Source organism: Esox lucius, chromosome 4, assembly GCF_011004845.1.
Source record: "Esox lucius isolate fEsoLuc1 chromosome 4, fEsoLuc1.pri, whole genome shotgun sequence".
NCBI lineage: Eukaryota > Metazoa > Chordata > Actinopteri > Esociformes > Esocidae > Esox > Esox lucius.
In genome coordinates, this window is record NC_047572.1 from 18,746,674 (window position 1) to 19,035,031 (window position 288,358).

Here is a 288,358-nt window from a genome sequence, read left to right on the forward strand (position 1 = left end):
GCTGACAGCTGAGTATATCACGAATCGCCTCATCCCTCACTCCGGGTGCGCTTCTCTGTTGCTTCTCACGGGCGCCGACGGAGATAATAGGCTATTAGAGGCATGGGATTAATTTGTAGCCAATTACAACCCACAGTTAAATATGGATGCATAAATAAGGCGTAGCTTGTGTCTAAGTTTTTTTTTGCGACCAACGAGTGTGGGAGGGGGCGAGAAAGCGAAGTGTGCGTGCACGACAAACGCTGGAGGGTCCTGAGGGGATGGTTAAAACCCAAAAAAGGAGTTGAGCAGGGGAGACCAACGTACAACAGTGAACCATCACCTGTCAGACTTATACATTGACCAGAGCAGTAAAACCGTAGTGCACACAAGCTGTGCAGGAATACTGCAACAGACGTTAAGCTATAGGTTACTTTTCTCAAACTGCACGCGCTATTATGTCTTCAGTTGTAAGACAATCTTAAATTCACTTCTCTTGGTACTAATCCTCTGACAGAAGACGATAACGTGCTCTCCCGCCTGAAGGGAAGTCATGAATAGGGAGAAGGTTCTGGTGGGAGACCTCACGATCGCTGCTCCACCGGCGTCCGTTGTGGCTGCACAAACTGCGGTGATCGTCGTAGCTTCTCCGGAAAGCATGGACAATAACGGCGAGAAGCGGCTCTCTGCCAACGAACTGTCAGTGTTTTCCTGCCCGGGGGGTAGAGACATACTGCAAGGGGACAGTCGAGACAACTCTCCACGTCAAGAGGCGGCTCCGGTAGCAATGCCCATGCTTCATCGGACCACCTCATTTTCGGTTTTGGACATTTTGGACCCAAATAAGTTTACAAGCAAAAAGCAAAATCCTAATCGGACAGGCAGTGAATTCACGTTCGGAACAGAGAACCGTGGAGCCGACGACTCGAATCATGCTGTGGATCAGAAACCTTATGCAGACGAATATGACACATGTAAAAAATCTACAGGACTAAGTAAGTGTGTTATTTTTACATTACATGTTATATATTAACAGTGTTGTACATACTCTATGTAAAATTTCCCATGTACATTTTTTTTAGATGTCGAGGTAGATGCTCAATTAGTTAAGGAAAGCCTACTTACAGGATAAGCATAAGTGGCATATTATTGTAAAACCACGTCAAGCACTGTGTTGACCCGGACTAATCAAACATATAACTTGTTTTAGGTAATCCTATGTGTTTTAGGCTAGAGGGACCTGCACATTATTTTAGTCCAAGGAGTTAATAAAGTGTCTAATCTAACTTTATTATATGTATTATATCCATTTTGACACAGACAAAAATATAACATCTAAGATTTAGGATATTAAATAATTTCATCCATGCATCCATTCTCTTAGTTTACACCAGAGACAAAAATGTCTTGTAATATCTAAAGAAAAAAAACAATTAAAATCCTTAGATTGCATTTAATTTAAGGTGCGTTGCGAGGTTAAAGATGCAGGATAATGGCGAAAATCGCCCCAGAGTGGCATGCGGGACGCGGCTAGGTCGATATCCTATTATCGAATTGAGTATATCTCTTTCAGCAGCTTGCCTGGCTCTCCTTCAACATCTAAATTATAGGGTCAAAATTCGGATAATTACACGATTAAAACCTATTATACTTATTAGGGTTGATATTGATTCCAGAAAAGAGACACAAGCTTGAGATTGTCTTTGCTGTTTTAAGATAAACACAAATATCACCCCCGTCCATTTTAACGACTCAGATATATCAATCTCATTGTCATTTTTCTAAATGAAACTATAATAGTTATTTAATGAATTAGATATATTGATTTCTCTGACTACTCCATAGGCCACGCATTTCAATACAACCCAACAAAGTCAGGAGAGGACATTGCGTTTGTAGCCAGTTGGTTCGGGTGGTTATATGTTGTCCACTACGGTTTTTTAAACCGACACAACAATTCCTAATATGTAATCAAAAGAGACATAGTTAAACATGATCAATGGTGAAATTAACTCGCAAGCTGTTTTTTGGTACTATCTAAAAACTTACAACTGCAACCAGAGTGACACCCTATGACTATGCTGCCACTTTTTAGAATTGAAAACAAGTGCGTGGGCCCTGTGTAATATTGTAGCTTACATGAAGTCACTGCGTGCGTTAACATTGCTTTGGCGGGTTTGAGTGAATCCCAGCCCTGTGGAGGATCAGGTGAGCAGGCTTCAGCAAATTGCCAAAATTGTGTCAACAAACGATGCGGAAGATGGGCAGACCTTGATTGAAAATGAATCCCTTGATAGATTGATTAAATAATCCAAGCTAGTGCTCTTGCAAATAGTTGGTTGTATTCTTATAAAATGGTGCGTGTGCGTATTTTGCATCCAATTAAAGGTTGTGTGCTAGGCCTAGTCCTGCTCTTGAAAACATTAATGTACTGTTTTTTTTTAGTTAAATTACATCTCGTTATGGTTATGGTCGTGTTTAAATCAAACTAAACAAAACACAAATGTTTGACAAATAATAATAGCCTATCAATATTGGACAATTTAGGCTTAATATAATTAGATATTTTTTACATTCAAGCTTTACATTATTAGTTCGGAACACAGAACCGTGGAGATGACGACTCATGTCGTCAGATACTGTCTGAAGGTAGACAGTATCAAAAGACATTTTTTCCAATTGAATTGATTGAATTTATGTTATGTGAATTTATGAATTTATTGAATTTATGTAACGATTTTTGTGACCTTTTCCATTTCTATGCAGCATTTAGGGCTAATGTAATAAATCATTAAGCTGTTAACACAATAGGATGTGCTGAATGTGGCGATAAAATACATTTTATCTTCATATTTTAGGAACGAGAGAGGATAGATGAAAACGTTATCCATTACCCTTTTCTTGATTTGTCTCTTAATATTTTCCTAAGCATTATTTAACTTAGACCAATCAATTTAGTCTAAGTTATTTATTATTGACACTGATGGATATAATGTAACGCTTATTTTGAAATTGCTCAGTATGTGTTTTTTTTTATTTACAGAGGAGGCGTTTGTGTACCGATCCGACGAATGCGAGAATGATTTCAATAGAGGCACCCACTCAGACAGCGAGATGCAGGATGACATATGTAGCGATGAGAGCAGCAGCGCGCTAACTGGAAACGCGGAGGGCGAACTGGCCCAACATGACGACGACGACCAGGCATGCAAAAGCCCGAGAAGTCCTCATGGACAGCAAACGCAACAGTCAGGATCGAATGGACCAAGTCATCAAGGAAAGCCGAAGAGGAAACGCTCTGGCTCCGATTCAAAGTCGGGAAAGCCCCGAAGGGCCCGGACCGCATTTACGTACGAACAACTTGTTGCGCTAGAGAACAAATTCAAGTCGACCCGATACCTCTCCGTGTGTGAGAGACTCAATCTGGCATTGTCTCTCAGTTTGACTGAAACTCAAGTCAAAATCTGGTTTCAGAACCGACGGACCAAGTGGAAGAAACAGAACCCGGGTGCAGACACCAGTGCCCCGACCGGCGGAGGCGGGGGCCCGAACGGTCAGAATAATGGACTAGGGGGCCTGAGTCCGCTCAGCCCATCTCCTCCCATGAGCCATCTGTCAATGCACACGGGCTACCCAGGTCACGGACCAGGCGGGCTAGTCTGCACCACCCAGTTGCCCTTTCTGCCAAGTCATGCGGTACTATCACCTTTCATGTTAGGATCTCAGACTTATGGAGCGCCTGCATTTTACACTTCACACCTGTAAAGATAGCCTATGGAGATACGTGGGGTTTTACACGCAAACATGATGGTTTCGGAGGGTCTACAATTCCCCAAAATAATTGACTCCGATGAGCTATGACATTATTAACCACATTAAAGATAAGGTTTTAGAGAAATAAATTCCACGCCCAAACCTAAAGACTAAAATGCACATGCTGCTGTAAATGGGCAAACTATGATAAACATTTAATGTCGTTATTTCGGCAAGGACAAGTGCTGGAAGAAAGCCTATAACTTTACCAAGCGAAGAAGATTTTTCTTGTTGTATTTGACTTTTGTTTTCATTTTGATAGATTGTGAATACTCGGGGTCATAATGTATATACAAATGTTGAAAAATGTTGGCCAATGTGTAGCTTCTAATTTCGAATGCAATTCATAATTATTAGAGTTGAAAAAAATAGGTTACATACTGCACATGATGTATCAATATCGTTCATTTACATCTGGAATGGCTTGAAATATTGTAATTACTGTGTAACTAAACTGTGAAAGATAAATATGATTTTGTTTTCATATATACGTTTTCCCTATTAATTTATATAGACCTATAGTTACCTGATAATATTTGGCTAAAATGAATGCTCTTCCCATTTGGATTCATCTTTGATAAGACGGTAAAATAATAATATACAATAGGCTATGGCAAATTAATAGGATACTTAAATATTTACATCCAATAGCCTAGATTGAGGATTCAATTCAATCAAACCGCCCCTGCAGTATTTACGCAGCAATTCTTTTTTCAGTGGTCACATCTTCTCACAGGATGGTACTGTAAACAACCCTATAAGCAACCCCACACGAAGGTATGGTTTATTTTTTCAGAATTAGATGTGTGGGCACGACATTAACTTTTTAAATGACGGCACTGCGTAAACATTGCTATGGCGGGTTGCATGAATACCAGCCTTAATCCTGTTTCTTAACATTCGATTATTTTTCCTTTCCACCAAATTAAAGGACATTTTGGAACTGAAAACATTGTCTTTTTTTACTTGTTACACCAAGTAATCTGTTTCATAATAACATTATAGCATATTAAGCAATAATAGGCTACTGAAAAAATACTAATCCAAAACAGGCCTATTGCAGAAACTGTCATAACGAATATATACAGCGAAACGAATAAACAACATTAATGATCTAAAATAGTATTATTGGTTATTGCACCTGTTACATACGACTCTGGGGTTCATTTTTGTGTGAGACATGTCTCTTTTAGACATGTCTTTTTAAAAAGGGGACTTTAAAACTATTGAGAGAAACCAGTCTTTAAGAACATGTCAAATTCCTGATAGCCGTATTAATTTGCTTTAGTATGGGTTCAACACAATTTCGGCTCTGGAATTATTTAACCGAGCTCAGAAGTCAGTAATTACATAAGGTGATTGAAGTGTTTCAGTAACTTTTTTCACGTTTGTTGCTTGTGATAAGGAGGTGCATTTGATTAGGGCTACTTTAAAAGCGGAAAAACCATCTAGACAATTTAACAAGTGTTGCGCATCGATGTAATATACTATCCTACAATTTAAAAGTATAACACCACTGTCGTAGAATTTGTCAGTAAAACCGAAGTTATAAAAAAAAAAATTGGAAGATAAATTAACGTTGACATTTTCTGATAAAACCTTCTCCACATACATTTTCTACCATTTCCGATCTCTTTTTATGACAAGCACATAAAAAAGCTATATTTAAAATAACACATGCATGTAGGTCTACTGAATTGCCAAAAGCAAAAACAACTAACTTACACTTAGTATTAAGGCCTGTACCGATGGCTGTATTATTTGTTGCATGGGCTGCAAACACATTGTTGGGAGACGCACAAATAAGTCCATTATGATGCAAAAAGTAGCATAGCATACACAAATTGTATACTATATTTTAGGATAATTTTTCATTATGTACTAGCGTTGTGGAACATTATTAGCTGTTTAATTTGACACGTTTTATAGTAGATTCAATACAGTCATTTAGATTTTTGGAGAGCGCGCTGCGCCATTTGTGCTAAATACTAATTATTTCGTTTGAATGATTTCACAGACAACTGGGACGGCTAACTATTTGACATATTAATTACTAGACATTGCAAATTTTCCTTTTAGATAAAATACAGCTTTTTTAAATAAACATTTGGCGAACGTAGGCAAAAATTAAACAAGACATTGACAAGACAAAAACATACGTATGAATTTAGAACTTTTTTTTTACAAATATGAGCTTCTTGTTACGTAATATTCTGAAGCAGTCACTCGCCCTTTTATCCAAAATATATAGTTATATATAGCCGAATGTTGAATCTCCGGACAAGGGTACTTTCATTTCCACGGGCATGTACAGAGCAAGAAGGCTATCATTATTTCATATCTTTTATGAATTAGATTTTTAGGTAAACAACAATGAACGTAAACTCGATGTGACACAGGTCCCAATTGTGGGAAACAACGTGCTTTTTGAACAATATAGGAGCAGCTGGAAAAGTGGAGAGGATGATGTAACATTTTATTCTAAATATTGTTTCAATATTAAAGTACACAACAACATCGGTTTAAACAATTGGTTTATGGTGCTCCAAATGACCAGCGGATGCAATCAAAAGTCAAAATGTTACAGGTAATATCTTTTAGCCAGACCTGCTCAGCTGATGTCTCGATTTGAAATAAACACATCACAACAGCACTGGAAGACAGGATATACATCCTTCAGACTAACATTTACTAAACTAGCCCAATCACACTCAGCATTACCAAAATACTATTAAAAAAACATATCAGAACAAAACAAATACATTATATTAAACATATATTACGTGAATATGATTCATATTCATAGGCTGTATTTTTGTAATCAAAGCTCTTCTCCAGAGACTATTTGCCAGTACCCATATAGTGATTTAAAATTCATAGACACACAGAAGTGCAACATTTGTTAATATCCATCTGTCACCAACTTCCATTCTGAGAAAGTACACTCATTGAAAATTACAAGGTTACATACATCAACTTTAAATAGCCAAATGTTGACAAACATTGGCTTCACATCTATGCTCATGTAAAACATAGATCAATAAATATCATAACGGTTAACAATTTTTACTTGTTTTCAACACTGAAATCATGAGTATGAAAATCACTTGAGTTCTCTTCATGTATGTAAATGTAGTATACATTTCCTGAGTAATCTCCAGTAGTGTATCACTTGTCTGTAAAAAAGCATATTTCTGCAAGAAAAATCAACCAGCCTCCACAACTTTCCTGTTAATTAAGTGCATAATTAAATTGGTTTGCAAACTTTGCATGTTTCAATTTGTCCATTTTATTCATGACGTCTGTCACTCGCCTCATGGAGCTCCTGAAAAACAGAGTAAAAAAGGTCTTTATGAATGCTTGTGTGTAATAATGGTAGTTTTAAAATGAACACGGTTTTCAACAAAACATTTCAGTAGGGGTTTTGAACAGTCATTAATGCTCTGAAATGGAAAGGAAACACATTTACTTTATAAAAAAAAGAAAAGCGCTATAAAATGTGACTATTAAGCCAATTTATTGGTAACACAGTTACAGTGTTTTATTAATAACACATCTATCGCAAGAACAATGAAAGTATAGAACACCCCAATGCCCAGTGACCGTAAGGCCTTGTATCCGTTGCGTTCAGGACATCTTCCCCTGTACTAGCCACTGGAGCACCTGTGTGCTACAAAGAACGAAAACCACTTGTTGCTGAGTACTTACGGGTTGAAAACTTTCTTCTCTAATCGGGACCGTGAGGTGTTGGCGCTCTTCTTGAGATCACTGAGGTTGGGGTACTTCTTGCGCTTCCCTTTGCCTTTCTTGTGCTTCCCAAAGGTTTTGGAAGATCCCAGGTCCTCCCCAGTGGCAAGCTCAATGTCCCTCATTAGCTCAGGGTCCCGCCAATCTAAATCAAAATGAACATGATGAGATCAAAACATGTCAATGCATAGTTTGTACACATCCAACCACATACAGTTGACGCTCACATGTAAAGACTACATACATTTCCTCAAATGCTTTGGATGGGCGAGAAACCATTGAAAAGCAAATCCTTGATTAGACAAAGGTTTTAAACAAAGGCAAAAGTTAAGATGCCAAACAGACAACACAGTTCAAGACCCAATGAGGCTATAGGAGACATTCTGCCATCTGAGGGCCCAGACAGACAGTATGTTTCAAAGTCCTACGAGAGAATAGAGACGGTGGACTGGGGGATTAATCAAGCCTGTGATGGTCTATTCAAAGGCTTTGACTGACCTTGACAGAATAGGTTAACTGCACCATCAACTCGGCCTCATAACAGCAACAAATGAGAAAATAATTGAACAAATATTAGCTATTTTGGATCCTGCATTAGAGCTCTCCTTCATCACCCCCGAGAGCACTTGTTGTGAGAGCCTGTAAAAGAGGGACACTAATTTTAGTTACAAATTAATTTGGGGTGGGATGGGGGGTTTTCGTCTCCCCTGGGGAGGCAGGCAGGGCCCAGGGTGGCTGATGGTGAAAGCCCCCTATTACACGAGCCCTGTGATCCCTTGGCGGTTAAGTCCCGTCTTTTGTGTGCTTTCATCCCCCAGGATGAGGGAAGGAGAGAGTGAGCCCTTATTAAGTTAAGCTGTTTCAAGCCCCCGCAGCAGGGGCCTTTTCTCTGTCAACAGCCCTTTGCCCACTCCAGCTGTGCCCATCCACCCGCCTGCGTGCCAGAGTCGGGCCACACATACACCCCGGCACGCGGGCAGCTGGGAGCCGGGACTCTCCAGACAGAGCCTCAGAGACACGGTCCCAGCCTGGGCCTACCGGCAGTGTGGGTACCACACAATCACCCTAAAATACGTTGATGTGTAATGATTTATTTATATATACAGCTCCGGAAATAATTAGGAGACCACTACACCATTTTCTTGCCTTTCCAAAATTTTTTAAAAGGAAGGTTTTGAATTAAGAACAGAAGGGTTAAATTTAAGAGACCACTGCAAACTGAACACTTCTGTTCCTCAGTCAAAACTTTTTTAGTGAGGAAAAGGTGCAGTGGTCAAATATTTTATGGAGCTGTGTATATATATATATATATAAAAAAAGTCATTTCAAGGTAACAACCTAGTGTTCTAGTTTGTGAAAGTAGCTACTATAATAACTGTGCTGAAATGGCTATGAGCCTGAAGAGACATAACATATTTTGGCTAACTATGTTGCCCAGGTTGAGCTACTATGAGCCACATAACACATTCAATAATTGCCATGAATATAATGGCTAACTCTATTGAAAATCGACTTATACCTCAATATGCCAAGACGGAACCGTAACGGTTTCTATCAGACATCTTTAACATGCACTTGTAAAGAACAATTAGATGATAAGCTATCAAAGCCTGTCCGAACATAACGGGAGAGTTTGGAGTGGTCAGACAAGTGATGTTCCGTTTAAGAATAGAACCGGCATCAAAAGAGGTTGCACCTCTAACAGTCAGAAACCCAGAAATTGGTTACTTCATATATAATATCATATAAAACCAAGCTATGAATGTGTGGGGCAAAACCAATAAACCATTTTAGGATGTCTGAGGGAACAAAAAATGAATAAATCGATCGTGCTCCAGGTGAAAGAGCGGGAGTTATTAGGCAGGCAGTGGGCGGATTGAGGGACCTCCGCAGGTCCTCATACAGGCGGGTGCCTGACGGGAGGCCCGGTGGGCCCAGGCCTGCTGCTGTGCGGAGCCACTGTGTCCGGAGCCAGAGACACTGGGCGGCAGTGCCTGGATGGAATGGGTCTACAGGGCTGATGGAGTGGTGGGATCAATAGTGTAGTTAGTTACAAAAGATGCTATTTCACAAGCGAGTGGCCAGCGCACCGCCCCGAGTCAGCCGGCCCTGATACCTGTTTGTTAACAAGTGACTGCAGGCAGAGAAAGCACATCCGACGCCCTGCTGGCAGCAGCCAACACACGCTTAATTGGCTTTTAGCGCAGCCTCCAGGAGAAGGGGAGAGAGAGAGAGAGGGGAGGGAGGGAGAACGAGGGAGGGAGAAAACACAGCAGCCCGGCCCATTATCCCGGGTATTGATGATGACTGGGATTCTATTAGTTCATTTTTTCGGCTTCTTTACTCTGCATGATGGGACGGGACTGGGAGTGGTAGAGTTTCCGAGGGACAAACTTTCTTTTCTTTTCACAGACGAGCACGGAGAAGGCTGCTATTGGTTATTTTATATTCATGATTTGCATCTCACCCAATTATTCTCCCCACAATTATACATTTTACCCAATTATTCTCCCCAGCCAATTTAATGATTTCGAAATTTCTAAAAATGCCTCGTCGCAGCATCTTCATAGCAGATTGGGATGATGTGGAGACGAAGACGTGTCCTCTGACACACACATCGCCCAGGGGTTCGGCTTTATAACCCACTGCTCGCTCAACTAGGAAGTCTTCGTCCATACGCACTGAGTGCCACCACAACTGAGCCCACCTGCCACAAAGAGTCGCCTCTGAGGCACCCCCTGGCCGCAACTAGGCTTGAATCACCTGGCCGCAATGACACAGCTCTACTGTGAGTCAGTGACTGTACAACCTTCTTGAACTGGTGTTCCAGATCCTTCTAAAAGGGACTCTATCAACACTGTCCGCGGTGAACTAAAGATTTATACAGTTTTTTCTTTCAGTTGTATCTACTAGGACCCCTTACCAGGCTGCTCCTCTCTGCGTTTCCACTCCTCTTTCTCAAGGCGCTCAGCGTCCTCTGGATTGGTGGGTTTTCCCAGGTTGTCTCGTGGGACTATCCGCCCATGGAAAGGACACTAAGGAAATCAAAATGGCCTCATCGTCAACGACGACACGTCTTTCACTCTTTTTAAAGGACAAAAAAGCCTCATTGACCAGAATCTTTAAATAGAAATAATGCGGCTCTTTTCAACTAGAACAATATACACACAATAAAATGGACCCTGACAGTCTTACCTTGACTCTGTCCTGGCGTTCACAAAGGGCTCCGCTGGGCATGGGAGCTTTACACCTGTGCTTGACAGGCTCGAATCGGCCAGCAAAGGTGATGTACCGGGACTTCATCTGGGCGGCAAGCTCCTTATTCTCCACCTCCTCCTCCACTTCAATGGGAACCCAGAATTGGTGCTGGGAACTGTTCCTGGAGGCAAAACAGATGAAAGGGAGTGAGGAACCTTCCAGATATACAGACCTGCTGTTCATCGATCTCTAGCGTCTTTATGACTAATGGCTGAGAATGAATTGTAATTATTATTAGAATTTTCACAACCCTGTTTATCCCGGCATTCTAAAACAAACAGATACACAGTACTTCTGAACAGGCAATAGTGCTCTCTAGTGGCCACATTAACAACAGTGAAAACATTTCAAAAAGTTCTATGCAGAAATTCAACCCATGACATCCCCAACTACAACCCTGAAGTAAAATGCAAATCGCTGTGTAAAATGCAAATGAAAACAGAATGCAATGATATGCAAATTGTTTATCCTTATATTTCATTTAAAATAGTACAAAGACAACATCAAATGTTGAAACTTAGAAATTGTATGGTTTTGGGGAAAATACATGCCCATTTTGAATTTGATGCCAACAACATGTTTAAAAAAAGTTGGGACAGGGGCATGTTTATTACTGTGTTGCATCACCTCTTCTTCTAACAACACTCTGTAAGCATTTGGGAACTGAAGAGACAAATTACTGTAGTTTTGAAAGTGAAATGTTTTCCCATTCTTGCTTGATATAGGATTTTAGCTGCTCAACTAATCGGGGTCTCCTTTGTTGTATTTTTCGTTTCATAATGCGCCAAATGTTTTCAATGGGTGACATGTCTGGACTGCAGGCAGGCCAGTTTAGCACCCAGACTATTTTACTACGGAGCCATGCTGTTGTAATACGTGCAGAATGTGTTTTGACATTGTCTTGCTGAAATAAGCAAGGCCTTCCCTGAAAAAGAAGTTGTCTGGATGGCAGCATACGTTGCTCCAAAACCTGTATATATTGTTCAGCTTCCATGATTCCCAAAAATATTTTTTTTTGAGTAGTCAGACCACAGGACAATTTTCCACTTAGAGTCCATCTAAATTGATCTTGGGCCCAGAGAAGGTGGCAGCGGTTCCGGATCTTGTTTATATCTGGTTTCTTCTTTGCATGGTAGAGTTTTCACTTTGTGGATGCTGCGACGTACTGTGTTCACGGACAGTGGTTTTACCACTCTGTTACTGAGCCCATACAGTGATTTCCACTACAGAATCGTGTCTTTTTTAATGCGGTGCTGCCCAAGGGCTCAAAGATCACAACCATCCAATATTGGTTTTCGGCCTTGTCCCTTCCATACAGAGATTTTCAGGATTCTGGATCTCTGAATCTTTTAATGATATTATGTACCGTAGATGATGAGATCTCCAAACTGTTTGAAATTTTACATTGAGAAATTGTATTCTTAAATTGTTGCGCTATTTGCCTGCGCAGTCTTTCACAGAGTGGTGAACCCCTCCTCATCTTTACTTCTGAAAGACACATCCTCTCCGGGATGCTCTTTATATACCCAATCATGTTACTGACCTGTTGCCAGGTCTTGGTAGATTTATTTTAAATTTTTTGTATTACACAACTTTTGCTGCTCCTGTCCCAGCTTTTTTGAAATGTTTTGCTGGCATCTAATTCAAAGTGAACATGTATTTTTCAAGAAACAATAATATTTCTCAGCATTTGATATGTTGTCTTTGTGCAATTTCCTATTGAGTATAGGGTTTAAATGATTGGCATGTCATTGCATCCTGTTTTTCTTTACATTTTACACAGCATCCTGACTTTTCTGGAAACAGGGTTGTACTGGCCCATTTTAAGTGATACTCATTTGAACATGCTACTCATTGAGTGTGTCGTGAGGCTATACGTACTTGATGATTTTGCCTGCAGTGGGTTGTTCCTTTCCCCAGTAGTAGAGGTCCAGACCAAATGGGATGACAGGAGCATTCTTCCGGTCCTCACTGGGGTCATTTGCCTGGTCTGTGGGGCCCAAACAGCCACCTGATGTTGTGACATGACCTGAGCTAGAGACAGATGGAACACCACAGGCAGTTACTAGCAGTGGGTGTGGTTATTTGGTAGTAATACCAAACAGTTCTAAAGAAGCCTTATTACTGCATATTTGAAATATTTACTTGAATTCCATATTACCCGACTAAACACGCAATATGGTGTTAGATTCTTTACATAGAAAAATCCTATCAGGAGGTATGTACAGGAGGTATGTACAGGAGGTATGGACAGGATGTAGGGACAGGATGTAGGGACAGGATGTAGGGACAGGATGTAGGGACAGGATGTAGGGACAGGATGTAGGGACAGGAGGTGCGGGGCCCATCAGTAACGGGCATGACGTCCTGTCTATTGTCCTTTGTTCAGAGTTAGTCAGCACTTAGTCAGGTGGAAACATTTTAGAAATTTTATCTTCATACCCTTTCATTTTTATATTGAATTTAGAGAAATATCACCTTGGTTTTCTGTAAATATTTTCATTTGTTCATTGTCTTTTCTGATTATGCTGTTAGATTTGAAATAGTTATTTCAAATATCTTTATTTCTAGGTAGTTTTAATTAAATCATAAAAATCTGTGTCAATCATAGACATAAAGTGGGCTCTAGATGGATAAAACATTACATACATTTATCCTGTCTTTGTTGCTGTCAAGATTCAACCTCTGTTGCTGTTAAATCCCCCCACATGTTGCTAGTTAATGGTTCATTATGTATAATTTTCTTTTCATTGTGATATAAAAAAATATATTTGTCATATTAATGGAATGATAGTGAAAATTACACATAAGTAACCAAACAAAAGATTAACTCACCAAAAAATATTTTGGCTGCATACTAAAGTGCATTCTGAAATTCAGAATTTAAATTGGTCAACAGATGGTGCACTGGCTTCTGTTCTCAAATGGAAAAGCATCACACTCCCTCATTTCTATCATTTTCACAAACACATGCAATAATCTGAAATGAGCAATGGCAGAGGTTGGCCAGCAAAATCCCTAGGTCATTTTCTGGTTCTATACATTTTACTGAAAATCAGTTCAAGCGAGAAAACAAGCAATTAATTATTTCACCATACAGTTATTGAATTATGACGCCATTTAACATGGAAAAAATAGTGGAGCTTTAGTAATCTGGTTGACCAAAAGTGAAACTAAAACGTACAGAGTGGAGGGGAGTTCAAAATGCAGTCTGGGATTTTATTGTTAATAAAATACATTTTGGGATGGATATGTAATGTGTTGTTTATATGTGCATAATCTATGAGTTGAAAAATTATTATACCTCAGTTAGCCATGAAATGCCAAGATTGAATGTGAGTGGTATTCATAACAATTGTCACAAATCGGCACATATATAGTACACAATCTTCAGGGACCCTTTTTGTCTCAACAAGATTTACAACTAGTGGCCAAAAATCACATACTACATCTTTAATTTGAAAGCACTGTTGCTGTATTCTGCTAACTTCCACAAGGTGGGAGCACATTATGGATATTCTCTTTAAATCGAGGTATTAAGTAACTTGTTTTGTTGAATTTGGTTGCTATAACTGAAAGATTTGCTAAAAACTACTTATATAACTTGCTTCTAGACTTAAATGCAATCTTATATTGCAATGTGTCCTGATGAGAATGCAAACTTTTTCTGCTTTGTTTGCTCATTACTATGAATGTACTAAATGTTTCTAAATGTCACTTGAACAGCTTAAACAAAAGCAAATGTAGTTACTTTGCTGTTATTCTGGATACTGTAACTATGCAGTGGTTGGACCTGACTAGATTAAACATAGTTCGGCCAGCAAGTGAACAAGCAGAACGTCTTGGTTTGCGTCCGTATATTCAGAACAAATAGCCTTAAACAGATCCTTGACACTAGTTTAGTTGAAAGATGGGAAGTTTAAAATTACTTGTCACATTGAACGTGTGTGGGTTCATTTTGCAACTGTACTGCAAAAATACTACTTAGAGTAAAAATGGCCCCTCCGTGGAACGAGTATGACACTTTATAAAAACATGATGTTCGGGAAGATGTTTCGATCAGGGGGTCCTGACAATGACAGAGTGCGAGTTGGTATGGAACAGATGTAGAAGGGACGGTCAAAGCGTCCTTCCATGTTATTGACCAGTTCCTCTAACGAACAGACGTGTGTCCATCGGCAGTAGTAATCTTTCAACTCGCCAACTCGTTTGCGATCGACCCCTACGAGTGAATTCTGGAATCTTTTCAGCACTACTTCCCGTGGCTATGGGAGAGAACCAAAGGAGGGTTACCTGGAGGCAGTTGCCTGAGGCAGGCGCTGCTTGAAGAGGCGAAGTGTGGAGGCTGCACAGGTGGGATCCTGCTCTTCGTCAGTGGCTCCGTTTCTGGGCCTGGAGAGGATGTGACAGGCTGATGGCGCATGACGCCTCACTGGAGGCTGGACGGACTCCTTACCAGCCAGAGGGTTAGAGGAGGATGCATCCAAACCTGGAATAACCAGGTGTCTGTGTGTTATACAGTATATGTTATCATAAAGGGGTACAACTTACGTAGACTAACCGGTCAATAGTTTGGACATACCTGCTCATTCAAAGGGTTTTCTTCATTTTTAGTATTTTCCACCTCGCAGAGTAATAGTGAAGACGTGAGAACTGTCAAATAACACATGTGGAATCATGTTGTAACCATATCAAGTGTTCAACAAATCAAAATACAAATGAAAATTGTTCAAAGTAGGGAGGCTACTTTGAACAATGCACCATATGTTTTGATCTGTTCAACATTTTATTTGGTTACTACATGATTCCATATGTGTTATTTCATAACTTTGATGTCTTCACTGTTATTCTACAATGTGGAATATAGTAATAATAAAGAAATAATCTTGAATGAGTATGTGTCCTAACTTTTCACTGGCACTGTATATGCAACTATCACTTTTTTCCCTCACTACTCAGACCAGCAGCAGTTTAAATAATTTAGGCGTTTCATGGGTTACAAGGTGGAGGTTTGTTACTACGCTGATTAATTACATATCCATTCAGACCTTTTCCACTTAGGAAATTTGTGCCACCAGATCTTCTCAAATAATATCCATAAACTAGAGCCTGAAGGTCAGCTATTTAAGTTCCTAGCCTCTTGGCAGACAACTTCTAGGTATTTGTGATGTGGCTTAATTTTGGATGTGATTTTCACTCTGGGCTGGTAGGTGATGTGCAAATTGTATTTTGATATTTTGTTTTGTTACAAAGAGCTTTCAAGGAACAATTAACAATTTCTGAGCATCTTATACAATACTCCAATATGCACAAAACCAACTCATACCACATCAGAATCATATTCTGGATAATTTCTCCGCACATAATTATATCTATTTATATACATTTCTTCAGTATGTCATAAATCCATGTTTAAATTATGTGGTGTATAACAACATGTATGTGCAAGCATGGATTTATGAAACAGTGGGACTTATTTTCATAAAGGGCACAAACATAACCCAGAATGAGATTCTGTAATAATCTGGAGCATTTTAAAACATGCTTGGTTGCATTGTTGTTGACAACGGCAGTCCCAAATCTACAGCCTCTCCAAGAACCCATTAGTCATATAAACATTGGTGTAGAATTTTGAAATCCCAGGGTGGCCTCATGCCTGAGATGCTGACTACCTCTGTTAAAGGTGATGCTAACACAGTTATGAGGTGAATGCCAGAGTGGTGAGGCTCTGCTGTGTTGCTTTAGCCTTCTGGGTGGGCTAGCAGGGTCTCTAGAGGAGTTCTGTGGGGTCAGACAGAGCTTAAAGCTGGAAAGAAGATCACAGCCCCGCTGTAAGCTGGCATCTGCAGCAGCCCCACGCCAAGACAACTTAAATTCATTAAAACAAATCAATGAAACCATTTAATAAGCAGTTGTTACCACACAGTGAAAAAACGGAGTTACCTTATGGCTATATGTCTGTGAGGATCTTACTAAAGATTTACAGACCAGCTACATTGGAAAATCCTTTGGAAACATTCAGAATTAAAGAGCGACCGAATGTACAAATTCTGTAAGTTTTTCTGTTACTCATTAAAAAACACAAAATTACACAGTAGTGATTTAATGTGCCAGTGCCTCATGTTTTCCCCCTTAAGAAACACCCTTTTCAAATAAGGCAGAATCACTTAGAAATAGACAGAATGAGTAAAAGAGGACTGAATCTTTAGTACACTGACTTATCAGGAATAGAAGGTGAGACTTGCTGTCACACTGTATGCTCATCCTGTGTTAGGGGAAACTCAACCCTCACATGCAACATCACACAATGGCAAGTCTAACTCAGTTTTGGATGAGACTGACTAAATAACACACACACACAAATAAAAATAAACACATAAATAAGATGGGGTAAAGGCAGTGAAGAGATTGTAAGGTTAGTCTGAGGCACAAGTAAAATAGAAAATGTGACACGCACTTTCTCCTTAGAGCCCATTTCCTGCTTGTTGTATCCCTGGGTTAATCCAAGCGCCCTCTATTCCTCTGACTTACTGCATCGTTCTGTGCCAAGACCCCATCTGAGGAATGGTGAAATACTACCAAATCCTTTCTTTTTCTGTTCAAATTGACCAAAATGGTAGCTATTTGTCTGAAGCAATAAAGTTGCAGGTGTTAAAGAGATAAATCAATAAAAGGAAATAGAGAGGCCTAGCGGCAGGGAGACACAGCACTGGGCTGCCAATGGTGGCCATATTGATTTTCCCCGAGTTCAGCAGGCCTTGTAATTAAAATGTAAATTTGAGAAAGAGATAACGTCCTGACAGGAGTGCTGGGATAAAGGGATAGATAAAAGATCAGCTGTGAAAAGAGCAGTGGAGAGAATAGAAGAAAAAGAGAGAGGAAGATGAGAGCGAGAGAAAGAGAAAAGGAGAGGCCAAATGCGTTTGGAATTTACTTCTCTCTCCCTGGATCAAAGCTTGGTTTTGGGAGGAAAATGGAAGATGTTTTCAGAGAAATGTGTCAACGTATTTGATATACTGGTCTGACTATGATAGGTCAAATTGAAATTCACCATCCACAAAACTTTTTTGTATTTTTCGATAATCTTTTCCTAAGAGTAGGTTATTTTTTTTCGCCCTGTTGATAACACCAGGGCCACAGAGATGATAATTATTGTGCTACAATTTAATCTTTGTTTGCCTTCTTCCCTTGGACTACTTTCACGTGTAACAAATCCCTGAGGTATCTGAGAAACCATCTAAAGCAGCCAGTAGAAACATCTACAATGTGCCGTTAAAAGTCCTCAAGCCAAAATCAATAGAGATCCAGTCAAAACACGGGTACTAAATAAATCACATTTAGTACCACTAAAAAGACTACTTTGCCACATTCATTCAGGGACCAAATCATAATTATTTACCCTTGCAGGACAATTGCTTCCAATTCAACGAGGAAACATCCATTATGTTAGTCACAGAGTATCTTGTGAGTGAGTGTGTGCGCGGATTTCCTTTGCCTCAGCTAGGCTGTGGTAGGGTGGATGCTGTCTTCCTGCTCCCCCCGCCTGTCCCCGTGGTCTAGCCCCCATACAGAGAGACACAGGTCAGGTGGTTGTAAATTATAGCATTGGGCTAATGGGAGCTCATTAACAGCATAGCATTGTTAATTTGGCATGGCTTCCACAGATCATTACATAGCTCACTAATCAAACCAGGCTGCCCCGGCACTGTTGTAGACTCTGGAGGCCGGCTCCCTCCCATTCACTTTTACACACATTAAATAGAGCAATCAAGCCAGGACACACACCGGAGGGATGTTTTGGGGGTTAATCAGACAAACAAATCGAATTATTAAAAGGTCAGTATCAAAGCGTGAAGACCAGACATTCTACAGAAAATGTAATGCGTACCTGAAACCTACATTTTCAGTGTCTTTGCCAATGACATTAGCCAGCAGGTATAAAACAACACGGCGGTTCAAGCGTTGGTCCCGTCTGTGTCTAGGTAAACAGCTGCGGGATGGGCTTGGGATGCAACGACAGACCATCCATGAGAACAGAATGATAGTCCTAACTATGTATTGTGGCTGTACGGCGTTTATTAACATATCAGAGTTCACGGACAAATTGGCACACTAAAAATTTCGATTTTGGGGTCCGATGGGGATGACATTTGAATTAAGCTCGTGAGGCGTTTATAAGTTCAATTCCTCGCGAATTAATACGTGCACATAGTCTAAAGTAAAATAAATGTAGCAACCACAGATTGCCCCTTAAATGGCATCTTTGCCAACTACTATGACATACGTGTCAACTGGAAATGAGTGTTACAAACAATTTGCATTACGGATGACCTGTGACCTTTGTGCATGACCCTCTTTGTTACAGTCTTGCAACCATATCTCAATATTGATGCCATTAGCAATTACACTGACGGGGAAGATTAGCTTTTAGCACTGGACTATGGGAACAAACTGGTTCGCTGTCTGCAATGGATGACATTGTATAGAAACATTTTCATGAATCACATTACGACATTTTGCACAGGTAAATCACCTATTACGTTACTTACCATTAGTAAGCAGGCTGAACTGAATGAATGACTCTTTAGCATTAAAGTCAAAACCAGCCCTATGACAAGGAACGTGCCTCGTCTGACGTCAGACACACTCTGAGGCCTAACCTATGACCTCTATCAACCCAGTCCACACTGGACTCTAAACAAAGCAGCTCTTAGTGGCATTCTTTGGCACCATCCTCCTGTTTATCTGAACCAGTGCAATCAATAGTTGGCGATGTGCGCAACGATATCCTAAGGCAAGGTGTGAGAGCTTACTGGGATTACTGGGAAGGCATGTCCTTCTCTCTGCTCTTCATGGCTGTTTATTTGGCTGGTGCACTCTTGTGTATGCACGTGCCTCTTGTCCACTGCAGCTGAACAAACTCACCATACTCCACCCGTAGATGGTCTGGAATGTGCGGCTCGAAGCCCTCCTTCTCCGGCACCTCCTCAAAGTCGTCATCATCATCATCATCATCGCTGCCCTCTGGCGCTTTCATCTAGTGGATCAGAACAGGGTGTCTGTCAGTACACTGTCAGCATAAATGCAAGGTTTTGTTGACTAAGGAGAGTATCAGTCCAAACATCAGCCTACAATAACCAACATGAAGATAGAGAGGTTCCCCGGGCCACGTAATCAAACAGCACCGTCATATTCCAAATGCCCCTGTATCTCCAGAAGTACCGCGCCATTCTCCTGTCTTTGGCTGGCGAATTTTTCCCAGTCTTCCTAAAGTCCCCTGTCCCCACACCCTCACCTTCCTGCTGTCTTTGTGTTTGTTTGTGGACAGTTTACAGAGGAATTAGGACCTCATCAGCAGTTCCCCAGCCGCTGATTAGCACTCAGATGGGATCCACTACAGCCCTCAGGGTATTCACCAGATTTACAGCGTCCCGAACGGCTAACTCGGCAGTAACGCGGACGTCTTCACATTTTAATTCAAAGCCTTAATGGAATTTCCAGTTGACCACATCCAATTTTTTCTTCTTCCTTTTGGAGTGGTGGTCTATTTGACCACTGTCCCATCTAATTGTCAAGCGAATAACAGAGCTTGTTTAGTTCATTTTCTCATTGAGGGTGAGAGATAGAGATTTACTTAGTGTTCCGTATGGAGGCAACTCAGTCCTTTTTCTCATTTAGAGAAGTAACACTGCTTGAGAAATGTATAAAAACTGAATGCCAAAAGGTAATGTTGTGTAAACATCCTTAAAATCCAGATTAAGTTATAGACAACAAATTCATTAGTTGAAAAGGCTTTTCTAGAAATACTTCCCGTTCCAAGTCAGTTTGCACAGAAGGTCTTAAACCAAATTCTCTTTTGTTATGTGCCCCTGCTCTGTTTTGGCCAATCCACTCACCTAATACCCAAACATGTGATACTTAGCCTATCTTTTATTCCTGTACGATGTGAAGTGAAAAGAAAACTGCAGGAGCAATAGGCTGTCCAACAGATGGAGCGATAAGTGGGGTGTATTGTAGGCTTCAGAAGTGTGAGCTAGGTGTCTGCGTGTGGAGCTGATAAGGAACCTGAGACACGCTGGTCAGAGAAAGGCCGGGTCACCAAACGATACGGAGGGCTCTCACCTCTGAGCCGGCAAGCTGTATTTCCTCAACACAATCGCTTTCAGGAGATCTACTCAACATGAGCTGCCAGACAGACAGATCTGACATGGCAACCAGTCCAGGTATCAGGTTTCCAGCCATAAGCAGTACCAAATAAAACCCCACTGGAAACTGCCTGATTACACAAGTAGTTCATGATTACATGTAAAGTATTTATTACATTTCCCGTACGAAATAACAGGAGAAAACCTTATTGGACAACAGGACATTGATTGGATGAAATGACAGGAAAAACCTTCCTGGACAACAGGCCATTGGTTGGATGAAATGACAGGAAAAACCTTCCTGTACAACAGGGCATTGGTTGGACGAAATAACAGGAAAAACCTTCCTGGACAACAGGGCATTGGTTGGACGAAATGACAGGAAAAACCTTCATGAACAACAGGGCATTGGTTTGATGAAATGACAGGAAAAACCTTCCTGGACAACAGGGCATTGGTTGGATGAAATTACAGTGTGTCAGATGGAGGTGAGTGGCCACCTTGTCCATGCCATGGCCTCTGTCGGTCTGTTAGATGCTGCTGAGAACAAAGGAGGTGGACGGCCTGCTTTCAGGACAGGAGGGGAGGTGTGATGGTTTGATGTGCTCCTCCTCTGCCTGCCTGCCTGGCTGGCTGAATGCCTGGAGTCTCTGCCGGCACATGCTCATCCATCACCCGGCCTGTAAGTTTTGTTATCACTCTAACACTAATCAAAAGAGAAAACTGTCACCGGCGCTGACCTGTGGAACCTCCCAATTACGCTCTTCAGGAATGACAGGGGCACTTAACTCCCCAGGAGAGTAAATGACCACCATCAATCGTGGCGGAATAACAATGAGCTGCCCCTGCCGCAAATTATATTTTTTTTGGTATAGAATCCAAGCCGGGGAATTTATGAAAGGTGAAAAGCAACCCATGGGTTTTCCCCTACCCACTCCCTCCACTCTCGGGAGGTGGTTCAGTTATGCTCTGCCAGGGTGAGGCAAAGCCTGCATCATCGCTAAACAGAATTTATGCTTTTTAATTTACTCAAAAGGTAGTTAACCATTCTCTGCGCTACAATGCATAACAGAATGCCATTTTGTAAATATAGGGGTCATTTTCATAAAACATTGCATATAACGCTCATGCCCTTGGTTCATCTAGGACACACAGCGTATACGGCTTTCATGCCTTTACATTTATTAAGCTTAATTGCTTCCATGATTACCTTTGGCAAGTAGTAAAGAGAGATCATAGCTCGCTTTTTATTTCTCTTATTCCCCCTCTTATTTTCTTTTTCATTACTGCCTGTGTGCAGTGTTGACTATGGCAGATTAGGGCCTAAACTGTCTTTGGATGAGGTCTCAATTACTCCCTGTCATCACCTTTAGCAGGTTGGGGAGTCACAGTTTTAAACATGCTGCTCAGGGAGGCCAGCTAGATGATGATGGCCTCCTGGGAAGAAGTGTCTCATCCTACGCCTGTATACTGAATAAAACAGACACCCGCGCTTATGAGACAAGAATACCAATTTTATTCTCTCTTAACACTGAAAAAAAAAAAGAAAAAAAGATTACATCATAATTAACTACTAATTACCGCTGTCTGAGAGGATGAAGGAAAATGTGAGAGAAGGAATGAAAGCAAAATAGCAATACGGTTTTGCAATTATACTTGAGGAAATGATCGATATTATCCTCCATTTCATAGAATTTAATAATGGTTATCCATTTGTTTGAACGAAAAACGACTAGGTGAAAAAAGGCTTAAAAATAGATGTTCATGGATAAAAAGAAATAAATCTTAGGGTATAGGTTGCCAAATCCACCAACCTAGCTAATGTTTAGCCATAGAAATGATTGTTTTAACAATTCAATTCTAACTTAATGTATTCTACCCTGAAACTCCGGGAAAGGGAGAGAAAGTGCAGTCCACAAGCCAAACTTTCTACATTACTCCAGGCACAGTTACGCTTTTTCATCCCCAGTCGCTAGCAATTGTGGAAAAGGAGATTGCTATTTTGTTTATATCAGTTGTCTTCTTTAATCCAAAGTAGTTATTTCTCCATTGATAGATTAAAACCCCATGGAAAAAGATTACCAGCCCACTAGAAATTCCTGGTCGACAAACATTATTTTAGTTTTAATTCACTTTAATTCTGCAGTGATAAAATCAGGACTGCCACCTTGAGATGGCAGGATTGTAACTCTTGTAGAGGTGTGTTTGGGGGTGGAGAGAATTAGCTTTTGTATAGAAACATTTTGCTGACACAAGCTTAGCTAAAATATTGTCTCTATTCCCTATCCCTTCCTTTGCATTTAAACAGACATTTTCCCATTCCTGTACATTGTATAAAGAAAATCACTTTTTCTCCCTCTTACAAAATACTCCAAGAAAGTTTTCCAAGATAAATGTTTTTATTTTATTTTAAGTTAACTACACAGATATATTACAGGGAATGGTCTATTACACTTAAACTTTCTTCCACAACACACAGCGGCTTTAGGCTACACTGAATTTTGACAAGTGCTAATATGCTATTTGTTAGTTCTTTATTCCTTTATGAGATAATGAATGGATGCCATTTAAAATGAAAATCTATGGTTTTGTCATTCAGATCTTTTAATTTAAAAAATGGTTTCCCTAATTAGGCAAATACAAATTTTGAAAAGGTGTCTATCCATGTCAGACTGAAGCAGGCACATCAAAAAAAAGAATATTAGCCATTCCTTCCCAGCGCTACTTGGTGTGCAATGGGTTTGAAACATCCAGGGTGAACTCTATCGATCGGCCATGTCAAAACCTCCGTCCCTTTCCCCTGTGAAAGGTGTAGATAATGAGGTTCCGGTTAAATATCCACCACTTACTGGGAAAAACACACTTCACCGGGCTAAAGTGCTCCCTGTGCCCTTCAATATATTTTGTATGGTCTAATTAACTCTGTAAGCAATCTCAATTACTTTGTGCCCTGGGAAGTGCCCGCCCCAGCGCACTCCTTAAGTAAGTCTGTTATCCTTTTAAAAAATGATCTTAGGAGGCAGCCTCGGACAACTGAACTCTCAACTTCATTTGTCTTTTGGCAAGTTTGATGGCTATGCATTTAAAAACCCATTCAATCTTATAAACTAAAAATTAAATGTACTCAGCTGTGATGGTCCTCTGCGCATCTGCTATTTATATGCTAATATCCACTCTCACTCAAGGTCTTGCAAATTATTACAGCAAACCAATAACTCAGGTGTATGGGCCGCTGGCCAGGCGGCTGGGCCAAGGGAACGGCCGAGGAATACAATTAAACACTGCCAGTCGGTAGCTCGGGAGGAAGAGGACAAACTCAAGCCCGCTGGAGGTGGAAAAAAAAAACGTCAAGTTGTACTCCATTGTCTCTGCAGACAGTCGAATGGCCGTCAGTGCCGGGCCGGCCCGCGTGGATCCAAGACAGCATTCAGTCTCAAACTCACACAGGTCCGCAGACAGACACCCCATCTCCCCGGCACAGAGGACCCGATTACATTATGCATTCATGTGGAGGGAGACTGTATTCTGGGGATATTGTAAAGGGTTTAATGCAAGAATATTCAAATGCATTCATGTTTTTTTTGTGCGTTTTCTTTACATAAGAAAATGTAAATAAACGCAAAATGTGCTTTGGCCTTGGACAGCATTTTCACACTCATATAGTGATGTTAATGAGTATTTCCCTCATGCATGCATGATATATATATATATATATAGCTTAGCTACCATTCAATTGGTTTCATGGTCAAGAGCCATGTCCAAATACCACTTGGTACTTTCGAGCTGGAGCGTTTGATAAAAAGAGGCTCTGTCAAAAAGTAATGAAGTGAGAAAAGGCCTATTCGGTAAATAAGATTCAATGGTAGGGAGAGGATATGACATGAAGATAAACAGAAGGGAGACCGGGGGCTACTGTGCGGATGGGAAGATGGGCACCAGCCAATGGTAATGGTCCCCATCCCGGTCCCACTACCCCGCTGAATGTCAGGGGGATACACTAATGAGAATGCACAGTAGTGGGGTCCCTGGGGGCCTCCACTGAGACCCCATCCTGGAGGGGACAGCCAGGTCAACTGACAGATTAAGTTATATATGTCTCCATCCGCCAAACGACACTGTCAGCTCTCCCAATGTCTTTATCCTGAACGGCTGGAAGAGACTGGGCCAACCGGGCAGAGTGACACGGGTGCAATCATAGGATGATGAGACAATTACTGGGCCAATCCGACCAATATCTGAAGTATGTCGAAATAAATGCATGCTGAAAGTCGTACACACCAAGCGGGCCTAGCCCCGGAAACACCATAACGTTAATGATATTCGGGGATATAACAACAGTTATCCTCCTTCCTGATCTGATCCTCTGTGATCATGTGCTTGAATTAACCCTCTAAAGATCAGCCATCCGTCAGTGTGGAACAGGGGTACCGGGGGTAAAGACAGACAAGGCCTGCTACCCCTCTCTGTTGGCTCCCAGTCTGGAACCATGCTAACATTAATACCAGTCAGTCGGTAGATATTGTACAAGCGGCCTGATCAGGTTAGGATGAAGAGCAGAACAGGCAGGGGGAGAGACTCTCTCTGGTTATCTCCAGTTTCCCAATGAGAAAAACACAAAGACACATCAATTATTGCTCTTCCTCCTGGTACTGATAAGATGTCTTATCTGAGGTAAACAACGCAATATTCCTCCCATGCTGCATGTTAAATGTGCCCCTGTTTTGGTTTTGTTGTTTTGCCTGGGTAATTGTGTGTGTGTGTGTGTGTGTGTGTGTGTGTGTGTGGGGGGTGTAAAGGTGATTGCTTTACACATTTTCCCTTTTTTACAAGAAACCTCAGTGACCAATAATTAAAGGTGCTTAAATGATATCCCGAGATCCAGCCAGCAGCAGAGAGCTGGTGTCACCTTCTCCATTTATCTGCCAGCAGAGGGGAGGGACACCGCTAGAGGAAGTGGGACACCGCTAGAGGAAGTGGGACACCGCTAGAGGAAGTGGGACACCGCTAGAGGAAGTGGGACACCGCTAGAGGAAGTGGGACACCGCTAGAGGAAGTGGGACACCGCTAGAGGAAGTGGGACACCGCTAGAGGAAGTGGGACACCGCTAGAGGAAGTGGGACACCACTGGAGAAAGAAGGAGACTGCAGAACAGCAGGCTCTCAGTCTGGATGTAGGTTATGGTTGGGCCCTGTCATTTACAACAGGACTAGAAGGAAAAGGTGTGTCCCAAATTTAGGATGTAGCACTTAATCAAATGTCAAATGTATATGAAAAGGCAAATCTTCACTAAAGAACTTCATGTTTAAAACAAGCGTTCTTCGTTTTCTTAAGCCGCTACTCATTTGGATCATATTACACCTCATCAATGTATTTGCAAATGTAATGAAACTAAGACAAGGCAGAGCGTAGGGTAGGCCTACATTCTGAAGCCATATTCAGATAATAGAGGGCTATTAGGGGTGAGCAGCTTTGGTAATTACTTTGTTATTTAACTTTGATGTTTTTGTCTTTGGAGTGAGTAGCAGCTAAAGCTACTAGGCTATCTTTACCTTTCAATTTTAAAATGTTACTGAATCCGTGCGAGTTTGAGTCGAAAAAGCCATCTCATCATGTCAGAGCTGCGATAGAGCGAATAAAGTAATGGAATGCTTTTAAGGGTAAAAAAGGAAAAAATAATTATGATAAAGGACTTTAAGTTGTTGCTTTATCACACGGCAATGGCTTTTTGCATTGAAAATGTGGGCTGACAGTGATAAACCTTTACAGGGAGCAGTATGGCGCTCTATCACTGTCACTTCTGAGCGTTCCCTCAAATGCAGCGCTCGCTCGCTCGCTCTCCCTGCCCAGTTAAAAAGGGATATCAGGTGTCATAATGATGAGCCTCATAACTGCTATATATGCGTAGTATTCCAGGGGGGGTTGTGGGGGTGTCTGTCTATTAATGCCTGAAGCTATGCCGCTCCATTCTCTTCCACTGTGCTAATCTTAGCCTGATGCATTACATTTCATCACCATTATCACAGCTCCTACAAATGTCCAACAATTACTTTTTTCATTACCGCTACTATGGTTCTTCCACTTCGGGCCCTGAAACAATTTTAAATAAAAGACATGACAGAATTGCTGAACGTGGAATTCAAGTTGAGTGATTTTTCCCTTCAGGTGGTTAGTGGCATTGAGTCACTCTGAAGGTGGAAGAAATGCACACCTGGTAAGGCGAGGTAAAAGCTATCGGAGTAAGACAATTTGAAAAGGAAAGCAAAATCTGCATAGTGGATAGTGCCCATGGCGTAAGAGGATAGTGGATAATGCCCATGGCTTAAGAGGATAGTACCCATGGCTTAAGAAGAGAGTGGATAGTGCCCCGTGGCTTAAGAGGAGAGTGGATAATGCCCATGGCTTAAGAAGATTGTGGATAATGCCCATGGCTTAAGAGGATAGTGGATAATGCCCATAGCTTAAGAGGAGAGTGGATAATGCCCATGGCTTAAGAGGAGAGTGGATAATGCCCATGGCTTAAGAGGAGAGTGGATAGTGCCCATGGCTTAAGAGGATAGTGGATAATGCCCATAGCTTAAGAGGATAGTGGATAATGCCCATGGCTTAAGAGGATAGTGCCCATGGCTTAAGAGGATAGTGGATAATGCCCATGGCTTAAGAGGAGAGTGGATAATGCCCATAACTTAAGAGGAGAGTGGATAATGCCCATGGCTTAAGAAGATAGTGGATAGTGCCCATGGCTTATGAGGAGAGTGGATAATGCCCATGGTTTAAGAAGATAGTGGATAATGCCCATAACTTAAGAGGATAGTGGATAGTGCCCAAGGCTTAAGAAGATAGTGGATAATGCCCATGGCTTATGAAGAGAGTGGATAATCCCCATGGCTTAAGAGGAGAATGGATAATGCCCATGGCTTAAGAGGAGAATGGATAATGCCCATGGCTTAAGAAGATAGTGTATAGTGCCCATGGCTTAAGAGGAAGGTGGATAGTGCCCATGGGTTAAGAGGAAAGTGGATAGTGCCCATGGCTTAAGAGGAAAGTGGATAGTGCCCATGGCTTAAGAAAGATGGTGGATAATGCCCATGGCTTAAGAGGATAGTGGATAGTGCCCATGGCTTAAGAGGAGAGTGGATAATGCCCATGGCTTAAGAGGAGAGTGGATAGTGCCCATGGCTTAAGAGGAAGGTGGATAGTGCCCATGGGTTAAGAGGATAGTGCCCATGGCGGTCCAGTGGTCTATGCCAATGTCTCCAGTGTACATAATTACTTCAGCATGAGTTAGAAACTGCTCTAGTACTGCTTTTTAAAAGAAAAACCTTCTACTCCATCGTTCACCACAAAAAATAAAATGATGCCTTCTGCATTGGTGCAAAAAGGAATCCTTGCAATAAATAATACCGATTTCAGATAAACTCAGAGTTATGTTTGTAAACGAGGTCACTACATACATCCAATACAGTGCCATACTGATAATGGAATGTCATCCTCTACTAGTGTGGCCAGAGGCAAAGCACTTCCTCACTATTGACAATATGTTGTGAAATACTGCCCTCAGCTGGAGAAATACATACTTACAACTAGGCTGAGAAAATCACAGGAATCAATGGAAAGTACAAAAGGATGAAATCATGCAATATGAAAACAACTATAAATAGGCTGGGAATCTGGAGATCTTTTTAATATTACAACTGTTGAGACCTGCCCTTCTTGACAAAGGATGTTTTAATTGTCCTTACCACTCTGCGCTGCCTAGCCTTGTAGTCAATGTGCAGCTCTTCATGTTTCTTCATGGCTCTATCCAGCGACTTCTTCAAGTCTATGGCTTGTCTGAGGGTTGGTTCTGGCACTCCTGCCTTAGTGAAAACCTGTGGGGGATTATCCAACATTATCATCAAGCAGACCTGGTGCATAGAACCAATGAATGTACCTTTCATTTATTAATGTGTGATGTGTGTGTTTACACCAACCTAAAACAAAGTCAGAGGAACATGCAACATGGTAATACATGATTTGTCTCCATGATCAGAAGCCCCTAATAAGACCTAAAACATTTATCGGCCTTACATTATACAATATGAAGCTCTCTATTGGTATCCATTGATTTACACATTGTCATAAAAGAAAATATTTAAGAAATGCAATTGATGGTTCAAGTTACCGCCTCGCATTACAACAGTGCCCTGCTTCGAGGGGACTTCATTCTGGTGATGGCTTGTTGAGGGAGCGGGGGGGGCAAACAATCTGAATAGTTAGGCAAGACGCGCATATTCAGATTTACAGTCTCACTCCGGACCCAGCTAAAGCCTATCCTTCTTACGGTTAACATTCAGTTAAGTTCACTGCCTTAAAAGACTGAAACAAATGGTAAAATAACCTTAAGCTTGACCCTTCGTTTCACCTTACTCCTTCAAAAAGATACAAGCGGTCATCTGATAAATGCGCCGGCTGAATCCAAATCCCTTAAACCTGTATGATCTGTACGTGGGTCTTGCTGTATTTTGTGCAAATCGACAATTATTATTGTGTTTTTATATTTATTTTTACATCATTGCCAATGTTCTGTTATATTGTCATCTTGCAATGGAATGCCTTTTGCCATTTTGGCATTGAAAATGCAAATTGGTATTCAATTTACTTTCTTGGTTAAATAACAATTAAATATTAATATATCTACTCAAACTATGTAGAAATTCAGGAAATAAACTCCAAATGCACAATATTTTTAATGGGTGCATCAAATTAAACAAAAACAAGCTGATAGCGTATTTTATAAATGCTATTTGAATAAACAGAAACAACATGTGTAGGAGGTGGTCCTGGCAAGAATGTCTTAAGTAATCCTCTTAGTATGCCAGATGCATTTTCTGCCCAATTCCTCCTTACATTTAGCCATGACAGGATTTAGAGCAGGTTAATTTAATTGGGGGGGGGGGGGGGGGGGGGGGGTGTAAAGCAACCCTTAAATGTTCCCTAAAGCGATCACCTTTTTGAAATTATCTGAGAAATTCACTAATAAGGCCGTACCTGAACCCAGGATTGGACAGACGGCAGGTATTTCGTACTGATCAGTTTGTGCAGATCCTTAATGATGTTCACCACAGCCTCGTTCTCCTCTGTCTCCTTTAATTTTAAATCTGTGAAGGAGGAACACCACTGAAAGGTCACAATTATTCCCATAAAAAAAACGAAATAGTGTGATTCATAGTCTGATCTTTCAGAAGCGGAGAACAGAACTCTTCCAATAATTATGTGAAAGGTTATTGGAGTTCCTACAGTAACGATTCTGTATGAGTGAGTATAACACCTGTAGAGAGGTTTAGGTCCAGACTGTACTTGTGAGAGATGAGTCCGGTGTTGCGTATGAATGCATCTTCATCCACAAGCCCCTCCATATCATCATCATCGTCCTCCTCACTGCAATCCTCCACCTCATCCGCTGTTGTCCTTATACTGGTTTCTGTATGCCCGTTTTTACTCTCATCCCCTAGGTCTTTACTACAACAGGGCTGATCATCCATGTCACTGGAGGTGCTAGACTTCCCATTTGGCAAAGATGTGAATGAAGCAATTGAATGATTGGGTGTAGTTGGGGTGTGTAGGTCCCCAAATTCAAACTCTGTAGGCAGAAGCAACTTCATGGAGTTGTTTATCTCTGTAAGGCATTGTTCAATCTCTTCTTTGGCATCTGAGAAGAAGCAAATAATAACATAGAAGTCACAGCAGTTACACTCGCTACATTAAAAGCCTGATCCTGGTATTTGTAGGAAGTGATGCAATAGTCCAATAATAATAATGACAACAATAATATTTAGAATAAAAACAATAATAAGATATAACGTGTTCACCTTCCATTTCCTTAGCTGCCTTTTCAACTTTCTCTTTATAAATCCGATCTAGTCTTTTCTTCTTCTCTTCCTGTCGTTTCCTCTCAGCAAGAGTTCTGGCCTGAACATCATGGAAATCCACCTAAAAGGAACAAAAATATACAAGTACATTTTAGAAAAACCACATTTCAAAGATAATTTAGTTAATTAAGTTTCACAATAGGTTAATCAATATTCTTGCCTTTTTAACCTGCTTCAGAAAGTGGTAGCCCAAGGCCAGTTTCTTATAGGCTTCTCCATATTTGGCTTGCCATTCTTGCACAGTTTGGATTGCAATCGTCTTCAGTTTTCGGGCTACCTCTTTTGGTGGTGGCAGAGGTTCATCTGAGTCTGTTTCCACTGTCAGGTCCAGAAACTCCTGGAAGTTGTCTACAAGCAGGACCCTGAAGTGGTGTGAGCGGGTGAATAGTTCACTAACCATTTGAAAGGCTGACAGGCGTATCTCTGCATGCTCCTTTGCCAGCTGTGTCATGATAAGGTGGTAGAAGTGCTCAATGTAGTCAATCGAAACTCTGTCAGAGGAGAATAAGTTGTTGGACAGGAAATTAGCAGTCATTTGTATGCCACGCCGAAATTGTAATTATCAATTAGATTTAAGATCGCATTTCATACTTGCAAATCTTTTTCACTTCAGTTAGTTTATTAGGGTTTAGCTGTGGTTCTCCTGAGGTGGTCAAATCCTCCACAAGTTCTGACAGCTTATCTCGTTGTGCGTGGTCCATCCTTTCCCCTGATATATGGAAGAGAAAATATTAATAGAAGTAGGGAAGTTGTCATAAATGAGGACACTAACCAAAAGCAATGTAGCTAGCTAGCTTGCTCAGTCGGCAGAGCCTCAGTCTGAGGTTGTGGGTTTGATTCGCGTCGGGACAGAACTAAAACATATATTAATATGTATACACCCACAAATATAAGTGTTTCTGGATAAGATCATTTGCTATATGACTTAAATGTATAAAGGCCAATATGCAGTATAGCTAGTTAAGGTAACCGTTACATCTCTGACAGAGTAACAATCATTTAATACTAATCGTAGCTAGCTTACTAGATATGCTAGCTGGCAAATATGTAAACAAAGACCACCACACGAGTTCGATATACTTTAGAGAAGACGGGAAACCTTTACTGGCAATTTTACTGGGCGACCAGGTGCATTCTGGGATAATTATTGGACAAATAGTAGTCGTTGAAGGAGTGGAGTCGGTCGTGAACTAGCTATAACGAATTAAAAATAACTTTATCACGAATTACACGAAATGAACAAAACATTATTTTCTAAGATTTGTAAATTCTTTATGTTTCTAACATCTATTGTTTTTTAATCGAGACGCACTTTGTGAAGACTTCAACCGTGTCTTCTACAGAAGATAAGATCACCAACCAATTGTCGTAGACTGATAATCTAAACGCGATTGGTCAACCATCTATTGGGCAGCTTTCTACATAAAGGATCAATGAGATTCACACCTCCTGATTTTTATATTACCTCTGGACTTCCCTTCTCAAACCTAGAAACCCTGGGATAGAATACAGAACTACTACCGGGTCACAGATTTTTCAATCCCTCCCTAACGCTTCATAATAATAGTTCTATAACACACGTGTTTCTGGATAAGATCATTATAACACACGTGTGTTATAGAACTATTATTCTGAAGCGTTAGGAAGGTTTATAAATTGCTGTTTCACACATACGTCATTGCAGTCCTATATTTACTGTAACCTCAAATTAAAGCTGACAGTTTGTACTTCCGTGTGCATTCAATGTATATTAGAATCTTTTATATGTACCTAGGCATATTACACTCATATTATATTTATATTATTTAATACTTCCACCCATTTTGTTTCTCATTCCCCACAATACTCTTTAAAATTGCTGCTAGTTTACTTTGTCAAGTATATTATTGCTATATCTTTGCTTAATAAACTGTATACTATGACACTGTGTTATTCGGTGCATTTTAACTTTGAACTCCATCCTCACTGTATATTTTTAAGTACAAAGTGCTCGAGTACCAAGCCACAACAACAAAACTTGTGTCACTGTCCAATTACTCAATGGACTACACTATACAGTGCCCTCCAGATCTGTTGGCACCCTAGGTAAATATAAACAAAAATGGCTGTGAAAATTTAAATCAAATTTTTGTTCATCAGCTTAAACTCAATCACATGAATGTAACCTTCATTAAATGTGTAAAACTCATTGTTTCATTAAAAAAAAAAACTGTGCTAGAATTATTGGCACCCCTGTATTTAGTACCTTTGCCAAGATAATAGCTCGTCTCCTAAAATGTTTGATAAGGTGGGAGAACACAGGGAGGTACGTGAAACCATTATGTACAGAAAGTCTCCGGATCCTTCATAGTCCTTGTCCTCGTTTTGTGGACTCTTCTCGTCAGTTCAATAGTAGTAGATCTACTCTACAGTGCCATATAAGGTTCTCTAATGAATACAATTCTCATGAAAGGCATACAACTATTAATACTACGAGAAAAAACAGTCATATTCAGTCAAAGAAAGAGACAAACTTCTACAGAGATGTGTTGGGCGGAGAGAGAACACAGAAGTTTTGTTAAATCTTTTTATCAACAATTGTTTATGAACAATCTATCCTACCAATATAAACACACATGCTCAGTTTCTAAACAGTCTCTCTACAATAACAATACTAACAATACAGTTCAGAAGCAACCAGCCAAGATGAGGAAAAGAGAGAGATGGTAGATACTGAAACATAAGGTAAGTTTACCCATGGTCATCTCAAGGACCATCTTGGACCAACTATAGCCCCTTGTGAAATCTGCAGCAACTTGTGTTATTCATACAAAATGTCTTAAAATTGTAATAGATAATACAAAATGAAGAGCAAAAAAATATCACAATTATTGTCATATTACAATGCACAATGCTTATCATTGAAAAATGTATGAAATTAAGATTGAATCAATGAGTATTTTGGATCGACTTCATCAATCATAGTTGTATTACTAAATAAATATCAAAAGTACAGTACCCATCCTTCTGCAGGTGAAAAAAAAATGCATTGCCAATCTTCACACACAAACTAGGAAGACCACTGGTTAATAAAAAACACTGGAAAAGGTAGTCTTTTGTAAGCTTTACCATCTTTCAAGGTCCTCTTCAGAAGACCGGGCATGTTACCTTGCAAGACGCATACACCAATACTCAAAAGTGTAGTATATTTGAGTATACTGCAGGTATGTGTACACGGTTGCCATATACTACAAACAACATCAGGGAGCCTGATCATAGGGGGAGTTCTAAGTTAATTTCTCTAGTATTTACAACATTGATTGTATCATCCTAGATCTGTAATGACCACTTTTTACAGGCAGGACTAACAAGATACTGATTTAAAATTATTTCTACCCTACCCTTCCCCCACCCACACAGAGCTACAAACAAATTGTGCATCATCAAATTAGTGCCGTCAGGTAGCAGACAGTGTGTAATCAGCTAGTACATCTGATGTGAGGATGTTAACTTAGGTAAAAGGCACGAGTAATACATAAGGGAAAATCAACCATCATGTGTTCTCTGGAAAACAGTTTGTGTTCGGAAACTAACCTTCAACCGAGTTACATTATTTTACTGCGATTGCATGATGCCCAGAGTTGATTAGGCTTTTTGTAACATAGCATCAGCATTGCTGCAAAAACCTTGAGCCGGATTGTAACCCATACGGTAGCAGCACAAGTGCACTGAAAACAACAGCTTAGGTGAAACAACTTTGAGTGTTCTCAGTAAAATAATCCAATCTTACAAGTAGGTTAGTTACCCTTGGCTAAAACTTTGTGGAACATCTTCCATGTCGTGCATTCTGTTCCAGGAAATGCGTAGGCCCTTGCTGATTACATCTTATGTACCACCTCATCGTGCCTTATTGCTCAAACAACGCACCACACTTCTAGTTGGACTCATGGTAAAATAAAAGTCAAAACATCAACAGTTTAAAAACACGTTCATTAAATTAGTCCAGTTTCACAAATCTGTCAAAGGTAATTCGGGCCTATTCCCCATTGTAGGAGTCACCCATGACCGACTGAAAAGGGAACGTCTATAGGTGGGCGTGGGGCGAGTTGGGCGCAGTCACATGGGTGTGGTGGAGCATTGCCATAGGGGCTGGAGGCTCTTCTGGGAGATCCACAGCATTCGTACTGGACAAGGTGGTCATAGCAGAGATGGTGCAACCAAATAAGATCCAGTATCCAGCCAATCACATGATGTACACTTTCTCAGCCTGGGAGAAGTTGAAGACTTCTTTGGTTCTGGGACAGATCACCTTGTCATCTTGGCGAATGGATAAAAGAGACTAGAAAGCAAGCACAAATGATTAACCTGAATAACCAATGAAAACAAATTTTGCACCATTGCCATTGTTAAATAGCAACCTGAGGGACGTAAACACTTACATTGTATCCATACACATAGCCATTGGGCAGCATCATTGGTGGGTTGTTCTCATTCATCACCTCTCCAGAGATTTTGCACACCAGACGGGAGTTGGCGCAGTGAGCCATTGGCAGCGGCTGGGCCAGTTTGTTCAGGGACTTGCTGCACACTGGGCAGTCAGGGTTTTTGGAGGTGCCATCCTCCTTATAGCACTGACTGGGAGCAGAACGTTAAAGGGCTCAAATGTGATATTTCACTTTACATTCCAGTACCTTTGCTTTTGCTTGACAACCAATGTGCCAGCTTTTGGTATATGGTTGTTTGCAAGACGTGAAGTATGTTGTTGCTGTTCTTTTTCCCCAAAAATAATGTAAACACGGCATGACCCCAAAAGAGAAAGTGTAGTCCCTCATTACATGAGTCCCTCATTACAGGATTATGCAAAAAATTAAAATACTGTTTTCCAAAAAAAAAAAGCAAGAAACTTTAAAAACAAGAAAATCTAAAGACAGAATACTGTGTGATGTTACCACCTGAACCAGTAAAACAATACAGCACAAGGGTGATTGGAAAGGATACGGAGTTTTGATAGCAGAGAGGCCGGCCTGCAGTGTGATGGTAAACACAGAGTTGTTGCCCAGCTGATGTAATCTGTAGTTGTCGTACCTAAACTGTTGGATCAGCATTTTCCAGCGGGCTGGGTCCAGGAGATCCTGTGAGGGTTGTTTGACAAAGATAATCAGGCCAGATCATAGGCCTATACTTTTTTGATATACAAAATGAAGATACGCATGCGCTTAAGTGGTTTTGGTGGAACACAGCTAGTTTGAAAGGCCAAGCGGTGCCAAAGAAAAATATTTAAATAATTGTTTCTGTTATTTCCCATGAAATCAAAAACAAACATGGATTCCATGCTGTCTTGCTTATCACACACACTTGTCGGTTTCACACCGGTCAGTCAAGCTAAACAGCCTGGCAATTGCAGACAGGAAGTAGAATGAAATGTGCAAACACTGACATCTAGGACTTTACAGCTTAACTGCAATTTATTCCAAATAAAATTTACATTTGAACTAAGGCAGATGTAACCCACTTCGAAAACTCAATGTTTGTATCATAAAATCCAACTGAGAATGAATCACTGACATTCACTTCTTAGCTAGGATGACAACCATTTAGTTATTAAGTCCTCCAATAATCTATTTTCTTTATACACCATCCTTCGCCACTGGTTGAAGGTTTATCAGCTGCAACCTCATTTTGCGGGAACCGGTAAGATAGCTAGACCGCTACAGGTATTGTGGAAACATTTTGATTATATGTTTTTTCTATGTAACTATCTGATATCATAGAGAAATGCCCCTTTAAACCCATTTAAGTTGGGATTGCTAGAACACTGTTCTACCCAGGGCTTAAGGTTTTCTTGTAAGATTGTCAGGCCTAAGGTTGCGGAAGTCGCCCAGTGACCCCTTTTCTACAAAGATTTTAATGTCATGTCCTTTTAATTTTAGCCACCATTAATCTTTTTCATTCATTTTGAAGTAGTTTTAATGACTCATCAGGCTTGGAATATCATAATATAGTAATTTTGGGGCAAGGCCATTTGACCTTCGGTGACACAGTGAAATAAGAGAATTGGGAGCTTACAAAAAAACTACTTGAATTGCTGATAAAAAAAAAAAAAAACATGCATGACAAAAACCATACATTATTCCCTTTTTCTATGATATGATAATTTAACTGGAAATGATATCATGTTTTAATCCTTTAAATTATATCAACTCCTCCCGAAATTTTTATGGATAGAGGAATCTGTTTAATTTCCACCAAGGCCGTTGTGAAATTCCTACGCTGTGACTTACTCATTACCATAAAATGTTTTTAGGGGTAAGGAGTAAAAGTCTTTTAATGGATAGCACAGTAAGTATGAAAACTTATTTCCATCCCTGACTTACAGTATTTTTTCTTGTCAGACATAAGGGGTATTATCACAGGTTTCAGTGGCAGGGTTTTTCCTGATCTGTTAACCTAAAGCGCTATGATGGGACCAATTTTTGTATTTGATCAGATATGTCAACTAAACCCACTCATTTACAGCAAGATCTTACGGACCAAGTTTGAGTTAACTGCCATTCGGAGGCATTGAACAAACAGATTATTATTCTTGTGTTCCTATATAAAGACAGAAAACAACAAGATTGATTTGACACTGCCGAGCTTGCGTTATGCAGGTTTGCTTGTGTAGTCCTGGTCACTGTATATGGTAAAATGTACTGTCAGTTTGTGCATTAATTAATTTCAGTAAATCATTTTGTATTCAAAGAGTATTGAATAGTGAGTTCAAGTTTGAATATTAAAGCAACATTTCTCACAAACAAACAGAGCCAGGGTGTATAGTAGGCTAGACTGTACACAGGTAGAGATTTAGAAGCAGAACTGTTGATGGTGAAATATATCATATGTGAAAATAGAGACTGGTGGAAGCCTGAACAGGCTGAAGAGGGGCACATAAAAGCAAGCAAGACTATTTATAAAACACACATCTTGCCTCAAAGTTAAGAAATATCAATTGATACCATACAGACAGACTTTAACCTTGAATTACGTGAATGCTTCACAAACGCATGTCTGGTTAGCAAAGCCGGTCTCCAGCTGGTAAGTTCCTGTTGAATGGACATTCTCAAAGTGGATTTTGCATTTCACCTTGGCATATTTACTATTTTATTTTGTAGACTAGCCGAAAATATATCGCGTGAAATATAATGTGTTTAGATTGTAAAATTATTCTCTACACCGTGGATTGATTGATTCCGTGGCAATGGTCCCAGAGATTTTTCCAAACACTGGCATTTTTACAAACCAGGCAAGCTGGAACTGCTTAAAAAAGATGACCAATTGCTTTCCAGTAGTATAATTCCATTCATCATGTCATTGGATGAATGTTGTGAACTGCAGTTCACCAGCAAAAAAACGTAATAATTAAAATCGAGCTATAGAGTGGAATGGAAATGTGTGTATGAGAGTAAACCTTTACGATGACAATAACAAGAAATTACACTTTTTACACAATTTTACATAAAATACCTCTGAAATATTGTACCAGTCATGTTTGTCCTGAGAAAGTTCTCAGCAGTTAGTACTACTTTGCTTAAAAAAACAAAACAAACTATATAACATTAGAATTAATCCAAGTTAAAATAAGTACAATAATGGAAATTTGTGTTATCCAAATGGTAATTTAAATATGGAATGTGGAATGGCTATAAAAACATTAAAGAAACTGGACAAGATGAACTGATAACGTAATGAAAGACCCAAAAAGAGGTCTGAATCTGATTAACAGTACTTGAGTCACTTCCTTGAAGGACAGAAGGAATGTAATTGTAGTGCTTTCTCAGCTTCAGGCAAAGTCATTTGGCACAAAAGTGAACACTTTGAAAGTGAGAAGTCTCCTTACAAGAAAAGGCTTTGTAAGACGTGTTGCTGCTGAGATAGAATGGCAACAAGCAGAACAGATGGCAAGAATGGAATTCCCAGCTACAACATGACAGCTGTCACTAGCGAATATGATTAGACCATTATCCCATTCATTTGTCAATCAAAAGGTCTAACTCCTGGGTTAAAGCCCACAACAGAAGCTTAATTTTTGTTATTACCTTATAAGGGGAGATGTGCGTGTCTGAAGGGAACGCCAGCATGCCCATCACTTGCCGCACCTCATCCAGCTGACCCCCCTCTGCTTGACTGAAGTGCTTCCGCGCATGTCTGTACGAATTTGACCCAACATTAGCCTGGATGTTTCCTTACAGGATACGGAATATATCAGTAGAAGTTGTTCCCTACCTGACGGCATCCATGCGCTTGTTCTGTCGAATGAGCTCGATAAACTCCTGGATTCGCAGGCTAAACTCCAAGCAGCTCTGAAGGTTGAAGCATCAATGAGATCATACCCAGCAAAGTGTCCACCATACTACAATCAACATCAACCAACGTATCTTGGCTCACCTTCATCTTGCGGAGGCGGGACTTGTTGTCATGACACCAGGCCAAACAGGTTGCCGTTTCCTGGCGCTCTAGTGATTCTTCCACTTCTTTGGCAGTGAGGAACATCTCAATGTTGACTAGATCCTGAAAGCAAGGGTAATCAGGTAATGTGAAAAAGACAACAAATATGATACTAGTGGGAAATTCTGCAGTAAGGTCAAACTGAGCATGAATAAACTATTTAGTACTCACATTAGTGCCAATTTCTTGTTTCTTAGAGGTAAACTGAATATACAGATGAGGTATTATAAGGACGTTGGGTTAATAAATATTTCATATATGAAACTTCATACTTTTGCACAGCGTCACATCCATACGGCCGACTTTCCTCTCTAAGGTACATATGACAATATTTGGATAACTGTTGTATTGGTAGGCAGCCAAGCCTTCTTTTGAAAATGGCTACAAAAATGTCACCCTACGAATGCGAGATTCATTGACTTTTGTCAATGTTTCAGTACTCCCAGATATGCCTGTCCATTTCAGTCACATCCTTAATACAGGTTCTGTTCCGTTAACATGAAGCAGGATTACAATTTTGTCTACACTTCCTCAGCAGGGTCCTACACATATATGCATACAAACATTCCTTTATCTCTGATGAGTAATTTCTTTGCGGCAATTTCTTTCTGATTATGTATGAACATGTCACATCCTTAATGCGGGAATTGCCCTAGTACAGTGGTTCCCAGCCAGGGGGACTCTCCACAGGGGGTACTTGAAAACACTCATGACACCACAGGCTTACTAGTGAAATTAACATGAGGTGGTCCTTCAGGGGTACTCCAAGCAGTGCAAAAGCTTTTGGGGGGTACAGTAACTGAAAAAGGTTGGGGGCCACTGCCCTAGTATATACTAGTTTACATTACCATTTCAATACTAGCAGCTCTAACAGTTTTGCTGTTACTGCTAGTGTTATACTACTGTTAATATCCAAAAATACATAAACTGACTGAATTACGACAGCAGAATAAGTACACTTGTTTTTCTAAATATCAGCTTATAGCTTTCGCAATGTCATATCATAGGGGTGTGACAACTAATGAATGTGCTTAGTCATTATAACAAAATCATTGTAGAAAATAGTGTTTAGACTACCGGACTAAATGCAAAATCAGGGTAAATTGCATTGTCCAATCAATCACAGGAATCCCTGCTAGAACTGCCATGAAAACATTCACATTTTGAAACCCTTATTTTACAAGGCAAGCTGAATGAGCGTTGTAATATTCAGCAACGCCAGGGAGCAATTAGGGTTAGCTTCCTTGCTCAGAGATAGAACAGATTTTCCCTAATGCCCACTCTAGGATTCAATCTAGAAAACCTTTGGTTACTGGTCAGCTGCTCTAACAACTAGGCTACTCCGCCACCCCTGAACAATACAAAGAAGGATAAAAGTAGTGCACACCTCAATGCCACTTTGCTGTGCCAATTTGACCGCTGTGTTGTAGTAGCCACACCGCAGCAAATGCTCTACCATCATGCGGTCCATTCGCTTTTTCTTCCAGACGTTGACACCTGCTGGCTGGTCGCTGCTGTGTTCCTTCAGGTGTTCAATCCTCCGCTTGCACAATTTAGCACTCTCATCCTCCGCCTGGATGGACTCAGCAGCCTAAACAGTATCCAACATTTGTATGTATGAAAGTGAAGGCAGTTTTGCTTGGTTTTCATCAATGTCAACACGGCACAAAAGAACGCGCAAATGTTTTTCTCCACTGAAAATAAATTAATGAAGACGTTTTTGCTGGGTCCTTCTTTGATTATCATGCGCGTAGATAACTCCTTGTTCGAAATCATTCAGTACTATATTTAACAAGTGCTTAAAAGTTTTGCAAAAGTATGAAGGTGGCAATTACTCTTGCATTTCAGCCTGAAATAGGTATTTTGTAGCTAAGCTAGGCAGGGTTAAATAAAAAGGATGCAGTCACATTTCAATGCAAGTATTATAAAAAATTTTCAAGCAATTTTCTGAACCTACCTTCCTCTTAAGGGCACTGAGTTTCTCCACCACCCCATCCAGAAGAGACACCACAGAGTCCACCACAGGGAAACTGCTGAGGGTCTTTTCCAGCTCTGCCACCACCATGGTAACGTGACTCGTCTCCCGGTCAATGTTCTTCTGTGCAGCTCTGAAGCGCTTATTCAGAGTTTCATATGGTACCTTTACAAATGAATAAAATTCAGACGATAAGCAAGGCGGTGTGAGTAGGAAAGCAACCTGACCACAAGGTATTGGAAAGGTTTGGAAATCACTAAATTGATCAGTTACATATTGAAGCGCAGCCATTTCCTTGTGCACTGCTGCCCAGTAAGACCTGAACATTATCATAGTTTAGCTTTCATAAGGTCTAATAAAATGTTTAATGTGTTTTAAATGTATTGAAGTTAACAGGGAATCAACTGAATCTGCCCAGGTCTAACATAAAATAAAAAGACAATCCATCAATAATAAAAGACAATTCCTCAGTAATTCATATTTCCTTGAACAAGAAAAATGCCTCTGTGCTAAATCAACAAATATCACATGCTAAATAAACACTTAACAGGTCACACCATAACTTTTAATTAAAAAGGCTACCTAGCAAACCAATTCAATCAGATTTTTCATAATCAATAGAAGTAGCCTCGATGTTGTTTAAGCATTGATATGATTAAATTAAACCAAAACCTAAATATTAGATAAAATGGACCCCAAGTGAAAACACATTTTACAAAAATATATTGTGCGTTCAAGTGAGAACTGCTTGTTTCAGGTCCTGCTACTGTCAAAAGTTTAGGTATGGACTTTGACTAGACAATTCCAAACCTATAACAGTTCGGGTCCTGATAAAGCAAAAACATCCCCAAACAAAGACTACAACCACTATGCTAAGTGTCATTCCTTCAGTGTTGTCACATGAAAAGATATATAATCAAAGGTTTGGCAGTACGGCTCAAGCCAGCCACACTACACATGCCACAGATCCTATTGATCTGACATCATGCAAGGCACTTTAGTGCATTTAAGTCCCAGGAAGTCAACGGTTCCTGAAATGCTGAAACCAACACATCTGGTACTAACAATCACACCCCGGTAAAAGTCACTTAGATCTAACAACAGCTAAATCTCTCTATGTCTGCGTGCTCAACACATTAAGAAGCAGCCAAATTATTCACTGTTCGGCTATTCGCATTAACAAAGACATGTACCTAAGGAAGTGGCCACTTAGTGCAGATTAGATGATAGTTCAATAGACAATTTAAAAATCACAAAACGAACAGGTCGTGATCATCATGAAATAAAAAAGGAAAGCGAACAAACCCACCATAGTCTCACGTTGCATTACCAGACTAGACGTTTCTGCCCACTCAGACTAGAATAGCAATATTCAAAAGAGGTGTTACAACCCTGCAAGCAATAAGCGGCCACAAAGTCTACGCCCACAGTTAAGGGAACGAAGCTCCAATTCCTGCAGGCAAATCACCCTAAACACATACGATTGGTTCTGGGGTGAATGGCTTCTTTGGTTTTCATCTTACGGTTGTGCCTGCCCAAATAGAAACAAATCCTATACTAAAGACTCTAGTCTTTTGAGTGAAAGCAAACTGGCACAGGCCAAGTAAACTAACTTACTACTTGTAATTCCTCATCCCTACTGGTTGTATGGAAGTATATAGAACGTCGCATTTCTAGTTCTGGTATATCAAACGGCCACCCTCCTGGGCTTTTCATGCACAACAGTGCAGTTTACAGAAAATGCTCCAACAAACAACATTCAGTCAGCAGCAGACCTGTGGGTGAAAACAGCTAGTTGAGAGAGGTTAATGGAGAGAATACCGCCAAAACAGGCGTATGCAAACTGCTGTTTCCAGAGCTTGCATTTAACTTTTGTGTCAGTTGCTCCGGTAATGGAATGTTTCCATAACACAGATTTGAGACAGTCTGACGTGGGTCAAATAGGAGTACTAAAGCGACATTTGTAAAATGTGCAATTCTAGGAAAAATCTTTGGCTAAAATTGCACTGTAGTTCACATGCTGTCTGCAAAAATAGAGAATACATGAAAGGGGATTTTTTGCTATTAGGCTAGACCTATTCAGAAAACATGTAATAAAAACATTTTAAGTGGCCTTACATAATATAACCATACAATTTCAGTAACAGATTTTTTGAGTGATGGACTAAGCAATCTAGCTGGGCTGACATAACCACATGAAAACATAGAAGAGCTTCACAATGGAGTACTCAACTGACAGGAATCAGATCGGTGTTGTGCGGCCTTGCGACTGAAAATCTTATTTGAGCTACAGACTATGGATTAAACAATCAACTACTTCGACTGAAATGGGGTGAGCCATACACGTTTGGTCCAGATACTAAATGACCAATGTTTCCGATACAGTGGATATAAAAAGTCTACACACCCCAGTTAAAATTCCAGGTTCTTGCGATGTAAAAGAATGAGAGAAAGATAAATCATGTCAGAACTTTTTCCACTTTTAATGTGACCTATAACATGAACAATCCAATTGAAAAATAAACTGAAATCTTTGAGGGGGAAAAATAAAAACCTCACAATATCCTGGTAGCATAAGTGTGCACACCCTTAAACTAATACTTTGTGGAAGCACCTTTTGATTTTATTACAGCACCCAGTCATAATGGGTAGGAGCCTATTAGCATGGCACATCTTGGCACATCAGTGGCATTATTTGCCCACAATATTTGCAATCTGTGAGATTGCGAGGACATCTCCTGTGCACAGCCCTCTTCAGATCACCCCACAGATGTTCTATTCGATTCAGGTCTGGGCTCGGGCTGGGCCATTCCAAAACGTTCTGGTGAAGCCATGCTCTTGTGGATTTGGATGTGTGCTTAGGATCAATGTTGTGCTGAAAGGTGAACCTCCTCCTCATCTTCAGCTTTCTAAATGAACGCCTGAGGTTCCTGTGCCAAAACTGCTTGGTATTTGGAACCGTTCATTCTTTGTCTCATTCTTTAACATCACCAAAACCTGGCATCTTCACAGGGGTGTGTAGATTTTTTATATCCACTGTAAGCCACAGTCTTTGTGGCTACACTTTACCCTCCATCACATCAGAATGTGCTATGTAACAAAGCAGGCATTGTCTTAGTGGTTCAAGGAACATGAGAGCGAGTTCTGTTCCCTTGAGTAGCTCAGTCCTAAAACCAATAGAGAATTTCTAATAATTTATAATGTTCTAGAGGCAAAGGGTGTCTGACCCAGTACTAGATGGCTGTACTGTCCTTTTGTATACTAAAAGTATAATCCAATTTGCATGAAGCAGAACACAAAATGTTATTACAATTTAATAAACGTTTCCTTATTGTTACATATTAAGGTTTGATATAGGATGTGGTAATAATGACCAACCCATCTTAAATTGATTCAGTTAAGGTAACAAGGTATTTTTATGCCAAATTAGCATATCAGATGCATAATTTGGTCTACATCGCCCTATCTTGATGTATTGCACATGTTTTTAAGAATCCAAACAGGTGAGTAGGTGCCTTCTGGAATGGCATTAAAAAACATATTTCACCAGGGAAATATGACTAAGAACACATACTAAGTTTCAGCAACAACCTGTGAGGCATTAGAGGTAACCGCTTTGATCAGGGACAAAATTACTGATATTTCACTTTGCCGGCTTAGACATTAGAACCAGCGACTTTCCCTTTACTGGCCCAAAGCTACCATGCCACACTGGATTAAAATGGCATGTCCCCAAGATTTATTTCAGATAATTTAAGTGTTCTGTGTTCCTAGTAAACTGCACAATAACACAGAATATGAAGTATAACAGCACATTTTAGTAACAGTTTAATTCATGAGATTTATCTTTTGAATGTTTAGCCATTCAATCATCCAGGTCCAGAGTGGTGACGTTCAAAAGAGGGGGTGTCAGAAATAGATTTATTTAAATGGATTTGCCCAGCACAATAGTGTCGCAGTGTGCTACAACTGCAGACTTATCTTCTCAGCGATTGCATTGTAGTAACTTAAAGGACATGACACTAACAAGCTAGATTTTATTTAGCTATATAACGGTACACTATTGTACTAGAGCGATACGATTGTTGCTTGCTACTGTACTAATGCCATGGTATTGCACTTGCGCATAGATACAAACATTATGATTATGTTGAAAAACAATCAATTACTACCTATTAATGTACCTTCCTTCGGATTAATGACTGCAGCTAGTTACATAGATACAATGCTAGCTAGTAATAAGCTAACGTTCGTTATATGTTGGTGACGTTGTTCTGTGTAGATCCTATTTGATGAAACAACATCATGCCATGTTGATCACGTCAGGGACGCTGCTTCCCAGTATTAAATTCGGAATCAAACAGATAGCTACTGTAGCTACTTAGCAATACGGTGGTTTCTTCTCTCCCTTTAAAGAACGTTAGCTAGCTAGCTAGCTAGTTGCAGTAGTTATTTAACGAGTTCTTGTTACATAAATGTACCTAGCTAAGGCAGCTACTGTAGATAGCTATTACATCTGCGTCAGTGTCAGATGAAACGTGCTCGCACTTCACATATGATCTCGCCATCCCATTCCAAACAACGTTAGTGTTGATTGATCAAACGCTGATTTTGCACGCCACTGAATATCACAGAAAAACATCTCGAACTAGCTAGCTAATCTTAGACTAGTTGACAGGTATCAGCTGATCAAACTGGTTGGTTACCTAGCTCGCTGTAACGCTAGCTTGCGTAAGACAGTCTGTTTATTTAACCAAGTGTGCAATTAAACAAAACCGTTCCTAACAAGTGACAATTTAACTAACTACATCTAGATGTTGACTGATATCTGACCACACCATTAGATCTGTTCACAATCGATCTCACAACCCGACTCTTGCCCCGTTGTTTTGAACTAAACTTGCCCCTACCCGACGACGTACTAGCTAGCTGTATAGTTAGCTGTTAGCTGACGTTTGCCTGCAAAGGGTCACACAAATCATTAGAATGTCTTCGTATTTTGACAGATATGCCCCCCATACATGACTCAAGATCAGTTAGTCTTGATTTTCTTTGAATTAAACAATTTCAAACCTTCAAAGTGGGATACTCTTGAACCTTCAGAGCCATGGAGAGTTGTGCAGCTGTCTCTTGCACCGCCATCTTCGTTTGTGAATTTCGCTAGCTAGTTACTTTTTCGTCTTTTTCTACGGATTACACTTGCAGTGCAAAAACTACGTCTGCTCACTATGGCCATCTAGTGTGCTGGTATCGTTAGTATTGTTTTGGGTAGCCGGGTGGGAGTAGTAGTGTAGGAAATGTCAGATAGGGAGTGCAACATCATCGAAATACATAGTATGTGTAGCATGAAATTAAACCACGGGCAAGAAAGCTTCTTTATAAACATACATCTAAAAAAAACTAGCTAAATGCAAGAGATGTCTCGAGGACAGGAGAGTTTTTTGAAAGATTTCCAGATATGTTTCAATTAGGTTAGATTTATATCATTGTTTTTATGTAAAAGTGGTAAAGCCTTCAGATAAATAATCCACTTGTTTAGAGAGAAAATGTTTACGTTTATGCATGGCATTTAAACAATCACAAGCTCAGTTTGTGTTTGCTAACTGTAATTAGTATTAATAAAAAAAAAAGCGTAAAACAGATTAAACAGATTACCCTAGCATACATATTTTTTTCTTACAACAACATTTATCAAATATCTAAAAAAAAGTTACTGCATGTGGGGGGGCCAGTTACCCAGAACAAAGAAAATAAAGACATTTTCTAAAAACAGCATTTAATCAAATATCTAAAAAAGGATAAACTGCATCCATTTGGTTCCCTTCTAGTTTATTCTCCTAGGCCTAATCATCGTCCACATACCTTTATCCCCCCAACATTAAAATGTTTCTGTCCACAAGTAGACAATGTTCTTAGGGGGCTGGTTATCCCATCTTATCCTACTACACATGCCCACGAATAAACATTCACAGACACACACCAACACCCATACAATGCCCGTAGAATGATTGGCCCACTTAGTAAAGTGGTTTGAATTAAGCTATGAAAACAAATAAATGTTTGTTTAGCAACTAGATCTTACACTCAAAATATGAGTCTGGTGTAAAATCCAGTGACCCAATTTTAGACCCTTGGCAGAGACCAACAGATTTTGGTATAAAATGTCCTAGTATTTGTCAATCCATGATGCTATTTATCTTAACGAGGTTCCCAGGACCTTTGGATAGTCAACATCAGCAACAACATTGGATATCCTCAACCAATCTGCATGACCATTTCACTTTCTACACCAATGCCATCTTTGGTGTTTGTGGTCAAAATAGAAAATCGGACCACAAAACGTAGTTGCAATCAAAGTTCCAATGATATTTGACAAACTCCAGGCAATGACATTTATGTCTTGAGATTTGAGGCTCTTGTCTGCCAGGACTTCCAAATACTGTAGGTTGTTTGCATTGTCGTTTTGGAGACTTCAACAAATGTAACACACAACTGACATTTTGAAAATGTGATTCATGGGGAATTTTTTGCTTCTCAAACCAACTAACTGAGTAGGAGTATGAGAAAAATACACTTGTGTCCTCATCTTGGCACAGTCATTCCAGCTTCAGTTTTCCCCTAATGGTTAGGTGTTTTTAGGCATGTAACTGTTTCATTATAGCTATAGCCCAATTTATAAAGGTCAACACCCTTTAGTCTTATTTCATTTGGGTGTTCTCTGACCTTCCCCATGTTGATAGATGAAAGGGGGAGTTTGTCATGTGTGTCACTTCATATTTACAGCCCAGTATAACAAGAGGTCATAGAAGACCCCTTAAGAGTTACTAAGGATTTAGACTAACTTGAAATTAAATATATATCAGTAGAAAGATCCTTCTAATGGATATGATTCATATGAATTACAAGGGGCTGCAATAATCTTAACACACATGTTTTGGGGAATGAAATAAATGTATTGATTAACTGAGTTCTTTGAACAATTGTTCCTGAAATGAAGGTTAGCTGTGTCTCATATTTAGTGTAACATCAAGGTGATAAACAACATTTTATGATTTTGTGATTAGATTATCTTTACCAAGGGTGCCAATAATTATGTTGAGGACCATAAATAATATGCAATGTAGTACTTCCACTCAAGATCCCAATCGCATTCTGCGCTTAACGCTCTATGATCTCTTTACATACAATTCCCTAGTTTCAGCTCATGCACCAGGACTACCATTTCATACTTATATGCCGCCGCTAAATTTCTCCCTCCACGTTTCGCATACACTCTGATATGATACATTTTATAATGTAGCCTACCATTCTTCATATTTTTTAATATGAAATAAAACATAAGTAAAAAAAATAAAACATCTGAACCAACATAATGTCCTAGGAAGCACATAGTTGGCATTTGCTAGAGTTACACATCTGTGCAGCTACACCATATATAGGCAGTTAGCACAGTTTGACAGTGGGTTTGTTTGTTCTGCACAGCCCAGTATCCTGGATGGGCATTCCCATTCAAATCTCTTCACCCACCATAGGGCACTGTTTGTGTGTAACCTGAGTTGACACCAATAAACAAAATGTTTTTTATGTGCTTTTTGGTTTCATGCAGTTTGTAGCTCTCAATCAAAACATACTGCTAAAGCTAAAATTAAGCCTAGGCTTCTGTTTTGACTACCTCATACTATTTGTCATATTCTTTGCCAGAGTTAAAGAACAATACTTTAAACAGCCTACCTGTATCCTTAGGCCATGTTTATTTTTGGAACGTTTGTTCAAACATGGATGTCTTATTTTATTTGTTCATTCTTACATGACCCGAATAATGAAGCGAACACGTGGATTAAAGATTTAGGCTACTTTATCAGTTAGATCAGCATAGGAGAAATGGGAGAGAAATTCTGTAACAGATATGGAAGAAATATAAGGGGGGATGGGGTGCAACTACAGTGTGTATACTATGCATAAGATCATACAGAGAATAAATACATGTGCAGGACTCCATCCAGACATTCACATACATTTATAGATGCTTTGCAAAAGAGTTACTCATTCTAAAGGTCAGAGAAAAGACTGATCCACAGCCACTCCGTTACAGTTAACAGTAGACACACACACTTATGCAGATTATCTTTATTTTAATGTTAATGCAACATCATGAAAATTGCAAAAGTTGTACTGTATGATCTGATTTGCCATTTGAAATGTTTTCCCTCTCAGCTTTTCTTGACCCTCTTTTCCCCCATACACCCTCCCCCATATAAACATTTTTTCTCTTCCCCTGGCCCCCTCCTCTCTGCATGCACAGATTTTTCCCTGCATGAGCAAGTGAACCCTCCCCCAAGCCTGTCTATTTGAGTAATGAGACATATTGTGATTGGCTACTCTCCAGAGGCAGTCAACCTTGATTGGCTGTCTCATAGTGCCTATGATTGGCCAATGCTCTGCCGCATGTTTTACCAGGCACAAGCACAGTCTGGATTTGAGACACAGAAGAGGGTGATGCAAGGTTTGTGATTGTTTTTGCCCCGTATTGTGCTTCCTGTATGTTGTGCGCAGTTGACACGTCAATAGTATGCCAGGATGCATGTATGGGCAGCGTTGTCTCCATTCTGGGAGTGGATTAAGTAAGCTAATCAACACTGAGGGGAGCATACAGGGAATTTGGAAACTGCAGTTCACTTGTGACTTGTGGCAAGTCCAATCAGGAGTAAATAGTATTGTGTGTTTGTGTGTGTTTGTTAGGGTGTTACTTTGAACTGTACTGCCATTAGCATAGTTTTCTGGATTCCCCTGCCTTCTTTTATAAGAGACTATGTCTGTGTGTGAGGTTTTGTGCGTTATTACTAAGAGTCCTTAGAGCACTTTAAGGTGATATATCTTTATTTTCAAGAACAAGTAGCATGGCATTTTGAAGCAATAAACCTTCACTGAGTCCCACGCCATAGTCTCCCATTCTTTTCATAATTCTCTCCCTCTCAGAACAGTAGGCAAAATGCAATTATACATTTGGCTTGTTCCATAGCAACTGCCTATGTACAGTTTAATTTTCACATTGTTCCATTGCAAGTTAAAAGACAGCATTAAGAATTGCTGTCAGTTATCACAAGCTAAATGTGGACGGTTCTTTCGATGGACTGTACCTCCCCAGTTGTTGGTGGAATCCGATGTGAAGGAGCTGAATCATTAGACACGCTGCAGTGAGTGCTGGAGAGGTGGCTGCAGTCTGTGCTCAGACAGCCTAATCTTTCTCTGAGGCATCTTTCACTTACCACTCCTGTCCTCTCCTCTCTCCTCACCCTTAAAAGCTTTTCAATTGACGTTGTTGATGTTGTCTTTCATGTACAGTTGTATGACATAATTGTGGATACCATTATCAGTCAAGATATGCCTCTGTTTTTGTTTGTGTTCTACTAAATATTATGTAAACAGATTTTTCTATTCGCAACACAAACATATTGCACAACAAAGGTTGGTAAAAGGCGGAACACATCCGTGCCAGGAGCTTGCCCTGCCAAAAATATTCTGTTGTTTTGGGCAACAGGGCAACATAGTTGGCTAGCTTGTTTGGTTATTTTCTGGACCCGAAGTTTGATTTCAGCAAAATAAGAACTGACTGTAGTGACTTGGTTTAATAAAACAACCCTGGGAAAATTTAAAATGACTGCATTTTCACATCATAAATTTCAAGCTGTTTGTGCTACCAATGTGTCAGATACCAAGATAAAACAAACAATACCAAATTGAATGCACACAACATTCTATAATTGATTTTTGTTATTTGACACATGAAATAAAAAATATGTTATTTCAATTCGCTTTGTTCATTTCAGGCAGTAATTCCAAGTGCAGATTGGAATTCCTACTGGCAAACAATAAACTGAAAATGGTTCTATATAAAAGCGTATCGTTCAGCATTGAAGGCTTTGCTGCAGAAGCGGACCTAGGGGCAAGGTTTTTTGGGGGCTAAGTCCAGAGTGCCCGAGGTGATAACACGTGTTGCTGCATGCCTTAAGCTTAACCTTGACCAGACTAAGCTGCTCGTCTTCCATGGGAGCACCTGTCCGATCCAGGTCATATCCATCATGGTTGACAACTGCAGTGTCCTCCCAGAGAGCAAAGAACTTTGGCGTGACCCTAGAAGACCCTGTCATTATGAAATTACCTAACGCAGGAAGCACCACAGGTACTTATCCAGTCATCTCATGTCTTGGTTACTGCAATTCACACTTGGTAGGGTTCCAGGCGTATGCAACCAAACCAGTGCAACCAATCAGAATGCAGTGGCCCGTCTTGTGTTCAAACTTCCCAAGTTCTTCCATGTCACACTCCCCTGGCTGCTACAAGGCTATGGTCTTTGTTTACGGAGCAACAAGAGGAGATTCTCTTCCCTACCTTCAGGTAATGCTCAAACCTTACATCCCTCCTCGGACTCATTGGTCAGTGAGCTCTGAAGCCTTTGGTGGCAGTTCCTGATCCATGCAGTCAAAACTCTTATGTGTCCTGGTACCTCAATTGTATAACCAGCTTTCCCTGGAGGCTAGGATAGCAAATTCTTTGCCCACTTTCAGAAAGCATCTGAAAATGTACCTTTGTTTATGTCCATTGTGTTAAAGATGGCTAAAGCCTAAGAGGCCATTCACATAAGTGCAAGAACGTCATTGGGCCAGATAAACCTGTTCCTTTCAAGGAAGGACATAGCTGTGCTTTCCTAATTGGCTGTGTTGAGTTATTGTGCTCAATGATATAATAATTAGAACTTTCACTCGTGAACAAAATGGAGGAGAAACAGCTGTTCTTTGTATCTGAGTCTCACAACAATAAAACACTACACTGAATGCACACCGAGGCCTAGCTAAGAAGGCAAATGCATGGGTGAAATTAGCACTCAAATGGGACTGCAAGTTAATAATTGTAAAGCAGCAATTGAATCACAAGTTATGCATTTGTCGTAACATTCATGTATTACTTACCACACTAGTCATTGAGTGAAGGCTGGTGTAGCTCGTAGTTAATATCCGTAAACGTCTTTCAGATGTTGTGCCCTGATTAGCATTTGCACTTTGCGTTGTTGTTCCAATAACTGACAATAAACATAGATAGTTAAAATTTAACAATTGCTAATACACTCACCTAAAGGATTATTAGGAACACCTGTTCAATTTCTCATTAATGCAATTATCTAATCAACCAATCACATGGCAGTTGCTTCAATGCATTTAGGGGTGAGGTCCTGGTCAAGACAATCTCCTGAACTCCAAACTGAATGTTAGAATGGGAAAGAAAGGTGATTTAAGCAATTTTGAGCGTGGCATGGTTGTTGGTGCCAGACGGGCCGGTCTGAGTATTTCACAATCAATCAATCAATCAAAAAAAATCAAAATTTATTTATAAAGCCCTTTTTACAACAGCAGTTGTCACAAAGTGCTTTACAGAGACATCCGGCCTTAAACCCCAAGGAGCAAACAACAGTAGTGTTGAATTTCAGTGGCTAGGAAAAACTCCCTAAGAAGGTCGAATTTTAGGAAGAAACCTAGAGAGGACCCAGGCTCAGAGGGGTGACCAGTCCTCTTCTGGCTGTGCCGGGTGAGATATTAAGAGTCCAATTGGAATAATAAATACATTTCTCTTGGCTAAATCCAGAGTATATTTGATTTTAGACTAGGTCAGAAGTATGACCAGGTGGACAAGGACAGGAACAGCAACGGTCCCCCCAAACCAGGTAATCCGCAGGTGTGGACCAGGACCTCATCTCCTTCTAAAATTTAAAATTGGAGGAAACTGAGAAAAGTTAGTAGTACATCCCTCATGTCCCCCAGCACAATAATATAGCAGCGTAACACCTTGGAAACTGAGACGGGGGGGTCCGGTGACACTGTGGCCCTACCCGGGGGAGGCCCCGGACAGGGCCCAACAGGCAGGAAATCAATCCAACCACATTGCCAGGCATCAACCAAAGGGACACCCACCAACCGCAACCCCCCTGAATGAGGGATATGATCACTAGTATAGCCAGGAGGAGAGGCCTCATTTAAGGCAGTGAATTCTTTAGGCTTTAGCCACGTTTCACATAAACCAATAGCATCTAGTTTATGATCAGAGATTAATTCATTTACCGCAACTGCCTTTGGAGCAAGAGATCTAATATTTAGGAGTCCCATTTTGAGATGTGAAGTGATACAATTATTTTTATTTTTGACCGAGGTGGAGGAAGGCTTTATCTTAATAAGGTTGTTTTTGTTAGCACTACCTTGTTTAACTTTTCTCAGCCTGGAACGAGTCACAGTGGCAATAGGTAAAGCTGTACTAACTACTCTGGCTATGCTATTGACAGACTCCACTATGCTAGCAGGCTGGCTAACAGCCTGCAGCCTGACCTGCACCCTATCTCATGTTAAAGCTATAGGAGTGAGACTCCTGTCAATGTTCCTAGACAAAAGAAGAGCACCACTCCAGCTAGGATGGAGTCCGTCGCTCCTCAGCAGATCAGGCCTGGCCCTATTTCTGGGAGAGTCCCAAAAAGAAGGCCAGTTATCTACAAACTCTACCTCCTGCGACGGGCAGAACTCCGTTTTCAGCCAGCGATTGAGTTGCGCAAGTCTGCTGTAGAGCTCGTCACCACCCCTAGCTGGGAGGGGGCCAGAGACAATTACTCAATGCCGACACATCTTTCTAGCTAATTTACACGCTGATGCTATGTTCTGCTTCGTAACCTCTGACTGTTTCATCGTAACATCGTTGGTGCCAACGTGGATAACAATATCTCTGTACTCTCTATACTTGCCAGTTTTAGACTTCGCTAGCACCAACCCCAGATTTGCGGCTACGTCGTAAAACTGCACAAACTGCTCATTTACTGGGATTTTCACATACAACCATTTCTAGGGTTTACAAAGAATGGTGTGAAAAGGGAAAAACATCCATTATGCGGCAGTCCTGTGGGAGAAAATGCCTTGTTGATGCTAGAGGTCAGAGGAGAATGGGCCGACTGATTCAAGCTGATAGAAGAGCAACTTTGACTGAAATAACCACTCATTACAACCGAGGTATGCAGCAAAGCATTTGTGAAGCCACAACACGCACAACCTTGATGCGGATGGGCTACAACAGCAGAGGACCCCACCGGGTACCACTCATCTCCACTACAAATAGGAAAAAGAGGCTACAATTTGCACAAGCTCACCAAAATTGGACAGTTGAAGACTGGAAGAATGTTGCCTGGTCTGATGAGTCTCGATTTCTGTTGAGACATTCAGATGGTAGTGTCAGAATTTGGCGTAAACACAATGAGAACATGGATCCATCATGCCTTGTTACCACTGTGCAGGCTGGTGGTGGTGGTGTAATGGTGTGGGGGATGTTTTCTTGGCACACTTTAGGCCCCTTAGTGCCAATTGGGCATCGTTTAAATGCCACGGCCTACCTGAGCATTGTTTCTGACCATGTCCATTCCTTTATGACCACCATGTACCCATCCTCTGATGGCTACTTCCAGCAGGATAATGCACCATGTCACAAAGCTCGAATCATTTCAAATTGGTTTCTTGAACATGACAATGAGTTCACTGTACTGAAATGGCCCCCACAGTCACCAGATCTCAACCCAATAGAGCATCTTTGGGATGTGGTGGAACGGGAGCTTCGTGCCCTGGATGTGCATCCCACAAATCTCCATCAACTGCAAGATGCTATCCTATCAATATGGGCCAACATTTCTAAAGAATGCTTTCAGCACCTTGTTGAATCAATGCCACGTAGAATTAAGGCAGTTCTTAAGGTGAAAGGGGGTCAAACACAGTATTAGTATGGTGTTCCTAATAATCCTTTAGGTGAGTGTATATCCCCACCAAAAGTATATGGATCGGGGGGCTATTTAAATAAAGACACTGAAAATGTGATTCCTTTGGTAGTAGAAAATAAATAATTAAATACATTTTAAGTCTGTTCTGGATTATAGGGATATAATCTATATTTGTAAGCAGAAGCTTCTAAATTTAAATTATAAGATGCTGTCTTTAACGGTGACTTCAGTTTATGTCTGGGCACAGTTTTAGGATTCATCATTGCATTTTATATAAAAAGGTGGTGGGCCTCAAAACCAGCCATTATTATTTGACGAGAGTAGCAATCTCTTTTGATTACTTATTTTTGCCTTGAAAAGACTATTTTATTTTTCCTCGCTCCTCTTGTTAGAGGCAAAACCATCTTGAAAGAAAGATGCCTGCTTCTGTCAAGGAAGAGCTACAAGGTAGACCTATAAGAATGACTTTACTATGTGCTGCCCTGGAAAATCTCCATGAGGCACTTTTAAAGAACTCATGGTGGAGTTCAAGAGGACTATAAACAGGCTAAAGGCTAAAATGGATGCTTTCTGATCTAAATCTACATTGCAAGGCCAGCTATTTGAAAATCTTGAAAGGATGACTGAATATACTTCAACAAACATTGAGGAGGGGGAGAGAGAAGGTGTTGAGTGGGAGAGGAATAAACAGAAGCTAAAGTGTGGATTTGAAGGACAGAGCAGAAACAATAATTAGATAGCAGTTAGCATACCTGAAGCAATGGACAGGGACTGTAATGTACCTGAAGCAACTGGGAGGTTGTATCCTCCTCCCATCATGCTCCTACGTTTAACACTTGCAAATTCCTAAATACTTCTGATGTCTGGAAATTCCCATCCCACAAGCAGAGAATACTAATTTTATATCCTTAATGTTTACACACAAACTGACTACTTTCTGCTTAATGCTAAAATAAACCCTCCAACAAAAAACGATTTAACAATGACATAATTAGACGTTTTGCTCTTAAACCATGACAATGTTGCTTTCACCTGATACTTTAGCTCAGTGTCTTGCTGAAAGGTGGATATCCGTGTGAGCCTCTTTTTTGGTGCACTTAAGCAGGTTCTCTTGCACTATCCCCACTATTCTTACCTTTTCATGTAACTCCAGGCATTGTCTTATACAATTCAAGATTTTACATTTCCATTATCAAATTACACAGGATCTTTCTAGATTCCTCTCCTTGGTAACAAGTGTCAAGCTGCGGAGGGCATACAGCTCTGCACTCTAACTTGTGTAGATATTGGTCTGAAATCTCTGACTCTGATTGACCAATATCTACTTTTAGTGACCTTGTGATTTTCAGAGATCCTAAACCATGGTTCTCCAGCAGGTTGATTGTGAGTTACTGGTAGTGATCACGGTACATTTGTTAGTATTTTGTAAAATACTTCTGAAGTACATGCAGTTTTAACGTGGACAAAATAATGGGAGAAAAACACATGGAAAAGTCACAATTACAAATATAGCTGCAGAGGTCACATACATTGATTGCCAATAAGCAGTGTATCAGTTATAAAATTGGACTGATGATTAGCACATGTGAGTTTTCAAAGCAAAACAAGGCAACTAACAGAGTTCCAAAGAGGCCAAATAGTTGGTGCCCAATTTGCAGGTGCCGTGGTCACAAAACCTGCTAAATTATTCAATGTGTCAAGGGGAAGAGTCAATTCGTCAATGCTAAACATGAACAAAATGTATTATCAAAGAGAAACAGTGGTCCCGAGTCAAAGTTTACCAACAGTGATTGACAGACACTTAACAGGATTGTTGCTCAAAGGCCCAAAGTACAGCCTTGCAAATGATCACAGAATTGGATCAGAATCTCTGTGATCCAGTTTCAACAAAAACTGAAATGTATGTCAGAGCTCCCAGTCGTCCACTTCTATCCATGGCCAATGCAGAAAGACACATAACTTGGTGTAAGGAGCACAAAACCTAATATGGTCTGAGGAGTCATTTGTCATCCTATTTCCTACATCCGGCCAGGTTGCAGGAAATAGTTTTGTCATTGGCCAATGTATTTAGTTCTGTTATTGGCTCCCAGTCGTTGGCGGTTATAGTTTCTCGTTAGACACTGTTCGTGTGTATGCTGTGTGAGTACTTTTGTATTAAACGTACCTGTTTATTTGAATTCCCGTCCTGCCTGCACCTACTTCCTGTTTCCTACATCATTCCTAAACATGACAGCTTCATGTGCATAGAGCAACAATAGCCTGTGCGCTTCACAAAATTGGCCTTTAAGGGAGAGTAGCAAAAAGCAAAAAGCTCACATGAAATATTGGTTAGAGTTTGCCAGAAAGCATGTGGAAGTCTCTGAGAGCAAGTGGAAGAAGATTCTATGGACTGATGTAGCCAACATACAGTATATAATTTTTTTCCTCAAAGCTAAGCTATGTTTGGCGTAAGCCTAACCCCATCCCTGCCTTGAAACATCATGCTATGTAAATGCTACTCTGCGTAGGGTCTGAAAAGCATGTGAAGACAGAGGGTAAAACGGATAGAGAAATCCTACTGAATAGAAGAGAACCTACTGAAGTCTGCAAGAGAACTGATCTTGAGCCACACTAACGTGGCTTAAAAACAATGAAGTAAATGTTCTGGAGCGGCCCAGTCAAAGCCCCGTCCTTAATCCAATTAAGAATATTGGTAAAGGGTTAAAAATTGCTGTTAAGAGGTCCCCATCCACCTTGACGGGGCTGAATGGGCAGAAATTGCTGTGTCGAAATGTGCAAAGATGGTAGAGACTTAGACATAACTATAATTGCTGCCAAGGTGCTTCTGACAAATATTATAAAAATGTATTCAATCAAGGTATGTTGTAAACAATTTCTAGATTAGATTTTTCAATTTGACAGTATGGACTTTTTTGTGTTGATCAGTGGCAGACATTCCTAATTAAATCCAAATTATTTCATGTTGTAAATGATTTCATTTTGTAAAATAAAATTTGGAGTCCGAGTACTGTAAATGGCTGCTCATGCAACCCTTAGAACGAAGAAGTAGCAGGGACCCAATTAAAAAGAGTTACTTTCTGACCCAAAATATGGCATTGTCAGAAAATCATGACTAAATGAAAAGATAGACACCAAAGAAATACAATGCAAAAGCCATGCTGGCCACTCAGGCATTGATGCTGGACAATCAGGCATTGAAGCTATTTTCTGGCTAGGGATCACAGAGAACATAAAGACCTTCACTGGCCACATATAACTCCATTCAGAGGAAGCAGCAAAATGATACACCCCTCTCCACTACAATGACTACCTCATTATAGCGGATTGCTCCTCTAACTACTGTAAGCTGGATGGTCTGAGGGACTCCACATCAGCTACCAACATCGAATGCTACAAAAGGCAATGCAGCTGACAAAGAGTTACCGACATTGTTGTCTTTGATAATAACCCCCTCCCACACACACACACCTTCTCCTGGATGGATTTTCAGAAATTTGCTGATGAGTGGGATTTTAAGCATGTGACATTGTCACCATATCATTGCCAAAGCAATTCCTAAGAGGAACTAGCTGTGGAGATAGCAAAAAGCTCTGTTGAAAAAGTCCAATGGAGTGCAGTGCTGATATGGTGGATCACTCCAACCGAAAGACTTGACAGCTCTCCCCTGCAGCGGCTAATGTCAAGGCGCACGTGCAAGGACATGCCCTACCAAGGACTTGATGTGCAGTGGTACGACGTTATTCCAAAGAAATGAGACAAAGAATTGACTGCAAAACGGCACATGACACACAGGCACTTGGCATGCGCAACATCATCCAAAGGCAAATGTGAGTGTCTTTCATTATCCCAAAAGTGCAGCCGGGACAGTTCAGTAACCAGTCTTATGAAGTACTCATGAGCGATGGGAAATACAGCGGTAACAGAGGACACATTAGTCCAGTGACTGAACAACTCATGATCCCTCTATCGAGCAAAAAACCAACATGGATGAGGATGGCTGGTGACCACGGAGTGAGCCTGCCATCCCAGAGGGAGTCATTTCCAATCTGCAACTATGGAACCTCCAAAGCCTGACTACCCACCTTTGAGACACACTAGATAAAAAATCAAGCAGCCTGTGAGATACTCCAAATACTACATATGTGGCTTAATTAAACCCCCTTCACTTCCTCCAGATTTTGTTGTATTATAGACTTAAAGGGATAGTTTGTCCTAGATTCATATTTGGGTGAAATAACAGTTACCTTGAGTTGTTATTGAAAGGTTTTCACAACCAGCCATTATTCAACTCTGTCCCAGCCTGGAATTTGCATTATTAGCATTGTCAAAAATCATGAATTGAAACCATGCATCCCAATAAACAAAAGCTGCATTGCAAGCAGAAATCTACTCTAAAACACTCCAATCTGTAATTGATTAAATACTTTTTTGCCCATCAAAAAAATTCCCTTGTGACAAACCATTTCTCTAAATTTGTGCCAAATTATTGAAAATGTATTTGTAAATATCTCATGCACATAAGTATTCAGTACCTTGCAGAAGCGACTTAAAGTCTTATTTTTCAAGTCTACTTGGGTATTCGTCTACACAGGAACGGGGGGGTTCTGCTTTCTTTTTTTCGTCAAACGTTCCATCGTATCTTAAACTTCTTACAAATTGTATAGACATTGTATAGAATCGTGTTCATTTGGCAGCATGTACGGTTGAGTTTGATGCTTTGAACGTAACTCGCTGATCGGAAGCGAACTTTCTTCCGTAAATTCTACATAACTTGTCCCTATCCGCCACGCCTTATCTGACGTTTCTAGTGGTCGGAGAAGTAAATCCTTTTAAGTTCAAAATGTAAATGCACTGGAAAGCAATGATACATTTTGCTAATCAATACCCTTTCAGCTAGCCCACTACAATTTTTTTATAGAAATGTATGGAGGTTAAATGTCTGGAGGGTAAGGTTTTTTATGTATGGAAATTGTTTTAGACAAGTTGCAATTTGTGAAATTCGACCAGACCAGACGTCATGTAATATCAAAGGGATCAGTCTTTTTCTTTACCGGAAGGCAAGAAAGCTAGCTACTACTTTAGTAGACACTGCAGAGAAGATTACGATCTGGAATTTGTAATACAAATAGAAAGCAAATATAATGTATTATAGTAAGGTGGCCAATAATTAGGGACATTGGCCAGCAATAGGTGGTCGTAATTTTTTGCTGCGACACTAACAAACTACCTGAAAATATATTTCCCCTAAAATTTTGAAAAAGATCATTAATGACATGCTAGCTAACACTTTTATGTCACTAATAATCATCATAAACATTGATGAATTGATCAAATGATTGATCGGTACAAGAAGATGTTTTTCAAAGTTGCTATTGGATATAGGGGGTTCTATTCGATTAGTTATGTTCAATACTTCGGTTTTAGCGGAACACAGTTGCAAAACTGCGTGTTTCACAGATTCACATTTGTTTTGGTTTGAAGTTAAAGTATTTCAACATATTCTGTTTAGAGGAAGGGAGATCCCGCTATTAAATATTTCTTTTTAAAATTATGATAATTTTCTTTATTACTTCATAGGCCTAGTCCACGAAAGTATTTTGGCTTCACAGTACACCCGTTTTTGTGCCTTTTGTTGGTGTTGGATGAATGAGGACAGAGTGGACTTTAATTTCTTTATTTGGATAGAATTGAAGTCATATTAGATCAGTGTCTAACACAAAATATGAGACAGGTATTCTTTTATCCAACCTTGATCAAAAATAACCTTATATTGATCTGTTTTACACCCGTTGCTCCTCTAAAAAGACATTATAAAAATATGTTTTGGGGAGTATGCCCAGACCCCCTTAGCCCCCCACCCATGAATTTCTAGTGACATCCCTGCATCTACCAGCTTTGCACATCTGGATTTGGGCAGTTTCTAAAATGTTTCCTTGTAGATCTTTTCAAGCTTGTCATATTTGATTTGGAGCATTGGTAAACTGAGATCTTCAGGTCTCCTCACAGATGTTTAATGGGGTTCAAGTCCAGGCCTTGGCTGGGCCACTCAAGGACATTCACAGACTTGTCCCAAAGCCCCTCCAGCGTTGTCTTCTTGGCTGTGTGGGTTGGCGCGTTGTCGTGCTGAAAGGTGAGTCTTCATCCCAAGTCTGAGATTGTTTGCTCTCTGGATCAGTTTTCCTGTATTTTTCTCCGTTCATCCTTCCCTCAATCCTGAGTGGTACCTTGTTTTTGTCAGACTTAGCTCATCGTATTTAGGACTAATAGTTTGATTTTGGTCTCATAAGACCAGAGAATATTTTTCCTTCAAAACATTTTAAAAGGAGTCTCAATACTTTCTGAAGGCACTGTGTATAGGTGTATATACGGTATGTGTATATATATCTTAGTTATATATTTTACATATATTTGTAACAGGGAAATACACATGGAACAGACACAGAGGGTGTCTTCAGGGCCCTGGAGGGTGTTTAATTAACTGAAACAGAAGGATGACTGGGGGAGCTGAGGAAGAATGGAAAACTAAAGGACATACCCCATCTTTGGAGAGGCGGTGTCAACTCTGGGGCAACCTCCCAGTGGGGATTTGGGAGAAATGGATGCTGCCTCCCTGCCTCTCGGTGGGGGTATGGGAGGAGTGGGTGCTGGTGGTTGTAACTTTGGAGGCTCAGGTCCCACAGCGCTTCTGTGCAACACATTTATGCCCCCTTTCTCATGTTCACTAATCACCTAGAAATAACGTTCAGGGGAGAGGAGAAGAATATGCCTAATCGAAAGCAATTAGCTGACACACTACCCAAGCCCCAAAGGGAGAAGAAAATACTAAATGGCTCAGTAAAATGGCAAACACTACATTTGGAGAAAATCCGATACACGCAGAGTAACTGTCCAGATTTGATAATGATCTGGTAAACTCTTCTTTCCTACGTGTAACATTAAACACTGTAATACGTCACATTCTTATGCCTCCAATGCACTAATCTTCATACCAGCTGATCTTCCTTGGTGTATGTATCTTATATAAAAAAAAAATCTTGTGAGAAAGAACAGTAAGGAAGGAGAGGATGGGAGCTTGTGTCCCAGAGTAGCACTGGGCCAGATTTAAAGCCATGTACACCGGTTGGTACATGAGTTCCAGAGGCACTGGCTTAGGGCTTGTTCACATAATGAGAGACAGAGAATGAAGCCGCTAGATAGACTTTCCTAGTTGGCAGAATCATTTCCGTAGCGTTTGAATTGACACCGGCATGTTCGAGACGTCCCACGCAGGATTGTGGCCGTCATTCGCTGGAAAATCAAGTGATCTGAGTGCGTAGACAGGAACCTGATGCAGCTCTGACACAATTGTCCTCATATTTGCAAAATATGTTGCGCACGCTAGCATGGAAGATAGTGTCTCGAGCTATCGACATCTGCAAATGTACACAGCAGAATAATCTAGCTTCTACTTCTGAGTCTCCTTCGATGTGTCTCGGATATTGAAGCACAATGTCAATAAGCCCTTATATCCATCCCAGAGATAGTACACATTAATCAACATGTTAGAGTGTGTGAAATGGCTACCTGGATTCAACTAACTACCAAGCCCTTGGCTGCTTGATTTAGGTGAGCAAGTGCAGGGCTACAACTACATAGGAGACGGCTGGGGGTGCCCGGGAGAAGTTGGAGGACCACTGGCTTAGACTGCCAGAACAACAAAGGCCACAGACAAAGCTTTTCAAGCACTAACCATTGTGTCCTCTAGTTCCCTAAGTGACTGAATGTTTTAAGATGATGAATAACATCATTACAAGGATACCTTCATCAATATATTAATTAGTTCCTCACAAGCCTTTGAAGGGTTAATAGTTACAATTATATCTTATCATTGCAAGACCATGTTTTGCATCTTACAGTGTGATAATAACATTGGATGTGCTTCACAGGACACTTATTTTAACATTGACTTTCTTGAGTCTGCTGGGTGTTACTGTGATGAATCAGGGACCTAATCACTTATTTTATAACCAGAAATATAGGAGAAAATGTGATGGAACTAAAAAGAAAAAAAAAATATCTGTATGTTTGTGGGGGCCAATTAATGCATATTGGAAAAAGCATGATTAGCTTGCTGTTTGTGAAGAGAATACATTTATTCTACCAAAACACAAGTAGCATGAATGACAAGAACAGCTGGAGCACACCAGACTATCAGGGCTAAGTGTGAATAGTCATAAAAAAATATTTAAAATTAAATTAAATTAAAATAATTCCTTGCTAAAATAGAACATGATTTATATAGTTATTATGTGATCCATTTTAGTCAGATTGACACATGGATGAATGTAATAAATGAAGCCTTGTTTCTTTCATGAATTAACAGAAGCATGAAATGATTGCTAAAAGTGCATTGTTGGAAGTAACTAACTTAATAAACCCCCAAAATTAAAATGAGACAGATTTTGAGGACTTTGAAAACTGTTTTGACTCAAGCCTATCATACTTACCTGTCTGGTAAACAGGTAACACCGCATTCTTGTTTTTGTCTATTTGTTGTACATTCATTTAGCCTAGAAATTGAAATTGAAAATGAAAAAAGTTATATATTATAACATCTTAACACATTTTAATTGACATATTTTATTCTTCATTTTTATTTTGTATAATTTTTTTAAAACATATTAAACAACTTCCCCCCTGCTGGTTATAGCATATGTTCCCAGTTATAGAACACTCATTTTGCCTTCTTTCAGAAAACAAAAGATACATTTTGTGTAGCCATAGCTCCACCCCATTTCTCTTCTCATTTTCTTTCAGCCACCTCACACTGGCGCCTGCTCTCTCTCTCTCTCTCTCACACACTCCCATAAATGCAGTGACACTTGCATTCTGTGTGTGCACGCGTGTGTGACAGAGAGCGATAGTCGAAATAGAAATTGAGAGTGGGAGGGAGAGTGAGAGAGCATAAGGGAAGGAAAATAGTGTAAGCATATGTATTCTTGTTACTGAGGGGGCAAGGAAAAAGGAATAAGGAAATTGAAGTATCCGCCATATGCTGTGGATTTTTGTGAATGTCTGGCTGAAGAGAATATCCATTTCTGGGGGAAAAAGATGGGAAGCTCGCATTTGCTGAACAAAGGCTTGCCTTTAGGTAAACATTTACCTTTTATTTTGTGCATGGAAACACATGTTAACGGTGAGATTGTGCTGTGTACACAGATCTGTGTGTTCAGTGTACTGTGTACAGTATTCTTTCTTCCCCTCCCCCTCTTCCTTCCTTCCTTCCCTCCTCCCCTCCCCTTTTTTCTCTCTCTCTTTTTCTCTTTCTCTCTCTCTCTCTCTCTCTCTTTCCATTATCTTTCATCTCTCTTATTCAGACACTTACATTGCTGTAATAGCTTGCTTTCTGTTCCGAATGTATTGCTGTTTGTTATTTTGGACCTAGTCAGAGAAGATGTGTGATTAGCCTATAGCCTCTCATGGGGCTGAAGGACAGAAATACTATTTCCCTCAAAAAATTTGAGGACTAGCAAGGACACACACTCAGCAGATATTTCCTAAACGGCCTTCCCGTTCATTGTGCAGTTGGGAACAGTGTTTCCAGTTCCGGCCTTGAAAGGCTTCCTAATTTTCCTTTCAAGGAAGAAGGAAATGTTAATTCTAGAACAGTCTAGCGGAATACTTCAGGTTTACAAAAGACATAAAACAGCTTTGTAGATCCTTAGTAATAATGCTGCTATTGTGCATTCTTCGATGTTCTCGTACTGGTGTCTGTTACTTAGACATGTTCTTTTTTAAATCTTGTACGCATAACAACGGCATACAAGATTTTTAACAATGAGGTTATAGTTAGAACTTCATGACTGCTCTTTGTATTGTTATTTGTAGGGGTGTTTGCTTCAGTGAGTTAGTATGTTGTGTGTTATATTGATATTTAAAGCAGGCTAATTGACTTAGATACCAATTCACCCCTGATTGGCAAATCATAACCATACAAACATTACATTTTAGCACAAATATTTTGAATTGAAACTGTTTTCTTTTGCATACATCGAAGGACACATGATATACATTTATTTGGTAGGCTCTTATTATAAGGTACATATTAGGTTTCGTAACCGCATTTGCATTTCTATTAATCTCAAACAAAAAATGTCCAACGTGGCTGGTAGAACTTTCCAGTGGTTTTAGCTCGTGCCATACAGTATTTGTATTCTCCTTGTCTTTAGCGAATCAGTGAATCAGTGTTGATCAGTTTTGTTGTTATCTAAAGACCAGGCATAGTGATACATAAAGGAGAGTGCCTGTGTGATGGTTCTCCTTGTGTGCGTGCGTGTGCGCGCGTGCAGGCGTGTGTGTGTGTGTGTGTCAGTGAGCATGCATGTGCTCACCTGCATTTGTATGTTCTGGATGTGGGAGGAGGGAGGGGACTAAAGGGGAAGAGAGGGGTGTGTCTACACTCCTTTGGTTCATCTGGGAGGGAGATCTCCTGTTGAAAGAGAACAGTGGGTAGAGACGGTTACGCCATGTTTGTGCATGCCAGATTGGCTATGATCATAAATCACACAGCATGAACTATTCACAGATACACTGGTTTGATTTTTACCTTCCTCATGGTGGTTACAGTTACAATGGTACCTTTCATATTTTTGTGCTGTATTGAAATGGAATTAATAGATATTATTATAAGTATTGGCATGGTAACATCTTTAAAAAAAAAAATAGTTAAATAAATCAAATGGAGCCACTGTATGTCGGAAGCATTTCCCATTAGCTTTTTAGAGGATAGCTCAGATACACTCGTAAAACCCAACTGGGGATTTCTAAGGTTCCAACCTTGTTTTCAGAAAGTATGTTTCACTGTATGTGAGCATAGATGGCACTTCACAGCAGCAGACCAAGGAGAGGCAACCCTTAGGCCACGGGAGAGAGACTGATTTGAATATTGTACCCAAGCGTCATTCCTGCTGGTTCTCACAAGGTCATATCCTCCACTGGAATGATAGATATTTCCTCTCAGTTAGTACTGGCTCTATACATGTGTCAGCAAAATGAGGTTCAAGGGACGAGATAAGGGCTACGCATTCTCACTAATTCTCCCCTGGATGTGTTCAAAATTATTACTTTTTAGGGGAGTAAGCTGAATACTAGGACTGTTGCCCAACCTTCAACAAATTCCAGCGTTACTCCAGATTATATAATTATTTGGAAGCAAGGAAGTTATACCCATGTTTCTGTTATCTTTCAAAACAAGTGGATTGTATACACTGTTGATTTGAGACTATGAATCTGTATAGAAAATCTGCTAATATTTTGAAGCATAAAGGATTTCCTGTTGCATTATTCTCGAAGTGCGCTGGGGTGACAATGACCCACACAGTTGCGCTTTAAAGAGATTTGTTTCTCAATTTGTAATTTACTTATTTATATTTAATGTGAGCATCGCGGTTGGTTAGATGGTATTTGTAGTTTAGTTACCACACACTGTAATTTGAATGGTTAATTTGATTAATTGCACCATCCGGGTTATATTTCTCATTTAGTGATACATTTTCCCTGTAAGAAAGACTACTGTGCTTCTTGCGTTTTGTAAAAGAAAGTGCATGAAGATGACCTTTGAAACTGCTCTCCAGAGTCGTGGACATAATATTACCTAATTTTAAACTGATAATAATTCTGAAACCCGAATAAAGTAAAAGACCCCATTTTTGATTTTTGTATACTTGCATGGGATCTATTAACATTCCATTTAACAACTGAATATGTAGCGGTTGTACATGGAAAATAGAAATACTGAGATTTATTGAAACCTACAATTTAGAATATTAATATCATGCTCACATACTTAGTTGTCATTTTTATACAGTGCTCAAGACCACTCTGTGAGTTAATTTAACGACTGAAAGATGTGCTACTGTGATAAAGAGAGTATCTAAAATGACTGCACAGCCCCCCTCACCAATGCCTTTTTTTAACAAATGCTTGGAATCTTAATTATTTATTTCTTCCTTCTAGCACTTTGCCAACTTCTGCTTCACTGAGTAAGGTGTACTATTAGTGGGTTGTGTGGTTTCTCCGCTATCTTCAGATGAATGCACTAACTGTAAGTTGCTCTGGATAATATAATCTGCTAAATTACAACAAAAGTATTGCAATGTGGGATTGACTGAATTGTGCCTTTAGTAAGTACACTATACTGTATGATAATATACACAGAAATGTTCCCGCACTGCCATTTTACATTCACAATGCTTAATTAGGCCCACCTCCTAATGGATATGCCTAGCAGGATATCGGGTAAATTATAGCTGTTTTTACCCGTCCTCTGTCTATCTAGTAGGATTCCAGAAGGTTATACCCATCCTCTGTCTATCTAGTAGGATTCCAGAAGGTTTTACCCGTCCTCTGTCTATCTAGTAGGATTCCAGAAGGTTTTACTCATCCTCTGTCTATCTAGTAGGATTCCAGAAGGTTTTACCCGTCCTCTGTCTATCTAGTAGGATTCCAGAAGGTTTTACCCGTCCTCTGTCTATCTAGTAGGATTCCAGAAGGTTTTACTCATCCTCTGTCAATCTAGTAGGATTCCAGAAGGTTTTACTCGTCCTCTGTCTATCTAGTAGGATTCCAGAAGGTTTTACCCGTCCTCTGTCTATCTAGTAGGATTCCAGAAGGTTTTACTCGTCCTCTGTCTATCTAGTAGGATTCCAGAAGGTTTTATCTATCCTCTGTCTATCTAGTAGGATTCCAGAAGGTTTTACCCGTCCTCTGTCTATCTAGTAGGATTCCAGAAGGTTTTACCCGTCCTCTGTCTATCTAGTAGGATTCCAGAAGGTTTTACCTGTCCTTTGTCTAACTAATAGGATTCCAGAAGGTTTTACCCGTCCTCTGTCTATCTAGTAGGATTCCAGAAGGTTTTACCCATCCTCTGTCTATCTAGTAGGATTCCAGAATGTTTTACCCGTCCTCTGTCTATCTAGTAGGATTCCAGAAGGTTTTACTCGTCCTCTGTCTATCTAGTAGGATTCCAGAAGGTTTTACCCATCCTCTGTCTATCTAGTAGGATTCCAGAAGGTTTTATCTATCCTCTGTCTATCTAGTAGGATTCCAGAAGGTTTTACCCGTCCTCTGTCTATCTAATAGGATTCCAGAAGGTTTTACCTGTCCTTTGTCTAACTAATAGGATTCCAGAAGGTTTTACCCGTCCTCTGTCTATCTAGTAGGATTCCAGAAGGTTTTACCCATCCTCTGTCTATCTAGTAGGATTCCAGAAGGTTTTATCTATCCTCTGTCTATCTAATAGGATTCCAGAAGGTTTTACCCGTCCTTTGTCTAACTAATAGGATTCCAGAAGGTTTTACCCATCCTCTGTCTATCTGCAGGCATTCGGCCGCCTATCATGAACGGGCCCATGCACCCTCGGCCCCTGGTGGCCCTCCTGGACGGGCGGGACTGTACCATAGAGATGCCCATCCTGAAGGACGTGGCCACTGTGGCCTTCTGTGACGCCCAGTCCACACAGGAGATCCATGAGAAGGTGCCGTCCTCTTTCTCCATGACATATTGTCATCTGTTTGCTCAGTTTTAGTTCCATCCTGTTTCAAGTCAAATAATAATAAACCCCCGAAATGCAATAGGGTTTCACCAGTGAACTGCTGAACTCCTGATTAACTTCAAAAACACTCAGTGATCTGAAAGAACTAGGCCCTGTTTACTGACCACTTTGTATGCAATACACTATGCTGCAGAACAAGTTGCTATATTGGCATATTTAATGATGCCCCAATGGCGCAAATAACTCATTACAATACAATGAAATAAGCCTGGCAAGGCTACTGTTAAAATAAATAGTGAAATCTCCCTAATTAACCAAACAGTTCAGACATCATTACATAGTGTTTTTCTTAAGTCAGTGCAACAACGCAAAATTAAACATCAGTTGAATATTGCCCATAGCCTACATACTTGTGCCTGGTGTTTTTATTTTTTTTACTTAGCACCAATTCCCATGGTTTATTTCTGGTCTGTTTTGTCCTACTCTGGACCTGGATGTGAGCCAAGCAGAATCTCTAAAGAGAAACCCTTGGGACTGGAGAAACAGATGGCACCCACACTGTCTCCTCATTTACTTTCACAGGCAGCTCCTTGCCTAATTAAAAGTTCTCCTTTTAGTTTAATTGAGCTACATGACGGCTTTACACACAGTGCAGAATAAGGAAGAGGTAACGGAGTGTAGGGAAGCAGCTCCGGTTAGGCTGAACGTGAAATTAAACTTAAACACTGTGAGATTAGATAGGCTATTACCCAAACAACAAAGACACAGTTAATGTAGAGTTTACTCTACATTATGATGACACATTAAGGTGGGGGTTATGTGAAATAATATCACATCTTCAAAGAGGAAATGATCCAAAGATGCATCAACTAGCACGGGTTGCTAATATGAATATAATTCATAATTATTTTCCAGTACAAGAAGAGAACATTTTGAGAATGTTGCATATCCAAGCCCATACCATATATACATGTCAAACTGTTGCTTACTTCAATTTATTCTAAACTCTTACTGAAAGGTGCTGTATAACTGTCCTCTGTGCACTAAAACTGAGAGCTTCCCGTTGTCAGGTACTGAACGAGGCCGTTGGGGCTCTGATGTATCACACCATCACACTAATGAGGGAGGACCTGGAGAAATTTAAAGCACTGCGAATCATTGTCCGCATAGGCAGTGGCTTCGACAACATCGACATCAAGTCAGCTGGCGATTTAGGTGAGACACTGTATTAAACAAATTGTATAAAACAAAACAATAAGTGGACAATGACAAGGCCTCCACGCATACTAAAGACAATATATATGACAATGCATGCACACAACTTACCACACCTTTGCAGTACCCTACATTCTTATTAATTACAGATAAACACCCATTTTCAGAATGGGTACTGCATTTCCCCGTAACTATAAGCACTTCTGGAAACCTCTCACTTCTCACACTTCTGGAAAACTCTCAACACATTGATGAAAACCCAGACTTCTCACACAAAACTAAGCATCATCCCGAAAACCATATTATTATCTTTGGTCATCTAATAAATATAAAATACACAAATACCATTATTGTTAATTACATATATGTACTTTGCTGTGTTCACCTGAATTATGACATGTTAGGTCTGGTTGTTCTCTTGGTCTAGCATTCTGCATTGTTTTACCATGTACAAGAACATAGTCCAATAGTGTCACAAATATCATTAGAGATCAGGGATTTCTCTTCCTCTCCCTCGTTCACAACCTCTCTTCCCATATGGAAAATAAATGTATTTAAAATATATTTTTGAAAACATTTGGAAAATATATTTCCGAACACATTTGGAAAATATATTGCCGAATACATTTGGTTAATATATGTCAAAATGTTTGAAATTGGCCGCTTAAATATATTTGTAAAAAGTGTATTTAATGCATGTCTAAATATATCGGACAAACTGCAAGGTGGTGCTTCGAATCTGCAACCTTATGTTCCACAGTCAGGCACGCTAAACACTACACCAAACAGGATTAGGTTGATAGGAGAGGCAAGTAGTTGTATTACCAAGTTTACCTAAGTACGTTAGACTATATTTGTGACTAAGATTAAATGTATTTTGGTAATGTACACATCTATAAAGTGTGTTTCAACACCTAAATGTGATATAATCAATACGTCTGTAATTACATTTCATCTTTTTACTTTCACATGACCTGGAAAATGCATTTTAATATGGGCTTCAAAATACATTTTGTAATGTATTTTCTATACATTACAGTTGTAATGAGAGCCTTGTTGACGGTGAAATACATTTGGACAAAACTGAAATGCATTTATACATTTTCAAATACATTTCAGAATAAAAGGTGAAATACATTTTGATACCTGAAATGTATTTTGAATAAAGATAAATGTATGTATACATTTTTAAATACATTTCAGCATAAAAGGTGAAATACATTTTAAAACCTGAAATGTATTTTGAATTAAGTTAAATGTATTCGACATATATTCATCATACATTTTACATACATTTTGCATTGCAAAAATATATTTGTTTTCCATATGGGTTTCTCTTCCTTTCCTTCTCTGATGTTGTCACCTGTTGTTAAAAATCACAGATGAGCTTACCTGTGGCCCTTTTTATTTTTGCCATCATCCTTACTGCTTCATGACTAATTATTCTTGCTATAGTTTACACTTTGACAACTGTTTGCTGAGAGTGTAAGTTGAGTTGAGTGTTATTGAATGTGTTTTCAAAAAGGTGAACATTGTGTTTTAACAAGACAGTTAGGTGTAGATTTTTAGCAAAAAAGTGTTAATGGAAAACATATTTGTGTGGAAACAGGTGAATAGTTTAAATGCTTGGGTTAATGGTCTTCCTTCTGGAATTTAGCACAATTGTTAGTAAATATTGTTCATAGAACCAATTTTAGTGTGTTAGTGATTGTGATAAACTGTAATATTTCACCTGACTTTTGTCACAAAAGAAAGTCTTTAAAGTCTCTAAAATACACTACTAAAATATTTTCCCAGCACTTCATTTCTTTGTATCTATCACTTTTATTCTTATTAAATGGTTTGAGTGTTAGTAATAACCTGAATATTTTCCAAGCAGAAGTGTTATTGTGTTGTTAATTTAGGGAGTATGGACATCGAGGTTTTCCAAGATGATAGTCTGGGAGTTAATACATAATTGGAAGACTTGATGGGAAAACTAGCCTTGAAATTGCAGCCATAGTGAGCTCACAGGATAGTACAAAAATAGATGCATTATGTCCTCATCCTGTTCCTCATTACAGGACCTGCATTGAGCCTTGCCCAAAGCCCAAAATACAAAAATGTATTGATAGAATATTTTAGAATATCTCAAAAGTGTTGACTAAGTTTCTATGAATGTGGGAGATGCCTGTACCTCTAACCTAAATGATCAGTAGATTTTTACCATAGTTCTCTCCTTTAACAGGGATAGCAGTGTGTAACATGCCAGCAGCCTCAGTGGAAGAGACTGCAGACTCCACATTGTGTCACATCCTGAACCTGTATAGACGGACCACATGGCTACACCAGGCACTGCGCGAAGGGACCAGGGTGCAAAGCGTGGAGCAGATCCGAGAAGTGGCGTCTGGGGCAGCACGGATCCGAGGAGAGACACTTGGCATTATCGGCCTTGGTTAGTGAGAGATCTGACAGTACACATTTGAATTACACTGCCCAACTGGCTATATTGCTGGAGATTAGATTGTGGCTAATAATAAATGATAATTCTGCTGTGTAGCTATTGACTTGTTCCGTAGAATTAAAAGTTTTTTTCTATTTGCCATTTCCGCTGTAACGTTTTATGAAAAGCGCTAATAAGGAATTCACCTTTATTGTATCCCTTTTGTAAATTTAGCATAGATATTAAGTTCCCTGTGAATTACTGAAAATGTTGTGTGCTCAGGTCGTGTTGGCCAGGCTGTAGCACTGAGAGCCAAAGCCTTTGGGTTCAATGTAATATTCTACGACCCGTACCTTTCTGACGGGGTGGAGCGAGCCCTTGGCCTGCAGCGAGTCAATACCCTCCAGGACCTGCTTTTCCACAGTGACTGTGTCACCCTACACTGCAGCCTCAACGAGCACAACCATCACCTCATCAACGACTTCACCATCAAACAGGTCAGGCCTGTGACGCATGCAAACAGAAATGTATGCACACTCATACAACGAAGTCTGCTGTATCCTTGAGACTGCGCTAGGGTGTCGTGTGCCTTTGCAGTTGTGTCCTTCATTGTTTACACATTCAATATGGTGTTTTGTAGATGCGCCAGGGTGCGTTCCTGGTCAACACGGCTCGAGGGGGGCTGGTTGAGGAGAAGGCCCTGGCTCAAGCCCTGAAAGAGGGGAGAATACGTGGAGCTGCTTTGGATGTCCACGAGACAGAGCCCTTTAGGTGAACTAACTTTACATTGTTATGTCTTCTAAAGTCTTCATTACACTGATATTTATTTTAAACTGTGTTGAGGTGTTTCTCAAAATAATTTTGGATGTGTCTTCTGTCTCAGCTTCAACCAGGGCCCTCTGAAAGATGCTCCAAACTTGATCTGTACACCCCACGCTGCCTGGTACAGTGAACAGGCTTCTATTGAGATGAGAGAGGAGGCAGCCAGGGAGATCCGAAGAGCAATTTCAGGTAACCCATCAGTATTTTTTAGTTGACTGTTGTCCTCTCCCATTTCACTAATAAACAATCACAAACTCCTCAAAAAGTGTGTTCCTTAATTACTTTTTCCTACTTCCAGGTCGTATTCCTGACAGCTTAAAGAACTGTGTGAATAAAGAGTTCTTGACCCAGACTACTCACTGGGCCAGTATGGACCCTGCTGTCATTCATCCTGAGCTCAATGGGGCCTACAGGTAATGCATGTTGATACATAATAGCAAGGAGCTACCGACGCTGTTTGCAAGTGCTATGAAGCTGTTTTCACTTTGCTACAGTACAAAAAACATACAAACAATTGTGGTTATTTTTGGATGCTGGTGACTCATTTTCTGACTCATCCTCTTCACTCAGGTACCCTCCTGGTGTTGTGAGTTTGGCCTCTGGGGGGCTCCCTCCTCCTGTAGAGGGGATCGTTCCTAGTGCCGTACCCATTACGCACAGCCTGCCTAACATCACCCACCCCCCTCATGCCCCCTCGCCAGGCCAGCCGGGCAAAGCAGAGTCTGACAGGGAGCAGCACCCCAATGACCAGTTGTAGCCCCGCCCCACAGAGCTCTCTACAACCATAGAACTCTCTTGGTCTTCTTCACTCCAAAGAGGAATGGAGCCGAAGCTTCATTGGTTCCAAGCAGCTGCCATGATAAAACAGACTCACAGACGTCGATTACAGGTCATTTGGTCCAACCATAGTGAAGTCAGTCGTCTTTTTAAAACCTTTTTTTTTTTGTTCAGAAAAAATATAATAATATGGATTTAAAAAGAGAAAAAGACAAATATCCTTTCAAGCCAATCCTGCTGTTTAGACTGTAGTTTGTCCAAGTAACGTGGGCGAATATCTGTTTCTGTGTCCTATGGGTTCATTGTTAAAGCAAAGGTAGTTGATTATAACATGAATGTAACCTGTTTGTGTACAGTTTTTAGAAATATGGAAAAAAAAGTATTTGTATTGCCGTCTAAAAGAAAAACATGGGTGAAAATTAACAACTCATTTTCAAAAGACAATAGAATATTTCTTTTTAAGTGTTTCCAAACAAGCCCCCAAAAGAGGCAGCTTGCACACCTTCTCAGGAAATTGAGTTTCCCTTGTTTTTTTCCTTTTACGCCACATAGTGCTTTCTTTTTCTACCTGCCTGCCTTTTTGTCTATGTTAGCAGTAAGTTCCGTCGGTTCTTTCAGTTTAAGGGGCATGTTATTCTGTAGTCCTCTGCCTCTGTGTAAACGTTCAAACCGTGCATTTGGGAGAGAAGACCCACCCGTCTTGTGCATACCTGACGTACTGCTTGCCTGTGTCAGTGTGACTTGATTGTAATATGTCTGAGAAGAGAAGCAGCTCCCAGCTGCCTGATTAGTATAGCAGCCCTACATTGCCTACGTTTGTTTTCTTCTGGTAAAGTAGTAGGCTAGCAATATACAGTATACATACTATATATTATAAATATCATTATTTTTGGTTAACCAAAATCCAAAAACAGATGTTTGTGACTGTATGAATTTGTATGAATTATTTTAAAAACAAATTAAAGTCCCTGTTGAAAGGTCAAACAACATGTCTTTTTTCAATGGCATTCTGTCCAAGTTCGGATATGATCAGTCTTGTATGCCAGGCTTCTACACTCTCCTATACAGTTCCATTAGATGAACTGCTAGAGTAAAACATGACAAGCTTTTCGAATAGAAAATGTATGCATTACCCACTCACCCCGGCAAATGGCACAATAGCTGCAAGACACAATGCCATTGCAATCTGAATTAACTATGAGATTGTAATATGAAATGTTATAAACATGGATATAGGAATACTAAAATATTCATCTTGCTTAACAGGGGAAAACTGCCTGTTAGAAAATCCCTGAGGTTGGTTATTTACATTTGTATGTGTTGGAAACCAAAACCGAGGGCCTTCGGAAAGTATTCATACCCCTTCACTTTTTCCATATTTTGTTACATCACAAACTAATTATAATATGGATGAAATTGATTTATTTGTCACCAATCCACACAAAATTCCCTGATAAAATAAACAGGAATATCAAATGTACATAAGTATTCATGCCCTTTGCAATTGCACTCAAATGTTTTGCTCCAGTGCATCCTGTTTCCACTGATCAACCTTGAGATGTTTCTACAACCTTTATGTAGAGCCTTTATGGTAGAGTTGCCAAACGGAAGCCACACCCAGTAAAAGGCACCTTAAGGACTTATGTACAACAAGATTCGCTGGTCTGAAGAAACCAAGATTGAACTACTTGCCTGGAATGCCAAGCATCACATCTGAGGAAACCAGGCATCACTCATCAAGCTGGCCAATACATTCCTATTGTGAAACATGGGGGAGGGGGGGCAGCATAATGCAGTGCTTTTCAGCAGCAGGGGCTGGGAGACCAGTCATGATTGAGAGAAAGATGAATGGGGCATAGTCCAGAAAGATCCTTGCCAAAAAACCTACTCCGGAACAGTCTGGCTCTCTGACAATATTGGAGGTTGCAATGCCAACAGGACAATGACCCCTAAGCAGACCTGAGGCCTTTTTATCTTCTCCCAGATGAGGCCTGATTGGGTGCAGGTGTGCCTCGCTTAAGGGAAGCTGGTGAGTCGCATTCAACGGTTGTTATGTAGGGGGGCGTATGCCCGATGCTGATACAGGAGGGGGCGCCTCTGCCCCATAATACACACGTCCTAACAGACTGAAGTCTGGCTGTTAGCATGAAAAATCTAGAGGCTGTGTGTGTATGTGTGCTTTTATTTGCTTAGTCATACAGTGCTAGTAATATACGGATATGTAGGCTGTACAGGTCAGCCTTCACAGATGAGATCAGGAGTGACTAAGATGTTACTTGCCAGGAGTTCCAGAGTTCTTCTGAAGCCCTCTCTACTTCTCTGACCAGTAGATTGAGTTAGGGAACGGTCAGACAGAAATACACAAGACACCAAATGGAAAAGTGTTCCAAACTCTGTTTGGTATTCTTATGCAGTGTTTTCTCTGGCATGCAAATGTGGGTTGTGGTGTTAACAAATATGCCCAAAAGTGCTGTGGTTTAGCCTACACAGCGCATTGTAAAGTCTGAGAGGAAAATGAGCTCACTTGGATGCCTGGTCCTCCCCAAAGTTGATAATAAAATTGCTGTGCTCCATTTACAAAAATGGAGGCAATGATTTAAGCTCAGATGAAGAATAACTAAATTGCCAACAAAAGCTAATTGTCCATATTTTAAATAAAGATAATGAAAATACTTAGTGGCGAGAATTTTTTTGAAACCTAATCCAAAAGACAAAACTATTACTGGGTAATTTGCCCAGAAAATGTATGTATATCATTACCAAGCGTAATTCTAGTTTTGCTAATCAATCCACTATATATATGTCCCAAAATATTACATTTCTTGCAAACAGTTGGTAAAAATGTGTTTTGCAAGTCACATAAGTGTCTATATAATCTATACATTATCTACTGACTCTCTGTAACATTTTAACTGATTATCTACTAGCATTAAAAGGGTTAGACTAACCAAAGCCAAGAGCATTCTGTTGTACAATGGCCAATGTTTTCAAAATATTGTTCATGCCAAATCATACAAATAAACAATATTTACAACAAATTTATAAAAGACATATCTACTAGAGTGCAGGATAACTATTGGAATAGCAAATGTTAACAAGGAAGCTGAGGTAGATGTGCTTACCTAAAAGTAACTTGTAAATAAGTTTGCAAGGGTTCATGTATGTAACAAGGTCCAGTTAACCACAGTGTAAAGGTCACAATAATGAGTGCTGAAGGGGCTCTGGTGACAAAGCAGATGACTGTGATAAACTACATCTGATTTAAAGACTTCAAGTCCACACATTCCATCGCCAAAGTTGAGGACTGAAAAAATTCAGGGGTAAGAATGTTAATGAGATATGGAGCACGAATGTTCAGGCAGGTTCCAATGGAAAAGCATACATTAAGTTTGCTCTTAGTCTGTATGTGGAATCATAACCTTTCCTCTTAGTCTCTATGTGGAATCATAACCTTTCCTCTTAGTCTCTATGTGGAATCATAACCTTTCCTCTTAGTCTCTAAGTGGAATCATAACCTTTCCTCTCAGTCTCTATGTGGAATCATAACCTTTCCTCTTAGTCTCTATGTGGAATCATAACCTTTGCTCTTAGTCAATTTGTGGAATCATAACCTTTGCTCATAGTCTATATGTGGAATCATAACATTTTCTCTTAGTCTATATATGGAATCATAACCTTTGCTCATAGTCTATATGTGGAATCATAACCTTTTCTCTTAGTCTATATGTGGAATCATAACCTTTTCTCTTAGTCTATATGTGGAATCATAACCTTTTCTCTTAGTCAATATGTGGAATCATAACCTTTCCTCTTAGTCTATATGTGGAATCATAACCTTTTCTCATAGTCCATATGTGGAATCATAACCTTTTCTCTTAGTCTATATGTGGAATCATAACCTTTGTATTAAGTGTGCTCATTTGATACATTACAAGCTTTTCCGAAGAAAAACAAGAAATATTTTCTACTAAAATGTACCAAGAATTCCAAGAACCCAGTCGAACATCTGGAGAGCATTATTGTTTGAGAAAATCAGAATTGTTTCAAGCAAAAACAAAATAATAAATTTAGATTACACTTTCTTTAATAAATCCAAAACAGATACATGTCAAATATTTTTCCAATTGTCTTATCCAAAGGGTTTTTGGCCACAATTTTACATGGCTTCCAGTGGGAAGGCCAGCTGAGATCTCATTGACTCATCTGGCCTGACAAACACAATCTGGGCATCCACAGATCAACCTGCCTTACTCTCCTAGGGAATATATGCTAAATCACAAACTACTTTACATGTCAAAAGAGATCTAAAGCTACGTAATGTATATTTTCATGTCAATGATTGGGCCTGCTCATTGTTGAATTAATTTGGTCTAAATTCAGTGTCAGCTAGAAAACACAGCTTTTTGGGGGAGTACAGCCAGGCCTTTGCTGCTATCCATTAACACCACTGCTGTTTTTATGTTCCATGTTCTACATGCTTAAATAATTAACTAATTAACATTAATGACCAAAATTGAGAGGAAACCTTTTGCATCAATATTTTCTCCTTCACAACATGTTGTTTTCCAGTCCATTGACCTTACTAAATAGAATAGAAATGAGGTAATTTGATTAGAAACATCAGGCTTTCTTTATTTTTGTGTATATCACAGAAATACACATAATATAGTAGGCTGCATAAATAGCACCTAGAATGTGTTGAAATTCATTAAATACAAGAGAATCAATCAAGACTATACATTTGTCAAATTACACATCTATTTACCAAACACTATGTGTCAAGTTTGTTTCAGTACTCTGTGCACACTCTCCTTGCATGGAGAATGGTACTGAGCTATTTCCTAACATTTATTTTAGGAAAACACCCAAACGTCTTCTATTTAAGAATGATGGAGGCCACTGTGCTCTTGGGGACTTTCAATGCTGCCGAAATGTTTTGGTACCATTTGGTACCCCAGATTTGTGCTTAGACACAATCCTGTCTCAGTGCATTAATGATCATTTGTTTGACTTCATAGCTTGGTTTTCACTCTGACAAGTACTGTCAACTGTAGACTAATATATTGATTGGTGTGTGCCTTTACAAATCATGTCCAATTTGCCAACTTGTACATAATCAGACAGATTTTTTTCGATCAGTGTCACGTCCTGGCTGTGCCCCTAGCCATCTCTGCGCTGGGCTCGGGGCATAGCCAGGACAGGACAGGAGGTGGCCTCTGGCCACCTCTAATCCTTTTTTTTGGTTTCCCCAATTGGAGGCAGGTGTTGGTTATTGCCTCCAATTGGGGACCCTATTTAAGTTCAGTTTGTTGGCCAGGTTGGTGTGGTTTATTTTGGTTTTGTCCTGTAGATGTTAACCCACGTCACTGGTTGCTGCGTTTTGTTTTGTTTTGTTTTGTTTTGTTTTGTTTTCATTAAAAGATGGATTATCTCCTATACCTCTACTCTGCGCCTGTGTCCTTCTCCTCCCACGACCATGACAATCAGAAGGGTTTTTATCATTTAGTAGAACAGTGGCGCCCTTGAAGCTCAAACTAAGTAAAGGCAAAATAAACACAAAGGGATATTTCATTCATGTTATTCCATTCTGTTGAAATTAACACACTGTATTTGAAACCATAAACACATGGACAGTTTCTCCAACGTAAAACCCCAATATTCTGTAAACTAAGCATTTGTAGGACAGGACATGATTTGTCAACGAAATCATTGTATTAGCCTACCTCATTGAAATCTTGAATGCTGAATTAGTTTTGCATGCAAAAGTACAGATAGCTATCCATCTTTAATTTTAAAATACATTCTCTCACACGTATTTTACCCGGCGTTAATAGATCCCAATAGCATAAATGTTCTACTATTACGCTACCACTTTTTCAAATGTATGTTTACATTTGATTTGTACCAGGGACTATTGTTGCATTAAGGTAATGTTTACAGATTGTAGATATGCAAGTCCACTGTAGCTTCTACCAACTGATGATAAAATGAACCACACAGAAAGGGCAAGCAACATGCTGTTTGTTTTGCAAGCTACTCACAAATGGGCTGTGAGCTTCCAGTAGCTCAGGATTTACCCCAAATTTAGAAGGTTTAAATCCTCAGCAACCTGCCTACACATTTTTATACACATGCTAATGTAAATTTATGTCTTCAGACAAATCCATACTTTTTGACAGTTTCTTGGTAATCTATCTGGGGTGTGATGTTAACCATTTGGTGCACTTATCCATCACATCCATGATTTGTTGGACTGGATCATTTGAATACATCAAGGCCTTGTACACATTACATTGTTATGCTCATTGCATTTAGTTTGCATTGGTGGAGATGGGGCCTGTGAGAAAGTACCCTAATGGTAGACCTGGGTGCAAGTATTTATTATCTGGAAGAGGTCAGCTTGGTGGAAAGAAGTCTTGACTGAATGCTGGTAAACTTCAATATCCGAAAGTCAAGGAGTGTCAGGGTGCCTGCCAAGACAAGTGGGTGGATGTCAAGACAAGCAGGGTGGATGCCAAGACAAGCAGGGTGGATTTCAAGGCAAGCAGGGTGGATTTCAAGGCAAGCAGGGTGGATCCCAAGACAAGCAGGGTGGATGCCAAGGCAAGCAGGGTGGATGCCAAGACAAGCAGGGTGGATGTCAAGGCAAGCAGGGTGGATGCCAAGACAAGCAGGGTGGATGTCAAGGCAAGCAGGGTGCATGTCAAAACAAGCAGGGTGGATGCCAAGACAAGCAGGGTGGATGTCAAGACAAGCATGGTGGATGTCAAGGAAAGCAGGGAGGATGTCAAGACAAGCAGGGTGGATGTCAAGACAAGCAGGGATGATGCCAAAAAAAGATGATGTATAAAATGGTTGCGCAAATTGGAGTTCCTCAAGTCTCCTTGTTATCATCTTATGACAAGTTTGTGGTAAAATCCTTTTCGTTCATGGTTACACTTTGAAGGAAATTGTCATTATTGCCATTATAACCCCAAAGTCATTGACTGTTGCTGAATACAACTTTGTATGCCCTGTTTAATTCACTATCTAGCCGTGGGTATAGTTAACAGCTACTAGACAAAAATAAACACTTATTAATAAATCTATACAAATCTTGATTGAATGGACCATGCCACACACGCGCAATAATTAGGATTAATTTGATGTCAGGCAAAGGCTTTATCAACATAGCCTGAAAAGAATAAGAGCATGGAGAAAATGTGCTTACACAGAAGTTCAGAGTCTAATTAAGCAAAGTTGTTTGGATTTTACAACTTCAGCAGATGTTTGTAATAAAAAGGGGCCAACATGTACACTCTTAGAAGAAAAGGTTATTTGATGATTCTTTGGAAAGCAGGAAGGCTTCAACATAAAACCAGATACAATATTCCCAACATGTTCTATCGCAGGATCTTGTTATGATTGCTTGTTTTATATCTGTTTTGCAGATACACAGGTTCAAAAGTGTGTGCTACCCCTGAGTACTTTAATTACTAGTGACATGGTTGTTCCAATTTAGATTTCTTAGCTAGATTACTTAGATAAGCTTAGCTAAGTATTCTATCTTCTGTAACACAGCATCATTCTGAATACAGGATCTGGATGTATTATAATTCATCCACATAGGAATATTAAATTGGAATTTCTCATTACTAAATGAGTCCCGCATAATATCAATTGCAGGTTTTCATTTGGCCTTTTTTTTATGTGGTACAATAAAAAATCAAAATGGATTTAATTAGACGTTTTTGCCATTGATCAACACAACATAGTCAGTAATGTCAAAGTAAAAAATAAAATCTATAAAACAGAGGCAATTTTGGCAGCAATTATAGCCATGAATCTATTTGGATACAAAAAGTTTTGTCCACTCTTCTTTGCAAAATTGCTCTAAGTTCCTTGTAGTTGGATGGAGACATTTGGTGAACAGCAATTTTCACGTCTTTCCACATTTTCTCAATTGAATTTTGGTTCGGTCTTTGACCAGGCCACTCAAGGACATTCACAAACTTTTACCTAAGCCACTCAAGCATTGTCCTGTCTGTGTGGTTTGGGCTGTTGGTGTGCTGTTGACATGCTTTTAAATTCACCCCAGTCTGAGTTCCTGTGCACTCTTGATCAGGTTTTCTTTAAAGACCTCCCTGTATTTTCCTCCATTCTTCTGTCCCTCAATCCTTTTTTTAATTATTTGAACTCACCAACAGTGGGACCTCACAGAGACAGATGCATTTCACTAGAAATCATGTGAAACACATTAATTGCACACAGGTCACAGTCACTTATTCAATCAATTGTTTTCTTTTTTATACTTGTAAGTCATCTAAATGAAAAAATATTGATATTACTGACCTTTTTGTTTTAAACAGTGGCAAAAAACCCTAATTAAATACATTTTTATTTCATGTTACAACTAAATTAAATGTGTAAAAGTCCAAGGGGGGTGAATACTTTTGAGTGACACTGTAGCTAGCCCCAGAAAGTAAGGCCCTATGATATGTATTTTAATGTATTGTCATAAATAATTTACACAAAATGTAATTTATATTTTGGGAATTTCTTTAATAAAAAACAAATGTGCAAGAATTTCAACCAAGAAATACACTGGGTGTCTTTTTTTCAGATAATTTAAGTTTACCACAAAGTATGTAATAACAGACATGGAAAAAATCCAACGATAGTTCTGTAACTCCAGTTCTACGGGTGGAGCTCGGCCCAATCGTGTCTACTGCGCCGCAAAATCCTCACTTCTAAAAAGAGCAGCGGAAGCAGCAATATCACGAGTGGAATGTGCTCTGACTCCAAAAGGGAAAGGACGTCCCATCACCTCATAAGCCAATTCAATCGCTTCCTTAAGCCAATGAACTCTGGCACGAACCATAGGTCTCAGCTGGCGAGTTCCCAAAAGGAAGCACTTAACAAGCAAGTGTCCAAAAACGGGCACTCTGCCAATGCCCTCATGACAAGCCAAAATCTTTAATAGTAGAAGGAGAGTGTTGTTCATCGAACAGATGTTGCAAAAACCTGAGAATTGAACCCACCTCACAGCACACAGGGTCTATAGAACGGCCTTTGCACCATAGTGGAAATACGGTCTATTTCCCCACATACACCTTAAAAGTAGATGCAGTCCGAGTGCCCCGAATCTGTGCCCACGATGCGTTAGCTTGTGCCTTTCAGGAACCAGTCCAACAACAGGTGGCCTATCACAGGCCTTGCCCCTATCGAGCCTCTTGCTTTGCAACAATGCGTCCTCGCGTTGAGGGATCTGCCACAGGCTCTGGATCAGTAACCCATTGATCTCTGTGAAAACAAACGGCGCGCCCGGGGGTGTTCGGAACTATCAGTATCATTGGTAGTCTCTCGGATCTCACTCTTGGCAACAAGGGGAGAATGCAGCTTACCGGGGGAAACGCGTAAAGGAGAGTCCTTGATCATGGAGCATGAGCTAAAGCATCCAGTCCCAACGTAGGGACATCCTTCTTCCTCAGAGAGAACCACAGTGAGCTTTCTCTTGAGATGCAAGAAGGTCTACCTCTGCTGTCCCAAACCAGCTCCATAACATAAAAACAATGTATGGGTTCAGCATCCACTCGTCGTCCTGAGGACCTCCATGGGACATGAGGTCTGCTCCCACATCGAGGTGACCCGGAATATGGGAGGCAGTCAACGAGTGCAGGTGCTCGTGGGCTCTAAAGCTGCTCCTAGACACTTGGAGAACGTGCGTGGAGCATACCCAAATGGGATTCTCTTGAACTCGAATGCAATCGTCTGAAAGGAAAAGCCGCTTTCTATGTTGTGGGGCTACCAGCAGATGAAGGTACGCATCCTTCAGGTCCATGTTGTACAGACAACGTTAGGCTGAACGCATGCCTACAAACGTTCCGTGATGAGCATTCGGAAGGACTATTTGGCCATGCTCCTGGTGAGGATGCATAAATCCAAAATCGGCCTCACTCCCCCCGTCTTCTTTGGCACCAAAAAGTAAGGAGAATACAACACCTCCTTCCCCTCTCCCGCAGGGCACCACTGTCACAGCATCCTTCGACAGCAGTTCCTTTATTTATAATGAAAACGGGGGGTGGGTGATGGAACGGCCTTGTGTAACCCACTCTCATCATTCGATCTAGCCAGCTGGACAGAGAGCACATCCATTTACACTCATGCAAAAAGAGCGGGACCACATTCATCTGAGGTACTTGAGCTAGAAAAACCCTGTGCTCTTCTCCAGCCCGTGCTGCCACTGTCCAGCCATACATGGGACAGTGGCACAACCCAAGGCCTCTGACAGCTTGGCGTCAGAACCAGTGGGCCTCATGCTGGGCAGCGGAGGAACCGGTGCAGCAGTGACATCAGCCACTCTGGCACTGGATACCTCTGGCCCCGGCAGCGAGACTGAGGTGATCACGTGGTCACGGTTCCCAGACGTGATGAGCAACCTGCCCACCATAGTTGAGTAGGCACGGGGCTCACCGTTTCGCAGGTTTTCACTGCAGAGGCCAAAAACACACCATCCCAACCTGCTACAGTCGAAAGGCCATGTGGGGAGGCGGGCTCGGACGAGACTGAGCACACAGGACATAAAAGCTCACACTTAGCCAGACGTTTAGGGGGGGCTGAACGGACAAAGGATTTAATGGAAACAGGCCCTTTTTTGAGGAAGTAAGCTGGACATGTAGTCTTCATTGAATCAATAAAAACATCAGTTTCCCTTACTCTGTGTCAGGGGAAAACGGAATCCTCTGCTCTCGCCCCCTCCTCTAGTCAATCCCATCTCTGTTTGGACACCTTCTTGATCGACCAAGTGATGTTCTTTCACAGAGCTGGCACAGGGTGATGTCAGGAGCAGCCATTGTAGCAGCCACAGGCTGAAGAGGGAGCAGAACAGCAGGCTTTTGAAAAGGCTGCTGCTACTACAGATACGCCTCCCACACTGGAGGTGGCGGAGGGTAGAAGAATCACCAGTCTGGTCGTCACCCACCGCATGAGTCCACCGAAATCGCGGCGGAGCGAGGCGAGTCTTGAGGAGAAAGCAGAGGAGGCCACAGAACTCGTGTCCTGATCACCCACAGACTCAGCAGGGAATACACTCTCTGCCAACTCCAAAGGAGGTTCAAGTGCTCAGGTCTCGCAGTCCCTTCTAATGGGCGTACATTCAAATTCTCAGTGTGGTTGCCACTAGTGCAGAAAGAGTAAACCATTTGAGCAGAGCTCCCCTTAGTGGGTGGAGCTCCATGAAATAAAACATGCCAAGAATAAATAATCCGGTCTATGATTACATAAAATAAATTATAAGGATATGCAAAAGCAAGAAATTATGATTTAAACCAACAGAGGTGTGGGAATGGTTAACTCGCAAAACAGAAAAATGAAGTCCACAGGTAAGTTATGAGGTCATTTGGCAACGTACCTTCATTCTGAATGCAGGAAAAGTGTCGAAAACAAGAGTTCATTTTGCAGTCTGTACCCAGTGAAGTAAATAATGCATAGAAATGTAAGGCCAACTCATCTTTCAGATCACGTCAGCCAAATAAACTGCCCACTGTGTCCAGTGCAAAGGGAGGGACCTGTTCACAGGGATCCTCCCCTGTATCTTTAAGCAAGCGCCAAATTTGTTCCTGTCTGTAAAACACCACTCAATGCTGGGAAAGACATGCACAGGTTTTAGTACCAATTTGTAAGATGTTCACAATATTCAGCACATTCTCTAGATAGATCCATGGACTCAACCTGGTTGTAGAACAGGCACTTCTGCAAGGTTGTCATGAAAGCAAGTGATGAGTCAGAGCGAGCGCTTGAGCAGTCAGAATCCTGTGTACAAGGTCCAAACACGGGGGCGTTGTGAGTAGATCCTTCCCAAGAACAATCAAAAGATTGGACAGGAAGGTTGTGGGATGACAGACCTTCTCCATTACTTCATGTATGCCAATTACTCTCAAATTATTCCATCTGCTCCAGTCCTCAGTTTTAGCTGTTAGCTTCTGGCTTTTCCTCTTCAGCTTGGCGTATCTACACACACTAATGTAAGTTGCTCTGGACAAGAGCATCTGCTAAATGCCATAGATGTAAATCTTTATTCCAGTTCATTGATTTGCATGGAATTATATTCAGTTGTTCTTTCGAGGTTGGCAATTTGCTGGTCTTACGATTCAGATGTAATGGCAAAGGCATAATTTTTTGTATAGAGCCCATAGATAGCCATCTTGAATTCTGTCTTCAAGGGCAGCAGTTATTAGAGACACTGGATGAGTCCACCATGTGGATCTACCATAAAAGGGGGGCAGATGACTGCGTCAAGGCATTTTTCCTCTGATATTAAGCCTATCACATTGCATAATGTTGCAAATATTTACTGTAAAAGGAAAAATATATATAGTATATACAGTTTGTATTTTTTTGTAGAGTTTGACTTATGTTACCTTTCGTCTATTTTTAAGAATGGAATGCTTTGATAGACAAAAAAGCCATGTATTCAATTGAGCAGACACATTCAGAGTGAGTTACAGTAGTTAGCACATTCATTTTCACATTATTATTTTTCAGTTGCCAACTGTGGGAATCAAACCCCTAACACTGGCATTACCAGACCACCCTAGGTCACAGGATTACAGGAAGTCTAAAGGCTGCAGTCATGCCAAAGTTCTCATTGATGGCGCACCAGCGGGCTCAGGATTTCTTTCTTTCCATCCACTGTATCCCTGCTGAACTCTGTGACCCATCAGTAACCATACCCACCCGCCTACGGCTTAGTGCTACCTCTCAGGGACCTTGTTGCACTACTGCCTTGTACTACTGGAACTGAAACTGCCTTGCAAAGTGTGATAAGTAAGTTATAAAGGTTTTACATGTACGTGTCTACCTTGAGAACCTCATTGCTGCTATCCCTGCATTTCAGTTGCACATACTAACTTACACCTCCAACTTGCTCGATTGCACAGTCAGAATTGTCTTTTGTACTGACATTTGCCTCATCACACAACTATTCATTTCCCACTTGTACATTGAATGTTTGTACATTTTCTACCCTCCCCTATTTGCCTTCATTGCTCATTTAGAATTGCCATTTGCACTGCATTTACCTTCATTGCACATCTATACATTTCACTTGTAACATACACTGTACTTAATACTTGTAAATATCCTGTCCTCTTCTATTTGCACTTCTGGTTAGATGCTAACTGCATTTCGTTGTACTGTACTCGTACTGTTCAATGAAAATAAAGTTCAATCTAATCTAATCTAATATACAAAAATAACTTGAAAGGCTAATAAGTCTGTTTGAACCATTCACAGAGGATTTTTGTAAGGACCCTTCAAAAAAAAACTTCAGTTTGGCAGATATCCCACTTGGTGCCTGTCTGCAGCTTCCATTACGCTCAACATGACTGAAGCTTGATATTTTGATAGACGGAATTACCCTTGCCAGTGGTGTTCTCATTGATGGCTGCAGAAGAAAAGACAAGACGTTGAATACTCAGACATTTGGCAACTTGCCCCTGCAATGCTTGACCTACTGTAATCAAATGTATTTTATAAATCCCTTTCCCATCTGCAGTTACCACAAATGTGTATATGTATACCGGTACCCAGCCTATGATCAGTCACAATATGTTTAACTCTGTTATTTAACACATATTGGAAAAGATTAAGGCTACATATTTCACAAAAGTGTTACAGAGTTTTACCAGACAATTCACATTACTTTGACACTTTGCCTAACAGTATGCTACAATAGAATCTAGACATATTCAGTCCTGATAATCAGTTAAATTACTCACATTGTCGTGAAATAAATTGTGCATGTGCACGACTTGCAAAATAGCATGTGCACTTCTGATTTCACAATGTCACCAAATGTATGGTTACAGAGCAGGTGAGTGGGAGGGCAGTGGAGGAAGCAGCAGCAGCACTGGAAGGGGTAGAGGGTGAACATGTGGGAGCAATTACAGCAGTAGCCTGCATGTGGGCTAGAAGAGCTGCTGGCTCAGGCTGCCTCCCCATCCCTATCCCATCACCAAGCTGTCTGCTGGCCAAGCCCATATCCCCTCACCTTATCCCCCTCCACACCCCTCAGCGTGCCTACACTATAAAACACTTACACTATAAAACATACCATTATAGAAGAAAAAAAAACGATCACCCCCTGATCAGTTAACTCACACTCTAGGAGGAGTAGAAGGAGGGAGGGAGCGTGTTGCATACATCAGTGGTGCTGGGACAGGGCAGTGGTACTGATATAGTTTGACTGAAGGGACCTCTGGAAGGCATAAATAGTTGAGGGAAGTGCTCAGGTCTCGCAGTCCCTCCTAACGACAGCCTAGGCACAGGTGGTGTCCTCCACAGCTCTTCTGTCCTCTACATTTTTTCCACTTCAACAGTGAATTCATCTTCATCCACATACTCAGTAAGTAGCTGCTCCTTTCTCTTCTCAAGCACTGCCCAATAACATTTTGCATTTTGCATAACAACGTAAGGCTGTAAAGCATGCATGCAATGGTGTTTCGTGTGGAAAGAATAAAGCTATTTGTCACTCATTTAGGTGTAATGGACATGTGTTGTATGAAGGCATGATTCATCAATGCATATACGTGGATTGTCAGAGACATAATGCTGCTGTTTTGTACCTAGACTTTCAATGTCAAATGATCATTTTTACATTGATATCTTCCAGTGCAGATATCAATAGATTTTTACATTTCAAGTCTGCTTCTGTTTCCTAATTCACGGAAAGTATGTACTTTCTCATTAGGTTTAGGCTACAAAAGAGTTTGAGTCTGGCTCTGTGGAAATGGTTTTAGGCACAAACATCTTTCCTCCTTAGTCATATGGTCCAGTTATTTTAAACCAGCACCGAAAGACTTGTGGTTTGGTTTCCTAGAGAAGAGGTGCAGATTCTGACATTTCCCCATTCCACTCTTTCCTGTTCCTGGCCTCAGTATTAAAGCATGGAAAGGGTGATGAATGTATGCACCGCTGGCAGTGTGTTTCCCCGACTAGCCGGTCTGATACTGACGCTGGCGGGGAGCGTCCAACCTGTGCCGATGAGCATGGGCCCGGAGTGCACGACAGACACCACTGCCAAATACAGCCTGACGTTCACGGGGATGTGGAGCCAGACCGCCTTTCCTAAACAGTACCCTATCCACCGCCCCCCTGCCCAGTGGTCCCCTCTCATTGGTGAGAAAATTACTCTTATTAACCTGTGCTCCGCAGAGGTGATCTGACCCCGTTGTTAAAAAAAAATCTAACATGATGTTTCAAAATGCCAAGACATCTGGTGAATGTATGGTAGTTGGCAAGCATAACAGGTTTCCTAAACCATTTTCAGCTCCTGGAAAAGGGAGATAATCCAGTCAATATAATTTTGCATTACAGTAGGTTACCATGTAGAGCAAAAGTAGACCTTTCAGATGCATTAATACAGAATGTGGTTCTTCAATTCCAGGGGTAACCCACAGTTCAGACTATCATATCTGGCAGGAAAATCAGTTTGCCAGCAACGGAGTGAGGGAGTTCTCTGAGAAGGGCGAGGCGTGGACACTGATGAAGGAGGTGGAGGCAGCTGGGGAACACATCCAGAGTGTCTACGGGCTGTTCTCTGCTCCAGCTGTGGTCGGGGGAACGGGCCAAATGACCTCAGAGTTCGAGGTCTTTTCAAGGCACTCTTTCGTAAGTTTCTTCACACAGCGATTCATATTGACAAACCTCTCTCGATGTATCCCTAATATACATTTCTCATTGTGCACCTGCTTACTCTAAGAACTTTTCAAAAGGTTTGTCTTCATGCCACAAATCAGAAAAACAACTTCTGTGTCAAGCATACACAACTTATTCTAAACCTTGTGCTAACCTTTTATTTCAGTGTTGCTTTTAGGAGCAACCCAGTAGGTGTACCCATGATTAATGTTTGCCAGCTGTTTAATAAGATTAATAAGTCCCAAAGCTAAAAACTTTTAAAACCTTTTCCCCCCTACACAGCATTCAAGCTGCTTTAGGGACCGGTTGCAGTTTGTTATTATTGCACTCCAGGTTTCCAATAAAAGATGAAGTATGTCAGTAAAAAAAAAAAAACTCACAGAAAACTATTGGAACATTAGTTGAGGAAAGCTCTGAAAATGTGAGAGTACAAAATATTGAAGAGCATATTCATTCTTTGTCTGTAATCTGTGTAATCTATTGATACTATTTGGTGTACTCCTAAAAATGTCCACACATTCATCATCATACTCATCATCATACTTCATCCACAGCTATCCTTGATAGTGAGAATAGTGCCTAGTCCAGACTGGTTCCTAGGAGTGGATAGCTTTAACCTGTGTGAGGGAGACAACTGGAAGGAAAGCGTCACACTGGAGCTATATCCCTATGATGCTGGCACTGACAGTGGCTTCACCTTCTCATCTCCCAATTTTGAGACCATTCCTCAGGATAAAGTCACCCAGGTAAATCTAAAAGAACCCATGTAAATCATCATGTGGGTACTGTATCCAAGTGAAGCTATATCAACTTTGGTAATAATTACAAGAAAGTAGGATAACAAGGGTTTTTGTTCTTTCCAGATAACATCATCTTCTCCAAGCCATCCAGCTAACTCCTTTTACTACCCCCGTTTGAAGAATCTTCCACCAATGGGCAAGGTTACCCTAAAAAAGATCAAGAGCAACCAGATCTTCAGCATGCCCATTGACCCCACCCAATTCAACCAGACTGGCAACGAGATTGGAAATGAAATTGACGACTCTTTAATAAGTAAGCAGACTAACTAAAATGTTTTAAAATACATAAATTCTTATATTGATGCCCCTGTTTTTCAAAATTAAGCCTGATAGAAAAAAGGAATTTCAACTAAACTTCTCATAAACCAAAATGTATTCAGTTTTGCACTGTTAAACAGCACTGGCAGTGGCAAAATATGAAGAGTAAAAATCTAACTTAATCCGTAATCAGATCCATTGTACACAAGCACAGAGTTCAGTTGTCAGCTAAATCTGCTACTCAGTACCCATGGCAACTAGGCAACAAACAGGACAATGGATTCCAAAGGCACTAAAAGTTTCCTGTCATTTAGCGCTGGGGGACTGTTTGTAATGGAAGAATAAATAAGATGTCAAGTCCAGCTTTGCGTTTATTTCCATGTTCCATCCGTCTGGTTTTCTAATTCTAAAAGAAAGAAAAATACATGAAATCTGTGATAGATATTAGCATTTTACAAGGTCGTAACATGGAAGGAAGTGGCTTGGCAAACTGGAAAATTTTCAAAACAAGTTTTAGTAATTTAATTATTCAATAAAAGTCCTTCCCAACTTAATTAAACTGCAATAAAGAAACTATAGGAAGAATGTAGCCAGAAATCGTTGGATGCATAAAAGCATATATTTTATTTTATTTCCTAGCATGTTAATTTTGGCATACATACAAACTATTAGATTAAGCCTATTAATTCCATACAATTATAAAATGTCCAGTTTTCTACAATATCACAGGTATATTTTGCATAGCATGGAAAGATAATATGAACCACTGTATCATTTATCTGTTTCAGCAAATAATTTAGAAGTGAAACTAAATCATTTAATAAGGTATTTGAGAGGCTTAGATAAAGAACTCTATTTAACATATGCCTTGGGGCTTATCCTGTGTTTTATAACTCCAGCAGACCACAACACTTAAAGAGGCCCAAAAGCCTGGCTAGAGCACAGCTCACTGGAATCATAACACCCCTTACGATTGCATTTTCAAGTGTTACAGGTCTCTTGTCTCTGGTCTCTTGCAGTTCAGTTATATGGCTTGTTAAATTAATGTCCTGATGGATATTTCTAATGAGGCTTTTTGTATCCTTCTCTCTAGATTCCACTCCTCTGGACTGTGAGGTGTCTGTATGGTCACCGTGGGGCCTATGCCAAGGTAAATGTGGAGACTCAGGCGTGCGCCACAGAACGCGCTATATCCACCTACAACCAGCTAACAATGGGGTAGTCTGCCCCCCACTGGAAGAAGAAAATAAATGCATCCCTGACAACTGTTTATGACTGGCTGGTGAGGGTACGAAACAGAGAAGAGGTCATGCAAGAAGACGAAAGATGCGTGAGCCATTTCAACTGAAGCCCAAGCTGTAGAAATTGACCCTTTTCACACTGGGCTTTCTAGACTATATGTACTGGAACTATAGTGGAGGTTGGTGAATGATGATGGCTCATAGTAATGTCTGGAATCGAATAGATATAAATGGTATATAACCCTTTGGCAACCATGTGTTTAATGCTGTAAAATTTTATTCCATCACAGCCATTATTAAGTACTTATGATAAGGCTGTCAACACAAACAGTTTCCAAAAGCTCAGAGAAAATGGATGTCATGGTGCTTCAATTGTTCCACTATTTGCTATACAACAGATCGGGGTTCAGAATTATTATTAGATGCAATTCAATTGCAGGTACTGAACACAGTGTGCTAAGTGTTTAAGAACATTGGTTTTCATGATGATCTCAACTACAGACCGACAATATATTTATTTGCAGTATTTTGACCTGGACTGAACACTGTATCAAGCAGAAGAGAAGTCGACTTGATTGTAATTTTTTTTCAATATCCATGAGAAATTGCTAAAATGTTCTAGATTTACCTCCTTTAAAAAAAAAGTGGCCCGTAATATTTTGATGACTGTGTCTTTATCTATGTTCTTTGTACGATAAACCGTAAATATTTATAAATTCATTGCTAATTGATGTAAAACGCAAATATTTCATATAACCAACAACATATGTATATTTTTTGATTAGATTAGTCTAATCTATAACATAATGTTATAGAACATGCACCACAAAATAACATAGGTCAATGACACATAACACCTTTAAAGTAGTGTACCTGTCCTGAAACCCTTTTTACTTATTGATGTAGTTTGCTATCTAACCCAAAGCATTCATAAGTCATACCTGACATACTGTATCAAGCCATGATAACTTATGACAAACTCTATTATAGTTTCGCAGGAATTAGCTATTTTCTTGAAAACATCTAAGCAACAGAAAACCAGAAGTAACCACAACAAAAGCAAAATGTAACAAATAGCAATCACTCCATAAATCTGGGTCACTGATGGCTTCCACTTGATATATATCAAGGGTTTAAACAATTGATCTACTGATTCAACTGATCAACTGATTCACTATAGCAGGGGGACACTTGGTAGTTGTTAATAAGTTAACTACTTAATGGTTCTTTATCAATACACATGGCCTTATTCTATTGGATAGGCTTATCTGTTTCTCTTTTGACCTTGGGTTCCCCCTCAGACACACAGATGGGACAGTTGGTCACAGGAGCAGGTGTCAGTTTCTCATACTGGAGTTGTTTCCTGCACACATGCAACCAGAAGGTTCTACTAATTTAAGTTTATCACATTTTCTTTGTCAAAATGAATTTGAGGATCATTGGGCTTTGGATGCTGTGTTACCTGGCGCTGACAGCAGCAATGTACTTTGATCTGGGTGAGCAGGAGGAGAAGTGTCTGATTGAGGACATTCCAGGCGACATGCTAGTTACAGGTGAGTTCTATGGGTAGTTGGATAGGAGGACACTGTTCTGTATGCTTCAGTCTCACGTCAGACAAGAACACCAAATGTGACATGGGTTAACAGAGATCAAGTCATCCAGGAGGCAAGACCCTCACACTTAATTAGTACAACAATCTCAAATGTTTTAAGTATAATGTGTATAATACCCCCAAGCAATGTAAATAAAATGAAGATATAAATAAAAATATACCGTCTGTTCTGTGTTTTTCACAGGTTATTTTCTTATGGAGCACTGGGATGGGAAAAATAATTTTAACTCCCCTCATCTTGGCCTCACTATCACTGTTCGAGATCCAAACCATGACGTACGTAGGTTCACATAGCAGTTTACTACCCAGTCCGCTGCCTAAACACAAACATGTGTTTGGTTGCCTTGATTATGTAAAAGACAAAAAAATAAGAAAGAACTATGTAAAACAAAAACAAAAAATAACACACTTATTTTTCTCTTGTTTGGTTACAGATAATAATGAAAAAAAGATATGGCAAATTTGGAAAATTCACATTTACATCCCATGCCTCTGGCACACATTGGTTATGCATGCAGTCCAACTCTACAAGGTTTTCTGTTTTTGCTGACGCTAGGCTGGTGAGTTCCACCACACTCATACTTTGAATGAACTAGTCTGCTGGACTGTGTATAACCATGACTGAAAATTGTTTTGTTATGTCCAATGCAGAGGATTCATTTTGATGTTCAGATGGGAGAACATTCTATTGACCCTAGTGCTGAGAGGCACAAACATACAGTTCAGAACATTGAGTACAGCCTGGAGCATCTAAGGGACCAAATCATATACATCACTAGGCAGCAGGACTTCCAGAGGGTAAACCCTAACTAATTGTCAACAGTGCCGACTAACACACACATCAAACACTTAATAAAATAGTATTTTTCAAAAAGGTAACTTTGAGTAAATATTAGGACCAGGCCTACAGTTGTTTAATAAAGACAGTATATATTCTTAGAAGTAATTATATTATGTTATACATTATTATATCAGTGTTAATGTTAAATACAACCACAAACAGGGGTTTGTTGTCCTTCATTGCTCAGCTTCTTTAATAAATTTTCACAGGAACGAGAAGAGACATTCCGCCAGATCAGCGAAGAAACAAATGGGAAGGTTTTGTGGTGGGCTGTTGTGCAGACATCTATTCTATTATCAGTTGGATTTTGGCAAATCAAAAGACTTAAAGATTTCCTTATTGCCAAGAAGTTGGTTTGATAAACTTGAATTAAGGGCAGACAATCATTTGAGTATTTTGCATTGCAATGTAAAGTGTAGTCAATTTTGCATTGCAATGTAAAGTGTAGTCAACTGCGTCTTGGTTACTCTATTCTTGAGACACTGTATGAACTAATAAAAGTTTTGTTTATTCTTACATAATTATGCTGATTTTTTCTTACACTCCAATTTCAATTAGGCCTACTGATATTGGTCAGGCTTTTTAGTACCTTTTGGAGACAAATAGGAAACATCCGGTAAATAAAAGCAGAAACCATATAAACGAAACTTGTTAAGCCTAAAAAACAGACACGCTGCTTCTGTAACAGGGTGGTGACGACTGCAGAATTTCGTTTTTTTTTCTTCTCTTAATGTAAATTAAGACATGTTCAGCCAATAAGAAAGCGATCCGAAATCAAAACAAGACGAAAATCAGAAGCTGGTTGGGTAACAGCTAGAAGCTACAGTTTAGTAGTTCCAAAACGCCATAATGTAAGTGAAATGAGGGTCTTCAGTAACATGCGTTACTTTGCTGTAGAGATCTAGCTAGCTACGTTAGCTCTTGGAGCTAACGCTAATTTTACTTGACTACATGCTAGTTACGTAAGCAATACATGGCAGTTAGTTGGCAAATGTAACTGGCAAGTTAGCTTCCTTAGTTGACTCAGCGATACATTAGCTAGCTAGCTACTTAGCTAGTCCTGGCCATAGATATGAAGCTGTTCTATTATCTATGGTCCTGGCAGGGTATCTGTGGGTCTTTAAAAAGTCTTAAATTAATGTATCTAGTTAAATGACCTTGAAAAGTCTTATTTAGTCTTTTTAAAAGTCTTAAAAATATTTATAAAGTTCCGTTAGCATTGTCAATAGGTGATGCAAAAAATGTATGGTTTGTGAACGTATTTTAGCTCTGGTCGTGCGCAGACGAATGTTAATGATTGTCAGCAAGACACGTGACGGTTGGCGGCTTTTCTCCCAACAACACCTTTGTTCATGAGGTAGATAGCTTCCTAGTACCAAGCTAGGTAATTTAGCTAGCTAGATAGTAGACATTGGCAGTTAAACTTCCCGCAGTTACCATGGCATTTCTCTCCGGGCATTCCTATGTTCTGTTTGGTCGTATCACAGACTACAGTCCCGCAAAGTACAGTCAATAACGTTATTTTTAGCCGTAGGCTTACTGCTCTAACAACGGTGGGTACAGGCACTTACCGCGATAAGTGACAACTGAACCGAGAGAAAATTCTGCCTACTGTATGTACACCCATGCGGGGTTTATACATGAGAGCGTTGGTTACCATAGTAACAACACTGTTCTGGTGAATCTGGGTTTGTTTTGTTGTCTAAAAACTACTTTACAGATGGACGTTTTTGTAATTAAATAGAAGTTAAAGACAACTGTGCCCTTTGGCATCGAGATAAAAACCGTTATGTTCATGATGGGGACAATGGCCACTCATTTGGCCCCAAGTACTTCTCCAAGTATCCCTGACTGCAGTGTGCAGTTCAGGGCGAGGCTCAATGTGGGCGGAGTGAAACGCGTTCAAAACAACCCCTTCCCGTCTCCTTTAAGGTCACCCAAGCTGAGGGTCACGTCGAAGGTCAACAAAAGTATATCTGAATCCAACCTACATGGATAAAATGTTTAACCTTGTTGCTTTTCATGAAGTTTACCCAATACTTCAATAAAGAAACTGATAAAACCCACATTAATTTGAACATGCTATATGTGAACGAAGTGGGTAGCTAGTTAATTTTTATTAGTCTACTTTTAATTGGGTGATACCCAAGGTACCAGTCAGACTTTTACAATAAATTTATGTTTTGATATGATCATTTATCTTAAATAATAGACCTATAGAATATATATAAATATATAATTAAATGTGATAGTAGTTGTATTATCTGTTCATTATAATATTCTTGGAAAACTTCACTATAAGAGAATGTTTCCACTCGTTACACGCAATACTTTTAAGATGAGCATCTTGTCCCAGCTGCTGTCTTGGACTGAAGATATAAAACCGCGAGGTTGATAAGGGATGATATGGTGCATAACCAGATAACCTGTTTAGAGACAAACACGATGGCTCTACTTTACACAGAAGCAATGGTCCTCACTGGGCACGAAAGGAGAGGTTGAGAAGTAGCCTACAGCAATGGGAAGAAATGCATCACCATAACATGATCCTGAAGCCACAGACTCTGGCCAAACTCATGTTTCTAAATGGGAATACTAAGTTACTATAGACAGACATTTAGCATAACGTTATTATTTAATATCAAGTCAATTTTATATTTTAGTTTTTACAGCCAACATAAACAATGTATGCTGAGCGCTTAAAATGTGATTTGCAGTTTGATATGGCTTTTTTCCCTTTAAATTTAATTGAATCCCAAGCAAGTAAGTTTACTATTTTATTAAAATGTTGTTTAAAAATGCTGAGCGTCTGATTTTTCTGAGCAACCAATAGTGTATGGAAAATGCTTTACTATTTCGTTGTCGTATACAATTAATGGTAAGCTGAAAATATAGTGCTGCTTGTTTGAGTGTATACATTTTGGCTAAAAGATGAAGAAAAAAAGAAGAATGATCTGTAGGCTATTTGAAATTATGATGAGGCCGGTTGGATGTACTGCCAAATTCTCTGAAATGCCTTTGGAGATGGCTTATGGTAGAGAAATGAACATTCAATTCACGGGCAAATGCTCTGGTGGACATTCCTGCAGTCAGCATGCCAATTGTACGCTCCATCAAAACCTGCGACATCTGTGGCATTGTGCTGATGGAACTGCACATTTTAGAGTGGCCTTTTATTGTGGCCAGCCTAAGGCACACCTGTGCAATAATCATGCTGTCTAATCAGCATCTTGGTATGCCACACCTGTGAGGTGGATGGATTATCTCGGCAAAGGAGAAGTGCTCACTAACACAGATTTAGACAGATTTATGAACAATATTTGAGAGAAATAGGCCTTTTGTGTACATAGAGAAAGTCTTAGATCTTTGAGTTCAGCTCATGATAAATGGTGGCAAAAACAGAAGTGTTGCGTTTATCATTTTGTTCAGTATATATATATATATATATATATATATATATACACACAAAATTGACGGATGTAGTTTGAATTGTGACTAAATGAAAAATGAATGGAGCGAATTTAGAGTGGCAATTATTTTTCCTGCGGGCAAAGAGCGATTTTCAGCAGAGCGATGGGAAAGACGTGGAGCAGAGTGTAACCTTTGCTCAGAGAGCGATGAGCGGGATTTCCATCAGCTTTACTCTGCTCACCAACTGTAGTTGTTACCACTAAATATAACATTTCTTACGACCTTCAAAAAGGAAATACGTTTGTATTCAATGTGTTCCTTGCATTCAGCGTGTGACTGTCAAAGAAATCAGTGGGTGGAGTCTGCCCATATTGAGCCTCGCCCAGAATTGCACACTGCAGTCAGGGGCTTCTCGTCATGTTCCGCTGCCGTTGCATGCAATTACTGAAGCACTTGTTGCTTCAAAATCTAAAGTCTGTAGGTGCCTTACTTCAGTTGATTTATGTCCTTATGTATTTTCTGCCTGGGGTGTTGTTGTGATATTGGTCTTAAATTGAATATGAAATGGCATTTAAAAAGTCTTAAATTTAACTTGTTGAAACCTGCAGATACTCTACCTGGGCATGCAAGCTAACGTCATAGTTAGAATGTTTTGCAAAAAAAAAAAAGGCAGTATCCAGCAAGCAGTATTTGCGCTACTTGAACACAAGTTGTTAGCTAGGAGTTTTGCCATTATGTCAATGATTTATATATTATGTAACATATCTTTTTTGTTTCACAATCTAACATTGGCGTATCTCTTAGCAATACAATTCAACATTACAGTAACGTGAACGTTAGAACATGCCTCACTGGGTCTGCTGCAACTCCTGTTTCAACCCCCCTGATCCTGACCGCAAACTAGCGGTTACCACCTGTGGTCATGTCATTTGCAATGTGTGTTTTCAAAAAGGTAGGAAGATCAGTCTACTATTTTATTTGAACTGAAATACGATGAACATATCTCTGCCTATCATTACTGATCAATAATATGTGTTCATCCACGAAGCTCAGCTTCTCAGTTTATAGTAGTTGTCTTCAGAAAAGCAACAAGCTACAGTTGAACACAGTGACCTCTGCTGGTCTTGATCTGATGTTCCAAAAACAATTTCACAGCATCCCTGTAGTCAGCCCAGTATTCTGAATTCCAATATACACATTGTACCTTTTGTCCTTTAGGCAAGCAAGGCGAATGCATGATATGCAAGACAAAATGTCAAGTTAATCCTCTGTCAGACAAAGTAAGCAGTTGTATCTTTTCTACAGTCATGTGAAAAGTAAGCACACCATTAAATATAAGAGAGAACATTCCAGGTGGTGTACTTACGTGTGTGTGTGTATAAAATATACAAGACATTTTCAGAAATGGTTATGTTATCTTCCTTGCAACAAAATTGACATATCACTATTGACTGTCATCTAATTTCGAAATGACACTTAATGATTATAATTTGCAATCATTTAGTCATCAAAAATCAACATAAATACATTGGCCTGAAAAAAACAAGTACACCCCTAGCTACAATAATAGGTGTTGCCCCCTTTGCCAGATATAACTTAATTTGTTTCCACATGGCGCCAGTATCAACAGTCAGTACAAATTGGGTTCAGAAATGTTTTACAAACTTTTCAGATTTACTGTGCCATGCAAAATATTTGCTTCGCGAAAACTGTTATAGAAATGGCGTTCAAGATTAAAACAGGTATCTGGTCCAGCCGCACACTAGGACCCTTATGTGTTAGAACCTACAATGTAATGACAGATTAGAATGCTTACAGTCATTCTTCTGTTTTCTGTTTTCCTGAAATTATTTTAATACCATTATTGAGGTATTTGAGTGATATTATCTTGATTATACATTTTGTCCATACTAACCAGCCCTACCCCAGAGCATTTTGATAGGATTGAGATGTTGGCTTTGACTATGCCTTTTCATAACCCTCCATATCTTCTTTTTGAGCCAGTTTTTTGCTTTCCTTGTATGTTTTGCATCATTGTCCTGTTGCAAGTTCCATGTTTGGTTCAGCTTTTTGAAAGATGGCCTCACATTCCCCTCAATAATTCTTAAGTGAATCCAATTGGACATTGGTGGGGTGATCTGAAGAGGGCTGTGCACAGGAGATGTCCTTGCAACCTGACAGATTTGGAGTGCTTTTGCAAAGAGTGGGCAAATATTGCTGCGTCAACATGTGCCATGCTACTAGACTCCTACCGAAAAAGACTGTGTGCTGTAATAAAATCAAAAGGTGCTTCAACAAAGTATTAGTTTAAGGGTGTGCACACTTATGCAGCCAGGTTATTGTAAGGTTTATATTTAAAAATTTCCCCCCTCGAAGATATCAGTTTGTTTTTCAATTGAATTGTTCACATTATAGGTCACATTAAAAGTGGAAAAAGTTCTTACATGATTTATCTTTGTCTCATTCTTTTACATCACAAGAACCTGGCATTCTGAAAGGGTTGTGTAGACTTTTTATATCCACTGTACAATATGGAATTCAAGGTTGACTTTGTGATTTGGCCTGGCCCTGACGGAGCAAAACAATCCTAAACCATAATGCCAACTCCTCCATGCTTTACGGTCGGTATGAGGTTCTGGTCAGTGGAAATGTTTTGTTTTTGCCCAAGTGTTGTCTGGCGTCGCGGCCAAGCAACCCAACCTGTGACTCATCTGTCCAGAGCACATTTTTCAAGTACTTCTGGTCTTTGCTTCGGTATTGTCTGACAAATGTCTGACATGTCTTCATATTCTTTTTTTGAGAGGCTTCTTCTTTCTTGACCTCCTATGTTTGTGCAGTCTCTTTCTGGCTGTTGACTCATGCACTTCAACATTGATTGTGGCAAGAAAGGCCAGTAGATCATTTGAGGTTACACTGGGGTTTTATGAGCATCTTTTGGTCAGCTCCTGGCCTGAATTTTGTGAGACGAATTATGTAAAATTGCCATTGGTCAGGACATTTCCCCATTTGTTGATGATTTGTTGGACAGTGGAATTATGTTCTTTGAATTGCTTGGAAATGGCCATCCCTGACTCATGGGCATCAATAAGCTTCATTGGGTAGGTCTTTTGGCATGATGTAGTTAACACACATACACTCACCTAAAGGATTATTAGGAACACCATACTAATACTGTGTTTGACCCCCTTTCGCCTTCAGAACTGCCTTAATTCTACGTGGAATTGATTCAACAAGAAATGTTGGCCCATATTGATAGGATAGCATCTTGCAGTTGATGGAGATTTGTGGGATGCACATCCAGGGCACGAAGCTCCCGTTCCACCACATCCCAAAGATGCTCTATTGGGTTGAGATCTGGTGACTGTGGGGGCCATTTCAGTACAGTGAATTCATTGTCATGCTCAAGAAATCAATTTGAAATGATTTGAGCTTTGTGACATGGTGCATTATCCTGCTGGAAGTAGCCATCAGAGGATGGGTACATGGTGGTCATAAAGGGATGGACATGGTCAGAAACAATGCTCAGGTAGGCCGTGGCATTTAAACGTTGCCCAATTGGCACTAAGGGGCCTAAAGTGTGCCAAGAAAACATCCCCCACACCATTACACCACCACCACCAGCCTACACAGTGGTAACAAGGCATGATGGATCCATGTTCTCATTCTGTTTACGCCAACAGAAATCGAGACTCATCAGACCAGGCAACATTCTTCCAGTCTTCAACTGTCCAATTTTGGTGAGCTTGTGCAAATTGTAGCCTCTTTTTCCTATTTGTAGTGGAGATGAGTGGTACCCGGTGGGGTCTTCTGCTGTTGTAGCCCATCTGCCTCAAGGTTGTGCGTGTTGTGGCTTCACAAATGCTTTGCTGCATACCTTGGTTGTAACGAGTGGTTATTTCAGTCAAAGTTGCTCTTCTATCAGCTTGAATCAGTCGGCCCATTCTCCTCTGACCTCTAGCATCAACAAGGCATTTTCTCCCACAGGACTGCCGCATACTGGATGTTTTTCCCTTTTCACACCATTCTTTGTAAATCCTAGAAATGGTTGTGCATGAAAATCCCAGGAACTGAGCAGATTGTGAAATACTCAGACCTGCCCGTCTGGCACCAACAACCATGCCACGCTCAAAATTGCTTAAATCACCTTTCTTTCCCATTCTGACATTCAGTTTGGAGTTCAGGAGATTGTCTTGACCAGGACCACACCCCTAAATGCATTGAAGCAACTGCCATGTGATTGGTTGATTAGATAATTGCATTAATGAGAAATTGAACAGGTGTTCCTAATAATCCTTTAGGTGAGTGTATACAGTAGTTAAGACCAAACCAGACCAGGTGTCTCATTATTTTTGAAAGCTGGACCTTCACAAGTAAATTTCTAAAGATTTTCTAAGGATTTGCCCCTGTTTTAGGGTAGCTGATTTTATTTTTAGCTAATTTATGGGATGGTCAAGTTGAGGGTGTACTAAGTTTTTTTCTGTTCATTTTAATATCATAAATAAATTTCATCAATTCAATTTTGATGGAAGTCAAATATCCATGTGTCAAAAATGTTTCCAGAGTAGTTAACCTTTTCACATGAGTATGCTTTTATATGTCAAGGACAAACATAACCATCTTTATGTTCACAGAGTAGTACAGAAGTCAAGGCCCTTTTCTCTGACATCAATTCTGTTGCAACCAAACATTTCACAGAAATAAGCAAGGTATTGATTTTGATGCTTATAAATGGCATAGACGAAATTCAACCAATCCAGGTTGTACTGTGTTTATGTGAATTAAAACAACATTGATTCATTTGGTTAGGTGTTACTATTCCAGGCAAGGCATCAAAAGAGACTTTTGGCCCACTACCAGCAGAGGGTAAGGATGACAGTGGTGCCTCTAATGTCATTAAATCATAAAAACAAATAATCCAATAGTAGACAGTCTCTTGTGCTAATTATTTTATTTTAACATTTAGAATGACAAGTTAAAAGAAGGTTTGCTCAAGATGAAGCAGGAAATGCAAGAAATGTCCAAGTAAGAATCTGCATAATTAAATGACACATTGCATAATTCATTACCAGCTATCAATGCCTACTTAGTGCAATATTACAGGTATTATTTTTTTCCAGAAAAATTGCAGAGCAGAATGCATATATTGCCAAGCTGGAGAGCACTCTTCAGCATCAAAGGTATCAGAATCTAGATATTACTGCTTTTTGCTCACCAGGTGTCACTATTTTCACCTTTTTTTCTCCAATATGAGACCATGAAGGTGACGTTTTTGTCGGGTGTATATATATATATATATATATATATATATATATATATATATATATATATATATATATATATATATATAATTTTATTATTACGAACCACTGTTAGTCTTGAATCACATCCTCCTCTTTGTGCACAGTGCAAAAGCAGCTTCTACATCTTGGTTAAACCATGGTGGTAACAGTCCTCGCCCAAAACAAATGCAAATACCCTTCAACTCACCCATTTCCCTCTCTTGCCACTCATCTACTACAAGTCTGTAAGTGTTACATCTTATACTTTCTCCTCAGAAGACATCAAAACACTTAAAATATTTGAAAATGTACATACATGCTGGTACGGCATACTATTGTATAGCCAGGAAAATTGGTTTGTGGCTGGTTTGACTTGAAATATGACTTTTCGTTCTGTTGTCGTCGTGACCCTGTTTGATATATAGTAAACATTCTGTAGATTAGTCTAGTCGTCAGACAGAGCAGGTCTGTCTTCTGGGCTCTCTTGGCCTCTCTGTGGGGCCCTTTGCTCCAGACCTCTATCACAACAGCCCTAAGCTGCAGTGGAGAAAGGGGATCCTCCAACGTAAACTGTGTATATCCCAGCTTTATTCCCCCTAGCTCATATTAGCTTTTGCTGCTGTTTGGCTTTGCCCTGAAGTAAAGCACCAGTCTCACCTGAATAAGCTGGCCAGGCTTGTGAACAGTATGACTGACTGAGCAATTCCATAATCTTTTTTCCAGGTTCTATGAGAATGAAATTTGACATGCCATGTTATTTGATTTCCCCTCAGGGCAGAAAACATGGAGGTGGATGGCAGGGGTCTTTTTAGGAAAGTATGTGAACCTACTCTATTGACCAAATGTGCTTCAAATTAGAGCCATACACTGACATAATTTGTATCCAAATATGGCTCTGGTTCATATTAACAGTATTCTTGTGCAGCAAAACCTATTTTGTTTTAATGATAAATTTGAGTTTTTCATGAGTTTTATATCCATATGTACATGTGTGTACAAATGAATGCTAGTCTACAGTATACATGAACTGTGACACGTTTTAAAAATGTGAACACCTTTGTCCACTTGTACAAATGTGTGTGTGCTTTTCTTCCTGAACAGCCAGAGCTATCTGGAAGCATCCAGAGGGTGTCTTTGATCAGCCCTCCACAGGATGGCCGGATGGGTATGTATCCAATATTGTTCTCATACATAGAAAGATAATGTTGGACCCATTCACTTCTTACGTAATAACGCCATTTCAGAGGATTCAACTTTTGTTTGTTGGATCTGATCTTTTTGTTTTAGCTTTTCCCTTTCAGTCATCCTACAAAAGTCACTAAAGTCTATGGAGTACTCACTGACACAGCTCTATAGTTGATTGTATAAATATTTAACCCACTGGCAAATGTCAAAATTAATATTTACAATATAGTCGTGGTTACTTAAGTATTCACAATTTTGAATGACTAAGCTTTCCTTGTACCTCAGTCCACTATAGAATTTTAAGCACAGATTCAACTATGAAGACCAGGGAACAATTTAATAAATTTAAATCACACATTTTAATACAAAAAGTAAGGAAAAAAGTCTAAGGGGGTGATTAAACAATCCATTGTATCTACTAAACCCTTTATACAACTGTTCTGCTAGGCCAATGCATGAGTATTTGAGCCTGTTGGAATCCCAACTGCCCAGCTTAAATGATCCCGTGTCAAATCTCATTCTCATACTTCTGCCATCTTAGAGGGTTAGAGGGTTTCTACATTACAATAGTTTTATTCAGATTGAGACTTGATGCCACCTTCTGAGGTGGCACTTTACAGATCGATACTCCCCACAGCTACTGAGGTCTAAAGATGACGTGTTGGCTTTGAGTGTTTTGGAGTGGAATGTAGGGAATGTAGTTGATGTAGGGAGTCTGGTTCTGTAAGTCCTCCTTCCAGCTTCATAAACAGAATCAGAAAAAACCATTCCATTGGCACCAAAACAATTCTGCTACCACCAGGAACAGCACTTTTATGGAGGATGTCACGTTAGTTACCAGGGAGTTCATACAGCTTCCAGGTCAGTGGTCCGGCTAAAGCTCGTGTTTTTACGCCTTATGGCACAACGAGAGTAACTTGTTGCTAGTCTGAATCGAAAATAGTTTACAAGGAGAATCTCTGCAGGTAGTGGGGAGCCTTCAGTCAACAAGTGGGCATCCTGCCCCTGTAAGTAGACAAATGCGTCCAGGGCCTTTGCAGCAAAGTGGATATATGAAAACTGGCATTGTGGTTTGCTTGGCTGTTTGTGGGAGTGGGTGGGGGACAAAAACACTTTTTTTAATACACTTACTATACTGCTCAAAAAAGTTAAGGGGATACGTAATCATCACAGTATAACACCAAGTCAGTTAAACTTCAGGGATATCAGTCTGTCCAATTAGGAAGCATACGTGATTGTGAATCAATGTCACCTGTTTTGGTGCTAATGAACGTGACAACAGGTGCACTGGAGGGGTTACTGGTGCGCATGTTTCTGACCAAACTGTCACATGGGGGCCACACACTACTGAGTCACATAATGAATGAATTGCTGTGATGAAATTCACACAAGTTGGAACAGCCTGTGACTTCAATTGTTTACTCAGATTTACTCAGAGTTTGTTTTCCATTGATCGTTGTTACGACATTTTGTTCTGAACGCATTACACAATGTACAATGTACAATGTACAGTAAAGATTTTGATTTTATTTGAAATATATTTTGTTCACCGAGACCCGATGTGTGATTTAAGTATTCCCTTAATTTTTTTGAGCAGTTTAAATTACGTTTACCCCTAAAACCATCTTGAATTACAATCCATTAAAATGTGGACAAAATGCAACTAAAGCACATTTGAGAGATTTTATTGATTAGATGTCACAGCTCCTAGGCTAGCTCATAAAATGTTCCTGTCAAGATGGTTTCACTTGGGTAGGCTGCCATCTTGTTCAGTGTCCAGCAAGCTTTATTTTCCATCTCCGTAGTGTATTGCTGTGAATGAACAACTGATAAGGTAATCCCTATTCCCTGAAGGAGGGAATAAGATATAAACCGAGGTTGGCCCTGTGCCTTGAAGTCGTGCCTGGAGGAGTAATTTATCAAAATCATGGTAGAGATGAGGTTAAATCACCTGGGAAGATGGGGTTTCCAGTAGGTTCAGGCCTAGTAAAGTGTGATTGTATAAAGTGTTTAGTAAGAGCACATAGGTCATAGTGGGGTATTTTCACTTCTTCGAGGAACAGATTTTACAGGAATTGCTTCAACTTTGCACTCATGGTTAGTAGTCCCTTTTAAGTAAGCTATATATGTGTGTTTTAGCATACAATATTTAGTCTTGCTGAACTGGTAATCTGTGAATTTTAAATATTATATATTTAGGTACTATCCCCTATCGATTGGCCAATCAGAACACCATGGTTAACCACACGGCTCGCTCAGCCACTGTCAGGTATTACTTTTTAAAATCAGATCATTATCATAACCTAGTGATTTCAACATCGGTGTGCCATGACATTAAATACCTGATGCCTGGCTTTCTCTCCTTCCAGGCGTATGTCCGAGCTGAAAATGACCCCTAATCTGCCGTACCGAAGGGACACAGGGTGGGAGACGCCTGTGTTCAAGCCTCCCTCGACCTCCAAATACTCCTCCATGTCTTCCCTGGCCGTGTCCTCTCTGAGGGTCAACTGCCCCCCACCATAACGCCGTCCAGCACCAGACACCAGGAGGGCAAAACGTTTCAAATCCACTTCCACGCCTCCTGCAAATTGCTCATCTACAGTATTAAAATCACTTGAACTCTCACTGCGGAGGGACCAGCTGTGGAATAGGAAAATGGAACCCACCACACAGGGTCAAGAACAGTTTGGAAGCTGTACACTTGGTTGTATGCATGTGGTGTTTTGCACAGTACTCGTCACAGGTTTGGGTGTGTCTGACCTTTTAAAAGGTACTCTACAAAGTCAGTCCATACATATAACATTAAATATTATTACATTAATTCATTGAAATTCTCACAGTAACAAATAAAAATGTTTAAAGAAATCACATGACTCTTCATTATTTGGCAAGTAAGACATTGAAATTACCATACCAGTACTATAGTGACTGTACCACTGTGACATCTGTCATTAACAAACTACACATCTGGTTTGCAATTCAGTATAATTAGTTAACACAGACAGGACCAGATACTTTCAGGTCAATAAATCCCATAATAAAGACACCACATGAAGAGGTCTGGGCAACATAGTTGTGTTATTTCTTCCAATGGCAGCTGATTTTTCATTCAAAATTAAAACATCTAGTGTGTCCCCTTGATTAGTGCAGCTCGGACACAACCTTCATATTGGTCTCAAATAAGCCCATCATATAGTCCCCTCTCATGAGCATGTTTCATTTAGATTTTGCTGAGATATTACAATGCCTTAATCACTTCATTATAAAACATGCATCAAAGGGATATTAAAACTGAGTGTTAAAAGGAAGAGTTCGATTACTAAAATTAGATTTCAGACTCGGGCATGTTATACCCCCATTGGGCCCGGTAAAATGGAATGTCTGACTCAAAGACAACAACTGTCCTGGATCATAATCTGGAACTGTCTTTAAAGTAGGTCACAATTTTCAGGCCATTCCATAACTAGTCCCGTAACTAGTTTCCCTTTTCCACAGCATAGGCCACCGTTGCAAGATTTTACTTCACTGTACAAATCAAAGACTTGTAACTATTATCACAATAAGCATGTTTAAAATAAGTCATTACTGAGAACCAAATGTAAAAGGAAAGCCATTACAGTTTTCTAATTTGTCGTGATGGGCCTGTCAAGACAGGTACATTATGTTTGTACTGCCTTTCTCTTTGCCCATTTCAACATGCATTTCTGTAGATGTCAATGGTTGTGAATGGCAACAATTTAAAAGGAATCAGGTGTTAACAGATGCTATTGTACATAAGAAATGTGCATGACCTCCTGTGCTTCGGAATAATTTCCTGTTTGGGGTCCAGTGAGAGTAAAATGTTGCCCTGGGGCAAGCTGTCCTGTCAAAGAGAGGCAGACAGAGAAATCTAAATCAGAGCATTCTCTCCTTGTATAGCTGCAGGGCTTACAAATGAGCTGTGCCACTTCAGAGTTGAAAAGATTTTAAAAAATAATGGTGGGGGCAATTAACTCTCATAGTGTAATTTTGTGGACATAGTTTCCATCTTTTTAAAAATAAATTACATTTAATTTGCTGCAGCGTTCAAACTCAAAAGCATTTTGTTCTTGTCAATCACAATTTAAGTGGTTGACAGGTATGACTACAGAAATAAAGACATTATTATCTTTGCCCACACTGTTTGGGATGTGTGGTCTCAAGTTCTATAGAAGAGGGAAATGCTTCAGGCTTTGTTGCATTACTGATGTCAACTACCTGTGATGTGAGCCATTGGCCAGTGGGTGGCACTATAATCCACCTGTGGTTCTTAACTCCAAGCCTAGGGTGAGGGAGCACTGCTGGTTTTCTATTTTACCTGATAGTTAATTCCATTCTTCACTGTCCTAGGTCTAAAGGGCTAGAATGAAAACCATCAGTACCCCTGGTTCTGAGGCCTAGAGTTAAAAACCCTTGTACTATACCCCAATGGACTTAAGCCTCTGGTTTCAACAATACTTATGTTTAGATGAGAATTTGCATTCAACTTTTGTGGATGAGAGTCAATAATTGTCATTTCTTTTGTATTGAATTAGAGATAGCCTCTTTGGGTGGTCTATGAGTAAAAAGTGAAGCAGGTAAAGGGGTAATGAGCATAAAGTGACAGGCCCGCTCATGTTCTTAGTCACACACTCACACAGATGTCCCGCATGTGAAGGGCCTTTGAAAGCCCTGAGTCCATCCCATGTTTAAGTGATGTCAGTGGGACTGTGGAAAGATTCCTTTCCTGTCAGACAGCTTGGCAGGATGTGTAAAGAAAGGCCGAAAGACAACACCGAGATTAGGCAGCTTTTGTCACAGGTCCATGGCAGACTTTAAAGGCCTTGGCTCCTTTCCCATCGTACAGATTTCTTTTCTCACTCTGCATCCCACTCCTTTTTTCACTAGCAAGGTAAACATTTGGCGGAAACCAATGCCCCTTTAGTGTTTGTGTGTGGTTTTTATTTTTGCAGTTCAAAATGTCAGCTTTGTTGTTATGTTGGCCAATCTTTGAATGTCCATACGAAAAGACAGAGGTATGCAAACACTGGGAGTGTTTCTCTGCCGGGTATTCACAGGTGTGTCCTTCATGGATGCCGACTTCTTTCACCTGATAGTTCCTTTCAAGGAGCACTAGTAAAGACCTCTAGATATTTTCCCTCGTCACAATACAGTCGATGTTTGAACAAGTGTACCGCAATTTGGTACACAGGTTCTCACGCATTTTCAGCACATTTAATTTCAAACCTAAAGCATGTTCACCATTATTAGTGATAGGAAATCACTAATATAGCATATATACTATGTCCTACACAATTACTGTCCCTCTTGTTAAAGATGGCCAGAAAAGGCTACTTGGCATTGTTGTTTATCAGCTTGATCTTACTCAAAAAATATGACAAATATAATATTTAATTGAGGTAAAATTATTTAAAGAAAAGAAAATTCAGGTATACATTTTCTCCAAAAGGTGTCATGATTATTAGCACCCCTAGGAATTCCTATAAACCAAATGTTAGATTATCCATCGATATATTGACACGGATAACGTCAGCTGAGTTAAGTGACCCTCTGTTACTTCCTGCTCACTGGGATATACATATGAGGAAACCAAATGAAACGGAGTTAAAGCGGTTCTGCATGGTGGACTGGGACAAAATTCTGTGCTAAGAGAGTGATCAATGACCACAGGAAGCATTTGGATTAAATCATTACTGCTGAAGGTGGAGTTCTTTTTTAGATGAGCATATTAGGAAACCCTATTTTTCAGTTGATGAAAGTAAAACCACAGACACTGCTTTACTGACTTTGCAGCTATTCACCTTCTTATACTCAGCAACCCAAAAGCCACTGTATGGTCTTGCCATAAGAGGGCGATTACTTTTTCACATGGGTGTTGCAGAATATATAATGATAATTTTGGGTTGTTTTTTTCCACTCAAGTTCCGTTGTATCTAATGTTAGGTTTTGGTTGAAGATCTGATTGCATTTACTGCCACAAATATGCAAGGGTCAAATATTACATAGTACAATATCACATATTTCAAGACTCTACTGTATAAGTTACTTGAACATAACTCAAAAACCTAGGACATACAAGCCTACTCTGTCGTTTATTTTCAATAAAATATATTTTCAGCTGTTAAAAGTATACACATTTGAGTGTGAGTTTTGAGGTTAGGCCAGAAAGAAATAATGAATGAGCACAATTTTGATTTCAGTCTTCTGAAACTAAACTCCTTTTTGACAGATTAGTTTAGAGGTTACTTATACATATGCTAAATGCAGTCCAAACCATAGGCCACAGCGAGCAAAATTACTGATTGATAAGGAGTTTAGGCAAGACTTCAAACATTATTGGGTTGCGTTATGCTACATTTAGACATTTGTGAACAACCATTTACAACCATAATCAAAATAGCACGATTAATTGCGAGAGCAGCAGTGTGACAAAAAAAAGGCCAAGTAATATGTGTAGCCTAACGCCCATACAGCGCACCATTGGTTGTCAGATGTTATGACCTGCAACAATTTTGTAATTGAACCCTGCACTCCCCTATACACACAACTGACCTCACAAACAAGAATACAGGCACATAACACAAAAGCTATGTTTACACACAACTGACCTCACAAACAGGAATATAGTCACATAACACAAAAGCTATGTTGTCTGCAGCCGATATAATATTACTTATCTGGAGTCCAGAGCAAGCTGAATCCTATGGTGTGTCAATGGAGGTTTTAGGATAGGAAGCATGTTGTGGCCTGTGTGTACAGTTTGTGATCAGTGGGCAGTGTTCACTTTCAACAATTCTCCTTGAATAATAATGAATAATATGTAACATGTTGCACCTTCATCGCGTAACATTGAAGGCTGCTGTCACAAACCAAAAGTCCTGAAATACGGAAATGACCACCTCGAAGTATAGCTTGTAATTGTTCTGGCAAATAACTCCATATGGTAGATGCTAATGTGTATTACATGGCATCATTTGCACATTTGACTTTGTCATACGAAGTTTGAGACAGTCAAGAAGCTCTCAACAGTGCAGAGAAGTTGTGGCAGATGTGTTGTTGCCTACCCTCACCACCTGGGGGCAACCCACAAGGAAGTCCAGGATCCAGCTGCACAGGGCGCTGTTCAGTTCCAGGGTCCTGAGCATGAGGGCATTACGTTGCTAAACGCTGAGCTGTGGTTGGGTCCAGAGTGTCTGGGATGATGGTGTTGGTGTGAGCCATAACCCACCAGATGTGACGGTAACAGGATGATAGTGCTTTAGGCAGGCTGTCATGGCATTATTGGACCCTGGGACTATGGCGGTATGTTTGAGAAAACATTTGGTAGTACAAACTGGTTGAAGTTGAGGGTCCATGGTTCCGTGTTACTGTCCTGAAAGCAAAACCTGCTGGGCAGCTTGTGGCTGTGTTTCCATTTGTAATCGGTGACCATCAGAACTGGCAAAGCAGGTTTCAAGTAGGGCTATATTGATACCTTGCCTGTTTGAGGGTTCATCAGAAGTCGTAGCGGAATATCTTGTAAGCACCTGAACAGAATAGACGCTTAGCCCCAACCCGAGCTGCTCAATGAGGGGGCAGCACGTGCTGAATCAACACGTTAAGAATCCATGAGACGTCCTGGGCTTCAAAGGCACTATTAAGTATTAACATAGGAATTAATGGTATCACATGATCGATGGCTTTGTCCATGTCTTTGGGCATTACACCATGTTCTCATTGAGCAGCTGGGAACTCAACATCAGTGTCTGTCAACAGTACAGGTTTCGATCATCTGCCTGAAACATTATGCTGGGAGGTTCTCAATCCCACGTCTGCACGCAAGACTTATTAATCTATCATCGCACAGAAACAATGACTGACAGTCAGATTAGTGTCTCTGACTGCCCCTGTCTTTTTAACAACAAAAGGCATTTTAGTACAGGCAATTGTTTTAAATGATCCCTATACCTTATACTTACTTGAACCTTTTGTGTCTTTAGAGTTACATTTTGTATTTAAAGTTACATATGTATTTTATCCCCTCATCTCTGTTACAGCAGTTGGTGACTCTTTTCTCACTCAGTTTTCCATTGTTCTTACTAGATATAATAAAAATAACATGCATATTGCACACTTAATAACAGCACTTAATATCAAACAACATTTTTAAAGATTTGCTATCATTTTAATGGTGTTGATAAAATGATTAAAATGTTTCCATGTGACAAAATAAAATTTACCTAAAAGACAACAGACTGTACAAGATTGTCAATACAAAGATTACAAATATATTTGAATGTCACATAAATATTTTACACTTATGATACGTATTTGCTACATAGCTTACTTACACTGTAACTATAAGACAAAATGTCTTTTACTGATGAGTTTACAATTTTTTGGGTTCAAAAATTAAATAAAGCCCAATTATGGGACAAAGAATTATATTGGGTATGAAAATAAATTATATTGTCTTTTAGACATTTTTAGGTCAATTTCACATGGGATACTCCATGGTCCTATTCCTTAAAAGAAAGCTGAAAGCAATAGATTCACTTAAACACTACTTCAATCAACATACTTGGAATAAGTGCACAGATTCTTAATCTGGCAGTCCATTAGCTTTGACACATACAACATACTGGGGTAAATCACATAACTGAAATTAGTCATTTGGTTTTGTGGACACTTCACAGACAGTGCAGTAATCCTGCCATACTGTATTTTGGTTTTTGGCAAGCTTTCCATCTCTCTTTCCAAAGCTTAAAAATGCTGCCACAACATGAGCAGTCAAAGGCATATTACACAGTTTCATATAGTGGTCAGAGTTATGTACATACTACATCCAAACAGGACATAAAAGAACAATGGACACCTGAGAATTCAAAAGTTGAAAAGCCCTTTTGAGATAAAACCAAAAGTACCACTCACACAGAGCACTCCATGCCAGTGCGCTGCAAAACCCAACGTAAATATGAGAATACAGTATATTTTGCTATACTGTCATTCCTACCAGCATATTTCAGTATATAGCTTTTCTGTTAAGATAGTGTCAACAATATGGTGGCCTTAGGAACTTTACCTCAAGTTAAGGAACCTTTGTTACAGGAATTCATAGCATTTCCTATTACAGAGAAATAATGTTTGATTCACATACACATAGACTTACAGTAATACAGTATGACTAATGTCTTTCAGTTCCCTTTCCTTGAAAAAAACCTTTCTGAGCAACAAAATGCATGCAATCTTTGTTTGCTCAATCACGCAGTGTCTTTACTGGTCGACCTGTTTTAGAGGTACTCAAAATGTGACGGCATATGTGGATTATGTTACAATCCAACTGCAATGCAATCTGAAGACAGTTTACATTGCACTGAAACTCCTTTTGTTGTTTTCTGAGGTTCTGCATCTGACACCATTTTTGGACACCATTTTATGAACATCATCTACTTGGCACCTTCCACATACAATGGACATGAAAGCAGGCCGGAGAGGAGAAGTGTTGCAGGACATGCTGTCATTTCCCTAAAGAGTAAGCTCTGAAATGAGACAGAGCTTACTGCATTCACTCATTTCAGTCACTATGAGTAAAAGCAGGTTGTCCCAGACTAGAGAAACACATTTTGCTATCTCACTGTAGAGTGGTTTTAGTGGGAAAATGTCTGTACGAAACGCTGTTCCATTTAGAGCAGTTCATGTTGGTATCCTGAACGATATAATGTCTCAGGTTCTGTACCTCATGGAGGGTTATCCCCAGGGCCTTGGTTCAGTACAGTGCAGAATGTAGCAGTGAGATGGTTTGTGTGAAGCACCCCGAGTCAGAATGTTTGGCTTGAAGGCAGGACTGGGCATGTGGAGGAGGTGGTGGTTGAAGCCAACACAACACTGCAGTCATGATGGCTAGTGTACATAACAGCATCCCTGTCGGGAGAGTGGCAGCTAACACTGGTAGTGGATGTGCTGATGTTGGTGTACTTTGCCATCCACGTGGGAGTGTGTGTGTGTGTGGATGTCCGTGTAGATCTTTGGGTAGACTTTAGGGATGGCCATTCCGCTGCCTCCTTGGGCCAGGAGGAGCTGCTGCTGCTGGGTAATGTAGTCCTCATATGTGAGGGAGCCCAAGCAGTCTTTATCCTCACTGGATGGGAGGCAGGCTGGCACACGGGGAGGCGGGCGCTGAGAGGCGGGCATGGCATGGGTGGTTACCACACCTCCAGAGGAGCAGTGACGTTTGGACTGGCAGAACCACAGCAGGACAGTACCCAGGATGAACACCACCCCTGCTGGGATGCCAATGATCACGGGCCAGGGCAGAATGGGAGAGGTGGAAGTTGGGACAGGGGTGTGGTGAGGCTTTGGGTCTGGAGGGGAAAGGAAATATGGTATGGTAGAGTCAAAAATCACTATTTAAAACCAGGTGGTTAATACAAAATCGTTTAGTTGGGGATACTTTCTTAAATAGTGTGTAAGAAAGTACAAATGGAACCGGGTATAAGTTTAGCTGGGTATTAAGTGGTCATGATGTAACAGAGAATAACAATGGAAACGGGTATAGGTTTAGCAGGGTGTTATGTGGTCATGGTGTAACAGACAGAATAACTATGGAAAGGGGTATAGGTTTCCCAGGGTGTTACACTCACCAGGCAGCACGGTAAGGAATGCGCTTCGGAAGCTGTAGCCCATGGTGTTGGCCCCCAGGCAGATATACATGCCAGCGTCCTCCTCCTTGGCACGGGTGATGAGCAGCTTGTTGAGGTAGGAGCCGTCTGGTCTGGACCACACCTCCCCGGTGGGCAGCACCACAAAGCGATGGTCCCCTACTTCGATGGTGGAGTTGTACTTGTTCTCGTCCCCTGACTCCACCCGCTTCAGCCACTGAATCACGGGCTTGACGTCACTGCGCACCTTGCACTGGAAGGAGGTGGTGCCGCCGTAGTCCACCGTGGTGTTGACTGGATGGGTGCCGGTCAGGATAGGCTTAGAGTTTGTTCGTTCTGTAAAGGATATGTTTGATTTTATAGAGCGTACTCACACCATTCATATTAACAGAAAGGTTGTTGCTCTGTTTCACATTTCTCTTTCCTATTCCCATATTTGATATGAGCAAGCACACATGTTTTATCATCATCAACCGATCTGCTTCTGGGTTGAGTAGAAATGGGACTGTAATGTCAGTACACAGCTGGGATGTAATGCTCAGCAGATGAGAGGGAGGTTTACAGACTCCCCGAAACTCAAAGCCCGTCCTCAATATTCAGCTACATTGGCTTGCATATTACAATCATTAGGACTTTTTCCAGACTTTGCTGAATTACAAATTGGGATTGAAAAGAATGCCCCCTTATACATAGGTCCTTCAGTCAGGTACTGCATTTCCAGCACAGATTCAACTACAAAGACCAGTCAGCCTCATAAACAAGGATACGTATTGATAAATGGACAACAATAACATCTGCATCTTGGAATGGGTATGTTTGACATAATAATGTTTTTCAGACTCAGTTATGCAAAATCCTAACAAAAACTCAGTCTATCTGGTTTACACAAATTCATGGGAGAGGAATTCAGCAGGACACTGACCAACAGCACAAGGTCAAATTTTTACTGGAGTTACCAAGAAAAAAGTGAATGTTCCTGAGTAATTCAGTTACAGATTTGATATGAATCTCTTTGTAAATCCATGGCAGTACTCTCGCAGAAACAACTGACCCAAGCGTCTGAAACAGCCAAAAACAACGAACCTACACTTCTAGTGAAAACTTACGGATGACTTCGACTTTGTATGTGGCGTTGATCTCTCCGGCGCGGTTGGAGACGTGGCAGGTGTACTTCCCGCTGTTCTCAGGAGTCAGGTTTTTCAGACTCAGGGTCCACTTCTTTTTCCGGCCCTCACCCACCTCCTCAGGAGTGAGTGGCTTGCTGTCCTTCAACCACACTATATCTGGACGGGGGTTCCCGCTGGCAGTGCACTTGAGGCGCACCGAGCTGCCGACCGGCCGGGCGATCACTCGCTTCCTCATCTTGGCTGGCTGTGTGAAGCGTGGTCGCACTGTGGTCAAAGAAAGGGTGGTTTGAGATAAGTCTGTTCAATTCTGTTTCTGGACAACTATTAAATCTCGCAACAAAACACGCTACGGAAAAATAGTCACGTTTGACTCTTTGACAACGTCATTTTTCCAACACTGAACAATATGCAAGAGATTTACATTTAAGTCCAAAAGCATTTGAGGTGTGGCAGCATTACCCAGCATAATAACCCGCCAAGAAGCACATGAACAAAACAAAAGTTTCCCTTAATCAATTCAGTGTCTCTTGTATCTGAACTGTGCGAGAAATAGTGAAGAGTAGAAAACAATATATAATATCGGCCTCCAGTCCTGTGATAATAATTAGTTTGGTATTACAGGGAGTAGAGTGAGGGTCACAGCACGGTGGGGGCACTACAGCACCACACTTCTTAGCTGTGCACTTTGCAGTTGATCAGGGTACAATACAGCTGCAATCTACAGCCACTGACAGTAAAGCTCAGCACAGGAAGTCCAAAGAGGTAGCCAATGAGGAGAGACAGGAAGGGATGGAATGCTTCCCCAATCACACTTCACTCAAACAGCCTGCTCTCTTGCCTGTCAGAGGCAATTACCAAAGCAAACAGTACTGTGTTGGAGGTTTGGCTGGGGGGGGTCTTGTGTCTTTAGTGTCTGCGTGTGTGTGAGTGGGTCAGGGCAGCACACACAGGGGAGAGTGAGGCAAAATGTGGCCAGACACTCTTTCCCTCCAAATCTGTAACCCCTCTCCTGAGACTGGGCCACTAAACACCCAAAAGTAAGACAATTACTAGTTTTCTGAATGAGCTGAGGTAAGATTAAAAGATAAAGGTCAGAGAGACTTGTCTTACCCAGTTTCCCAGACAGGTCAGTGATGTATTCTGTATCTCCAGCTGTTCCTTCTCCATACCTCCCAGAGCTGCTGTCATCTACAGACAAAGGGTTAAAAAGTCTTAGTTAGCCTAGCATCTGTGTTAGTGGGAAATAACATTCTCTGAGTGATAAAACAGTTGTTATAACTCAATCTAATCTAAATGTTTCTCTACCTCTGTCCAAATTTGTTCTAATGCGTCTGTGGCTGCAGGAGTGACATTAATACAAAACCAACATACAACCCTAACATTTGATATGATGCTGAAGACCCCAGAACAAAACAAACTGTCCGGATGACAAATTAATTTATATTATAATTGAATACTATTTACTCTCACTAGATAATGAGAAACTCTTGCTGGGAAGAAGTACACTGTAACGCTCAACAAAGGAGCAGGCAGAGCTTTGGCTAACCGCCTATCCAGGCTAATGTATTCTCTGACTATGCTGTTTACCTGGTAACAAAATTCTCCATCGAACAAGTGCTGACGCTGGTGACAGCACAGGTTTTGATGCACCAGTGTGGATTTTTTAATTATGTTATTTCCCAAATACATGTTTTTGTATGGAGTAGGACCAGACACGGCACTGGTCATTCCACTCCAATACACATTAATTGAGACATTGCCGCTGGGACTGTCACTCAGGAAAGAGTACCAAATTAACTTGGGAAGGTAACTAGGATTTTGACATGAATACCAGATAAAAGAATGCTAATCTGTCAACGCAAATCTGTACAGAAGACTCATTAATCTAGATTAAACTAACGAAGTGTAAAAACAGGCTAAAGGCTTAGTTCTGCCACCCCCTGCCCACTACAGGAGACGGGGATTACTGACGATGTGCCAATGCCAAACACATCTACCCTATTTCATGCTACAAAACCACTTCCAGATGTGTCTATATTCTCAGAGGAGCCGTTCATCAGAGATGCAAGAATCAAACTTCAGGTGAGGGTGGGTAATCCAATACACCAAACTTGTCAAAACCGATAAGTGCCTTATCAACTGTCAGGAGTTGGTGAAAAGAGCGACCCGAGGACGCTCTTAGACCACTTGCAAGTGCTGCGTGTTTTGATTTGCAGCCAGCGTCTTTGAATTCAGCCATTTGGACTGAAAATTTATTTGTAATGCAAAGAGCAGAATACAAAGACAGCATCCCGAGGGCTCTTTTTATAGAGCACTGGATGGTTTTATCTGCCTAAGTGGTAACCTAAGTTGCTATATGGTACTCTGGTTACACACTGCTCTCCAGCGCTCCTCCCTACACCACAAGACCGGCATGTTCAGAGCTGACAGCTGTTTGAAGCCGGCGGCATGACAGTTTGATCTTAAAGCCTACACAGTATAGCAGTCTTACAGTCCTGGGCCATAGGCCCCAAGAGGAGAGTACCATTGATGGCAGGGCACCTGACAGCTTCATTATCACTCCACTCAGCCAGCCACGCTCCTTACATACTAGCCCTAGAATGGGCCCCCACACTCGCTCCTACAGTGCCCTTTCTAAATGTGCATTCTAGATCAGTGGTATGAACATGTAAACACTAACGGCACGTTGAGTCTAATTCAACTGCGCCCACACGGAGGACACGAACATGTTGAAAATCATTTTTATGTTCTCAAACCCCTTTTTTGACCTGATCTTTTTCCTTCTAATCACGAGCGAAATGTCCTGCCTTGAAAAACACTCCGTAATATAGGCTTCATGAAAGAGCATTTATATTCTGATATACATCCAAACATCACTACACGCCTCCCCGAAAATCTAACCCCTCACCGGCAGCGGCCCACCCATTATAAACTCTCACCGATTTATGGAAAGTCAAACAAAAACATGCAGTATGGGGGTTGTCAAGTTTCTCAATAAAACAGACTTCATTCCCCTTTCTTCAGGGGAAATTGGAACAACAGTGTGCTACATTTCACACATTTACTGACTGGCTACCCAGTGACAGGGCTGTTTGTGTAACCCCACAGTGTTTTTGCTTTCATGTCTGCAGCTACGCTACACTAGGCGACAGCTCCAGAGGGCCGGTGCTCAGGCCTCAGAAATATGAATCCCTGAGTTCGGTGTTGGGGTAGGCCTCTGTTTTCCAACAGGGTCATGTCCTTTGAGGATTTTAATTTAGAGACACTGGATCTCAGTCTGGACCGTCTAGTCTGGTAGTGAGAGGGTGGGTCAGTGTCTACTGTTATCTACTGGTATTCACTTACAGACAGTTGAGGCCAGGCTAAGTCTAACTGAGTGGTTGTGGGCTAAAAACACTCGTAAACCAGAGCTTTGCCACATACATGCTTTAGACTGAGGAACTTAGTTTAGATAATAACCCATGGACACAAAGTTGTTTGGACAAAATCTCTACTATCAAGCATTGATCACAACATAACACTGAGATAAAATCTAACTATCAAACTAATAAGTGCCTAGTCCCTGCAGTACCAAGGTTAAACCCACAAGATCCAAACAAATAATATTTATCCAAAAGCCACACTAATTACTCAGTCAGTTTTTCTGCCTTTTTAGCAGAAACTAGAGAAAGAAACCCGAGAGTCACTGTTATTCCAGCTCTACACACACAAAGACAGAACTCCTGAGGATTGACAGTGTGCAGTGCTAGCTACAGTCTTCACCCCCAGCTCAGTAAAACTCTGATTTACACAACTCCAGCGCCTAGCTTATGGAAACCATTACCAGTTGGTGCTGCTACACAGGTCTGTATTACGACTGGCTCTAAACAGAGGGGGAGATTTATGAGCCATGGTCACAGCACAGACGTTACTACATTACCCACTACACCCATACAAATGAATGAATAATACAGAAAGTCTGACCAACAACCTGTTGATATTTACAGTCAACTGCACCAGTTGCATCTTTCCACATTAAAATGTATTCAACATTATGTGGCACAAATTACATCACAATACTCACTTTGCGTCTGAGTTTTAATTGGTTTTAATGGCCAAACAGCGTATGCTGGACTTGCTTCGTCTAAAAACTCAATTCGCACAGGCCATCCGGCAATCCTTTTAACCTCTTTCCCTACCCTTTCATGTCAGCATGAAAGAGACATGACAGTACACTGAATATACATTTCTGATATTCTTAAACAGTGTTTCACTTAGCTTTCCATTTAATAGTTTCCCTTTAAAAGTTATTTTTGCCAAGACTATCACTATTTACAAAATGTGATTACACAGTGCAATTTCTGAGCTCTCTTTTGGTCCAAAATATGAACACTGAATTGTTTCCAGCTTTCGGCCGATTCCACAAGGTAATCCATGTGCATGGGCCGATTACCCAGGGTGCCTTGCGCCCTGGCTGAGATCCACAATAAGAAAGTGCAAGGCAGATTTAGAGGCCTTATTCTGGCGAGCAGAGGACTGACCCGGCATTAAGCATTTCCTCTTCTCTTTTAGGGATTACTGGCACAAAGGGGGGGGGACTTGGACCACGCGACATCTTCCCTCAGGCCAGGGTTCTCTGGGACTTCAGCACTAAGTTAGACAGAGGGCCAAGAATGGTCCGAGATTTTTCTGACACCTGGACCAGGGACAATCTGGTTTGTAACCCAATTCCACTGTCCTCTATTTGTCAGGACGCAGATGCTCGGAAGGTTGAACAGCTAAGGTACTACTAGTAAGAAATAATGCAAGGTTGTGTTGAACCCTTCATTTCTCCAGAATGCAAGGTATTTCAAAATAAAAGAAACATTGATCCAGTCAAGTTCAACATATCAAGTATAACAACTACTTTTAATTACTCAGACTGTTAGGGACCTAATATTAACACCTATTATCATCAGAAATCTATTGGGCCCCTCAAAAAAAGCAAATGTACATGTACCTTCTGATTTTAAAGTGCCGGAGTCAGTGCAAGGACAGAGACAACACATTTTCAGCTGTTTATGCTTAAAGTCAATGCAAACAGACTCAAATGTTTTGAAAAATGGAAACACAGTACACGTTGTGCATGTACTTGCTGCCATCAATGAGCTCTGTGGTCTAAGTGTGGACACCTGTGCTCCTCAGTCTCCACGGAAACCCGCTGGGTCTCTCACACAACTGGGATGCACAAGAGGATTAAGTGTTTGTGTGTGTGTGCCGTGCGGGTATTGCTCTCTTTCTTCGTTACATAAATATTTACTTCCATTCAAGACATTTGTGAGGACGTAAAAATGAGATCAGCAATTGGATTGTCTCCAACCAATCTGGTGATCAAAACCAATTACACAATTTCACAGCATTGCCATCATGAACTCCACACACAGTCACACATTTTCACAAGGCCACTACCATCAACCCCACACATAATACCAATGAAACCACCATTTAAGTATTATAGGACTTCCTGAATTTTTGCGTGCGTGTTCCCGTTCTGATGATGGCCTGGCTCAAAGGATATACCGAATCATGAGAAATGTCAGAACACTATCAGGTCCCAGTCAAATTAAATCATGACATTTAGAGGGTATCTACACGGGTATTCCACGTGGAGTTGATGGTAGCAGCCCCAAGTAATATTTAACAATGTCCCATTTTGGTATGAGTTATTAACATGCTAATTTACAGCAGACTTTCACAGGCGCATTTGAAAAACATTAAATGGTGAAAGAAGAAAGTGTGCAATAAGTGAGTGAATGTGAACTAAATAGTGAAGGAAACCATTTTACAATCTAAATCTCTGTGGACTGTATTTTATATATCAAAAAGCTGTTTAAAACTGGTACACAAGAGTTAAAGTAATAAACCTGGGCTCACGGTATGGAGCCGGGGAAGCGGAGACCATATGAATGAGGCATATTCTATATGTTGGACAAATCCCATGTGTATCATCTAAATGTATAGAAATTACAGACACTTTATATAAGTGATACCAAATTTTAATACATATTGTGATATCCCTTAAACACTGTACTTAAAACAGAATGTTGTTGCATTCTTTAGAATACTGTATTACCCACTCCAGTGACACGTTCACATATAATTTGCATTCAGGTCTAATTCCCCATCCCCCATATCCCTGTGAGTGAGAAAGCTACCGGCTATGTAGAGACCATCATTTGTGCTTCTTACAAACGTCACTATGGTCCAGTGTAGCTCAGTTGGTAGAGCATGGCACTGGGGTTGGGGTTCTGATTCCAATGGGAAGCCAGTACATGAAGTGAAAAAATGTATGCACTCACAAACGTACATAAATAGGAGGGTCTGCTAAATGATAAACATGCAGACTACAATATAGCAAGACAGTTAACTACAGTCATAAATCCAACAAAACATTACAGTAAAAGCTTGTTTATTTAGTAAGGAACTAACAGTTAATACTTCAGTATACTATAGTAATGTCTGCAAAAACACGACAGTGTGTTATCATAATAATAAGACTACTCCGTACTATAGTCATAAATCCAAACACTACAGTATACACTCACCTAAAGGATTATTAGGAACACCTGTTCAATTTCTCATTAATGCAATTATCTAATCAACCTATCACATGGCAGTTGCTTCAATGCATTTAGGGTTGTGGTCCTGGTCAAGACAATCTCCTGAACTCCAAACTGAATGTCAGAATGGGAAAGAAAGGTGATTTAAGCAATTTTGAGCATGGCATGGTTGTTGGTGCCAGACGGGCCGGTCTGAGTATTTCACAATCTGCTCAGTTCCTGGGATTTTCATGCACAACCATTTCTAGGGTTTACAAAGAATGGTGTGAAAATGGAAAAACATCCAGTATGCGGCAGTCCTGGGGGCGAAAATACCTTGTTGATGCTAGAGGTCAGAGGAGAATGGGCCGACTGATTAAAGCTGATAGAAAAGCAACTGAAATAACCACTCGTTACAACCAAAGTATGCAGCAAAGCATTTGTGAAGCCACAACACGCACAACCTTGAGGCGGATGGGCTACAACAGCAGAAGAACCCACCGGGTACCACTCATCTCCACTACAAATAGGAAAAAGAGGCTACAATTTGTATGAGCTCACCAAAATTGGACAGTTGAAGACTGGAAGAATGTTGCCTGGTCTGATGAGTCTCGATTTCTGTTGAGACATTCAGATGGTAGAGTCAGAATTTGGCATAAACAGAATGAGAACATGGATCCATCATGCCTTGTTACCACTGTGCAGGCTGGTGGTGGTGGAGTAATGGTGTGGGGGATGTTTTCTTGGCACACTTTAGGCCCCTTAGTGCCAATTGGGCATCGTTTAAATGTCACGGCCTACCTGAGCATTGTTTCTGACCATGTCCATCCCTTTATGACCACCATGTACCCATCCTCTGATGGCTACTTCCAGCAGGATAATGCACCATGTCACAAAGCTCAAATCATTTCAAACTGGTTTCTTGAACATGACAATGAGTTCACTGTACTGAAATGGCCCCCACAGTCACCAGATCTCAACCCAATAGAGCATCTTTGGGATGTGGTGGAACAGGAGCTTCGTGCCCTGGATGTGCATCCCACAAATCTCCATCAATTGCAAGATGCTATCCTATCAATATGGGCCAACATTTCTAAAGAATGCTTTCAGCACCTTGTTGAATCAATGCCACGTAGAATGAAGGCAGTTCTGAAGGCGAAAACACAGTATTAGTACGGTGTTCCTAATAATCCTTTAGGTGAGTGTATGAGACATAACACTACAGTATATGAGACATAACACTACAGTAAGAAGGTAATAAGGGTTTAATCTTTAGTCATGGAGCATTGCCAACTAATTCCTATTCACTACCTAAATGTACTATTCCACACTACTCTTAATTTTATGCATTGATTACTTCAATGTATATTTTAATGGCAATGGAATGCAATCATATTCCTCTGAGCAATTTTGAATTGATGGGGTGGTTGCTGAGATGGGAATTGAGAAAATGAATATAAAGAACCAATTCTAAGAGCAGAAACATTATTACTGAGTAAAGACAATGTCAACATTGACAAAAATAATATTTGGGTACATGAGATTTTATCCCATTGGATGTAAATGTTGGACATAAATGCACTTTATAATGTCTGAAACCTGCAGTTAAGTATCATGTTCTTTGTGAATCCAAACTAAAATTACACATTTTAATTCACTGTTCTAACCTTGGTTTCTGCCTCATTTGAAGATCACATTTTCCTCATGCTTGTGTCCAGGGGCTATTTCAAACACGTTTACATTTACTTTGGGTCATGTATGAAAGCAAAATATTAAACTACAATGCATATACTGATTTGCTAAAGACGACACCGTGGAACCCTGAACGCCCTGACCCCTTTTCCTCAGCATTAAGATGACAGACTGATTGACGCAGATCCCACATGGATTCACTTACAGGAGGGAACCGGCTGTCTCACGGGAGCCTCTAACTAACCTTACAGAGGATGGGAAAAGAACACACTTGTACTGTATATGCATGTCTCTCTTTTTTTTAACGTCTCAAGCAACATGGGCTATGCTTTCCTTCAGTAGAAATTGTTGTTCTCTGGCCATGTACTCTTATAATCTCCACCAGACACAGCCAGAAGAGGACTGGCCAATCATCAAAGCCATGTTCCATTCCAGATCAAAGCAAAGTTCCAGCCTTTTTTGGGAGTTTATCCTACCATGACTCACTTTAAGGCGTTTAGGTTGTTTGCCGGTATACAGTGGATATAAAAAGTCTACACACCCCTGTGAAAATGCCAGGTTTTTGTGATGTAAAAGAATGGGACAAAGATAAATCATGTCAGAACCTTTTCCACTTTTAATGTGACCTATAATGTGAACAAATCATTTGAAAAACAAACTGAAATCTTTGAGGGGGAAAAATGAAAAATAAAAACCTTACAATAACCTGGTTGCATAAGTGTGTACACCCTCTTATAACTGGGGATGTGGCTGTGTTCAGAATAAACCAATCACATTCAAACTCATGATAAACAGAAGTCATTACACACCTGTCATCATTTAAAGTGACTCTGATTAATCACAAATAAAGTTCAGCGGCTAGTACGATTTTCCTGACATTTTCTTAGTTGCATCTCAGAGCAAAAGCCATGGTCCACAGAGAGCTTCCAAAGCATCAGGGTGGTCTCATTGTTGAAAGATATCAGTCAGGAGAAGGGTACAAAAGAATTTCCATAGCATTCGATATACCATGGAACACAGTGAAGACAGTCATCATCAAGTGGAGAAAATATGGCACAGAGACATTACCAAGAACCGGATGTCCCTCCAAAATTGATGAAAAGACGAGAAGAAAACTGGTCAGGGAGGCTTCCAAGAGGCCTACAGTAACATTAAAGGAACTGCAGGAATTTCTGGCAAGTACTGGCTGTGTGCTACATGTGACAACAATCTCCCGTATTCTTCATAAGAATGGGCTATGGGGTAGGACGGCAAGACGGAAGCCTTTTCTTACAAAGAAAAACATCCAAGCCCGGCTGAAGTTTGCAAAAACAAACATCAAGTACCCCAAAAGCACGTGGGAAAATGTGTTATGGTGTGATGAAACTAAGGTTGAACTTTGTGGCCATAATTCCAAAAGGTATATTTGGCGCAAAAACAACACTGCACGTCACCCAAAGAACACCATACCCACAGTAACGCATGGTGGTGGCAGCATCATGCTTTGGGGCTTTTTCTTCTTCAGCTGGAACCGGGACCTTAGTCATGGTGGAGGGAATTATGAACAGTTCCAAATACCAGGCAATTTTGCCAAAAAACCTTCAGGCATCTGTTAGAAAGATGAAGATGAAGTTCACCTTTCAGCAAGACAACGACCCAAAGCACACACCCAAATCAACAAAAGCAAGGCTTAACCAGAAGAAGATTAACGTTTTGGAATGGCCCAGCCAGAGCATAGACCTGAATCCAATTGAACATCTGTGGGGTGATCTAAAGAGGGCTGTGCACAGGAAACGTCCTAACAATCTGACAGATTTGGAGCACTTTTGCAAAGAAGAGCGGGCAAATATTGCCACGTCAAGATGTGCCATGCTAATAGACTCCTACCCAGGAAGTGCTGAGTGCTGTAATAAAATCAAAAGGTACTTCAACAAAGTATTAGTTTAAGGGTGTGCACACTTATGCAACCAGGTTATTGTGAGATTTTTATTTTTCCACCTCAAAGATTTCAGTTTATTTTTCAATTGAATAATTCACGTTATACGTCACATTAAAGGTGGAAAATATCTGAAATTATTTATCTTTGTCTCATGCTTTTACATCACAATAACCTGCCATTTTAACAGGGGTGTGTAGACTTTTCAAATCCACTGTAAGTAAATTAGGACAACCGCAGATACAAAAAGGTATACATTGTATTAATTTAATTTGATAGTGCAATTAGCTCTCTCAGGACATGTCTGAAGGTAATTTGCATGGAGAGATTCCCAGTCCTCTTTGGAGGTGGACAGAGTGAGCGACGTGTATCCCTGTCTCTTCTCTTTGATGCTACCGCTCATCGTTCCAGCTGCTTCAGTGTAACTCTAGCAAACATCAAGGCCAGGACGGGGCTTTACCAAATTAACATATCTCACATATTGATCACCCTGCACTTCCTTTGAAACAGACACTCCTGCACCCTGCAATTTGAACTCTCTCACACCAGTTCCGTCCAAATAATTTTAACATACAAAAGGACCATAAAAGGGACAGGGTTTTGGGTTTGCGGTTCCTGTCACAGAGAAAGAGAATTGAGAGAAGCAGCAGCAGGGAAAATATTGGCATCCCCTTTAAATCTACAGTAAGGTTTAGAAAAAGGGGAACATGCAGGATAAGGAAATTATTACAAATTGTCCAGAAACAAACTGATCGATATATATTCCTATGTTAAAAATTGTTTACACATCCTTTATGTACAAAAAGGAATGAACTGATGAACAGTCTGTACTATACATAAATAAGGTCATGACTTTGAGCGATTTTCAAGCATGACCCAACGCGGATTGCCTGGATACAGCACTTAGTGGTGGTATTTTGGCCATATAACAAAAACCTTTGAGGTGCCTTTTTGCTTCTTACAGGCGTAAACACAACAGCACAATTTTTGTCATACCTTGCTTTGTTATACAGCCTCTCATACCAGCACGGTTAGCCAATCAGCATCCAGAAAATAACTTAAGCAGTTTATATTGCAATGAAAAATCCGTGCTGGAATGTGAGACTAGCTTATGCAACCTGTGCTTCAAAGTCAACAGTCAGCCTAAGACTAAAGCTCTAAGTTAAAATATCAGTCACTACTCAAGGTTACTGCTGAAAGTCTTAATGATGAATGTGTCTTTACAACAAAACACACAGATTCTACATCATTAGACTATTATTCCATACATTAGACACTGGTGGGAAGAGATGAGGGCTAAATGAGGCTCTAATTTGTGCATGTTTGTAAAACATTTATGACAGCTTTCCCCATGTGTCAGATGCGTACAGTAGATACTACAGGAGTCCCATTTACTTAGATCCAAGAAATCTCTGGAAGTGGAAGCTACAAACCACATCAAAGCACAGCTCTCACTCAAGAAGAATGTCTTTACAATGCTGGCTGACATGTCTTCATGAACTATGGTAAATCTTTGATTAATGCAAACGTCTGCAGTAGAAATAAATTGAGAATGAATAAGGTGAATGGTATGTGGGTACGCTGAATGACCAGAACATTTTGACAAGTGCTCCGGGTAGAGGAATGTGAAAAACAAGACTTCTTTCCCATTGACTCAAGCTATTACTTTCAACACAACGTCCCGCTGATCAAATTGACTCTGATAGCCGAGGCGCTGGTAAATGATTCCCATGTTTGTGTAACAAAATAACTGATAGAGGAGTCATCACTTAGATCTGGCATGCTTACTATAAAAGGGAGACCTATAGTAAAATATTGTAAAGTAAAACATTTCTTAATTCATACTCATTAACTAAAGCTAGTGATTATTAATTGAAGCAAGCTTTCCGTCACCTTACTGTTTGAACTTCTGTTTAATGAGGCCGAATTAAAAGACGACGTTGGATTCATATCACCCGTAGCTCAGTCGATAGAGCGTGGTGCTTGCAACACCAGGGTTGTGGGTTGATTCTCAGCTAGAAAATGTTAACATGAAAAAAAGGAAAGTCAAACAATTCATGGTCATGTCCTCATTACTGATCAAAGTGACTCTAGTGGTTCTTGGGCATTTATAGAGGGATGAACAGAAGATTACCAAAAAGGAACATTATGCAGAATTGCTGCACTTTGATGGTAGAATGGAGGATGCAGGACAAAGCTTTGGAAGGAACCCTTTGTCTGTGCTACGCTCTCTTCAAACATTTCTTTACTAATTGCTATGCCTATTTCCCCATCCACACTCCACTTGTCTTTTCTATTTAGAATGTTCCACTGCAGATGTTGGGCTGATAATCACCCAGCAGAATCACAAAGGGCCACAAGCAAGGGACAAGAAAAAGAACTTCTAAAGAGAAAAGATTCCTTCACCATACAACCTAGCTGCCACAGTGAACCCATTATGGGTTTTTATTTTTTAAAGCAGGAGGAACCCAGGGTAGGTGTGTGGGTGCTGCCTCAAAAGAAGACAAGCAGGACAAACCCCTCCCTCTGTGAGCCAAGCCCCTTGTACCTCCTCAGGGAACAATAGTGGACAATTTTAATCCCGAGCCCCACATAATGAATTGTAAGCTTTCCTTTCAGGACAGAAATGTCGCCCTGCTTACCACTCTACTCACAGACAAATGCCCCTATCCTATTCACAGGGCTGAAAACCTTGTTCCTTCCTGCACCTCTCCGCTAAGGCCCCATCTCTGGCTAAACTTAAAGTGTTAAGGGGGATGCTGCAGTTTGAGTGCTGGATGACCCGTGAGAATGGATGGATGGGACCTCATTTCTTGTATGGGAGGAATGAATTGGAAGGATCTCGTTGAGATGTTTTTATCTTTTGATGGTCGGCATCTGCTTAGAAGTTGATGGGCATTTGCTGAAGTGAGATTCTCACTATGGCATGTTGGTGAATAAGGCCCATGTTGGAAATGTTTTCAGGAAGATATGATCTATGGGCCAAATTACCACTGTTGTTCACAGCCAGTCACTGCAACTGTAAAAAAAAAATATATATATATAGACCTGTACTATTTGTTCAGAATCACTGAAAACAAACAAGACATAGTCTCATGGAGAATTTCAAGTCAAAACGTTGGATAGACTACTTTAGTTCCATTAGGGAGTGTTTGTGCAAGCTTGACTTCCTCTGGTCTCCATTTAAACACATACAATACCCCTAGCCTCAAACTATGCATGAAGACAAATAGGAGAAAACAAAAGACCCAAAACCAATTCAATTCTGAGAGAAAAGAGACCTCCACCTGCTGCTGAGGCATGTAGGGTCCACCTTTCTTTCCTTTGAGTGGCGGGTCAGCGAGAGACAGGGCTGGATGAGGAATCCATTAAAAGAGAATGACAGCTAATCGGCTTAGGGAGAGCTGCTCTGTGGCCAGCCCAAATTGTTTGGGCGCCTAGACTTCATGTTCCATTTAAGCTCCCAGTGGAGCAGCAGGAGCCCCAGAGGGAGAGACAAATAACCAGCCACTTTAGGGATGATGGTATAATTAAGCGTGGCAAATTAATAAACCCAAAACCACCGGGGACCCACTGCCTTTTGAGACAACTAGTACAGATTAGCGTCGAAAATGCATCTTTCAGTAAACATTCATGTTAAACAAACAGTAAACAGCGTTTCTGGGCTCCATCCAAAGACTTTAAGCTAGTATCTCCAGATTTCCGAAGCTGATGTCTGCCTGCATGGCATATTCTCAGCCCTAACAAACAAAAAGGAATGTGACTCTTTCTTCTTTTCTCTCTACTCCATTCTCTCTATGTTGTTTCCGTCTTTCTGTGGTTGGTGAAATGATGTGGAACCGCGATGTAGGGCTTGTTGGCCCATGACAGCGCAGCCCCCTCTCCTGCCCACAGGAACCGGCAGGCGTGAAATGGAAGTCAGGCCCCCTGTTCCTCTGTGCTAGGGGTGGGTGCTGCGGGGGCTCTGTTCCTGCCTCACTGCCTGACTTCTTTACAGGTCTGTTGCTGTTTTCCTTTCCGGCTCTTTGAATAACTACTTGCAAATATCTTTGAAATCTGATTCCTCACTCCCACCTGTGGCATGGCAAACGTTTTGGACTGCCAGACTGACATTTCGGTTGCTTTCAAATGCCATCTTAATTTCCGCTGTGCTGTTTCCAGAGGAGTCTCTTCTCTCTAACAATGTGACAGGGAGGCACTGTTTATCAGTTGGGGGTTAGGATGGCAAATGAGCCAGGTTTTACTAGGGCCGTGCCACAGGTGTTCAAAAGTAGTGCAATGTTTGCCTGCATCTTCTGTAAACCTGTTTCACTTCGTGATAACCTGCTACTATGGGCTGCCAGTCAAACCCTGGTCCTTGACCAACTCTTTGCTCTGAACACACGGTCAGCACACGGCCAGCAAGGATCCATTGCACAAGTGAAGACAAATGTACCGAGCCACAGATCACAAAGCTTAGCACATGATGGGGAGACAATCCATGGGGTGTCAACACCAGAATCCGTCTTTCCAGCAACCCCAAGCTCAGATCTTTGTACTGAGAACAAATCCAACTCCAAACGAGAAGCATTTCATTCATTACCCTTCCTGTATACTTCTAGCAATGGTAGCACAGCAAGAAATAGATCAGTGAATACATTTAATACAGAAACACAAGATAGACATACCTGGAATTAGTCATTTTTACTAACAAAACATGCAACTTAATAACCATCTACACATTTGCCAAAAACCTGCATGCCATCAAAATAAAAAAATAAAACATCTGTGAAGTGTATCTAAGTTCTCTATGCATTTTGTCAATTAGAGTAAAACCCCTATTTAATATGACACCAGCCTTTGCATTTAAACTGCAGTAACTTGAGTCTATAGCCTTAGAGCTCTTTTCAATTCATTCAACTAATGGGATATTGTGAATAGTACCAATGAAGGCTGTGATGCTGGAGGTAATATGATCTGTTTTCTTAGGTTCTGCAAAGAGACAGCGGTGGAATTTGACACTTGCGTCATGGCGCTGAGAGAGATGAAGGAAAACAGTGCATAGTTGGCTTCCAGGTTATTCAGCTTCCTATTCAAACGAACACTTCTTACTGTATGAAATACTTTCAACAGACTCACGGTCTGTGTGCAGTGGAACATGGATGCCTGTGTAGACAAGAACATTCGGGGAACGACAATGGCAGAACAGCACACCCTTGTGATCACGAACTGATTGTTTTCCAAAAGTTGTCAACCTTATTGCCGTAATTGTTACATCCGAACAGATACATCTGTGTTTGAATGTGTGAGTTGGAGCATACGTGCAAGTGTGGGTGTTTGTGTGTGTGTGTCTGTGTCTGTGCGTATGCATAATCAGTGTGATAGAGCTAGTGCAGGTAGTCTGGAATTCCATCTGATTAGTCAATCATCAATGTTATGACTTGGGCATAGAAACTGTTCATGGTGCTCTTGTTTCTAGACATGATGCAGTGGTGCAACTTGTTGTGCGACCTATGTGGTTGGAGTCTTTAATCACTTTCAGGGCCTTCCTCCACATGGAGTCAAATCTTAAGAGGACCGGTGTCCTTGGACCACGCCTTAGGTGACCGAGCTGTTCCGGACCTAGCTTCCCTGTCTTCGTTGACCTGGTTGTACAGCTGGATTTTGCCTCAAGACTAGAGAAGCCAATCTGTATTCGTTGATCTGCTGGTTATCTGAACATGAAAAAAATTTGAATGTGGACCAAAAGGGTCATGTACCCTTGTAATCTTCACTTGGCACAGTCAGAAGAGAACTGGACACCCTTTATAGAAAGAAACCAGACTCTTTAAGGTTTGTTCTCAGTTTCTTGCCCTACATGGGAGTTGTTCCTAGCCACCATCAATTTCTTGGTGTTGCTTGCTCTTAAGTGTTTCTATGCAATGTATCTATGTAAGCATTGTGAGATAACAACTGATATAAAAAGGGATTTATAAAATACTTTTGATTGAATGGTTGATGAAGTCCTGGATGACATGGAGCTCGGATCTGGTGATATCCAGGACTGTCCTCACCATCTCTAGTGGGAAGGTTTAGTGTTTAGGTTCAGTGAAAGACGACATTTAAGATTGAAGTGTAGGGTAACATGGGGCAAGACGCCCTCCTTAAGATCAATGTCTATTTACTTAAACAAAAAGGTTTAGTGATTTTTTGTATGTTGAAGACGGCTATGCCTAGGGTAATGGACTATAAAGTAAAATAAATAGCGACAGATGACAGATTAATTTGTATTTAATAAAATGTATTTTTAGGAAAGTTTTATTTTTTCCAGCTAGTGGGGTAAGATGCCCCCCGATGAGGTTAGTTGCCCCCAGGGAATCTTTAAGGTTTTTAAGAATTGGACTTGTTTTTTAACACCACTCTTTTCCTTGCACACCATTTCATACAGTTTAACTAAATGTATTATCGTTTAAATAAAGCAATGTTTTAAATCCCAGCAGTCCATAAGATGACCGAAAACAGAAGAAAACGTTTTTAATAGTTGGCTGAGAAAGTGTGATGATACAGAGGAAATGTCTAGTTGATTAAGACTAGTGGCAGTCAGACGAGGTGCTGAAACCAGAAAAGGAATCAGGCAAGTTTAGTTCAGCCAGCACACAATTAAAAGTAATGAATGTAGTTGCCCTCCCTGGATTCAAACCCGGGTCTCCCACAGAGGCTGTGTCTTTAACACTCTGTGTCCACTGTAGGTTGTAACCAGCAAAGTTTTTGTCTATGCTGATCAAATCCTTACACACAATTAGTTTTGACTGTAACAGGAGTTGAACGCAGGTCCTGTTGTTTGGTAGTCTAACCATTACACTATTTAACCAGGATTAGTCAGTCACTCTGTCAGTCACTCACTCACTCAGAAAGAGATACTCACTCTTCTAGGCCGGCTCCGCTTACGCAATCTAGCAAAAAAGAATGATGACATTTTGTGTTTTTTGTGAGTAACATGCTTACATATGTTACCCTACGTTTCAGACATGACCATGCGCTAAAAACCTGAGCTGCTATCAGTCATGCACATTGCTGTTTGAACACAAAAAGTGACCTTCATCGTCTCACAGAGGATTATTATTTTGAATGCTGTGCAAGTCCAGAAAAGAAAAACAAAAGGTTTCTCCTGGTAAAGGAATTGAATTGCCCCTATCACTTTGGCAGCAACATCTGCCAAAAACAACCTGTATCACCAAGATCAACCCAACTGTCATAGACAGTCAGGTATGATAACTTACCTGTATCATATAAAAGCCTTACAAATGTTGGCACATTGCTGAAGTACAGTAAAACCCTGAGTGAATGTTAAAAGAACTAATTCTTCCTGGTCCAGGATCAGACCCAGATGTTGGCTCAGACAGAGGTTCTAGCGCCAGAACAAGCTACAAAAATCACCATAAATCACTCTGTCACCTCCAACAAGCTCCTGCACACATTTCTCTATCTAACATTAATCTCTAGTTGGGCCTGTAATGTCATCACATCAATAAATCCGGTAGTATCACTCACAACAGTGTAGTATAAATATGTAGCATTGTGAGTACAGACCAAATTGTGGGTCCCATTATGAAGTAATTCCTTTACACTTGTGTCATTTCTCTACATTATCCCAGGGTAGCTAGTCAATTATGTGCTTAATGGTAGAAGTTAAAATCCCAAGGGTGGAAATAAACTGACACTCTTGTTAATGAATAAAAAGTTTCTCTGATAATTTTTTTTGTATTTCACTAAGATGGTTAGAGTAAGGGGTCAGCTGAGGTGGCTTGGGCATCTTTTTCGGATGCCTCTGGAACGCCTTCCTGGGAAGGTGTTCCGGTCCTGTCCCACCGGGAGGAGACCCCGGGGAAGACCTAGGACACGCTGGAGGGACTATGTCTCCCGGCTGGCCTGGGAACGCCTCGGTGTCCCCCCGGAAGAGCTAGAGGAAGTGTCTGGGGAGAGGGAAGTCTGGGCATCCCTGCTTAGACTGCTGCCCCCGCGACCCGGCCCCGGATAAGCGGAAGAAGATGGTATGGTATGGTATGGTTAGAGTAAGATGATTAAATTTTTTTTAATAAAAAAGGTATTTTGAATAAGGTATTGTTTTTCCCATTTTAAACCATTTAGTACAGAGTAACATGTTATAGGCTATCCAAATCATGTTGGCATAGGAAGGATGCGGGGAATCAAATAAAGTGGCATCTTGCCAAAGAAAGCCAATAAAAAAATGCATTCTGCGCAGAGCATCTTGTCCACTGGATGCAATGTATTGATGTTCACTCAATTTATACAGAGCGCAACAAGTATTATTTTATTGCATTGCCAGATGGGAGCCATCCATTTATGAGATCCATATTTGATATTAGTGTCCACATTTGCTGATATTCTAATTATTGAGTTATTTGCACAGTTATAGCACATTTATGTTAAAGTTAGCTGTCATACATCTGATGAATGATCGCCTTAACAACCCAACTGCACTCCTGTTGTAAAACTGCCACTTAACCACTGACTTTGACAGCTAAAAACAAGTATCTACAAATAGGCTTCCACACTATCATTGTCATTCTGACAATTTGATTCCTAAAATAAGAACAATTGGAATCTCTCTCAGCTGAGGCCCAGCCAGAGTTTGTCGTGATTACACAGGGCAGTCCTCTACAGGGAATACTTTTAGACAATACCCTTTGCGCATGTGTAAGAAATACAAAGTCCCCCGGCACAGCAGGTGGCAGATGTTACTCCCAAAGAGTATCTGTTGCAAGAAAATAAACACGAGGGGCACCCAGACACACAATCTGTTTACCACAGAGGCAGCCTGCCCATTAGGGTGTGAGGGGCAGAGCCCCACTAGAGCTTGTAGAAACACACAGATGTCTTGTTAAATGATGCATTATGTTCCACTTCTTATAAAGTGTGGTAAAAGTGTTTACTGTTTACAAAAATATTGTTAAAAACAAGCTTTTCAATTACCTAGCAATATGCTCATAACTTGGAAAGGAAGAAGACATGGCTGTGAGGCTGCAAACTTCAAGCTAAGTTTATCGTAGAACAACAGTGGCTCAATGTTACACTACAATAGTTTAATTTAGATGAAAGAGACTGAATGCCAGATTTGCATCTGAGATTTTATTAGTGTTAACTGGTGAAAATGTTAAATGTCGCACCTCACCTTCAGAGGTAGCATGGGACCCTTTTCCGACAGATACTCCCTGCGGTTACTGAGGCAAAAGACCTCGCTCAAATGTGTATTGGAATGGAATGAGCTCCATGTACACTGAACAAAATTATAAACGCAACACTATTATTTTTGCCCCCATTTATCATGAGCTGAACTCTAAGATCTAAGACTTTCTCTATGTACACAAAAGGCCTATTTCTCTCAAATATTGTTTACATATATGTCTAAATCTGTGTTAGTGAGCACTTCTCCTTTGCCGAGATCATCCATCCACCTCACAGGAGTGGGCAAATGCTCACATTCGATGGCGTCTAGCACTTTGGAAAGGTGTTCTCTTCATGGATGAATCCCGGTTTTCACAGGCAGACATGTGTTATGGACAACAAACACAGGTGCATTTTATTGATGGCATTTTGAATGCACAGAGATACCGTGACGAGATCCTGAGACCCATTTTTGTGCCATTCATCCACGAACATCACCTCATGTTGCAGCATGATAATGCATGGCTCCATGTTGCAAGGATCAGTACACAATTCCTGGAAGCTGAAAACATCCCAGTTCTTGCATGGTCAGCATACTCCCTGGACATGTCACCCATTGAGCATGTTTGGGATGCTCTGGATCTGCATATACAACAGTGTGTTCCAGGTCCTGCCAATATCCAACAACTTCGCACAGCCATTGAAGAGTGGACCAACATTCCAGAGATCACAATCAACAACCTGATAAACTCTATGCAAAGGAGATGTGTTGCACTGCGTGAGGCAAATGGTGGTCACACCAGATATTGTGGACAGCCTAAGGCACACCTGTGCAATAATCATGCTGTCTAATCAGCATCTTGGTATGCCACACCTGTGAGGTGGATGGATTATCTCAGCAAAGGAGAAGTGCTCACTAACACAGATTTAGACAGATTTGTGAACAATATTTGAGAGAAATAGGCCTTTTCTGTACATAGAGAAAGTCTTAGATCTTTGAGTTCAGCTCATGATAAATGGGGGCAAAAACAAGTGTTGCGTTTATAATTTTTGTTCAGTGTATAAACACAATCAAACAAAAATGTATCTTGTTCTTGGGAAAGCTATAAACATCTCACACTGGGACCTGAAAATAAATATCGGACTTCATACACCCACCGGAACAGGGGACTCGCTAAAACACTGTGCGCACATTTAGTGCGCATTACTAGATACCTCAGGCACAGCGGCAGTTATTCGTTGCCGGCTTGAACAGAAAATGGTATCTACATATTATCAATACAATTTAATAAAATAGTGGTCACAGCAATTTTTTATATTGTTATATAGGCTCCTTAATGACTCCTGTGTAGCTTTTGGATCCACAGAGTGGATCACTTTAAGTGTGGTGTAACTGAGTCAGGACCTGGTTGATGCAGCGGAAAGTGCTGGCTGTCACAACACCAACCTCATCTTCCTCCTCCTATTAATCAGCTTTGTCTCCTTTTGCTGTTCTGAATGGTGCTTCATCCATGGGTGAGCTGTCCAACGGAGGCTGTGTGGACCGATGCAGGATGTGCTGGCCAATGCTAGGACGAAGCTGTTCTTGTAGCAAGTATCTACACTCTGTAGGCAAGGGGGTCAGAACCAAGCTCTGCTGACAGGTATCTGGTACTCTGTAGTTCTGGAATCTTGTACCAGGACTCAGAGGTGGGGGTGGAAGCTCTATGCATGTGCTGCTGCTTGGTGCTGGGGACTGTTGTTCTGGAAATTGTTCATATTTGTTTTGCTGTCCTACATCAAGCCAAAAGAATGGGGAAATACTGCAAAGTGTTTTAGAAGCCAATATGGTATAAGTTGTAAGATACTCTATGTACAATAGTTATCTAACTAGAGTCAGGTTAACATGCCACGTGGCTAGCTAAAGTTTGGTACTTAAACATCTAATGTTAACTACGGACAAAGAAATATGACAAAGTCATTAATGTTAACCTACTAAAACATCTCTCCATTAAAGAGACATGGGTACCCTCTTACTCAGAACTTTACTACTCATTTCTTCTCCAGTTTACTTATCGGCTCAGAGATAGGGCCTAACATCTAGCAATTCAGTAAAATGAAACTCAAAAGACTAGGCACTAGCCATGGGAGGTCAACAAAATACAGCTTGAGGTGAGTTAGAAATCAAAGATAAGTTGAGCACTAAGTGATCATGTCGTCTGCAATTTCTACATTGTGCAATAATATACAGACCACGACTTGTGCGTTTGACAATTACTATCCTACTGAAGTCAAGTCTCGATTGTTATCCAGTATTTTTAACCTTGAAAATTAAACCGGATTCGTTCAAATTAATTCTCTGTTACAATACACTTTAGTCTAAGTACTTTTTAAAATAAGTGAAGACTTATTTTACTTAATTACACCAGTCGTGTTACTTATTCAGCACAATAGCATTTAGGCAAAAGTACTTCATTTGGTGCACAATATTTGACAAATCTTTCCACACAGTGAAATCCCACTGCCCTCCCGTTATGTTGGCACCATCCCCAACGGGACAATCCATGGTCAAAACATTTGGGCGCCAGAGGCCGGCATTAGTAAACAAATTGGGATGCTCGGGTGGCAAAACGAAAAATAAATCTATCGCCGTGGCAGCCTGCAGACTGTTCAAGACATTCATTTACACATAGTCAGCCATGAGGAAAGGACCAGAAAAAGGCGACAAAAACACCATTTGTGACAGGCAGGGCAGGACCTGCCACTGATGGATGAACAGAGATGCCTTAACCAGCTGTATGGAGGAAGGACAGGGCTCCAATATAATCCTCCCATCACAGGTCAAACATTTACACAACACCGGGACAGAAGTGAAATAATGTGGCTAAAGAAACACTAAGGCAGAAAGACATACGAACACCCTCTCATGAGGACCAACAGCGTCCCTCAAATCTTTACAGTCAAATGCGTGGTTGGAAATGAGCAACATATGAAAAATGCATCTGCAAGAACGTCTGGAATCTGTCTGGACTGTTTAACCTCCACTCCTCAATCCCATGCCAACAGTCTGCTGTGACTGGCAGCTCCCGTGGTTCCTTAACCAGCTCATTGTGTATAAAGAATCCAGACACCGTTCATTATCAATACTATTTATACAGACTGGTGAAATAATACAAATGCGAAAATAAATATTTCATAACACATTTGAAACAGTGCCATATGAGAGCTAAAGCATCACCTCTGAGCCTTGCTCAATGTCAGTGAGAAGGAGGAGAAGGAGAAAGATAGAAAATCAATCTTTCAATTTCCCTAACAAGTGTTGTCACATTACTCTCCAATGGCTTCTGTAACAGGGTTGAACAGTAGATCCTGTGTGATCAAATACAATAAAGTAGAAAAGGAGAACTGTGAAACTATTTTTACAAATGAAATGTGGTCCATGCAGCAGGAGTTGGCGGGGCAGCTAGAGAACTCAGTTATAATGAGAAAAGGGTGCCAATGTATTTTGGGGAATGAACATATCTGCAGGCGTGGGTTAGATTTTGCCTTCCCAACCACTCAAGATTATTATTGAGACAACAGAAGATGAGCATAGAATAATCTCTATTCTAAGGCAGACGTGTCAAAACGGCTCCACGGAGGGCCGAGTGTCTGCGGGTCTTCGCTCTCACCTTGTACTTGATTGATTTATTAGGTCACTAATTGGTTAGTTTCTACCCTCACCTGGTTGTGTAGGTGTGAACTGGCAACCAATTTATAGGAAAAACCAAAAGTCTGCAGACACTCGGCCCTCCGTGGAACCATTTTGACACCCCTGTTCTAAGGTTTGATTCAGAGTTCACCAAGCAGATTGCTTGGGTTAATGAAAAAAACGTTAGACCTCTGAGGTGACTAATGGCATAAGTATTCTTATTACAGGACTTACAGTCCTCTAGGGTAATTCAAATCTTTGAATTATGAGGCCCTCCAACAAAGACAGCAAGATAGGAGGCTCTCATGTCTGATTCTGTTTCTGCACAATTATGTGACCCTGCCCTAGTTAAAATGTACGTTCTCTGACAGCAACATATATGGAGCTCAAATTGGCGACCACCCCCTTAAATGCTCCTCATTCCTGCCACGTAAACAACATGCCGACCTGGCTTGGGTTACACGAGAGGAGGCGAGCCAACAAAGAGATTAGAAAACAAGGAGTTCAAGATGCCTGACTAAACGGCATCTCCAGGCCCGTGTCGGTGCCTCAAAGGGAGTTTGGCACCCAGAGCACCCTGGTCAGGGCAGGGGGAGGGGAGGGAGGCAAGAGGAGCAGCTGCTGCTGAGGTCATCTGGGCAGCTGCCTCTCTCCACACCTCACAGGCCCAGCCAGCCATCACTGGGGCCCAGCCTCTCAGCTCCACACTTCAAAGAACTTCTGCAGTCCTAGCCTTCATTCAGACTGTATCTCACTTTCTCTCTTTCTCAGCCATTCATTGCCCTTTCTTTCTCACTTCCCCAAATGTTCCTGCTCATCATGTTTTACTCAATAACAAGATATTTATACAATAATCCCAAAAAGACACATTTTGGGGGATTGTATTATTAGCTAATTAAATGAACCTGCTCAAACACAAAGGTTTACTAGTTTTAGTTCTCTAGATTTGAGTCCAACAATTCTGAAGTACAATACCCCTACTGTGAGACAATATCCATGCTGCTGATTTAATTAACATTGACTGGACATGCTCTTCATTCAGGCACCATAATGGAGGACAAGCGCATCCAACAAGTGAGTCTGTACACTGTGGCCAAGTCAACATGACGATAACACAGGCCTAACACAAACAGCCCATTCAATGTGCCTATTTAGAGTACAACAATTGTTGTGGCAACAATTTCATTTAAATAAAATTTACATAATAAATAAGTAAAATGTTCTATTGACACTAGCAATAAGGAACTGTGGCTGTGCAATATGTACCCCGTAATGCGCAACAAATGCATGCACAGCGTTTTAGCCAGACCTCTGGATCCGGAAGGCTTATACACACACTGACAATGTTGTTCACTTGGTAACTAACATGGCACTCTGTCGAACAAGTGCTATTGCTGTTGGTGATAGAATATTTCAGGTGGCATTGTGAGATGTTTTTAGTTCCATCCCAAAGACATATATTTTCGGATTCTAATTATATATGGAGCCAAAAGTACTTCAGAATCTTACGTTAGTACTGTGGTAATGGAACAGAGACACGTGAAGGTACGTTAGTACTGTGGTAATGGAACAGAGACACGTGAAGGTATGTTAATATTGAGGTAATGGAACAGAGACACGTGAAGGTACGTTAGTACTGTGGTAATGGAACAGAGCCACGTGAAGGTACGTTAATACTGTGGTAATGGAACAGAGACACGTGAAGGTACGTTAGTACTGTGGTAATGGAACAGAGACACGTGAAGGTACGTTAATATTGAGGTAATGGAACAGAGACACGTGAAGGTACGTTAGTACTGTGGTAATGGAACAGAGCCACGTGAAGGTACGTTAATACTGTGGTAATGGAACAGAGACACGTGAAGGTACGTTAATATTGAGGTAATGGAACAGAGCCACGTGAAGGTACGTTAATACTGTGGTAATGGAACAGAGACACGTGAAGGTACGTTAGTACTGTGGTAATGGAACAGAGCCACGTGAAGGTACGTTAATACTGTGGTAATGGAACAGAGACACGTGAAGGTACGTTAGTACTGTGGTAATGGAACAGAGACACGTGAAGGTACGTTAATACTGTGGTAATGGAACAGAGACACGTGAAGATACGTTAGTACTGTGGTAATGGAACAGAGCCACGTGAAGGTACGTTAGTACTGTGGTAATGGAACAGAGCCACACGAAGGTACGTTAGTACTGTGGTGATGGAACAGAGCCACGTGAAGGTACGTTAATACTGTGGTATGGAACAGAGCCACGTGAAGGTACGTTAATACTGTGGTAATGGAACAGAGACACGTGAAGGTCCGTTAATATTGAGGTAATGGAACAGAGACACGTGAAGGTACGTTAGTACTGTGGTAATGGAACAGAGGCACGTGAAGGTCCGTTAGTCCTGTGGTAATGGAACAGAGCCACGTGAAGGTACGTTAATACTGTGGTAATGGAACAGAGCCACGTGAAGGTACATTAATACTGTGGTATGGAACAGAGCCACGTGAAGGTACGTTAATACTGTGGTATGGAACAGAGCCATGTGAAGGTACGTTAATACTGTGGTAATGGAACAGAGCCATGTGAAGGTCCGTTAGTCCTGTGGTAATGGAACAGAGCAAATGTCTGTAAACCAAATAGGACCCTAGCTCCTATAGAGTATTACATTTGATCAGAGCCCCTGGGTCAGTGGTAACGGGGGTGCTCCAGGCATGCTTCTCTTCAAGCCCGATTTAGGTTTCGTTACCTTTCTTCTTTTGCCCTAGAGGTATCTATTCTCACCAGAAATACTGCAGGTTGGACTTGTTTGTGTTTCCATACACCGTAATAACTGTTTTCAGTTTGGCTAGTTGTGTCTACAGACACCTGAGCATGTCCATTACTACGTCTCCCTGCGAAAAATAGCAACCTCCAAGATCAAACCTGGGCAGTTGGAATCAGCATGCTCTACACTGGCTTCAAACAGTCATACACTGTCACACTTACTCAAATACAAGTACATACCTGAGAAGGAAAACCTCTCATGCGCGCTCATGCTCACATGCACACCCCCACAGGCACTCATCCATGGGATGAGGGTTCATGTCCTTAAATATTTGTGGTTTGGAGGGAGGGCAATCACAAGACTAGCCCATGGATGGATGACCCCCCTCCATTCCAGCGTCCGTCTCTCCCCAGGACACCCTGCCAAATTAGGCCCGATTCATTAGGCAGACAGCCAGGCCGCTCAGGCCCAACTGTCCTCCATTATCACCCTTTTTCTCCCCTCTCCACTAACATGGCTTATAACCAGAAAACCAGCCCACAGGAAGGCACCACTCATAGACAGGCCTGGGGGGTATGGGTGTTGGTGGTCACAGTGAACAAAAGAGGAGGGTATTTCTGTGGCTTCTGGTCCAAGTTCAAATCAAGGGCACTCGTTTCTAGTTGGCTGGCCTGAGTTACAGTTGAGGTTGTGGTGATTCTCCAACAACTTGAATGGATGGTGCTGGGTATAAGGATGAGAAGCCATTCCACTAATGAGCCAGACAAAAGTAGAACCACTAACCAGTGGTAGAGCAGTTGTGTGAAACCATAAACACATATAAGAGCCTGCGAATGTTGTCTCTGTACTTACTCCTAAAAGAGTTCCTACCCATCACAAGCCTCTTAGCTCCCATCCAGGAAGACGAAGACAAACTGCTTCATCTGTCAGGTAGTGGATGGTAGCCAGACCTCAGATCTGTGCATGCCATCTTACCAACTGATATGGTCTTTGTCCTACACCAAAACAGTAAACAGATCTCAGACCATAGAAAGATGGGATGGGGGAGAAGTCTCACCTATGACAATAAGGGTGTAGTTGATGTTGACACTCCCGAAGCCGTTGGTGGCCTTGCAGATGAAGGTGCCTGCGTCCTCAGCCTCCACCTCTTTAATGCGCAGGGCCTGCTGCAGCACCCGGAAGCGCATCCAGCCGCTGTGGATGTTGCGCCCATCCTTTGTCCACATGATGAGAGGGGGCGGGTCACCCTCCACTGGGCACTGGAGCTTCATGGTGCGCCCAATCCGCACTGTTTGTCTGTGGGCTATCTTCTCTGCCACACGGGGAGGGCCTAGGACGAGAGACAGGACACCCCATTAATATGGAACTACTGCATCTTAAGTTCAGGTAGAGATAGACGGCCTTGAAAAACAAACTGAGTTTGGTCATGTAAACTGAGTGCCAACAATGAAAACATGAATCGTAAAATACGCTTGTGTCCTCTTATTTGAAGAAACACTGTGCCTGTGAGGAGATATCAAATATAAACAACTGCGTGTGTGTGCATGCACGTATGTATATATATATTATCTAATTATAATGAATGGAAATAGAAACTGGACCAGATGGGAAATCTGACATGTTGATTTAACAAGGGAGAGTATAAAAGAGAGCGGTCTGAAAGACGGGAAAAAAGTCTGTCTTCTGTTTCATCTCCTTTCACTCCTCCTAAATAATTGTGATGTCGAGCCCAGCAGACTATTCCAGATCCCTGTGAGCAGCACGTCTGTCTGAATCCTGGCTTATCTTTCTGCATAAATCACACCAAGCTGATACACATTAACATTACATGGGGTTCAGTCCCTGGGCACCAGAGGTTAACAAGTCTTTACTGACTCGTAACTTACACATCTTGAACTCCATGCACCATCCAAAGTCAGCCCTTTCATTTGCCAAAGAAATATAAATCTGTGAGAAAAACGTGGACACTAAATCCCTGACTACACTACAACTAGTGTTTCATGTGGTCGGTGTTAGATGCACGTAGCGCTATGCCTTGTTGTGTTGATGAGTGGAACGAGGCTTCAGTGCAAGCTTCTCCAGCCCACACACTACATGGATAGGTCCCTGTGGGAGCCTGGAAGCAGGAAATTGATAGTGTCGCTGTTTATGTCTGTGGGGAAATGGTAACCGCCACTCTTGTCAGCTGGCCACGTCACCCTGAGCTACAGGGTTGTGTTTACGTCTGTGTGTGTGTGCGTGCATGGTTAGGTAGTAACAGATTACATATAACAGGGAATGCTTAAACCATTACAAAGACGAAGCAATTGTAATCAGTTTGGATTCGATTTTCAAAAAAATCTGGATGACAGATACATTCTTAAAATAGGTGATTCCACCATGGATTACATAATCCAATATTAAGAAGATTTTATGAAACGTCCTCAGCATGTGTGTCATTTTGCGCACTATTAACACTACCATGCTGTCAGAGATTCTCTTCTCCTACTCATTGCAAATGAAGGAAAGTATAATGTTTATTTTTCTTCAACGGAGTTGAATGAAAAGTAAGTAAAAAAAATATAAATATCTGGCCAGCAGTTCAGTCATCTAGGACCTACTGATTTAATCCTTGCTGCTTTGTAGCAGTATACTTTCACACTCTCTACGTTCTGTGCTCTGAGTAGTAGCAAACATGTTGCTGGCTAACTTGTTTCCTTTATGACATATACTTCTCTCACGTTTTATTTAAGAATGTAAATCAATCTGGTTGGTTTTTCTGCAACCGGCCAACTAGCCACTTGGGCTAAAAGAGGTGAAATTCGAAGTAGATAAATAATGCCTGAGCTTAGCTGGAGCATTTGACTAATTTAAATTATAATTACGTAACAAAATAAACGAGGAATGCCCTCTTTAGTTTTTCATGTTATACCAATTGCGTGTGCGATTCCCCACTGGATTTAATAGTGCTTAACAATAGCTTCAACCACTATAGCCATCTGTGGGTGTGTTTTAGTAGCAGTACTATGTGCTAATGTGATTCTTCCTGGGTCAACTCAAAGTCTCCACTCTCAGTAACATTACCCAGAGCTCCATCCCTTGACCATGCTGTAAGTCATGGTAATTTCAGATCTTATTCTTCTGACTGACATGAAACCTTCCAATGAGTAACATAAGAGTAAAAGTACACAGTCATTTAAATGTTGTTCGGTTAGAGAAGCATTTTTGGCTGCACTCAGTATAATGTCCATAACATCTATCACTCTGAGTGTCATTCATTCCTATTATGACTGTTAATTGCTTTTTTGAGAATTCTGCATGAATTATCACAAAATTGCGAGGGCACGCTGCCATTATGGCAAGTTGTTTTCACATCACAGTTTTCAAAGGAGAGCGCGATAAACCAACATTTTGACAGATGGAGGTTAAAAGTGTGGAAATTAGTCCCAGTCAGGAATCCACTGGAGCCGTTTTACCCTCCCACTTTACTTCTGATGGTTTTCTAATCAGCAGCAGAAACCGCAAGTAAAACCTTCCTGGGTCAGACTTTCTCACAGATTGAAATCTCATTGTCTCTGAAAGCTTGTAGTACACTCTCTCACTACTTCACCATATCGCTCTCTGTTGATTAATGACTGTACTACTTTGTACCTTCTGTTTGAGAGGGAGCCCAGGGTTCAGGCCTAAGAGCTCCTCATCCCAATGAAAGGCTCGGGGTCCTACAGACCGCACCACCACACCTCCCAGAGATCACAGAAGCATGACCCAGACTGCAGCCCCACACATTTGCACCAGTTAACCTCTGTTTCATTTTCGTTCCTTACTCTATTTGGCCAGTGATTAATTGAACATATAGCAGAGACATCACTGAGGAGCTTCCCTTTACATTGGACAGAGCACTGGCCTGGAGTAAAATACATTTGTATCCTCTCTCTGAGGGAAACAGAAGAAAAAAATTATCAGTGTGAGTACAGGTCAATGTGGCTCTGTGTGCAATACTGATGTGTGTGTGTCCGTGCAGGCATGCATGTATGAGCGAGAGAAAAGGAAAAGAGAGAGAGAGAGAGAGAGAGAGAGAGAGAGAGAGAGAGAGAGAGAGAGAGAGAGTAGTTTGAGGGGGAGAAGAGAGAATTGTTTCGAGAGGAAATTGCAGGCTGGACCTTTTAAAACACAATCTGTTTTGTCCATTTCAACCAAAATGCATTACCCTATGCTGCTGCTGGCTCCACTCTGAGATCTAAAGTACCATAAAGAAGCAGTAGCCTCCTGATTCCCTCTCATCTCTATGGGTCTCTTAAAGCTGCATACTCCCATTTCTCTTTATTTCCTTTTACGGTATATTGGCTTAAGGTACAGAGTTGGCTAACATGCATGTCTGGAATGTCTACTAATGACAGGAAAGAAACAAAAGTCCGGAATCTAGAGCAAGGCCAACAAGTATAATTCTTTCAACTATCTCTCTCCCTTTTACGCTCCGTCCTCCAACCAGTGGTGATTAACATTGTCAATGAGGTCTGACTGTCCTTGTGTCCTGGTGAGTTTGGGCTGACTGTAGACTGGAAAGAGGAAGAAAATCCCTACAGATAGACTGTCTATTGATAGCGACCTTTGGTCTGTCAAACAGTCCAATGCACAACATTTTTGTTGGCATGTATCTGAACTTGGAAAAGGGGAGTTGGGATCTGTGGAATGCGTTTGATTATGAACTCTTCAGCAGACCTAGCTCTAATGTGTTCCCTCTGCCAAAGTTTTCACCTTCAGGAGGTCAGAGTGTATCTACTGATTGCTTAAAGGCCTACTACTAACACCTTCCTACACCATAGTTCAGGGTTAGGCAACTACATTCAGCAACAGGACACATTCTGTCAGAGCAGATGGTTTGGAGGCAGGAACATCATTATTTAAAGATATTTTTTTGGGGGGCTTGTTTATGGTTTATTGGACTGTAGTGTTGAAAGGAGAGTGTGCATGCTTAAAGAGCAATAGGCCAGACTCCAACCCACATGGCCACTGAGGTCGACTTTTCGTATACTGTCCGACACGATTCTCACCCATATTTATGGCTACCACAATGTCCTAGACCAGTAGTTGCCAACCATTTTCAGTTACTGTAACAGCCTTTTACCCTGCACTCATGCCGCATTTCCACTGGCACTTTACCCCGGTACCAGGGCTTACATCGGCGATTTATGCAAATGTTGAAAAATACTTTCCTGTTTCGACTATACATTTGGTACCAAGGACTTGAGGAAGGGCTCAGGTGGGGAGGAAGGAGTAAACTATCAACACGATTTGGTTTTCTAGTTAAAAGGCGATATTAAATCAGGTAGTAAAATAAACTATAACGCCATGCTCAGTTTGTTTATAATGGCGTTTGAACTTAAGTAATAAAACTAATTTCTTCCACAAACTCCTGCTCCACCTACACTTGTGAGCCATGACACTGCCAGTGTATTTTGTCAAATAAGTATTTTGTCAAAATGATATACATTTAATAGAAGGATTTGGGAGAATTCTGAGGAACATCTTCGGTCCTTCCAACTCTTTCCGTTGAGTCTTTGCTAACCTGTACTGTTTCTTTTTTTTTCTTTATTTTATCAGGGATCTGTTTGTTTGGATTGGATGAAAACAATCACAAGAAGCCTAAGCAAATTATACACATCGCTGTTCAACTAGCACAACATGCTGTGTTTTCTCAGCCCATAACATGTCAGTCCACAAATGCCGCCCTAAGTCCTAAAATCCAGGGCTTGGCACCAAGTGAGAGCATAGTGGCCAACTGGTGCTGGCCCGTGTCAATCGAAACAGAAACATTTCTGGACTACAGGGTAAAACACTGGTATTTGGCATCAGTGGAAACGAGGCATAAGTAGCCCTGAAGCAGTCCTTCATGTGCATTTCATCAGTAACGCAATGGTCTCTTGAGTCTTCTCAAGTACTCCCTGTGGAAACTCCAAGTACCATTAGGGGACCACGTACCCCTGGTTGGGAACCACTGTTCTACACCGTAGGTTTACTCAGTCACACTGTCCAAGTCCATATCAACTCTGCCACACCATTGCAGATCATACTTGGTCAGGAGACATATTTCAATCGTAGCACTGTCTGAGAAATTACCATTCTGGCATAAACACCAGCACTGGTCTTCAATGGGACTGCGTTCCCTGACTGTTCACTACCAATCCATCGCTAAGTCATGAGAATTCTCACTATTCATAAATATACACACTTTGAAACACTTGCACAAGGCTTACAATGCGTAACATGTAAACTTCTAAGCCCTTAAGGAGCAGTCCTTGAGCTCTCAGATTAGTGTGACTGTCTGATGAAGTGGGCCAAGAGAGCAGAGGGAAGTCAACATTAGGGGGGTATAGGGAAAAGCGGATTGGGTCGCTAACGTGCCCTTGGGGAGAGGAAGAATGAGGGTCCGGTAGGCTTTCACATGAACAATTGTGGGATAATGCATTTTAAACAGTTTGCTTCCCAATCAAAGTTCCCCTGATAAAAGACACTGAATTTGCACAGAAAAACAAGTTCTGATTGGTTTTCCACTTTTTTCAAAAAACACACTGGAAATCTAGACAAATGTTTTGGCTTTACGCCTTCAAAATACATACATTTCAACCAAAAACATTGGTTAGTTTGAAAGCCAAAGCAATTTTTTTCTACCTTTTACATATACGTAGCTATCTCAAAACCCCCTGACAGACTTCACCCTTCCCTACAGCCCCAGGTGACAGGACACCTTTGTGATGGTAATTCCATGTATCGACACTCGGAGTAAGGGACACAGAAACAAAGTTCTCTTTGTACATCATAACCGTTTTATTAATTATTATGCACAGAGACTATTATGAGAGACGCGTCAACCGCTTACGCAAACATAATCGTCTGAGGAGCCTCTAACTAATATAGCTCATTCAACCGTATATATCACATAGGAAAAAGGGGTGTGGTAAGATGCTGCCATCTGTTTCATGTCAATCAAACACCTTCCCTTTGTTCTATCAAATGCTATCTTCCCCCAACTTATCCTTCCTGCCCTAATGTAGTGTTTACCCAAAGGGGCCAACTGACCTTACTGCCCCCTGTTGTATCTTCTCCTATCCTGTCCTAAAACCCATTGATCTGCATCTGGACAGACAATAGATGCACCCTATGCAAATACCAGATCCCACACATTCCTGTACCTATCTAAACCGTGGGACTCAGTCCTTTATACAATCAGAATACATTGTATAAGAAATTTCCACAACAATACATCCTCTTGATACCATGTCAAACCTTGGTATCAAACCTTAAACAGTTCACTCATTAGGATGTAGACTGCAACAAACAGTACTCTTTAACAACATGACCCAGTCAATATTATTATCCTTAGTGATTAGAGAACTGTGCAAATCTGAAATGTCTGGATCCTCCTTTACATTCTTCTAGATCATTACCTTCCGTATAGACACCAAGATCTCACATTGTCATCATACAGAATCATAACATAGTACAGCAAAACTTTTATGTTAAAATCATCATAAACACCTATCACTGAATGCATCCTTCAATTCATCACTGTTACAAAGTTCTCTCATGCCAATTGCTCAATTCACTGAAAAGTCCTCTCCATGGTTCCATTTGGATGTCCTTCCAAAGTCATCACAACTGTTCTGCTCCTTCAAACGTCAGACAGTCAGTTATGAACCATTTCTTTGACAGGTCGGTGTAACAGAACGAAAAAGTCAGATGTATATTCCAAGGTGTTGTCCTTCATAGCTCAGATGCAGACACAGCTCTTGTTGTCTCCATTCTAGCTGCTTTATCAGCCAGGCCAGGAGAATCTGTGTGTTCTCCCTTGTGAACTCCAAGATGACCAGTTTTAGCTAAAGGTTCTAGAGCTAAAGGCCATGTAGAAAGTGACTGGTTACGAGCACCAGAAAATTCACTTTTCCCTCAGTGACTTCAATTCACTGTGTCTAACCTTCTAAACACTGCAATCCTCGTGTAGCGTGTCGTCGATCCCAGGTTCCTCACTCAGCTACCTGGACAGCAGATGAGATGTACCTGGTATGGACCCAATCAGCGTAGCATGATGTTGTGCAGTAGATCTTTCCTACGCCTCCATCCTCTCGGTCGGAGGTTGCCTTCTCCATCACATTGCAGATTCATCAGGACTCAAATCAGTCCAGCACACAGGAACCCAGCATCCTGTAGACGTGCGGCACCTAGACGTGCAGCGCTCCAGAGTCGACTCCTCTCTCAGCTGTAGGATAGTCTGTCTGTGTGTCTGTGAGATCCATCTCACCTCAGCCACCTCACAGTTGTCCTTTTAAGCCAAGCTCGGTCTCTCTCTGGGCTCCAGCAAGTCCTCTATTGTTGAATCGCTTTCAAGTGTCCTGTATCTGAATGTGTGAATTATCCTTGAGAAGATTAGTTCCAACTGCATAGTACATCATCACATATGTCCATCACGTTAGCTTGTTGCATCTCGCTGATACATTAGAACCACACACTACCAAACACTCAAACCCTATATTTCCCTACTTCTTTTCTCCAAATAGATTAGAACGGTTGAAATCAATAACAGTATCGTTAAAACATTAACATCTCTGGTGCTTCTGTTCTGCTAGTGTAGCAAAATAACAATTCCACTCTTTTCTATAGTTGGTGTAACAACCAACACAAAGAACAGAAGAACACAATTTCACATTTCTTATTACTGTTCCAAAAACTCATCAGTTAAGATAGTTTGCTTGCATTGAAGTACCACTCTCTAAGAGCAGTTCATGAACAATTCTCAGTTCACCTATATAATTTACATCTGATTGTGTTGTATTGGAACTACAATCAAATTCACCCACTGTTTCACATAAAGGACCAAATACCTCATTTCAAATCAAACATTTCACACCATCTTGAAGGTCAGCTAACATAACTGTTATTTAGCCTAATTTCTCTACAAGATGAAACTTAGTGTGAACTTCTCAATCTCTTCTTATTATCCTAGCACATCAAACACACTCTGAAATCCTGTCATAAATCATGACCCCCCCTTTTTACTCCTTTACCACCACAGGGCTCTCCCTGGAGTGGGGGGTTGGTCTATTAACCTAAGACCAGACCCTGGTCTTGAAGAAGGGTCACCTTATCAATAATATCAATGTTATCTTGAGAAACAACCCAGGCATTGACAATAGTAGAACAACCTTTTTTCCTCATCATTCACCTCAAAGAAACCTCTGATAACCATTAACTTTACAATGATTGCTTACTAGGACAGAACTTAAATTAGTATTAGAATACCCAATTTTGATAATGTCTGTTTCTCTTCTAAAGAGTCCAAACAAGTTAAAATCCATCTCAAACTGTTTTTTTTTTTTTTTGTGTGTCAGTGAGTGGAGTGCTCCAGTGGGTCTGTACCTCTCTTTACAATTTTGACTATGTTAGACTTCTCAACTTGTTTACCAGAAATATAACTTGATGCAGAATTATTTTCTCAATATCAATTAAACCATGGCAAAATTTTGTAAACATGTAAGAAATAACTAAATGTGCTCCCTGCACGTTTCTACCCACTTATTCCATAATGCATGAGATTAATATGATTACCTCTAATCAAATATTAAACTAACTAAACAGTAACACACCCATCAAATTAGGTATTGCTTAGCTACACCATTTCAAAATGGCAAGATGTATTCTACTCAACCATAACCATGTTAGATTTCACATAAAACATACATTTCAAAAACCCAATTTGACAAACTAGATTATTCACGTAACTTCTTTAAGTACCTATTTAATTTGCTTTGAACTCTAAGTTCAACTCTTTTTCATTTGAACTCTAGATAATCATTTCATACAATCCCCCCCTGCTTTCAAGACAGAAAATGACTTCAAGCTTGAAAGCAGAACCATTACAGGACCGAAATTAAAAAGAAAATCGATAGTTGGGAGGAATCTAACATACATCCAGTAAACGTCGCAAACTGAATATCCAACCAAAACAACCGAAAATAAGAAAAACAAAGGAAATAAAAACCGTACAACACACACGGTCGCTCGTGTGAAGGAACTCCCAAATTAGCACATAAAAATGTGCATCTACACAGGCAATGGCCAAACTAATTTGAGACCAACAAACATCATGACTCAATTTACCTCCTAAACTCTAGGGAATTTTCTCAATTTTAGATGTAAGTCTACGTCATTCAAAATAGTGGCGGTCAGCCAAAATCGCTACTTCCATGCATATCTCATGCAAAGACATCGAATTTGTTCTAGCAATTAACAATGTTGGATGACTCAAGGTCTCCACCCTTACTACAATTTGATTCGAAACCATAAATGTAAACATTAAAGCAACCAAAAGGAAAACTTATGCAGCTTTCACTTAATGTTTTATCATCCCAAAACTGAACATGTGTTGGTAAAATTACCACGTGTGAGAACAGGCTGAACACTCGAATTTAACCCTTAGTAATATGCTACCTTGATATAATGTTAAGGGTGGCGGAAGCCATCCCAGTGGACCTGCCCACCCTTCCTGAAGCTCTGAGCTCCACACATATATGGTAAGCCATTAGCAAGGCCAAATGTTCGTTTATGGTCCCCAGACCATCCTCTCAATTTAGCCTACATCGTTCGTTAACTGAAGATTTTAGATTTAGTGTCCAACCTATCTAATATTTTCGCAGTTTGTAAAAATGTGCTTATCATTATCTATACAAAAACTCAACATTATGGTGGAAATTAAAAAACTCTTAAAAATGGCGATCCAGGCAGAAAACAGATTTATGACGTCACTATAATCAAGGTACAATAAGTAATCCAAAGGAAATTCAATGTAGCCTTAAACACCTTTACATCAATACCCTATTTGTTCACTAATGTACCATTCCAGAATTCAAATTCCATGAACGAGTATCATGCGTTGGTTTTAAAAACACAAGTATTATCCCAGTTATCGTTAGAAAACACTCAAGAGAACTCCATTATTTAACCAAACTCAATTTAGCATTTAAAAAAAATAGGTCATCTAATTTTGTGGGGAGTAAACTTGCTTTGGCTGTGTAACCCTCTTCATAGGCCATGACTATATTGGATTCATATGCGGCCCTCATGGAACACAGCGTGTCTCCTTAACGTTCAAGTCTATCACCAGGTGGATTCTTCATTCTACCACTTATACAATATATAAGGAGAGCGAAAACACAATATGATAACCTTTCGTAAGACAACAACTATTTTACCAGATTAGAAAATCACTGTACCCAATTCTAATTCATCGCTAGGTTTCAGACTACCCACTCGTGCTAGCGAACAGCTCAGCACACAACAGTCGGCTACCACTTTCCTTAAGGCTTACCTACATCGTAGTCAGACCCCCCTTGAGGCCTTACGGTTTTAAACATTATCATCAACGCAATAAATACGTTTGACTCAAAATTACAAACGTACACATGACAAAGCACAACAAAACAGGTTATTTCCTGAATACCTATTAAAACATGGTCAAGCATGACAGAACAAACCAGGCTATTTCGAATGCCTATTAAAACATGCTATATAACATTCAAGTGCTTCTCAAACTACATATTAAATAAGCTTGGCTATTACCGAGGAAGGTGATCAGGTTTCCTTGATAAGTTCCAGCTTCATTTAATGGTTAGGCACGATACATTTTAGGAAATAAACATTTAAGAAAATCAATGATTATGAAAGCACACCTCAGTGTCTAGTATCGTCCATGATTCTAGAGACCCCATCTTGAGACTACTGTCGTTCCCATAGTGGACCAAATTAGAGAAGCAGCATTATACCAATTACCAATCTATCCCATTTATTAAATTTAAGACAGTACTTTCGCATACACCCCAGTGGACACCAAACAAAGCAAAACCTTGCGATTTCAAAACTTCCAAGGTAACAACAACCTTGAACAAATACACATATCCCACCAAGGAACATACAATGCAGCCAATCGGAACCCCCGTGCACAGGGATTTCCAAAATGGACAAATGCATTTACTAGATGATGACCACAAACAGATTATGACAAATGACCGTGACTCAGGCCACAACCACACACAGAAGTGGCGCGCGCATACACAACTTTTGTAGCATAACCACTAAACCAAATCATAAGCTGACCAACAATTGCGGCAATTTACAGGAGCCTTCTACAGGCACTGAAAGTATGAGATCCAATCTCAATTGCATATTTAAGTCCAACCTAAATTGCAGATGTTCAAGCAGTCCAACCGCTTATAATCCAGCACTAATCGCAACGCAATAGGTTAGCTGCATAGGAATGGTTGTCAAGCCTAACTACAGTCGCTATTAACCAAAACACCACACTTCAACATCCAAAACCATTATATACAGGAGCACGCTATACTCCATCACTCAGTCCAACTGCTGCACGGGAATGGGTGTTAGGACACGGAACAAAAACGACATGTTTCTAACTACAGCCGCCCTGACTGCAATACTCCAAAATATAACTTCTAGTCACCATACTTTCTCAAATCCATCTATCAACTTCCACAAAACCATCAAATCTGACTTATAAAAACAACCACATTGTTTACTAAAGCATATAAAAACTGTATTAAGGAACAATCTCACCGGTTGATGCTCCCTCTGGTCCCCTGTCTGACCGTCCGCACCCCTCCCTCAGGCGGTTCAGCGTTCCTGCGTGTTCCCGTTGGATCGTTCATGGCGAGGCCAAAGAGAAACCGAAACTGTCTCAATTCTTGAGGGAACAATACGTCTGTAGAGCCGTTGTCTTGATTCGCACAGGCATCTTCCCAAATCCAATGTCCAGTCGAATGTCTAGCGGTAGCTTCATAAATTTAAACGTAGCGGTTAGCAAAGTTTCTTCCTCAACCCCGGGTCTGTAGTCTTCTTTGGTCTCAGCCGCAAACACCGGAGATTACGGGTGTGTACACCTGGTGTGTACAACTCCCCACTTATGGAACTTTTCCTGACTCAAACAACGAAAAGGGCCATAGAGCATAGCCTCCAGCGGGGTTGGCTACGATTGCAGGGAAACGTCGGGACTACGCAAACCTCCAAGGAGGCCTAGCGGGGGGGCGACGGGCGATCAGAGGGGATCGAGCCATCGAACCTGAGCAAAAAAAAAACTACAACACAGATCAATAAACTCCACACAAACTGTCCCAAAGCTTTCCATCACTCCACACTGTCTACACACCGCAGCCTACGCCTTCCACCTGCAACTCCCATACTTCACCACGTCCATCCACCTCCAAGCAGCCCGACAGGCCGCGCATCCATCACCGAACGAAAAAGCCAGTCGCGAAAAACCAAATAACACTCAAAGAACAATTGTCCACATGTCCAAACACCATAAACAGAAACACCGTCGCCGAAAACTTACCACAACGCTTACCCAACACCAAAAGCAGCAAAAAAAAAACAAACGCAGCGAAACAAACTCTAGTCTATTAACAAATCCCATAACCATCCAAACCAAATGTGTCCAACACAAATACCAGCGCCCTTACGCTGTCATCTCAATCAACGTGCCCTAACATCGTCGATAGACCCGTCGGCCCGTAAGTGAGATGTTCAAGGCCCTAACCTTGTCTGCAGAATTTAAATGTGCCCTAACACATACACTTGCGCCCTAACGCAAAAAGGAGCCCTAACCCCAAGCATACTCGCGCCCTAACGCAAAAAGGAGCCCTAACCCCAAGTATACTCGCGCCCTAACGCAAAAAGGAGCCCTAACCCCAAGTATACATGCGCCCTAACGCAAAAAGAAAGTGTCCTTATCTCCCGAGTTCGAAATTTAAGTCCGGGTACCTGTACTGAGGAATCCCAAAAAGTAGGAGACCACAGGATCAGTAACCGAGGACGAGCCCCCAAATTGTGATGGTAATTCCATGTATCGACACTCGGAGTAAGGGACACAGAAACAAAGTTCTCTTTGTACATCATAACCGTTTTATTAATTATTATGCACAGAGACTATTATGAGAGACGCGTCAACCGCTTACGCAAACATAATCGTCTGAGGAGCCTCTAACTAATATAGCTCATTCAACCGTATATATCACATAGGAAAAAGGGGTGTGGTAAGATGCTGCCATCTGTTTCATGTCAATCAAACACCTTCCCTTTGTTCTATCAAATGCTATCTTCCCCCAACTTATCCTTCCTGCCCTAATGTAGTGTTTACCCAAAGGGGCCAACTGACCTTACTGCCCCCTGTTGTATCTTCTCCTATCCTGTCCTAAAACCCATTGATCTGCATCTGGACAGACAATAGATGCACCCTATGCAAATACCAGATCCCACACATTCCTGTACCTATCTAAACCGTGGGACTCAGTCCTTTATACAATCAGAATACATTGTATAAGAAATTTCCACAACACCTTAGACAGCTAAAAGGCGCTCATTTCCACCGCTGCCAATAGGTCAATTGCTCCCAATTGGTAAAGCATGACAGTTAACACTGCCCTGGGGCCGGAAGGTGGATATGTTTACATTAAGCTCTGTGAACTTCAAGAACAACTACACTTTCCTCAGAGTATGACTTATCACACATTTACTGAAGTTTTCAGAGACCTGCTGAACTACACATTAGTAATAAAAAACTGTTGCATCAACACACACGGTGTAGTTACCACAGTGTCTCATGTCCTCTTAATATTTTTTATATGAGAAAATAATGTAAATGAGAAAAAGAGGGAGGGAGGGAGGGAGAAGGGGAGAGAAAGACAGATCCATCCTGCGTTTCGCTCCTCTAACCGACCAACTCTGCATTGGCCTGGCGGAGGGCCTCCATGTAATGCACAGTGTTCTGGGAACGCCAAGGGGTGTTGGGCACTGACTGCCAGATCATGTTGCCACACCAGCTAGTCAGCAGATTCCAGAAAGTCTTTAAAGTTCCACTGGCTGTTTTCAGCAGCAAGGCAGGTCTATAGTCTGTGATAAAGTGTGGCAGACATATAGAAACATCAGCGCTCCAGTTTCCCCCATGTGTGAGGGTTGTATATATAATTTTTCAGACGGAATAAGAACATTACAAGTGCCTGGTTGAGGAGCATGTTAGACAAGATAGGAACAAAAAGTTGAGTCACATCATGGGAACCACAAACAGCAAAACTGTAGCATGATTTTCATTTTCAATGCAAATCTCGATAAGCCACTGAAATGTATCACACAATTTACTCAATATGATTTTTTCCCCCAGCATTCCCGCACTGGAGGAGAATGCATTGCTTGGCAAACCAGCACAATTGAGTACTATAATGCGCAACCAACCCCAAGGAGAAGCTTGATCACAGCGAGACAAGGCAGCCCAGTCCGACAAGGCAGTGACTTCGAAAGTATTCACAGTACAACTTTCCTTAAGGTTGTTAAGACTTTATGCAAGATTGGCATAAGCAATGATACAAAATATAATGTCCACATAAAACCGCTGAGGTAACTTGCAACCCTCCCACCAGAGACCTACACCAATCACTGCAGTGTGAATATATCGTGTGGCCCAATGTGTTTTTTACTTAAGTAGGTTTAGAAGTTGCTCTATGTAAGTGACATTACCAGTACCAGTATGAATGAATTAGATGTTAGCTAGCTAACCCATCTTCTTCTACCTCTGAAAATAATTATGTACATGTTATTAAAATTGAGATCTATTGAGCTCCTCAACGCTCAAGTCAATGAGAACAGGCCCTGAGACCACACAGTATTTATAGGCCGCATGTGAATGTTTGTGGATTGGATTTGGGTTGCCTGGGGCCTAGGCTGCCTCTTGCACTGTACATGTACTGCTGCAGATTGGGTTATGATCTTTCAGAAAACACAGTCTTTCAGAAAACAAGGTCGCTTTTATTTCGCCACTGTCTCAAACAATTAAGCATGAATATATTATACAAAAACATTGAATGTAAAGGGTAAAAATATAAATTGTTGTACGTCATCTTTCAAGGTAACATGGGACACTTTCCCCAGAGATACCACCCACAGCTCACTGCAGTTTGAATAGAACTGTTATTCAATCTGTATTGTAAACAAGTGGGCAGTGATATGAGGTCAAAGGACACTTCCTGTTGACATAATTAACTACCAGGTTACATTCAGAGATCTTTAGAAAATAATATCCTAAACATCTCCACACACAAAATGATCAAACATGCCTATCAGCATGTTTTTCTTTAGCAATAGCTCATTTTGATCAACTGACATTCTCCAGGTTTGTGGGTGGAGGCAACTGCTTATTTGAGAAAACTCATGTTAGCTAGCCTAGCTAGTTACTAAACAACGGAGATGGCTATTTGTTTCTGGAATATATTCAACTTTATGCGAGTTGCACTAGTTGGCATCATCCCTTACCATAATTCCTTCATAGTTAGCTTGCATGCTACTTTTCATTACTGTTAAAATGTAATGCTACTTATGTGATCCAAGTAGTTATATAATTCAGTTTGGGTCTTCACGTGAAAATGAAGACATATTATTACAATTATGACATATTATAACAATATTTGACAAGTGAAATTATCTTTATTTTTACATTATAGAATATTATGTGTTGTGTGAATGTGATAGGTCTCGTAAACAGGTGGTACCAACCTGAAAACAATGACCAGAATTCGCACAATTACGTAGCCCAAAGCAACAGATTATATTTTGACCAGCAAGCAAAATGTGCAACAGCTAAATCTGTCAAGAAAAAAATAAATATTTTAATTGCCAAATAGAGCCCAGCCATTTGTATAGCCTTACAGAACATGTTTACATATAATCCCTAGTTATTTTTTCACCTGGTCTAGTAAGTTACATATTTGTCATATGGCTTTGACCATTATAACCTTGTGGTGTTAAACATAAACACACACACTTCTGATACTTTCATTTGATTGTAATTTGATTGAGATCTTAAAAAGTTGCTCCTATTGGACAAACACATTTGTCCATTTAAAGCGTTCAATGCCGTTTCATTTTCAGGTACAGTCTCTCCTGTGTTAAGATGAACACATTTCAATGCAGCTGACAGGCAGTAACGTTAGATAATGTAGTAATTGGCTATAGTTTTTTGATATATCGTTTTCATATTTCCTGTGATTGTACTTCTGCTTTGCGAAGGATTATTTTAGCTTCTGTTAATGCATCAGCAACTCAACAATCTGATATACACTCACCTAAAGGATTATTAGGAACCCCATACTAATACTGTGTTTGACCCCCTTTCGCCTTCAGAACTACCTAAATTCTACATGGCATTGATTCAACAAGGTGCTGAAAGCATTCTTTAGAAATGTTGGCCCATATTGATAGGATAGCATCTTGCAGTTGATGGAGATTTGTGGGATGCACATCCAGGGCACGAAGCTCCCGTTCCACCACATCCCAAAGATGCTCTATTTGGTTGAGATCTGTTGACTGTGGGGGCATTTCAGTACAGTGAACTCATTGTCATGTTCAAGAAACCAATTTGAAATGATTCGAGCTTTGTGACATGGTGCATTATCCTGCTGGAAGTAGCAATCAGAGGATGGGTACATGGTGGTCATAAAGGGATGGACATGGTCAGAAACAATGCTCAGGTAGGCCGTGGCATTTAAACGATGCCCAATTGGCACTAAGGGGCCAAAAGGGTGCCAAGAAAACATCCCCACAACATTACACCACCACCACCAGCCTGCACAGTGGTGACAAGGCATGATGGATCCATGTTCTCATTCTGTTTACGCCAAATTCTGACTCTGCCATCTGAATGTCTCAACAGAAATCGAGACTCATCAGACCAGGCAACATTCTTCCAGTCTTCAACTGTCCAATTTTGGTGAGCTCGTGCAAATTGTAGCCTCTTTTTCTATTTGTAGTGGAGATGAATGGTACCCAGTGGGGTCCTCTGCTGTTGTAGCCCATCCGCCTCAAGGTTGTGCGTGTTGTGGCTTCACAAATGATTTGCTGCATACCTCGGTTGTAACAAGTAGTTATTTCAGTCAAACTTGCTCTTCTATCAGCTTGAATCAGTCGGCCCATTCTCCTCTGACCTCTAACATCAACAAGGCATTTTCGCCCACAGGACTGCTGTATACTGGATGTTTTTCCCTTTTCACACCATTCTTTGTAAATCCTAGAAATGGTTGCGTGTGAAAATCCCAGTAACGGAGCAGATTGTGAAATACTCAGACCGGCCCGTCTGGCACCAACAACCATGCCATGCTCAAAATTGCTTAAATCACTTTTCTTTCCCATTCTGACATTCAGTTTGGAGTTCAGGAGATTGTCTTGACCAGGACCACACCCCTAAATGCATTGAAGCAACTGCCATGTGATTGGTTGATTAGATAATTGCATTAATGAGAAATTGAACAGGTGTTCCTAATAATCCTTTAGGTGAGTGTATACTACTGTCTGTTGCACTTGTGATTTAACCTAACATTTATCCACAGTATCGTATTACTGCACCTAAACGATAGAGAAAAGTATATACATTTGTTTTCATTACCTGTTTATTTCTTTAGCGTCAGATAATTTTTTGCATAGGTGCCAGGGCTCAGCCAATCCTGACTCTCGTTTGGAACATTGGTGCCAGGGCACTTACAAATACCATACCTCAGTACAACTTCCAATGTCCTAGTTCTAAGTAATGGCAGTGAACTCCCTGAGATTGGGAAGAACGTACTCCAGCCCCATAAATTACCCCTTCAACTCACATAAAAATGCCCTTGTATTTTTATTTTATTTAACCAACAGATTAAAAATAAACTTGCAATCCAAATTGGAACATGTACTAAAAAGACAGCGACTTTCCGAGGCATTTTGAAATTGTAGCAGTAAAGCCAAGACCCCAAGGTTTAATGTCTTTCAATGGTTATAAAGCATTTCAATGGATCCCAGTGGAGGGAAACTTGAGCCTGAATGACAATTATCCAGATGTTCTGGATGGGAAAGGAGTGATTAAAAAAAAAAAGTTACCAGATAATTTTGAAAAGCAGCAGGAAGTGTTTTAAAAGTCACATCTACTGTTCCACTGCAACTATGGTGACTTTCAACAGAATTTCACTTGAGGTGGCTAAAACCGTCCCTCCACATTAGAAGTCCATCCCCCTCTCCAGCTGCAGTGTTGGGCCCAGGAATGACCTCGACAATTCGACATATCTAAACCTTTACCTGTTAATTACTTCGTCAACAGGACTTCCAGGGTTAGGGACAGAAAACTGTGCTGAGAATGGGTTGGAAATATGTAAACTATTCTGCCTGCAATGAGTGATGGGGGACACATACAAATACACCTCACATGACGAAGGAGGAAAGACAGGAGCCTATAAATGGTCTGCGGCTGTACAGCTGTCAACACAATGGCATGGCTCGGCATACATGAGCTTCTTATCGAGTCCAGTAGCTTCTGCACAATACATGAACATACACGGTACAAGCAAATAAATAAAAAAACATATCTACCATAATTAGATGTGTAATTGAGCATCCTAAAGATTCTGAAAGAAGATGAATGGCAGATCAAGGAGTGTTTGTGTATATGTGGGAGTGTGTCCCACTCCAGAGACAGAGGCTTGATATCAGGGAGGTTAATGTGTAACAGCAGCTGCCTCCAGAGCCCTGATAGTGGCCTGGGTCAAGTCTGCCGGATCACACTTCCCCCGAGGCTTATCTGAGGCACATGGCCTCCCGGCGCTGCCCCCAACTCCTGATAGGCCAGTAGACAGAACACCAGCACCTGCCATGAACCCCTCCAGACAATCATAGGTCAATATTTACATCAGGCCTAGACAACTATACTAGTGGAGCCAGGCATTTTCCATCATGAAGACAAATCTAATAAGTAGACAGGAAGATATGAGTTAAGAGACATAAATCAAACTAAGGTTTTCTCAAAATAACTTGCAGATAGATAGACTCCAATCTTATATTTTAAATTTGAATGACTTAAAATGTTTTAAATCAAATTAACAATATATAAAAACACATATATAATTCTTTTTTTTTAATAAGATTTCTCTCCCAAATGCCCCACTTTTCCCCTCGTCCTCCTCTAGGTTTTTTGCCCCACTAAGTGGATAGTACATTGAACATTGCAGACCCACCTTCGGTGGAATCCCCCACGCCTCACCCATGTCCACATGTACCCCAGACCCCTGCCTCTCTCCCCCACGCCTCAGCCACGTCCACATGTTCCCCAGACCCCTGCCTCTCTCCCCCACGCCTCACCCACGACCACATGTACCCCAGACCCCTGCCTCTCTCCACCACACCTCACCCACATCCATATGTACCCCAGACCTCTGCCTCTGTCCCCCACGCCTCACCCACGTCCACATGTTCCCCAGACCCCTGCCTCTCTCCCCCACGCCTCACCCACGACCACATGTACCCCAGACCCCTGCCTCTCTCCACCACACCTCACCCACATCCATATGTACCCCAGACCCCTGCCTCTCTCCCCCACACCTCACCCACTTCCATATGTACCCCAGACCCCTGTCTCGATTCTGCATTCCTCACCAAATCTCAGCCATGACTAACTCAATTTGTTCTGCACAGGTCTCTGTCAGAAGAAGTCTCATCCAAAAACTTCACAGTCAATTGAGTGCACGGTCAACCAGACCCAACACAATGAGGCCAACTCTGTTTCTCAGAAAAATACTAAAGTTGTCTCTCTATGGAGAGACAAACACTGAGGGGTATAAACCTTTCCATCTCGCACGCATCAGTGTCATCTTAATATGCCGCACTCAACATAAAGATGAACATAAAGCATAAGCATTGTGTGTAATTTAAGAGAAAGTAGACAAGTGATTAATACAAAATCACCAAAATCCCAGATACAAGGTCATGGCATCCCAGCTACGATGGTGTCCTTGGTGTGTCATTGTGTGGTGTGTTCCACTGTGGGTTGCAGCCACTAGACATAAATGCTGTGGCCCACAAAGTATCCATTGACAGCCACCAGAGTCTGCAGACTGTCCCAGAACATTAGCACAAATAATTCAGTCATCAAGCCACTTGTACATGTCAGTGGAAGCCGAGTTTCAGCCCTGGCAGAACGGCAATCTGTCCTCCATGGCCTCACGTCTGTTTCCCCATTGGTTGCAGTCAGGCATGGAGTAACTTACGACAACTCTGACCCCTCAAGCTGCTCCCTCCAGTATACTCCCTCCACTCTCCTCTTTGTCTTGATCCATTACGAAGGGATGAGGCTAATGTCAAAGTGAGAATTTCTGCATTTTAGCTAACCCTAGTTCTTCCAAAAGGTTAAATCTTATTATAGGTATTTCAGGCATCCAATCTAGTCCAAAAGCTCTGTCACTCCCTTTCCAAAAGTTTAAAAGTCTTAAAACTCAAGGGAGCTGGCCAGAAAAAATACTTAGAGCTCTTGCTAATATATTTAGAAATAGGGACCCTAATGAATAGAGCTATTGTAGACTCAGGTTAATTCTCAGTGTGATAATGGGTGAGAACTCAGAGCCAAAACATGAGGATTATATTTTGTTAGGGGACTATAAACTTTACAGTTTTGTAACAACCTGGGGGTGATGTTGGTGGATTTCAAGAGTGAAGACAGAGACATACATGGAGAGAGGAAATGGGGGAGAACATAACATGTTCAGAGTTTAAATATCTTGTGGAGGATCTCCTTACGCCTATACTTCACGTTAAAGGGAAACCCACTCACATTTCTCTGGCCTTTTCAAATGCTACAGAGGAATGCTGGTGGAAGCAATAGATGGCATTGCCCTAAACTTTAAGACAAACCAACTGTGACAACAACACTGTGAGACAGCAGACAAAGGATTTCAAACTGGGGGGAAAAAAAGAGTCCCATCTGTTCACATGGTCATTTTATCAGGCTTGATCCTGGTACTGAGGGAGGAAGACTATAAGAGGCAGCAACAGATGAGGAATCCCACAGGTGCAGGCCTATTCACTCCAAACAAACCACCATGACACCCACAAGCTCTTTCACTTAATTCCGTGCCTGGATCAATCAGTCAGGTGGTTCAGATTTCTTGGCTAGAGCACATATGGGTTTGGCTGGGTCCGTGTCCCTTGAAAAAGCGACACCACTGAAGCTAGCAGCACAAGCTCCTGGGTTGTTAAAGCCTTCAAATTCCCAACTTTCAAACCACCCCCAGAACTCTCACACTCCATACACATTCTGACTGCAGTGTAGATTCCACACCGACAGCTGGCGTAATGAACAAGACGTTTTTGTGCGTGTGTGCATTTATGCAGAGTGTGTGCTATGCTTGAGTTTGTCTGCCTGAATACAACCGAAATCTGAGTGGCTATAGGCCAAGGAGCCACAAACTATCAGCAGTCGAATGTTCAAAAAAGCCACAAACAATCAAGAGTCCAATGTTTATCTTACCACAGTATTTCTGATGTCAATAACCTATATCCAAATTTAAAAGATGTTTCCTGGGATTTTTTTTACACTAGTTGCAAAAGTTGTGGTCTCGAGACAAAATGGTTCAATGATAATTTTGTCATTTACGCAATTTATGTGCCAAAGTGTAAACACTCACTTTCAAATTTAGAATTCCATAGTTACGTATGATAGTGATTTGTCTCATGCACATATTACATTATCATTATTACATATTACAATCTATTCTACTTACAGATTATGTGAACAACATAGTGCACTTCCAAGTCAAAATGTGAGGTTTAAAATAATATTTTTTTTTTTGAAGGACTTCATAAGAGACAAAAGCTTGAACTAAATGGAGTGCTCTGTGATGTCATACAGACATGAATCAATCATTGCATTTCTGCAATCACCTAAGTTATGGCAATTTTTAGGTTATACAGCTGAACTTTCTCCAAGGCACAAGGATTGTGCAGGCTGATTCAGGTTCATTCTGGTTCAGAATGCTGCGGAAGACAGTGTAGGGGGGAACTGGATCAGCCCCACAAACCAGTTACTGGTAGAAAGGAAACTGACAGCCTATGCTTATATCCAAAATGGTATCCATCCCTTTACAGAGTGTGTTCATAAGATTTGGCGTGTTTTCAGATTGTCCATTTGTGAATTTCTGAAAGTTTAACTCTAAGTATTCAGAGAGCACTAAGCAAGGTGGATCCAAGTGGTCCAAGCTTACTGGTTGACCAAGGTAGCCTAGTTACATAACCTAAACGTTGCTAATTAATATCCCTGAGGTGACAAAGTGAAAAATCTGTTCTGACACTGGTATGACAGTTAACACTAAATAGGAGAAATATAACCACCCACCAAATTGTATTATTCATACAACCACAGCACAGCTTCAATTAAGCAGTTTTTTACCCATTGCTTCAATGAGTCAATGGAAAGGCAGTGTAAAGCAGGAGTAGTAAAATTAACCTCACCCCTGGAATCAACACCATTTCTATGTATTCAAAGTATTCCAGAGCTAGCACACATGAAAAGACGTTACGCAAAGACTTGCATTCCTATACCGAGCATTCCAATATTGGAAAATAAATGTTTCAATTTTTTTGTAGCACCTGTACCAAACAATAACAATGAGGAAGATAATCTTTGGTTGGGTTCAATTATAGAAAATAAGTTAAATTAACCAAGAAATTACGTTTCTGGATCCTTTTATAACAGATATTAAAAGTTAAAATAATTAATTTAATTGTTTAATAAAATAATAGTTTGAGATCATTGTGAGGGAATTTAACAGTGATCTGAGTGATGACATTTGCATTCCGCAAAATGTTGTCCAAGGCTGCAACAGTAACCAAGGAGGCGGGGCATAACCACGGGTCAATTTTCAATATTTTGTTTAGGTAAATTATCCGAGCTCGTTCAAGGATACAACCACTTTTTGAAACATCAGGGGGTGGCAGAAGAAAGGTTTGAAAACCACTAGTGTAGAGGACGCACAAAATGACTGCAATCTGTCAATCATAAGCTGTTTTCTTTAGGTCCCAGAATGGTCTTGGTCTATCTCACTGAAGCCCTCTCCTCTCTGTCTCTGTCTCTGACATGTGCCACACACACAGCTGCTCAGGAATGCAAGCCCAAACACAAACTGACACTCTAAATCCAAAAAGAAAACAAGGAGAGTCCTTCTTCAGTCCAGGGATTGCTTTTCAACATCTCATTGGTAACGAGGCCCAGAGAACAGCTGGGAGACGAGGAAAATCACGCACATACAGCTCCGGAAAAAATTAAGAGACCACTGCACCTTATTCTTTCCTTTCCAAAAAAGTTGAAAAGGAAATTTTTGTGTGAGGAATAGAAGCACTCAATCTGCAGTGGTCTCTTAATTTTAACCCTTCTGTTCCTCACACAAAACCTTCCTTTTTGACTTTTTTGGAAAGGAAAGAAAAGGGTGCAGTGGTCTCTTAATTTCTTCCGGAGCTGTATATATATTAGAAAAAAATATATGAATGCAGACAGAAAAAAGCAGACCCTGCAGAACTGATGTGTTATTGTAATCCCTGGTGAGAGGTCAGGCGTACACACTCCCGGACCCAACCGGGGGCATCTCTACAGCCTTCTGACTCCTCCTCTGTAGTACTGACCAAACAGACTCCAGACTCCAAACAATAGGCCATTGTGTCACCAATACTAAACGACGCACTGTTCTGTCTATAAGAGTATGTAGGTCTGTCTTTGCTGTAGCTATTTGAGGCCTTCACTTTGAATAAATCCACACGACTCCCACAACAACATGAAGACGCGACGCAGCACTGGCTGATGTTGCAGTCGCCTTCATTGGCTGATGTGTTTGCAACATCATTTGACCCAGATTGGTTGAGTGTGGCTAGCCAAGTAGAAGACATTTCAGACAAGACTGCAAGAGAACCCTTCCCACCTCCAAATGTGCTGCAACGACATTAGCTTAGCACAATTGTATCCACAGCCGCACGTACCTGGAGTCTAGTTCTCTTTGTCTCCAAAATAGTAGGGACACACCAAGCCAATACTGACTAAACATATGGGATTGGGTATTGGCGATATTGAGTCTTTGTAGTCGTTTAGTGAGCCAACGTCACAAAACAGTTTGCCCTAACAATGTGCCATAAACGTGGGTGTAACAAGGGGACACCCCCACAAACCCGTGCTAAGGGGTGGCCCATGAGGTGTGGGAGGGTCCACGCCGATGGGCATGCTTTTGATGCTTTGAGCCGATGCACATCCGGAAACCGGCCAGTTGAATGAGACACCCACTGGTTGAGTCAATGCCCAAGAGAGATTTCAACCTAGTGCCTAGTGAATTCAACAACAGCCACATTAATGTCTGCAGTACTAAATAAGATTTGTTAAAATGGTGTATGTTTCACTTGAAATCTTAAATAATGAGGAAGTTCTTAATAAAACATTGTATGACATACAATTCTGTCAAATTGAATAATTATGGAAATCATATTATGGAAATCATTAATGAATCCAACAAATTAAAAAAGGCATCCGCAGATATTCAAAATTCTGTATTTGGGATCAGTATCAAGTGAAAAAGAGGTATTGGTGCATCCCTACCAATCCCAGTCCAACTTCATAATGCACTGTGATTCTATAGGAGGACTAGCTCAATGGTTCCCATCACACACACACTGTGGTAAAACAAATCAACCAGCCACAGACAGGTCGATTAAAACACAAACAGAAGAGGTGCTAAGCTAACATTGATTTAATCTTAGCTCCTGTTTAATGGGACAATTCAGTTCCTTTTGAAGGTGGCCTTTGTTTCCTAATCACCACATCATCACCCCGGCACAATGATGTTCCCGGTCTTGAATCAGTTCACAACCTCCTGTCTAAATAGAGCTTCATTACTCAGGAATGTGATTAGCAGCCCAATGCTAATGAGAGCAGGTGAGAGAAAGATGTTGTCTGTGTAAATACCATTTGACATGCTAATAAGCACTTTATGGATACCTGTATGGATCCAGTCTTTCTTCACTCACAATAGTTCCGATAGTCATGACGCTGTAGATATTTGTACCTTTTTATTTGCAACATTCTTTTTTTTTTATTCACAACATTAACTGTAAACAGAAATATTTAACATTATAACACTATTATATTGTATGATACATTTTTCTCAATAGAAAACAATGCTCTCATTGTTAATGACATTTACTTTTACCATATGCATCCATCCCCATTCAAACCCTCTTGACAGAAACTCTGGTTATTCGCACCTTTACTACCGAACTGAGTAGGGCTTATGAAGTGACAAAAGGCTAACCAATTGGTCAGCAATGTTTCTCCAACACTAAATCAACTTGACACATTTCCTCTGGCCAGCCATAAACTGCTGTTGTGAAACAAGCGAGGCGAGGGGTGTGGTGAAAGGGTGAAGAGGTGGAAGGAGTGAGGAAAAAGCTCTCCCACACCTTAGACATTTCTGTTGATTTTTAGAAGGCTCAGAGGAGTACAAGAAACTTAGATAAGCAGACTGTATTCATTCTCATTGAATGCATTTAAAGCATTATTCTGTTTGGTGGTTTACTGTATGAAGATGTGTCCAAATGCTCAATCATGAATCTTGGAAGGCTGCCTCTAACAGATACACCAGCATGTAGCTGCAGGGTGGTCCTAGTTTGTACAAACAGCACAGCAGGCCCCTAGAAACCCACCAGCTCCACCTCCAAAAGCCCCCGCATTTCCACAAGTCCATATGGCTTCCTGTCTCCTTTGTCTAAATGCAATGCTGGTAGTGTTTAGTCTACCTTTGCTGCACCAAGCTCCTCTGGCTAGCTAGGTTCCACAATTAGTTATCTCCAGTGTGGAATACATTTTAAAATAACTTAATCCCGTCTGTCATAAAGAGCCTGGCTTAACAAGATGAAATGTTTTGCTTAATTTGAGATCAAAATGTATTGAACGGTATTGTGTTAACCATCTCAAACCCTAGTTCAGTGTTAAGCCGGAGAAATTTGACGGTGAAAATTTCACAACCTTGATTAAGCTGAGACACAATTCCATAAAGTCTCTTATTTAGTTTGTTGGAATACATGGGAATATATTTCATGAATTCTATTTCACAGCCAATCCTTATTTTTCGGTTTAGAAAAACACTCAAAGCCTGTCATGGACCAAAGACTCTGGCTCCCTATTTGATTGGCACAGACGTTACACGAAAATACAGTAACACTATATGTCAAACATTTAGCAAGTAGAGTAAAATGCTCATCTCTCAGTTGCTCAGACTCAGACCCTGAGTCACTGCATAAGCCTATACTGTTCATATGCCTCTCTGGCAGCTGGGCCCAAACTGTGCTTCCGCTACAGCGGAAAATATTAGTCATCTGACGTGATGTTCTGCATTCCCCATGCACCATGCACACACAGGAACAGCAAACTCTTAATCAGGATGGGAGCACTCACATGGAGGATGGCCATACTTTGGCACATTTGTACTTTTTATGGAAAATGCATTCCTTTCCCACAATGTTGGAATCAACCTGAACCCTGTTACTGTCAAGAAAGTATTATGTGTCTGGTCACTTTGAAAAACCATTACATTTGTACTCTCATCTGAAGATAACAAACATAATAGAGCCAACGCTGTTCCACCACATTATGTAGGAACTGCAGCGTTACGAATAATTGACCGCATAGTTCAGATTCACAATGGCAATAATCTGCCAGATTGGTGTATTGTTTTCTACACAACCACCATGATTTTATTGGTCATACCAACCTGTCAAATCAAACTTCATCAACAAGGGACGTTGTTTGTTGCTGTAACAATTTTATTCACCACCCCACCATGGCAAATAACGGGCTGTTTTAATTGGAATTTGTAAAAATATATATATAATAAATAAATCTGACGTTTGCAATCAAAGTTTCTTTTCAAAAAATGGACTAAAAAGGTTTGGAAAGTTCCATAAAACCTCACAGAAAACTGTTGGGCAAAAATTGTCTATGATCTGTATGGAATATAATATGATGTTCTGTCCCACCAGTCTGGTTAACTCCGGAGAATCTTTTCTTTCAGGAATGTGTTAATAATATTTCAGCGCTAAAAATGTTAAGTTAAAAAGACACTTGTAGGAAGAAAAACAGAAGCCATTATGTTTATTGCAAGCGCATTTTAGCATTTACCAGAGGCTACTTATGTTACTCCAGTTCTACGAACCAGCTGCACATTTACCCCCAGTTTCTCTTACAACCCCATTTACAAATGAGGCTAACCTAAATGGGTTTGCAAAACCTCGTTGGGGATATCCAGGTTTAGTCACTCGTTTCCTCTGTGTACCTGCTGAGGCGCTAGCTATAGACTAACCCAGGGAGAAACTCACTCCGATATTATAACCAAGAAGACAGGCAGTCTCTTCTTCCTTTAAGCCCACACATCGCCTTGCCGCCTTGCTCCATTTACTATGGGAAACGTTGTGGCGTAGCACAGCAAACAAACATAATTGCCTAATCTAATCGCATTGCTCTCCATGGGTCTCTGTTTACTTATGTCTAAGCGTCTCCGTGACAGCTCGGCTGTGTGGCTGTGAATGCCGCATTGTTCAGGCCAGGGCCCTCACAGATTCGATCTGTATCCCTTTGCCTCCCCCACAGGCAGACAGACAGGCAGGCAACCAGAGCAGAGCTGGCAGACAGACAAGTGGACAAGTGGCCTGTTGAGTCAGAAAGCTATGGCTAGGCAGGAGAAGGGCGAGGACTACACCAGTTGCATGCCACAATTGACACCTCAATTGCCCACTAAACAGCAGCCAAATGGCTGTGTGATCAATGCAGGGCAGGTAGGCCCTAAGTATGAATGGACTACTAGTAAGATTGAGTTACTCAAACTCAAATTCTTAAAGAAAACAAAAAGAATCTGGCAAATGTACATGTATGTATCAATATGTACATGTATTATACATGTACATATTGAGTACTGTTGAGTGGCCCTCTGTACAGACGGCTGTTTGTAGATCTACATCAACACTTTCACATCACTGTTCATTACATACCCCGTGCACAGTCCAACAACAGAATGATATCACATATGAGCAGGAAAATCCATAAAAGTCCCATTCTATCTGGATCAAAGGCCTCAACACTTCAAATCTGTGAAAAAGAGAGAAAACAAGAGAAAACAAGATGACGCAGAGTAAGGAGAGGTCTAAGCACACTTTACATCATATCTAAGCTGCTATATATTGCGTCTTATAAAAAGTGGCATAGTCAAGGCATTGAAGAAGAAAAATTGAATGACGTATTGCTAGTGACAATAACATTAATGAAAGGCGGAAAAACTACAAGACCCGCCCCACAAAACTCAATGAGTTTCTGGTAAAGCAACTTTTATTAATGAACTTAATTCAAATGTGTCCCACTGTTTCTGGTTAGATAAAATATTATTTCAATCACTATGAGAAGTCATTTGAAGGTACTCATGAACATTATTCAGGATTTTGCATTTAATCTTTGATCTAATCCATCAAAAGAATGTGTCAAGATATTAAAGCATCTGCTAAGGGAATGTTTCTTTAGAGGATACATTTCCTTACAAAACATTAAATAATTCAAATGTGGACTACAAATAGCTTTGTAACGAGCCTAACTATAATTTGCGATGAACTCAAACACATGGTTATGCAATACAGTTGTGTAGGCTAGCAAAAGGTATTAGTAGCAATCCGTAGTATCGAACCAAAGTTTTTGAAAAATATTTAAATAAGCTACTTGAATATGTTATTACAGGCTACAAAAAAATCATCATCCTTTAAAATCCTGCAGTATGAATAAGTATGCATGATATCGGTAATCGCTCTAGATAAGAGCGTCTGCTAAATGACATAAATGCAAATAAAGGACAAAATAATAACACCGTAACACGGGCCAAAACGCATTAATAGTAACACACATTAACAGAAGTTAGCGACTTGGCCTACCTGAAATCTCCAGCAGCAATGATTCTCCTTCAATCTGTTTCCAACTAACGCAAGACTACCATGCTTATATTGCCTCAATTCGCATCGATAAATGTGATTTAATCCAAATAATCAACATATTATTATCCACAAAATTGTTATTGCACGCACTTTCGCTTGGAGTACGTTAATCAGTTGTTGGATATAATGTGAAGCAAGAATAAAAACAACACTACAAAATATGAATATCAAACATGCGACCGCTCAAATCTGGCTATCGTTTTTTTATGACAGTCATCAAAACGCTCGTGCGAGACCACCACACCGGCGAACGCGTGCGTAAACAAAAAATACACCTCAGGTTTACAGTTACTTTCAACCCTTTGGAAGAGATGAAGTATGATAAATCTGTCCCTTTCTAATGACTAAATCAATTTACATCTAAATACCGTTTTGAAATTGAGCTAACAGACCTCCATCCAGTACCCGACCGTAGGCAAACAAACAGTAGAGTGGGAACCGCGGTACGTCCCAGCTCAGAACTTTTGCCCAATCAGATTACCCCTAGTAGCTAACTACTCCACACATTTTAAGAATTAACTCTTTCCTATTAACATGTATAGTATATACAATTATCCTAATCAAATAAAATCAATCTATAACATAATTATTCATTACAGAAAATGTCATAATACTGATTTTACAATAAATTCAAAAACTTCAATTAACAATTACAGCGGATCGACAGATGATAACAATTGAATGGATTAGTTGTTTAAAAAGTATACTGGCCGAACATTCGGAAACAATGTTTAAAGAAATTAAATATAACAGTTGGGCCTGGACTAAAACAGGCCTTGTAAAATTTAGATTACTCCCAGACGAAGTTTGATCTGGGTCCATGAAATCGCCCGTGTTTCAGAAATGAATGACAATCACACGCCACATGCACTGAGTTTAACACAGGAACCTTAATTATAATTGATTCTACTTTGAAGCACTTGAAGTGTAACACATCAAATACTAAGCATATGCTTCTTTAAAACTCTAAAGCACAGAAGACAACTTCAATGCGATTTAAATGTATGTAACATTGTTCAATAATTTATTCAGATGTTAATCCTCATTGTTTTTTCACATATCACACTATATTATTCCAGGGCTGATCTGAATAAACAGTAAAACATTATACTTTTTACATCAGAATTGGTTTGTTAATCCACTTATACTGTAGGTGTTACATTATCTACAGTTGAATCCCTCATGCTTAAATATTTGTTTCAAGGTTGAAGGTAAGGAGCAGGATTCTTTAACTGAAATTAGCAAAAAGATACTGCCCCTTAGTGGACAATTGAGGCAATGTATGCCACAACAAGACAATTCACAAAAGTCCTACATAATAAAAAGCTTACAAATTACGTTATGACAAATAAATGTGATGATGTGTTTAGGACTTGAGTTTACCCAATCACTGAATATATATAATAAATAAAAAAGCTATTTAGCAAGTTAGCATGAGAGCTCAACAATGCACCCTCTTACCTCAAGAATGTCTCTTCAGTCTATGCCACTAAGACACCTCAAACAATACTTTACAATCAACAACATTTTATTGAAGCTTATACAGGTTAAGCTCATCTTAACTTATCCTTCAACCATATATACAACCATACATACAGCAATATTTACAACAATGGGGTTCAAGCAACATTCACCATTCAGACATCCACCAATTAATAATCCAGGTTGTCATCGTTGTCAAAGTGCCATTCACACGTGATAGCTGTCCTCACAACAAGTGACTCCTTAAGAGCAAAAAACAGAGCAAGCGGACAATTGCTAAAGGAAAATACAATTCTAAATGTGGCCCTTAATTAAAACAGTATTTTATCAAAAGGAAGATGGCTTCGTAGCTTTGCTTCCTTGGTCGTGGTCACTGATGATTCAAAACAACCCAATAACTATGAAATGAAGGACAACCAGTTGGAAAATTGGTGGAAGAAAACAGAAAAAATTCAAGTGAATGCATGTTGGCAAAAGAGTGAATTCCTATACTTTGCTCTTTTGATTGTAGAATGTTAAAAAAAGTATGTAAAAGTTAAGGTTTTGTCCAGTAGGGGGCAGTGATATGCTCAGGCATGATACAAAGTCTTATAGGTTTGGTGTGGGTGAAACCAGCGGTCTTATGGGTTTGTGTCAGATGTATATGGGGTGGTATTGCTTGTGAGTCAGTTTCTTTCTGCAAGTTGGGCAAGTGTGGGATCTCGACAGTGAATCACGGAGGCACTGACTGCAGAAGAGGTGACCGCATTTTGTGGATACGACTAGTCTCCCACTTTCAACGATCTAGAGAAAGAAAGGCAAACAGTTCCATTACACTTGAGGGGACAACTTAACATTTCTACAGCCAACACATCAATTACAGAAATAGTTTTTATAGTAACCTACTTTCACACGTACAACTAAATTATTTGCTTACCTCAGCATAGGCGTCCATACACACTGGGCAGCTGACTGTCCCTGGGGTAGACCTACAAAGGAGCATTCAGGGTCTACTTAAACTAAAGGTTCTGTTTTCAGGCACTAGTGTCATGACTTAAAATGTTCAGCTAAAATATGGCAGTGAAATTGTTTAAATGTGAATCTAATGAGACAAACATGGTTACAGACTTTCAGAAGCTTAGTTAGTACCTGGCTCTGCTGCTGGCTTGTAGGGAGGACAAGAGGTCATCACTGAGACCTCCATTCGTATCCTCCTCATCGCTGCTCAGCACATAGCTCTCACTGTCTGTGCCACGTCTGCCCTGAGGCCCTGCAAGACACATTCACTGTTTAAGTTACACTTAACAGAGCATAACACTTTCTAACATTGTAATTTAAATATTACAGCTGAAAATTTGAAAAATATATGAATTACCTTCATCGACAACCTGGTATCCCCATTTGCAATCACACAGTGGTGGAAGATATCAAAATAGAAACATCAAAACATGAACATTTCAGTCTTTAAAACAGCAAAACGTATATAATGGCACACATACAAAGTGCTAACATATACATAGTTGTGCATGAATAGAGCTCCAAAACTCACCACCACAGAATCATTATTAGTCAAGTCTACCACAGTCGGCTCAGAACCTTCACATGTTAAGTCCACTACCTCCTCACCTGCACAGCCAAAACACAGATTAGAAAGCTATCCATAACCACCCAAAATGTCAGAGGAATGCCTAAAGCCACTTGTACTCACTGCTATTCCTGCTGCCCTCAAGCACGTCAATGGTCTCAGCAGCTACTGCTGCATGAGGTCGCACGCTGGTGGTGGTGGTGACAACTCTGCTAGTCTTGGTCGTACGTCTGGAACTTGAGGGGGCGCCATTCCTTCTTTTCCTCTGTGTCTGTGATAATCAAACATCATCTTTCGAAATTAGACACAATGGCGGAGTACAAATTAAACTGACCATATTTAAAGGGATACGGGCAAGGCTGCAACGGTACCCCTAATCCATGGTCTGATAAGTATTGCGGTTTGCGGGTACGTACAGTACGTACGTTTTTCCACAAAACGCAAACATGTATCATCATGAGTTATGGAAGATAATGTTTTTGTTAATTTGCCAAAAGATGCAACACTAATCAAGGACCAATATATGATGATCAATGAGAGCACAACCTAAAATGTTATGTAATATGTAAACCTTTTGCTTGAATTTTTTTTTAGCCTGACAAGACCGATGGTGAAAAGTAGTTTTTTCTTTGTGTTTCCAGGGATATTAATATTGCGATGATGTATCAACATGTTTTAGGTGTTTTATCAACTGCGTAGGGTCCTTGTGTCAAGCAGTTGGGACATAGTTAAAATGTTATCAACCACTCTCTGTCCATCACAATTGTAGTTCAGCTAACAAAACAATTGTTGGAAAAGCTCAAACAATTATTAGAATTTTGATTACAATGTGAGAAAGGGCTCTCGTTTTAACAACCGCCTAATACACCATGTATGAAGATGTTTGAAAAGGTCAACTTTAAAACCCGCGACTGTCTTCACAAAATGTCAATGACATATACCAAAATCAATTGGGGTTCCCCAGTACTGTGATTTCACTGTGACAGAAAGTTTGGTTTCAATGTATTATTATTTTTTATGTATTCATTCGTGTTCACATGCAAACTGTGGATAGCTCCCTGTACCATTCGTTGTGAATGTGTACAGTTAGAGATTATTATGGTGAGGACTTACTGTACTGCTCATGTTGATATGGGGAAGGAGTGAGTGAAGTCAATCCGGCCAAAGGTCACGTGGCTATAGTACACGCGGAAAAATCCACATCGGCTCCAATTCAAGCGTGAGACCAACTCAACAATTACCTGGAAAGGGAAAGAAACCAATGAAATTAAGAAGAATGCAATCACATCAGCTCAAAACAACCAGAGCCATACATACATAGATAAGATATTTACATAGAAATAGGGAAACAGTGAGTTATTAAACCAACTTTCAAGTATGCCAATTGGTTGTGTTTTCATATTTCCGGATGGTATTTTCAAAGCAATAGACAAGCCTAAAAAAATTTATAAAAATAAATCCATACTTCCAACTGATTGGGAGGTCATTTTTATTCCCATCAACCTGGGAGCAATCAAGGTTAATTGTCTTGCTCAGGAACAGAATGACAGTTTTTTACCTTGTCTGCTCAGGACATGCCAACTTCAACATACTGGCCAACGTTCCAGACTACTAGGCTACCCACCCTCCCACTTTGATGGTTGCTTTCAGCTAATCACTGACATATTGTACATAAAGTAAAGATTTTGAAAATACAGAAATACAAGCCCATAAGTGGAAAATACAGACTAAGAGCCACTAAAGTCAGGTTTCTAGAACTACGCAGATTTATCTCCACTTCCAAATCGGCCAACAAACAAAAGAAAAATCAGACAACAGTTGCCTCACATTTAACCAGAATTGTATTTGACATCTCACAACTACAATTGTAGCCAAAATCTCCCATAGGTTTTCACTTGGTATGAGATCTGGTAACTGAAGGCCATAGGATATGATTCACCTTATTTTCATAGTCCTCAAACCATTCAGTGAGCCCTCATGCCATGTGGATGAGAACATAAATCATCCTGGAAGAGACCAAACAATGAACCCTCTTTCAAAGACACTTAGATCCTTTCCTCCTGCCATCTGGATCCAAAATGTAATGCCAACTCTTTTTACATACATGCCACAGAGTGTGAAAGGATGATCATTGCAGTACACCTGTATGGAAGCATCTGCATTTGTTTTGCACCTCCACTCATTTTTCTGTCCACCCTCCAATATTCTATGGCCACCATGTCAGGTCACTTTTAGTGTTATACAAAAACATATTTGAACAATGCTATTTGAGGGATTGGGTGGGGATATATGGGGTTTGAGCATGTTTGCACATATTTTCTACTTTTAGTGTTGAAGTTGTTTTGAGATTTAGAAATAAGACATGAGACAAGGGCACAGCAAGTACTAAATACAGTTCAAGTAAAACTTATTTATTATCATCACTGTGGAAATAGCAAAGTGTTTTGCATTGGCATTCCTTTATAGGCCTTGAAGACGAGATGTTTGTGTAGTTGTGGGGATGGTTTTTGAAGCATTTATTTTGGTGTGACAGGCCACTGCAGTTTATGGTTTGTGCACATTATTAAACAAAATAAATCTCAGAAATTGAACGTTGACCAAACCAACTGGATGATGTTTCAACATTAAAATTAGAAAATGTGTTATACTAAAAACGAAATATTATTGTAACTAATTATCTAGATTAAAAACTATACTGAATATTTTAAAAGCTGGAGTATCTCTTGAAATAGGATCTGCAACGAATCTTTATTTAACCAAAATTATAATTGCAAATAACCATAATCTATCCTAACACCACAACCAAACGCAACAAACCATAATAAACACCACACATTTCTTAAATAATAAACAATTAGCCTATCCTTTTACATATTTTCAAACAGTCAAATATTTGTAAATATATCTTATAAATAATAAAATCAATCAACCCACCACTGTCTCTTCTTAATTCACTACTGTGTGTTTTAGCTCTTTGATCCCCACCGTTAAGCTGCTGCTGTTATAAAAACAGCTGGCAAGGTAAATAGCTAATGAAGTTAGCCATCAAATATTAGGTAAGTGGAAGAGAGCAGCACATCAAGCCATCGTCTGTTTACTTCCAGAACATGGTTAGCAATGTTTACTAAGCACATGTCATGTTTCTAAACAACTAATATCTGGCTATTACAAACGCAATGATTTATCAAAATGGGAGCTAGCTAAAATGAGCATTATACTACAGCTAACTAGCTAACAAAGCAAAGAAAACGGTCAACGAACTTAACGTGTAAGCATTGCTAGCTAGCTATGTGCAAGCTCTCGTTAGCTCCTTTAAATAGGATTACAACTGGAATCAGCTATACCGTCACCTAAAACCAAAAAATATAACCACACGTTAAATATTTGGGTTAATTACCGGTGATAGATCCATCAAATTATAAATAATCCAGTTTTAAAAGGGTGAGAACGTACCTTTTTAATCAGTTTTGTTTTAAAAATGGGCTGCAGATCGGACTTTCGAGATCTTCGCGTAGCTTCTGCGCATGCTCGGTTTACGTTCAACGGTGCGCGCCACTAGTCAAAAATCTACAATAACTGCAAAATAGCACTGATTTCAATTTCGTTTTCTGGACAAAATTTTCAATTGATGTAGGATTTTTCGAACAATTCAAACTTAGGTACAAGGAAAGATATTTCTCATTGAATTGAAACGAAAATGACACTTTTTATTTTAATCCATCAGTCTGCTATTAACCGAAATAGATGGAATGATAAAATTGAGCCTAGTGCAAAATGGTCAGTTGAAATAAATATTTGCCATTGAAAGAATTATGCAAAAGAAAATAAATGAATGCACAAAACTATAGTGATGGATCTGCTGTGTCATGGGGCTGCATAAAAACCTGGTTGCCTTGGTCACAAGTCGATCTTCCATTGAAACAATGTCCCCAAGCACATACTGAAATCTACACAGAAATGGCAACAAAACAGCAGAAATGCGAGTTTTGACATTGTGTCAGATACCAAATGCCATTGAATGTCTAATGCAAATATGATTATAGAGCAGAACCTGACTCTGAGTGATCTGACAATAACTATCTCATAAATTAGTCAGAAATCACATAATTTTCATACAGCAGACATATTCATCAAAACAAATTTCTCAGGTTCCTTACCTCTCTCACATTATCTTATTTTGGATTCAATTAAATCAGGGAAATTGAAAATCATAGTGCAAAAACATTACAGCGGCACTGACTCTTCCAAACTGTTTTCTCACAGTGCTATTTGAATAAATGTGTATTAATTCATTTGAAATAATCTTTTCAAATGTTTTGTGACATTAGTATCCTAGTCAGCGAAACACCCCGCAAAAATATATAGGCATGCATATCAGTAGACATTGAATAAAAAATGTCATCAAGCAGGTGGTTTAACATTATCTCTCATTGTTTCAAGCTGATTGTCATGCGATGGGATTGTGGCAAAATACAGCAGATTGGATACCAGCTTATGCCCCACCCATTATTGTGTTGGTAAGGTCAGGTAAAAAGGGTAAGAACAAGGGAATTTCCTGTGACAATTTTGTAGGTGAAGGAGAAGACGCCAGCATTGCTGCATTGAAGATATCCACAGGATAATGTTTTATATTTGACAGAAATCTTGTACTTTTTGTTAATATTAAATTGGCAAGATTACATTAAGGATAATTTGGTCTTGGTTTAAGGAGAAACCATTTGTAAAAGATTTCAAACATGAACCGATTCAGAAAGTGGCTTTACAAACCTAAGGTAAGTGTCGTTTGGCTTTGTGAAATGTTTTATGCTCTACTTTGGAAGAGTTTATTAACATTGAATAATTAATATCTGTTCTGGTTGAGATGATTGAGGAAAACTAATATTTTGTAGCAGTGCTGTGGTCTATTTCCCATTATATTGAATTAATGGGGGGAAATGATGTTATAAACATAGTCAATTTTATTTCATGTAGAATATACTCTATGAGGAAGAGACGCTAACAGGAAAATATTAATAATAACACAACAGTGGGTTTATGCTACTGTTCAGCTAATTACAGTAAAGTCTCCTTTGTTGGTATCTATTGTGGATTTGTTATAGGATCACAGTTTATTTTTCAATAGCACTGCTGCTTCGCCTTCTACTAAGTCAAAAGTTGTACCCTAGTGTCTTTTCAAGGGGCAAGGAAATTGTTCCTACCCCCTTGTTGAGTTCCGTTTCTTTGTCCAAAGTTTACAAAAAAGTCAGTATTTTTACTCTACAATTTTGAAACAATTTTGAAAAGTAATGAAAATAACAGTCCCACATAATATGCCTCCACTCAAGAAAAACTGTTCAATAAAAAATATATTTAAGCTCAGATTTGGTTAGTCTATTCACTCCAAAATGTCCTAATGTCATACTGTTTGTTTGTCTCAAGAAATCGGACCAACAACTACTTGCCCAATTCTACCATGCTGATGAAGAGCTGAGGCAGGTGGCTATCAAGCTCAACAGCCTGGATGGCAAAAACAAGCCCAAGCGCTGTGCCCTGTTGGTCAGTCAGTTCCGTTCCTGCCAGGTAAAACAATGTCTCAAATTGTACTGTGTTACTTGTATGGTGCATTACTATTGACCTGGGAGGTCCTAGTCAAAAGCAATGACCTACTTAAGATATTGGGTGCCATTTGCGACAAAGGCACATTCATAACTTCCTCTTAGTGTTGGTTGTAGGATTATAAAACCGTCAATAGTGACATATAAGATAATGATAGTGACGCACAAACAGTTGTATATTTAGTGCTCTCATCAATGGAATTTCAAATCCTCTTCTGTGAATTCCGACAGGACAATGTGCTGAATATCCTCAATCAGATAATGAATGAATGTATCCCAGACGAGAGGGCCAACAGAGACTTCTATGTCAAATTCCCAGAGGAGATCCAACTGGTGAACTTGGAAGGCCAGCTGTGGTTTGGAGCTGAGGTATTTGTGGCACAATCATTTTTTGGACAATTTTGAAGTTATTTTCTTGGAGAGAGTGTAATAAAACAATGGAGGGTTAGTGGCAATTCAGTTTGAAAAGCTGTTTATGTACAGCAGAACATTTCTGTTGTCTGTCACCCTAGTGTTTGGCTGCTGGCTCCATCATCATGAACCAGGAGTCTGAGAGTGAGGCTATGCGTCCTCTAGCAAAGGACCTGACACGCTGCATAGAGGAAGTACGGAACATTGCCCGTGACCAGGCTCTTTGCAATCGGAACGCCTATACAGAGCATTTCCGCCAAGCCTTGAGAAAGTTTGACAATCTTTTTGCTGATTTTGAGTTCAGGTAAGACTGTGAAAATTATTGGATTTAACTACTCATGAACTCAGGAAAAGTCTATCTAACACACCCCCCAATCTCCTTTTTTCACTATTTCCCACAGCTACGTTTCAGCCATGGTACCAGTGAAATCATTGAAAGAATATGATATCCAGCAAAATGTCATTGTGTTGTTCTGTGAGACAGTGTCCAGGTGAGAATGAATGCCTATAGTTGTTCTGACCTATAGCTTAGTTGTTCTGACCTATTCTAAAACCTACCAACCACGTTCCTATAGGGCACTAAAACAGCAATATATCACTCAAGACATGATTGATGACTATGAGCCTGCACTCATGTTTACAATCCCACGATTAGCCATAGTCAGGTGAGTGTTCTTAGAAAACCTGAAATAAAAACTAACCTATCACCATTAGTTTACTATTTCCTTGAATTATGCCACTACACATTTTCAAACTGAATGCCATGTATCTCTCCAGTGGTCTAATTGTTTTCCCTGATGGACCCATGAGGCTAGATGGTGAGATGCAGGACATGTCTGAGCTATTCAGGCCCTTCCACTCATTACTGAAGAAAATCAGGTATTGTACGCCAATTTTCGTTAGCCTCTCATGTGTCTATAAATGTGTCTAATGATGTTACAACAATAATGTAACATTTGTCTCGATGAAGTATAGCATTAAAACTAATCCAAAAATGTTGATATGTGCACAGAAATCTCCTGCTGACGCTCAAGGAAGAAGAGCTTTATCTTTTGGAACGGAACCTCTGTGACAATCAGAACGAGGGTTTTGTTGCCCGACGGCGCACTTCAGCCATATTGCATTCGGCCATTACTCAACAACTGGAGCATGGCATGCATGCAAATCATGTGGCAAAATCCAAGCCATGTCTCCCTCATCGGGCAAGTGTGTTGTTGGAAAAGCACAAAAAAGGCGAAAATGCATCCCTACTGCACGTTGAACCTGGCTGTTTAGAACTGGAACAAGAGGTTAAGATGTCATCCTCCAGGCAGTCCGATATCAGGGAGATAGAGCAGCTCAGTATGATGTTCTACCAAGCAGGAAATGAGATGTCCAGCTTTCTGTCCCCAGCATCTAGCCAGACTTCATCTCCTTGCCCTCAGAGGCGGGGTTCTGCCAGCCTCAGTCCCAGCCCCATGGCCTCTCCTCTCAGGCATTGTAGGCCTCAGAACAGACTGTCATCTGGTTGGTCCGGTGTGTGTTCAAGTGTTGATGAAAAGGAGTGCTTCTTCCATATAGATGACCTGGACAGAACACAGGAGAGAAGCTCTTCATACGAAAACTCCGCACATCCAAAGATGCCCTGCCCCTACTCAAAACAGAGCAGCTTGTCCAGGAAGTGTGTGGAGGCAAACCTCCAACGCAGCAAGAACTGGCCATGCCGTAGTAAGCTTTCAACCCCAGGGGCTCTCTTGAGCCACAATGTGACTCAGGATATGTTAGAGACGGCAGACATTATGATAGGCATACAAGTCTCCAATCCCCAATCTCCCAAACTGTCTACCTGGACCGAGAAAGTGGAGGAGGAGGTGAAAGAGGAAAAAGATGATGACAGTGGGGATTCAGATCTGCAGTCTCTGAATGACATTGCCACATTCTGCAAGCTCAGCCCGTGTATCTGCTTTCAGTGCCCGAGTGCATCTCCATTTGAACCTGATAATACCCATAGCTGCCTGACTCCCCAAAGCCAAGTGCCAGCTCAGGATACATGCCGGCACTGTTCTCCTCCCATATCTGTCATTGGAGGTCTGGCTGAGAAGGCTTTCAGCCCCAGGGAACAAGGGAAGGAGAGGGGCCATGTGCTGTGCCCTCAGAACTCTTCACTATGGGCCAGAGGTGAACAGAGTGAGGGTGTTCCATTATCTGTTACTAACCACCCCATGCCTGTAAGGAGAATCAGTGGAGATGGGGAGGCTGAACACAGAGTTGTAAAGACAGATTCAGAGTACACCCTGTCTCATTCCAGGTAACCCATTTTATGGCTTACATGTGAAAGGCAGCACATATTACACTATTACTACATTACTAAGAAACAGTAACATCTACTTCCTCTAGTGACACTAATGATTTTTATAATACATGATGATAACATTGTTTGCTTAGTTTTCAGTGCAGAATAGAATGTTAGTCAGTATAACTTTCTGGCTTTCTGGTTTCCCCAGCTATCTAATCAACAGCAATAACATGGAGTTAATCAATCATCCTGACATCCAGTTGGCCTGCCACAACATCCGATCCCGTTTCAATAGCAGCGGTGACCTCCTTCATCGTCTTTTTGTGTGCATCTCGGGTACAGTTGTCTTTCTTTATTCAGATTTGGTTATGTCAAACTGTATCTGGTTTTGTTGGTTTGTCCAGGATTGGCTCTTTATGCATAGAGCTAAGGAGATTCTGTAGTCCAGTCTCTGAGAGTGTATCAATTCCAACCAGGTGTTGCAGACCAGCTGCAAAGCAACTACTCCAGTGAACTCCGAACCATACTGAAGAAGTTGTTTGAGATAATGACAACTAAGACAGTCCTTGTAAAAGAAGACAAGCAGAGGAAAGGTATAGAGGGCATTTACTTTTCAATGTGATTTAACCATGACATGAGAGATTTTATGTACATGCACCCAAAATCTCAACTCGCAGTTCACTATGGTCTGTTTTCTTGTCTTCACCAGCATCTGTAGGCCTAAATGACATGGCTATAGAGGATTGTGCCTTGTGTATGGAATGGCTGTCTTCCTCCCTACCAATGGAGCAAGATGTCCAGTGTGAAGGTGATGTGTCTTCTTAGTCTTTATCACTGTTCCAAGGCAAGCCTTTTCTGTTTTTTAAAGAAAGGTGAATCATGGGCAAAGTTTTCTTGTCTATTTCCAGGGTAAGATAACACTCAACATCTAGTATTAAAATAATGAAATTTGTCCAAAAAACACTGATTGCCCGGGGCTCAATTTGGCTTGGGGCTGTATGGGGTTGATGGGTGGATGTTGGAAAGGACTGCCTTGTCATGTAGCACTCTAGCTACTTCCTGTGGTAGATCGGTTGCTGGTGGGCTCAGTCATGCTTGTTGGCTGGGGAATGCATTCTCCTCGGTACATGTAACAGCAAAAACACCCGGGTTAAGCAAGCAATGAAGAATTGTAATGACTTGGTGAGATGTGCTTGGAGGAAACACATCTTGAAGTTTGACTATACTTTGCATGACTTGTTGCGAAAAGCCAAAGCCATAACCACAAACTGGAAATAGGAGACAAATGGGATAAAATGTGGGTACAACATAATTAACTAAAAAATCTATAGGCGCCCCTGGGGTTCTGGGGCAGCAGGGTAGCCTAGTGGTCAAGAGCTTTGGGCCAGTAAACAATGGTTCTAATCCAAAAGCAAAGAAAGTAATTATTTGTTCTTAGCAAATAAAAATAGGTTGAGACCCTGACAGCAGATTGGCCGTGAACTGAAGAGGCAGACATTTGGTATTAAATTGTACTCTCAATCCCATTCTCTCTGCAGAGCTCCCAGCCTGGGTTCCTGATGAAGCCTGCAGCTTCTGCACAGCCTGTAATGCCCCCTTCACTATAATACGTAAGAAGCATCACTGCAGGAGCTGTGGCAAGGTAACCACCCACACACCACATAATCACTGGGTTACTGTATGGTCATCACAACTCAACCGCCTCCTCTCACTTCGAGCAACACATTGGCACACACTAAGAAATAGGCATGTTAATGAGTGAAAAAAAATGATTGTCGTTTCAGATCTTCTGTTCTCGCTGTTCTCCCCGCTCTGTTCCTCTACCACGTTATGGCCAGGTCAAGGCTGTGAGGGTGTGCACCCACTGCTACATGTTCCATGTCACGCCATTCTATCCAAGGAACGGCAACTGACTAAATGCTGGGGCATATTATTCTGTCAATCCAACGGTTTCCAAAGTATCTGAATTAAATTGACGTTTAGAATGTGTGCTTGTTTGTTGTGCCTTTCAGACATAACACTGATAGCAAACATTGTCCATGAAAATGTTCCGAATTGTAAGCGGTCTGTTTTTTCAAAAACAGCATAGGACAACAGGACAATGACAAGGAAAACCTCTCAGAATCTTTATTACTTTAAGACAAGGTAGACATTTTATACTGCTTCAATCCTTCAGTAGTAGCCACACACAATGTGATTTCATACAAAATATGTGTACAAGGATTCTCTCACCTGAATTTGTATATTAAGGAGTGGTGGACAGTCATTTTTTGTGATAGTCTTTTGATTGCCAGCAGTTAGCCATTCCTTTGACATTCATAAAGACACCATTTAGTTGATACACAATAGCTACTATTTTAAATTGATTAGCAGCAGAACACATACGGCCTGACTTCCTTCTGTGCTACTTTTATTTCAACAGCAACCTGATAGGACAATTCATTCTACTCAAACAGACATCAAGCCACATATGTATATAGGATACAACTGACAGAATGACCAATTAAAATGAGAATAGTCATACTTGTACAATCTCAAATTCATTTTCTTTCCCCCAAAATATATAAAATAAAACTATTTCAATAATGGATAACACCTGAAGTATACCTTAGTTGCAGAGAGGAAAATAATACACATAAACACTACCCAGCATTTTGTCAATTCATGCAGGACTTAACCAGCCCTCCCTCTAAACACCCCCGAAGCAAAGGTTCAGACAAAAAAGGGACTTTTGACACAGAATGGCTACAAAAATAAAATAAACCTCACAAAAGCCCTTGGTACTACAGCAGTGCAAACCATTTGCCTATAAATAAACCCCATACAGGACTATCTTGGAGGACAAGAAAAAAAAAAAATAATCAAGAAAAAAAATCACAGTAGCCTTTTTATAATAACATCTAAATATTTCTTTAAAAAATATACAGTATGACAGGATCTCTTCCAAGCCAGCCACTGGAGTTACTGGCATGTTTATTTTTTGTTGGATAGAGGACATAGGAGAATTTTCCAGGGCAGAGGAAGTGTTGCCTGTGGCAGAGACATCCAGCCTGGCCTAACAGCAAGCTGTTTGCAGACCAAGCCTTCATTAAACCACAATACAGTCCCTCTGACCTGAGCAACTGCTCCAAATACCTGGGAAGAAAATAACATTTAAGCGGATTGTTAATTAACAGCATGCACTAGTGTTCATATCTAAGCATTTTACACAACTTACACAACATTAACATAGAAAAATGAATGTCAATGGTATAATGTGAATGGTATAAGATTTGATTACCTATAGATCTTCTTAAAAATCAGCACTATGGAGATGGAAAGGAGATCTTGTCAACCTGATTCATCTTAATGTGATTATCAAGGATTTGGAAGATTTCCTGGATGTTGGGTACATATCCTGATTGTAGCTTGGACCAGATAGGTACGTCTAAAACAGAGTGCATAGAATAACGGAGACAAAATGTATACATTAATTTATATTTTAAATGTCATCAATGAATTTGTTGACATGTCAGAGACCCCATGGAACTCACCATTTAGTGTGATTTCAAATGCACCAGTGGACAAAAAGTGGGTTTCCAACATGTTACTGAGGAAGAATGTCATCAGGCACGCAAATATCTGTAAGACAAGACAAACATGTTCAGAATGAATCATTTGTATTTAGTCAAGATCTACAGAAGTTGAAACTGTAAAACCTTTGACCTTATTTTCCTGACTCCATGTCCATGCTCTGGGAGTCTCCAGTCCAAGCATGGGGAAGGGATTTTGTCCACTGACAACAAGGGCAATGGCCAGGAGTTTGAAGTATGAAAATAAATTTCCGAGATATCTGACAGGGCAAAAACAGTTGTGATCAGAACACCAAATTGCCAGACATAATAAACGTGATTACATAGTAATGACATGACGGTTGCGGCAGATAGCCTAGCAGTCAGAACATTTGACGAGTACCAGAAACGTTACTATATTAAATCCCATGTAGGCAGTTAACCCTTGCTGCTCACCATGTTTTCTCAGTTAATTTACCTAGTCATATAGGAGTACAATTGAAAGAATGCCTTCTTACTTGTTGATGGTAGTGGGAGGGTAATTTTCTCCTTCTATGCGGATGTCTGGGTACAATTGGCTAATAGCCCGGGAGTACTCCTGAAACACCTTGTTGTACCCTCAGGAGATACTGCAACATAACAACCAAAAATACTGGTTACTAGCGTTGTTTTTCTTGGTACTGTATAGGTCTGTTGGTGGTCTGTGATACGCTATGTTAACTACAGTGGTACTGTAACCAATGTGGATCCTATTAAAGCCCATATCACTTGAATGTGCCTACCAAATTCCAGACAACCAGTCTGCCTATATAGCTAACTAACTTGCTAATCCAGTAATACCTTTCATTCTAGCTGTATCAGGGATCAACAAAGGCTTCAAGTACAAATATTATAACCCAGTTGAGCGAATTAACGACCAAGGACTGTGTAACTATCTAAAAGGCTAGCATCAAACAATTTGTCCCAACGGTATACTAGATTAGTTAGCATTACCTTTCGTTAGCTTAACGTAAGCTAAACTAGCCTGGTAACTCCAACAATGGTAGACAAACATTAGTAATTTTGTAAGCTAAATACCAAAACTGGAATTTCAGCACTGGCCCAGTGTAGAGGGTTTGCTTGCTGAGCCTCTGTGGGTCGGCATCCCGCAAGCTGTCAGAACCCATGTCTAGGCTGTCAGAGGCCTGTGCAGGGTGTTGAGTCATCATCCTCCTCCCGACGTAAATGTCTTTTAGAGTAACAGCTGTAAATAGCAAAAGCGCAGTGAATATACCCTTTGGGCTATATTCTGCCATCTTTAACGGGGTTTAGGGGACCAACGCCCCGAGTAAAGATTGTGGGCCAAGTCTGCCAAACGATTACACAGACCGGACTATTCTCCACACCTGCTTCCGGGTAGTGTACCGCTCGTTTACATCAGCGTCTTGTAAGCAACATTAAAAAAAACACTTCCGGGTCACGGAAATAAGGAATATTTCTAAATAAGAGGCCAACGTATTACTTAAAAATTGACATAAATTGAATTTCTTAATTGTTTACGAAAATGTACTTCTCAAAACATTGACAACAATTACTATTTGATCACATTTAAGAGTAACTTCAATAAAAAGTGTGTATTAAAAAAAATCCTAGATCAAAATTCAGACAATGGGAATGACTGAATATGAAATACATTTTGCGTCACACTTCGAAAACTATTGAATATGCCACGGAGAAAGCAATGTGGGAGATGTTCAGGAGAGTGTGTAGAGTAAGACAAACCTGTCTAATCATGGAGAATGGCATGCTACATCTAGCAACACAATATTTTCCACACCCTCTTTAGCCCCCAATGCAAAACCATAAAACAGACTGTACACATATATTTTGCTCTAGACATTTCCTATTGTAGGAAATGTTCAGGAGACTATAGAGTATGCGAAAAAAATCAAGGTATTATGTAATATGTATTTGCAATTGTTGCTGGCATTTTACTCCGCCCATACCATTGGCCACAATATATATAATATAGTGTATAACAATAATACAGTACCTGTACAAATGAATGGTGATAGGTGTGACAGGTTATTGAACAAAAAACAGTTGTCTGGTAAAGATGATAGGTATAGAGTTGGCATGTACATGTTCCGCTTGTTGTTGAATTCCACACATCAAAAGGAAATCTGTGCTTTAGAACATGACATTTCTATAGTTCTGGGGAGCAGAACTAATAGTACATTGGTAATGCAGAGCCTTGTAAAGGTGCATAGTCAAGCAGGAATGTTGAACAGCCATTGTAAAGCTGAACCATGCAACTCAATTAATGAATTAGAGTGCAGATTATCTAAACAACTGGGTGATGAGGAAGTTCTAAAAGACACAAATTACCTTTCATTGAGTGTTTCATTCAAATGCGAGAAAAAAGCATCAAAGACATTAGCAGTAGTGTCTCATGTACAGATCAGATCCTTCACTTTAAGAAAGGACTGTTGTTACCCATACCCCAAAGACTTTGCTTTTAAAAATGGACCCACTGAGGATGCATCCTCACTGCGTCCATTTTTATAAGCAAAGTCTTTGGGCTATGGGTAACATAGTTGGAATGTTGAGAGCCATTTGGAAGCTTTTTAGAAGCTTTACTTTACCTTCCATATTTAGCAAAAACACATATACCTTTTCCACTACAGTCACATTTTCAGATGAACACCCCTTTTATGAAACGGTATAAATATCATAACCTGTTTTGGCATGAAAACTGCACAGTGGGCTATACATTTGAATTGCTCAAGAAATTGTTGCAAGTAGTGTAGAGGTTCTCCACTTTGGTCAGAAAGAAGTAATTCACATGTGCACTGAAAAATGCAAGGAATGTGATTCTTCTCAAAAGAAGGACATTCCTAAGCCAACTCACAGAATACCGTATTCACTTGGCTGCCCCTTGATTTTTTCTGAACATTTTCTACAATAAATTCACTGTGGCGTATAGAATATTTTTTTAAGTTTGAGGCACTATGTATCCCATGTACAGTATATTATAGTGTTTTGCCTTAGGGGCTGAAGACAGTGAGGAAAAATGTTGTGTAACAGGATGTAGCACACAGTGCCCATCCAAAACTAATTTCATTTGGTTAGTAGAAACATTGCGGAACATTTCCTTCAATACATTCACTGAGGTATATAGAGTAGTTTTTGTTTATATGATACAATATGTATCCTATGTTTAGTATATTATAATGTGTTGCAATAGGGGAGGAGGTGGAAAGTATAGTGTTTCTGGATTTAGGGCAAAGAGCCCATATATAACTAATGAACACCTGAAAATTAACAAGAATTACATTGTAAAGGCTTCATTAACTCATTTTTAAATATGATGCGTTTACAATAGTTCACTCCATCTCAATTAACTCTAGCGTAGAATATTATTCATCCTTTGTGAAGTACTATTTAAACAGCAATTTTCTTTAGTTTATAGTTTTTAATTATTATCTACATATTTACAATATACGCTAAGCAAAGTAGCAAAATATATTAATTTAATATTATGAACATCGCATTTTACCACGCGTTTTATTTTGAAGACAAAATCCAAAAACCGGAAGTCTTATTGTTGCTTCCGAACCGCTAATGTCGCCAACATGACGCTAATCGAAAACCCCATTGGTATTTATAACTAAGCACATCCGGGTTACGTGTACTGTGAATCGTTCAGAATAAATGTCCAGTGATATATACTTTGTAAATGAACAAAGGTGAAAAATTATAACTATATAATTGTAGGAATTATAGAGTTGGCACCAATCAACTAAAATGCAACCTGTTTTTAATACTGGACATATGTATTGCACCATGCACTATGTTAAAAATAAAGGGGTGTTACTCCTGTGTTCAATAGACCCCGTTTTCAGTTAGACCCAATGTACAGGGGAATGTTTCAATAAATAATACAACACACTCTCAAAACATTGCCTTCTTACAACCTTCTTACAAGCTATATTTCTTCATTGGCTGGGATGGTAAACACAAGATGGAGTAGTTTTGCCACCTCTGGCCTCTTGTTGATTGATCAATATGGGAGGGGCAGCCCCTCTCAACCCAGTCAAATGTTTTGTCTGTCCTAGCACCCCAATGGTGCAGCCAGCCTCACATTCTCCTTATGACAGCAGTGCCCCTGCTCATGTTCGGAAACCTCTCAAAACACTACTTTTAATAAATAATTATTGTAATGATCATAATATTCTGAGAATTCTTGGTACTAGAAGTATTATTAAAATTAGCATAACACATAATGCATTTTTGTTAGTTCTCTTACTCTTGCTACCATGCTATCTATTAACTGAACTTGTATTTATTGCTTTTAAACTTCTTCATTGCAGTACTTTTAATTTAAAGGGAATTAGTCTTGCAAGACTTGCTTATTATTTCTAGTAGAATGAAGGTGCCAGCACAGCTACAGACCCACCTAAGAAATGTTGCCCGGTCGTGTACATAAAGGAATATTTTGTATGAATGCAGTATCTCTGATTCAATGGGTACTCAGTAGATCTGTTGTCTCAAGTAGCCCATGTATTTCATTGGGGATATACTGTCAAACCAGGAGTAGGCTACAGGGAGAAAAAAATATACACAAAATATGGAGCTATAATGAAATGTCATAAATGTGACTCTTTGTCTAAGTATCATGAAAATACATTTCCCTGAAAGTCAAATAGTTTTTGATACATTTAAAGAGTCTTTGTACTAAATGTTTTAAATAGAAAATGTGCCAACTGAAAGATCCTCCCTCCAAAATGCTGTTGTAAGTATGTGGTTTGTGTTAACCAGCTGCAAAATGTATTAAAGTACACATGATATTTGTAGATTATTTTTTTATTTTAAGACAGGACACTCACAAATTGAATGTTTTGGAGAGACTTGAGTCAGAAATGTGAGGATGATCAATAGAGAGAAAACAGGAAGGTGAAAGCAGGACAAGCAGACCTGAAACTAGAAACCCCTACTGGGACAGAGGGGTAGGGTTGTGGGCTTGCTTTATGACAAAACCAGATGCTAGCATAGTTGTTTTCCCCATCCTCTGTGTTATGGCTATGATAATTCATTGTGAAGGATTATCAGTCTTAATACATAATGTTAATAAAACATGTACAAACAATATATTTAGCAAATATAAATAATGGCTGTGCAAATGTCAATGTAATGCCCAAACTGTCTGACATGGAATACCATATTTTTATGAAAGCCCCTTCATGAGAAACATGTTACACACAACTTAATTGCATGAAGCAATAATACTGACCGCAGAAATGTACAGATATGTACAACTCAAATACAAAATAAATAAACATACTTTAAAAAAAACACAACACTGAATGACCTCTCTTGCCTTAAGGCCATTATTAGGAGGAAATACAGAATTTGATGATGATAATATATCAAAGAAAGTTAGTTAAACAAGAGAAGGTCAGAAATAGGTGTACACAGACTGACAGACCTACCATAAACAATTTAGGCCATTCAACGAGAAACATTTAAACAACTGCAGGCACATTCCTTTGATAAATGTTACAGTAACATTAGAACAAAAACGTCTAATGTTGTTTATGTTAAATTATTCAATTCAAGTCACAGCAGTATTAAAAGGGAAGGGAGAGGATTCATTGCAGATCGGAGAAGCGTCACAGTATGTCCTTCAGCAAGGGCAGTTGCTCTTATTAACATCTGTCTCTTGTGAAAGCCTAACCCTTCCATCCTCTCTCTCCACATCCCTGTACAGCAGGGACTTCTGGGCTTTCAGCCGACACGCCAGGCACATGAAAATTGAGTCCACGTTTTGGCTCTCCTTGGGGTCCTTTGCCGAGGTCTCAAAAAGCAGCATGTTGTGGGCGTCTGCAAACTTGAGTGCAGTGTTGGAGGGCACTTGGATCTGATTAACCAGGTCACACTTGTTACCCACCAGAACGCGAGGCACCGTGGACGAGACGCGGTGGCCATTGCATTCCTGGATCCACGTCTTCAGGTTCTGAAATGAAGCCATCTTGGTGACATCGTAAACAAAAACCACAGCGTGCACATTACGGTAGTAATGTTCTACCATGCTCTTCCTGAAGCGCTCCTGTCCTGCCGTGTCCCACACCTGCACCTGTTGACGAGTAAAATCACATCCAGTGGTCAGACAAGATTTGTGGTTAGAGAAAGGTGACAGTATGTCTAGATACATCATGGATGTCAGAGGGTTGAGACAATCACAAAATAGTTCATATAAAATGCAGCAAAGCACCCAAACCCTATCTGTCTGTCAATCAAATGGTTAAATGCAAATGTTCCATAAATGATCTCATATTGATTGATAAAAAGAACCAACAGAGAAAAATAACATCTTTTATTATTTTTTTGGACATACTAGAAACAAGAGGAGCCAGAAAAAAATAGTGAAAGTCCTACAGGCAGAAGCTGGCATTTAACCAATGACACCTGGGGAAGTTACAGGGTGCATTTCATCTGAAATGCAAACAGCCACACCGTAAAAAACATGAAACATGAAATTGACTAAAACACATAATAATAAATGAAAATGAGGTTGTTTTATTTGACCAAAAGCCATATATTTCATTTGTCAGATTCGCCCCAAAACAGGTTTGAAACCAGCTCTACATAAAACTGTCAAAAAAAAAGATTCATGTAGAAATAGTTTCATCAGTGACCAAATGGCCTAGGCGTGTCATCTCTTGCTTGTCTACACAGGCTGCCTGTCTATACGTACTGCAATATGGTGTAGCACTAGAAAGTGGAATCAACACTGTATTAGCTTTGAGAATCAAAGGTTTTGAGGTTTATGTTGATATGCGAAATTAGCAGTGCATGGGTTTACAAATGAGTTCTGATACAAGGGCAAAGCCGGAAGTAAACATGGTTCAAGTGATACATATTTACAGTCAACTCAAGAATAATTGGCACCCTTCATGAAATTCATTAAAAGTGAATGCAGAACATAAATGACGAAAGCGTATTTTAAACTAGTTGTATTTTAAGCTAAATGGTAAGAGGGAGCCATATACTTTCATTAAAACACAATAATTTCACAAACTTAAAGCATTTTATTAAATAGTATGATTTTTTCTGCCAAATATAGGTTTTCAAAAGTTACCCATGAAATGAATATCTTGTGAAGCCTCCCCTGCATTGGATAACAGCACTGTCCCTGTTAAGTATGACAAAGTTGGAATGTACTCCCTTTAGGAGTTACTCCCTTTTGGAGTTATCGTTGTCCACTCCTCCACACAGCACATTTCAAGATCCTTGACAGTCTTAGTTTCGCGCTTGTGGACTGGTATCTTCAATTCAAACCACAGGTTTTCAACAGGATATTAGTCTGTTTTGGAGTAATTGACTTATTGAAAGGTCCATTAATGTCCAAGTCTCAATCTCCTGTCAAAGGCAGACAGATTTTGGGATCTAATATTCCGGTACTTTGTGGAATTCATTATGGCATTCATTCATAACCTGCCCCTGGTCCACTGGTAGAATCCTTGGATTCTTCTTTGCCCCCCTCACCATCTTCCTCACTGTGCGTGGGGGGAATATGCACATGCATCCTCCTATTGGCAAATTTGCAACTTCTGAAATGTTCTTATTGTTGCTCTGACTGTGATTTTTTGTTTTATCCATAGTGATAGATGACAAAGTGATTTTGACGGCATGCAACCTCATATTTATACCCCAGGGAAACAGGAACAGGAGAAAGGCATCCATACAGTTCCTGAAGACCTGAGGCCAGCTAAGAAGTATAGAATATCAGAGCACAAGACATCTGTTTTACATATTTTTTTGTGGAGCCAATACATTTAAAACCATTTTTTGGCAGTACAAATCGTTTTACTCAATAAAATGTTATGTGAAATGATTGTGTTGAAATTAAGCTTGAGCCCAAAATATGACAATTTTCTTTTGTTTTTAAACTTTTTGCATTCCCTTTTGCTCAATTTCTTGAAGGGTGCACATGTACTTGTTGATTTGACTGTATGATCGTAATAGTCAACACAGTGAAGGGTTTTGGCATTGAGCTGCCTTTAAAGACATGACATGGTTCTATAGCTTATTCTGTCGACTTCGTGAAGCATTTATTTTGCGGGAAAATTAGGTACAGACATTATTTAAAACATCTCAGGTTGGTGTGTAAATACTCCAACAAAGCGATTGTTGCAGCAGCTGTCCGGGTGGCTGGTCTCAGACGATTTTGGAGGTAAGGATGCTGGATGTTGAGATCCTGGGCTGCTGTGGTTACACGTGGTCTGCGGTTGTGAGGCCGGTTGGATGTTCTGCCAAATTCTCTGAAACGTCTTTGGAGATGGCTTATGGTAGAGAAATCAACATTCATTTCTGGTGGACATTCCTGCAGTCAGCATGCCAATTGCACACTCCATCAAAACTTGCGACATCTGTAGCATTGTACTGTGTGAACGAACTGCACATTTCAGAGTGGCCTTTTATGGTGGCCAGCCTAATGCATGCCAATTGCACACTCCATCAAAACTTGCGACATCTGTAGCATTGTACTGTGTGAACGAACTGCACATTTCAGAGTGGCCTTTTATGGTGGCCAGCCTAATGCACACCTGTGCAATAATCATGCTGTCTAATCAGCATCTTGATATGCCACACATGTGAGGTGGATGGATTATCTCTGCAAAGGAGAAGTGCTCACTAACACAGATTTAGACACATATATTTGAGAGAAATAGGCCTTTTGTTTACATAGAGAAAGTCTCGATCTTTGTGTTCAGCTAATGATAAATGGGGGCCAAAACAAAATTGTTGCGTTTATAATTTTGTTCAGTGTATTTTGTATGTCAAACGTTTAATCTCTCACAGTGAAGTATGCATGTGGTTGCTAAGGAAGGTTTGCTCCTCTGTGCCTTCAATTTGAAGTGGAAAATTCATTAATCAGAAAATGTTTTAGAAAAACATTAACGTCTGACAGTAGATTCATAAGAATTACATTGACTCACCACTAAATGGTTAAGCTTTACTTAAATGGGCAATATGTAATATGCAAGTTAGTGTTATAATAACACACAACATTAACTGTTGTATTTGTATTTTAGCTGATGCTCTTAACCAGAGCAACGAACAGAAGCAAGTGGCAATTAGGGTTAAGTACTTTGCTCAAGGGCACAACAGATGTTTCACCTTGTTGGCTCAAGGTTTCAAACCAGCAAACTTTTAGTTACCGACTCAGTGCTCTAATCATTTGATTATCTGACACCTGATAATTTGTCCTTCCCAGACTGAAGAATTTGTCCTTCCCTTTTTTCCCTCTCCATCATTCCATCCAAGACAGATGATTCCTGCTAAATGATAAATCAAGAATTGAGTTAAGGTGACTGAGCATTATGGGGTAGCATAGATATGCATTTTTTTTTAGGTCCCAGGAAGAGTGGGCACATTAAAAGACAATATTTATTGTTAAAAATAAAATAATACACCTTTGTAATACATCACAATTGAGTGGGGAGATGTCAGTCCGCTTACAATATCAATAGAGCAGAAAAGATCTAATCTTAGAGGAGCTATATATATATATAAAAGGTTTAAACCAGAATAATAGCTAATAATAGTTATGCAAAAAACGCTTTCAACACTCTTGTCAGATTGATAACAGTTTTCGGAGTTTCAATTTACAAATCTAAACTTTACAGTTTCTTCATAAAAGTTAAGCATTATCTAGATAGCTATGTAGACTCTAACATGTTCTAAACAGCTAATTGCCACTTGTGAACACAATAAATAAAAGGAGAAAGGACGAAAGTGATCAATGTTTTTCACAGTTGTTGTCCTCCTCAAGCGTGAGCTAGATGGCTCTTTTTGAACAGCTATTTTTGGTGAATGTTGGGAACCGAATCAGGTTGGCAAAAGGAGCCGTTCATTTGGCTCCTTACTTTCCTTCATTTTTAAACTCAAACAGTGAAAATGTTCAGATGTTCAAATATTTAGTGAAGATTGTATAGCTGCAGTACAGAATCTCTAAATAGTTCGGAGGGTATGTCTTTTTGTTCTACGTGAATTGTTCCAGAGTAAGGTAACGTCAAGAAACAATTACATGTTCTAATACATATGAAAGGTAGGATACAAAGTGTTTAAACACACATTTCATGCTCTAAAATAATTCTAGCCTACGTTTTTGCCTTTCTATTTGAGATTTACACTTCTTTATTATTTTGGAGTTATTTTGAAGCATTTCAAATGAAGGGCCATTAGGGAGCCAAATGATCCGGCTCTTTCAGGTGAACGGATCCAGAAGATCCAGCTCACTAAAAAGACTTGGACTGCCCATCGCTTATGTGAGGCTCAGAATATAATCCCTACAATAGTCTAAAGGGATATTAACATAATTGACAATTGAAACTTTAATTTAGGAGATTATTTTGTAAATGTGAAGTCAAAATCAGATAAAATCACAAATGCACGTCATACCATTTGGAATGCCTATCCATTATTGTGTGAAACCGCGCAAGCTACAAAAAATAAATCTGTATATCGTTGTAAACTCGCTCGAACTAGCAACACTTGATAATTTTCGAGTTTGGAATCAAACCGTAAATGGAGGGTCGAGTGGGAAGTGGTCATGATGGGTTCATTTGCTATTTATAAGCAAACCACTCGCACTCTGTCGCACCCCCTGCTGGTGGCAAAACGTATAAACAATTTCCAAAGGGAATCCCTGGAGAACAAAGCTGAAAATAACAGTAGATACAGTAAAACATGTACCACACATACAATATTATCCCATAAATGTGTGAGCATCACATCTAGAATTTAAAACAAATTAAGAACTCTTTCACATTTATATTAGGGAACACATTTATAAATAAATACAAGATCGTATTAGCTAAAAATGTCACACTCATATACACACAAACACAAATACACACACACACGCGTTTACTAGCCTTGCTATATTTGTAATAATAATCAACAATTTATCACACATACACACTAGCTAGTTGTATTACTGCACTTACTTAAACATATAACAATGTAAAAACGTCAGTTACAATCAGATTTGAACCAAAAACAGATACCAACCAAAATATGACGTCAAAAAGGAGGCTACATCTTAATCTGGTTTTGATCTGGTTTATAAGACGTCCTGACCAGATATCAATATGAAAGTACCTCTTTAGCACGTCGTATGCACATGTGTGTACATTCCTAACTATAAACATGCAAACATTGTTGATAGCGCTAATAATTTAAGTAAACATTCAATTTATCAACCCATTAGTCTACATCTACAGCAGATTAATCATTAACATAACAATTATATTCGATGTAATGACATGACAGATTTATAACGGCTAAGTGAACACACGAATCAATGATTGCAAAAGAAAAATGACAGCCTCCACGGACAGAGTTCTAATAATTAAGGCTATATTACCTTTATTTTTTCGCCCTCTATTTCCACCGCTTTCTCCCTGAAATCCACACCGATTGTCGCCTCCGTCTTCTCGGGAAAACTCCCACCGGTGAAGCGGAAGGTTAAGCAGGTTTTCCCTACATTTGAATCCCCGATTACAATTATTTTAAATATTCGTGTCTGAACACTCGAATCTAAGGACGTGCTAAGATCCACAGATGATGTAAAATGTGTATTTCTTGAGTTTCTCGAAACGGCATCTCCCTCATTTTCAAGAGATTCATTTGCCATTACGATAAGATGATGTAGGCTACAGACTTGTGTTCTGGTCTCGCGGATGGGGGAAGGTGAGGAAGGCAGGCAGGCAACTCTCCCAAGCAGCTTCCTCACGGAAGGAGACAAAAAATATCTATTTTCAGTATTCCTCTAGTTCCAAATATGCATGTATAGGTCAATTTATAACGGATAGGTAATGTGTACTTTAATTTATAACCTCAAGATAAAACACAATAGTGCTGTAATTTAGTCCAACGCATTTTGTGTCAATAAAATATTTGTATTTTATTAATGTAACGTAAATAATGTACTTCACACAGGTTTTATTTTGTTACTCATGTGATCCATTCAGCTGATCAGATGCCATGATCCAAAATGGCGTACATACATTAACCTCAAACAAGCCTACTCCGGAGTCCACACAAGACACGTAAGTGTCTGGTGTATATTACAGCTTGAGTGAATCAGTGATGCACATTAATGTAGGCGTATTATAGTTACATATATAGGTCGTCATTTACATTTAGTAAATATTTGTTAACAATGTATTTACACCTAATATAACCCTGGTTTAAAAAGAGCTGGAAGAATTAGTTCTCTGGTCTCCATTTTGATTAGCTCTCCTAGAACAATTAGAACATTTGTATCACACAAAGCTTGCTTTTACATTCTATGAAAGGCTCATTTGTTCCAAGTAGTTTGCATGAAAACCGAACGTTTTTTCCAGAATGGGATTCACACTGCTTACAATTGGAGAGGTCATACAGACAGATTCCTGTGTAAAGATTTATTTTTTGGTATGGTCAGGAGGAGCAGTAGGCACTAGGTAAGCAGTATCTTTGTGAAAAGGTGTATAGTTTAACCAACAAAGTAAATAGTATACTTTTATATTTACACACAGACATTTTTATAAATAAAAATAAAGAAAGCATTCTCTAAGGCACAACTAAGTTATTTTTTGTTGGACCAAATGCTTATTCCAGCCAAGACTTAAGGCACGCCTTTTACTAATTTACTCATTATAGTGATGTTAGTGTTCTTATGCTTTTACCCCTAATATATTACATGATACAGTTACACAATTCCACTCCAAGGTATTCTAGACAATTAGGTTTCACATTCTTATAATTGTTAGATACAGTTCATTTAGACACCCTATTTGGTTACTGGGTCAGATCACCTGAAGATAGGTGGCTTTAAAGTCACTTCCTAAGGGATTCTTTGCATTGCATTTGTAAATCCCTGAGTTCATTAGCATGGGGTCTTTTATGACCAAGCTCCCCTCAACTGTCATGTGAATTCCTCCCTGTGCAGTGAAACGGTTGTTGGGAACGAGTGTGGTTCGCCCAGGTAGAGTCCATGTTATTTCAGGCTTTGGAATGCCTGCAGCGATGCAGTTAAGTGTTACTGGTGAACCCCTGTGGACCCTAGTAATAGAAGGGAGTGCGTTTGTGATGCGTGGAGGGTACACTGTAACTGCAACTGGGTATGACAACGTAGACGATCCAAATGTGTTCATGGCCTGGCAGACATAGGTTCCCCTGTCAAATGTGGCAACTTCTCTGAGTTGGAGAGTACCATTTGACAAAAATGTAGTTCTCCCAATAGTCTGTGGCTTGTCCAGGACCAGGCCGTTCGGTAGTGTCCATGTGATTGTGGCTTGTGGCCAGCCCTCCACAAAGCATGGCAAGTTCAGAATTTGGCCAAAAGTGATCTTCATGCCCCCAGTTGTGCCTCGAATCACAGGCTTTTTTCCTGGTTCTAAATTGTAACGCTTTTCTGCTGTCCCAGCCACGTTTTTAGCCATACAACGATAAACACCTTTGTCCATGGTCCCTGGCTGGGTGATGCGCATTGTCCCATTTCCTGGATAGTGAGTAAACCGTTCAAGTCTAGTTCCTGGTGTCAACATTGTTCCATTTGGCAGGATCCAAACAAAGTCTGGGTTTGGTTTACCATGGGCAGTACACTCCAGAATTATATCACTTCCATCTTGCTTTATTGGTAAAATCTCAATGTTTGGCATGGCAAAGCTTGGTTTCTCTGCTATGGATGCCACTTCAAGCTCAATAGCCAGACTTGCTTCTCCCAAGTTATTTTTGGCCTGACATATATACTGACCCTCGTCTGTCTTCCTTACTCCACGCAGCTCTAGGCTCCCATTCTTGTGGACTTGGAAGCGTCCTCCCAAGTAAGGTGTTGGCAGAGAAAGACGGTAAGGTGTTGCCCAGGAAACAAGTGGTTCAGGATTGCCCTCTGCTTTGCAGTCAAGCAATGTTGTTTGATATGATACTGCCAACACTTTCATACGGCTTCGTCCATGTTGTTCATTGATGTGTGGTTCTAATCCTTCCACTTCTAGCCTCGTGTTCTTGATGTCATCCCCAGCAGAATTCCTTGCCACACAAACATACTTTCCTTGGTCGGCCAAAGTCACCCTCTTTATCACCAATGTCCCATCATCTAAGATTTTATATTTAGTTGAAGATGTTATGACATCATTGCTTGGGGAGAGCCACATAATGGCTGGTGGAGGCTCCCCAGTGGCCTGACACGCCATAGAGGCAGACTCTCCCAGTCGGGCCATGAGCACAAGCTGAGAATTGGATGTGATTCGGGGGGAGTCTGGACCTAATTTGACGCTCACCTTCATCTCATCCTCTCCCAGTTCATTCTTGGCATGGCAGGTATAGTCCCCCTCATCGTTCTTTCCCATCTGTTGCAACAACAGTGTTCCATTACCGAACATAACGTAGCGGCGGAAACGTGTACCGCTGTCGTCTGACTGGAGGGCATTGTTGATTATAGTTCCATCAGGGAGGCTCCAGGACACTTCTGGGTCAGGGAGGCCTGAGGCGACACAGTCCACCTGGACATTCTCTCCATAGGTAACCCTCTTCTGGGCACTGCCCAGGTGTTTGATCTTTGGCGGTGTCATGAGCACCTCCACCTGAAACAGCTCCATGTCTTCACCGTTGGGCCTCTGAAACATACACAGGTAGTGGCCTCCATCCTTTTCAGTCAGTTGCACGATCCGTAAGGTTCCATTGGAGAACACAGTGACAGATCTTTCAGGGCTGAGAATGAAAAAAAGACAGATTTTGATACACTCAATCATAGTGACAAAAAGATTAATTAAATTTTATTTTGTATGAATATTTACATTCAAGTCATGTTATGAGTAATAATTTATTCATACTAGTTTAGTCAGTGTAGTTAGAAGGTAAAAAAAAAAAAAAAGCTGCTTTCAAGATACAACAGTGCGTCTCTCCTATGTGTTTTTTTTTCTTATTGAATACTGTGGGAGCCATCCACCAAAAGCAAATTCCTGCATATTTGCACCACATTCAGAGCTGACAAACAGTTCTCAAACAATAGCTGCAAAATTAAGTAACTGAAAGGGTTTGCCCCATCATGAGTCTCTGGCGTTTTGTGGCATACTAAGAAATTATTATTGTGTGTCTCTAAGCAGGATGTCTCGCTTTTTGAATTTAAAGTGATATTCTGTAATTCATGTAACTTACTAAGGCTCAATTGTCTGAGGGAATATGAGAAGTCAACTTGGAAAAATCTAACTCTTAGGGAAGTCCATAAAAAGCCTAGCAGAGGCAGCCCGAGGTAAAATCTATTTATGTATAAATTCCGTCATGAATCAATGAAACTCAGACTAATGAAAGGTGGCAAGGACTACACATCATCACTGATTAAAAAGCAAGAGAGCTTAATTAATTCTTTGCTCTCTTCACATTGACTCTTACACCTCCAGAGGTGTGTCCTCAGCCCTTTTTATTAAGTGACACCATCATCAGGTTTGTTGACACCACAACAGTTTAAGGCCTGTTGACAAACAACGACAAGATAACCTACTTGGAACAGGTAAGCAAATTGGCATTGTGGTGCCCGGACAACAACCACTCCTTCAACGTCAGCAAAACACAGATATTTGTTGACGTTTGAAAGGACCAGAGGAAACGTTCTGAATCACGTTTTAGTGTCAGCATCACCGATGCCTTTTATGTGGACGATCAACACCACTAATCTCGTAAAGTGGACGCTGCAGAAATTCTTCTTATTAAGACAATAAAAGAACCGTCATTCTACCTTGGCTCTTCTTCAAACACTACTGCTGCAACCAACCGAGCTGCGTGGGAACTATGAGTAATACAATTTCATTTGGATATTGCATTGTGAGATGTTACTACCAGATCTGATCTTTGATGTTATTTTTGTAAATTTCCCTGATCTTGTCATTTTGTGAACCTTTGGTGAAAAAAGCATTCATAGACACTGGCACGCGTTCTATCGTTGTTATTACACTAATCCAGCTCCATCCCTTGGAAGAAGTCAATACGTGGTCCTCAAACATCTTTTAGCACATTTCTTGTCAGTCAGGTCTTCATCCCAAAATGTATATCTACGCCAAACCGCATCAGTGAAACTCCTATCTGACACCCACAATATCCATTCATTTGTTTGTGACGTGAGTACTGAATCTGACTGGGATCCTTGGGTTTGAGGGTCAGAGTTGAATAGCACTGCTCTACAGCCCTAGAGCATTGACCACCTACATCGAGCAGCATTTTTTACAGTATTATACAGAAAATGTTAATCTCCACCGTTGTCAAATAGGATAAATGTTCTATTGAGCATCCACCCTGACAGGGCCACTGAACAATTTGTCACTGGCTTAGCAGTGGAGAAGGAAGGCAGCTGGGCGTGGAGCGTGCATTATTTGGTTAGGAGCAGGTTTACAAAACGTTAGAGAAACAGCTGCCTTTCCCTTTTGAATTTCGTTACGGTACTGGTCAGCAATGAGGTATTGGCATGCTCAGCCCAACGTTTTTCATTTTCATTATCAACCGTCTTCAATTTTAGGCATAGCACAAAACAAGCAGTTGAAAAGTTGAGTGGTTCTTCTTAGATGGCGTAATTGGAAAGTAAATAGTGGTCTACACTCACTGTTTTACACAATATAATGAATGGAGCCACAAGGAGAGAACGTCTTGTGCCCAGAGCCGTGTGCAATAACTCTGTGAGGTTTTCTTACTGCTCAGCTCTGGTCTCTGCTCTCTACTGTTGGGTAAAAAAAACCCATTGCTATCAAGTATTTACAGGCAAACAATACAATATGACTCCTCATGTTTGCCTACTCTGTTTGCCACATCAAGATGGCTTTATCACAAATTTATAACAGACTTATTGATTAAAGTTGGGAAAATATCTCCCAACCATGAGCTGCAGTTTTGGAATAATAAATGTGTTCTGTCTATTTTAGGCTTTGTTTGAACTGCTAAACCAATAGTGTATTAGCATATAGGTTTCAATACCCACTCAATCTAGGCAGGTGCCAGATTGAAAAAGGCAACGATTATGTTGTTAATTTTTAGCACAAGTCAGCCTGAATGTAAACTCACAAGTTAGCATAAATGTAAACTCACAACTAAATGTAAACAAACACAGGCCAAAAGAAAGCAAATATTGAACGCAGAAGGAAGATACAGTTGTCTTTCCAGCTCCAGTAGCGCTCCAGTATTTAAAATGGAAAATGTTAGGCTTTCGAATACTTTCAATTGTATGTCTCAACTCCTATTACTAAGGGAATAACACCCTGTTGAGCGGAAGTAAACATTAAACAGTGATGTTAAAGCCACACCTGTTTAGGTTGCACAAGTCAGGAATGAGTAGCCAAAAATGCTCTATATAGATTTTTTTTCATGAATAACACAGTAGTTCCTTAAAAAAACTATTGGTCTGCCTCGTGCTGCAGCAGCCCTGATCCAATGCCAGAAACATCAGAAGTCTCATCAGGGTTGCCGCAATAACAAGCGGGTCGGCCGCCAAAACAACAGCTGCGACTGTTACGTTTGTATTCAGTAGACACCCATTGCTTCTGAAGAGCAATGGATTTACATTGTAATAAATCACTGTTTGATCGGCCAAATAGGTCTTAAAAGGTTTGTGTGCAGCAGTAAACTTTTGTATTAAAGTAGTGTATGCTTGACATGATAATAACAATTGAGGGCTTAAATTTCTGCCCTCCCAAATCCATGATAGCCCATTCATCAAAAACTATTTCTGGCTATGCCTCTGGAAAGGATGTGTTTCTATCTTTTTGAAAATAAATAATATGTGTTTTCATTGTGTTCTCTAAAGCCTTGGCCTCCCTCTGTTTATCTGTTACACTGTTATCCCCCACAACCAAATCACTTTTTGTCTAATTCATATTTTGTTTCTAGGGTCCATAGCACAAATATTTGGGTATACTTTACAGATGCCCTCCAAATTGTAAGAATCATATTATTGTCCCCAACAGTGGACACTTGATTGACTGTGGAATTTGATTGAAACTAAGGGCTAAGTTTAGATGGACTTCATGAAGTCACTGGAAAGCTTTTGGAAAGGGATTAGAAACTTGAGTGGAGAGCAATTAGAAACTCAGCTGATGAACTCAACAAAGCTAATATGAGTTATGAAGCTGCTGTGAAATGGTTTAGCTTAATTTTTTAACATACACAGTTAATTAAATTCGTTTTTTACAGCCGTCTGATACTTAATATCAGCTCAGTCTCCTTTTTATGGGAAAAAGGCCATGTAATTTTGATTTAATGAATGGTGGAGTTACCTGTAGCGATGTTCCAGCAGTCTTCTGGATGGCAACTGCCACAGTGTGCCACGGGGAGAGCCAGTGGACGCCGGGCAGTGCAGGTACACAGTGGAGCCATACATGGCTGTAACTCTGTGCTGTTGGGACGGTTGTTGTGACTGTCGTGGACTGGAGGCCTCCTCTCTGACATTTAGGCGCAGAACTCTCCTGGCCGCGCCCACCGCGTTGGTCACAGAGCACTCATACCTCCCCGAGTCAGCCGGAGAGAGGTTTTTGATGTACAACGTCCCATTGGGAAAGACAAACAGTCTTCTGCCAAGGAACTGGGAAGGTCTGACATGTAGCCCTGCAGGGAGGGCCCACTTTAGCACAGGCGCAGGCTCCGCCTTGGCGGTGCAGTGGACGTACACACTTCGCCCTGGCTGAATGACGACGCTCTCCGAGGTCTCCTCGTTGATGGTAGGTGGTAAGGCCACCACGCGAATGTGATACGTTACCGTGTCAGCTCCGGCTGCATTGCTAGCAATACACTTATAGTCTCCTTTACTGGAGAAGTTAGCTGTTTGGATCCTCAGAGTGCCATTAGGTAAAAGAGAGGCTGGCCTCTCAAGAGCTCCCACATCACGCACAAAGGTCCTGTCTGGAAGAATCCAGGAGATCTGTGCCTGGGGCTTGCCTGAGGCGACGCAGTCTAAACTTATAGGCTTGCCCAAATATACTGGAACCTCTGTGGAGCGGGAACGTATGATTTTGGGAGGCTGGGTTTGCACAGTAACGGTCATGACCATTCGGTCCGAGCCCAATGTGTTCTGTGCCGTGCAGAGGTACTGGCCCCTGTCCTGTAGCTGTACGTTTTTAATCACAAAGGTGCCATTCTTTAGAACTTCAAATCTCTGTCCGTGTTTTGTGTTGGCTTGGATGGTAGCGCCTGTGGTTAAATGAAAAGAAAAGCACACCGTAGGTACTCTGGATTAGTCTAGTGTCTTAAATGCGATGAATAACAGTGTAGGTTTGGTGAAGGATCTCATTGTCAAACATAATAGTATGATATATTAATCAATTGTAAGTTGAGCTCAGGTACTGCCATTTAGCTAATCCATTTTACAAATGTCTCATCCTTTGGAGCCTTCATTATACTACTGTATGCATGTAAGTATCACTACCCACCCCAGAATGTTAACACGCTTGTAAAAGGCTGTATTTTAGATGTAATGTTATTCTTTATAAAGGGTCTGCTAATCCTGTTTAAAAACATTTATCCAAACAGATAAAGTTCACAAAACGTAGTTGCCTAGTAGAGGACTGGCAACTTTGCTGACTGGTGTTTGTATAATGTTACATGGTACATTCAAGGTGATTCATTCAAGATCAGATAATGACAGTATTGTATGAACTGAATATAACAGCATAGTAAAACAAAATGTTACTTTAATACAAAAAGAAACATAATAAAATCTATATAAGTCCGGGTCAAAGTGAACCTTGCACTTTATTTCAAATGAAAATTTTGATTTTTCACAAGCAATATTTGGTGTTAGTTAGCTCTGAAAGTCCGCCCTGCCAGTCTATGCATCTCATATTGTTGGACCTATAGACCACAGACATTATTTAGTTGTGCATGTATGGACAGTGCCCTCTCAAATTATTGGCACCCTTTGTAAATATGACAAAAAGGCTGTGAAAAAACATTGAGTCATCTCCTATTTGAAACAATGACACAACCCCTTTTCCCCAACCTTGGTTGGCTTCTCCCCAACCTTTACCAGGGTGGTTTGGGAGGATAATTTTCCAATTGTCTAAAGCAAGTATAAGGAGACTACAAGTCAATGCAAACTGATAGACAGAAAGTTTAAATGGGGAATATCTAGGTCACTCAGAACAATTTAGTAGAAAACCACATTTGAAACATTAATTTAATCATTAACAGCAGATGTCTTCTGGTTATTTATGCTTATAGGGCCCCTTCACACTATAATGGGTCAGTTTAACCTGAAACATAATATGAGAGATGAACCAAAAACAGGTATGCTACAATTTCTCCACATCTTCTGCTCAAACATTTACTAACTATACTTAATTTGAAATGAAGGACATAACTAGACATAAGATAACAATTGACAGTGAGAAATATGAAAGGGATTGACCACAAAAGAAATGTGTACATAAAATATAGTAAAAGAAAAACACATGCTGAACATAATACTTCTCATTCCCATGTAAACAGTAGGGCAGCACATTGACACTTCCTTATGGATAACTGCCAAGGCTTTTCTATTTTCTTTTAATGATTGTAAGCACATGACAGCCTTAAGTCATAAAGTTTATGCCATGCCTTATAGAGAGTATATAATTCATTAGAGAGAGGGAAAGCTATCACTGCAAAGGATTTCACCAGCCAAAAGATTTTATAAATACCTGTGGATACTTTGGTCCAGGAGATAGCTGGTTGGGGTTCTCCTGACGCTTCACAGGGCAGCAGAACATCTCCCTCAGCCAAGGCGGACACACTGACTGTGTTCACCGAAGTGATCCTAGGCTTCACTCCACCACCCATTAGGTTGGGGAACGGCATGTGCGTGCTTATCCTCTTCGGAACCCAGTGCCAGCGGCTGCCAAACAGGACGGCGGCTGTGGAGTAGGGCCTATTGGTGGGCATGGGCGTAGTGGTGGTTTGGGGTACCGGCTGGTACGTGTATGACGGAATGTGAGGCTGGTTATAAGGTCTGGGTGTAGGGTCAGTGATTTTGGGCTTCGGTGTCACTCGCGTCCCTAGCTTTGAGATACGGTTGAGCTGAACCTGCCTGTATCTGTTTCTGAGCTTCGAGAGCATTAACAGATCCTGCTGTCTGGTCCTGCTGTGTGAACCTGGGTCCTTGTGGGGTGAGTAGGAGGTCAGCGAGCCTTCTGTGCCACTGAACGGTGAGGGAGAGGTGAAAGCCGAGGATCTGACTGTCTCGGCTGTGATTTCTGGTCGGTTGGTGACCCCAGAGCCCCGAACTCCTAAATGGGGGTAAAGCCAGGGCCTCTCTGTCAATACAGGATATGTCCCTGAACCATAGACTGAGGGCCACACTGGGAAGCGGCTGTAAGGCCAATAGGGGGTGGGTGCATGGGGTTGAGTTTTTATTTGAACCATCCAAGGGTGCATGGGAAGATCAGGACCATCAGGTTTTATTTGAGAGATATTCTTTTTATCTGAGTTACTTTGTGCGTTCCTCAGAATGTTAATCTGAGCAGCAGTGGTTTTTGAATGTGTATTTGTCCTTTCTTGGGACTTTTTAGGAAGTGGATTTTTAATGTTGACCTTTGTTACCTGGGTCTTGGCAGCGACCTTATCTAGATCAAGGGTGGTTGACATATTAGTTGGGTCAAGTGATGAATCCGGTTTTATGTTAATGTCATAATTAATATTAGTGGTTTTTGTTCTTGTTGTCTTTGGGGATGTTTGCCTGTTTGGAGTGGTCTGTTTTATGTCATCCTGTTTTTTTGAGATGTCCAAAATCCTTTCTTGTCGTGCAACTTCAGTTGGGGTGGGAATATACTTTGGCTGGGGCGAGGTGATTGTCTCTGCTTCAGGCACCTGCAACCTGTTTGAAAAGGGATATATACTAGGATCTTTCAAATGTGGTTTTAATTCTGTGTGGATGCTATCTGATTTGTCTATGGCACTGCTAGGCTCGACGGGTGGAGGAACCGGCTCATTGTAATTGTGTTTTGAAATTAAAGGTGTCTGCACTCGAATATGTTCCTCTGTTTTAGAATTGTTATTGCGTAATCCAGGAGATTCATGGTTTTTCACTGTGGGTTGAGAAAGGGTCACCTGTGGTTTCTGTGATGAGGGGACGGTGGGGTTCAGAGGGCGAATTTGTCTCTGTGGGGGTCGGCCCCATCTGTGTGGGGGTCTGCGTCTGTTTGTTGAAATATGATTGTTCTTCAGGTTAACTCTTTTTGTTTCCCTGCCCACATGCTTGTTCTCTAGTTTCACAGGATGTGTGACGGTTTGAGGGGTTTCTGTAGCAGACAGGTTTTTGACTGAGCCTGGGCCTGTGTTTGGGTCCCCTATACCACGATTCACAGGTGTTGGTTTCCGTCTTGGGGCATGTGTCACGTGTTTTCTAGGTGGAGGCTGTAAAGGCTCTGGTTGCTTTTCAGCAAAGTCAAATTCCCCTTCTGTCTGTTGCTTTGTGGAAGTTGTGGTTATAGTACGAGCAGTAGTAGTCGTTGTTATATTGGATTCTCTAGTTGTAGTTATGTGTTCGGGAGTGGTCACAGTGGTCATGGCTGTCCTTGTTGTTGCTCTAATTGTGGTTGGTATGGTTAGTGGTTGTCTTGTAGGAGACACAGTTGGAGGCTTAGCGTTAGCTTTCGCTAGGATTTCAGCCCAGCGGTTGGGGTCGAGTTCCTTAACAGACTTATTAGGTTTCCTCTTGTTATCCTTGATCCTCTTTACTTTCATACCAGGCCGTAGAAACCCTCCGGGGTACCTTGGTTTTCCGCCCGCCCTTTTTGGAGACTGTGTAGCATGGGGCCGTTGGATTTCTTGGAATCCCGACCCCTCAGTTGCGTCCTCATTCACGAACAAGGTGGATTCCCCTCTGCCTGTTACAACACCAGAGGATTTCGTCTCACCCTTTTCCTCGGCATCTGAGTCTTTCTCTCCGGTAATGACCACCAGATGAGCCAACATGTCTACCCCATAGAGGTTAGAAGCCAAACAACTGTACTCCCCAGTGTCCTCGTGAGTTGTCTTTTTGATCACCAGAGTTCCATTTTGACTGACAAACACCCTCCCGTTTGGTTGAGACGGTAGTAAAATCTGATTTCTGGGGAGGTACCAGAGCGTCTCGCTGGGCTGAGTAGAAGTGACATAACAGGGGAGGGAAAGGGACTCCCCGATCTCCACCTCTACCTCCTTCCCATTTAGAGCGTTCGGGCTGAGAAGGCGTTCTTTCACCGTCAACCTTACAGGCACCATGTCCACCTCGTTCTTGGTGCGTACCAGGCAGTGATACACACCAGAGTTAGACACACTGGCATTGCTAATGACCAATTTGCCCCCCTCCAACAGCACCAAGCCAGAATTGGATTCTTCCATGATAGATAGGTCCGGCATCATCCACTCCACAGACTGGGGCCCAGAACTGATGACTGTGCACCCCAGACTGACCTCAGTGCCCTCAAGCACAGACTGAACCCTCCGTGGGCTCCCTCTCTGTATCAGGGCCCAGGAGGACGGCACGTCCTCTTCCTCTCCCCTGCCACTGATATGCTTGGTGATCAACGTGGTGAAGTCCAGCACCAGTTTTTTTGTGGTTGTTTGCCGTCTGTTCAGCTGCATGGTGACCCTGGGCTGGAGGAGCCACTCTGGTTCAGCGTTTAAATGTCCTTTGAGATCTGTGAAGTAGATGGATTCCTCGTTGTGAACCTGGGAGTACTGAAACGTGACCCGGCTGGTGTTCTCCTGCCTCGCCCCCCTCTCCAGGATGGCGGGGCTCTCGTAGTAGTAGGCCACCAGCTTCCACAGGTTCTGCAGGACATCCCGGTCGACCTCGCACTCCAGTTGGCTGATCAGGCTCACGTTGACCGCCACCTCCCCGGGTGTCCGCGTGTTCTCCCACGTCACGGAGGAGCTCTCGCTGGGCCGCTGGACGTCGCAGGCCACATGTGCCGTATTGCCGTGGCTGTCGCTCAGGAAAAAGGTGAGTTGGCCCAAGGGATGTTCCAGGTCCCCGGTGTAGGGGGTGTCAGGCTCTGTGTCTGCCTCGTCCCAGCCGGGGCTGTCCCACTTCTTCAGAGGGGACACGAGGGAGGGCCGCTCACAGGCCAGCTGACCAGCGGACAACAACAGGACCTGGCTGCCGTTTAAGGGCTGAGGCGAGGAGCACATAGCACAGTTCTCACCGGAGGCAGCGTCTCGATCCTTTTTACACTTAATTACTCCTGACAGAGAGACAGACAGAGACAGACAGTTTGTTTACCTTAACTTTACCGGGTTCAGAAAAAGATATACAGTTGTGCTCCAAAGTTTGCATGCCCTTGGAGAATTGGTAATATATGTAACATTTGTAAAGAAAACATGAGTGAGTCTTTTATTTCTTATGGGATTCACATTCAACTGTAGGTCATAACAGAATGGCACGATCATAAAACAAAACATGGCAACAAAGAAAAATATGAACTGACCCCTGTTCAAAAGTCTGCATACCCTTAGTTCTTAATACTGTTTATTGCCCCCTTTAGCATCAATGACAGCGTGCAGTCTTTTGTAATAGTGGTCTATGAGACCCTGAATTATTGCAGGTGGTATAGCTGCCCATTCTACTTGGCCTCCAGGTCATGCAAGGTCTTTGGTCGTCTTGCATGAACCGCACGTTTGAGATCTCCCCAGAGTGGCTCGATGATATTAAGGTCAGGAGACTGTGATGGCCACTCCAGAACCATCACATTTTTCTGCTATAAACACTGGAGGGTCAATTGGCCTTGTGCTTAGGGTCATTGTCATGCTGGAAAGCGTCCCATGCGCAGCTTTTGTGCAGAAGAATGCAAATTGTCTGCCACTATTTTCTGAAAATATGCTGCATTCGTCTTGCCATTAAAGATTCCCCATGCCTTTAGAGCTCACACACCCTCACAATTTCTGCCAGGGTATGCAGACTTATGAGCACAACTGCAGATTGTGTATACTGACCCAAATAGAACACTGTTCAGGGATTAAGTGATCAATTATAGATACATATTTGCAGTCCAGGCCTACTTGGTTAAAGAAAACACCACATAATCATTCACACACTCATTCTGATGTATTATCAACCTTTCACCTGCATGATCAGAGACTACACATGGGTCTTATCATTGTTGTGAAGTGAAAGCTTGTGCACAGTGAGATATTTCATATGTGTTATTCTGTATGGCAGCCTCTACAGCACAAACATCTAGAAAGAGAGAGAGACACACACACACAGAGAGAGAGTGAGAGAAAAGAGAAAATAGACAAAAGAGAGCAAGGCCTCACCATCATGTTTATTGTTCCACTCTAGAAGCCACAGCAGATGGCAGTCACAGGTCCATGGGTTGCCATGCAAAGAGAGCAGTTCCAGCTTGCTGAGCATCTGCAGGGTCCTAGGCTGGAAGTACTGAAGCTGGTTGTCAGACAGGTGGAGGTGACGCAGACCAGAGCTCCAGAAGTTCCCCAGAACAGAGAGGGTGACAAAGCTGTGTGGGTGGAGGTCCCTAAGCTTGTTCCCTTCTAGCTGTAATAGTTTTAAAGATGTGAGCCCACTGAAAGTGTATGGCTCAATAAAATCTATGTTGTTGCGGTCCAGATGGAGTCGCACCAGGCTCACCAAGCCCTCAAACATTGAAGGGGTGACGGCCTTCAGCTTGTTGTAGCTCAGCTTCAGAATCTGTCAGGAAAGACAGATTGTTAGTTTGATTTGCCTCTAGACAAGTGACAGAATATTCAGTGGTGAGACAACCCCCAAGACTGTTACTTACTATATCTACAGTTATCATTCTTGCTCTGAATAAAAGAAGAGGATGCCTGACGCCTCATTCGCTACATACATTCTTTTGTACAAAGCAAAGACAAACAAAAATCAGTTTGAACTATGTGTGTTCTGGCTATAGCGCAACCAATCGGTTTCTAAGACCAACCAAAAATGTAGAAATCGCCTTTAAGGCAACATAGATCCAGGCTCATTGCGGAGAAGAGAGTGTGAAATCTGTGGACGTGATGTAGAATTTTGCCAGAGAATGTAGTTTAGGTTGCCAGGTAACCTTGCTGCCAGCCTGTTTGGGGTCCTTACCTGTAGCGAGCGCAGGCTGTAAAACGCTCCTGGAGACACAGTAATGATGTCATTCCCATGGAGCATAAGCATCTCCAGATGGCGGAGATGTGTAAACTCTGAACCCTGCACTGCCTGGAGGCTGTTATAGCTACACGGAGAGAGACACGGAGAGGGAGGAAGCAACACAATGCGAAAATGAGACTTTCAGGAGCTGCCTGCTTGAAATATAAACATCAACCCAAAATCCAAGTAAAGAGCCAAGAATCCTGAGAATAAACAGAGCAATCTATTGGCAAGGCAAGTTATTATGTTCCACCTGTGTGAACTATTCCAACAACAGCATCCTGCACATGTACTTGCAAATTGTTCGCCTGAAGTAAGTGTGATCTTAGAAAACGATGAAATATCAGTTTCAATTCCCATTACCCAGAGCGTCTTGGTTTTTCAGGGGGTGAATGTAAGTAGGCTGCACGGCCGAACCTGTGAGGGGACCGTGGCAGTCTGAAGCAAAGGGTAATGCCTTTCCTTTCAGAGCGGGCAGAGGAAGGATTCTTCCTATACACTAATGTGCCATGTAACAATTCCCTTGAAGCAGGTTAATCCTTAAGTGGGTTAATCCTTATAATCCACATAATTATTCACAGTTCCTGCTTTCTGAAAATGGTTCAGTAAAGATATGGCAGCTATAGGATGTTTGCCTTTCGTGCCAGAAGTCCTGATTGGCCTCTGCCTCTCAGTTCGCTTCAGCGATTTTTGCTTCAGCGATTTTTGCTTCAAGCATCTTGTATTATGTTAACGTGTGCATATGAGTTTAGCCTTTCAATCCCCAATAATAATTCCCATAATCCATTACATTAGCAGATGCTCGTACAGACGACTCGCAGTAGCATGACTCCGTAACGTTCCCCGTACTATTTCCATACCTTTCTCTTATTTAAATTGTGTGTCTTACCCCAGGTTAACCCTCTGCGTGTCCTTGGGCAGATTGCGTGGGGCAGAGGTGAGGTGGCGGAATGTGCAGTGCACCTCCTTGACACCGGGGCAACTGCAGCCGCCTGGGCACGGGGCACACATAGCCAGCGGGTGGAGGAGCAGCGGCACCAGTAACAGCAGCAGCACCACCCTCAGCCTCAGCCAGGGAGCCAGGACAGCGACATCCTCAACCGCCATGGCAGGCCTCTCACGCCATCGTCGGAGCTAGGACGACGCGGACATGCGAGAGGAAAGGTCAGGGTGCTCCAGTAATTTCACCTATAGCCGTTGTTGTTGTGAATTAACATGATCGGGTTTAGAATACTGTAGTCGCGGAAATGACAAATAACTTTGTTGGTGTAGGTGCGACGTGCGGTTATCAAGATGGTTGAAAGTAGACCTCGCTACAGCTCTTAGTTTGAATTCCACTTTGTGTTGTTAAGTGGAAGTCTCGCTTTTGTAATTTTTGCCGAAACATTCTAGGAATTATATATATCTTTAGGGTTTTCATCTCCAAATACACAGAGCTGCTGCGGAATCAATAGTAAAAAGAAACAGAAATGTTTCCTTAGATAATACAAAGCGATACATACTTATGGCATGTCCTTGCTAGTTTGTCTCTGCATTTAAGAGCTCAATTAAAATAATAAAATCCTTCAAAACACTCATGACAAGTACAGTACCTCCCAAACCCAAAAATATTTACCCTGAGGGCAAATAAAACAAGCTAATCTTACTTGTGTTTTTAGTGCATTGCCTTGTGTTGACCTGTTGGTTACAGACTAACCTGTTTTTCATGCAGTGTGTTCAGAGGTTCTGCATGGCAACAGTGATATACCTTGTCTGTCGTTGGTATGATAATGACTCATGATGAGTGGTCCAATTATGCAGAGCTTCCTTCCCCTCTTCCTGAGTACCCCCTCTGAGTAAGAATAAGACACACTGACAGCCCATATATCGCTGAGGCCCGGAGTGAAACCTGAGAGATGTTTCTGGTAAAGTAGTCCAGTTATATGGTTGCTAGTTGTTAGCTGTGCTTTTAAAGCATTGTCCAAAAGTTATCATGCAGACTTTTCTGAGCATACAACTTTTTGTGTGACAATGTGTTTGATATTTCAGTGTATTAGTTTACTTTAGCTCAATTCTGCTTTTGATCTAACAATCACATAATTGTGTTTCCTTAAGCCCTTTTTACATAAGCAGTTGTCACAAACTGCTCAAAAACATATTCATTCTAAATCCCCAAAGAGCAAGAAATACAAGGTTGAAACCACTCTTTGAGAGAAGGCACTTTTATTGGTGCTGGGTCAAGTTTATATGAATATGTATAAAACTCTCTCAAATGTTGACTGTCTCACTCACGACACAGCATGATGTCATCTGTTCTGGACAACTTTGGTTGTTTCTGTTTCATTTTTAATTCAAATCGCAAAGCGACCAGTTGGACTGTGAACAGCAGTTTTCAGGCAGAATCTAGATCAACAACACAGCTGGGTGGACTTTGGATGGGGACAGCTAGAATTGTCAGGCCAGGTATATCAGAGGTTTGGTCCCGGGGCTCAGGTCCACACAAACACACACACAATCACAGAATCGGTCACATGTCACCATACAATATGTTTAGAACAGGTAACTGCCACCTGTCAGTCAGTTGGTCTTTATATGTATGAATTTACAGAAAGATATGTCTGTTCACTAGAGAAGAGAGAGAGGAGTTTCCCCTCACCAGCACAAATCACCTGTACCTGTCAGAGCTGAGGCTCCAGAAAAATGCCTGTAGTGGGACCTACATATATCTAATTCATATGTTTCCTTCTGGCAGTCAAAATACCAATTCCTAAAATATGGCACCCATATGTTTTCAGTAAATGTGTGTTATGAAGAACATTCACACTTTTTGTGAATACAGGTTATGTGACTCAGTTTTGGCCTTTGAAGTTGCCATTTAACATGTACAATTTTAGGAATGTAATCAGATTGTTTTTTCTGATCATAAAATGTTGGACTAGAGCACTCTCATACTGAAAGAATTTGTATATGTGTTAAAAATATATAAGAAGAAACATTTGTCAAGTGATGTTTCCAAATAAATTTTACTTCTAAAATATATTTCATAATGCATAGAAAGTTATTAAAATACTTGAACACTAATTTGTGTATAATTGATATTTCCTAAAATAAACCTAAAATTATATATTTCAAATGTGGTTTCTGTATGGGCATGTTCCACATGTCAAAACTGAGTCTTGTGCATTATGTTAAAACGCTTCGCAAGCTATGCCTTGCAGCCATTAACATTCATCCTAATTCCATGTCAGTCAGTCCATAATAACATGAATCATATGACAACATACATGTATGTCTTGATCTGTGTTTAATTAATTTTCAACTAGGTTGAATTATTTTCTCATAATTGGTTTATGTGCTCAGTTGGCCTGTGTGTTGACAATTCAAAAATTCTTCATGCAAAGGCTCTTTGGATAACATATGGTAGAATAATTTGATCAAATTTGGCTTCAGTTGACTGATCACCTATGAAATGTGTCCATCAGCAATACCTTTTTGCACCGACAGCAATGCAAACCTCACCATATAGCGATATACTTCCAACTCTTGTCAAATACTGTATGTTGCTTACCTGCAAAATCCTCCAAGAAAAAGTGATGACAGCAGTCAAAGTAGCCTGAAAAGTGGGACACCGGTTTGATAGTGGAGTGAGATATCCAGTCTTGGTATAGTCTCTGCTGTGAACTGAGCAACACTAGGTCTGTATTAGTCAGGATGGAAGAGAGTCGGGTCTGTTTTAGAGAGGTCGGACCCTAGCTGCCTCTCTGTTGTGGTCCCCCAGCAATACATCTGGATTAGAGCTTAACCCTCCAGCCCACTCGTCTCTTCCTGAGATCCTGGCTATACATGGGAAAAATGCTAAGCTCTGGCACTGCCTTTGGTTCTCTCTCCTCCACCCCCTCTATGATCTCGCTCAGTCTCACCTCTCGTTCCCCTCTTAATGTTTCTCTCTCCACCCTTCGCCCTCTCACCTGCCCCCCTTTTCTAACACTGTTACTCTTTCTTTCTTGTAGGTTTGGCTCTTTTTGCCTTTTAAATAGAATGGCATTGATACTTTCTATAATGTTTTCTATATGTTCAGAGATAAAAAAAAGTATATACTATGTATTCAGATGAATCACCCCAAAGTTAATGACATTGAGCATAATGTTGTCATACTGACTTTTGTGACTTTACCAAATTGTGAGGTTGCAATATATCCAGAAGTCTAATAATGATTTCTCAGAGTCAGACGGTATTATTGTTCGTTGGGCTAACATCTCCTGGCGTCTACCTTCCCCATGGCCAAAACAATGGCATTCCTGTTATCACCGCCCCAGCTGATATTCTTTCCCATACCTACGATGACAGCCTTTGCATACTGCACCCGGTGTCCATTCACAGTATGCCCCCCCCCCCCAACATATTCTCTTCTGTTTTCTCTATGTTCAGCTGTTGATTCATTTACCCCATTCACGGCACTGTGTGTTTTGACTAGCAATGTTGGGACGGAATGTGTCCGCAACTTATTAGACTGACGGTGTCTTTCCACTGCCTCTGGAAAATCTATTTGACTCTGTCTTCTGTTACTTATTTATTACAGCTTCGATGTCTTGGAGGGGGAAACTGTAGCCTCAATACGAAATAATCACACATGCAATAGTCAGACCTTGGGAAACCTTGGAAAGGGACTACATAGTAAAGCATAGTACATACTAGTATATAGTAAAGCAGCCAATCACCTTGACATTGCAAAATAGGCTACATCTAATGTTCATGCAACATCAATTAGGCCAATACCATGTAGAGGAGGATTTAAGAAATGTTAATAGGGAAATGGAGAATTCAGACAGTTCAGAGTTTGAATCACTTCCATTTTTGACTGTGGGGAAAGTGAAGTCTTTATACTGTCTTAAAAATGAGTGTATCTTTAATTCATTCTTACCGTGGCTCCTGCTCTGCTCTAAAACAAGCTGAACGAATGCCAGCCTCCTGCTTTCAGAGCTGTGGGGGTTGACAGGTGAAAAGTGTTATGAAAGAGAAAATGCTTAGATAATGGCCATGAATGGGCTCCCCTTGCATTCCCAAAACATTGCTGTCAGCGTGTGTCTGTCTGTGAGATTCAACCAAACCACGCTGGGCTCTATATTATAGCATGCAAACATACACACTATGCTTCATATTTACAAGGTAAACCAAAATGTTTTGGAAAACCAGAGATCAAAATTACTGGTTGCATAGGTCATACCTCTGCGTCAGACATACAATCTGCCCTATGTTGATCTTTAAAATGATTCCTGTACTTTGTGCACCCAGTAGCTAGCAGTAGCTAGGGCATCGCAACGTAGCACACATTAGGATGATGACTTATGAAAATTCATACCGCACTGTAACAGTTATGTCAACAAACAGGAACTGGAAGGACATTGTACGAGTTGTTCTTTGGTGTCCATAACCAGTGACTTTGGTAGAGTTAGGAACAACCCTCTGAATATGTTTTGAGAGGGTCTGCTTTTTTCCCCTACGTGGTCTGTTCGATATAATGTGCTCCTGCCTCAGCCATAGATATAAAGCATCTCATATCCCAATAATTCTGCCATACCATGCCTTTCCTGGGACCACCTTAATACTAGTCAGGGTGGTGTTTTGTGCAGTAGATATCTTGCTCCACAAAAAGGACAAAAAACGATACGTGGGAGATTAAAAGCTTTTTTTGTGCATCAGTAATATTGTTGAAAAGCAGTATGAATGCCTAACATACACATTTATTATAGTGTATTTTGAACAAGAAAGCTAACTGTTCCGGGGTACATAAACGTATCACAATTCAGCTTTTTATTTGTTTTTATTAACAGTCTCAGCTAGCTTGCTGCAATAAATTATCAATCAATGTTGCACACAGGGCCAGCACTTGTCATAAGCGACATAAGCGGTCCACTAGGGGGGCCTCTGACTGCTACGGAGCCCTTGACTGATAGTGGAGAGGGGGACCAAATAGAATTTTGCTTAGGGCTCCCAAAAAGCTAGAGCTATTACGTGTTAGTAACTATTACGTGTTACTAACTAACTTTAGATAACGTTTACTGATTTTGTACGATTTGTATGATTTGGATTTGTTTGTTTTATACAGTCTATGTTTTTGTTTTTGTAAATTTAAATAAAAATGCCAAACAACGATCCAGGATTAATGTCTCCTCATTTTAATCTGTATAATAATTGTGATGTAAATAAACAATTATTTGATTGGTTGGCAACACAAACTCTTTTCATTGGTCAATTATTTTAATCTTTCGGCTCCTTAACCGGCCTCCACCTGCGGGTCAGCATGCACTGGAAGCCACACCTTTCACAGAATAATTCAAAATGTGGAAAGAGCGAAGGGTGTGTTCACATGATAAATGCTCTCTATACAATATTCTGAACAAAATGTCAACACAATATATAAAACATTTACAGAGCATAAGTCCACTTTGGCATGTAGCAACATTTAAGCCGAGAAAGGGATGTAGGATGGAATCTAGATGTCTTTTCATAGGCTACATAAAATAGTCAATATAACATACTGTAGATTATATAAGCCAACTCATGTTCTGCAGATATAATAAAACCAAATTTTTGGTAAAAATAAGAGGATTACATTTCTTTCTTCCTCCAAATCATCGATGAACTCCCAGGGGTCTGGAATCCCCTGTTTGAACACCAGTAGTTAGGAGAAGAGAAGAAAGCAGACAGGGCAGCCTCCATTGAGGCGTGTCCACAGAAAGTCAAGTGGGGTGTTTGCTGGTGTGGGGTTGGGTTGGGCTTGGATCCAGGAGCCTCTGGCTGCTTCTAGGCCTCAATTCTTTTCCTCTCCTTTTTCTTTTGGCCCTTTCTCCATCCTCAAGGGACTCAGTTCCTCTGGATCTCTCAGCTCATTATCCCAGCCTAGAGCCAAGTTGTAGCAGCATAACAAATCAGGCACCTCAGCATTGCTTTTAAAGAACTAGGCCTTCGCTGAACTTTGAAAACGTACTACTGCTATGCAATGCTGTGCTGCCGGGCAGTGGATGTCGTAAAGCTGGTGGACAACCTTGTTGTCCTTGACCAGGTCCATTTGAAGACAGAGTACTGCTTTGCAACAGGGTTTTATTCCTCTCTCTCCAATTTGACCTCCTACTTTTGTGATATGCAATTTCTTGTTACTACCTTGGCTCATTGCAAGTACCAATGGGGTTCGGAGAGTCGAAGAGGATGCTCCTTTGATTATTAACCTTAAGATACTGTCATGTAGCCTCAACAAGTCAGGAAAATCTCCGCCAGCAATGCTTTTTCCTACCCCGTCCCTTTTGGAATTCTGATAGCAAAGGCTCAAATCTAGTGTATATTGGATGCAGCAGCACTGCAGTGCCCCTTTGTTTTTTTTTAAAGGAGTGGGGCTGTCTGTCTCCACTTGCTTTACTGTGGAGAGGGAGAGACAGAGAGAGGGTTAGTAAAAAGGGCATTTGAGCAAATTTAAACCTATGGCGACGTTGACATGTGACATGGGCAGGCGGGTATTTCTCCACTGGACCACACAGGCCTGCTCTTTCTTTTTCTTCTTCACTTAGCCACTCTTGTGGTCTTTGATCCATTCTTACCTCTGAGTGAAAAGATCTGCTCAAGGGGAGTCAGGTCATGTTTTGTCTGCTGTTCTAAAATCGATGTCAGAAAGAACTAGAACACCAGAGGCCAACTCTAATTCTCTAAAGAGCTGGAGCTGTTCACCTCATGCCTAAAGCATCGAAAACGACAGTGATATTTATTTTATGTTTCACAGTGGGCCAGCCCTGCGTTCTAATGATATCAATTTGTTTTCTGGAGTGAATAAGCAAAGGAACGCTTCTCCACACCCCATGGATGAGCTGAAGCCAGTAGTGTGATGCATCACAACCTGTTTACTTTGTGCAAGAATGCCTCCACATCTCCACCAGTCCTGATTCAGAATAATTTGACCCCTTGATTCAATGAGTACACATGGGGTGTTTCTCCAATCCCTCAATAATGTAAATAATCATGAAGCAACATTTTCAATGCTTCTCTCTGTCTGTCTCTCCTGACCATAACCCAAAGGTTCTCTCTCTCTTTCTCTCTTGTTCATGTTTTCTCGTGTTCTTTCTCTCTCTTTCCCTCTCCCTGTCCCTCTAATCCATGAACCTCTTTGACAGCTGCAAATCCACAAATTGGTCAATGCTATGAAATCCATAGTGGTAAACAGCTCAGTGAACAGGAAGCTAAAGTTCACTGGACAACTTTTACTGAATATTTTTGTTGTGTAATGTTCTCCCTGTAGTGAAACGCAACGCATTGTTTTGTGAACCTGGGCTGTGCCAGCTGATGTATGTTCTTCTATAGAGTTATGTGGTGTATCCAATTATTCTTCTGCATGATGACATCTCTGACTGGATTTTTTTTTTCTCCAGTATTTGATCTAATTCAGAAGTTTCACTCTTTGCATCAGAACTTATTTATAATGCCGCAAAGGTACTGTGTTTGCGTATTACTGTAATTGATTAATTAATTTCTGCAACACAAAATTGGATAGATAGCACCATAATTAATTATGCTGTTGCGCAAGGCATCATGTTAACCTTACCAAAATATGAATGTTACTTGTATTGAATGTAACTCAGATTTTGATCTGAGTTAGAGTTCATATAAGGAAATCAGTCAATTCACATGAAATAATTAATACGTAATGTATGGATTTTACCCATCACTGGGATTACAGATATGTGTGTATGGAAATGTACAGTGTATGACACTGTCAAGAAGCATTATCAATATCACAAACATATTTGTCTCAAAGATGGTGTCTTGTACTGCCCCTGAAATCTGCTACTGCATACAGTGGATACAAAAAGTCTACACAACCTTGTGAAAATGCCAGGTTTTTGTGATGTAAAAGAATGAGACAAAGATAAATCATATCAGAACTTTTTCCACTTTTAATGTGCCCTATAATGTGAATAATTCAATTGAAAAACATACTGGAATCTTCGAAGGGGAAACATTTAAAATAAAAACCTTACAATAACCTGGTTGCATAAGTGTGCACACCCTTAAACTAATACTTTGTAATAACTTTGTAATACTTCATACATGTATAACAATAATGACATTTGATGCCAATCTCATTCACAGCTTGATTTAGGTTGAAATAGGTGGCTGTCACGGTGTGGGTGTAGTGGAGTGCGTCGAAAAAAGGCGAGCCAAATGCAGGGAGGCGATGAACGTTTCTTGTATTGAACACAGTAAAAGACACGCAAAACAAGCATGCATCCGTATACTCCAGTACAGTCACGGACATAGAACAATACCACACAAAGACACCCAGAAACACAGGAACTTATATATGCGATCTAATGAGGGAATGGACACCATGTGCGTGCGATAACAAAACATGAAGGTGCCGTGGGAGGAGGAGCGGCGTGGCTAGAAGGCCGGCGATGACGTGCGCCCAACACCACGTCGGGAGGGGTGGCGCGCGTCCTCCACGCTCGTCCTTGTTACAGTGGAGGAGATTTGTCTAAGTTGCTTGATTAGACCGGAGTATATAGTATGGTCATAAACGAAGCATACTCTAATTAAATATTTGTTATAATGACATCGAAACCTTTGACATACCTCCCTCTGGCTAGTGGACCTACTTTCCCTGTGTGGGTTAGGGTTGTATTTTGTGTGTTTGTTTAATTCAAATGAAGGTAAAATATATTAAAATCCATTCTTGAAATGTCTTTGTTTTTCAGGGCTTGACAGACATCATGAAAAAATACCATGAATCCTACATAAAAGGAAATATACTGCATAGTGCATGCACATTCTCAAAGCCTCACACATGAAAAAATCTGACCAAAAATAAAAACATTTGAGTGCTGATAAGAGGACTGCAGCTGATTTCTTCGGTATGACACAGACTTACTTTTTAAGTTATTACAAGCTTCAAAAAGTGTCAGTTCTCAAAGTGGTGAGAGAACACAACCCCGGGGTGAGCCTGCAGACGATGACAGCTTCCCTGACAGACACCCAGTAACCCTAATTTTCCCAGTTCTGTAGGTATGTTGGTAGAAAAAGTTACATACAAACTATTTGTGGTATCTCTGAACTGAGTTAAATAGGCTATCTTAGAATAATATGGCTGCTGTGTTTTATTTGATTGCTATTTTCTGCACAATACAGTCAAATACTTGTCTCCTTATCTCCTTATGAAAGTTGGCCTAATGTCATTTATCTATCTAAAGTTACCTATTGTGTAGACAGGGAACTTCTATTTTAATGGCCTCCGGTTTTGAATATGACATTAATCTATTAGGTCTGACAGTGTCCTGGTCAAATGACTCATCCCTATCAGGGCAGATCAAGTCTATTTTTAAGAATAGGTCAATGGAAATATTTTCTTACCAAAACCTGCTGAAGACAGACCAGGGCCAGGAAGATGGCTATCACCAAGTGGATAAGTCTGGACAGCTGGTGAGATGTGTGGAGCTCATACAGAAAATCTAGGCTCCTCCATGCTCCATCAACCTCACTTTCTTTCCCTCTGTTCACTGCAAGGCCTGTACATTTCTCTACAGTCAGACCAGACCAGGGGTATGATAGGATAGCAAGCAGTCTGTAGCAGGCAACAGTCATGGCACTTACTCCAGCCAAGTTCAGTTCCATAGCAGAAGCTTTACTGGAATGGAACAATCAATCATGAATGCTGTTTGACATATTATCCATCATGATTTAGCCTCACACTGTTTCATAAAGATGAAACACGGCGAGGAAGACAGCAGATGTGAACCAGAATTCTTTTTTTTGCTAAGTACTTTCACAATACCAAAATTGTACTTGGTGTGAATGTACTGCGGTAGACAGTATATACTGAGAGAATATACAAATGCACTTAGGTTGACATAATGGTAAGAATATGAGATGAAGGCTATGAACAGTAAAAGTATATCCTATGCATTAATTTACAATTGATGTGCAAATTCACACATTTACAGTTCCATCTAGATTATTATTATCTGTCCTAGAGTCATGTAGGGCCTTGATGGAGATTGTACAATGCTTTGCATTTTATTTCTACAGCTGGCAGACCCAACCCAGAATGTGATGAAGGAGCTGAGGATGAAATCTATGATTGATGTGTTGAGCAGGGTCGTGACAGATTGAATTTTTTAGTTTTTCCCAGTTGTTGTAATTTTACATCTGTTGGTGTGCCTTGTTGATGATCAACATGACATTTTCCTCCCACCTGAGATTTGGTGAGATGATGGACTGGCTAACTAACAGCTGAACTGTCAATCTCTAGTGGTGGGGGTTGGAAGCCCTTTCTGAAGTTCACTATGTGCCAGTTTTTTATTTTGACTGCAGCCATCCCCCAAACACTCTCATCCTCTTATGGCCATCAGCGATGAGGTTCGACCTGAGTTTTTTCATCTGCATTCTTGATGAGAGTCATTTTGAGGTGTACAGTCTTTGGTGTTGAGTGAGGAGTGGAAGTCCAAAAGGTTTTTCCGATCTTCTGTTGCATCCTATTAGTCAGGAAGAATGTAGTGTAGTCCGATGTCCCATTTCTCAGTGTCTCTGTAGGGAAACTGAAGTGGGTCAAGTGAGGTGTCATTGATAGCGACAGCACTAGGGGTTCAAAAATGTTCATGATGACCAAGGTGAGTTCCACAGGTCTGTAGTCATTCAGACAGGACACTTTCATTTTTTGGGAACTGGAACCGTGACGGAGGATTTGAAAAAGCCAAGAACAGAGCAATGCTCTGGTGACATATCGAAGATGTCCAAGAAAAGGGTTTCAGTGTAGCTCGAGAGATTCTTCCCCAGCTGGCAACCTTCATGCAGTCCTGCCTTTAAAAATGTCTCTGGAAGGCACGCACATGATTCACAAATATACAGCGCATTATTGTCACCAAATAATGCTCAACATAAAAATATGTTATGTATCCCTCCCTACTTACAAATTCTGTATTGCGTGTGTATGCGTGGGTGGGCCCGTGTCTGACCAAAAGTGGTAAAGGGCACATAAAGCAGAATGCCTTTCAATTCCTGACTGTGTGTGCCAAGCATCTCCCTCCGCCCCTGTCACTGCTTTGGGCGGCTTAGAGAGTGCCAGCAGGTGGTGCCGTGGCATCCCTAATCCCTCATCACTCTCAGATGAAGGCAGTGAAAGTATCTGGCATATCCAACTCTTAATGGCTCTTAGCTGCTGAAAGGCCTCCTCAACGCGGCTCATCACCAGTGATGACTGATGGAAAGGAAGCCTTATAGACCAGGCCTGGTGCTGTCACCCTCTGCTCCCAGTCACAATACCATTCCCTTTCTCTTTCCCTTCCTTTCCCTCTCTGTCTTTTTGTCTTCCTCTCTCTCAGAAAGGTGCCCCTTGATTGGGACGGTGTGCCGAGGGAGGGAATAGTGTTCGATCAAATTGTGAACTTCTGCCTGAAATATAAAATGTATATGCCATGTATCACAATTGATTGGGTGATTCACAATTTTGCTATTTTTGCTCAGATTTTTTTTTTTTATCATAGATTCATGTTTTTCCGCAAAGTACTATCTAGCACCTCAGTGAGTGGGGAAACAATATTCCCCTATGACATAGCTCCTGACCCGATTGTGCTACCTTGGCCAGATTCTACCTGAGTGAGAGAAATGTATGCTTAGACAAAAAGCCCAACTGTGACTTAAATTAAAGGATTCATAACATTTTCTAAACACCTTCTCCATATTTGCTGACATAATAAAGGTGAAACCTTATTAATCAAACAACAGTCCATGAAGCTTTTAGTTCAAACAGCACATGAATCCTTTTTCTAAACGCTAGACATAAAACAGCAGATGTCAAAACAATACAGGATATATGAAGTATAAGACTGTCTAAGTTCCCCTTCAATATTGCATGTATGGTAATGTATCCTGTTCCCTGTTGCAAACCACACATAATTATTATCCTTCTAGGACATAACTGAATTATTAGAGAAAAAAAGCACAGCCGATTCACGATCCATTCATATAATTTAACTCTCCAGTGTATTCTTTCTTGGAAGGGGCAGGATGATATCCAAGTGTATGTTTCTGAGTGGGGTGCATTTGACAAAGTGAATTATTTATACAACATACAGCTACTGTATGGTACAGAGCTTTGGCAAACGCTTGAGATGCATTGCTATTCATACAGCATATACGTTTATGATATGCTAAAAACAATTTGCAGCACAGTGTATATTGAAGATGCTGGAGAAAAAAGGATTGACTTATTACCATTATTACCAACTGAAAGAGCAGGCATGTGGTGAATTTCCACGAGCCAAGACTCCTAACAAGCATTGTCTCATTAGAACAATATAATAGATGTGTATAGGTGACATGAATTCTCATTTCCGCTCTATCTCTTTACACCCTCAAGGAGAAGCCAACACCTGGTAATCAGAATTGCAATCTGAGCAGTACGCTCTACATCAGATGTGTGGAACTGCCTCTCCTCCTTACTTCTGCATAGTTAAGTGCGTGGTATTGTGTAGTTTGTCTTGATCATTAGGTAAATGGAAATTAAAGTGAAACATGAGACATGGCAAGCAGGTACTAGTCACAGCAATTCATACACTAACATACAGTAACATGTCTCTTTAAAACGTAGGAAACAGTCACACTTGGAGAATGGCCTGAGTTTCAGTTGCTGAATTATGTTTTGCATAAGATAGAGAGAAGAACAGCAATATGAGGAACTTTTTGACAGTTTTTTGCCCTTTAAACAATAAAAATGTAACCAGATTCTGGTCACAAAAACGTAATATCTGGAATATAATATATTGAGAACACAGTGATAAAACGTGATTGTACACCCTTTTCTGTTGGTGGTGTGTGTGGTGTTCTCGTTGGTGGTCTACAGGATGTTTTTCACTGTTATAAAAATGTTGTCTGTGTTCCATTCATGCGTTTTTCGTCGGTGCTTGTCATTAGCCTCAGATCGCCTAGGATACTTCCTGGAGGAGCAGGTAGGGCCAGTGTGAGTGTCGTTTAGTCTCGGTGGATGGTCGCCTAACATCCTGAGGAACATCAACTGTGTGATATGGAAACCATCTGCTCTATGTCTTTTCTCTCCTCAGGGTCCACAAGTTGGAAGATGATGTGGTCTTGTTTGTGATTAAAGTGCTGCATTATGGAAAATCAGCACTGTCCTTCCTGGCACATCACCACATATGTAAACACAAACATCTGTCTTTGCACTATCAGATTTTCATGTACTAAAGCAATCACAGATTTTGCTGTGTTTTTTTCTGTTCAGTTGAGGAGCTGTGAGTGAACATACCTTGCCATGCACTAAAGTTGACTTTTTAAACAAAAACACGTTTTGCTTATCTTTCCCCCAGCTACATCTTTAAACCTAAAAGCACCAACCAGGACTGAGTAGGTTATTTTCTGAATATAATCTGTTATAATCACTTGTTACCTGTCCACAACTTTGTCAGTTTTGCAAAAATGTTTGAGTTAAAAAAACTGATTACTTTCCAAATGGAGTACCATACTGTATCATATTAAACCCATATGTTACTGTATTTTGTTGCTTAAATTACATGCAAAATACACCAAGCCCTTGTGTAAATCTCAAGCTAAAAGTCAAATATTTTCTTAATACATTTTTAACAGGGCCAAATTAGGACACAACTAGACTTTGACAACATTTCTAAGCAATCCGTCAACATGGAGGTTGCAAAAAAATAAAAATGAGCTCCATCTTCTCTTACATGCTGAGCACTTATGTAACTCATAGATAACCTCTATGAAAGCCTTTTCACCAGTAAAATGCACTATAAAACAATACTCTATAATAAGCAATCTATTCATTTGAAGCTCAGTGAATTTCACCATCAACCAATGACTTATATTATGGGAGTTCAAATAGATTAGAAAAATTGTTAATACCTGAACAGGATTTCTTAGTTGGCTAGGCTGTTACTAATTTGCCAGCTACAGTATTAAGCTACCATGTAAATGACAGATTTCCCAACATACAGGAACCTTAGAAAGTGAGCATTGCTTTTTATTTTTTCTGTACCATTTGAATGGTGCTGTTGTAGGGGAGTTGGCATGCTTGCTAAGCTCCTACCTGCAAGTGTTTCTTTCAGTTTAATGTTGAGTCTTTGGGTGCAAACAGCAGCTTGCCTTGGGCAACTGCAGCTTTCATTTAACTGCTACTATCCCAAACCTTCTATGTGTAGGATTTTTTAAAACACCATCCAAAAAATACACTGTTGGTGTGCCATAACCTTTTCTTGAGACTGTTGATCTTTTTTTTGTTGCTTAGGCAAAGTAATGTCTAATTTTATTTTGAAAGGTAGTTGGGGAAACAAGCAGTTGTTTCATGGAAATATTTCATGGAAATATTTTTCATGGAAATATCCATTACACCCCAAACCTTGCGCTACCATATTGCAACCAGTAAGAGTGCCAATAAGGGTAATAATTTTTTTTTACCACAAACTGGACATAAAGTGATAAAGACATTCATTAATGTGTTTTAGCGTTTTTAACAGACATGTTGGTCAATTTAATCCATTTCCACTTCATAGATGCATGCATTTACAGTGTTTTGTAAATTTATTTTTAGTACTTGGGTTCAAACTGTGGGAACTTTTAGGGTTAACCCCCTTAGTGTACTATAGACATTAATACACATACCCTGGGAAGGTATGTAGACTAAATTTAGAAAAAGTTGTAGTGTACAGTACACTCTGTAGAACCATTGATCTGCTTAATGCTCTGAACTGCTCTGACAGCATTTCACTCCCCTCAGTACTGAATCCCTGTGGTGCTAAGTTTCTTTAACATATAGATTCCTGACCTGTACCAGATATCCACAGTCACAGCCCCCTTGGCAAACTTCACCATCAGACCCTAATGGACCTACACAGTTTCAACTTCCTCGAGTTTGTTGTAAAAACAATGATCAGACATGTTCCTTCTCTATAGCATTTCCTCCAAGTGGAGCGTTTGAACAAACAGGAGTAGACAGCTGCTTGACTGTACATAACTTTGCCCCAGGCCAGAATACGCCTGCCAGATGAGATTGAAATTCATACACTTATCTATAAATATGCAAATGGAAGAACAAGCCTCAAACACTTCATACTTCAAGACCTATTATCATAAAAAAGTTTTTTAAAGCGACAGAACAACAGAATAGCCACACGCTGGAGTCAAAGCGAGGTATGGAGAGATATCAGTGCACATCTGATAAATAATAAGGTGCTGGCATCGAGTCCATTATGCAGAATAAACATGGCACGTGTGACTGTAACCTGTTTGGACCTCCCTTTAGCAGAAAATCGTGAACTACGCAAAGTACCTGCCATTGGGCTCGGAGCTAAGCAAATGCCAGAGCACGCACATTCCAAAGCAAAACATCCGACAAGCCAGCTCATGCAAAAGGCAGAGGTGGGGTAATATCGTTCATCATCTTGAGTCATAATAAGTACACTGTAGGGTCAGTGGAGTAAAGAAAAGCAAAGCATGAGAGCCACCATTCCTTCTTCTCTCATTGGCTGCCGCCGACTGTTGGATGGTTGGCAAATTGATAGCATCCAGCTGCTCAACCTGGACCTTATCAAAAGGCTTTTCTCAGGAAGGTTCAGTCTGGAATATGGATTTGGAGGGCCGGGCCTCCTGACTCCCACTCTTTATAGGATAACAATGCTTGACTGCTGGCTTTAATCCAGAGGCATCAAGTGGACCTTATTGCCTGAGTTGATCATGCAAAAGGATAATGCAATGGAAGCTTAGCTAGTCTGGCTTTCTCACCCCTTGAGCTGAGGTTTCACATGCTTCGGCTGCTTGAGTTCACACACTCACTCCCACACGTGCGCAAACAAAAAGCATTTGGTCTGTCTCTCATGTTGATTTCAAGGGGATTGTCTCTGATTAGCCAGTCATGCCAGTTTCTCAGAAAAATATGACGTTCAGCCAATTTTGCTGCGGATCAAATTTTATACGTAAGTTATGATCCACATTTCCTTGCTGGGTCATAAAAGGGTATGTATTACTGAGCTCCTGCGCATCGTGCAGTCCCAATACTTCCAACTTGATTTTGCCATTTAAAATGAATTCAGTTGTCTGGCTAGAAAATTAATATAATTTTGCACTCATTTTCTGTCTGAGCCTTTATAGATATGAAATGTCAGTGAGGAGTAGAAATTTGCTAGGCTTTTCAGAGCGACTGGATGATGGATTCAGTTGCTCTATCAGTTCAAACCCATTAACTATATGGTATGGCTGACTTCCATTGGCCATCTTGAGTAGCGGGTAGATGGCGCATTGTGTTGGATTGGGCAGGGAACAGTCACTTGCTGAATAAATTCCAGGCATGGGAAAACCATTGTATCCATCAGGGGAGGAAAGCGAGAGCTCAGCACTCAGATTTTTAAAATACGCTGTCTGAAATGCGGGCCACTAAAGAAATCATCACATAAAATGAGTCGCTCAGCCATTCAGCCAGTCACGCAATAGCAGGACAGACTCATATATCAGCTCATTGACACTGGCGCTTAGCGGTAGAGGCAGGAGTAGATAGTATTTAAGGTGGCTAAGTAAATAGGCCAGGGGCCCTAGTTGACAGCCAGGCAGGGCAACAGTACCAGAGCAAGGGCCCCACACAGATTTGATGCCAGGCCCAGATGTGGCTGCTGAGCTACAGCTGCGTGAAGCAGGGACCCAGCAGGTCAGACCTGTCCACACATAGACAGCTACACCATAGGGACCACCACGTGATTTATGGGCCTTCAAACACAACTTCCTATTTCCCCCTTCCTCCAGGCCCAGAAGGATCAACATTTGGTTTGTTTCAGCAATTAGACCCAGCCAAGTCTCCAGAAATGGTATGCCTGTTTGCAGGACATGAGTGCCTTTGAAAATACATCAGCTCCCAGTTTTGGATTTTGGTGCTTGTTGGATGTAAGGAAAATGATAATATAGGTCGAGGCCCATCGGGCATCTCTGTCAACAAATCAACTTTTTGTGCCAAAGAGTGCAGAATTCCATTTAATTCAGTTCTCTACCAGTAGGGGGTGCTCCATTCCACTCAAAATCTCTGGCCTCCCATTAGCCTGCATAAGACATGAGGATATTTCATAAATGCCCACAATCCAATGAATTTATCATCTGTTGTTTCACGGGATAACGATAAATTACTGGATATGCTATGCTATATTCATATACAATGTATTGCACGTTTTGTGATAAAATTCCCTTAAATTGGAATTATAACCAGAGGCCTTGTGCAACACCCACACACACACACACACACATAAACACACACAGACATACACCCGTTGGTCTTATCTCTTCCACCCTTGTCAATATTGTCCCCAGGGGAGTGCATGGTAGAGATGATTGAAGGTATGATTGTGTTTGGTTAGCCTTCCATAACTTAAAAGACCATACCGAGTAAGGTCCTTCTCACTGATTGTATTGCTCTGTAGGCAGGTTCATAAAGACCACTATTATTTGTGTTTGCACTGGGATCAGAGCTCAAAATGAGATCCACGCTTGTATTGGGTACTTGGATCAGGCCACGCTGAGCCGCCTCCAACAGGCTCTCCCAGGGTAGGTTAGGTGGTCGGATCTGCCTGGGAGTATCAGCGCACCCTCTAAACAGACAGCTGCCAACACCGCAGTTTGCCTCCCCTGGCAAGTGTCTGACTCTGAACCTCCCACGTCACAAACATAAGCCCTGTTGGCATGCATCCGCCCCCCCAGCTCACTGCTATCCTCTACTAAAGGTGACTCCTCTGAGTGGGTTGGAGGATGTATATCAGATACTATATTTCCTCTGTCATGATGTGGCTTGTTTTTCCTAATGTGGTTTGCTTTTATCCCCACTAAGCAGAAAGTCAGCACTCCAGTGGCGTTGTGTCTGAGTCATGCGTGGTGCGGCTGGCTCAGTCGGAGGTCAAGGCTTGCTTGTGTTAGCAGGCACAGGAGCAGGAGAGGTTACAGCCGGGTGTGTGCCTGAAGGGGAGTGCTGTATGCCCCCCCCATTACACTCTCCTGACTCTATATCACAGCTGTTTACAAAGCACTGCCACCTTGTTGGTGAAGCCAACACACTTCCCCGTGACAAAATATTCAGCTTTCTGTTCAAGCTAATACATCTGTGCTTCTTTGAGACCTCAGAGGAAAAAATTATAAATAATAATAATTCTGGTTATAAATCCCTTTTGGGATTTTGCCTGGTGTCATGCATGCATTATCGCAAACCTTTTGTGTTACAATTTTCCCAAACTGCTTTGTCATTAAGAGGTCTAACGTGGTCAGTCATTTTTAAGATTAAAAATAAAATACACATCAACCGCGAAACCTCTGCAGAAAAAACAACAACGCACGTTTACATTTTTCTATCACATTAAACTTTTCATGTCAGCCATATTATTTTCACTTGACTGCTCCCCTCGTCCTTCACATTACTTACACACAGTCAATAATGTTGCACCCAAATGAAAACAGGCTTGTTTCCATTTTCTGGTTAGTTGGCGTTCTTGTCTCCTTCAGTAGGTGTCACTGTGTCTCCCCTGTTCAATTCATGTTGCCCAGGCAACAAGGGCACTGCTGTGCAGAAGGTTTTCATCCCGTTCCTCCTTTTCTACTGAACGAAGACCTCTCCTCTTTTTGAAACAGCAATTGCTATTGAACCCTCAAATGCCCCTATGGCTCCTATAAGCTTGAACCAAGCTGGATGCTGGTTAGTATTGCACAGTTAGATAGACATGGATGGGGGCTTTCTGTACATGCACCCTATTGTGTGATATGTGCTATCATTAAAAACCAGAGGGGGATTCTAATAACTGCTGTCAAGGCAAATCATTACACGCTTCTGCGCCTTTCTGTCACTGTGCTATTAACTCTTATTATGAACACAATACAAGCTGCTCCGGAGCTGCTGTGATCTGGGAGAGGATGGTTGTTCCTGGCTGATACGGAGATGGATGTAGAAAGGAAGGAATCACTGGGTGTCATGTCCCTTTTTACTCTGTTCAGCTAGGATTCACCCAACCACTTGAGTCATCAGCCTTGGGCTTTGCCACAGCTAGGCCAGGTCTGAACTAAGGCGTCCCAAATGGCACCCTGTTCTCTGTGAAGTACACTACCTTTGACTAATACGGGTGGTATATAGGTAACAGTCTCCCATTTGGGATGCAGTTAGTTGATAACTTGGAATGGATCAGCTAGGGAATCAGTCCAGAGTCACAGCAAAGGAGATAGAAGTGAGTCACAGAGAAGTCAGTTAAATTAAATGAAAGGAAGACATCTGGGTGTGAAGTGGCTGTCGAATTGGACAGGTTTCCTCCCTAGCTACACTCACAATTTATAGCAATGCATCTATCCAGCCTACTTGCTGCCTAGCTGGCGAATAGGACTGCACTCTACACTCTACTTGCCTACTAGTTGGTTACCATGACTCCGGACTGCATTCATTCTGGTCTCAGAAAGCATAGATAATTAAATCAGGAGGAGGGAGTGGGGCTGGAAAGGTTTTCCTTCTCCCGACGTTATCAACATGCTTGCATGACCCTAGATAGCAGAATCATTCTATTCAATAAGCACATTGTACAGGTAGAGACGGATGAGAGTTCAGGGACACATTCGTTCTACTCTTGGTACATAACCATAGCATGAAGCAAACAGTCTGCCTGACATTGGCTATGCTAGGGGAAAAAAACATCTGCTTTTATCTGATACATTTTTGCTGTGGTTTTCATTTTGCTTAGTAATGTTGTTGGCTTCTGAAGCTAAACACACTAGAGAATAAATACAACTTTGAATCAATGGTGAACTGAATTAATAATAGTTACCTTGGTAACAGGACGTTGTGATATGCAATAACAAGGAAAACATTCAGCAAGTGAATGATGTGAAACCTAAGCAAGGGAAAGACAAACTAAAATCTGCAAATCACCTAACAGATAAGATAAAATGCAAAGAAATTGAAGGAATTTATTCGACAGAGGTATCCATTTGAGTAAATTAGTGTTCCTCTCTATTAATTTGTATTCTACGCATTTAATCTCATCCTATAGTTGAAATGCATATAAATAACTTTTTTGAAAGTTAGCAACTTGTTAAGCTGCTGGATGCCAATCATGGTCAAAGCAATACGATTAGAGATTTACGAGGATCTAAGCAATCACACAATCTAAGAACAGCTGAATACATATAGTATGCAATGGGCAGCCGACATGCATTACACCAGGGTCTGGAATTGACATCATTGTTCTGAAACCCGGTAGTTAATAAGACCTCATTCAAATATAATCAGAGGGATAAAAAATAGATGAGCTGCATATTCGGCAGCAACGTGCTGTTATTTGGACCTGGATTTTTCCCTTGTTTTGGAGGAGTGGTCCCTGGGCTGCAGTGACGATGAAGGGGAATGTATGTGTGCCAGGTATTGAACCCTGGGGCACGGTGGGTTTTGGCTCAGGCACTTGCTGAGGGATTGATCGGCATGTCTGCAAGAGGTAAATAGCAGCCAAGCAGTTTATTGAGTGGAGGGTGGGAGTTAGGGAGGATATTGGGCCCAGCTCAGCAACTTTTCACTCTATGTCCGACAGACCCCCCCCCCCCCCCATGGCCCCATGACATTTGGAGAAACAGCCCGAGAGACACAAGGCTGAGGCTGATAGATTTACTACTTAATGATCCGTCGATGCCCAGATGAAAGGACAGGACAGAATTGGGTAGGACAGAATTGTTTTGTAGTTGAATAGATACAAAAATCAACAGGACATTACAGGCTTACATAACTTCCTTATAATAAAACCCTTCTTTTTAATATAGAAAGTAGTGGTTTGCTCTTAAAACCCACATCCTTGAGCGCATGACTAATGGTGATGTTTATTTATTAGTTTGACATGGAAATGGTTCAACTCAGGCTGTATGATTCTCCAGAAATAGACGGCATGTCAACCCCTTCTCATCCACCTCTAGCTGAGCTATTCTTACCATCTGATTAAACATGCTATTGGTGCCAAGTGATAAGAGTGAACTCACCCATTTTTCATGCAATTTCTGCTCAATAATTTGTGCCAATTGACAAGTGAACTCACCCATTTTTCATCCAATTTGTGCTAAATAGGCCTAGGTCTGTAAATCTAGCATGTAACAAAATGCATTTCCACACCAATAAACATTGCCATATACAGAGTGTTTAAAGGCACACACATTACTGATCAAAGAAGTGTATCTATAAGAGTTAGCATATTTTGGCTGCCAAGACGTAATCCTCTTTTGCATGTTATTCATGTGAGGTGATTGATTTTTTTTGTGGTTGATGACATCTGAATAATAGCCACCTAGCATACAGACAAAAAACACAACTGATTCAAAATGTTTCATAAGCAGGGTATATTTACATTTTAGGAATTTAACATATATTCTATTTGAGAGCAATTTACAGTTAGTGCATTTATTTTAAGATAAGATAAGTACCGTTCAAATGTTTGGGGTCACTCAGAAATGTCCTTGTTTTCAAAAGAAAACCAGATATTTTATCCATTAACATCAAATTGATCAGAAATACAGTGTAGATATTGTCCATGTTGTAAATGACTATTGTAGCCAGAAACGGCAGATTTTTAATAGAATATTGACATGTTTTGTTTGCTAATCCAAGTTTATCAATAAAACTGGCCCTCTTTAGACTTGTTGAGTATCTGCAGCATCAGCATTTGTGGGTCGATTACAGGCTCAAAATGTCCGGAAACAAAGAAACAGAAACTGAAGATCTTGTACAACGCTGTGTACTACTCCCTTCACAGAACAGTGCAAACTGACTCTAGAAAGAAGAGTAGCAACAGGACACATGCATTAGAGTGTCTAATTTAAGAAACAGATGCCTCACAGGTCCTCTACTGGCAGCTTCATTCAATAGTACCCGCAAGACACCAGTCTCAATGTGAACAGTGAAGAGGTGACTCTGGCATGCTGGCCTTCTAGGCAGAGTTGCAAAGAAAAAGCCATATTTCAGACTGGCTAATAAAAATAACAGAATAAGATGGGCACAGACACTGGACAGAGGAAGATTGGAAAAAGTGTTATGGACAGACAAATCTAAGTTTGAGGTGTTCGGATCACAAAGAACATACCTCATCCTCAGAATACCACAAAGAATTGACAACTAGAATTCCAAAGGTCTGCAAGTTTGTCATTATTGCAAAGTTTGAAGGACATAATTATTATTTCAAATAAAAAACATTATTTCTAACCTATTTCCTATTAATTTAGCTATATCTTCTATTCAAACTAACTTCAAGGAATATTTTGTTTTGACAGATGCTTGGCTATCAGAGTTGTTACTCTTAATTGTTTACCCCTCTGACCTGTCAGCAAAGTAACATTTGCAGAACATTTGGAGGGCTTGCCAGCTTGTTTACATTCCAAACGTTTACAACTTAGATAGCCAAACCATGTGAAACAAAGCTAAATAGTATAGTCATATTCAATAAATGTTGATTGTTTTTATGTTGGGATTGCCCAAACATTTATTTTACCTCAAGCTCAAACAGTTGAGCTTGATATAATTAAGCCATATTTGTGAATTAACAGTGTTAGACGATACAACTTTATAACCTATAAGTTATAATAACCAAAATAAGTGAAACAAAGGTAATCTGGTGTTTCTAGCATGAAGAGTCGATGGGTTAATTAATGCAAACTATGCAGATTTGGTTAGTCAGTATAGTCATAGTATAGACATTTTCAATTATAGCGTAAAGGGATAGCATGAATGTGAAGTTTTATTCAGTTGGGTTAGTCTAATGGGAAACCGTTGGTATGGTCTCTAGCTTAAACAGTTCAAGAGATACAGTTTATGGGTAATTAAAACAATGCAAATTATGCTAATTTACATATGATATTGTTTATCAACATTCATTAGAATTTCACATTAGCATATCTTAAAATATTTAAATTTGGTATTCTAGCTATCATTTTGTAAAAATACAGGTTAACAGGTTATCAGTGTTTCTATAGGTGGTTTTGTGGTGCTGATGTGATTTAACATAACTGTTGCTACACAAAGTGCATTGCATGCAGTCATAGATGCCTTTATTGCGCATATTGTTATCCCCCTTAAAAGTCTTCAATTTCCAATTTGCAATGTTGGCCTTGACTTGTTGTAGTAACTCAACAGCAAATTCACATCCCGACCAGCTGTTCTACTTCTACTTCACACTGCTTTCCCAAACAGAACATTTTCGCCGGCACACACACGCTGAAGATGAAGAGATGCCATTTTAAGGGCTTTTCAGACAGCTAGCTAAGAATCACTGAGTTCCCCGCCGAGTACAACCAATGCTTCTGCTGTTCTTGCTGATGTATCTCCACACAGGATACATGTCCAATAGCGATTGGTCAACAGCGATGGCACTGCTTCAGAACTAGGACAGATTTGGATTTTCTCTGCCTGGCTTAAAGTCATTCACAAGCGCTGCTGACCAGGCCACCATGATAGAATGCTTCAATCAAAATAATTGTTCCGCCTCATTTTGTCTGGGAATATATTTAGAAAGTGTCCGGCAAATACATATCTGATTTTGTAATATATTTTATTGATTTTCTACTGAATATTTGGTATCTGTATAATGTGTGGATTCAGTAAATCCATCCATGTCCTTGACTGTATGTTCTGCAACTGATATAGTGTGTAGTGCCCTAAAAAGATGCTATAGCAAGACTATCAATGGACAGACAATGCTCTTTTGTAATGGGGAAATCCAAAGTCTCCAGAGTCTCTCAAGTCTCACAGTTCAAGCCCAACTTAAGTCACATGTCATACGTTGATGCTCAACTTCAAATAGATTGACAAATGTTTTTGGTGAAAGTCTGATTCATGTAAACTTTTCTCCAGGTACAGAGGCTTCGGAAATTATTCAGGCCTTTATACTTTGACTACATTTGGTTGTGTTATAGACGATTTATGTTTGATGAAAGAAAATTGCCATCAATCTACTGCTAACTGCATTGATTATGAAAGAGATGCGCACCATGGATATACCTATTTCGAAGGAATCTTGTACCATTGAACATACAAATGGCTAGTAAACAAGAATCGGTGAAAATGTTCTGGGCAAAAATTACAGTTAATATATTGCAGGCTAATACTGCAGGGATGTCACAGCTCTCCCTACACTGTGAGTCACTGTGAGTCATAATACCACATAATGACAAAATGAAAACATGTTTATTGGAGTCTCATAGCAATGAGTCTGAATACTTATGTACATGATAAAAATTAAAATAAATCCGTAAATCTACGCAAATCTCTTAAAATTTGTTTTAACTTTGTCATTATGATGTATTGTGTGGCAACATTTTTGTATTTAATCAATTATAAATTAAGTCTATAACAAAATGAATGCTTGCCCAAGGCAATTTATGTCCGGTTTGAAGCCTGAAACAGGCATGGCTACAAGCGCTTTTGGAGGAATTAGGTTATCTTAATTTAATTGTTCAGGCATACTTTAGGATTACATATCAGGAACACACCCCACTCTTTCTTTTATCAGGGAAACACAAAGCTCACTTTCGAGGATTAATACACTGGAAGGTCAAACAAGGGAAATGGCTGCACTGATTTCCTTGGGGCTAAATATGATGCATAAGGGACGAAAAGAAAGAGGAAACACACTCCTTTTTTAGTGACACAAATCACAGTGTCAGGGCTTCTGTGACCTCAGCTTGTGTGTAGGCTTTCATGAGTGTTAGTGTGTGAGTGTATAGTATATGTGTGTGTTTTGCTTTTTGTGTCTTTTCCAATGCTCATTAACTGTTCTATCTCCCTCTGGGGACAGACAGTGTCATGGTGCATGGTGACTACTGAAAAAGCAATGGAGATACAGAGATGAAAGGTCATTTCTAATAAACAGGAGAGGACATCAAAGGCACTACAAGTCCCTATGGTTTGTTTCTCTCATTGAATTTGTTGAGTGGACTTGTCCACTAACAATGAGGCTGTGGGGTCTTTTGAAGCTTCAGTTGAGGCACTCAGACATGTTCAAGGGAGACACTGTAGCACTGGAAGGAAAAATACTGTTTCCTCCCAAAATCATCTCTATCATTAATATTATCTCTGTGCTTCAATGCTAGAATACTTACCGCACAATTTGTTCCAGTCCAAGAAAGACAGACTTACCATTACGCCACTCTGGTTCCATATACGTCACATAGTGTTCCCAGGTCCCTCTGAGTCTCTCTCCAGGTAGGTTGTTGGAGGAGTATTTTTAGCTGGGGTTCCATGGCTGCCAGGTAGATACAGCCTTGCTCATTAATAGCTATATCTCTATCTGCCTAGTTTCATGCCAGCCTGCCACCATGGCTGATAGAGGATTGGCCCCGCTACAGACAACCGGACAGATTGGGCCTCTCCCTTGGAGTCCTCATTGTTCACCCACTTTTGGGTCTGGTCAGAGGTAGTGCACTTTAAATGGAATAGGTTGCCATTTGGGGCGCATACACTCTCGTGTACCCAGAGGAGGGGGATTAAGGCCTGTTCTGGAGAGGTTCCATTGGACCAGGGAGAGGGATCGGAGGGGCGCCCTGAGCCCAGTGAGGCTCTCAGGCAGAACATACCTGGCAGTGTGACGGGGCTAATGACAGGCCAGCAGGACGTGGCTGAGCTGCTGCCTCATATCATAATAAGGCCTGCTGTTTTCTCTGCCTCCTCCATTGCACACTGAGTCTCATTGAGCTCCTGTCCCTGCTCAAACTAGCCACCCGGCTAGGCTTCTAAAATGCGGTCCCCCTTGCACCGTGGTAATTGGCTTGCTAAAATAGAAACAGCGGCCCCCAACTCCTCCCTCCTCCTCTTCACTTTCGCCCACATAAAAACACAGGGCCCTCTCATTTTCTTACGCCTAGACAGAGGTGGGTGGTGGGAAGTAATTGGATAGGTATCCATTGGAAACAGGCTGCGTCTTGTGCCCGTGCCCACTTGGGATGCACGCCCCCTCCGTTGAGCACCAAGACAGCAGCCAGGCTGTCTACTCCCATCCTCAACCCCTGGAACTGCTGCTGCGTTGCCTTACTGTAAATGAGGGCTCACTCCACCGGCCTCTCTCTCTTTCTCTTTCTTACACTCTCACAGGTTTGGGGACAGCAAACTGTAAAACAATTCAATGATCAGCATAGGCATGCAAAGGCAGCTTTGCATATCCACATTAGAGATCAGAAAGATTGTTTTCTTTTCTCAGGTATTTCTCAGAGTATTTGTATTTATGTATGTGTGTGTGTGTGTGTGTGTGTGTATGTATTTACAGTATCTCACAAAAGTGAGTGCAAATATTTGATTATATCTTTTCATGTGACAACACTGATGAAATGACACTTTGCTACAATATAAAGTAGTGAGTGTACAGCTTGTATAACAGTGTAAATGTGCTGTCCCCTCAAAATAACTCAACACACAGCCATTAATGTCTAAACCCCTTAGTGAGTACACCCCTTACTGCCCCCAAATTGGGCCCAATTAGCCATTTTCCCTCCCCGGTGTCATGTGACTCATTAGTGTTACAAGGTCTCAGGTGTGAATGGGGAGCAGGTGTGTTAGATTTGGTGTTATTGCTCTCACACTCCCTCATACTGGTCACTGGAAGTTCAACATGGCGTCTCATGACAAAGAACTCTCTGAGGATCTGAAAAGATGAATTGTTCCTCTACATAAAGATGGCCTAGGCTATAAGAAGATTGCCAAGAGCCTGAAACTGAGCTGCAGCACGGTGGCCAAGACCATACAGCGGTTTAACAGGACAGGTTCCACTCAGAACCGGCCCCGCCATGGTCGCCCAAAGAAGTTGAGTGCACGTGCTCAGTGTCATATCCAGAGTTTGTCTTTCGGAAAAGATGTATGAGTGCTGTCAGCATTGCTGCAGAGGTTCAAGGGGTGGGGGGTCTGCCTGTTAGTGCTCGGACCATACCCCGCACACTGCATCAAATTGGTCTGCATGGCTCTCGTCCCAGAAGGAAGCCTCTTCTAAAGATGATGCACAAGAAAGCCCGCAAACAGTTTGCTGAAGACAAGCAGACTAAGGACATGGATTACTGGAACCATGTCCTGTGGTCTGATGAGAACAATATAAACGTATTTGGTTCAGATGATGTCAAGCGTGTGCGGCGGCAACCAGGTGAGAAGTACAAAGACAAGTGTGCCTTGCCTACAGTCAAGCATGGTGGTGGGAGTTTCACGGTCTGAGGCTGCATGAGTGATGCCGGCACTGGGGAGCTACAGTTCATTGAGGGAACCATGAATGCCAACATGTACTGTGACATACTGAAGCAGAGCATGATCCCCTCCCTTTGGATACTGGGCCGCAGGGCAGTACTCCAACATGATAACGACCCCAAACACACCTCCAAGATGACCACTGCTTTGGTAAAGAAGCTGAGGGTAAAGGTGATAGACTGGTCAAGCATGTTTCCAGATCTAAACCCCATTGAGCATCTATGGGGCATCCTCAAACGGAAGGTGGAGGAGTGCAAGGTCTCTAACATCCACCAGCTCCGTGATGTTGTCATGGAGGAGTGGAAGAGGACTCCAGTGGCAACCTATGAAGCTCTGGTGAACTCTGTGCCCAAGAGGGTTATGGCAGTGCTGGAAAACAATGGTGGCCACACAAAATATTGACACTTTGGGCCCAATTTGGACATTTAGGTGTGTACTCACTTTTGTTGCCAGCGGTTTAGACATTAATGGCTGTGTGTTGTCTTATTTTGAGGGGACAGCAAATGTACACTGTTATTCAATCTGTACACTCACTACTTTACATTGTAGCAAAGTGTCATTTCTTCAGTGTTGTCACATGAAAATATACACTCAAATATTTACAAAAATGTGAGGGGTGTACTCACTTTTGTGAGATACTGTGAGGGGTGTACTCACTTTTGTGAGATACTGTGAGGGGTGTACTCACTTTTGTGAGATTATGTATGTATGTATGTATGTATGTTATTAGCATATCAATGTAAAGCTATACTGGGATGTTTCATTGGTCATTTTCATATTTTAGATAGGACATTTGGGTGTTTGCTAGCTGTTTGCCCAAATATAGCCTAGCTGTAACATTGTACGGCGTAAAATATTGTGGTTGGAAGATACAGCATATTATAAAGAATTTATTATGATATTTGAAGAGGAAAAGTATAAAAGCACAGAGTGCAGACAGGCCATGATTTCCATCCTATTTTGTCTTTCTTTGCTGCGTACAGGTAGGCCATACGATTTTATCATTTGATATAATAACATAATATCCATAGTTTATATTGCCTGCTGAAAATAATCACTTTAAGCTACAAATGCAGGTGTAAAACCTAGTTAATTTCACTATCTTGGGTTTTGACAATACTTCGGTGAAAGCCCTAATCACATGCAACATTGCTGTGAATGGCTATTCACAAAAGGTGTAAAAAAGCCTTGGTCCTTTCACCAGGTAAATGTGTTAAATTTATATAAAAGAAATTCAACACTACTGTTGTTTGCTCCTTGGGGTTTAAGGCCGGGTGTCTCTGTAAAGCACTTTGTGACAACTGCTGTTGTAAAAAGCGCTTTATAAATAAATTTTGATTGATTGATTGGTTAAGAACTCACTGTCAATTACAGCAACAAAGCCTACGTAACTGGTTCTCGTTTTGGGGTCAGGGACCTCATTTCTAATAACAAATACCCCTTCATAATCAGAGACTCCTTCATAATCAGATCCTGTCTGAAGTTTGCTGAATGGGCATTGACACTTGTTATTGGAACTAGGTACTATTGTCAAAAGTAACATTAACATAAATATAGGAAGGACTATGGGATTTCTCTCTCATGCAAGCAGCATTTATTTCCTACAAGGTTTTGAAGCAATGAGTCCTCGACAAAAATACAACCAACTAAGCAGGCTAATACTTTCTTAGTTTTTGGATTTCTTTTCAGCTACGTTTTTTATAGTATATTTTTGCCCGTTTACTATTTTCAGGGTAAGGAACATTAAGTAAAAATTAAATAGCCTTTTAATAAATTGGAATAATTTGTAATCTGACATTAGTTCCCAAGGTAAAGATTTAAACCTATCATATTAACGGTATAGCAGTAGAATTAATTATACACCTAATCCTTACATTAAAATCCATTTACAGTCAGCTAATTAAACTCTGACTATCTGATCCTGCAATTGATGTACAACTGGTAACATTCCTTTTTGTCTTATAATACCTCCTAATAGGAAAGTAATTGATAGTAATCGTATTACTATAAAATATGTTTCTGATTACATTTGTAATGAAACCTTCTTAAACCTGCACCCACACACAAAAAACACAACTAACCCATACTCTAACATGTAATGCCTAAACCAAAAAGTAACCCCAACTCTAACATTATGCCCAGATGTCTCCCTAAACCTAAACCCTGGTAATTTTTTTTTATATAAATACGTTTTTTATATTCAGTTTCACAATCCTCAAATTCTAAACTGAGAGATTATGGGCATGAGAAACTTAACATGACGCATTAGTGCTGACTAACTCTGAACAAAGGACAATAGCTAGGACGTGATGCCCGTTACTGATGGGCCCCACACATCCTATGCATACATCCTGTCCATACCTCTTGATTGGAGTTGTCCATAAGACTGCCATAGGCTCCATGAATAGGCCCATGGACCATAGGTTGGAACATACCATACAAGGATATTTTGTAGGATAAACCATTCTTATTGGAGGATAATGCACTGTGTAATGGTTAGCTATGACCACTGACAACCTCCCATATGTCCTGGCATAAAAGACTGTGTTAATTTTGTAATCATAGCAGAACATGTAGGATCTATGGAAGATCAACATCTTGGACTCATGCAAATAAAGAGGGTTGGATTTATTTTGTTAATGGATCAAAAGTGGACAGAATCCAACAAAACCTGACACTGCCCCTAAAGGAAACCCCCTATGCACTTTGAAGAATCAAGACATCATCAAGTTTCATATTTTCATATAATGTAAAAGCAATTTTGTGAATTTGGTCCTGAAAAGGTAGGCGAACAAGCACAAGAACACGCACACACACAGGTGTTTATGAGGCTAATTTGTAGGGGAGATTTCAGCATGGTTCCTTCCAGGTTTTCTGTAAATTACTGCTCTTTCCTAGGAACTTTTAAGGCCAACATAAATCACAAGTTGTTTTAAATCATCCTGAGGAATGCCTGATGCATTTCCAAGAAAGTCTCAGAATTTAATTAACTAATTGCTCACATAAAACCATGTATATGCTATCACTCTACAACCAAACCACATCTGTGCTGTATTGGTTTGTTGTGATGTTTTTTTTTGGACTGCGGCAGCAGATACCTCCCTCTTAACTAGGATCAGGGATGCAATGCAGTCTGAGTGTGCTCTGCAATGGCTGTGCCAGTTAAATAAAGAACCACACAATTAGGCCCCTCCCGGCCTTGGGCCCCGTAATGAATCCCCTAGCAGATGAGTTATGTATTGGCTTGTCTGTCGCTTGGCTAACAGAGCTTTGTCTCCTTTAGCTCTGCACCGGGGAAAATGAATGGCTGACAAACGAGCCCTGTCCTCTGGCAGAGCCCGGTTCCTCTGTGTGTTCAGTTCCCAGGACGGGGATGAGGGACCAGCCACTGGCACAAAGCAGGCTCCATGCTCCAGGCAGCAGACCCAGGCCATCCTGTCCTAGTGCAGCAGTGGTTGTGTGTGGCTTAAAGATGGTCCCTGATGCCCTTATTATCTCCACTACACTCATTAATTTGTGCTGGCCCGTTCCATCAACAGACAGGCACATATAGAGGCATTTTTAGGCTAGCTGCTGTTGGTCGGTAATGACTTCAATTCATTAAGGTGTGTAAGCATTAGAACCTCTTTTGTGTCAGCAGAAATTCAGCTGATATTTGTTTTGTCCATCGTTACCAGAATTTGTGTGTTATACCTTGTAGTGAATGCTTTCATTCCAGAAAATAATATGGTGTAATTCCTGTGTTATTCACCTGGACATTGTGTTATTTCAATAATGAGTTTGAGCCCTTTAGTCTTTGTACTGGTCCCTGTTGACAGGTCACGTCCACCATCTGTGGTGTTTATGCGGCTCAAGTAAGAAGCAACTCCATATGGGCCCTTCAGTGTCTTTCTCCCTGGGGAGCTGCCCAGAGCACTGATCCTGTCCTCTGTCACTACGGCAACAGCCGCTACAATTAGCGCAGCCTTAATTACACAACAGTCACTGAGTGCTGATGCCCTTCTCCCCTTTCTCCACCTCTCCTCCCCGGCCCCTCCACAACCTTCTGCCACTGCAGCCTGTTGTCTCAGGCTCAGCCCCCATCCACAGCAATCCATCACACATCCATGACATCGGGAGAACTGATGGATGTGCCAGTCACTCTTTCCTACCCATCAGGAGATTGCGGGAACATCAGACGTTGCTCTGTCACGACCTCGGGAGCACAAAGCAGCATGGATCTAAGTGCCTATTTACATCTGAGCCTCTGCTACTGTCACACTACGGAGAGGGAGAGAGGGGACATAATTACCGAGTCCTTATGATGAAAAGAGAAGGAACAGGATGAGAAGAAAAGAGAGAAAGGGCACAGACATTCTTCTCCTAGGAGCCTGGGTAATGAGCAGGAGGTTTTATGGTGATGTTCTCTGCGTTTGTAGTACTGCCTAGTGTAATTCCAATATCCTCCGAGACAACATCAAGTGAAGACATTCAAATTATTCAATTAGAGAGTGGCGAGTGTAGATACAATATTTACATGCTGTGATGGTGCCTCCCATTGTCACACCGGCCGAAACACAACCTAAAACAAATCCTAACCCGCCAGTTAACAGATTCTTGTTTTTACCCTTCGGTTCCTTGTTTTCGTCCTTCATTTCTTGTGGGATCCATTTCTTCCTTCCTTTTTTTTTTGCACAATTTAATGTTTAATTTAATAGATATCTATTTGTTATTCAGATATCCGACATCTACCTTATGTGTTGGTTTACATAAGGTTGATGGCTTAATGACTGTGTGGAAAATTCTTTGGAAATGTAAGAGGCCATATAAATATGCTCTCTTTAAGAAACACGTGCAACTTGAAGATCCACTTTCCCTTAAACCATTATATGATGTTTTGAAATAGCATAAAATAGTTATAAAATAGCATTGTTAACATTAAGTATCTGTATGCCTTCTGTTTGTGCAGATACAGTAGATGCCCTTGAACCAAACATAATTTAAAAAGAGGCCCCCAAGGTCTCAACTGTTTAGCATTCACCTCACATTCTAAAGCAACACAAACCATGCTGCAAACAGATTGAAATTATACTTTTAATCTATAGTTTCTTCTTACTAAGGAGTCACCATTGTACTTGATTGTGGCCTCCTGCTGGGAGTGAAGGAATGCCACCGGTAACGCTCTGGCTCCAGTCTGAATGAGGTACAGTAATAAAAAAGAGAAGGCAGTTCCACACTGTGATTAGTAATCATGCCTCCGGCACTGCGGGGGAGCAGCTCACTCTAGAGAGTGGAACGGTAACTGCTAACTGACTGATTCACAGCCCCATGTGCCAGAAATTCTGGAGTCTTCTGACATTAATGTGGTGCTAATGTCAAACACGTATATTGGGCAATTGTGACACTGCAGTGAAGTAAGCTTAAAGATTCTTTGTTTTTCAAACACCTCTTCAACGGAACCTGACAGAATTATATAGATGAATACAAATGACAGATGCTGAGTCAGCTGACGGAAGCAAAAAAGCCACAGTGCATACTCGCAGTGCATGGCAGACAGGATGACCCGTTCACTTTCAATGAACCCCAGGCACAGGGTGGAATTCTGTCTACGCGATTTGGTGCTTATGCACCTGAAGGCCACTCGGCCAGACTCAGCTGAGGCAGACAACAAGGTGTTCAAGATCTGAAGTGGTGCTGTCATTGTTGACCACCACAACACACCTCTGGAAAGCTCTGCACACTATCATCAGTCTTCCCATGGGAGACAGAAGAGAAACCACCGGGAGGGCGGTAAAACATCCCGCTAAACATCCACTGGTCAGCGGGAGGTGTAACAATACTCAATGGGTGCTTGAGTGAAATTACAGTTACTGATTTAGAAATACACTCAAGAAAAAGTTTACATTTGAGAACTACTCATGACTTAAGCCCAAACCAGCCCACCAGCCACTGCCCTTGGTACTACCTTGCTCCCGTCATGATTAAGCAGGCCAAAATCACATAGTATAATTGTTAGAATACTAACTGACACGTAGAACAATTTCCAGACGCTCAGGGAGGAATCAGTGGCAGCACTCTGTCAAAATAGTACACAGTGCTGCTAACCCACATGGTGGTTGACAGGAATAGACAACAACAAACAGCATAGCGAGTCAGGAAAATAGAAATGTTGTGGCTACCTTACTTGAGGATACATTTTCCCAGCAGCTCACTTTTCTCTGCAACTCTATGATGACCATGTCAGTATCCTGGCCTGGGCCTGTCATAAACCAGGTTATGAATGAATTTTTTATAGAAATGTGTCTGTACTTTATCAGGGACTGACAAATGTGATTACCAGGGCATCAAAGAAACATTGACCTGTTGATTTTAATGTAAAAATGTAATTACCTGCCTATACAGACATATTTGAGTCCTTATTATGTTTGAGGGGCATTAAGTAAAGTTGCATACCCCCAGAAAGATTTGAAGCTCAATCCCAAACAAATTGCAGAGATGCATTTTTTAGAACACATGTTCAAGAAGTTACATATTGAACAAAAGCTGAGGAATTAGTCTTGAAATGACTGATTAGCTACTACTTTTGATGTTTTCTTATCTAGTTTCCCACTCTGCTTTGGCTTTGCATCATTGCCTAGCACTTTGGCACCACTGGCTTTGCATGCGCTAGTAGTAGGATCACAATCACGGACTGAATCGGCTCTGCTATAATCTGCTGCCAGTGTTTGTCCCAGGCACGGTGCTGCGGCATCGCTGTCTCCATCATGGGTTGCAGTGCTGTAGAAGAAGCGCTAGTAGTATCAGGCGCAGCGACGATGTCTAGCAAGTTGTTTATTAAAATGAATAGATGTTCGTGCCTGTACTAAGCAGCACGTGGAGCATGGATGGGACAGGACAGTCCCCACAGCCTCCCCTTCTAAAAGAGCACGAGTGTTGGGCGGAGTGCAGAGCTGGAATCAGCAACAAATCAGACTACTTAGCAAGTAGAGATTTGCCAGGTCAACGCCCTCAATGGACAGCAAGAGTGCGTTCCCACCTCAACTTCATACTGCACCAGATCTGAGTTTAGCACTGGGTTGTGCAAGGGGACAGACAAAGTGTTTAAACCTATCCATTAGATGAAGAGCCTATTTTCTGAATCCCAGTCTCCTGGGAAAAAGGCAACACGGATTCTAAGTCGAATTATTCAAATGCCCCTGTGTCATGAGAAACTTTTACTGGGACATATTGTCCACTTCTGACCAGTAACACAAAGCTAACGTAACAAATGAGGAGTGATCGGTATCAAAGTCACAAGACAAAGCAGGACACAGTCATCTTCTAAAACCTTAAACTCAGATGCAATCATTACGCTGGTATACAGTATATAGGTGTATATAGTTTGTATCCCTAAGTCACACAACCCTTGAAAAGCATAATTAAGTCACACAACCCTTGAAAAGGGTTGCAGAACACCACCAATTAAATTGCAATGAGAACTCTCATCCTATTGGTAAGCTTGTAACACATCTGTTGACTTTGCCTCTGTAGATTTCACTGTAAGCTACACTAACAGGGGAATATGCCCCCTTAGCTTTGCCACTCAACACACACAGCAACATTAAAGTGTTGTCAGTATCAAGTCACCTTCTAGCGAGGGTGACACACTCAAACAACGAAAAGAACTGAGGGTCCCACGCATTAAACTTTGGCAACTGCCATAAATTTCCCACAATGTCAAACGTATCCGGAGCGCAACCAAAAGAGAAACGATCCCCCAGGCGTTACAGGATTACCTTCCCTAAGCAAACCCTCCACTGAGAGCTTCCCATCCCTGACCAATTCATTCTTGCTTCAGCCTTAGTTTATCTGGCTCCAAATCATGTCTAAATTTCAATTTCCTTTTGTCCTTTACTCAATCACGCTATAATTGTAACATAAGCAGTTAATTTTGCTGTTCAAAATGGAAGCTACTAGGAATAGCAGGAGCGACAGCTGACAGAGTTGACATAGTATCAAACTAGGAGATGGCATGGAGCGTGCGGTGTCCTCAGGAGTGCTGCCAAGGTGATTTTCCCTGTGAATATAACCACTCTCAAATTAATTTGCTTTCAATATTGACCTAACTAAACCTTCAGACACACTAATTTCAATGTCATAGTGACAAGCTAGTAGGTCTTTTAAACACCCGTTAAGAATTTCCTCAGAAGGTGCTTTAATGAAATAATTTAAGTTGGATGCCATAATGATATAAAGTACTAGAGCACCCAAACCGGTACCGCAAGACACAAGTGATGCCCCCACGAAGTAGAAGAACAGAGAGGAAGGAGAAAAAAGGGGATACTCCAATCTAGGCTAATCTTAACCCTAGTCTTTAAGCAGCTTTGTGGTGAATATTTATTTAAGTCTGCTTGTTCAACCAAAGCAACCAGCGCGCTGTTGGTCCGCTGAACCAAGGATGTGCTCCTGAGACGAATGCTTCTAACCACTGTAGGCATACACACGTGAAAAAACACACCCTTGTCTTATCCAAAACGACATGTTGCTTTACCTAATCGGGGCCAAGTTGTAGCTAAACGACACAACTACCCAACCAACTGTTTCCATTGCTGTACAATGGAAACACTCACCTCTGAAATGTATTTAGAGCAGGTTCTGAAGACAAATTTCATCCTGTTGCCAATGTGACACACAATGACCAAAACTAAACCAACAATTAACCAAATGCAATTTAACAACAGCATGACCAACCAACAAGGGACTAACCAATGTCTAACAAATGGTGACCATGTCTTACGAAAACCCAGGGATTATCCCAGCCCCAATCTGTCGCAACCCGGCTCATAAAGAATCTCAGAAATGGGAACCACATTCAAATAAATGTATCACAAAATATATTTATTAACATAAATCAAATGATAACACAAAAAGTCTGTGTTACGAAAAAGAGACAGGTTCTTTATCATCTTGCCACAGTGTGCTCAATCAACAAGGACCCTCCCAGCTCCGCCCACAGACACTGTGCAATAGAAACCATAGAAGCAGGAAGACAGAGTGGATGTCACAATAAGGCTTGGGTTACAGTATATGAAAACATCGTAGTGGCCTCCTTTGCGACCAATGGTATTCAGCGATACAGTGACTTGTATTTTTCTCCAAAGAATGACATTGAGTTGGGCTATAATATCCTTGATCAAGATTACATCAAACATAATTTTACCATCAAGGAGTCCTTGGTCATGTGTGGTGTCATTTTCTTTCATAGAAAGATGAAATAATTTAATGTAAAAAAAAAAAACAAGTGTGCAGAAGTGACAAACAGCCAGTGGTCCATGCTCCATGGGGAGTCCAAACACCTCTTCTAAAGTCGTAGTTGGACTGAATAGTAGCGCTATGATCAACAAGGGTGGAGAAACCTGCAGATGGGGTCAACTCAATGGTATGTGTGAAGAATGGTGAACAGAGGGTTATGGAGCCTAAGGCTTGAAATGAAAGTATTTCAATTTTAACATTATCATTATCAGAGAACCAAACAAGAAGAAATGACAAGTTAAATGTCAGGGAGACAGTAATCTAGCAAACTGGATAATTCCTGAAAAAACTATTTTGGTCTCGTATATGGATGTGAGAAGTTATACTGCTGTGTGGACGACTTGCGTGCCTTTAAAGCAGAGGCAGATTACAAGCCGCTAACAACAGTTGACAAGAAAAACCTGAATGTCTCCACATATTCAGAGCCACATGAGGAAGCTACAGTACTACGATTTTGATTTAGAATTGACACGAAGCAAGTACATAGTACTGGCAGATCACTCTCGCCCGCACCCACACAAGGCTACAGGCCAAACCAAGTTCAATAGAAATAGATGTGGTCGGACATGATTATGGTGGCGGCTGCATTACCTGTGTCAGACCGCAAAAGGCAGCAAAAGACTACTCTGCAGAAAGAGTCTCCTACAGGACTGGACGAGAGGTTCTTACCTGCAGTGTCATCAGGTCAGAGCTTTCTGATACCAATGTTGCTAAGACAAAGTAGAATATTCCACAGACCAATAGACCATGTATTATTGCTAACATTTGTAACTACGTTAAGTTGGTGAGCTATGGGGAAATTCCCTTTTAATGGATTAACCTGATTTATGTGTGTAGTTGGATGTAGCAATACACAAAGGTAATGAGCCTTGATGGATGTCCATTGTCAATTCAAATCCTGTCTGGCAACATTTTTGTGTTAGGGAAAGATAATAGGTTCATGGCGATCTGCTTTCGTTTAACAATTCCCTCTTTTTAGCCATTGGTTTGCCTGAATTTGTTGATATTTCTCTCCCGCCACTCTCCTGTTTTTGATCAGATATACAATTAAGGGCTTTTGTACAAAATATTGTAGTATTGAGTATCGTTGTCTGTTTGGTATTATTTTATTTTTTTTATTCAACTGGCTAACGTTAACCCAGCTGATACTAGCTATTAGGTGCTGTATAACGTAAACATTACATACCTGTGTCTCTCCCCATTACCATACTGATATGTTCTAAATCCAACTAAATATCACCATGAAGCAGATCACAATGTGTACCATGAAGAAAACATGATGACATTTAAGAGAAGAGAGGTCAGCTCCTCTGCCAAACTCTCAAGTCTTTCATTCCACGCTTTCCCTGCCAATGATGTGCTACAAAAGAAGTGGATGATCAACATCCGACGAGACAACTTCACCATCAGCAAAGGCTCTCTAAGGTCTGTGCCAGGCATTTTCTTCCATGTAGTTGAAGCAACTACTGGAGAGCGGCGTCATCTTACTAAGGGGTCTGTGACACTTTTCCAATGGAACCATTATGTTCTAAAGTCATGCCGAGTGTTTGGGGGAGGAGAGAGAGATGGAGCCCCTAACATGCAGATGATGGATCCATCGGTAGAGGGGAAGTTGATTATATGTACTGAGCCCAGGACCGTGACTACTGTGGAGTACCGGAGCCAGCAGCTATTCACTTAGCTGTTGACTTGGCACAGTCTGAAAGGGAGGAAATGCAGAGTGAGATAGACAGGCTTAGGAGAAAGCTGGAAGAGATGACTGTCAGAAGTTGTTTTGGTCTGCAGCGGTTTGCAGAATCAAATGCGGGTAAACGATTCTACACTTGGTAGGTTAGTGACAAGCCAACAGAAGTTGTATGTTGTGAATAGTTAGTTCATTATAATTTTATTCCTATATGTTCTTATCAGTCCTCTTGTGTCATTCTTTCCAACAGATATTATAGTAATGACCATCTAGTGGCTTTTTAAAGATTGAGCCAGCATCTGCCAGGCTTGTGTGCATTGCTCGAGCTGCCAAAGCAACTCGGAGGAGTGAGTCACTCTTTCATTCAAGTACTGGGTATGATTTATATTTTTATCGTGCAAATTAGTTGAATTATTATTATTATAAAATTATCTTTAGAATTGGATCCATTATGTTCAATATATTACTGTAATTAATACAATGTTAAATTACAGGCAAATTATTTTGTCAGCAGACAACCTCCTGAAAACAATATGCTGCTGCTTACAGAATGTTTGTGCATGTCCTATAAGCCTAATGACGAAGAGAACAACAAGTGTGAAGAGAACAACAAGTGTGCTAAGAATGTACAACAATTACATTAAACCCTTGACGAGCTGTTCATCATGGATTGCACAGAGCTTAGGTGCTGCAGAGTGAGATCTCGAACTACAAATCCCAGTGCACAAGGAGGGCCTTAGTGACAATGGCTCCTCATGAGCTGTTGATTTTTGTGTTCTCACTACACTAACAGTCAGGCATCCTTTCACGCTGGGTATCTGTAAAAGCACTTTTTGACAACTGCTCATGTAAATACATTTCATTGATTTGATTCATTGATTTTTTTTACAGAAGACATGGCAGTAATGGCTAATAAAGGGGTCCTCATCGATGAGCATGTCCAGGGAAGGTGTACCGTCCCCCATTTCTGTCAAAACAAAATCAAATGCCAGTGGCAGTAAATCTGACGCAAGCGATCCATGTGGAGTGGATGATTCGGAGGGTGAAGGAGAACAAGTTGTTTGACACCAGCATTCCTCTTGCAATTTCCAGAAACATCAACAAGCTTTTCATGCCTGCTGTCAAACTACCAGGGCATTTGTAAAGAAATGGCCAAAGGAGGTTTGAGATAGAGACCCATTAGCATCTAGATGAAATGTTTCTGGCTGCTTTAACAAGTTTGAAAACACGGCTATAGATATATTATCCATATAATCCTACTGTAAGTGCTAGCATTATGTTATTCCCTCCCTGCATAGTTTATTGCCCCACGTAAGACAATTCTTTAGTGTTTAATATAAATCATTTATTTAAATGCCAGCTCAGGTTGTTTTATTTTAATAACCTATTCTGAATAACAAGTTGCAAATTATAGCTTAATGTATTGCAGTGTACTGTATGCACATTTTGTGTATTCTAGCCTACATATGTAGGTTCAAGTGACACATGTAGTTACTTTTCAAATAAATACACATATTTCATATAAATATCTACACAATACATAAAAAAACAATTAAGAAATACAATAAGTGCAATACATATTCGGGGGGGTTTCACTGCAATCAAGGTTCAATAGAATTAGTCATGTGACGTCAACCATAAGTAAGCATGTAGACATTGAAATTGTAGTCTCTGATAACCTGTTACCTGTGGGTCAAGGTGCAGTCACCGAAAAAGTACTAGAAAACCTTACTGGGCCCAGATGACAAAGACACCCCTATAGTCCAGTAATAAGCCGTTGACTCTGTACTGGCTCCTCCGTAAAGTGAGAGTGCCATGTTGCATTTGCAGACATTTGCAGTCAACACCGTTTTTGACTTTAGTTCAATCAATCCAAAAGGTGGGCACTACATGGGACCATAGAGTATTCCAATCTGGCAAGGCATAAAGCCAGGGGGCAATTGGGATAGATGACCAGACCGGGGGAAGGGCTTACATTTTTCACCCTTCTGTACTTTATTGCTGCTTTGAACTCCATCTCAGAAGCTCTCTTCATCTCTGCCGTCTGCTTGGTGTCCCTTATGATCTTCTCTGCCAGTGACTCTGCAGAACTTTGCCCATTTAAATGGCAGACTTCCCGGAAACGTGAGGTTGTAATTCTCCCTTTTCTCAAGTGGCGCCAGCCAAGAAATGGCTCTTTTCGTTTAGTGAGTCTTGATTGTTATGGGCCATGTCCATGGTATAATTTTAGAACATCGGGTGATCGTTTTCCTCTTCTGAGTACACAAACACACTGCGTTTTTGTAATCTGGTAGTCATACGCTGGCAGGCATGTTAGTGGACTGTGCTTAGCAGCAAGCTTCTGCTGTTGGAACGCCTGGACACTCTCCATCTGCATCAATCCAAAAAGAACAATCCACAAGAGGCAGGTCAACGGCCACGCCCATGGTGGACACCAGTCCTTATAGGTCTCTTCCATCATCAATATCATTCGATCTGACAACAGTCCAAAATATTCCCTTTTACAGTGTGCCTCTGTAGTGTACAGTACACCGTAGAAAATCTGTTATTTGTAGACATGAACTGAGATCCTAAACGGAAATCCTTTAACATTAGAGTTTACCTCGCCCCTCCTTTAGCCATGCAGTTTGGTCTAGGCCCATTTGCAACCATCTTGTGGATGCAGTTTTAATTCTGTCACCTATTTTACTTAGTTTGGGGTTTCATCAGTATAACAATAATCTAGACAACAACCCTAATGTAGTTGGACAACACTTTTTCATGCTGCACATGATGGGAGGCTAGAAGTTCCCTAAATGCGCATTATTTCATAAAAAAAAGGAAAAAGTACATTTTTCATATGAAATAATGAATATGTAGGTTATCTCTTCCATCAGGTGCACAATCTGAAAACCTTGTCCAATGACAGTAGATTTGTTGTCCAGAGTTACTGTAAGACTACTGTAGACTGATATAAATGAACAATACTAAATGACTAAAAAGCTGCTAAAATTAACACTGGGTCCAGGTTTCAGACCCTATGAGACTAATACAGAGATACATTTACAACTTCTGAAAATAATCAAAAAATGTAGACCAGGAAAACCCTTCATGGTTTACATTCTTCTCAAGGAATCTGATTTGTTTTCTACTGTAGCTAATTGTATACATTTGAATCTATACCTTACTAAAAACATTTACAGCTGTTCTAGGTTTGTGCTATCTCTCTTCTGCCTCAGTACAGTTGTGAATGGGAGGCATGAAAACTTTGATTTGATTTCTTAAACAAATCTATAATAAAGCACAAATCTATAATAAAGCACATCTATATTAATAAAGCACACACACACATATACACACACACACACACACACACACACACATATATATATATATATATATATATATATATATATATATATATACAGTAGTTAAGTGACATGACAGGAATATCAATAGTATTAGGCAACCAACAACTAAATATAATCTTTTTATGAAACTGGGCTGTTATACACCCTTAATGAGTTAATTAAGATATGGAAAGAACAGTGATTGAGTGTGTAGACATTAGGCTATTGTTGATGACTTGGGGAATACCAGACGAAGGGTAGAGGGTAACAGGGCTGAGATAGACAAGTAACTGTGCAAAGAAACACTTGTCTAGAAGTAATAATAGAGAATGAGGGTAACAGGGCTGTTATGTTAGAGTTCTGGAGTTTAGCTGTCTGGGTCAATTGGCTATAAGCAGATATTGGGGCTGAGGAATATGGGTTAATTAACTCTATTACAGAAGATACACTATATATTCTGATCGGTCACAAGAGAGGAATTGTGTTCTTTGTTCTGGGAAACCAATTTGTTTTATACCCTTTCGTCACTGAAAAGGATCAAACCCGCGTGCAGAAACATCAGCCACTGCAATCAGTGTGGTTGTGTAAATAGCACACATATGACACACCCTTGAGAGCACTACTACATGCCCTAGGATAGTGTTGAAATAGTGCCCTGTTTTGTCCCACTAGTGCTAGCCCCATTGTCTTTGTCCCGGAGCATAGGTCCTCTGCCTCTAAATAAATTGTGATCGTTGTTCATCTTACAGAATATTGACATAAAGATTTGTCTGTTTTAATGAACTAGCTCTGGTCTTTCTATTAAATCAGAGGCAATTATTATCTTGGTTCATTGGTTTGCAGAATGAACTCAATATTAAAAAGGATTAATTTATCATTTGCTATTAGTGCTAGTCACAATTAAATTCAGTGATCCAACAGTTTACTCATATCTTCTGTTGAATGAAGATTCAGCAGGGCCCTTATGAGAAAGACATTGAAAGTTAATTAGAAAAGATTATTGAGTAATTGGCTGATAAAAAAAGTACATCTCCATAGTTGGAGTGCTCTTTCTTATTGCTTTGATGTTGCCAGTACTGCAGTGTACAGTCGGCAGTGTAAAGCTCTGCTAGTGTGACTATAAGTTATAAGACAGGCAATTCTTTTGCTATATCACACTAGTGAAATGACACCTGCTGCATGGAGCTAGTCTGTGTTATGGACTCTATTGTCATGGTACAGGGATGCTGAGTTGTACACAGTTAAGTTACATAACAGTGCCATTTGCCGGTATCCTGCCCTCACTGCGTCATCTCCTGAAGTGAATTTTTGCAGAGTGGGAGTATGTCACACCTTTTAACTGGCATGCCTGGTTGGCTATGGTACCCAAAAATCAGTTGGGTTTGTTGAGTCGAATGCTGTGCAGGGAGGTTGAGCGGGCAACTAATGCGCTTTGTGTTTATGGGGCTGCTGCCATGTAATGTGCTGATGCATCCTGGAAGCTTGCCTGTGCCCCTGGGTGGAAAAGACACTTCCCATGCTGCACAATCGATTGGTTATGCATGATTTAAGAGATTTGGGGGGATGCTGTGTGCAGATGAAAATCCTAAGGGATTGTGCGTTATTTATAATATGGATTACCTGAAGAAAAGCACACCTTTCTCAAATGAATATGTAATGTCCTTCCTTCAGCAAAATATATTTTAACTAAAAAGTCCCTGAACACTTTAAACAAACGTAATCCATATACCCAAAATAATAACGAATTGCATTGTAATTTCAGAAATTTTCAAATGTTATCCACAGTTATAGAGGTAGGGATAAAAGTAGTGGAGTGGTAATATTGATTTCTAACCCACAGCCTTGGCATTTTGGTTTTAATGGGAATGTTGTACAACTGTTGTAATTTCCTGGTTGCCAACAAACTACCCAGTGGATCAAATTGTTCATATGACATACATTAAATAGTGTTAAGATAAGATTGTGAAATATACTGTGATAACAAAAAATATTTTTTACGACTGATTTAAACTAGTGGATGAAACCCAAAGTAAATTGTGAATCGCCATTTAGAATAAAAAATAATGCTCTTTTATTTCATCTCTCTACACTACCACCTGGCAGAAAACGAACATGTGTTGCACCTTAACATTTGTTGTGCGGTTTTTGTAGACTGTGGAGCAAGTGGTGTGTGTGCAGGTCCAAGAAAATGTGGCATTAGATTCAATCCTATATCATTTTACATAATCTGTTTTAATGCCATGCAAATGATGGAAAAGACATGCTAAGAATAGATAGACAGGGCATATGTGTTCAACATACTGTAGCGATGGGCAATTGTAGCTGACACGTGAGACTCGCAATGGAGACAGACACAGATGTTCCTTTGTTAGCTCAACTGGGCCCAGATGTATTTCCTTGCCGCTCAGCGCAACAGTTAAACCCTGGGGTTGAGAGGTCCTCTGACAAAAATCACAAACTAAGGTGGTGATTCCCATAAGCACATTTACTAACTATTAACTTAGTTATTAACACCCGTATGAAGCAGATCCCAGATCTTTTCTCCCACCCCGTAGCCTTCCCAAAAATCCATTCAAAACTGGTCCTAATTATGTGATCACGGATCCCCAGTCTCTGCAGCTTTAAAGGAAAACTCTGCAGTGAACAGATAATGTATGATCCACTACTTGACTGCCTTTTGCAGCCCCTCCTCCAAAGTCCCACATCACAGCATTACTATGTCATATTCAATCTCTGTGTGCCTTGTTCACTTTTAATCGGTCCCTGTTTTCAAATACCTGTCAGTCATGAGGGAATCTAAGCATGATACTTTCAATAGTTAGGCATACCTTTCCACCCAAGACAGTATAGGCCTACTAACTGAAATGTAGGCATAGGCTATTAGCTATTGTGTCTGTAATTCTTCATCTCTGACTTAGTGCAATGAGAAAAGGTCACGTGTTTTCCTGTAAGCTGTCTGGATTTAAACATTTTATTTTACAGAACGTGAATAGCTTACTCAGTTGATACTGACAGAATTGGATTACTTCCCAAGCAAAGTAAAAAATAAATGATGGTGTCATCGGCTATAAATGTTGTAGTTCAGCCTTTGAATGGTATAAAAATTAACCAAATATATGCGTCAGAGTTGCGTACAGTGTATCCTGGGCATTTTAAAGCCTCCAGCAGGAAGCATTGTTGAGAAAAGCATTATTATAGATTTGTTTATGAAATCAAATCAAAGTTTTCATTTTCTTCCTAATATTAACAAGTTTATGCTTTTTTACAGCACTGTGAGCTATCCATACTGATTGGTTATGCTGTCCTTAGATTTGGAAACATTCTATAGGATTCTTATTGGAATTTTGTTATTGGACTTATTTAAAATTGAATTTCATCAAAACCAATCCTAGGTGTGTGTGTGTAGGGAAAGGAAGAGTACATGAGAAAATCACAACCTCTTCTTCAACAACCTGTCCTCATTTTTCAGCTTTGGCCATTTTCCATAATTTTTTCTGAATGAATTGATCTTTAGTGAAACATTATACAAACAAGAGTAATATACAAACAGACGCAAACAGTTGTATTAGCAATTAATCAAAACACTTCTACAAGCTTCTTTTGTCTGGTGAAAACAACAGTTTATGGCAGAATAAAGCCAGCAGCAAGCCTCATTGGATTCAAACATCTTGTGTGAGCTATTGCTGAACTTTTAAACGATTCTTCACAAATCCCAGGCAAGAAAAGACTGTGATTTAGGCGGAATGTGCATGAAATTGAATCTGATGAAAGGTTCTCATTATGAAGGATTTGTTTACATTTTTGACTTTGGTATCTCAATGAATAACAGAGAAATAATGTATCAAAGTTCATAATAGTAATAATACTCATATTTTTGGCGGTTGAGTAATAACCTCAAATATGCAGTACATCAAATATACATTTTCTAGACAAACTGGATATTGGCACGTGAAGCCAACATACAGTATGAATGGTAGGGGTGTGCCAAATACTCAGACAAAACAAGTATCATTATGCATATGAGGAATTTGTTGGATACGGATCCGATCCGATTATTTAACATCATTATCTGGGATCGGATAAAGGTAAAGAAAAACATTTTCTCACATCACTCACACGGCGGCGAATGCTAAGCTCTTAATTTGATGATTGTGATATCTGCTAAGACATGGGTGGGGGTGTTCATTGAGCCTGATGTTATGATTGGATTTTCAGAGAAGACTCTCCCATACACACACACACACACACACACACACAAACACACCCACACACACACACATGATGCCACCTGCATTCACTTTCACCCATTCGTCTCTCAGTGCTAAAATCTCTACATTTCTTTGTGGTAATAATAATTTGATAGCTTGCCATCAGCATAGTTATAATTTCCTTTGACTATGCTGAGGTGATGTTGTTTCTGGCATTGGTTTTAGTAAGTGTGTTATTGTTCTTTAAATGTTACGCTTATTTAGTGTGGGACAGTATCTGCAATGGACAGACAACGAGCCTATCAGAGGCAGTGACAGTCAATAATGGATAGACGCCGCCTGCCTATCAGCAGCGCTGATGCACATCTCGCCAACCGACAGGTGACCTATGTGCACACATTAGTAGCAGTCAAACGGTAAAAGAGCTCTCCGGAATCTCATGGGGGTCGCTGAGGCTGTGACAGTGTGGGCGGCAACCTCCTCAGTGCCCCTACTTAGTCATGTGAGAATGTCCCATTACAAGCATTACTTGTGACAAATGGATACGATTACGGATACTGTTATGACGAGATTGACACACTACCAATAAATCATTGCTTTGAAGAAACAGCCCCTTTTAGGCAAATCCGTTCTTCACCTCAGTTCACTCTTCAATATCAGCATACCTAACAGAATGCTACACTCTGTTTGATACCTAACAGTGGTCAACACTTTCTTCAGTTGGCATTCTTTTCAGTTTTATGCTCCCAATGTCTGGAATTATTAAGCATTCCTTACCCCTTATTCGTTCAAAGTCAAACTGTCTAAGCAGCTATCTGATCACTGCATCTTTTAATCTCAATTACAAACTGTACCTATGTCAATTTTTATATGTTATTACCACATATTGTGATCACTTATGCACCTTATCCATCTGTAATTATGTATCACTTCATTCCATGTGACTTAGAGAACTCTTGCTTATTCCGTTGTACATCATGTTTTTCAGTGGTCTTTATGTACTGTACACTGTATTCATGAGTTTTCTTTGGCCATGTCTTCATTGAAAATGAGAATTGATTCTTAATCTCATTGTTTATTCATCAGGTTTGGGCCCAACAGACTGGCCTTCTACTATATTTCCTTCCAGGTTCCCCATTCTTCACATTTGAAACCGTGCTTAAAACGACTTTCTGTTTTACTAGTTGAGGCGGTGATCACCACTCCAAAACCCCATTCAGAAAATGTTTGATCTTAACCACTCCGTCTATCCTATTCATTTCTCATTGAAGTTATTCATAAATGATCAGTTGGCACCACTAGACTGACGGGTTATGTTCTTGAACACAGTGAGCTAATTGCTTTTAGCTCATGCAATGTCACTGTTATGTCAAGCTGTTTTTGGCACTGCATTCTCTCTTGCAAGTCCTATTTCTTGTTTTATGCTTCCATCACCTTTGCTACTAGTATTGCACTTGCATTGTTGATGCATCATTGGTAACCAAATCCAGTACATGTAATGGTCTGAATTCACCTTGGTGGCTTTAGATAATATGGGGGCATAATAAGGGCACTTGTCATCTGCCCTCAGAACACAGCGAGGGGCACTGCCCTCCTCATTGCTAACCTAACAGTAAGGGCATTGGTCATCTGAGAGAGCTGGCATCTGCTGTTGCTTGGCATCGCTACAGGGGGTAGAGACAGGGCACAGGCATTGCACTCCAGGAGGGGGTGAGTGCGAGAGTGCAGCTGTCCCATTATCTCCACCCTATAATGCAAGGAAAGGACCCTGTCATGACCCCCCCCCCCCACCCGACACACACATTCACACACCCGCGGTGGCCACCCAGTTGTGATTGAGTGGCGGGTGATGTTCCTCCATCTCAGATCACAGCTCCCTGCATGCGATAAACACATCCTACTAATGCCACACTGCTCTGGGGAGATGGCATAATGACATGGTCCCTTGCCGGAGGATGTTCCCTAACCATGACTCATAGGGGGGGTGGGGGGGGGTTTGAAAGATTCTAGGGAGAGATTCACTCAAAGAGGCTATTTTTAGTGCTCCAGCCCACAGACACAGTGCCTCTTTTCTTTGGTTGACTGTTTGAAAAATAAATGTGTTGAATACACTATAGAGAGTAATGAAACACACCACCCGAAATTCTCAATAAAAACATCTATGAGGCCCTATGAGAAACTTCTGGAAATTATATATTAACTGAATACTGTTTTACAGGAAAGTTTAATTCTATAGTTTTGTCCTTTTATTGAATATATAGAAAACTGTACAAAATAACAATCATAAAACAAAACATACTGCAACTTTCTTAAATGACTACTTAAGAAAAAAACCTTGAGATGCATTTCTTTTTTCTATTTGGAATCTATATACTTAAAGAGTATTAATTTAGGGATACGGTTAGAAATACTGGTTGTGTATGTGAGGCCTTTTGATGCATTGTACTGTTTCACTGAAGGATCAAGCAAGCTTTGAATGCTTTGTCATTGTATGGCATCGGCTTGTATGTATATGTGTGTGCGTTTGTGTGTGTGTGTGTGCATGTGTGTGTGTGTCTGAGTGGGTGCATATTCTAAATGACACTGTCTCCCCACAGGAATTGTGGTAAATCAAATTAACGTGGAAAAAGAGAGGTTGGTTGAAGTTTATAAGCCTGGGAAATAAAACATTAATCTTCATAAGCTTCCCTGAGGAAATCACATAAGAATGCTGTGTGCTATTTTATTTGATTACAGCATTGTGCGTTAGTGTAAAAATCTCCCTCCCTCATTGTGTGTGCATGGGGAAAGAGATGGGTCTCTCTGGCTTCTGAATGCAGTGGATAATCTGAACACAAACAGGCCGTGTTTGAATGAATTACTCACAGCACTCAATGAAAGCCGAGTGCTGTTTGAGTGACTGGTCTTGGCTTGGAGACTTGGAATCAGCAGAGCCAAGCATGCTGATGCTATGTTACTCGGCTCAGTCAGTAGGTTAGGTGAAGAGTACGCCTGCTGTATTGAGTAGCCCCAATGGTACAAGGCATCCATGTGAATGCTATGTTGAGCTTAACTTGAACATGCCACATTTTCCTATGGGACAAAACAGGGTGCTGTGAATCCTTATTTAGGACAAATATTACACAAAGTTTTTTTCACAGTGTACATCAAACATTACAAACTGAATTTATGCTATTGGGTACACCTGATATTACTAATTAATTCAATCAAATCCCAAAAAACACAGTAATTTTTCAGTTCGGAGTTATAATTGAAGATACTTTAGGCTTAAAAGGCAAAGATTTTGTCAAATTTATCTCCTTGGTTGTTGAATTCGGCAAGGCTCATGAGACTCCTCACAATTCTCGATCACTTCTTTGTGAAGAAGAGCGATGGAATAGACAAGTTACAATTTCCCATCTCAGGCGACTAAGCTCTTGATCTGTCTGCAGCGCACTTACCTCTGAGGCTTTGATCCTTGATCTTTCAGCTGAGTTAGAAGAAAAAGAAATACAAATGAAATGAGTTCACTTGGCCCTTTTTCCAACAAGAAGGAAAAGAAAAAAATATCCTATTCTGTTCCGTTTCAAGGCCCCAAAGTCCCAGGCTGGTACGGAATACTAAAGTGCTCCCTCCTTCCCTAACCTTCCATTTGGACTGAACAACTCTATGGAAGCCAGAATTAAAATGTCCCCTCTGACCAAGTGACCTTTTCTAATGGCAAGGGAACATAATGAGTTTAGAGCTCTTATTACCCTGAAAATGAGTTCAAACCTGACACTTGCTCTGTATATTAAAAACAGCCTGATGTCGGAAAGGGTGAAGCACACCTAAAATTTATTCGACTTACATACATGTTTGGTGATAAGAACAATGCAGTCTGGCAGCAGAAGAGGAGTATGTTCTTTCGGCTTCAATTCATTGCCATTCCAGAAATCAGTTTTTCATGCTACCAGCTGGGCTCAGAGAAAACAAACAAAGCTATCTCACAGGAGACTAATTTACCATGAAACTCAGTCCTGAGACTCACCTCATTCATTCTAGCACATTCACCTGACACAAAATGAAGGATTGCACTTAAACAAGTTAGCTCTCTACAGGGCAACCAAGGGTAAAAAGTATTTGCTTCTGATTAAATCATGTGGACTGACTGTAAAATGCTTGTGGATGACTAATGATATGACTGGCTGGAATATGTAATGTTACGCTTCTTTCCTGCAATTCTTTCTTATGTAATAAAAAGTGAAACCATAAAGATATGTTTCTACTGAAATTTAGGCTAGGAGTCCACTCTGTCCAACTCAGTGTCCAGCCACACGGAATGTCACTCATGGAATACACACCTGCTTAAGTTAAGTACCTCAGTCACTGAGTTTATTATTCATTGGGTGTTGTCTGATATGGCGGAGGTGAGGATATCAGTCTCAGGTGGACGGGATTCAGGAGCAGAGAGCTCATTCATCTTAAAAGCCTGTGCAGAGGGAATGTGCAACCAATACTCAGAGAAGATTCCATCATAGGTAAATGCAGAAGCCTTAGCCAGTTGTATGTTTTAGAGTAGACTGTAAGTATAATTATACTTAATTTATCTTGCATTCCCTACAGTGTATTTTCCTGTATGCATACATAAAGTTCTGTGATCTGTGATGCCAGATGAATGTACCTGTAAGTTGATGTATCCGACATCATGGTGAAATGTTTGAGGAAAATACTTAATTGACATGGCAGGAGGGTACAATATCCGATACTTTACCAGAGCAGTGCAAACCAGGGGAAATCAACGCTAGTGAATGTGGTAATCAAGGCCAGTTCAGATCGTACAAAAATAGATGTCCAAAAGATGTCGCCGTCGGTCCATCCTAAGTGGAAAGATTCTGGGGTGCTACTCGATTTAAATCCATCTAAAATGAACCACATTTCAGACCTGTCCTGACTATATTTAGCCTAAACGTAGGTTGATGCCGTGTTGTTCCAGGAGCAGCTGTGTCATTTTAATAAACACCTAACAGGGAGATTAACCTTTTTCAGTATAAAAACTCTAATTTTGAGCCCGTTGCTGGGAGAGCTGCAGGGATGCTAGGTTTTATACTGTGCCACATCTCCCCACAACTAATGTATTCAGGTCATTCATTAAGTACAACAAAGGTCTCATGAATAAGCCTGAGGTCAAAGGTCAGTGGTCCTGCCTGTCGATAATTATTAAGATTCTCATGAGCCACTGTGGACAGGTTCTACAAGACAGCAGGGGTGTCAGCGCTTCATGGAGGTACCTTTACTTTCATCATCTCAAAATGGTCTCCTGCTTGTGAAGTGAGGGTTAGGTTTTATGTATGCTGCCATGTCTAACGAAGAGTTACACAAACAAACACAGGTCAAACCTATTTATAAAAGATCTTGTCAGTCATAGATTTTCACGCTATTTAAGTTGAAGCACATTTTTGTGGCCATCCCAGAGGTGTAGGTTTGAGTTTGAAATGGGGGGGCATGTTTTATATATTTGAAAGCATTATCATTACCTGCTTCAAACAGGTAATGATACCCCCCACCCCGCTCCTTCACCCTTGACCCTTCTGTAGAAATCAGGAATTAAATAGAAAATGCAAACACTATCATCACCCCCATTTAACCTAGTCATTACATTTGTGTAAATGGTCCCGCAAGGAACACATACAGCTCTGGAAAAAATTAAGAGACCACTGCACCTTTTACTTTCCTTTCCAAAAAAGTCAAAAAGGAAGGTTTTGAGTGAGGAACAGAAGGGTTAAAATTAAGAGACCACTGCAAATTGAATGCTTCTGTTCCTCAGAATTCAGGAGGGGCATTATGTTGGACTTTTCGCCATTTAGAATTTTGTGAAAATACTTAAAATGTTACTTAACTAGCACTGAATGACTGATGAAATGTTGCATCTATGTGCAAAGCTCAGTATTGGCCACTATTTACAAAATATACATGGATGTGACTTGGCATATGAATGAGTATTAATTGATCAAGGATATTGGTATTGTAGCAACATTGGTATAAACACCAGGAAAACTGAAAAAAGTTAATATCAACCAAATAATGCTACTTAAACAGTTATTAATATTCTATTTATTAGTAATGAAATTCTCACTCACTCTTGGGCATATGAGTCTAGGTAACCTTGGCGATATTGGAGACACCACCTTTAGGTGTAACCACTGTTCAGATGTGCATCAACTGGCTTTTTCACTGTGCGCAAGTGCATCAGGAGCTAGAATTATTTCAGTGATAATCTGTGCTTTGGTGGCTGCCTGAGATCCTCCAGGATTTAAAAGCTTGCTGCAACTCCATTCGACCTGGTTCCTCAGACGCTGCTGGTTCCTTCCTTCAAGCGGAGCACAGCTCAGATCTACTCAAATGACAATGAACATTGCGGTAACCATAATGACTGCTCACAAAGAACAAAATACAAAACAAACAAACAAGTACAGGCTTAATAATCCATTTCGATGTGCACCCAAACAAAATTGTATCTAAGAAACAAAATTGCAGAATCCATTTATGGCTGATTTGGGGCTTTTGGTACAGGGCGATCTTTATCTTTTTTCAACAACCATGCCAACAGTGGAGGAGAGAGTGTGCAAATGGAGCTAGCTTTGGCCCAGTATGAACCATATCCACATATTTAAGATGGCTTTTGTAATCAAACAAAATGCTCTGGCTACCTTTCTGCAGATCTATAAATATACGTTTGGTGCACCCCACTCTTTTTTTCCACCCATTCTCCTTCTAACTTGTCAGTGATTTTCAAACCTGTCTTTTATGACAATTGGGCATTAATAAAAAAGAATATATATATATATATATATATATATATATATATATATATATATATATATATATATATATATATATATATATCCTCTGTGACCAGACCCAGACACAAAAAGAAGGAAGCTCTCCTGCAGCCATCCATCAGTTTGCTGCTACCACGCTCATGGTCGGCACTAGGCACCCTTTTTGTTTATTGGCTTGTTGGGCTGGCAGTTCTCAACACCAGGATGGTGATAGTCTTACAGTCCCATGTATTCCCAGATCTCAGATAGTTAGCTTTGAGATGGGATACAGCCAATGATGTCCAACAGTGACAAAAGCCATTGTGATTGCATCAAAATGCATTGTCTAATTAAGATTTGTGCGTCACAGCATATGCACAGACAAAGACAATTATTGAGTCTTTTTAGATGGCACTTATTTCTTTATTAACACAATTTTTATCTGACATACAATATCAGTATGACCAATGAATTGCTTAAATATAATAATCTGTGATTGTCTATTGATTTTTAAATAAGTATTGTAATGTGTTGGTTGGTCAGTTGGTTTATACCCTATATAAACATCTCTGTTTTTGTATCCTGTTGTTAATGAAATAGGATAACAGATAAGCCTCAGATATGTAGGATTTTGACTTGCGGTTGTTGCAAAGCTGACAGATGCTTAGTGCTCCCTGTTTGACTGATCCCTCAGTGGTTCCTCTGACAGTCAGAGCTGTGGAATAGATAATATTGGTTCTGGATCACCAAATCCATAACCTCAAAAAGTGTCTCCCTTCTCAACGTGATTTCTCCAGACACTGTAGATAGAAGCAGGAGGAAAGAAGATTGGGTGGATTGGACAAGTGCACCATTCTGTTAATCAGAGACAGGTACTACAGCAGCACAGCGGTGAGGGGACTTGTGGCTCCTGCATGTTTTAGGGATTCTTTCAATTAAGCTAATGAAGACCTGGGGGAGAAGAGTAAACAAACCCCTCACAAAGGAAGTGCATGAAGTCTCAATGATCACACTATCCACAGTAGAAAGGATATCAGACTTCAGTCCAATTTATTTACTTCACAACTATACCCTCTTACCAATGATAAAAGAGGAAATAATGACTTTGAACAAGGAGGAATTGAAAAAGCATGCCGTGTCTATTACAGCCCAGTCGGACAGGGGAGGATTGACTCTTCGACAGCCACCCTGGATGTTGTAGAGCATCATGGGAACCTCAGGAGCACTAATTGCTTGTGACATAGAGCTCCTGGAGGCCTCACTCCTGGGAATGGGGCCAGCCTCAGGGACCAACCCATCTCCTCTCTCTCTCTCTTTTCCCTCTTTCCTCCACTATCCTTTCCATCTGAAAGTCAAACCACATTCATCTCTTCTACGCGGAAGAATAAAGCACCAACAAACCATCAGTGCTGTGGCAGATTAACTGCGAGATCAAGGGGAAAATAAAAACATACACGGCATGGAAGCAACTGCTACTATTTTCTCTCCTCGGCCCCCCAGATTTCCCCTGAGGAAGATTTAATGAATATTTGATGTGCATTGCCAAGATGGGAGGGCTTTCATACAAAATTCATACTTCAGGATATAAACAATGATAAACTGCAGTAATGAAGAGGCATGTGGCTCTCTGTGGTGTACTATGATATGGTAGCAGTCACTTAATTGTTTACATTACTATGTGTTTTAAAGGATTGATCATCCTTAAAAGATGTTCAACAGGTTGATAAAGGATGTACCTGCAATTGACAATGTAACCAAGATATCAGCAGTCTGATATTGTCGATCTGTATCGAGAACTGCTAAAAATCAACCTTAAATTTAAACACACAAGTTTAATTTGAAAGACAGACTTTTTTTGCGTACATTAGAATTCAATAATTTGAATAAAATAATCTCAGTACTCAATCCTTATTGTTTCTATAACTTAATAGCCACTGAAATCTGTAGTCATGCCTGGCTTCTACCTTGTCCTTCCAATTCCTGCCCCCAGTGAAATATACAGTGCATTCAGAAAGTATACAAATCCATTACATTTCTCAACATTCTGTAATTTTATAACAGACTTTTTTTATAACTGATTAAATTAAAAAGTTGTCATCAATACACACACAATGCCCAATAATGTGTTCCAATTTATTGAAAATAAACAACTTACATATCTCATACATATAATTATCCTGACTCTTTATTCAGTAATTTGTAGAAGTGCCTTTAGAAGCAACCAAAAATGTTGTGACGCTGCTTAAGTGCAAATAAAAACAGAAGGCAATGATGTGCAAATAATTTAATCCCTATATTTAATTGAAAATAGTACAAAGACAACATGAAATGTTATTGTTTTTTGAAAAATACATGCCCATTTTGAATTTGATGCCAGCAAGACATTTAAAAAAGGTGACTGGCATGTTTATTACTGTGTTGCATCTCCACTTTTATCAAAAAATCTGTATCTGTAAGTGTTTGGGACTGAGGAGACCATTGCTGTAGTTTGAAAGTGAAATGTTTTTCCATTCTTGCTAAATATAGGATTTTAGATGCTTAACAGTTCAGGGTCTACTTTGTCATATTTCCATTTCATAATGCGCCAAATGTTTTTAATGGGTGTCAGGTCTGGACTGCTGGCAGACCAGTTTAGCACTAAAACTATTTTACTACAGAGCCATGCTATTATAATACGAGTAGAATGTGGGTTGTCATTGTCTTGCTGAAATAAGCAATGCCTTCCCTGAAAAAGACTTCTGGATGGCAGTGCATGTTGCTCCAAAACCTGTTTATATTGTTCAGCAATACAGTTGCCTTCACAGATGTGCAAGTCACCTATGCCATGTGAACTAATGCACCCCTATACCGCACATACAGCTCTGGAGCAAATTAAGAGAGCACTGCACCTTTATCTTTCCTTTCCAAAATAGTTGAAAAGTAAAGTTTAGATTGAGGAACAGAAGCATTAAATTTGCAGTGGTCTCTTAATTTTAACCCTTCTGTTCCTCACTCAAAACGTTCAAAACAGTGAGGAACAGCACTAAAATGTTTTGGAAAGGAAAGAAAATGGTGCAGTGGTCTCTTTATTTTCTTAAATTTCCAGAGCTGTATGTTGGTTTTTGAACTGGAACTGTGCACTGATTACAAGTGGGATCGTCCCTTTCCTGGAAGACGCAGCGTCTGTGATTCCCAAAATGTATTCAAAATGTTGATTTGTGAGACCTCAGGACAGTTTTACACTTTGCCTCAGTCCATCCTAAATGAGTTTGTGCCCAGAGAAGGTGACTGCGTTTCTGGTCTTGTTTATAGCTAGTTTCTTCTTTGCATGGTAGAAGTTTAATTTTAATTTGTGGATGCAGCGACAAACTGTGTACACAGGCAATGGTTTTCTTAAGTGTTCCTAAGCCCATGCAGTGATTTACACTACAGAATCGTGCTTGTTTTTAATGCAGTGCCAATATGAGGGCCCGAAGATCACGGCCATCCAATATTGTTTTTCGGCGTTTTCCCTTGGGTACAGAGATTTCTCCGGATTCTCTGAATCTTTTAATAATATTATGTACCATAGATTATGAAATTCCCAAACACTGCAATTTCCCCTGTTATACAAGCTGTACACTCACTACTTTACATTGTAGGAAAGTGTCTTTCTTCAGTGTTATCACATGAAAAGGATATTTGCATTCTGTTTTTTTGGAAACAGGGTTTGTGGACAAAAGATGTAATCAATTGTAAACAACACAGTTTTAAGTAAAAGGGTCTGAATAATTTCAGATGGGATGGTAAGCAGAGTCATCCCTCAGAGTTAGAACAACTTCTCTGAATGCTCTCGGCCTTGAATTTAAAGGATTACACAACAACCTTGCTAATCTCCAGCTATTACAGAGAAAAAGATTACTTCTCCAACGAGAACACTGGCAAAGTATGGACCTTGAGGATTCATCTTAAATGAATACAAGCAAAATTAGAATCTTCATCCTTTGATGTTGTAGAAAATACGTTGTTACACCCTCAGATGCATCACTCATTATATTTATATGGAAGCACCTACCTGCACTTGATCAACGCATCCTCTTTTGGCCCATCAGGTTTGAAACTTAACCACCCAGTTTAGTAGTCTGGGCTGTTGCAGGATGGATTACGTGACATTTAGACTATATTGATTGCTTCCTGTAAAACAAGCGGGAGCGGTGAGATAAGCATGCGAGAGAGGCAGTGTGCCTCAGGGTACCTGGAGTTCTCCAAGCACCATCCATACGCCAAACTTTCTCAGTGACAAATTCACCAGGGTGAGTGTGGTTACATGTCAGTATAGTATCTGATGTCAGATAATTAGCTGTGTTATTAGTAATATGCCTACAAATAAGTGAAACTGATGTCAATAGACCACTAACACCTTCCTTATTCCAATGAATGCCATCGGGGGCGGAGTCACTCGCTTACTATTATTTTTCCGTTGCTGTCCTCGTGCAGTAGGAGTGAACTCTGTGGGCGATACTCGGTTCTCTTTCAGGTTGGTTGCGATTGGTTGGTTTCCCTCTGGTTGTTGCTTGGCGAAGTTTGGTGGAGTGACTTCCTGCCAGTGTCAATGGACCCCAAGATATTACAGATATTATATTGTTGTGCCAGGGGAGTAGGGTCAGTTCTCCTTCTCCATTGTAAATCCATTGTATAAATGGAGTCTGTGTCCTGTTTAAAGTTAGGTGGACATGAGCCCTTGGACCACACCTCAAGACTACCAGGCCTGAAAAACCCGTAGCTCTCCCTGTCCATAGCCCCCCCTGGTTGTGTTGCAGATCAAGTACCTGACAATAATTGACGATTTCTGCTGCCACTCTGCTGACCATTCCTTCCCCCCGATTGTCCCTGTCCATCTGGTCATGCTGCTGACTTGGATTATGTTTTACAGACTCTGGACTCAGCCCACATGCATTTATTAAATATTACAATTGGTACTCTTAAAATGTTCGCCCGGCACAGCCAAAAGAAGACAGGCCACCCTTCAGAGCCTGGTTCCTCTCTTGGTTTCTTCATAAGATTCTGCACTTTTAGGGAGTTTTTCCTAGTCACTGTGCATCAACCCTGTTGTTCCTTTCTCTTTGGGGTTTCAGGATGGGTCTTTTGTAAAAGCAGTTTGTGACAACTGCTGATGTAAAAAGTGCTTTATAAAATATATTCGATTAATGGAACTCTGATCACAAACACACATGGCATCCCTTCACAACTTATCAACAATTTAAACTATACAGAATATTACTATTCTGATAGCTCCATCTGAGTGACTTAAGGGCCCGTTAATGAGTCCATTAGCCTATAACTTCTTCTTCTAAATGTGCTCCACAAAGTTTAATACCGCAAGATGTTTAAGGGCCTCCATGAATACAGTACCTGAATGTGTGAAATACTGAATGAATAAATTATGTAATGTGCGAAAGCTTCTCTGCAAGCACAATGTCTGCTGTGAAGAAATCCAACTTGTGACATATCTGTGTGATGCTTGTAAGCGTGTTATTCTCCATCACATTCTGTACTGTGTAACATCAGAATGATACAGCAGAGGACTAACCCAGGACCATTCTCAACAACCAGCAGCTTTGGAGAACTAATGGCTCCCCCAAAGCAACCCTTCTGGCAAACTCAGTAGTGAAGGCTCTTTAGGAACATTACATAACACATATGATGAAAGCTTACAAGAAAGGCCGACATTACTCAGTCATTATGTCCAGGAACTGTAAGCCCAAGGTGGGTGTCCATTAAATGGATGTGGAATCATTATTAAAAAAATCATTATGTTACAAGCAAAACATATTTGAATCAGAAAACAGATACTTTTGATAAACTAGATAGCTTCATTTGAAATTTAAAAAGGATTAATGTGCAATGAAGTATAACACATTGATTCAACAGTTCTGATTTGATTGGTGAAAACATCTATTAGTGCGTGATCAGAATTAGGCTGACAGTGGAATGCTGATTTGTGATTTCTTTTGCCTATTTGCCTGTGCAGTCTGTCACAGAGTAGGGAACCCCTCCGCATCTTTTCTTCTGAAAGACTCATCCGCTCTGGGATGCTTTTTTATACCCAATTGTGTTACTGACCTGTTGCCAATTAACCTTATAAGTTATGAGAGTTTTTATCCAACTTTTCCAGTATTTTTTTGCCCTGTCCCAACATTTTTGAAACGTATTGCTGGTATCAAATGGAAAGTGTCTATATATTTTTCTAGAAAAAATAGAATATTTCAGTTTCAAAATATGATATGTTGTCTTTGTACTATTTTCTGTTGAATAAAGGGTTTGACCTTTTCTTGAATGCAATCAATAGCCAGGGTTAACATATTTCAGTGGCAGTATACCACACAATCAACCACAGACACTACAAAAAAACAACAGTAACGCTATTTTTACTGTACAAACCTATCTGTAAATTGACCCGCCCAAGACAATTTTTGGCCAGCAAACTTCCCAATTTAGTAACAATGTCAATCACTTATGCATTCCAGATCAATGGGCCTCATTCACCAATATCTGATCCAATATCTGATTCAATATCTTGTTCTTGAGAAAATCTAAAGAAAAGTATTTGTCAGATTCATGATGCGTTCTTAAACCGCACCTTTGTTCTTATAATGATGAATCCCATTGTCCTTGTAAATTGAAAGAGCATCCCGGTTGTTCCTAATTAGCATAGGTTAATGCCCTGACAATTCCCATTATGGGCAGGATTCTGTGCATACACAGAAATCACACAAGATATAGTATGCCAGATCAGTATGCGAGAAGATTAGTATGTCCCAAACCATAGTATGCTGAAAAGAATATGCCAACATTTCCTGGATGGTCTACTTTTTCTGGTGGAGTTCCAGAGTATGCACCATCCCATCTTTTCACTTGACTAACAAGTCAGTTATCGTCACCTATATTGATAATTATTGCGTCAATGTCATTCACATACAGTATGCCATCAAAGAAAATACCTTTGCCAGTTTCAAGTTAGTCTTCAGTCTCGCTAGCATGGGCTCAACTCTTATGACTATTTCACTGGTTTGTAAGCCATTAAAACGGCCAGTGGCAAAAGCCATACAGTTCATGCTTCAGTATTTGTGGTGGAAGTAAACATCATAAGAAACATCAGTTTAACGCAATTCTTAATGGTCTGGCTAAATATTCAAACTTTGCATGATGTTAATGCGTGACAAATGATCTAATATTGAGAAGAAAATGAAATAACTCATTATTTTGCACAAACATGTCAGCCCACAAATATGCAAAAGTATGCCATTGAGTGTGTGTAGATTCTGTTCTTACCCAAGAATAAATTCCAAATAAGAAAACATGTGAATGTCAGAATCTTCATGGAAACTACGTAAGTGTGCTCTTGAGTGTGCGTACATTCTGTTTTTACCTAAGAACAAATCCCAAATAAGCAAATACTGGTGAATGTCAGAATCTTCATGGAAACTGCGTAAGTGGGTTTTAAAAAGGAATTCATTCTTAGGAATGGTTGGTGACTGAGGCACATTGAGGAGGAAAATATAAGCTAGTGTCATTGGGCACTAGAAGATATTCATGGCCCATGACCTTCTGTCAAACACTTTCTCTCCAGATAGATAATTGAAACAGGGTTGTTCGCCCAATATAGTTACAATATTTTGGTAGCCTTACCAAAAATCTAATCCTTGTATATGTAGAAGGTGCATCTATGGTCTCTGTGGGTCTATTAGGCCTATTAGCCTGAAGAGTTCTGGTACAACTGCTACCTTGTATTACCTTATAATGTGGCATATGAACTTATCCAGTCATGATGTTTTCATCTGATATCAATCACTTCAAATGGCAATCCTGTTGGCTAACCAGCAGCACACCGCATTTAATTTTCTTTGTTTTTCATGTGATTGTATTTCTACATATTGTGAAAGCCTATTTCAGGTGGCAATAATGTATGCGCAACTGAAACATCTGCTCAATATTTACAGTGCATGCTGGTGCGCTTGTGATTTACCCTAAACTAATTCCAGAAGACCATGAGTGGGCTTTTATTGCTCAATCTAATTTGTGTTGATTCAATATTTTTTTTTTACCACAGGCCTGAGAGACACATCAAGATCAGTTGTGCACTTTTAGTAGACTTCAACAACTGAAATTATTTAGATATCACACTGTCATCAAGTCATCAACAAAAATAGAGCTATAGGCAAGTGCAGCAAATGGTAATAGTTGATTACATTAAAATAGACCTTTTTGGTATTGCCCAAGGTATGTGTGATGGTGTGAGTGCAATGTGTGCGTAAAAATGCGACAAAAGGGAAACAAAAAACAAAAAACCAAGCGATAACCGTTATTCTCTTGTTGTACAAGACACCTCACATATACACAACAGGTAACAATAATCCATGCTGAACTGTGACTAATGAAACCAATATGTACTGAACTAATGGCTGAGTGGCAACAGGTGCGCCCTCGGGGTGCGCTGCTGCCATCACACTTCGGCCGGTGGTTAGAACAGGAAGAGGAGCTGCGGTGCCACGCAGAGCAGACGTCACAGAACGCCACTCCATGGAATCTTTTCTAACAATGTTTTGAAGTAAGGTGCCAAATCAGTCCTCCACAACAAGAATACTGTACCAGTATTCTTGTTGCGATAATAAGAATAGGAATTTTGCTGAAGAATCTAGAACTATTGATTTCCTCTGTATTGATCTGTTTATAAAAAAAAGGAGATTTGTAGTTGCGGGAGCCCAACTACTCAGGTGTATTCACAGCATGTCATGTATGTGTCACTGGATCTCTGTAAATGCTTACTGTAGATCTATTTCTTCTAGGATATCCACATATGAAAAAAATATTACAGGAAAAAAATATCTGGACTGATTGGACAAAACACTAATTTGTGGAATTGGTCTGCATGTGTAAATGCAGGTTCTTGAAAAATTATCTGATCAATATAAATGTCTTGAATGACCTTGTCTTAAATGCAACCAACAGCCCAATATAATGATGGTATTGGAAACATACAATCATAAGTTTGCATACTGTATATTGCCAATTAATTTAGTAGAATTGTTATGACCTGTATACCTAAACTCTTAGTAAAAAGGGACTACCTGTAACTTAAAAGGGATATTCAGCTGTCCCCATTGGATAACCCTTTTTGGTTCCTTATTTTACCCTTTCCACTGACAGTTCTACAACAAATCCATTAGAGTTCTATTTGGAAACAAAAATGGAAAATTGTACCACCCTCCATGGTACTCCTAGTGTAATCTGTGAACATCATTCAACCCCAGGTATTGCAAAGCAACATTTATTTTTCAACGTCTTGAAGCAACGACAACAGGGTAGGCTAATACTTCCAAACATTATTATTGGAGTAAAAAGTATGGGTTTAGAAACATAACCATTGATTGATACCGTGATGTTGATGTCAATCAATTGGTAATATCCCATTTTGTCTGCTGAAGTCTGTTATAAGGAACGTAATACAAAATAACCTAAAGTAATCTGAATTTGAATAATCCAAAAGTTACCTTACTTATTACAAATTTGTACAGATAACCCTAACACCTCAGGGAATAAGAGGTTCATCTGATTGCTATCAGATGAGTATGCCAGGCACATTTATCCAAACAACTTAAACTTACATTGTACGTACAAATGGTGGGTATCAAACCCCCTGAGCTAGCAGAAGACCATTTGCTTGTCAGGATGGTGCACATATTCAGATGACAGGAGTTTGAGGACCGTCCTATTCAGTCAGTCTGAGACCTCATGTTCTGAGTGTGTGTTCATCTGCTGTGAAGGGAGAAGCAGTGACAAGGGGCCATGTGAACAGTTGAGATGGTCCTGAACTCCTTGATCTTTTTACAAATCCTTTTGCAGCTTCTTCTATTCCTCCCCTCCCTTCCTCACTCCATCTGTCAGGGGACTGAAGGAGCGAGGAGCATGGACATGCAGAGATAACTAAAAAGGTTAGGACTTGTCTCCGACACGTGAGCCAAGCTCACAGGATTTCCCCTTCAATCATGCCGTCTTCTACTTCCCACTCCTTTTTCACCAACAAAAAGAGCATTCCCTACTGCCAGCCTTGGATAATAGACCTCTTTCCTCTGGGTTTGTTGCTAAAGTCAAGTTATACATATATATTCTGCCACTCTTACTCTGCTTGCACAGCAGAAATAAGAGAAGGGAGCCTGCAGCACAGAGAAAATGCCTCTGTCCTCATGCCACAATATCAAACGCTATCCATTATTCATCCACTTCCATTTCAACGTGTCACCATCAGAGGCGGTGCATTGATTGCCATGCCAGCCACCACCACTAAACCTCAGGTAATCATTGCAAATGTGTAATCTGGGGGAGATCTGGTTTCATAGGGCTGCTGGTATTTTGGGTGTTTGTTTTATAAGTCATTGTCTCCCCTGAGTACCACTGATTATGTGAGAGAGATTAACGTTTGAAGGCATTATCCATTTCCTAATTATAATTCCATGAAGAAGGGGATAGTCAGATAAGAGGCTATGATGTGGAAAATCATAGCCCCTTTGCTCTTTTTACAAAACAGTAAAGCTAGACCACGGAGAATATCAAGGTATATGAAGTTAGGATGTTTATGTATTTATGATTTTAAAGTAAATAAATCGGATTTATTGAATTATTTATTATCTATTCAAAAGAGACCATAAAGTAGTGAAAACATAGCTACCTAAAACAGATTTCATGCGTTATGCCTCAGTGTTTCTTTAGCAAAGTACCTTCACTACTTTAGGAATAGACTGGGCTTCTATTTGCAGAATGCCCACAATGATGAATTGTACCTGAGTGCTAGAGTTACCATGGTAACACGTTATCCTCATTATGGTTGGGAAAGGGCAAAGAAAAAAGCCACCTCTGAATAAATGGAAAAAAAAGCCCCTCTATTCACATGAAAATCCTTGTAAAATTCTTTATGTATGACACCTTAATCTGGTGGGTCACGACACTTACTATACATTTAATACAACTGCCAAATACACATACTGGGCTGGCGCACTAATCTGTTAAACCAATTTCACCTGGTCTTGAACTGAACACATCTATGCATAGACAGAGTATATTGTTAATTTGTCTTAGTCTTCCTCAGTGGTGAATGCCTCCCAGCAGACCAGAGGCAGAGCCAAAGGGATTGCACTGAGGAAACAGAAGTAAGGAAAGCCAGAGAGATTTGTTGGTGGGGGTAGGTTTACTGTGATAAGTGAGCCCATGAGTTTAGCAGTGGCACTATCATCCATGTTTCACTTCAGTTGCACTTCCCACCCAAACCTCAAGGGTGTTAGCTCGCTAGCACTTCAAGAGTGGGAGGCCAGGGAAAGGGAGAGGCTAGTGAAAATTTCAGACCATCCTTGAAACCTGTCCTGAAAAAGCCATGATAATGTTTTCATTAACTCACCTATTTCTTGGTCTGCTGTTCATTGATTTCACTGTACGGCAGGGAAGAATGCTCAAGCCAAATGGCATCCTATTCCCAATTGTAACAGGGACCAAGACAGGGAACAGACACATCACAACCGTACAGGGTCCTGGAGGGTGTTTTATTCAAAGAAAAAAATGGAAGAACTAGGGACAAACTGACAATTGCAATGCAAAGGTCTGGGGCTGGGTGCGGTGGAACCGCCACGGTGGAGGCTTTGGTGATATAGTTGCAGGAGGTTGAAGCTGGGGCAGCCTCGGCACCCCTTGCCTACTGGCTGTCTTTCTCCTCTTAAGGCTCCCGCTTCGCTGGGGAAGAGCAGCGGTGAGGGCAGTATGATTTGGCATTGCATTATTCCTCCCTTCTGCAGCTTCTTCCCCTCCCTTAGGCCAGAGCTGTTCCTCTGGGACCTTCATATACTTGGCCTGATGAGATCCTGATAGAAGGCAGCTGTGCAGGGGAAGGGCTGGCCCTGTTAGCTGCCTCCGGAAGGTTTCGGCACCTGCCGGCATTTTTGTTTAGGGGCATTGGTGCAACGCTGATATCGACGAGGGCACATTCTTGCAACATTATCTGATGCATTATAAATAATAAATCATACTGTGCAATTCAGGACTCATCCCCACTTTCTCTGCCACCTATTTCCCACTTCAAGGGAACACTCATTCCTCTCTAGTGAGTCCCAGTCTGCTGTTATTAAGAAGGCAGCCTCTAAATGAGTGGTCGGTAGGTGTTCAGGAGGGTGGAAGGGGGGGAGAGGCTATAGATGCCTGCTTCACGCGTCATGTTTTCCTGCACACACCCTGGCCATCAGTTAATTATACTGGCCTGAGTGAGGAGTTGGTGTGTAGGATGAAGTTACATTTTTGCAAATGTTCCCATCTATTGTTTCTGAAGCCTCGGAGTAACTGGAGTAATTGGAGTGGTGTTTTTGTTGGAATTACTTGTTCTCCATCAATCAATGGAATTGACTTTATAAAGCCCTATTTACATCAACAATTGTCATAAGGTAGGGTACCTTGAAACCCCAGAAAGTAAGCAACAACAAGAATTGACTAACAATGGCTTGGAAAAATACCTTAGTTGGGTGGGAACCTAGAAAGTACACAGAGGAGGGGCCAGTCCTCTTACCTTTTGGGCCACATCAATGTTTTTGCATGTTCAGATGGCCAGCGGCTCAATAAATGCAAGTAGTCCAGAATGCTGTATAGTTGCACAGGTCAAGGACAGGGATGGTAGGGTGAGCTGTGACAACAGGAGTCTTCATAGCAGTAACAGGCTATGCTTTGTGTGTTACAGACTGCGAGACAGAGGGACAGAGCCACTGTGCCAGCCCTACTGTAACACCTCTGTACCTGGGAAGACACCAGCCATCTCAGTTTTTTACCGCCTAAGTTATTTGTTTTGCTTCAGTTCCATTTCTCTACATTCTGTTCCATTGTGAGAGCACCTAATAAAAAGCCCTCGGGGCTTGCACCTTTTACCATCTTCATGTCCTTGCTCTGCCTCACACTACATATTGTACTGTCTTCCCAGGCTAGTCTAAATACTTTCAACTTGGTTGAGCGCCATTTTTGTTCCAATTTTCTGGAGGCTTGCTTTAAGGCTCTGATATTGTATGTGTACCTTTGAATTGGTTTCTTGTGGCACATTTGTTTTGTTTTTAGGGGTGCGACAGTATCTAAGGTATTATGCAAGGTTAAGTCTAGAACCTTGGTTAGATTTCTAACAGCTTTACTTACTCAGACATCCTTGGGTTTGTGGAGGGAGTCTGGAATCCCCCAAATCTTTGGGTTGTCTGAGAATTTATAATACATCCTTTAAAACCCATGTTTTGGGTGCAAATACGTGGTTCTTATCATCTATAATAACATGGTGGACCGATATTCCAAGATAATGAAGAAAAGCTGTTTGATTCCGAATATCTAATCCACAGGACAAAACCACAAAAAAGAGTCAGAGGTGTGATAATGGCAGTGCGTCTATCCCAAATCCTATTGGACAAAACCCAATCATGGCTCTAATGGCCTTTTGATGAAGGTCATTGGACTTCACCATTTCAATATTGAAGCCAAACGTGAATATTTCCTGCCATGATTAGCTAGCAAGTTTATACATCAAAGAAATTATATGTGCTTTACAAAGAAAAAATACAAAAATAAAAATAAAATACAATTACATAAAAACAAATACTCAAATGAAAACATAAAAACAAATGAAAACATCATAATAATAAAAAATACAATAAGAAAACATATAAAGATTAAAAATGGGATAAAAACATAGGAAGCTATAAGGCTAAACAGTGTGGTTAAGTTTAAGTGCTCAGTCATAGGCACGTGAAAAGAGAAGTGTTTTAACCTGGATTAAAAAATGTATACATTTGGGGCACGTCTAAGATCTTCTGGTAGTTTATTCCAGTTGTGTATAGCATAAGCGTTAAAGGCAGCTTCTCCATGTATAGTTTGGACTCTGGGCTCTACTAGCTGACCTGTGTTCATGGATCTAAGAGCCCTGCTCGGTTTATATTCTTCAAACATACCAGAAATGTATTCAGGTCCTAAACCATTCAGAGATTTATAAACAAAAGCACCACTTTGAAATCTATTCTGTAACTGACTGGAAGCCAATGCAATGATTTAAGAACAGGAGTGTTGTGCTCTGTTCTCTTGGTCCTGGTTAACATTCTAGCAGCAGCATTCTGAATGACTCTTTTTCGGGAGTCCAGTTAAGAGGCCATTACAGTAGTCAACCCTACTAGAGATAAAAGCATGGATGAGCTTCTCTTGGTCTTTTTGGGACACCAAACCTTTGAATCTGGCTATATTTTTCAGATGATAGAATGCTGTTTTGGTGACCGCTTTGATATGACTGTTAAATGTGAGGTCTGAGTCAGAACACCAAGGTTACGCACTTGATCCCTGGTTATAAGGGCCCGAGAATCCAGCTCTTTACTAATACTTGTTCTTTTATTTTTGTTGGCAAACACATTAATCTATCTTGGTTTAATTGTACAATTGACAATTTTGGTTCATCCCAGTATTTATGTGCTCTATACAGTGACACAGAGAGTCTATTGAGCTGTTGTCATATGGTTATTTGAGTATCATCGGCATAGCTGTGGTAGTTAATGTTGTTGTTCTGTAGAATTTGGCCCAGAGGTAGCATATAGAGATTTGAACAGAAGCGGTCTGAAAACTGTTCCCTGTGGAACTCCATATATCATTGCCACCCTATCAGATTCATGATTACCAATGGTGACTCCGGCCATCTACACTGAACAAAATTATAAACGCAACACTTTTGTTTTTGCCCCCATTTATCATGAGCTTAACTCAAGGATCTAAGACTTTCTCTATGTACACAAAAGGCCTATTTCTTTCAAATTTTGTTCACAAATCTGTCTAAATCTGTGTTAGTGAGCACTTCTCCTTTGCCAAGATAATCCATCCACCTCACGTGTGGCATATCAAGATGCTGATTAGACAGCATGATCATTTCAGATGATTGGGAATCAGTGTGTATGTTGTTTACACCTTTTCTCAACATTTTATTGTTTTACATTGTAAATAAAAGACATCATTTCATTGGGAAAAGTGTTAATTGAGTTGTTTAATTAGATCACAGTCCATTTTCAAGGCTGGCCACAATAAAAGGTCACTCTAAAATGTGAAGTTTCACTGTATTGGGGGGGTCCGGGGGGGTCCTAAAACCAGTCAGTATTACACCAGTCAGTGTAATACTGACTGACTTTGTACTACCAGTCAGTAGTACAAAGTGCCAGACGCCATCGAATGTGAGCATTTGCCCACTCAAGTCGATTACAACAACAAACTGCAGTCAGGTCGAGACCCTGATGAGGACGACGAGCATGCAGATGAACTTCCCTATTCTTTGGTTATGCATACCGACTGTTGCAGCAGCTGTCCGGGTGGCTGGTCTCAGACGAGGTGAATATGCTGGATGTGGAGGTCCTGGGCTGGTGTTGTTACACGTGGTCTGCGGTTGTAAGGCCGGTTGGATATACTAACAAATTCCTCTGAAGCACCTTTGGAGATGGCTTATGGTAGAGAAATTAACATTCAGTTCACGGGCAACAGCTCTGGTGGACATTCCTGCAGTCAGCATGCCAATTGCACGCTCTCTCAAAACTTGCGACATCGGTGGCATTGTGCTGTGTGAACGAACTGCACATTTTAGAGTGGCCTTTTATTGTGGCCAGCCTAATGCACACCTGTGCAATAATCATGCTGTCTAATCAGCATCTTGATATGAGGTGGATGGATTATTTCTGCAAAGGAGAAGTGCTCACTAGCACAGATTTAGACAGATTAGTGAAAAATATTTGAGAGAAATAGGCCTTTTGTTATTGGTATATGGTTTTTATTTATAATTTTTCCCCCTCAAAGATTCCAGTATGTTTTTCAATTTAATTGTTCACATTATAGGTCACATTAAAAGTGGAAAACATTCTGACATGATTGATCTTTTTCTCATTCTTTTACATCACAGAAAACCTGGCATTTTCACAGGGGTGTGTAGACTTTTTATATCCACTGTATTTGCCAGTTTAAGACTTTGCCAGCACCAACCTAAGATTAGCCTCTACCTTGGTAGTCCTGCTCTCTTGTAAATAATGTATGAACCCCAGATTATTCTTCAGTCTGATATTGCGGGGATCGGCAATGACTATGTTTTTTTGCTTTTCAGGGCCGTCAGTAGAAACGGTCTGCCTCTCAAAACCCACAAGAGAAGACTCAGGCTCTGATACTGACTGCAATGGGGAAAATTTTTTGAAAGCCTCTGTCGACACGCAAAATGATCCCAGTTTAACAGGACGACAGCATTTCTTTCCAGGAAGCATGACAAAAGTTGTATGGCTCTGAAGTGTTCTGATTGGTGGCACTGATGCCTTTTTCCCCTTTTCAACAAGTCCATTTCAATGTACTACTTATTCTTTATTAAAATCCCATCAATTGGACATCATTTGTTTAAGTTGCTTTATCACTATATAATTGCGAATGAAATGGAAGCTTGATAGTTCAAGGATATGTTTATTGGTATATACCTAATGATTAAAGCAGACTATCTAATGAACATAGTGTCGATACAAAATGTTAGTTTGAAATCTCTGCTAATTGTGTTGCAAATTATAATACATATTAAAAATCTCACAAAATAGTGTCACAAAAGAAAGCTTGTCAGAGGCAAACGCTTTAATTACACAAAATAAAAATAGGATGACATATTTAATTGTCCATTATGTAAAAGAGGTATATTCACAGAGATGTTTCGAAAAACAAAAATGACACGCTAATTATAGTAATTTAGAAATATGGAGTTGTATAAAATATTAAAAGGAATTGAAATGCAGGCCGTCCAAGAAGGCACAAACTAATCTAGCCGAATATCTTGGAAGACATTTATTTTCTTTATAATGTGTTATCATAAAGCTTAATAATGCATATTGTAAACATTGAGGTTCTATCTTAGATGATCTACAGGAAAAGTGTCACCATGGGGTGGATGACATAAATGATATGTGACATGGATTGACAAAACTAGATCTGGATAATGAAGACATTGCTAAGGAACTTTATATCTGACCAAGGTCTCGCCTACTGAGACAGCCATGGTTTTAGGCCTCCCGTCAAGACAGATCATTTTCTGATCCTGCCAGTTCAGTCAACATGTAGAGACATTTCTTAGTCACCTTGTTTCATCCTTGTCCAACTCCTTTCTTCTGCACCAGGATTACCTGCACTTCCCCCAGCACGTTCTTCACGCAACACACAACGCGCACTAGGGGAGTTAGAATTGGAGCGCTCCAGTTCACTGTGCCCTCAATCCATTGCCCTGGTCATCTATCTCTGCCGACGGGGCAGGATCCCCTGCCAAACCTTCCAGATCATCCTATCTAGGAATGAAGTCCTCTTGAGCTGATTCTCCTCCTGTGAAGGAGAGACTTTCCACCTCTGGCACCCAGTGCTCGGCTTCCAGCACCCAGGTTTTTCATACCAAAAAGCAGCTGGAGAAAGATCAACAGGGATGAGGGCTATACTCACTCTTCCTCATTTCATGTCTCATCGCTTAAGACCTTTTTCTCCCTCAAATCCAATTACTTTGCAGCCCCCCTCCCATCTACTGTACTGTGGAGTTTAGAGGGATGCTACAGTGTTAGGGGGGAAAGCTGCCTCCTGAGCAATGTTACACCCAAATGTTCAATATTTTTCTAACTTCTCCATCTAATAAGGAGCCACAACTGGCTGTCACATAAGCTTAAGCGTGAAATATGATAATGTACTGTATATTAGTGAAAAATGCCTCTTAAGGAAATGATACATTGATAACTGAATTGCAGGCTATTAAGAATCTGCTTGGGTAAGAGGCATTGCTGCAAAACAGAAACCTGCCTCATCATAACTGTCATAACTGACTAACATTTTGCTTGCAGGCAGTGTCAAGGATAGAAAGACAAAGAAACAGGGAAAGATGAGGGGGAGTAATGAGTCTTGGCCTGCGCCTCTCTTTCTATCTGTCTCTCTCTCTTTCTCTTGCTCTCTCTCTCTCCAACTTCACCTAAATCCTGACCCAGATTCTACTCCCTCTCTCTCTCTCCATGCAGTGCTCTGATCATGGGCCTCATCCAGGCAGTAGGCCCAGCAAGGAAGTCTTTGATAAGAGCAAACACCCACAAGAACCCAACTGAGAACAAACCACCAGAGAGAGATAGATGGAGATGTCCGTAAGGAGCGTAGCTGGGCTGGGCTTTGTGAAGGGAGGCAGGGAGAGTTGGCATGAAAGACATGGGAAGATTTGAGGTGGTACAGGGGGGTACTCTGCTAGACTGAGACCTAGCTGTCTGGGGCTTTGGAGTGGAAAAGGACTGTGGGATCATTCACACCCAACTCATCATCTTCAGCCAGCCAGAGCATTTTGCAGTCCAGATGCAGAATCCTTAGCAGCATACAGAGCTAGTGCTTTACTGCCATTGTTTAATTACTATGTCATTCAACTCGGAAAATACACTAGCAAGCTGTTGACTTCAGAATATGCTTTTCCCTCCAACCCATTCCAACAAGATGTTAACTGACCCAACAAATGCCTGACCAACAGTGTGTAAAGTAAAAAGTATTTCATTTATTATGCACTGTCAACTTTAGGTTCATTAATTCAACTAGGAGTTGTCAGTTGTCAAAACAACAAGTCTTGATGGCCTTTTGTATCAAAAACAGGGTCTGTATGATTTTCATAGTGTCTCATACAAACTGGTGATGAGAACTTGTCTTAGAATGTCTGTCCAGCTAATAAAACATGGGTTAACTTACAGACCAGACAGTTTGAGGTCTCTGTGGAAGAGATTTGTCTTGTGTTGAGACAAAGACACCAAAAATGACTGCTGGGCCAGTTTCTAATTTTGCAGTTTCTGGGGCAGCTAGGATCTTACCTAACCGAGAGCCTGAAAATAAGGCTAAGACTCCTAAAAAGAGGCCAGGGGCATTGCAGTGCCAATCACAGTGTGCCATTGGGCAGCATACAGTGCCCACAACCACTGCCATACAGACTGTCAAAAACAATAACCCCAGCCTCTTGGTTACACCCACTGCCAATGTCTGTTTAACACAGACAACATGAACATAGATTTACTGCACACCATGTTCTGTGGGAAGAGGAGGGGCGGCCAAGTGACGGTTGCTTTTACAGCCGCCAATAATGTTTAACATTATTCCTGCTCAACTAAGTGCTTATTGGATGAAGGGCATTGTTTGTTCTAGTGCCCCTGGGAATGGGGGACGACAACCAGGAAAATATTTCCGACCTCTCTCAATTCTGCAGAAAACAGCATTTACTACCTCAGTGTGAGGAGAAAGGCACGGCTGTCCTGTCAGTTATATTCAGATATTTTTTGAAGCTGGATGTTCCATTGGATTTGAGCTCTGCACTACACACATGCTCAGACGAAGAAGAGCATCACTCCCTGTATGCCCAGGCAGCTTGGCTACTGCACGTTAATATGGCTAAACCACCAGAGGGCACTTTAGTCAAACTGAACCCTCACACCATAGATATACGTAACCCCCCAACATTCCAGTCCCATAGTAATTTATTATTGCTTACGATAGGTCCCCATCTTAACAGGTAACTTAATTACTGTTTGTGATAGCTTTTGCTGGCAGTAAAGAGCCTGTTACCAACTCTCTGTTTTTTTTTCTCACACTCCTTGTTGGACAAAAAGGGACGAGAGTCAATCTTCCTCTAGGGAAACTTAAGCCGTTTAAAAGATGAGCTTTGAGAAGCAAGATAATAGCAGGATCGCAACAGAAACACCTTCCAACTGCCACACACATGGATGGCTATTGTTCACAGCAAATGTAAGCTTTGTTGGATCTGGTCCCCGAAATGACGTGACAGACCGACTTGGCCAGTAACAGTAAAACCACAATACTCATAACATTCCAGAAAGAGACCCCATTTTACATGCTGCTGGGATGGGTGACAGTGAACTTCTATAGCCGTTGTATAGCTGCTGCTGCTTCTGTTGAGTGGGCATGATGAGGCCAGGCAGCTGAGGGGGTTGAAGAGAGTTAGATTCTTATTAACTAGTAGCTACATACATGAAAGTGGGTGAGTAATTATTGCTGTGAAAATGTGACTAAGATTTGAATTGAAAGCAGATATTTCCAGTATTACATCATGACGATGATCTGTCTTTTTACAGGCAGCAGCTTAGGATTCTGTAATACGGTATTGGTTCATAGTAGTGATGTGTAGTTTGTAAACAATTCGTCTTTGAAACAACTATTTTTACTGAATCAAAAGTCACAACTCCTTTTTTTGTGATTTATTCAATTTTATCGATTGTTTAACCGTAAAATAGGATTCAAAAGCGTCCCTCAAGTTTAGTGATTCGATCAACAGGTGTTTGTTTTACGTTTGCAAAGAAAGAGATCAAGCTGCCTGCAGCATCATAAAGACATGTTAAGAACTGATAATAGGACGCAATAACGAAGGCAGCGTTTTGATTCTTGATTAGACAGATTTATAGAATCAAAACATAGCTTGTCTCACTTAACGCTTTATTATATATAATAAACTAGCAGCTATCTGACAATTGCACCTGCTGAATATCCTATTCCAGTCGGTGCCCCATGTATTTTATATAATGTGGTTTTTAATTTGTCAATTTGTATTAATATACTTTATATATTCTTTTTTACAGTATTTATTTAGTGCAGTGTAATGTCCTGTCTTAATTTGGAATGCCTTTGGCCAGATCTTCCTTGAAAATTAGAATTGGTTCTTAATAACTTACGGTTAAGTGACGGTAAAATAAAGTAATAAAAAACTTGAGAACAACTGAGTTATGCGTTCAACTTAATTGTTTGTTTGAATGAACTTTTGAATGATGTATCATTCATTTGAACGTCTGGCAGCCATTCAGAAGCCGTGGCAGCATTTGAGAAGAAAAAGACAAGTTTTGCACTGATAATTAGATGCAGAAGACAGTAATTAATTCCACATATTGATTATTAAATTATATCTTTGACACAGCTTTTTGGAACCTACATACAAAACATTGAGAAAAAAACTTGAGAATGACTGAATGATTAGTTCAGTGTACCGTCCATCGTTAAACTCAGTATTTTTACTGAACGACACGAATCACTAAACAAACATTATAAATTCCTTTCTCCATGCAGTTAATTATGCATGTGTGTGTACCATGGGTATGTACAAACACATACGTAATTTGGGTAGCTCACAAGAGCTCTTCTCTGTCTATTCATTTAACAGCTAAAAGTCTTCACATGCACGGTCTTTCTCTCCTTGAATGAATATTGAGCATGATTGGCCATTGAGAAGATTTTCAAGGAATCTGGCTACATTGGGAAAAATTCTGGGAACAGTATTGTAGCTGAGATTCAAGCATACAGTAGATCACAGGCCATGGAGGCAGTGCAGTGGTGAGAGTCCTGTTCCTTGTGAAAAGTGAACACGGAGACAGTGAGCTGTCCCTGCTGTGACTGATTGGAGCAGGAGGTCAAAGCAGCTTTTAATCATCTGATTGCATTGTCTTGTGCATAATGGCCCCCATCTTTAAAGATAATAGGCTTTCAGGGAAACAGGGAAAAAATAAGAGTGACTGGATGGAACAGGGTGAAGAGAGAATAAGAAATTTTCCGAATGAGACAAGGAGAGTATGGGTTGAGGGACAGTGGAGAGAGAGGGAATAGATTAAATTAATTGGAGTAAGGTAAACTTGTAAAATTGCTACCTCATTTGAAATATCCTGCTTGCAAAGGGATGCTTCAGTCCTTACTGCTTCAGAGCTTCCCTCGCAATGCTCGCAATCTCCCCCAACCCATGCACTTGATCTGCCACGCCCCTACATATTCCATTCAACCCAGACTAGAGCTGCATGTACACAAAATAGGTCCCTCTTACCTAAAATACCGAAAAAAACACAGTTTACAGAGAAAGAAACACATTGCAATGAAGATACCATGAACAATTATGAAGCTGTTGGAAAATACAATGAGCTTCCGGTACACTACATTTTCAACAAGTGTGGCACTACTTTGTACGTAAACATATTGAAGCATATTGTAGGATCTGAACATTGTTTCTCAGGGAGTGGATGATTTGGTGGCAGTCCCCTTGTACTTCCAGACTTTGGTCTGGTATAGAAATGCGTAACACCACCAGGGATATTTTGTCAAACACCAGCATGCCTCATGGAGTCCCCCTGTCCCCCACTATCACTACTTTCCAGAGAAGATGAAAAGGTTCTGTTTCGACTTTGCATCGATCAAGCATCAACACAATCAAAGTGGTAGGGAGACATGGCTGCCAAAATGTTGGAAAGTGGT

The 288,358-nt window shown here is 40.6% G+C and overlaps 14 protein-coding genes across 19 annotated transcripts; 6 read left to right on the plus strand and 8 right to left on the minus strand.

Moving 5' to 3' along the window:
- The first annotated feature begins 253 nt into the window (after positions 1 to 253).
- nkx1.2lb (NK1 transcription factor related 2-like,b) lies at positions 254 to 4,811 on the plus strand. The gene is made up of 2 exons (XM_020045863.2): positions 254 to 974; positions 3,023 to 4,811. The coding sequence occupies exons 1-2, from the start codon at positions 533 to 535 to the stop codon at positions 3,742 to 3,744; spliced, it is 1,164 nt and encodes a 387-aa protein (XP_019901422.2). The 5' UTR covers positions 254 to 532; the 3' UTR covers positions 3,745 to 4,811.
- A 1,498-nt stretch (positions 4,812 to 6,309) lies between these two features.
- uvssa (UV-stimulated scaffold protein A) lies at positions 6,310 to 32,330 on the minus strand. 2 transcript variants are annotated; one of them, XM_010898690.3, is made up of 14 exons: positions 32,316 to 32,330; positions 31,442 to 31,559; positions 31,011 to 31,341; positions 30,791 to 30,911; positions 30,250 to 30,630; positions 29,970 to 30,079; positions 28,682 to 28,810; positions 19,723 to 19,834; positions 15,091 to 15,286; positions 12,679 to 12,831; positions 10,735 to 10,918; positions 10,463 to 10,574; positions 7,501 to 7,684; positions 6,310 to 7,117 (listed from the first exon to the last, which is right to left on the minus strand). In XM_010898690.3, exons 2-14 carry the CDS (start codon positions 31,549 to 31,551, stop codon positions 7,024 to 7,026), a joined length of 2,217 nt encoding a protein of 738 aa, XP_010896992.2. In that variant the 5' UTR covers positions 31,552 to 31,559; positions 32,316 to 32,330; the 3' UTR covers positions 6,310 to 7,023. The 2 variants fall into 2 exon arrangements, with proteins under 2 accessions (XP_010896992.2, XP_010897000.2); XM_010898698.3 differs by lacking the exon at positions 32,316 to 32,330 and adding an exon at positions 31,875 to 31,957.
- A 1,068-nt stretch (positions 32,331 to 33,398) lies between these two features.
- Positions 33,399 to 46,503, minus strand: maea (macrophage erythroblast attacher, E3 ubiquitin ligase). The gene is made up of 9 exons (XM_010898709.4): positions 46,362 to 46,503; positions 41,271 to 41,453; positions 40,701 to 40,904; positions 39,254 to 39,376; positions 39,092 to 39,168; positions 38,905 to 39,013; positions 35,828 to 35,961; positions 35,269 to 35,464; positions 33,399 to 35,168 (listed from the first exon to the last, which is right to left on the minus strand). The coding sequence occupies exons 1-9, from the start codon at positions 46,428 to 46,430 to the stop codon at positions 35,073 to 35,075; spliced, it is 1,191 nt and encodes a 396-aa protein (XP_010897011.1). The 5' UTR covers positions 46,431 to 46,503; the 3' UTR covers positions 33,399 to 35,072.
- Positions 46,504 to 49,731: 3,228 nt separating this feature from the next.
- Positions 49,732 to 74,834, plus strand: LOC105026922 (C-terminal-binding protein 1). Of its 3 annotated transcripts, XM_029119476.2 has the most exons (10): positions 63,890 to 64,213; positions 67,078 to 67,165; positions 68,442 to 68,596; positions 69,685 to 69,829; positions 72,057 to 72,263; positions 72,534 to 72,748; positions 72,892 to 73,022; positions 73,135 to 73,262; positions 73,372 to 73,486; positions 73,644 to 74,834. In XM_029119476.2, exons 3-10 carry the CDS (start codon positions 68,459 to 68,461, stop codon positions 73,828 to 73,830), a joined length of 1,266 nt encoding a protein of 421 aa, XP_028975309.1. In that variant the 5' UTR covers positions 63,890 to 64,213; positions 67,078 to 67,165; positions 68,442 to 68,458; the 3' UTR covers positions 73,831 to 74,834. The 3 variants fall into 3 exon arrangements, with proteins under 3 accessions (XP_019901721.2, XP_028975309.1, XP_028975308.1); XM_020046162.3 differs by lacking the exons at positions 63,890 to 64,213; positions 67,078 to 67,165 and adding an exon at positions 49,732 to 49,791; XM_029119475.2 differs by lacking the exon at positions 67,078 to 67,165.
- A 13,142-nt stretch (positions 74,835 to 87,976) lies between these two features.
- spon2b (spondin 2b, extracellular matrix protein) lies at positions 87,977 to 92,470 on the plus strand. The gene is made up of 6 exons (XM_010898758.2): positions 87,977 to 88,233; positions 88,766 to 89,006; positions 89,275 to 89,498; positions 90,080 to 90,271; positions 90,389 to 90,578; positions 91,677 to 92,470. The coding sequence occupies exons 2-6, from the start codon at positions 88,775 to 88,777 to the stop codon at positions 91,856 to 91,858; spliced, it is 1,020 nt and encodes a 339-aa protein (XP_010897060.1). The 5' UTR covers positions 87,977 to 88,233; positions 88,766 to 88,774; the 3' UTR covers positions 91,859 to 92,470.
- Positions 92,471 to 92,677: 207 nt separating this feature from the next.
- si:ch211-255i20.3 (transmembrane emp24 domain-containing protein 11) lies at positions 92,678 to 94,694 on the plus strand. The gene is made up of 5 exons (XM_010898773.3): positions 92,678 to 93,377; positions 93,621 to 93,712; positions 93,871 to 93,996; positions 94,088 to 94,234; positions 94,487 to 94,694. The coding sequence occupies exons 1-5, from the start codon at positions 93,248 to 93,250 to the stop codon at positions 94,634 to 94,636; spliced, it is 645 nt and encodes a 214-aa protein (XP_010897075.2). The 5' UTR covers positions 92,678 to 93,247; the 3' UTR covers positions 94,637 to 94,694.
- A 283-nt stretch (positions 94,695 to 94,977) lies between these two features.
- On the plus strand, positions 94,978 to 106,984 carry LOC105026950 (probable E3 SUMO-protein ligase RNF212). Of its 3 annotated transcripts, none has more exons than XM_010898785.3 (12): positions 94,978 to 95,128; positions 98,493 to 98,640; positions 98,907 to 98,968; positions 102,320 to 102,394; positions 102,495 to 102,551; positions 102,652 to 102,710; positions 102,806 to 102,865; positions 103,093 to 103,212; positions 103,741 to 103,783; positions 104,069 to 104,132; positions 106,352 to 106,421; positions 106,522 to 106,984. In XM_010898785.3, exons 2-12 carry the CDS (start codon positions 98,532 to 98,534, stop codon positions 106,673 to 106,675), a joined length of 873 nt encoding a protein of 290 aa, XP_010897087.1. In that variant the 5' UTR covers positions 94,978 to 95,128; positions 98,493 to 98,531; the 3' UTR covers positions 106,676 to 106,984. The 3 variants fall into 3 exon arrangements, with proteins under 3 accessions (XP_010897087.1, XP_019901423.1, XP_019901424.1); XM_020045864.2 differs by having other exon boundaries at positions 98,514 to 98,640; XM_020045865.2 differs by lacking the exon at positions 103,093 to 103,212.
- Positions 106,985 to 112,183: 5,199 nt separating this feature from the next.
- Positions 112,184 to 172,003, minus strand: fgfrl1a (fibroblast growth factor receptor like 1a). The gene is made up of 7 exons (XM_010898800.3): positions 171,494 to 172,003; positions 170,570 to 170,666; positions 142,728 to 143,000; positions 117,045 to 117,122; positions 115,914 to 116,198; positions 114,790 to 115,143; positions 112,184 to 114,510 (listed from the first exon to the last, which is right to left on the minus strand). The coding sequence occupies exons 2-7, from the start codon at positions 170,631 to 170,633 to the stop codon at positions 114,089 to 114,091; spliced, it is 1,476 nt and encodes a 491-aa protein (XP_010897102.2). The 5' UTR covers positions 170,634 to 170,666; positions 171,494 to 172,003; the 3' UTR covers positions 112,184 to 114,088.
- Positions 172,004 to 173,063: 1,060 nt separating this feature from the next.
- Positions 173,064 to 178,143, minus strand: rnf4 (ring finger protein 4). The gene is made up of 8 exons (XM_010898812.5): positions 178,053 to 178,143; positions 175,713 to 175,840; positions 174,723 to 174,870; positions 174,564 to 174,640; positions 174,390 to 174,402; positions 174,164 to 174,284; positions 173,952 to 174,003; positions 173,064 to 173,818 (listed from the first exon to the last, which is right to left on the minus strand). The coding sequence occupies exons 2-8, from the start codon at positions 175,722 to 175,724 to the stop codon at positions 173,669 to 173,671; spliced, it is 573 nt and encodes a 190-aa protein (XP_010897114.1). The 5' UTR covers positions 175,725 to 175,840; positions 178,053 to 178,143; the 3' UTR covers positions 173,064 to 173,668.
- Positions 178,144 to 180,035: 1,892 nt separating this feature from the next.
- LOC105027044 (lateral signaling target protein 2 homolog) lies at positions 180,036 to 184,821 on the plus strand. Its single transcript, XM_020045861.2, has 12 exons — positions 180,036 to 180,158; positions 180,425 to 180,562; positions 180,706 to 180,908; positions 181,006 to 181,095; positions 181,180 to 181,269; positions 181,382 to 181,483; positions 181,617 to 182,891; positions 183,088 to 183,215; positions 183,356 to 183,472; positions 183,589 to 183,687; positions 184,418 to 184,521; positions 184,664 to 184,821. Exons 2-12 carry the CDS (start codon positions 180,455 to 180,457, stop codon positions 184,790 to 184,792), a joined length of 2,445 nt encoding a protein of 814 aa, XP_019901420.2. The 5' UTR covers positions 180,036 to 180,158; positions 180,425 to 180,454; the 3' UTR covers positions 184,793 to 184,821.
- A 170-nt stretch (positions 184,822 to 184,991) lies between these two features.
- On the minus strand, positions 184,992 to 187,845 carry selenot2 (selenoprotein T, 2). Its single transcript, XM_010898823.4, has 6 exons — positions 187,508 to 187,845; positions 186,949 to 187,059; positions 186,585 to 186,711; positions 186,413 to 186,500; positions 186,160 to 186,306; positions 184,992 to 186,014 (listed from the first exon to the last, which is right to left on the minus strand). The coding sequence occupies exons 1-5, from the start codon at positions 187,723 to 187,725 to the stop codon at positions 186,185 to 186,187; spliced, it is 666 nt and encodes a 221-aa protein (XP_010897125.2). The 5' UTR covers positions 187,726 to 187,845; the 3' UTR covers positions 184,992 to 186,014; positions 186,160 to 186,184.
- Positions 187,846 to 191,275: 3,430 nt separating this feature from the next.
- rab33a (RAB33A, member RAS oncogene family) lies at positions 191,276 to 198,128 on the minus strand. Its single transcript, XM_010898836.3, has 2 exons — positions 197,844 to 198,128; positions 191,276 to 192,545 (listed from the first exon to the last, which is right to left on the minus strand). Exons 1-2 carry the CDS (start codon positions 198,111 to 198,113, stop codon positions 192,096 to 192,098), a joined length of 720 nt encoding a protein of 239 aa, XP_010897138.1. The 5' UTR covers positions 198,114 to 198,128; the 3' UTR covers positions 191,276 to 192,095.
- A 1,119-nt stretch (positions 198,129 to 199,247) lies between these two features.
- Positions 199,248 to 207,930, minus strand: si:ch211-159i8.4 (matrix-remodeling-associated protein 5). The gene is made up of 3 exons (XM_034291953.1): positions 207,118 to 207,930; positions 204,721 to 205,630; positions 199,248 to 201,175 (listed from the first exon to the last, which is right to left on the minus strand). The coding sequence occupies exons 1-3, from the start codon at positions 207,848 to 207,850 to the stop codon at positions 199,270 to 199,272; spliced, it is 3,549 nt and encodes a 1,182-aa protein (XP_034147844.1). The 5' UTR covers positions 207,851 to 207,930; the 3' UTR covers positions 199,248 to 199,269.
- LOC117592765 (matrix-remodeling-associated protein 5-like) lies at positions 207,903 to 216,416 on the minus strand. The gene is made up of 6 exons (XM_034291979.1): positions 216,100 to 216,416; positions 213,442 to 213,686; positions 212,508 to 212,637; positions 211,715 to 212,105; positions 208,016 to 210,642; positions 207,903 to 207,917 (listed from the first exon to the last, which is right to left on the minus strand). Exons 2-6 carry the CDS (start codon positions 213,657 to 213,659, stop codon positions 207,903 to 207,905), a joined length of 3,381 nt encoding a protein of 1,126 aa, XP_034147870.1. The 5' UTR covers positions 213,660 to 213,686; positions 216,100 to 216,416.
- Between the last annotated feature and the right edge of the window lie 71,942 nt (positions 216,417 to 288,358).

What these genes read in the sequence shown, in the direction of transcription:
- nkx1.2lb (XM_020045863.2), top strand. Translation starts at nt 533, where the DNA reads ATGAATAGGGAGAAGGTTCTGGTGGGAGACCTCACGATCGCTGCTCCA. An exon ending in TAAAAAATCTACAGGACTAA is followed by an intron (nt 975 to 3,022) that starts GTAAGTGTGTTA and finishes TTTTATTTACAG; the next exon opens with AGGAGGCGTTTGTGTACCGA.
- uvssa (XM_010898690.3), bottom strand. Translation starts at nt 31,551, where the DNA reads ATGGACCACGCACAACGAGATAAGCTGTCAGAACTTGTGGAGGATTTG. An exon ending in TTCTGAAGCAGGTTAAAAAG is followed by an intron (nt 30,912 to 31,010) that starts GCAAGAATATTG and finishes TGTTCCTTTTAG; the next exon opens with GTGGATTTCCATGATGTTCA. An exon ending in GGACCTAAACCTCTCTACAG is followed by an intron (nt 30,080 to 30,249) that starts GTGTTATACTCA and finishes CCTCCTTCACAG; the next exon opens with ATTTAAAATTAAAGGAGACA.
- maea (XM_010898709.4), bottom strand. Translation starts at nt 46,430, where the DNA reads ATGGCGGTGCAAGAGACAGCTGCACAACTCTCCATGGCTCTGAAGGTT. An exon ending in CACAGCAAAGTGGCATTGAG is followed by an intron (nt 39,377 to 40,700) that starts GTGTGCACTACT and finishes CCTTGCTTTCAG; the next exon opens with GATCTAGTCAACATTGAGAT. An exon ending in CTCTCTGCTATCAAAACTCC is followed by an intron (nt 35,465 to 35,827) that starts GTATCCTTTCCA and finishes TTCTGCTCCCAG; the next exon opens with TCAGTGCTATAAGGAGGATG.
- LOC105026922 (XM_020046162.3), top strand. Translation starts at nt 49,734, where the DNA reads ATGTTTTACCAGGCACAAGCACAGTCTGGATTTGAGACACAGAAGAGG. An exon ending in CACAGGAGATCCATGAGAAG is followed by an intron (nt 68,597 to 69,684) that starts GTGCCGTCCTCT and finishes TCCCGTTGTCAG; the next exon opens with GTACTGAACGAGGCCGTTGG. An exon ending in CACGAGACAGAGCCCTTTAG is followed by an intron (nt 73,023 to 73,134) that starts GTGAACTAACTT and finishes CTTCTGTCTCAG; the next exon opens with CTTCAACCAGGGCCCTCTGA.
- spon2b (XM_010898758.2), top strand. Translation starts at nt 88,775, where the DNA reads ATGGAAAGGGTGATGAATGTATGCACCGCTGGCAGTGTGTTTCCCCGA. An exon ending in CCAGTGGTCCCCTCTCATTG is followed by an intron (nt 89,007 to 89,274) that starts GTGAGAAAATTA and finishes CTTCAATTCCAG; the next exon opens with GGGTAACCCACAGTTCAGAC. An exon ending in CTCAGGATAAAGTCACCCAG is followed by an intron (nt 90,272 to 90,388) that starts GTAAATCTAAAA and finishes TGTTCTTTCCAG; the next exon opens with ATAACATCATCTTCTCCAAG.
- si:ch211-255i20.3 (XM_010898773.3), top strand. Translation starts at nt 93,248, where the DNA reads ATGAATTTGAGGATCATTGGGCTTTGGATGCTGTGTTACCTGGCGCTG. An exon ending in AGGCGACATGCTAGTTACAG is followed by an intron (nt 93,378 to 93,620) that starts GTGAGTTCTATG and finishes TGTTTTTCACAG; the next exon opens with GTTATTTTCTTATGGAGCAC. An exon ending in TTTTTGCTGACGCTAGGCTG is followed by an intron (nt 93,997 to 94,087) that starts GTGAGTTCCACC and finishes TGTCCAATGCAG; the next exon opens with AGGATTCATTTTGATGTTCA.
- LOC105026950 (XM_010898785.3), top strand. Translation starts at nt 98,532, where the DNA reads ATGCCTCACTGGGTCTGCTGCAACTCCTGTTTCAACCCCCCTGATCCT. An exon ending in TTAATCCTCTGTCAGACAAA is followed by an intron (nt 98,969 to 102,319) that starts GTAAGCAGTTGT and finishes TTATGTTCACAG; the next exon opens with AGTAGTACAGAAGTCAAGGC. An exon ending in AGCACTCTTCAGCATCAAAG is followed by an intron (nt 102,866 to 103,092) that starts GTATCAGAATCT and finishes CTTTGTGCACAG; the next exon opens with TGCAAAAGCAGCTTCTACAT.
- fgfrl1a (XM_010898800.3), bottom strand. Translation starts at nt 170,633, where the DNA reads ATGGGACTTTTATGGATTTTCCTGCTCATATGTGATATCATTCTGTTG. An exon ending in GTTGTTGGACTGTGCACGGG is followed by an intron (nt 143,001 to 170,569) that starts GTATGTAATGAA and finishes CTCTCGTCCTAG; the next exon opens with GCCCTCCCCGTGTGGCAGAG. An exon ending in ATTCCTTACCGTGCTGCCTG is followed by an intron (nt 114,511 to 114,789) that starts GTGAGTGTAACA and finishes TTTCCCCTCCAG; the next exon opens with ACCCAAAGCCTCACCACACC.
- rnf4 (XM_010898812.5), bottom strand. An exon ending in TGAGGGCAGCAGGAATAGCA is followed by an intron (nt 174,641 to 174,722) that starts GTGAGTACAAGT and finishes TTGGCTGTGCAG; the next exon opens with GTGAGGAGGTAGTGGACTTA. An exon ending in GTATGGACGCCTATGCTGAG is followed by an intron (nt 173,819 to 173,951) that starts GTAAGCAAATAA and finishes TTCTTTCTCTAG; the next exon opens with ATCGTTGAAAGTGGGAGACT.
- LOC105027044 (XM_020045861.2), top strand. Translation starts at nt 180,455, where the DNA reads ATGAATGAATGTATCCCAGACGAGAGGGCCAACAGAGACTTCTATGTC. An exon ending in TCATTACTGAAGAAAATCAG is followed by an intron (nt 181,484 to 181,616) that starts GTATTGTACGCC and finishes ATATGTGCACAG; the next exon opens with AAATCTCCTGCTGACGCTCA. An exon ending in TACACCCTGTCTCATTCCAG is followed by an intron (nt 182,892 to 183,087) that starts GTAACCCATTTT and finishes TGGTTTCCCCAG; the next exon opens with CTATCTAATCAACAGCAATA.
- rab33a (XM_010898836.3), bottom strand. Translation starts at nt 198,113, where the DNA reads ATGGCAAATGAATCTCTTGAAAATGAGGGAGATGCCGTTTCGAGAAAC. An exon ending in TAGAGGGCGAAAAAATAAAG is followed by an intron (nt 192,546 to 197,843) that starts GTAATATAGCCT and finishes ACTCGTCAACAG; the next exon opens with GTGCAGGTGTGGGACACGGC.
- si:ch211-159i8.4 (XM_034291953.1), bottom strand. Translation starts at nt 207,850, where the DNA reads ATGCACCCTTGGATGGTTCAAATAAAAACTCAACCCCATGCACCCACC. An exon ending in CTGGACCAAAGTATCCACAG is followed by an intron (nt 205,631 to 207,117) that starts GTATTTATAAAA and finishes ATTTAACCACAG; the next exon opens with GCGCTACCATCCAAGCCAAC. An exon ending in CTGCTGGAACATCGCTACAG is followed by an intron (nt 201,176 to 204,720) that starts GTAACTCCACCA and finishes TTTCATTCTCAG; the next exon opens with CCCTGAAAGATCTGTCACTG.
- LOC117592765 (XM_034291979.1), bottom strand. Translation starts at nt 213,659, where the DNA reads ATGGCGGTTGAGGATGTCGCTGTCCTGGCTCCCTGGCTGAGGCTGAGG. An exon ending in ACAGCCTGCGCTCGCTACAG is followed by an intron (nt 212,106 to 212,507) that starts GTAAGGACCCCA and finishes CTTTCCTGACAG; the next exon opens with ATTCTGAAGCTGAGCTACAA. An exon ending in GTGGAACAATAAACATGATG is followed by an intron (nt 210,643 to 211,714) that starts GTGAGGCCTTGC and finishes TCTCTCTGTCAG; the next exon opens with GAGTAATTAAGTGTAAAAAG.